At 44.7% G+C, this 288,358-nt stretch overlaps 2 protein-coding genes across 9 annotated transcripts; one reads left to right on the top strand and one right to left on the bottom strand.

The window, feature by feature from the left end:
- Positions 1–88,807: 88,807 nt before the first annotated feature.
- mospd2 (motile sperm domain containing 2) lies at positions 88,808–193,042 on the bottom strand. 2 transcript variants are annotated; one of them, XM_038802503.1, is made up of 15 exons: positions 192,961–193,042; positions 192,817–192,877; positions 176,657–176,812; positions 175,027–175,113; positions 166,849–167,003; positions 164,101–164,161; positions 157,475–157,513; positions 157,263–157,387; positions 143,182–143,358; positions 138,282–138,373; positions 136,502–136,598; positions 133,630–133,726; positions 115,639–115,768; positions 97,500–97,609; positions 88,808–91,128 (listed from the first exon to the last, which is right to left on the bottom strand). In XM_038802503.1, exons 1-15 carry the CDS (start codon positions 193,009–193,011, stop codon positions 91,121–91,123), a joined length of 1,446 nt encoding a protein of 481 aa, XP_038658431.1. In that variant the 5' UTR covers positions 193,012–193,042; the 3' UTR covers positions 88,808–91,120. The 2 variants fall into 2 exon arrangements, with proteins under 2 accessions (XP_038658431.1, XP_038658430.1); XM_038802502.1 differs by having other exon boundaries at positions 97,504–97,609.
- A 72-nt stretch (positions 193,043–193,114) lies between these two features.
- fancb (FA complementation group B) lies at positions 193,115–228,900 on the top strand. Of its 7 annotated transcripts, none has more exons than XM_038802495.1 (9): positions 193,115–193,282; positions 197,657–199,151; positions 201,366–201,521; positions 209,286–209,384; positions 212,518–212,646; positions 214,542–214,708; positions 215,814–216,268; positions 223,969–224,209; positions 228,113–228,900. In XM_038802495.1, the coding sequence occupies exons 2-9, from the start codon at positions 198,114–198,116 to the stop codon at positions 228,561–228,563; spliced, it is 2,736 nt and encodes a 911-aa protein (XP_038658423.1). In that variant the 5' UTR covers positions 193,115–193,282; positions 197,657–198,113; the 3' UTR covers positions 228,564–228,900. The 7 variants fall into 7 exon arrangements, with proteins under 7 accessions (XP_038658423.1, XP_038658424.1, XP_038658425.1 ...); XM_038802496.1 differs by having other exon boundaries at positions 193,115–193,313; XM_038802497.1 differs by having other exon boundaries at positions 193,115–193,344.
- The last annotated feature ends 59,458 nt before the right edge of the window (positions 228,901–288,358 follow it).

The following is a 288,358-nucleotide window of genomic DNA, read 5'->3' as shown; positions in this document are numbered from 1 at the left end:
TAGGTAGAGAGTGAGCCGTCCAACCCCGTAACAAAATGTCTGCCACCATGCCATGGTGTACAGGTGACGAGGACACGGCCGCTGGTTCCCCTGTGGCTTCCGGCCACAGGCCACTGACGCACCCGTGAGGAGGCCATAGTTTACTGGCCGTTGGATGCAGAAAGTGACTAGGGGTTAGGCTGACCGCGTGTCAGCAGCGCGACCAGGCCACCGGGACACACTGGTATCCCATGGCTGGCGGCTGCCGAGGTGTCGACTAACCTCCGTCTAACATGTCCCGTTTCTCTGCCTCCTACCACCCTTCTGTAGGTTAGCACGATGCATGGGAACAGAACGGCTATGTTCTGCGCAGTGGTTGGGGCCGCTCTACTGGATTTGGAGATGCAGCAGCATCCACACCCACAACCCGCAGTGGCTGCAGGGCCAGCTGCAGCAGCAGAGGGAAGGGCCGAGGAGTTGCCAGTCGTCGAGCAGCATGGGGGGGGGGAGGAGGAGGAGGAGAAGGAGGAGGAGGAAGAGGAAGAGGAGAGAGTGAGGGTGCAGCCACGGCGTCAGAGGCGACGACCAAAGCCGAGGGTGTACCGTGTCCGGGTCTCTTTCCTAACAATGCCGGACATCACCTGCAGGAGAAGACTCCGGCTGAGTAGGCAGACGGTGATACATATCTGCGAACTCCTGTCGCACCTCGCCCCACGTGGAACGGGGGGAGGACACGCGATCCCAGTAGCCATCAAGGTGACGGTCGCTCTGAACTTCTATGCTACCGGCTCCTTCCAGTCTCCGAGCGGGGACGTCTCTGGGATCTCCCAGTCATCGGTGCACAGGTGCATCCGGGATGTGACCGACGCCCTCTATGCCATCGCCGATCGCTACATCACCTTTCCCGAGGACCGAGCAAGTCAAGACTCACGAGCCCGTGGATTTGCCAGTGTGGCCGGGATACCGAGGGTTCAGGGGTCAATCGACTGTGTTCACGTCCCCATGCGCCCGCCTGCTGTGGACAGGGACGTGTTCACAAACAGGAGGGGAACATACTCCATTAATGTCCAGGTGGTATGCGACCCCCACATGAGGTTCATGAACGTCTGTGCAAGGTTCCCAGGGAGTGTGCATGACTCCTACATACTAGCGCAGTCGTTCATCCCTGCGATGTTTGAGGGACGTCCCCCCCGGCTGAGGGGCTGGTTGCTAGGTGACAGGGGTTATCCGCTGAGGTCTTGGCTGATGACGCCTATACGGAGGCCTCAGACCAATGCGGAAACACGATACAACGAGGCCCATGCAGCAACCAGGGGTGTGGTGGAGCGCTGCCTTGGCCTCCTGAAGATGAGATTCAGGTGCCTGGACCGCTCCGGAGGGGCCCTGCAGTACCAGGCCGACAGGGTCGCTCGCATTGTAGTGGTCTGCTGTGCGCTGCACAACATCGCGATGCAGAGGGGAGATGACCTGTTGCAGGAGGCGGAGGGAGAAGCTAGTGGCAGTGGTGCCAGCACAGAGGAGGAGGAGGAGGAGGAGGAGGAGGAGGAGGAGGAGGAGGACGCTGGCGGAGTGGCGGGCGCGGCACGCAGACACGACCCAGGTGCTGGTGATGTCCAGGAGGCGGCACGACGGACCCGGCAAGGACGGCGGGCACGCGACGCCATGGTGGCAACACGGTTCACGCATCGCATGTGACGTCCCCGATGAACACCAAACCACCACCTGCATCGCTAGTAATGCAGAGGGTCACCACACAACTGCCACCACCACAACCCCCCCCCCCCCCCCCCCCCCCCCCCCTCAGTGTACACTGCTCCACTTCGACATGACGCTTATCACTGGGTCCAGACCGAATGGCACAACATTGATGGCTGTGTCAGCGGGTGTGATCAGTGCCATGTGGAATGATGACAGCCCGCTCTGCGAAGAGCTGTGAGCTCAGAATCGTTAGAGAGAGTCTGACCCATGGCAATAGCTGAACCATCCACCTTGGTGGCCGCTGAGTTCGTCACTGACACTCCATCACGTGCCCGCGTGGGCTAGCTGTGGGAGGGGGGTAGGGGCAGGGACTGCACACCCGGCACCGAGGTTTCACCACCCGTCACCCCCAGCGACACTCGGTCACCATCACGATTCCTGTGGCTGTGGAACAATCACACGGTATTACAAGTAAGGTGGAACAGTGCGTTTAATATTAACAATTATTTACAGGTGCCCTAGCCCCTACAACTAAACTGTGCCCTTCACCCGTGCCAACTTACTCAGTGTCTATCTTAGTTGCCTTACGGGCCCTACCACTACGTCTAAGTGAATCCCCAGATGATACAGCAGGAGTGGAGGAGGATTGCTGCGAATCGCCCCCCTCGACTCGTTTCTCCTTGGCCAAGCGTTTCCTGGGGCGACCCGGCCTTGATGGGCCAGGCTGCTCTGCGGGCGTCTCGGGTGACATTGTGCCACCCTGCTCTGCCTGCTGCCCACCCGATGCACCAGGGATGGGACGGGGGGAGGCCGAGAATTCCGGGACGTCCCGTGATGGAGTTAATGGGACGGGCCCCGAAACCTCCTCCTCCCTCGGGGAGCCCGGTGGCCCCCGGGCCTCACTTTGGGACAGAGGTGCGAGCGGGGAGGTTCCCCGTCGCACCACCGACACCTGGCGCTGCCAGTCCTGGAGGCCTGCAACGGTATCCACCAGGATCCGAAGGTTTGCAGAGACGGAGTCCAGGGAGTTAGACATTCCCGCCAGGGACTGTGCGATCTCAACCTGTGTGTGCACGACGCCATCCAGCACATGTGTCAGGCGGTTGATGGTCTCCGCGACTGACAGCTGGGACTGTGCTATCGACTGCTGGGACTGTGCCATGGCGTGCTGCGACTGGCCAATGACCTGCTGGGACTCGGCCATGGCCCGCAGGGCGCCGGCAATGTCGGTTTGGCTCTGGCACATTGCTGCCTGTGAGAGGGCAACCCTGTCCAGGGCCGAGGATGACGCGTGCACATTAACCCCAACGTCTTGCATAACCTGACCCATTGCCTCCACCGCGGATGCCACCCGTGCGGTGTCGGACTGGGTCTCTGCCATGAGCGGCACCACTCCCTGCTCTTGGACGCGGTTCGACTCCTCTAACAGCGTCTGCAGAGTCTGGAAGGAAGCCCTCATCCCGTCATTGTTTCCCTGGGTTTCCTGAGGCATCGGCTGTGCGGGTGGGTTGATAAACTCCAGGAACTCCGAAAATGTCTGGGAGCCAGCTGCATCCTGGGCCTGGTCTGGCCTCCGCGAGTCCGGGCCCTCTGTTGCTCCGACCTCCACCTGCTGTACCTGCTCATCTGTGATGTGCCAACCAGACTGTGCCCCAGGAGACTCATCACTAAATAGGCCCGCCGGGGTGTGTATCTTTGGGATGATGGATGTGGTGGGAGAAAGCAGTGCCGCAAGCCCGACGCTCTCAATGGTTAGGTCCTCGTCCATGGTGTGGGGCTGCTCAGCGACAGGAGGGTTGTCCCTGGCCATTTCTGGTGGTGGTGGTGGACTTCGAACCCTCTGTGCGTCCTGGTCCGCAGATTGGGTTGGGGCGGATAGGGCTGCCCGCTGATCGGGCACCCTCTGTTGTGAGGCCCCGGGTGAGGTGGCGGCAGATTCCTGTCTCCGTCTGCAGCCAGACGGCCCTGGTCGTTCGGCATCACGTCCTAGGGAAGAGAATGAGACGGGTTATTTCGATTTGCTCGGCAGGCCGCTGGACGGTCCCAGTGGGCAGGGTGTGTGAAGGGACAGAGGATGGGGAGGTGTCCCAGTGGGCAGGGTGTGTGAAGGGACAGAGGATGGGGAGGTGTCCCAGTGGGCAGGGTGTGTGAAGGGACAGAGGATGGGGAGGTGTCCCAGAGGGCAGGGTGTGTGAAGGGACAGAGGATGGGGAGGTGTCCCAGTGGGCAGGGTGTGTGAAGGGACAGAGGATGGGGAGGTGTCCCAGTGGGCAGGGTGTGTGAAGGGACAGAGGATGGGGAGGTGTCCCAGTGGGCAGGGTGTGTGAAGGGACAGCGGATGGGGGGGGGGTGTTTGTCTGGGAGGGTTGTCTCACTTGCTGCAGTTCCGCCAACCTCGCATTGCGCGATATCGCGGGTGGCAGACCCCCCAACAAGGTCCAGTGCCCTCTGTTCAAAGGTGCTGAGGGGGTGCATGTTGGGCGAACCCCCTCCAGTCTTGTGCCGCTCACGGTGGTTATGACCGGCCTTGGCCTGTTGGGGGAGGGAACATAGGTAGATCATTACAAAACGGTAGGTATCAGCAGGCCGTTCAGATACTGGCACAGTTTGGGGGGGGCAAGTTGTCATCAGATGATTGCATCTCTCCTCGGGGCCAGAGCGCTGGGTCTGTGACAACTTTGTGAACCACCCTCAAATAACTCTGCCCCAATCCCTCCCCCCCCCCCCCCCCCCCACCCCGGGCAGTTAAGGGGGAGGGATGGTTGTGACTAGGGGGCACCCTCATGGCACTTACCCTGGCAGACCTGGTGAGGTCGTGTAGCTTCTTTCGGCACTGCTCTGCTGAGCGAGGGGTCTGCCCCACAGCACTGACGGCAGCAGCCACGTCACGCCAGGCCTGGCGTACCGTGCTGGCAGGTTGGCGATGCCCTCTCCGCGGGCGGATGATGCCCCTCCTCTGCTCCACGGCATCGAGCAGCGCCTCGACGTCTGCATCAATAAAGCGAGGAGCAGCTCGCCTAGGCTCCGACATCCTGCCCGACAGATTCTGTGGTCGCCCGCGCCTTTTTACGGCGTCGGGCGGCGTCACATGGGCGGGTTCGTGTCGTCGTCGCGTTCCGTCGTCATCCCGCACGTAATTGACGCGGCCGCGCTGCTAGCCCATTTCCAGGAAGTGAATCGGTCGGGAAATGAAGCCTTCGCGACCGTCGTAAAACGGTCCCGAGTTTTACGACCGTTTGCCGACTTTCCGCGAGTGCGGAGAATTTCGCCCCGTATATCCACAAAACCACAGGAATGACCCGCTTTAAAACAGTTGCCCCTCCAGATTGGAGGTGTATTTCCCCACATACGAGCACACACCAATCCTCCGAATTCAACCACCAGCAATCAAATGGATGCGTAATTATAGTCCTTTCCTCAACCTTAAATCCACAATGAAATAGACAATTACAATGACAGTGGCTTGTGCTTTCCCTCATAAGCATATCCATGGTATGCTTCATTAAAAGAGTCACGCCATTATTCCGTGGAATATTAGGCACATAAGTGTAGACCATTCAGCCCTGTGAGCAAGCTCTGCCATTTAACTAGAGCACGGCTGATCTTCTAACACAGTTAGGAACATAGGATTTGCATCCCAATAATGATAATAACTGCGAATGGACATTGTACTCATGGTTGTTCAAATTATAGAGATAGGTTGCTTCCTTACAGTCTTGAAAGTTCAAAATACAAGTGATTGTTGCAGTTGGAATCTTATCTGTCGTATTACAGAGTTGAAGAAAAAAGAATGTATCCAACATTTTCCTATGGATCCCCCAAAGGTCTTTTATAGAAAATTCGCAACATTTGGCAAGTGGTTTGTTTCTAATCCAGCTGTGCAGTGAAGTGAGTTTGGCAGCAGCTTGGAGTGGTGGTGGGTGTGGGGGTGAGAGGATGTGGCAGGGATATGGGGGGGGGGGATTCTCTATTAACACACTGCACTCATTCTTTTGCATTCTCCTGTACAATTCTCAATTTGTTGAGTGTTTAGAATTGCTCTGGAGCAGTAATACGACTTAAGGATGTTCTGTCCTCCACCCGCAGTCTGACAAGAATGGATTTCTCTCTCTGGCTGACTCTACACGGGGTCACTGGCAATAACATTCATTGCTATGCTGACTCCTATTCTCATGTTGTCATAAAGCTTCCCTGCCATTTATTAATTAAATCTTCCTCTTCCCAGGCTGATGTGACTCGATGGTGCAAGCTTTTAGAATATACAAATTGAGAATTGTACAGGAGAATGCAATTTCTGTCTCGCTGGTGTGGTTAAGCCCCACAGGTTTCTCATTTATCATCATTTATTTCTGTTTTGATCCCTCCCTGCTGTAAGCTGATGCCATTGCTCTTTGTTGTAACAGCAGTGTGCTTATTGCTCTCATCTCCGGGTTCTGTGCATGGGGACTTGGAGGGAGCAAAGGCAAACAGTAACATTCAAATTAACAACTGAGGAAGGATGAAAGTGAGAGAGAGAGGACAATGGGCTTAAAGAATACAATATAATGAATTGAGACAGAACCTCCCCTCCCCCAAAAAAAACAAGACGGTAAAAGAACAGGGAGAAACAGAAAGCAAAGCAAACCAAGACTAAAAACAACAGTTTGCATTTCTGTAGCCTTCTTAAATTGTAAAACTTCCCAAGATGCTTCACGGGAACATTGTCAAACATTTGACAACAAGCCACTTAAGGTGCTATCTGGGTCAAGGCCAAAAGCTTGGTTAATGAGGTAAATTAAGGATTATGTTAGAGAAGGAAAGAGAGGTATAGAGGAAAGTCCAGACTTTTGGGCCTGGGCAACTGAAAACATGGCTGCCAATGGTGGAGCAATTAAAATGGGGGATGCTCCAGAGGCCAGAATTGGAGAAATGTCGAGGACTTGGAGCGCTGTGGGGCTGCAGGAGATTAATGATACCTTCCCGCTTAATGAAGTCAGCCTTCCTGACTGAATCTCCCCCTCTCATTTGTCTTTAAAAATTAGCATTCTGCATGCTCCTCCCCATATAATAAGTTTCTCACTGCGATACCTTCACTGCTTTCTATGCACTACATGACTTCCTATCTTCAGGGATTTCTACCTTTATCTTATCTCAACTCAGCACCCTCTCTCCCCTCTTATGCTCATTAGGTATGCCCTCTGAGCAAACTCCCCTATCCATTATCCCAACAAGACTAATAACCAAACTCCGCAATCTTGGACTTGACCCCTCCCTGTGCAGCTGGATCCTTGACTTCCTTACCAATAGCCCACAATCTGTCAGGATAGGCAACAGCATCTCCTCCACAATAGTTCTCAACACCGGGTCCACTGTACTCCCTATATACACACAACTGGGTGGCAAGATTTAACTCCAATCAATCTATAAGTTTGCAGATGATACAACTGTGGTGGGTCGCATCTCAAACAACGGTGAATCAGACTACAGAAGGGAGATAGATCACTTGGTTGCATGGAGTACCGAAAACAACCTACTCTAAATGTTGGAAAGACCAAGGAACTGATCATCGACTTCAGGAAGCTTAGCACGACACACACTCCCATCTGCATCAATGGCACTGAAGTGGAGATGGTTGACAGCATTACATTCCTGGGGGTCACCATCACCAACAATCTGTCCTGGTCCACTCACATCGATGCAACAGTCAAGAAAGCCCAAAAACGTCTCTATTTGCTGCGGACGCTAAAGAAATTCGGCATGTCTGCATCGACTTTCAACTTCTACAGATGTGCCATAGAGAGCATCCTATCCGGCTGCATCACAGCCTGGTATGGCAACTGCTCGTCCCAAGATCGCAAGGAACTGCAGAGTGTGGTGAACTCAGCCCAATGCATCACACAAGCTTTCCACCCTCCCATTGATTCTGTCTACCACTGCCGCTGCCTCAGGAAGACATACAGCATTGTCAGAGACCCCTCCCACCCAGGCTTTGCCTTCTTCCAGACTCTTTCATCAGGCAGAAGGTACAAAAGTCTGAAGACCCGCACATCCAGACATAAGAATAGCTTCTTCCCCACAGCTATAAGACTCCTCAACGACTCCCCCTCGGACTGATTTGTTCCCTGTAAGAACACTATTCACGACGTCCTATGTTGCTCTTGCTCATGTATTGCTTTGTTGGGAACTTTTTCCGCACTGTAACCAATTAATATTTATTGATGTACCATTTGTCAATGTACTCTGTTGATTATTCTTTTGTCTACTATGTACATACTGTGTACGTTCCCTTGGCCGCAGAGAAATACTTTCACTGTACTTCGTAACATGTGCCAACAAAATATCAATCAATCAATCATATTCATGGCCGCCACCTTGACCTTGCCAAATCATGGGAAGGATTCTCCGATCCCTGACGGCGAAATTGCGCTCGACGGCAAAATCAAGTTCGGCGAGTGGGCGGAAAATCCCTGATGATGGCGAAATCAGGGGCGGCGCCACTTTCGCGATGCTCTGCCCCCTGAAAAGTGGCATACTTGGAGAGTACACTGCACCCCATATCCACAGCCTCCGTACGTTGGCTGAGGCCTGCCCCACGATGCTCCGTCCCTGATTGGCCGTGTTTCTGACGGCGTGGGTCACGTGTGGTCTCACCCATTGGGAACTCAGTGTGGCGGCTGCGGACTCAGTCCAGCGCTGCCATATTCGGGGGAGGGCCAATCCATGGGCAGCGGTGGTATTATTTGGGGCTGGGAGCACTATGGTAGGGCGGTCCGGGGCGCGTGAGCCGGCCGAAAGGGGGACTATTTTGCGGGCTGGTTCCGCGAGCAGCCGCCGCCATGTTGCACGGCTCGGCTGCTGCAGGCCACCACCATGCGCATGCGCAGCCATGGACCTGTCAATTCTCCAGGTCGTATCGGCAGCTAGAGCTGGGAGCTCTACGCTGCCTCCCTGCTAACCCCCAGTAAAACAGGGAATTGGTGGCTGTTTTGCGCCAGTTTTCGTAAACGCCACGTTTTCACACTGGGAAGGGGACATAGTCTCCAAATCGGAGAATCCAGCCCCATATCTTGCTACTCCCAAGGGTCAATCAAAAATAAGGCATCGCTGATCATTTCCCTATATTGTTCTCCACTCAAATCCCTCTTCCACATCCCAACCCAATGTACTTCTGTACATGACCCCAGCAAAAGCTATCCCTAATTCGTTTACAACTGCTGTTCAAAATCCCAACTATTTAGATTTTGGGCGGGATTCTCCGAACCCCCCCCCCCCCCCCCCCCCCACCGCCAATTCGGAGAATCGCCGGTGGGGGTGGGGCCGCAACGCCGGCTGCCGAATTCTCCAGCGGGAACGGGATTCGTGCCGCGCTGATCAGCGCCCACTGGCAGCCACACCCCCCCCCCGGCGATTCTCTGCCCTGCGATGGGCCGAGCGGCCGCCCGTTTGCGGCCGGTCCTGCTGGCGTAAACCAAACCAGGTCCAAACGGGCAGGACCTGGCTCTATGGGCGGCCTGCAGAGTCCTTGGGGGGGGGGGGAGGGGGGGGGGGCGCAGGGGGATCTGGTCCCGGGGGGTGCCCCCATGGTGGCCTGGCCCACGATTGGGGCCCACCGATCAGTGGGCGGGCCTGTGCCCTGGGGGCACTCTTTCCCTCTGCGCCGGCATTAGTCATCCTCCGCCATGGCTGGTGCAGAGAAGAACCCCCCTGCACATGCGCTGGGATCACAAGCTGGCGCTACCGCACATGCGCCGGCCAGCGGAGGCCCTTCGCCTCCAGTTGGCGCGGCGCCAAGCCCTTCCACACCAGCTGGCACGGTGCCCAGCTCGCTGGCGCCGGCCTTGCCCCTGAAGGTGCGGAGGATTCCGTACCTTCCGGGCGGCCCAATGCCAGAGTGGTTCACACTACTCCTCGGCGCCGGTGTGGCCCGCCCCACCAGTTTGAGGAGAATCCCACCCTTTATCTCTCCATTTGCACACATCAGCTATTGATTTACTCGACAATAATAATAATAATCTTTACTATTGTCACAAGCAGGCTCACATTAACACTACAATGATGTTACAGAGAAAATCTCCTAGATGCCACATTCTGGTGCCTACGAGGGCACTCATCTCCGCTCTTGCAGACTTGAAAGGGTTTGGACCAAAATTAGCTGAACTATCTATCGCCAGATCTGATGGGACCAATTAAAACACCACCGGTGCCTGCTCTCGTTTGCTAAAACTGCTGGCACAGACATGCTGAATGGCCTCTCTGTACCATGACCTTTCAATGGTCCTATTGTTCTTGGCTCTGTCTGCAGCTTCTGACGCAGCTGACCACACTATCCTCCTCCAACTCCACCCTGCCGTTTGGAACTGCTCTCATGGTTCATTCCTAACTACCTATTCACTACCAACAAATCACTTACAATGATTTCTCCACGCCATTACCTCAAGGATCAATCCTTGCCACCCCTTCCCTCCCCTTCCCTCCCCCCACACCATTTCTGTTAACATTTTGCCCCAAGTGACATCATCTGAAGATGCAGTGTTAGTTTTCACATGTATGTTGATGACACCTAGCTCACTCAGCTCCCCCACAGTTGCTAATATTATCAGACTGCTCATCTGATATTGTGATTTTGCCACCTTCGTCTCCGTGCCCACTTCTTTGGGCAAGAATCCTCCCCCGTTCCACAGATCCTTTCATGTGCCTCCAACATTCTGCCTCCAAGATGACCCCCCCCCCGGCCGGGACAATTACCTGCCCTTGATCTTTTCATTGAGAACTATCGACGGGACATTGGCCGTCTTAATTTTTCTGCCCCCCTCACCCATTCCAATCTCTCTCCTTCTGAACTTTCTGCTCTTCACTCCGTCAGGTCTAACCTCGACTTTGTCATCAAACCTGCCGACAAAGGGGGTGCTGTTGTCGTCTGGCGCACTGACCTCTACCTCGCAGAGGCTGAGCGCCAACTCTCAGATACTTCCACTTACCTCCCCCTGGACCATGACCAGACCACTGAACATCAAGCCCTTATCTCCAACACCGTTAGTGACCTCATTTCCTCTGGATGCTTTCCCCCTACGGCTTCCAACCTCATAGACTTGCAGCCCAGGACAGCCCGCTTTTACCTACTTCCCAAAATCCACAAAAAGGACTGTCCCGGCAGGACCATTGTGTCAGCATGCTCTTGCCCCACCGAACCCATTTCCTCTTATCTTGACTCCAGTTGTTTTTCAGTGGCTGACTACAAATGAAATCCAATTGAACCAAATTGATGCAGAAGAGCGGGAGATTTCAGATTACACCATGCTTCCAGATACAGCCGAACTATCTGACAGATTGAGTCTGTTTGCAAGAAGGGGATGAAAATCCAAGAAATCCAAGAGATTTTACCACTCTATTTGATATGTCGGTCTTTAAACTGGACACAATGGCTCTTCCAAATGTTATAACGCCATATGAACAATTGAATGTGAAACATGAATCACTCCAACTAATATGACCTCAGTTTGAAATACCGCTTCCTACACTGCAGCCAGCTGTCTTTCCTCCTTCTTTTCGAGAGTTGCCAGCACCGACTTTGGACCTCTTTGATCTTGATGAAACATTTTCATCTGAGAAAGTCAGACTTGCTCAGTTAACTAACAAATGTGAGCAAATAATTTATTTAGTAATTGTTTGATTGTTCTTTATTTCCGCTTCGCTGTTGAACGCAAAGGTATTATAAATGCCTATTGCTTAAGGACTTGCTACCATGAGCAGCAACGCAACACACCTGTCATCAGGCTGAGCCTGCGGGCCAAGACCTGCAACATAAAGTCTGAATTGCTGCTTGAAAACACACCAATTTTCGTCTACATTACCGGTGACTTGAAGCTGATTGGGTGCTTTTGAACAGTCCATCTCGAACCTCACAGTCTTCCTTTGTGTTGCATTAAAGTTGGTCATAGTTTACGAGGTAGGTGGAAAGATTTTCTTTTTTCTTTCTTCAGCCAGTTTCATCCCGCCTTCTCCATTGTTATCTTTAATTGTTCAACACTCTTGGTACCATGTTATGATCTGTGTTATGGCCATAGTACAGATATACACAGAACATCTAGTTATTTAACTAGTAAAATGATTTATTTGCAAACACATAACTAACAAACTATAATACAGACAATGACTCGTGATTGAATTCAGTGAACTCTCCTGGAGCTACTTCTTGTGCGACTGCCCTCTAGTTCGACTTACTACCAAATGCCGAATCTCTCAAGTTACATAGTGGATTTCTATTGCCATGTGCTTCCGGAGGTCGTACTGATAACTATATACATTGACACATAACTATATACATTGGTGTGCACATACATATCACCAACCCTGGGTGGGACTGCCAAGCCTGCAGGAGCACTCCCTGGCTACCAGGATGGCAGTGCAAGGGTACCTGAGTGCCAGGCTGACACTGCCAAGGGTCGGGGGTAAGGGGGCCATGCCCATGAAATGAGGGTGGATGGAGGGTTTGAAGGGTGGGGGAGTGCCGGGAAAGTAGGTAGGAGGTGACTGGTGGGGGTCCTAGAATTGAGGGTAAGATGTAAGGGGGCTTTGGGAGGCCTGAAGAGGGGGGACCCCCAGAAACCCCATAGAGGGGTGTCCTCAGTTGGGGGGTGTGGGGTAGTGTCCATGTATGTGTGGGGTTACATTGCCCATGGGTAGGGGGTGTGGTAGACCCACAAGCTTACTTAGAGATCGGGCACACTTTCAAAATGGCAGCCTGATCTGAGCTCAGCTCCCCAGTGCTAAGTGTGGGCCAAACCAGTGGGAAATTCGCCAGGGCCCAAAAAAGTGATTAAATGTCATTGCATAGCGGTGGGAAACTCGCCGGCTAAGCCGGCGGAAAACTCCCTGAAAAACCGGCCACAAATTAATTTAGGAATCTTTTAGGAGAATCGCACCCTTGGTTTTATAATGCTCTTGTGATAGTGCTTTGTTATAGAGATATGGAGAGGCAAGGCCACAGTGGGGTATGGAGAAAAATAATGAGAATATTGAAATTGAGACAGCTTGGACCGGGAGCCAAAATGTAGGCCAATAAATAGATGCTGACGGGCGAACGGGACTTAGTGCGAGTTAGGACACGAGGAGCAGATATTCTTTTAAGCTCCAATTTAGAGGGTGAATGATGGCAGTTGGGTAGAAAAGAAACAAAAGAAAAACAGTTCAAAGACAAATGAAAAATGCAGAAGGATTGACAGGAGAAGTAAATGATTTATAAATTTCGGAAGCTAATTACATTCCTGTTTGTTCAAGTGAGAACAAGTGAAGGAAAATACAGAAATAGTTTAATTGTTTTCTTTAATGTATTCAGTCAGAATGAAAATAAGATAATAAATATACCCAAAAGCTTTGGCATGATTTGCCTTCATGGATTGGGGGAATAATTGGATAAAAACAGTGAAACATTATTTCAATATTTTACAACAGAAATAGGGCATTGAGTATGAAGTGGATTGGAAGGCCTGGGTCATTGAAGGTGATCTACAAATAAGTACTTCTTCTTCAATCCGAGAACACAATGTCACTGCCTGGTATCGTGTCCTACAGAAATGCGGCTGTCAGTCCCATCAATATCAAACAAAGCACATGACAGAATGCAAACAAATTGTGTCAATGTGACAGCGACGTACAATCATCAAACTGTTAATCGTCATGCAAACACCCTGTCAAGCCATCAACTAATCATTTCAGAAATTTTGACAAATAATGAGGGGATAATTAACTCCAAATATTGAGGGGAGCACGGTAGCATGGTGGTTAGCATAAATGCTTCACAGCTCCAGGGTCCCAGGTTCGATTCCCAGCTGGGTCACTGTCTGTGTGGAGTCTGCACGTCCTCCCCGTGTGTGCGTGGGTTTCCTCCGGGTGCTCCGGTTTCCTCCCACAGTCCAAAGATGTGCGGGTTAGGTGGATTGGCCATGCTAAATTGCCCGTAGTGTTCTAAAAGTAAGGTTAAGGGTTACGGGGATAGGGTATAGGGTTTGAGTAGGGAGATCATTGCTCGGCACAACATCGAGGGCTGAAGGGCCTGTTCTGTGCTGTACTGTTCTATGTTCTATGTTCTAATGTGAAACAATAAAATGAAAGAAAGAGGCAGAGAATCCTGAATTTCCGGGACACTGCACACATACAGATTCCATAAGGGGCAAGTAAATTAAATGAATAATCAAAGGTTAGGGAATCCAGGGTTATAGTCACGAGTAACTGAATGAACAATCAGCTAGGGACATACTCCAAAATTCCATTTCTGTCAGTGAAATTGTCCCAGTTTCAACTGTTACAGATTAAGATGGTTTATTCCAAATGTAAAGAGTGGTGCCAAAATCTTCCAACGGGTTGTTACAATTTCAGGGAAAATCATGCTCAATGAGATTACCCCATACAATCCCATATTTGGGCAAAAGTAAGAAGCATGGAAGGCAGACAGTCGCGTCCTGGGGCAGTTCCACATCCCCGGCCTCTAAAAGGACCAACCCAGGATGGCCGGTTGGCTCTATGAGGAAAAGGGGTACCGGTGAGACCTGGCTAATGACGCCAGTACGGAGGCCGGAGACCAATTGTGGAGGCCCGATACAATGAGGCCCATGTGCCCATGTGGTCACCCTGTCTGTCATTGAGCGGTGCATCGGACTGCTCAAAATACGGTTCTGATACCTTGACCACTCTGGTTGTGCACTTCAGAGGGTCTCTTGCTTTGTGGTGGTCTGCTCTACCCTCCACAACCTGGCACAACAGCAGAGCGACATGCTGGAGGTGAAGGGGGAGGAACATATAGCCACTGAGGAGGAGGGGGACGAGGAAGAGGCCCAAGACCAGAAGGGGCTGGAGGACGATCCAGGGAGGAACTGGAGGACCAGCCTGAGGCTAGAGGACAAGTGGCAAGGGGCAGCAAGACTGGAGGGCCTGGGAACCCCTCATCTTTGCCCGTTTCACAAAGGACATGGACTAGCCTGTCATTGCACCCCCCCCCCCTTCCCCCTCCCCCACCTCTCATTCCTCTGCATCCCCTCTTAAGCCCCCTCCCCAATCTATTTCTCACCCTCCCAGGGTGTGTGTTACATTAATCCAAGGGCTGGGACTGTGTCAGCACTGTCAGCAGGTCACTGTCGAGGGCAGGGATGTGATGGTAATCTGCAGAGAGCTTAGCGCTGGTGCTCCTCAATCTATGCCATTGTGTGACCCTTGCCTGTCTGCTGAGGGCTCGCTCATAACCTGCTCACGGTGTACCGGGGGGTAGGGGGTTGGGGTCCAGGACCACCAATCCTCAGTGCCCTCTCAGTGATTCTCAAAATGTTGGGCGGTCATCCTCTGGCTGCTCTGTGGCCAGAGCGCCCTGGCACACTTGGTAGCACATGCATAGCCTGCCACCCAGTTCCAGGTGCAGACTGGGAGACGTGGCATCGGCGAGGGGTTGAACGCAGGGAAGCTGCTGGCCACCATATTCCTGGGGTTCACCTCAGGGTGGAAGGTGAGCTGGTGAGCTGGATCGAACCCCGGCTGCCCCTGCATCATTGGGCTCTGCCAGCCCTGGCGGCTCTCCAATATCTGCAGCACAGTGTCGATGCCCTCGGCGGTGCTCCTTAGTGATTGGGGGATGGTCTGAAGTGCCAGGCAATGCCCAGCTGTGACTGGGGCAAGCTCCGCTGTGCCTCAGCTATACCCACCTGAGTCTGGAACATGCTACGTAGTGCCTCATCAAGTCTGCCTGGTACTGGGTCACGTCCCCCAAAGAGTCGGACATTCTGTCGAGGTCCTCAGCCATGGCCGTCACCCCCTGAGCCACGCCTTGGACTCTTTCACTCATGCTGCCAACATTGTGCACCAGGCTCTCCATGTGGTCGCCACCCTAGCAGTGATGGTCTCGGTGCCACGCATTGCCGGCGCCATCTCCTGTACCCATAGCCTCTGGGACTCCTCCAATCAGCTATGGACCTGCGGGTGGGTTGCTGAAACTACTCTCTGAATATTACAGCCACACTCCATCGTCATTCACATCAGCTCCGGGGAAACCTATTCCGGGGGTCAGCATCAGACTGGGACCTAGCTGGGTCCTGGGATCCAGCAGACCTCCGACTGCTGTCTCGCCTGGGCATTCCTTCCTCCACCTGATGTGCATCAGCAGATATATGATGCTCACCAGATTGTGCCCCAGATGCCTGACTGCTATCATTGCCCACAAATGTGCGTGTGTCTGCGCTGATGGTGAGTGGGCAGCAGGGTAGCATGGTGGTTAGCATAAATGCTTCACAGCTCCAGGGTCCCAGGTTCGATTCCCGGCTGGGTCACTGTCTGTGTGGAGTTTGCACGTCCTCCCCCTGTTTAGGTGGATTGGCCATGCTAAATTGCCCGTAGTGTCCTAATAAAAGTAGGGTTAAGGGGGAGGTTGTTGGGTTACGGGTATAGGGTGGATACGTGGGTTTGAGTAGGGTGATCATGGCTCGGCACAACATTGAGGGCCGAAGGGCCTGTTCTGTGCTGTACTGTTCTATGTAAAGTCTATGTGTGCGTGGGTTTCCTCCGGGTGCTCCGGTTTCCTCCCACAGTCCAAAGATGTGCGGGTTAGGTGGATTGGCCATGCTAAATTGCCCGTAGTATCCTAATAAAAGTAAGGTTAAGGGGGGGTTGTTGGGTTACGGGTATAGGGTGGATACGTGGGTTTGAGTAGGGTGATCATGGCTCGGCACAACATTGAGGGCCGAAGGGCCTGTTCTGTGCTGTACTGTTCTATGTTCTATGTTCTATGGGTGACAGCTGTGACACAATGATGGTAGAATCCTCGGAGTCTGCTCTGAGGTGCTCTTATGGGAGGCATTGGGGGGGGGCATCCCAGATGTGCCGACGCAGTCAGCTGGAGGTCCTACAGGAGAATGGGCATGTGGTCAGTGGGAGGGATGGCCCACTCTGTATGGCATTAACAACTCAATAATAATAATAATTTATTGTCACGAGTAGGCTTCAATTAAGTTACTGTGAAAAGCCCCTAGTTGCAACATTCCAGCGCCTGTCCGGGGATGTCGGTACCGGAATTGAACCCGCGCTGCTGGCCTTGTTCTGCATTACTCACGTTTGACAGTACATCTGGGAAGGGCCCAGTGGATCCTCACCTCTGCGCTGTGTGCTGACCTCCACGTTGATGACCGCTGTGTTCTCGGCCATCCCTGTAACCTTCAGGGACCGTTTGTCAAAGGTGCTGAGGATTCTGATGTCTGGCACCCCACACCCATATGGGCCCACTCCTGATGGTTGTGGAACAACTTCTCCCGCAGGGACAAAGAGGGGGCATCGTTAGCCATGGGGAAGGTGGGGAGGTGGGGGACGGGGCTTGGGATGGGGGCGTTCAGGAGTCATGCGTGAACCAGGGCACAGCACAGTGCTAGGCAGCGGCAATCCCAGATGCATTCCCATGAGGGGGGTTGGGGGAACTGGTGCCAACTCACCCATGTGGCCCGGTGTAAGTTGTTGACCTTCTTGTGGCACTGGGTGCCGGTCCTGCTGGTCACACTGCCCGAGCTGACAGTCGCTGCCACTTCCTCCCAGGTGGCACTGGCTGCCCTGTGGCAGACCCTCCAGGACCCTCAGGGGAACAGGACATCCATTCTGCCCTCTAACGCATCTTGGAATCTCCTCAGGTCTGCATCCCCGAATCGTGGGGCAGGTCGCCTCAGCGCCATGGCTGTGAGCTAAGTTGGGTTGGCTGTGCAAGAGCAATTTAAGTGCTGCTCTCCACTGTTAGCGGGGTGCTAGCGAGCGTGGTCCCGGCGAATCAGCTGGCAAACGATGACTTGTGGTGTGGAACCTTTGAGGCCTCCTTAAGTGGACCTATTAATGTTGGATTGTGATGATGGCCCCGCCTGGCCAAGCACAGAGAAGCTCACAACAGTTCTGGCGCGCGACCATACTTCAAAGCTTTTTCATTGACTTACACCCGTTGAATTTTTTCTGCAGTGGGGAAGTAAAGACGCCGACAAGACTGGCTCCTCGGAGATCACGCCATCCTTTTTAAAGTTAAATTGAAGGTCCCTCACACTTCCCCAACCTCAAATATTGCAGCCCCTGCAGAAATAGGCAACACTCCAAACCCTCGAGGGGAAATCTCTCCCCATCACTAAATGCCTGCATCATCACCTCCCCCCACTGCCCCACCGCAACACATACCACCAGGCTTGAGGATGACCCCACCCCACCCATCCTCATTGGCATTGGGGCATTGTTTCCCCCCACCCACCTCAAATGAGCATACCCCACTAGGGTGTCGCCGAGGGCCTCCCATTGCAGCCCCCCAACCCCCATCTCAGGCCTCTCTTCAGACCCCAACCCTTCATACTGTCCTTCAGGCCTCCTTTCTTCAGCACCCTCCACCCATTATGCACCCCCTTCATCCCCCTTTCTTGGCCATGGCTCCCCTCAGGCCCCACCCTATTGCATTGCCCCTTGGCACACTGGCACTGCCCATGGAACTCTGGCAGTGCCGACCTAGCACCCCAGTAGTGTGTCAGAGTGCACTGCCAGGGTGCTAGGATCCTATGTTGTTACTGCCCGAATTCCAGCCCTGTCCCCGACCACCCAGAGACTCCAATAGCCTCTGACCACCACCCCCCCCCCACCACCCCCCCCCCCCCCCCCCCCCCCCCGCCCCCCCGCCCCCCGCCCAGCATGGTCATCACGTCTGGCTTCTGTTTTTGGAAACTAGTACTGATTTGCGCCAGCCTCATGTTTTACCGCCAGTGGGGCCAGTGAGACTCTGACCTCGTCCAGGCTACACATATTTAAAATAGTTTAAAAATTCATTTCAATATGCTGATCTGGTCATCTGGATCACACCTAGCGATCCTAGAGGAGACTTTTAGATTTAGATCTAGATCTGATTTCCACAGTCTCCTGTGAGAATCCTTGGAGACATTGCTTTCGACCCTAAACATCCTTTCCCAGGTGTTCCTGTGAGCTCCAGCGAAGGTAATATTTCTCAGATCCTTGCACACAGGCCGGGCTGTCCATGCAGTGATAATTAAGTTCAGTGCTCTGAAACTATCCTGTTCTTTGCTTTTTTGTGCAAATCACAATGGAAATCAATTTACAACCAGTGACAGAATTCCTTCTAGACTCCCTTCCTGAACCATTGTCTACTTAAACGGACCTCTCCTCATCGCAGCAGCAGAACGTTCGGGAGACTCTAGCGGAAAACCAGTTTCTAATTCCTAGTCATCTTTCCCTTTAGTGTGGCCTGAGCCTGTGTGAACATGTACATTTTCTGCCTCAGGCTTCTCTTCTGGCTTTTCTACAAGGACATATGTGGGAATGCCCCTTGTGAATTCTATGATAACGGCTCTGACAAAAAGGGTGGAAAAGGAAAGGAATTTCCCACCTGAAACTGTTAAAAGGCCTTTAGCAGAATTCTTCATTAACAGCACAATTCAGAAGGTAATTTTCGAATTGCTTCGAAAGCTGATGGCTCAGAGTTTGTGGACAGTCAAGGTTTCCTGCTTCGCCAAGTCCTGCAGGTAATTTACTGTCTTTCTGTAGGCTTGAGGGCTGGTTAAAGCCACCTTTAGCCTTGTTATCCTGTCAGGTCCATACGAGCATTAATTCTGGGCTGGACCCTATTTGCCAGAATCCGACCAGTATTTCAAGTGTACTCCAGTATGGGTGTAATTCTGGCCTAGCTGGCTTAAACCCAAATTCCAAATCCTTGTACCAGAAAAGCATTGTTTGTATCCTCCAAGTTATCGGAATTTTGGTATCTGTATGTTTTAACTGCCACCTTTTTTTATAATGGTCAATGCCTTGTTGTCTGTCTTGTAACTGATCAATCCAAAAGTGATTTTTAAAGTAAGCCACCCTTCGTACATCCCTTGGGTGTTAACTTTGAAGTTCCACTGTGAAGCTTTAAACAGAAGGGAGATGAGTATAAATTTGTTTTACATAGAGTTGCTATAATGTGGAATGCGCTACCTGAAATGCTGGGGGAAGTAGGTTAAATATTAACTTTCAAAAGAGAATTGAATATGTATTAACAATTGCAGGGCTATGTGGAAAAGGTTGGGCTAACTGGAATAGCTCTTTCAAAGAGCCAGATGATGGGCTGAATGGCCTCCTCCTGTGCTGTATAATTGTAACTATGAGTGCCTTCATATGTATTAAACTTTATTACAAGTCTGTGAATATTAGAAATTAGAAATAGTAGGCTAAAACAGCGGAAGATTAATGTGTAATTTGTGTAAAGGCAAGTGTAAAAGCAATTGATGCCAAGTACTAAAGATTGCAGTCAGGCCGAATGAGTGGAGGTACTCTGGTGTACATTTTCACTCTGCAGGCAGCACATTACACAGTGCATGTCAAAATGAATTCACTACCTGGGGAAGGTGACTTCCTTTAACTGTGTGAAGATAAATATCACTCAAAGTTTCAAATATTCTCCCTCTCATTTTTTTTTTAAGTGGAGTGCAATGAGGTTCTAGGTATAAGGAAACAATCTGACCACTGACTCTTGCAGCATCTGCTCAGTTCTTTCATATATTTTCAACAATTCATCATTATGGGGCTGGTTTAGCTCACAAAGCTAAATCGCTGGCTTTTAAAGCAGACCAAGCAGGCCAGTAGCACGGTTCGATTCCCGTACCAGCCTCCCCGGACAGGCGCCGGAATGTGGCGACTAGGGGCTTTTCACAGTAACTTCATTGAAGCCTACTCGTGACAATAAGCGATTTTCATTTCATTTCATTTCATTATATAATTTAGCTGAGGTACTTGTACATTCGAACTTCACCAATGCTCTCAGTTTCATATGGCCTTTGCTGAGCTGTCTGAATGCTTCTCCAACACCAAGATGTGTGCCGGAAATGTCAGCATTAACATAAACCGAAGCAATCATGTTCAACTCCTGTGCATAAACTCAAACCACAGCCTCAATATCTACAAAACAATTGCTCTCAGACCAACTTAGAGTCATAGTCATAGAGTTGTAGAGCACAGAAAAAGGCCCTATCGCCCATCATTCCTGGGCCAGCCATCAAGCTCCTATCAAATTGCCTATCATTGTACCTCTTTGACAGCCATAAAATGAGTTCAACAGTGTTACGTTTTGACCCCATAACACTTTGCATCATATACAAGTTGTTGGAGATATGTGTGTTGTCTGAACCACTGACAGAAGTGTATGAATCACATTACCTCCAACCCAGTTTGAACCATACTAGTTTATTGTAATTTAGTGGTTCAACATGGTGTTTTCATTTAGGTGAGCGCTATAGTGTAAATGATTTGAGATTGTGGGTTGAATTCTCGTTTGATTGGTGGAATTAGCTCCAACAGGGTAAGTAGGTAGGTGAGCTGGAGTGATGAGAAGTATTTTGAGTTAGTGGGGCAAATGAAATGAGACAACAAAGTTATGGAGATGTGCATTTTTTTTAATGCAGACTTGTCATGTTAATTCTTCCTGTGCAAAGCTCTGCTGGTACTGATGACCAGTGACAAGCGGAAATTAAAGCTGAGGACACTGCTGCATATATTATATATGCTATTGCACTGCAGTATTGTGGTTATGTTACCAGACCTGTAGGGTGGGATTCTCTGAGCCCGCGCCGGATTGGAGAATCGCCGGGGACGCAGGAAACTCCCACCTCGCCGCTCTGATGCCTGCCTGTTGATTCTTCAGCGACTGGAGAATCGGCGCCAATCGTGCCCGCGCAGTCTCTGCGGAGCCGGTCGGGGGCCGCTGAATTAGGCCCCGCGGCGATTCTCCGCGGGCGACCGGCCGAACACCTGCCGAGTTCCTCGAGTCCCGCAGGCGTGGTTTCAACCTGGTACCACCCGACAGGAGGTCGGACCCGCAGCTGCGGTGGACTGGTGTGGGGGGGGGGGGGGGGGTGTGGGAGGATCTGACTCGGAGGGGGGGGCATCCACGGGGTGCAAGCCTGCGGTCGGGGGCTTCCATTGGGCGGGCGGCCAAGATCTGAAAGGGGACCACCTCCTTCCACGTGGCCCATTGTTAGGTCCCCAACATGTTGCTCCACGCCGGCGCAGTGACGGCCACCACACGCATGTGCTGGCGCCGAGATGGCCGTCGCGCACATGCGCGGACCCTTGCTGGCCGTGCAGGGCCGTCTTTCGGTGCCGGGCAAGCGCACAGCACTCCGGCGCCATGTAGCCCCCTTACAGCAGTGAATTGCTGGGCCAGGAGGCCCATCGATGCTGGTGTACAACACTCCAGTGTTTACGCCGGCGTCAACACTTGGCCGGGATTTTGGAGAATCCCGGCCATAATCTCTGGGATTAATAATCTGGAGACTGTGAATTCAAATCCTATCATGGTGCTTTGAAAAATGTGAAGCCGGGTTCTCTAATAACATAATAATAATAATAATAATCTTCACATTAACATTGCAATGAAGTTACTGTGAAAATCCCCCAGTTGCCACACTCCGGCGCCTGCTCGGGTACGCTGAGGGAGAATTCAGAATGTCCAATTCACCTAACAAGCATGTCTTTCGGGACTTGTGGGAGGAAACCGGAACACCCGGAAGAAACCCACACAGACACGGGGAGAATGTGCAGACTCCACACAGACAGTGGCCCAAGCCAGGAATCAAACCCAGGTCCCTGGCGCTGTGAAGCAACAGTGCTAACCACTGTGCTCAATGCTGCCCTCACGAGACCCCTGGGAGCACCTTATTTGATCTCACCATTAGTCTAGTGGAATATGAGATCCCTCACTAGTGGCTGGAGGCCCACCTAACTGGGGCTCATAAATCTACCTAACAAAAGCCGGCCCGGACTGGGATTGGTGTGATCGGTAGTCTTGGTTGGGACCTTGGAACTGGTAAACTGCGTTGCGGCCTTTAAATTGTGTTGATTTATTAAATACCATTTAACTTACCTTCTCAGGTATCCTGAGCTTCAATAGGTTCAAAATTTCTGGTTTAATAAACTGTTGGCTTGTCATAAAAAATCAACTTGTTAATTAATGTTCTCCTACTAATTAGCGAGTTCATTTTCAAAATTCCATAGGTTCTGGATAGGTCCCAGCTTATTAAAAAATCGGAAATGTAATGCCTCTAATCATGAAGGAGGGAGGCAGGAAACGGGACACAATAGGTCAGTTAACTATCTTTCGTTGGAACATGTTTGAATCTATTTATCAGAAAGTAATAGAAGGACATTTGCAAAATCAAAATACCATCAGGCAGAGCCAACATGGGAAACTTGTGATTCATTAGAGTTTGTTGAAGAAGGAACAAGTGGGTAAAGGGGAACCATTGGATGTAATGTATTTAGATTTTCAAAGGGTATTCAATAATATGCCACATAGAATCCCTGCAGCTCAGAAGGAGGCCATTCGGGCCACCAAGTCTGCACTAGCCAGCTGAAAGAGCACCCTACCTAGGCCCACTACCCTGCCCTATCCCTGTAACCCATAAACCCACCTAATCTTGGACACTAAGGGACAATTTAGAATGACCAATCCACCTAATCTGCACATAAAAGGCGACTGCGCAAGAGTTCATGGGGTTGAGGGTGATATGTTAGTATGGATAGATGATTGGTGAACTAACGAGAAGCTGTTTGATCAGGGTTGGTTCTCAACTATTTATAAGCTGTATTAATGGCTGAGATGAAAGGACAAAATGTATTAAAGCAAAATTTGCTGTGGTACAAAAAATAAGTTGTGAAGATAGCAGAAAGTGAGTACAAATGGATATAGATAGGTTAAATGAGTGGGCAAAGAGATGGCAGATGGAGTATAATGTGGGGAAAATGGGGAAAACTTTGGTAGGAAATGGCAGAAAAATTTAAATGGGGAGAGACTACAGAATGCCATAGTACAGAGGGATCTGGGTGTGGCCAAATATATAAATAACAAAGTTATCATGTGCGAACAGCAAGTAATTTGGAAGGCAAATGCATGTTGTTCTTCATTACTAGGAGGTTATAGGGTATGAATGATTCATTGAATGATAGGGTTATCTTATGAGGAAAAGTTCAGCAGGTTGGGCCGATAGAGTTCAGAAGAATGAGAGGTGATTTAAATTTAAATATATAAGAATCTGTAAGGGTTTTACAGGTAGATGTTGAGAGGACGTTTCCCCTCATGTGGGAGTCAGAACTAGGGGGCACAGTTTCACTACAAGGGGCCTTGCACAGAGATGAGGAAGAATTTCCTCCCTCCTGAGCGTCATTAATTTTGGAATTCTCTACTCAAAAATGCAGTGGATACTGAATCATCAAGTATATTCAAGGCTGAGGCAAGCAGTTTTTTGATTTACTCGGGAGTCCAGGGTTAGGAGGGTAGGAGGGTGGGGGCAGGGTGGTGTCTTGTTATGCTCTTGGCGTAGCATAAGCTGCTTCCTTGATATGCACTCTGACAAAGGAAGATTCGTTCGTGGAGATAACTTTAACACGTTTATTGAACTATTTACAACTCTCCTACTTGGATTCGACTCTACTGTTAATCCTTCTATAGCTACTGAGGCTGATGAACCAGTCTGCTACAATCCACGTGGTGGGTGTGATGTTGAATCAACCCTGTGTCTGACCTCATTGAGTGTCTCCACTGGAAAGAGGAAGATCATGTGTGCTGTGTCCTTTATATATGGGTTGGTGTAATGCCCTCCTGTGGTCGTGTCACCTCTGTGTGTATCGTGAATGCCCATTGTTCGTGTCCTATCTTACTGACCTATTAGTTGAGTGTCTGTGTGTCATGTCTCTGGTACTCCCTCTAGTGTCTAGCTAGTCTACGTGTACTTACATTAGCCCCTTGTGTATCTACAGTGATGCATATCACCACAGGTGGTGCACAAGCAGGAAATTTAAGTTGAGGTAATGGTGTTATTAATATAGGGCAGCACGATGGCACAGTTGTTAGCACTGCTGTCTCACAGCGCCAAGGACCCAGGTTCAATTCCGGCCTTGGGTGACTGTCTCTGTGGAGTTTGCACATTCTCCCCGTGCCTGTGTGGGTTTCCTCCGCGTGCTCTGGTTTCCTCCCGCAGTTCAAAGATGTGCAGGTTAGATGAATTGGCCATGCTAAATTGCCCCTAGTGTCCAAAGGTTAGGTGGGGTGACAGTATTAGGGTCGGGGAGTGGGCCAAGGAAGCATGCGCCTTCGGAGGGTTGGTGTAGAATCAATGGGCTGAATGGGTTCCTTCCACACTGTAGGAATTCTATTAATGGTGTAGGAAGCTCAAGGGACCAAATGGCCAACTAAGGAAACCTGCTATCCTTACTGGTTTTCCCTATGTGTAATGTAGCAGTTCAAGAGGAAGGTCACCTTCTGAGAGCAACAAGAGATGAGCAGATAAATGCCAGCCTTGCCACCAATGCCCACCTTCAAGGACAGTAAGAAGTCTTACAACACCAGGTTAAAGTCCAACATGTTTGTTTCAAACACTAGCTTTTGGAGCACTACTCCTTCCTCAGGTTCCACAGATAACCTCACAATGCTCCACTTCTCCAGCTTCCACCCTAAACACATTAAAGAAGCCATCCCCTATGGACAAGCCCTCTGTATACACAGGATCTGCTCAGACGAGGAGGAGCATAACAGACATCTATAGATGCTGAAAGATGCCCTCGTACGAACGGGATATGGCGCTCGACTCATCGATTGACAGTTTCAATGCGCCACAGCAAAAAACCGCACCGACCTCCTCAGAAGACAAACACGGGACACAACCGACAGAGTACCCTTCGTCATCCAGTACTTTCCCGGAGCGGAGAAACTACGACATCTTCTTCGCAGCCTTCAACACATTGTCGATGAAGATGAGCATCTTGCCAAGGTCATCCCCACACCTCCACTACTTGCCTTCAAACAACCCCGCAGCCTCAAACAAACCATTGTTTGCAGCAAACTACCCAGCCTTCAGAACAATGACCACGACACCACACAACCCTGCCATGGCAATCTCTGCAAGATGTGCCAGATAATCGACATGGATACCACCATTACACGTGAGAACACCACCCACCAGGTACGTGGTACATACTCGTGCGACTCGGCCAACGTTGTCTACCTCATACGCTGCAGGAAAGGATGTCCCGAAGCGTGGTACATTGGCGAGACTATGCAGACGCTGCGACAATGAATGAACGGGCATCGCGCGACAATCACCAGGCAGGAATGTTCCCTTCTAGTCGGAGAACATTTCAGCAGTCAAGGGCATTCAGCCTCTGATCTCCGGGTAAGCGTTCTGCAAGGCGGCCTTCAGGATGCGCGACAACGCAGAATTGCCGAGCAGAAACTTATAGCCAAGTTCCGCACACATGAGTACGGCCTCAACTGGGACCTGGGATTCATGTCGCATTACATTCATCCCCCAGCATCTGGCCTGGGCTTGCAAAATCAAACCAACTGTCCTGGCTTGAGACAATTCACACCTCTTTAACTGGGGTTACCCCTATCTCTGGATCTGTAAAGATTCAATTACCTGCAAATGCTCGCATTCTAAGCATTGTCTGGCATCTTTGAATTTGTCTATATATATGTTTCTGGAACATACCTCTTCATTCACCTGAGGAAGGAGCAGTGATTCGAAAGCTAGTGTTCAAAATAAACCTGTTGGACTTTAACCCGGTGTTGTAAGACGTCTTACTGTTTCTGAGATAGATCATCACACAGCTTGGGCTCAATTACGGGATCAAATCTGGAATATTCCTGATCTATGTGACCAGTGTACTTTCCAACTGAACGATCGTAGATGTTTTTTTAAAACAGAATTTACAGTGCAGAAGGAGGCCATTCGGCCCATCGAATCTGCACCGGCCCTTGGAAAGAGCACCCTACCCAAGTCCGTGCCTCCACCCTCTCCCCATAAACCCAGTAACCCCGCTTAACCTTTTGAACATTAAGGGGCAATTTAGCATGCCAATCCGCCTAACCTGCACATCTTCGGATTGTGGGAGGAAACCGGAGCACCCGCAGACACGGAGAGAATATTTAAGTGAAGATAACTGCTCACTTATATGCAAATCTGGATCCCACCCAGTGAGGGCGAGACCTGATCATGAGGTCTCGTTAGATATCATGAGGCGTCCCAAGAATTGTGGGCGAGATTCTCCGGACTCACGACGGGTCGGAGAATAGCGGGCGTCGGAAATTTTTACGGCGACGCTGTTCCGACGCCCTCCCGCTATTCTCCGAACCCCGCAAATTGTCGGAGTCGCGATTCCCGACAAACACCTCCTTCCCGCCCCTGACACGACCAGAATCGCCACTGAGAGCCCCCCCGCTATTCACCGGCCCGGATGGGCCGAAGTCCCGACGTCATGGCGCCCTGTTTGGACGTCGTGAAACACACCTGCTTTTTAAATTCGTCAACCAGTCGGCCTGGCTGACGACAGCTTGGAGGAGGTCAGGGCACCACTCTGCGCACCGCTCAGCGCACCGTTCAGCGCACCGCTCGAGTCTGGCCACAACGGGGAAGGCATCCCTGGGAACGGGAGGGGGTCCAGAGCGGGGGCAGTGGGGGGGAGACGGGGGAGGCAGTGGGGGAGACGGAGGGGGCAGTGGGGGAGACGGAGGGGGCAGTGGGGGAGACGGAGGGGGCAGTGGGGGAGATGGAGGTGGCAGTGGGGGAGACGGAGGGGGCAGTGGGGGAGACGGAGGGGGCAGTGGGGGAGACGGAGGGGGCAGTGGGGGAAGACGGGGGAGGCAGTGGGGGAGACGGGGGTGGCAGTGGGGGAGACGGAGGGGGCAGTGGGGGAGACGGAGGTGGCAGTGGGGGAGACGGAGGTGGCAGTGGGGGAGACGGAGGGGGCAGTGGGGGAGACGGAGGTGGCAGTGGGGGAGACGGAGGTGGCAGTGGGGGAGACGGAGGGGGCAGTGGGGGGCGACGGAGGGGGGGGGTTAGGTAGAGAGTGAGCCGTCCAACCCCGTAACAAAATGTCTGCCACCATGCCATGGTGTGCAGGTGACGAGGACACGGCCGCTGGTTCCCCTGTGGCTTCCGGCCACAGGCCATTGACGCACCCGTGAGGAGGCCATAGTTTACTGGCCGTTGGATGCAGAAAGTGACCAGGGGTTAGGCTGACCGCGTGTCAGCAGCGCGACCAGGCCACCGGGACACACTGGTATCCCATGGCTGGCGGCTGCCGAGGTGTCGACTAACGTCCGTCTAACATGTCCCGTTTCTCTGCCCCCCACCACCCTTCTGTAGGTTAGCACGATGCATGGGAACAGAACGGCTATGTTCTGCGCAGTGGTTGGGGCAGCTCTACTGGATTTGGAGATGCAGCAGCATCCACACCCACAACCCGCAGTGGCTGCAGGGCCAGCTGCAGCAGCAGAGGGAAGGGCCGAGGAGTTGCCAGTCGTCGAGCAGCATGGGGGGGGGGGGGAGGAGGAGGAGGAGGAGGAGGAGGAAGAGGAAGAGGAGAGAGTGAGGGTGCAGCCACGGCGTCAGAGGCGACGACCAAAGCCGAGGGTGTACCGTGTCCGGGTCTCTTTCCTAACAATGCCGGACATCACCTGCAGGAGAAGACTCCGGCTGAGTAGGCAGACGGTGATACATATCTGCGAACTCCTGTCGCACCTCGCCCCACGTGGAACGGGGGGAGGACACGCGATCCCGGTAGCCATCAAGGTGACGGTCGCTCTGAACTTCTATGCTACCGGCTCCTTCCAGTCTCCGAGCGGGGACGTCTCTGGGATCTCCCAGTCATCGGTGCACAGGTGCATCCGGGATGTGACCGACGCCCTCTATGCCATCGCCGATCGCTACATCACCTTTCCCGAGGACCGAGCAAGTCAAGACTCACGAGTCCGTGGATTTGCCAGTGTGGCCGGGATACCGAGGGTTCAGGGGTCAATCGACTGTGTTCACGTCCCCATGCGCCCGCCTGCTGTGGACAGGGACGTGTTCACAAACAGGAGGGGGACATACTCCATTAATGTCCAGGTGGTATGCGACCCCCACATGAGGTTCATGAACGTCTGTGCAAGGTTCCCAGGGAGTGTGCATGACTCCTACATACTAGCGCAGTCGTTCATCCCTGCGATGTTTGAGGGACGTCCCCCCCGGCTGAGGGGCTGGTTGCTAGGTGACAGGGGTTATCCGCTGAGGTCTTGGCTGATGACGCCTATACGGAGGCCTCAGACCAATGCGGAAACACGATACAACGAGGCCCATGCAGCAACCAGGGGTGTGGTGGATCGCTGCCTTGGCCTCCTGAAGATGAGATTCAGGTGCCTGGACCGCTCCGGAGGGGCCCTCCAGTACCAGGCCGACAGGGTCGCTCGCATTGTTGTGGTCTGCTGTGCGCTGCACAACATCGCGATGCAGAGGGGAGATGACCTGTTGCAGGAGGCGGAGGGAGAAGCTAGTGGCAGTGGTGCCAGCAAGGAGGAAGAGGAGGAGGAGAAGGAGGAGGAGGAGGAGGACGCTGGCGGAGTGGCGGGCGCAGCACGCAGACACGACCGGACCGGACCAGAGGCGGCACGACGGACCCGGCAAGGACGGCGGGCACGCGACGCCCTAGCACGGTTCACGCATCGCATGTGACGTCCCCGATGAACACCAAACCACCACCTGCATCGCTAGTCATGCAGAGGGTCACCACACAACTGCCACCACCACAACCCCCCCCCCCCCCCCTCAGTGTACACTGCTCCACTTCGATATGACGCTTATCACTGGGTCCAGACCGAATGGCACAACATTGATGGCTGTGTCAGCGGGTGTGATCAGTGCCATGTGGAATGATGACAGCCCGCTCTGCGAAGAGCTGTGAGCTCAGAATCGTTAGAGAGAGTCTGACCCATGGCAATAGCTGAACCATCCACCTTGGTGGCCGCTGAGTTCGTCACTGACACTCCATCACGTGCCCGCGTGGGCTAGCTGTGGGACGGGGGTAGGGGCAGGGACTGCACACCCGGCACCGAGGTTTCACCACCCGTCACCCCCAGCGACACTCGGTCACCATCACGATTCCTGTGGCTGTGGAACAATCACACGGTATTACAAGTAAGGTGGAACAGTGCATTTAATATTAACAATTATTTACAGGTGCCCTAGCCCCTACAACTAAACTGTGCCCTTCACCCGTGCCAACTTACTCAGTGTCTATCTTAGTTGCCTTACGGGCCCTACCACTACGTCTAAGTGAATCCCCAGATGATACAGCAGGAGTGGAGGAGGATTGCTGCGAATCGCCCCCCTCGACTCGTTTCTCCTTGGCCAAGCGTTTCCTGGGGCGACCCGGCCTTGATGGGCCAGGCTGCTCTGCGGGCGTCTCGGGTGACATTGTGCCACCCTGCTCTGCCTGCTGCCCACCCGATGCACCAGGGATGGGACGGGGGGAGGCCGAGAATTCCGGGACGTCCCGTGATGGAGTTAATGGGACGGGCCCCGAAACCTCCTCCTCCCTCGGGGAGCCCGGTGGCCCCCGGGCCTCACTTTGGGACAGAGGTGCGAGCGGGGAGGTTCCCCGTCGCACCACCGACACCTGGCGCTGCCAGTCCTGGAGGCCTGCAACGGTATCCACCAGGATCCGAAGGTTTGCAGAGACGGAGTCCAGGGAGTTAGACATTCCCGCCAGGGACTGTGCGATCTCAACCTGAGTGTGCACGACGCCATCCAGCACATGTGTCAGGCGGTTGATGCTCTCGGCGACTGACTGCTGCGACTGGCCAATGACCTGCTGAGACTCGGCCATGGCCCGCAGGGCGCCGGCAATGTCGGTTTGGCTCTGGCACATTGCTGCCTGTGAGAGGGCAACCCTGTCCAGGGCCGAGGATGACGCGTGCACATTAACCCCAACGTCTTGCATAACCTGACCCATTGCCTCCACCGCGGATGCCACCCGTGCGGTGTCGGACTGGGTCTCTGCCATGAGCGGCACCACTCCCTGCTCTTGGACGCGGTTCGACTCCTCTAACAGCGTCTGCAGAGTCTGGAAGGAAGCCCTCATCCCGTCATTGTTTCCCTGGGTTTCCTGGGCATCGGCTGTGCGGGTGGGTTGAGAAACTCCAGGAACTCCGAAAACGTCTGGGAGCCAGCTGCATCCTGGGCCTGGTCTGGCCTCCGCGAGTCCGGGCCCTCTGTTGCTCCGACCTCCACCTGCTGTACCTGCTCATCTGTGATGTGCCAACCAGACTGTGCCCCAGGAGACTCATCACTAAATAGGCCCGCCGGGGTGTGTATCTCTGGGATGATGGATGTGGTGGGAGAAAGCAGTGCCGCAAGCCCGACGCTCTCAATGGTTAGGTCCTCGTCCATGGTGTGGGGCTGCTCAGCGACAGGAGGGTTGTCCCTGGCCATTTCTGGTGGTGGTGGTGGACTTCGAACCCTCTGTGCGTCCTGGTCCGCAGATTGGGTTGGGGCGGATAGGGCTGCCCGCTGATCGGGCACCCTCTGTTGTGAGGCCCCGGGTGAGGTGGCGGCAGATTCCTGTCTCCGTCTGCAGCCAGACGGCCCTGGTCGTTCGGCATCACGTCCTAGGGAAGAGAATGAGACGGGTTATTTCGATTTGCTCGGCAGGCCGCTGGACGGTCCCAGTGGGCAGGGTGTGTGAAGGGACAGAGGATGGGGAGGTGTCCCAGTGGGCAGGGTGTGTGAAGGGACAGAGGATGGGGAGGTGTCCCAGTGGGCAGGGTGTGTGAAGGGACAGAGGATGGGGAGGTGTCCCAGTGGGCAGGGTGTGTGAAGGGACAGAGGATGGGGGGGGGGGGGGGGGGGGTGTTTGTCAGGGAGGGTTGTCTCACTTTCTGCAGTTCCGCCAACCTCGCATTGCGCGATATCGCGGGTGGCAGACCCCCCAACAAGGTCCAGTGCCCTCTGTTCAAAGGTGCTGAGGGGGTGCATGTTGGGCGAACCCCCTCCAGTCTTGTGCCGCTCACGGTGGCTATGACCGGCCTTGGCCTGTTGGGGGAGGGAACATAGGTAGGTATCAGTTATCCGTTCTGATACTGGCACAGTTTGGGGGGGGCAAGTTGTCATCAGATGATTGCATCTCTCCTCGGGGCCAGAGCGCTGGGTCTGTGACAACTTTGTGAACCACCCTCAAATAACTCTGCCCCAATCCCTCTCCCCCCCCCCCCCCCCGGGCAGTTAAGGGGGAGGGATGGTTGTGACTAGGGGGCACCCTCATGGCACTTACCCTGGCAGACCTGGTGAGGTCGTGTAGCTTCTTTCGGCACTGCTCTGCTGAGCGAGGGGTCTGCCCCACAGCACTGACGGCAGCAGCCACGTCACGCCAGGCCTGGCGTACCGCGCTGGCAGGTTGGCGATGCCCTCTCCGCGGGCGGATGATGCCCCTCCTCTGCTCCACGGCATCGAGCAGCGCCTCGACGTCTGCATCAATAAAGCGAGGAGCAGCTCGCCTAGGCTCCGACACCCTGCCCGACAGATTCTGTGGTCGCCCGCGCCTTTTTACGGCGTCGGGCGGCGTCACATGGGCGGGTTCGTGTCGTCGTCGCGTTCCGTCGTCATCACGCACGTAATTGACGCGGCCGCGCTCCTAGCCCATTTCCAGGAAGTGAATCAGTCGGGAAATGAAGCCTTCGCGACCGTCGTAAAACGGTCCCGATTTTTACGACCGTTTGCCGACTTTCCGCGGGTGCGGAGAATTTCGCCCTGTGAATCTTGCGAGAGGTCCCTCTCCCCAATTTTCCTCGATCGCAATGAGGCAGCAATTTTTGTTTTGTGCCTCAGCTTGGCGTCCTGACCAAGACTGGCAAGTCACCATGTGCTCAATGCAAGGTATGAAGCCATACACTGTCACTCTGTGGCACAGTGTTGACTTGTCATCCTTCCAGTGCATGTTGTTTCACTTTGGCTAATCACTTTTCCCAAGTAAGAAATAAACTCGAACAAAGTAAGAGGAGAAATAAATCAATCAACTGTTGAAACCAAGACGGATAAATAAAGGAAGCACATAGAATCATAAATCCCTACAGTGCAGAAGGAGACCATTCAGCCCATCAATTCTGCACCGACCCTCTGAAAGAGCACCCTACGAAGCCCCCACCCCCGCCCTTTCCCCTTAACCACCCTTTAGGACACTAAGGGGCAATTTATCAAGGCAAATCCACTCAACCTGCACACCTTTGGACTGTGGGGGGAAACCAGAGCACCAGAAGAAACCCACCCAGACACGGGAAAATGTGCAAACTCCACACAGACAGTTACCCAAGGTCGGAATTGAATCCGGGTCCCTGCCACTGTGAGGCAGCAGTGCTAACCACTGTGCCACCGCCACATCAAGCAGTTTATTCATCCATTATGTTCTTGCTAACAGCAATCCTGAATTAACATTGACTGACTCCATCTGCACATTAAATTTTAGCAACTGGGCAGGTCATTTTCACCTTCGCTGCTTTGGCAATTAACTGGTGGAATGTGTCACCCATCCGTCATAGAACCCAAAATCAATGATAATTGGATAAGTTTTATAACAAGCACGAGACCAATTAGATCAGTTTACCATCCAAGCAGTGAAGGTTAAAATTACACCATTCTAGTGACCAATAGAGCGAGACAATTACTTACCTTTGATAGATAGATAGATAGATAGAATTTACAGTGCAGAAGGAGGCCATTCGGCCCATCGAGTCTGCACCGGCTCTTGGAAAGAGCACCCTACCCAAGGTCAATACCTCCACCCTATCCCCATAACCCAGTAACCCCACTCAACACTAAGGGCAATTTTTGACACTAAGGGCAATTTATCATGGCCAATCCACCTAACCTGCACATCTTTGGACTGTGGGAGGAAACCGGAGCACCCGGAGGAAACCCACGCACACACGGGGAGGATGTGCAGACTCCGCACAGACAGTGACCCAAGCCGGAATCGAACCTGGGACCAGGGACCATGGAGCTGTGAAGCAATTGTGCTATTCACACTCACACATGAAAGTCTATTATTCTAACCATATAAATTGTTGAGGTAAAAGCAACTTCTCACATCCTGCGTGGAGAGATGGTGATTATATCATTTGTAGAGAAACACTAATGGATAGCTGTGGGAAGTGATAATTCTGTTAACAACCAGGTCCAAACCATACGGGCAATACAACCGTTTCCAACTGGGTTGTATTACCCCAGCTGACTCCATAATTTATGAGAATGTTCAGCATTCATTTCTTTAATAACACATTTCTTTATAGTTTACTGGCGACATGCCATACAGGCGTCATCTTCATTATTTGCTCATAAAAGCTCTATGAAAACATGATAATCCAGAAGGGTTAGTTAAAGATGAAGCTTAAAATTAATTTTGCATCAGTGGCTATAGCATCCTTGCTACTTTGCCTGCAGTAATTATCTTTTCAATTAAAAAAAAAGAATGAGCTACAAAAACTAATTCTGATTTTCAATGAAATCAGTCACTCATGTTGCACAGATCTCCAACGCAAAGCCTCTCACAGTTTTAATAATTGATCAGACACAGAAAGTTTGCACTTTCCTGTTACTGTGAACCCCCAAGAATTTGTTGCCAAGCATCTGTGAGCTTCTTCCATGACAATGTGAAGCCCTGCTAATTGAGTATCTCCTGAAGCATGTAAATTATAATTGCTAAAATGAATACCTGCCCACAGGAAACGTACCGACAGAAATCGACTCCATTAATACATTCATGTAGAGCTTTCATTCAAATGGCAATGACAATCCGATTGCAAACATTGCCATGGAAAATAGAAGGGAAGTGCTTGAGATTATACTTCTATTGTTTTTATTTGCCCTCATTATGAGAGTGGTACATATTTTATAATTAAATTTCCACATCTCCAACATATACAGGATATGAGGAATGGTGAAAAGAGACAAGGGCCAGGATTTTCCAGCCCCGACTGCCACTGGGATTGTCCGGGCCCGCCAAAGGCCAATGGAATTTTGGCTGGTCCGTTGCATCCCTCGCAATGGGTCCAGCCCCGGCAGGGCCAGAAGATCCTTGGGCGGAATTCTCCGTCCCGCCGCACCAGTTTTCTGACGCAGCGGGTTCCGGCTGGTGGCGGGATTTTCCGACTTGCTAGCCAGACAATGAGGTTTCCCCGGGTGTGGGTAATCCCCAGGTGTGGGTGCGCTGCCGGCACAACGGAGAATCCTGACAGCGGAGAATCCAGCCCCTTGTTTTTTCTGCAGTACTCAAGCTCTGTGCTACCAAGAGGTATTCAAGAGGCAATTAGTTGTTTCTATTCAAGTAATCAATGTTCAGGGGTATGGGGAAAAGGCAAGGGAATGGCACTGAGTCATAATGCTCATTTGGAGAGCTGGTGCAGACGCAAAGAACAAAAAACATGTCAGCATTGGAACAGTCCCTTCAGCCCACCAAGCCTGCGCTTACCCAGACTCCTTATTTAGATCTACTACTTATTGCCCAAATGATCTGTATCCCTCAATTCCCTGCCTGTTCATGTATCTATCCAGATAAATCTTAAACGTTGCTATAGTGCCTGCCTCCATCACCTTCACTGGCTACGCGATCCAGGCACCCAACACCCTGCACATCTCCCCTAAACTTTCCCCCTCTTACCTTGAATCTGTGCCCCCTTGTAATTGATTCTTCCACCCTGGGAAAAGCTTCTGACCTTTCACCCTGTCTACCTCTCGTAATTTTGTAGACCTCAATCAGGTCTCCTCTCAGCCTCCATCTTTCTAACAAATATAATCCACATTTATTCAACTTCTCCTCTTTGCTAACATCCTCCAGACCAGGCAACAACCTGGTATACCTTATTTGCACTCTCTCCAAAGCATCCACATCCTTCTGGTAGTGTGTTGACCAGAACTGCACACAATATTCCAAATGTGGCCCAACTAAAGTTTTATACAACTGTAACATGACCTGCCAACTCTTGTACTCAATTCCCTGGCCGATGAAGGCAAGCATGCTGTATGTCTTCTTGGCCACCTTATCTACCTGCATTACCACTGTCATGTGTAGCCACCCGGGGTGGCCACGTCCCGATTCCAAAATGGATGCCCGCAAAGAATACAGGAAAAATTGGCCAGCCACAGGAAAAACAAGCAGGTGCAAGGTTTTCCTGTTTCCTGTGTATTAAGATTTGCAGAACCCAGACAGAACCGAAACCAATAGGCATCTACATACTAATGAGCGATCCCCAGGAACAATTAGAAACATTGAATCAATCGAGACCAAGACAGACTCCCCGGCGCCAGCAGGAGCTAGGACAAAGGCAGGCCAACGGCCCAATGATCAAGGATCACCTCCGGTATTGGAGAAATTGATTAGAACGATTGGGACATGGTCCAATTAATTGGGACCAAGTCCGGGGTCCACCCACAAGGGCGCAAAACTCCTGGGGACTATAAAGTAGAGTCCCCAAGTTCAGTTCGCTCTCTTGGCCTTGGCTCTCAGCGAGGAAAGACCTGCCTAGCAGCTGCATCAACCAAGAAAGTCAACGCACGCTACGAGATAGATGCTCCTAGCTACTATTCCATACCAGTTTGAAGCCAGCAGAATCAGAACCAGACAAAGGCCATTGTTCCTCTGACCTGGTGGGCCTTTTGAAAGCTAAGTATAGGCCTTTAGTAGCAGTGATACTTTAGTAAATAGAATTTGTGCATGAGTAGTGATTGACTGTGTATAATAAATGTGTATTGATTTGAAACTTACTAACTGGTGAATTGAGTTATTGATCAGCACTTGACTTTGAACCTCGTGGTTGTATCAGAAAGATACCTGGCAACTCTAGAGCAAAGGTTATTAAAACAGAGCAATTAAAGAGAAAGCACAACGAGCAACACATGGAACTATGGACCCGAATGCCCAAATCCCTCTGAATGTCAATGCTCCTAAGGGTTCTGCCATTTACTATATAGTTCACACCTGAATTTGATGTCACGTTTGTCCGGATTGAACTCCATCTGCCATTTCTATGCCCAACTCTCCAATCTATCTATATTCTGCTGTATTCTCTGATAGTCCCCTTCACTATCTGCAACTCTACCTTTCTCATCTGAATACTTGCTAATCAGATTATCTACATTTTCCTCCGGATCATTTATATATACTACAAACAAGTGGTCCAAGCACTGATCCTTGTGGAACACCACTAGTTACAGATCTCCATTCTGAAAAACTCCCTTCCACTGCTACTCTCTGTCTCCTGTCGCCAAGCCTGCCCATTATCCATCTAGCTAGCACACCCCAAATCCCATGTGACTTTACCTTTTGTACCAGTGTGCCATGAGAGGCCTTGTCAAATGCCTGACTAAATTCCATGTAGTCAACATCCACAGCCTTTCACTCATCAATTAATTTGGTTGCTCCTCAAAAAAACTCTATCAAGTTGGTAAGGCATGACCTTCCCGCACAAGTTCATGTTGCCTATCACTAACAAGTCCATTGGTTTCCAAATGTGAATAAATCCCGTCTCTCAGTATCTTCTCCAACAGCTTCCCCATCACTGACATCAGGCTCACCGACCTATAATTACCTGGATCATTCCTGCTGCCCTTCTTAAACAAAGGGATATCATTGGCTACTCTCCAGTCCTCTGGAACCTCGCCTGTGGTCAAAGATGATGCAAAGATATCTATTAAGGCCCCAGCTATTTCGTCTCTAGCCTCCCACAGTAACCTGGAATATATCCCATTCAGCCCAAGGGCCTTGTCTCCCTAAGGTATCTACATTTTCTCCAATGCTTCCTCTTTCATTATACTGACATGTCCTAGAATATTCATGCAGCCATCCCAAACTTCAACATCCGTCATGTCCGTCTCCTTGGCGAATATCGAAGTAAAATACTGATTAAGGATTTCACCCACTTCCTCTGACTCTAAGCATAACTTCCCTTCTTCCAAAAGGCCTCCTTCTGCACCTTAACTTCATTGCAGTGTTAATATAAGCCTACTTGCAACACTTTTAAAGATTATTATTGCAACAATTCTGTGATTCTTTGAACTGGCCTATCAGACCAAAAGCATCTAGAATTCAGCTTCATCTCAAATACAGTTGTGCGGGCTGTTGTCTGATGTTGTATTTGCCTGCATGCAATTGTAACGTAAAGCTGATTGGCAGAGCAAGGGTTAATGCAGCACTGGAGAGCACTATCCACGCTATGATATATAGAATCACCTGATAATACAGTCCGAGAACACTCTAGAACAGGGGTGGGCAAACTTTTCCGTGCAAGGGCCACATTCAGAAATTCACAATTTTAAAGGGCCGCATAATATATTAAGTAAAATAATTACTTCACCCGGTTATGATTCTGGGCGCCTCATATAGAACATAGAACAGTACAGCACAGAACAGGCCCTTCGGCCCTCGATGTTGTGCCGAGCAATGATCACCCTACTCAAGTCTACGTATCCACCCTATACCAGTAAGTAACCCAACAGCCACCCCCCCCCCCCCCTCATTAACCTTAAAAAAAAAATTTTTTTTTTTTTTTAAATAGATTTTGTTTTTTGTTCTTTTTGTTTTTTTATGACTTGGTGGGCCGCATAAAGACCTTTGGCGGGCCGCATGCAGCCCGTGGGCCGTAGTTTGCCCACCCCTGCTCTAGAAGGAACTTCATTCAGAAAGCAGCACTATGCATGGCAATACCTGGACAGTTAAAGATTAACAATAAATGGTTCATGTTTAAACATAGAAGTCATAAGATCTCATTGATCCATCAAATGAACCCATTGCACAGTATTTCTTTCCACAAAGCCTCAGAGCATTCAATCACCTGCTATTTGGGACAGACATGTGCACTAGTTTGTGCTTCCTTGTGCTTATGGCTGAGGTGTTTATTGGGGGTTGAGTACTGCGTGCGTTGTTTGGCATTTAGCGCTCATCATTATCAGACTGGTGATGGATGCTTTGGGCTGAATCGGATTACCAAATTAGAAAAGTATTTCTAACATTGTCATTCCTTACACTTTAAAAAAAAAATTACAGTACCCAATTCAATTTTTCCAATTAAGGGGCAATTTAACGTGGCCAATCCACCTACCCTGCACATCTTTGGGTTGTGCGGGTGAAACCCACCTAAGCACGGGGAGAATGTGCAAACTCGGGCAGTGACCCAGAATCGAACCTGGGACCTCGGCGCCATGAGGCAGCAATGCTAACCACTACCGTGCTGCCCTCTTTCCTCACCCTTAATGAATAGAGATAGACAGGTCAAGAACAAACAAACAAAACAAAGAAAAGTACAGCACAGCAACAGGCCTTTCGGCCCTCCGAGCCCGTGCCGACCATGCTGCCCGTCGAAACTAAAATCTTCTACACTTCCTGGGTCCGTATCACTCTATTCCCAAACTATTCATGTATTCGTCAAGATGCCCCTGAAATGTCTCTATCGTCCCTGCTTCCACCACCTCCTCCGGCAGTGAGTTCCAGGCACCCACTACCCTCTGTGTAAAAAACTTGCCTCATACATCTCCTCTAAACCTTGCCCCTTGCACCTTAAACCTATGCCCCCTAGTAATTGACCCCTCTACCCTTGGAAAAAACCTCTGACTATCCACTCTGTCTATGCCCCTCATAATTGTGTAGACCCCTACACAGGTCGCCCCTCAACCTCTGTCGTTCCAGTGAGAACAAACCAAGTTTATTCAACCGCTCCTCATAGCTAATGCCCTCCATACCAGGCACCATCCTGGTAAATCTCTTCTGCACCCTCTCTAAAGCCTCAACATCCTTCTGGTAGTGTGGCGACCAGAATTGAACACTATACTCCAGGTGTGACTTAACTCAGGTACTATACAGTTGCAACATGACTTGCCAATTCTTATGCTCAATGTCCCGGTCAATGAAGGCAAGCATGCCGTATGCCTTCTTGACTACCTTCTCCACCTGTGTTGCCCCTTTCAGTGACCTGTGGAATCTGTAAACCTAGATATCTCTGACTTTCAATACTCGAGGGTTGTACCATACACTGTATATTCCCTACCTGCATTAGACCTTCCAAAATGCATTACCTCACATTTTTCCGGATCAAACTCCATCTGCCATATCTACGCCCACATCTCCAAACGATCTAAATCCTGCTGTATCCTCTGACAGTCCTCATCGCTATCCGCAATTCCACCAACCTTTGTGTCGTCTGCAAACTTACTAATCAGACCAGTTACATTTTCCTCCAAATCATTTATTTATACTATGAACAGCAAAGGTCCCAGCACTGATCTCTGCGGAACACCACTAGTCACAGCCCTCCAATCAGAAAAGCACCCTTCCATTGCTACTCTCTGCCTTCTATGACCTAGCCAGTTCTCTATCCATCTTGCCAGCTCACCCCTGATCCCGTGTGACTTCACTTTTTGTACCAGTCTGCCATGAGGGATCTTGTCAAAGGCCTTACTGAAGTCCATATAGACAACATCCACTGCCCTACCTGCATCAATCATCTTTATGACCTCTTCAAAAAACTCTATCAAGTTAGTGAGACACGACCTCCCCTTCACAAAACCATGCTGCCTCTCGCTAGTACGTCCATTTCCTTCCAAATGGGAGTAGATACTGTCTCGAAGAATTCTCTCTAGTAATTTCCCTACCACTGCACAAGGCTCACCGGCCTGTAGTTCCCTGGATTATCCTTGCTACCCGTCTTAAACAATGGAACAACATTGGCTATTCTCCAATCCTCCGGGACATCACCTGCGGACAGTGAGGATCCAAAGATTTCTGTCAAGGCCTCAGCAATTTCCTCTCTCGCCTCCTTCAGTATTCTGGGGCAGATCCCATCAGGCCCTGGGGACTTATCTAACTTAATATTTTTCAAGACGCCCAACACCTCGTCTTTTATGATCTCAATGTGACCCAGGCTATCTACACACCCTTCCCCAGACTCAACATCCACCAATTCATTGTCTTTGGTGAATACTGATGCAAAGTATTCATTTAGTACCACGCCCATTTCCTCTGGCTCCACACATAGATTCCCTTGCCTATCCTTCAGTGGGCCAACCCTTTCCCTGGCTACCCTCTTGTTTTTATGTACGTGTAGAAAGCCTTGGGATTTTCCTTAACCCTATTTGCCAATGACTTTTCATGACCCCTTCTAGCCCTCCTGACTCCTCACTTAAGCTCCTTCCTACTTTCCTTATATTCCACACAGGCTTCGTCTGTTCCAAGCCTTCTAGCCCTGACAAATGCCTCCTTTTTCTTTTTGACGAGGCCTACAATATCTCTCATTATCCAAGGTTCCTGAAATTTGCCGTATTTATCCTTCTTCTGCACAGGAACATGCCAGTCCTGAATTCCTTTCAACTGACATTTGAGAGCCTCCCACATGTCAGATGTTGATTTACCATCAAACATCCGCCCCGAATCTAGGTTCTTCAGTTCCCGCCTAATATTGTTATAATTAGCCTTCCCCCAATTTAGCACATTCACCCTAGGACCACTCTTATCCTTGTCCACCAGCACTTTAAAACCTACTGAATTGTGGTCACTGTTCCCGAAATGCTCCCCTACTGAAACTTCTACCACCTGGCCGGGCTCATTCCCCAATACAAGGTCCAGTACAGCTTCTTCCATAGTTGGACAACATACATATTGTTTTAAGAAGCCCTCCTGGATGCTCCTTACAAACTCTGCCCTTTCTAAGCACCTAGCACTAAGTGAGTTCCAGCCAATATTGGGGAAATTGAAGTCTCCCATCACAACAACCCTGTTGTTTTTACTCATTTCCAGAATCTGTCTACCTATCTGCTCCTCTATCTCCCACTGGCTGTTGGGAGACCTGTAGTAAACCCCCAACATTGTGACTGCACCCTTCTTATTCCTGATCTCTACCCAAATAGCCTCTCTGCCCTCTGAGGTGTCCTCCCATAGTACAGCTGTGATATTTTCCCAACCAGTAGCGCAACTCTGCCACCCCTTTTACAACCCCTCTATCCTGCCTGAAACATCTAAATCCTGGAACGTTTAGTTGCCAATCCTGTCCTTCCCTCAACCAGGTCTCTGTAATGGCAACAACATCATAGTTCCAAGTACTAATCCAAGCTCTAAGTTTATCTGCCTTACCCGTAATACTTCTTCCATTAAAACATATGCACTTCAGGCCACCAGACCCGCTGTTTTCAGCAACATCTCCCTTTCTGCTCTTCCTCAGAGCCATACTGGCCCTATTCCCTAGTTCTCCCTCAATGATTTCACCTTCTGACCGATTGCTCCGGTACCCACCCCCCTGTCATAATAGTTTAAACCCCCCCCCCGTGTGACACTATTGTAATGGACAATTTTAATACTTAATATTGAATAACTGCTTAATAGTGTGATTACCTAAAAAGCTGCAGGCGTTTGTGTGTGTGCAAGGTTAGAGAGAGAGAGAGAGAGAAAAACTGATATCCCAGCTGTCTGAAGGTCGAGAAAGTAAAGTTAGGAGAAAAACAACTCCTTATATGGAATGCAGATTTACTTGTATCTTTTGAATGAATAAAGACTGTAGCTTGCTGCGCTCAGCGCACTTTCCTCTCTCTCCTGTAGAGAGATGAGGGTGTCCTCTGCAGAGCTAAGAAATAAACTAAACTTGCTCTTGTTCATGACTGATTGTTTCTGAGTTTTCCTTTTCCCACCACACTATCAAACCTTGCGGCCAGAATATTTATGCCTCTCCTGTTTAGATGCAACCCGTCCTTCTTATGCAGGTCACACCTGCCCCGGAAGAGCTCCCAGTGGTCCAGATAACGGAAACCCTCCCTCCTACACCAGCTGTTTAGTCACGTGTTTAGCTGCTCTATCTTCCTATTTCTAGCCTCACTGGCACTTGGCACAGGGAGTAATCCCAATATTACAACCCTAGAGGTCCTGTCTTTTAACTTTCCTCCTAGCTCCCTGAACTCCTGCTGCAGGACCTCATGCCCCTTTCTGCCTATGTGGTTAGTACCAATATGTACAACAACCTCTGCCTGTTTGCCCTCCCCCTTCAGGATGCCAGCTACCCGTTCTGAGACATCCTGGACCCTGGCAAGAGGGAGGCAACATACCATCCTGGGCCTCTCTCACGTCCACAGAAGCGCCTATTTGTGCCCCTGACTATAGAGTCCCCTATGACTATTGCTCTTCTGCGCTTTGACCCTCCCTGCTGAACATTAGAGCCAGCTGTGGTGCCACTGCTCTGGCTGCTGCTGTTTTCCCCTGATAGTCTACCCCCCCTTACAGTATCTAAAGGGATATACCTGTTCGAGAGGGGGGCAGCCGCAGGGGATTCCTGCACTGACTGCTTGCCCCTTCTGGTGGTCACCCATTTCTCTGCCTGCACCTTGGGTGTTACCACATTTATATAACTGCTATCTATGACGCTGTCCGCCACCTGCATGCTCCTAAGTGCACCCAACAGCTGCTCCAACCGAACCATGCGGTCTGTGAGGAGCTTCAGTTGGGTGCACTTTCTGCAGATGAAGCCATTCAGGATGCTGGACCTGCCACATCTCACAGTCAGAGCACTGCACCCCTCTAAATATTAATTAAGTAATTTAGTAATTATGTTCAATTAGTTTAACAATGCTTAATTTTTAAATTTAGTGTAGATTCCCAACCAGCCAATCAGGTCACAGCTTTACTGTGATGTCACTTCAGTCCCCCCCCCCCCCCCCCCCCACACACACACACACACACAATTTGAAAAGGTAATAAAGAAATTTTAAAAATAAAAATCACTTAACTTCCCAGGATGCTCTCTGGTTCTCTCCCTGCAGATTGTCAGTTACAGGCCAGAAGAAAGAGAACAAAACGGTAGGGAAAAAGCACCTTTTCCCACTCTGCACTGAATTACCTCACTGCACTAAATTGCCAAGTTCCAATTCCCACTCTGGATTTGTCTCACTCACTCTTGAGAGATTTGTTGTGCTACAAAGTTGGACAGGAGATCACACTTCTATTTCCTACTGGACTTTGCTTGATGAAATGTGGGGGTACATTTTGAGATCAGTTTTTGTCTTCAACACTCCCTGCGGAGGAGGTAACGTCAAAATGGTTCCAATTAAAGTACACTGAATTTTACAGCAAAGGAATGAGCTATTCAGTCCAGCAGCTCCAGGCCAGTGTTTTATCTTCCTTCACAAACTTATGTCACATGAGTTCTACATTCTCAGCACATCCATTAATTTCAGGTTTGAAGTTCCAATTGACCTCGACTCAATAGCTTTCCAGAATTTCCACTAGCTTTTGTATGAATAAATCTTCCTGGCATCATCCCTCAATGACCTAAGTTCTAGTTCTAAGGTCATACCCCCTTGACCTGGATCCCTTCACTTGAGGGGATAGTTGATCGCTACCACAATCAATTAATTGCCCATTTTATTCATGAAAATAGAATGGGAGACCTTACACTACAGGGGGCAGAATTTTCCGACTTTACGTTTGTATCATAGTTTGGTAGTTATTTTTCCACGTGTTCAGTTTGTTAATAAACTATCTTATTAGTCAAAGAACTAGCTGTTCTGTGTGCATCTTTACCACAACCACAACAGACGGCACTACAGGACTTTTATGCAGTTACTTAGTTTCTTTTTCCTCCAGGAAATGATAAATAGCCTGAATCTGTCACGTTTTGCTCAGCGTTAGTACTTTTAGGATCCATGTTGCACTTAATTTCATTTATAACTGATCTCTATTCCTAGTTTGGTACATTAATGCAAGTTGTACAGTTGACAAGACTGACCTGCTTTTCATAAATTAAAACCACAAGCAGATTGAGTGGATTTGATATAATTGATGGCAACGCTTGTTTGAGTCCTGCCAACTTGATTTAATCAGAGGGTTTTTTGGAGGGCATCACATCAAGGAGCATGGATTGAATTATGAGAAAATAGTTCAGATACTTAGAGAAATCTCTTTCTTCAAAAAGTACCAATATTTAGAACAATCTATGGTGGTGGTGGTGGGGTTAGCAAATAATGATAGCAGAAACTAATAGGAATGTTTAAAGCACAATTAAATGTTATAATGGAAGAGATAGGAAGTGAGAGCGATGAGTTTCCACAAAACTTGTCTTTTCTCATCCCTGATTGTTCCTGTCCGCTTATGTTGTCAGTTATTTTTTCAATAGTTAAACAAAATCTTGAAATTATTGTTGAAAAGAGGGACAATTCAAAGTCCCCGGAGTGCAACAGTGTTGTTTTGCAGAGCAAATGATTTTTATTTGACAAGTGGAGAAGAGATGATGTTGAAAGAAGGTTATCAACTTGAGCCATATTAATTGGGGGGAGAATACTTTCCCACTTTTTGTGCCGTGTTAGCATGAAGCACTTCCAGCTTAAGACTTCCAAAATTGGACTGCTTGCATCTTACCTTGCACAAAATCCCATTTAACCATCACACCTGTCCTCACTGACTTACATTGTTTCCTAGTTTAGTATCGTTCTCATGCTTATATTCAAACTCTTCCATGGCCTCACCAGTCCCTGTCTCCATAACCTTCTCCAACCCTATAATCCTCCAAGGACTCTACGTTCCTTCAATTCTCATCCCTTGCCTATCCACAATTTCCATCATCCCACCATAATCAGCCATCTAGGTCCTAAGCTCTGGAATTCCCTCTTAATCATCACAGCCACTTTAACTTACTTTCCTCTGTTAAAACGCTCCTGAAAACCCAGCTTTTGATCACCTGCCTTTATAGCTCTTTATGTGACGTGGTGCCACATTTTGTCCGATTACGCCCCTGTGACCTGTTGCTTATTGTGTTCTCTCTTTAATTGGCTCTGTTTATGGCGGTTAATCTGGTCGCCTTCCTTAATTCTAATTACGTTTGCTCAAGAGTCGCCAGGTATCTTTCGATACCGCTACAAGGTTCAAAACCAAATACTGATCAAAGACTCGATACACCAGTTAGTAAGTTTGAAATCAATGCTCATTTATTTACACACACAGTTAATTATACTAATGCCAAACTCTACCAACTAAACTATCACTACTACTAAAGCCTATACTTAGCTTCGGGCGCCCACTCAGTCAGAGGAACAATGGCCATTGTCCGGTTCTGAGGCTACTGGGGTCGAGCTGGTACAGAATAGTAGCTAAGAGCGCCTATCTCGTAGTGTGCATTGACTTTGGACTTATTTGTTCTTGTGCAGCTGCTAGACAGGCCTCTCATCGCTGAGAGCCAAGGCCAAGAAGAACGATTCTCTCTTGGGGGCTTCTTCTTATACCCAAAAGGGGCTTTGTGCGCTTTTGGGCGGTCCTTGAACTTGGCTGCAATTAATTGGACCGTATCCTGATCATTGGTATCGTTTCCTCCAATAAAGGGGTGGCTGTTTGATTGCTGGGCGGGTGACCGTTGGCTTGCTTTGTTCTAGTCTCCTCTGGCACCTGGGTGTCTGCTTTAGTATCGTTTACCTAAATGTTTTTATTTTGTCCCGGGAGATGGCTCATTAGTATGGGAATGGCTTTTCAGTATCGGTCTTGTCTGGGAGCTATAGCTCCAATCAACAGACAAACCTTGAACCTGCATGCTTTCTCAGCATTGTCCATTTGTCCCTTCATTCTTTGCAAAGTGTCCATTTTGTAATCGGGACGTGGCCAGCCCAGGTGGCTACAGAGCCACCTCAAGACGTTTTACTACATTGATGCCACTATATAAATGCAAGTTGTTAAGTTGTTTGGGATGACCAGGTTTTTGTTTTCATGAGCTGCTTGATGTGGAGCCTCAGAAACCATGTGTAAAGTTTAAATTCATGGTCACATTAATTTGCCTACCTCAAGCTATGGACACTGAGAAATCATGGTGTTCTGATGACATTTTTATCCATCTCAAGGCAAAAACTTCCAAATCTATAAGTCTACTAAATTCAAACTGTGTTGTTCCTTGTGTCTTAATAAAGCTCGTAGTCTCAAAGTTGGAGAAGATGCTTTATTGTGAATTTGTTCTGTCTTCAGAGCTTAACTTACAGCTACTTCAAATGCTGCCTGTTTGTCCTGCTCCAAGTTCTCCTTTCTGTGAAGTGTGTCCTCACTTCCTGTCCCTCTGTATTTATAGCTCTCCCGTACTCCCTCTAGTGCTTGCTTAGTTGTATTGCATCTACACTGATACACAATCACCACATCCCCCCTTTTTTCTTTACATATTTTCTGTACATCGTTAAAGAAAATTGTACAAAACAGTTAAATTACTTATGTTATGTGTAATATACAAGTGATGGTACTATTGCATATTTTACAAAGCCAATTTATATTTATTAGTCCAATCCTAATAAAAACAGTTATGAGTCCAAACTTGATGAATTTGTTCACTGAGTTTTTTTCTTTTTTGCTGTTGACGTGGTGATATTAATATTGCAACTCCGTTGTGAAAATTTGTCGGTGTTCTTGTTATTTTAAGTAACCAAGACGTCATCCCATGGTGTTTGCATGGTCGAACCACTGATGTTGACTGACATGGACTTTTTTCTGTGCTTGTGGTATCAATGTAGTATGTCATCTGCCTTGAAAGCTGGTGTGCTTGATTGTTCTGGAGCAGATGTGAATTTGTGCGATTCGTTGTCATCCCATGGCATGTTTGTAGTCTTGTCATTGCTTTGCAGTGTGCTGTGGCATTGTCCTTCATGTGCAGAGTTGTACCATTTTGTACAAGTTGTTGTTTCATTGCTGTTGTTTCTGTCGTTCCTGTCTTTGTTGTTTTTGTTGTCGTTCTTGTTGCTGTTTTTGTCGTTTCTGTCTTTGTTGTTGTCGCTATCTTTGTTATGCTTCTTGTTGGTTTTGTTGTTCTTCTTGTAGTTTTTGTCGTTGTGCTTGTAGTTTTTGTTGTTGCTGTTGTTCTTGTTTCTGCAGTGCTTCTTGCGATTTGTGTTATTCTTATCGCACTTCATGTTGCTTTTGTTCTTGCCGTTGTTGTTCTCGTTTCTGCTGTGCTGCTTGTGGCTTTTATTTTTCTTGTCGTGCTCAATGAGTGTCCCGTGTGGATCATTTGAGTCATTGTCACAGTTATTGGTTCGAGTGTCCTTTGTGGAATCTGTTACATTGAACGTTTCGTCTCGAGAATGGTGAGAATGATCTGATGTTGCATTGATGCTGGTGACATCAGTCATTTGTGGTGGATTTGATTCCTCATCTTTGCTTTCTTGGTGCTCCTTTTCTGGAGTCAAATTCTTCACGATTTCATTTGACACGGTCTCTCTGGACTCTTGGCGCTCCTCTTCTGGAGTCAAAATCTTCATGGTTTCTATTGATGTGGCCTCTCTGGACTCTTGGTGCTTCTCTTCTGGAGTCAAAACCTTCATGGTTTCTATTGACGTGGTCTCACTGGACTCTTGGTGCTCCTCTTCTGGAGTCAAAATCTGCATGGTTTCTATTGGTGTGGTCTTTCTGGACTCTTGGGTGGCCCTACTCTGTGCTTCTGTACAGACAAGCTGAGAACTGTCAGTCTCGCTGTGATCCTGTACCTCCTGTATGTCGAGTGTGATCACCTTGTCACTGTTTTCGCATGCAATGGGCAGATGTACATTGTCTTCTTCTTGATTATGTGAGCTTGGTAGACTTTCATAGTCTGCTTGCGGTTGCTCAGATACGGTGGGTTGACCTTCATGGTCTTGTTCATGCATGGTGTTCACCAGGGAGTGTTTGCTTGCTTCCCTTTTGGAGTTTTTCATCACTCTCACTGTGGAGCCTGTCATCGCTCTCTCTGTGGAGTCTTTCTGTGCTCTCTGTGTGGCGTCATCTTCGTCTTGGGTATTGCTGTCATCCATTGTATCGGCGATCTGCCATGGCACCATGGTGTTGGATTCATCTACCACGAGTAGATTCGTGTTGAGCTTTGCGACCGTGTCGCTGATGCTGTGATCAGCATATCCGAATAACTCAGCCATGTCTGAGTAGTATTGTTCGAAAACCAAATCATCTTTTTTTGCTTCGGATTTGGTATCGTTGTCTTCATCATTTTTTGCATATCCGAATAACTCAGCCATGTCTGAGTAGTATTGTTCGAAAAAAAAATCATCTTTTTTTGTTTTGGATTTTTTTTTGTTCTCTTCACTTTGGGTGATGCAGACTGCTTTTTCCAGCGTGTTGTGAGAGTTATTTTCAACTGCTGGTTTAAGTTCAGGCGTTTTTCTGTCTTCTGAGGCAAGAAAATTTGGTTTTACAGCTTTAAATATCTTGTTTTCAATTTTCGGGCATTTCCCTTTTAAGTGGGCGTGGTCCGGATCCTCAGACGTCATGACGCTTGTGACGTTATGCGTAGGAATCAATCGCGCATGAGCAAATCGGCCTTCCTTTACTGTGCGGTTTTGTGTCCACTGCGCATGGCGGATCGACCAAAAAGTTTTGAGACTGCGCATGTGCGGCTTGCGCATGCGCATAATGATCAGCAACAAGAACTTTTTTAAACTGCGCTTGCGCGGCTTGCGCATGCGCAGAACGCAAAATGGGTGATAGTAACTGCGCATGCGTGGCTTCTGTTTCCTGCGCATGCGCAGAGGCAGACTTTCGTTCTTTGTGCCCCAGAGACTGTAAAATGTGCTCGACGCCATTTTATCGCGGATTTCAGCGTTTTTTCTTTCTTAAAGTTGTAAGTTACCTTTTCCTTTCGATCTGTACTGGATTTCAGCATGTTGGGTTTGTGAAAAATGTATTCTTCCTTTTGATCTGTACTTTTCACTCGCGATTTCTTGACTGAACCATTTCTGTTCTGATAGTGATTGTTTGAGTTTTGCATCACTCAGTCTCTGTGCAGTTTGGCCTCTGAGCATACAGTACTGTTCAAATTTCATACAGTACTCTTCAAAATTTTTTAGTATTATTTGTAAGTTGTTGCTGTCTTCAGCTTTTGAGTATTTAAATCCAGTATATACTTTTCTAGCTTCATGTCCTGCGATGAGCAGTGCTATTTTCATTTCGTCTGAGGCTGCTGCTAAATCATTAGCTATGATATAAAAATCGAACATTTCTTTAAATATTTTCCAGACATTTCTTACATTACCGGTCATGTTCAGCTGAGGTGGGCGTCCAACCCACATCCTCGAATAAGCGAGGCCTTCCCAAGTCGAATGTCCAGTAGGAGGTTTCCATGCCATTTTGGTCTTTCTGTGTCTGCAGCTTTTCCTTGAGTAATCTTGTATTAAGCTTCTGAAGCCACTACTGGTACCATGTGTTGTTCCTTGTGTCTTAATAAAGCTCGTAGTCTCAAAGTTGGAGAAGATGCTTTATTGTGAATTTGTTCTGTCTTCAGAGCTTAACTTACAGCTACCTCAAATGCTGCCTGCTTGTCCTGCTCCCAGTTCTCCCTTCTGTGAAGTGTGTCCTCACTTCCTGTCCCTCTGTATTTATAGCTCTCCCGTGCTCCCTCTAGTGCTTGCTCAGTTGTATTACATCTACACTGCTACACAAGCACCACACAAACAAGACAAATCTGTGAATAAGAAATGTAAGTGCAAATAGGAATGAGATGGATGAGCTTTGTGACAGATTGTTTAGGAGTTTCAGGAGAGCATATGGCCCGAAGGCAGTAACCCCTGAAATATTTGACAGAATAAATTTAGGGTGAAGCTCCATTTACTGTGCCCACACTCTGCAATCTGTACTTCCCACACCAACCTGATGAGCAGCAAGCCAATTTCATGGGTTTAACTCATGCGTTGATAACCATTACAAATTGAATTAGGCCAACCAAGCTCACTTTCCTTTAGGCAATTAAACAACTTTATATTACATTCTAACTAAATGATTTGATCCAAATAATGAACGTCAGATGCTATGAAGGCAGTAAAGACGTAGGATTCTATATTGTGAGGACTCAGTATCTTTAGCATGTGAGCATCTTTAGCTAACAAGTCAGTTGAAGTTTCTTATGTTCTATGATCTGTTAAATATGAACTATTACCCTGAAATATTAAGCATCATTTAAACCCATTTGCTCAATTAATATTGAGTAAAACTTCATGTTACATTCATCGCAATACAGTGTTTCATGTTCATCTCTGAGGCAGAACTCGACAATCCAGTGCGCAAAATACAAACGTGATATTTAGTACTCTTTTCATTTCTTTAACTCATTATAAAATTAATTCACACCAGAGAATGTATGTCACCAAGCATCATGTATCTTCTTCTGCTTAAAAAAAATCACATTGGTCTTGCTCTTGTAGCTATGAGCTCAATGTTGTTTCATGTAAATTCACAACACTGCCATATCATTCCATGCAGCTGTTTATTATCCATCTTCCAATACAGCTACTTAAATTGCATAATAGAATGGTGTTTAGCATATCACTGGTGCAGAACTCCCAAGTTTAAGGATGGCTCATGAAGGAGATGAATTCCTTTATTTTACAACTAAACCACTCTGCTGCTTCTGTTTCTCTTTGTGAAGATGCATTTGTTTACTCAGAGGATGGTTAGTAGCATAGTAGCAACAACAGAAAGGTAAATTTGGATCCAAAGTTCCACCATACACTTAACTATTAAATGGTCTCAAACTGTCAAGAATGTCAACGGAATAACAATTATTTGGGCTTGAAGTTAATTTGTTTAATTTCATCTTGCATCAGAAAACTGGACACAAACTGGAGCGTCAAATTGGTGGAGTGCCAAATTTACTGCTGGAAAACATTGATTTTTTGACAGAATTTCCAAGGTGTTTTCTAGAACTCATTACAGTTCCTGCTTTCAGACAATCACACATAATCTCTAACATCGGTGATCTTTCTTACCTGTTCACTCTGTTAATGCAGTTTCAACACAAAAATAAGCACTACTGGAGTGTGTTGCTCGGGCCTTTGGAACTTTGCTTCTTAAAGCTCTGTTTGATTGTTCAGTAATTTATCTACACTTCATTTTTTCACTCTTTTGGATGTCTGTAGTTCCAGCAATGCTTCGTTTTCCTTTCCTAAACGTGTTTCCAACAATAGTCTAGCTGAAGCCTTTTGTTTAGTTGACCAGCAATAAGAACTCCATGTGTTTTGATTCCAGCCAACCTTTAGTCCCATTAAAAACATACCCAGGGCCTATGAGACTGATCTCTAGGTCAGTCAAAAAATTAATAGAAGATGAAATCTGTTGTCTAATTTTATTACAAAAAGAAATTCAAAGTCATACTGAGATTAAAAGGCAGTAGGAGAGAAATAAAGAATAGTTCAGGAGGCAACATTTTTGCAGGAAGGAAAGATGGCTGGTGATAAGGAGCCTCAGAGATTTCCCATCCTGCCAAATTGGTCCTTATAGTGTGGCTGTAAGGTCCTTAGTGTGTGGTTGTAAGCAAAGTGCTCAATTGCTGAACTGAACTCCGAGACAACAAACTGTCTAAAGAGACATGCAGAGAGAGAAAAAGGGAGACAGGCTGTGAGAGAGGCTGTGAGAAATTGGGGTGAAATTAGTTTTCGACGGGAGTGAAAAACGAACAATACATAGAGTCATAATGACTTAAACAGAGAACATTTAGACCATTGAGACCATCCTGTCTCACTGTACAGCAATCCAATCAATCCCATTCCTCTATTCTATCCCCACAGCCCTGTAAGTCTATTTCCCCCAAGTGTTCATCTAATTTCATTTTAAAATTATTCATTATCTGTTTCCACCACTCTCATAGGCAACGGGTTCCATTATCACTCTCTATGTAAAAAAATTCCACCTTGCATTCCCCCTTGCATATCTTTCCCAAAATCTTAAATCTGTGTCCCCCTCATCCATGTGCTATCAGTGAATGGGAATGTTTTTTTTTAAATTTGTCTTCCAAACCTGTCATGATCTTGTCCATCTCTACTAAATCTCCCTTCAATCTCCTTTGTTCCAAGGAGAACAAGTCCAACTTCTCCAACCTAACCTTGTAAATTAAATGCACCCCGCCCACCCATCCCGAGAACCATTCTCAGAAATCTCCTCTGCACCTTCTCCAGATCCCTCACATCGGGCGGCACTTTCCAGTTGTCCCTACCCGGAAATCTGGAAATACCGGCCCAAGGTCAATGGTTAATCCAAATTTTCTGTCCCGTCCGTGAAATTCCCAAGGTAGGCAGGACTGGAGCATTTACTCCATTCTTTCTAAAGTGTGGTGACCGGAACTGGATGAAATTATCTAGTTGTGGCTCTCCAGAGATTTATAAAGTTTCAGCATAACTTCCCCTACTTTTGCACTCAATATGAAGCCCAAATCAACTGTGTTTGCCTTCAATGAGAAAGTCAATCAGGTGGTGTGTACAAGGTAATGGCCATTCACTTCCCTTCAGCTTACACTACGGCCCAAGGCCAATTTCAGCCCTGCTGACAGAAAAAAATGAAGCATCAGAGGAGGAGACTGGCAGCAACAGGTACAAGAAAGAGAGTTAGGACTTTTTCAAATACCTGTCCATGTGAAATTCCAAGGAGGATGAATGAAGAATCGTTGGGAACAATTCTCCCAAAATATTTCTGGATGAATCAGCACAGTCCAGTCCAGATCGCAATCTCAGAATAACGCTACAGATACCGCCCCCCTCCCCCCCCACCCCCCCTCCCCCGCCCCCCATCCACCCTCACCACAATCACTGGCAAGGCCCCTCCCTAAGTGAGTGACATCCTGCTATGGGTTCGTCAAAGGGCCTCCCTTCAGGCCCCTCCCACTTCAACTCCCCCCCCCCTCTCTCTCAGTGCCCCCATTCAGGCCCTGCCCCCTGACAGTGCTAACCTGGTCAGCACTCAGATAGTGCATCTGGTTTTTCTGAAGGACTTCAAAACAAAGGAAACCCCAGCAAGAAAAAAAACATTCTGACAGAGCACCTGGTCTTACCAGGAATGACTTCAGAACAAAGAAACAGATGTTTTTTTTTAAAAAGCTCTGGGTCGAAACAACTCCTCTTTCTAGGAACCACTTCAGAACAAAGCAGCAGCCTTTAGAAAAAAACTATGTTTAGAAACAAGACCTGCTCAAAAGAGGAAGCACATCAGAGTTAATGGAGTGTGAAGAGCTGTAAAAAGAAACAAAGCTACCCCCTCCTTTGAAATAGCCTGGACTTGTAAGTCAAAAATCTTGAAATTTAATGCGAACAATGCAGTTCAAAGCTTTAGGCTTCTCCCCAAGCCCAGAGGCTTAAAAGGTTAAAGGGAAATGAAATTGAGTATAAAAAAAGCTTCAAAGTTTTCCAACATAATCAAAGGGATTGTCACGAGTAGGCTTCAAATGAAGTTACTGTGAAAAGCCCCTAGTCGCCACATTCCGGCGCCTGTTCGGGGAGGCTGTTACGGGAATCGAACCGTGCTGCTGGCTTGCCTTGGTCTGCTTTCAAAGCCAGCGATTAGCCCTGTGAGCTAAACAGCCCCTTTTAGGGACCATTTGTGATTGGTGCCCGCGGGACTTCCAGCAGGGAGGTGTGTGGAAGCGTCCTGTAAGGCCAAAGAATTCCACTTCAATCTCGCTAATTATATTGAAATGGATGCTAATTAATTCTGATCAGGTTCTCGCTGTTCTAGGCGAGAACCTGATCTTGCCATGAGGAGCAGGCCAGGAGACTCGATATGGGTTTCAAGATGGGGAGGTCAAATGGTGGGGGTAATGAGTGGTAGAGGAATGTGGAGGTGGAGGGGTAGTCGGGGGGGGGGGGGGGGAGGTTAGAGTGTAGTTAGTGTGGTTGGGAATAGAGTGGTCAAGGCAGGTAAGGGATTAGTCGGGGTTTGGGTGATCAAAGGGGGCTCTGCTCAGGTAATTGGTCAGTTAGTCATGGGTGAGGGAGATCAGACAGTTGGAGTTAGCTGATAGGGGCTGTGGTCAAAGGATGGAGGGTTGGATTGTCAGGCAGAGGTGGGAAGGTTGTCGGGGTGAGTGAAGTCATCAAGGGAGTCCAGTGGCGGGGGAAGGAGAATGGGGAGATCATGGGGCTCAGGGAGGGTCAGTAGCCGAGTATAATAATCTATATAATCTTTATTATTGTCACAAGTAGATTGGATGGATGGATTTGTTTATTGTCACGTGTACCAAGGTACAGTGAAAAGTATTTCTCTGCGAGCAGCTCAACAGATCATTAAGTACATGAAAACAAACAGAAATAAAAGAAATTACATAAAAGGGCAACACAAGGTGCACAATGTAACTAGATAATATCGGCACTAGGTGGTTCAAGCCTGCAAGAAAAGATAAAAGAGAGAGGTTAGTAATAATGTTTGTCTTAGAATTAAATTTTAAAAGATTAGGACAGTTGTAAGTTAAGTAAAAAGTGAGTCTGTTAGGGAGAGCCTGCAGAGAGTCGCCATGCTCCGCCGCCATCTTGTGTTGACATTAACACAGCAATGCAGTTACTGTGAAAATCCCCTAGTTGCCACACAGCGGCGCCCGTTCGGGTGCACAGAGCGAGAATTCAGAATGTCCAATTCACCGAACAAGCATGTCTTTCGGGACTTGTGGGAGGAAACCGAAGCACCCAGAGGAAGCCCGCGCAGACACGGGGAGAGCGTGCAGAATCTGCATAGACAGTGACCCAAGCCGGGAAATGAACCCGGATCCTTGGCGATATGAAGGAACAGTGCTAACCGTTGTGTTACTGTGCCGCTCTGGAGAAAGAAGTGGTTTCTACCCTTCTAACATTTCCTAACTATTATGCTAAGATGGTCAGAACCATCCACAGTCTGATTTAAAATTGAATTATTGGATGGTTCCAGACTTTGGGTACTTGCCCATTCAAAATTGAAATTTCTTATGCAATTCCCATGCTGGGGATGTCGGGGAGTTTTCTAGCTCATCTTCTGGGGTACAACCCCCAGGAAATGGAAGACATGGCCATTAATGGTACAGATGAAGTACCAAGGGCGTAAGCTTGGAAAATAGGACTACTGTATATAATTTAATTATTTTGAAAAATAAATTCAAACAAAGAATAGGAAGAACATTTTTACTCAAAAGAAGGAGAAATGTTCGGAATAATCCACCCGATCCATGAGCAGCCCTAAATTCCATTTGCTTGTCCATGTTGTCTCTGACTCCATTCTAATCTTGGGGACAAGGACATTAGCGTACAGTGAATGAGCACGTGTGCCCTTCACAGAATTCCTTGGGCTTTCACTCTATCAGGAAACCAGAATTTAAGACTAGAAAGCACCTTGTCACTCAGGTGAAGATGAAAATAGTTTTGGTCAAATCGGCTAAATACGTTTGACACTAAACAAATCCCATTGTTGTCATTATCCGCAATGGTACTCAATCCCATTACAACTCATTTCTATTCGAAAACTGGTTAATGTGGGCACCCACACTAGCACATAATATCGGCAAGTAAAAAGTGCATGTGCTTGTCAGGGTAAAGGAGGCAGACATAGCGAGAGGCGGCTATTGTGAGAAGCTGTGGCAGGACTGAGAGGATGATATCATCCAGTCAATGTCCTGCCACAGCTTCTTACAATAACCACCTCTCGCTATGTCTGAAAAAAGGTTGTGTGTCAACAACCGTCCAGGCATTTCTGGGCTTGGGCACTACAGCAATTATCTCTGATAAAACAAATTACCTTATTTTTGATTTTCTTTTGGTATCTTTTCCCATCTTGAAATAACCATAACATGCAGAGTGGTAACAGTAAATCAGTTATGAATCTAATTCTTAACTACTTCACAGGCCGTTAAATAACCCAAATGAAAGATGAAATATTTGTGGTTTAGCAAACCACAAGGATGTACGTTATTCATCCAGTAATTCTACCAGAGGTTCCGAACTCTAAGATTTTTTTTTTAATTGGAAAAGAAAATGATGAAAACTGAGTGAAATGTGTCAAAGAGAAACTGGTGAGCAAGATTAGGTAAAAAAAAAATAGACCAGCTGACTCAACAAATTAAGCATGTATATCTTCATCGTCTTCATTCAGCAAACAAGCTCCCAAGGCACGCTTCCATCACTCTGTTTCCCTTGCTATTGATGTAAATTAAAACTTTCCAAACCACAGAGAGAGAGCATATTGGCTTTGTGCTGATGATGTAAGGACCCTGAGGAATGCCTCAAGCTCATATATCTCTAATGTGCTTTTTGGTCATGAACTGTACCAGGAAATGACATGCAAATCAAATTGAATTGAGAAGTGAAGTCCAATTATTCTTATTAGTTTTTCTAAAAGGAGCCTTCTAGCTTAAATTGTTATTATTAACATTGACCAAACTGAACTCGGCTAGCTATATAAATTGTGGCTACAAGGACAGGTCAGAGGCTAGGAACCTTGTAGTGAGTACCTCTTTCTCTTGATCTCTCAAAGCATGTCCACTATCTACAAGGCACAAGTCAGGAGTGTGATGGAATACTCTCCCCTTATCTGGATGCGTTCAGCTCCAACAACACACAAAACGTTTCATGCCATCCAGGAAAAGCAGTCCGCCTGTTTGCTGCCCCATCCACAAACATTCACCCCTCCACCACTGACACACAGTAGCAGCAGTGTGCACCGTCTTCAAGATGCACTGTAGGAACCTACCAAGGCCCTTTAGACATGACATTCCAAATCTGTGGCTGTTATCATTTATATCACTTATAGATGCACGAGAAAACTGCCACTGGGAGTTCCTCTCCAAGTCACTCACCATCCTGACTTGGAAATGTATCATCGTTCCTTCACTGTCGCAAAATCCTGGCACTCCTACCTTAACAGCACTGTGGATGTACCTACACCACATGGACTGCAGTGGTTCATGAAGGTATCTCACCATCACCTTCTCATGGGTAATTAGCGATTGGGCAATAAATGCTGGCCTTGCTAGTACCGGCCACATCCCATGTGAATTTAAAAGAATTTAAAAGTGCAGCCCCATGTCCTCTTTATTGCGAGCTTACATTCAAGTCCTGAGGAAGTAATTCTGTTTGTTGAAAAAGGGAAGATTGAAATAAGACAAAGCAAGCATGATGGAAACGGGTTCTTTGCCAATTCCCAGCGCATGCCACCCCCTCACCTCGATTTGTGTTCTATTGTGGATAAATTACATATTCTTGTAGATAATGTCACATCCTCATATCAATAACACAACCCATCATAAATAATTCACACCAACATATTCTCCAATTCCCACGGATACCAAGACAATTAAGAACAAATGTTAATAATTTCTATGATTATGGCAGGAAAGGAATGTCTTTGTTTTAAAATATAGATGTTCTGTCCGTCAGCTATGGTTAATCGGTTACGGTATTTAGTGATTCAAAACCTAATAATACATGTTTTTTGTTGGAAGATAAGCACTGGAACTTTCCAGCCATTTACACCGGTTGGATCCTCTGGTGCTGCAACAGTCTACGCCTGCCGCAGGTTTCTAGGGTGGCGAACGGTGCATTCAAAGGAAAGCCCCATTGGCAATGGTGAGACCAGAGGTTCCTGCTGCTGGTGAATAGAGTGCCACCTCCGCTGCCAGTAAACACGTGGTGGGTTGTGCGGAAAATCCTGCCCATAGTGTCATACCATGAGGCAGCTCGGTAGCACAATGGGTAGCACTGTTGCTTCACAATGACAGCTTCCCAGCTTCGATTCACTGCTTGGGTCACTGTCTGTGCGGAGTCTCCAACTTCTCCCCGTGTCTGCGTGGGCTTTCCTCCGGGTGCTCCGGTTTCCTCCCACAAGTCCCGAAAGACGTGCTTGTTAGGTGAATTGGACATGCTAAATTCTCTCTCTGTACCCGAACAGGCGCCGGAATGTGACAACTAGGGGCTTTTCACAGTAACTTCATTGCAGTGTTAATGTAAGCCTACTTGTGACAATAAAGATTGTTATATTATTATAAAAACTTCACACTGCTGAGTTCAAAGCGTGTGCTTATTTAATCAAAGCTGTCAATTGCCCATAGTGCAATTAAATTGTATAATTAAAACAAATACATTTCTTTGAACGCAGAATTTTCAACATCTTTAAAGTCCCAAGAATAGTTTTATAACTGCCTAACTGTTCCCAGTCTGCTCTAACTGTTAACTATCTCACCAGCAGAAATTCAAATTGAACTCTTTAAAAGGAGGTCCAGGTTAAATCCATGAATGTCACTTCAAAGCAATATAGAACCCTAAAAGTTAGTAGCATTCTCAAGATCTTCCATCATCTACAGACATGGTTATTGTGTCCCCTATCACCCAAACCCATGTCCAAAGAAACAGGGATCTTAATACCAACCCCTCAGCGACACCAATGTATGAAAACCTACTGTTTGGCTTCTGGTTCTTTACTAATTTCACACCCATACTGCATTGCCCTTTAATCACATTAACTTCAGTTTTGCTAATATTTTCATAAAAACAGTAGGAATTGTTTACTAACTTTTCATGACACCTACCATACATTACTACCCACATTCCTCACCAAATAATTTCAATGCAAGGCAATTATTTACATCTCCCTCTTTCACTCTATTATTTTGGGGCAATATTCTCTGATTAAGAAACCAAATGCAGATGGAGTAAGGTTCAATGTGTATACAGCTGGGGTTACTCTGGCTGTCCGATGATCCCATATACTGGGAAAATTAGGTGGAATGACCCCTGTTTCATGATGATCATCCATGTTGATGCCAACAGTTATTATTACACATTAATATGAAGAAGCCCTGAAGGAGAGTCATACGGACTGGAAATTAACTCTGTTTCTCTCTCCACAGATGCTGCAAGACCTGCTGAGTTTCCCCAGCATTCTCTGTTCCCAGTTAGTGCATTAGTATTTGTTGACCAAATGAGCAAGGATTTGCTCCTTTGCTGGGAGTGTCCAGGGTATGGGGATATGACCGAAAAAATAGAGCTGCATTCTCAGGAGTGATATCAGGAATCATCTCTTCATATAAAGTGTTGTGGGAATCTGGAACTTTCCATTCTTCCAAAAAAAACTGTTGGTGTTGGACCAATTGAAAATGTCAAGATTGAGATTGATAGATTTATGTTGATCAAAGTGTTAAGGGTTATAGGACCAAGTCGGGCAAATTGAATTAAGATGCAGAGCAACCATAATCTAATTGAATAGCAAAGTAGACTTGAGAGACTGAATGGCCTACTACTGTTCCTATGTTCCAACTTTGCTGCCTCTTCACCCTTGAATTACCCCTAAAGTGTTCTCATGGGTAGCAGTCAGATTCACGATTGTGTGCATCTTTACCTGCGCAGGACCTGTGAAAGCAGCTGGCACCCTCACTGTCCTAGTCTGGCACGTCACAGCACACTGCAGCTGAGGGAATCCAGTTCTTCTTATCAATTTATTTTTATGGCCCTTATAATCCAGCTGTACATTTTAAAATGTGACGGTCACTTAATTTGAACGTTTTGAAGACTACATTTTGAAAGAGTCATGTATCTAACTTTGGCTCAAATGTTGGCGAAGTAGGAAGTTATAGGGGCTGAAAGTTACAAACAGATATTGATAGATTATAGGCACTTCAGGTGAATTAGCAATAAACACACAGACAAGACTTTGGGAATTGTTCTTTCCTCAATACCCACTTGCCATGCAGCATGGCTGATAAAAGCCGGGAGACCCCGCTCTCGGGATCTACCCAGCTCTCAACGCCTCGCGAGATCTAATGCAATCTCCCAAGACTGCCTACTATGGCTGGGATCACTTTTTCACAAATCTGCTTATTTGAGCGAGGCAGCCAGTCTCCTTTGCCTCGGAGACCTCAGGGGAGTGCCGTCCAGCACTAGTCCTCACAAAGGGGAACCGGTCGGCACTCATGGGGGTCTGCCAAGGGATCCAGGTGCATGCCTTTGGACAGGGTGGTACCCTGACACTACTTGTGTCACTTGAGCACCCTGGCAGTGTCGGCCTGGCACCCTGGCAGTGCCACCTGGGTGCCAGACTTGTACTGCGAAGGTGCCCTGGCGGTGCTGGCAGTGACACTGCCAGGTTGCCAAGCTGATATTGTTTGTGTGCTGTCGATTGGCCTGGCACGTGTGTTGGGGGGGAGGGGGGTGTGCGTGCAGGTGGGGGGGGGGGGGGGGGGCAGAGACCCACCCATAGTGCATTTGGACTTGGGATGTTGCCAGGGGTCATGTCAGGGGCCTCAGAAATTGGGACGCCATTTATCTCTCGTTATTCTGAGCAATTCCGGTGATCAGAGCTCCTCGGAGTAGAAAATGGGGCCATGTGCGAGCGTGGCCTCGCTGAGGCCCCTTGTTCAACATGAGTGAAGTTGTATAGTGTTGTGATTCTCAGTGCTGCGAGCACCAGGAAACGCGCTGCTAAATGCACTCGCTATGGGTCTATGTTCCCTTTTAATTGAATAGTGCCCTGTAAGTGGTCGATCAGCAGATGGGTTTCAATATGTGATGTTATCCATTTTGAAACAAAATGGATGGATCAGAGAATTTTTTAATTGGTGAAGAGCAAGGAATGGTGGAGATCCAAAAGGATTCAGGGACCCGTGTACAAGAGACCTGGACAATAAAGGGGAGAATCTTTTGATACAAAATCCTTGTTAGACCTCACATGGAGCACTGTGTTCAGTTCTGAATACTGCACATTTTGTCCTTGGAAGAAGTGCAGTGGACCAAATGCTACCAGATGTCCAAGGGTTAGATCATGAGGAGACACATAAACTAGGCTTGTATTCCCTGGATGAGGCCTTTAGGGATTTGAGAGCAAGTTCAGGGAGAGGAAACTTTTTCCTCTACTGGAGGAGTCTAGGACAAGGAGTCATAACCTTAAAATCAGAGCCAGGCCACCCAGGAGCAAAGTGAGAAAACAAGCAGAAATGCAGGACTTTCTCCCAAGTAACAGATGCAATTAATAATTTCAGATTTGAAATTAATCGATTTTTGCTGCCAAATATTTAGGGAAGTGGAGCCAAGGCAGTTAAATTGGGTTAGGATACAGATTAGCCATAATCTCATTGTATGGTGGAAGAGACTTGCTGGGTGTGGTGAATGTATTACGGCAACCATTCACCACTGTATTACATTACATTACATTTGTACCATGTTGGTGCCCTTGTAGGCTCCGCCCCTGGCTCCGCCCCCTCCGGGGAGGTATATAGATCTGCTGCCTGCAGGCGGCTCTCAATACAGAGCAGTTCTAGCTGATTAAAACCACTGTTCACTTCAACTCTCCATCTCGTGTGAATTGATCACTGGGCTGTGGGGCCTATGTTTTTACATACAAGTATATGCTATAACTCTGACTATTCCCACTATTTCAGGCCATGTAGCAAGAGGTGTACTGCTCAGTATAAATACACTCTGATACTGAGGCTGAGATGAACGTTTAACTCTGTATAATAACTGTTCTGTTACATATTTATTCATAATTGTAATAAAGACATACATGAGTTGCCAGTTGTGCAAATGCAGCATAATAGTTAAGTGTAAACAGCTGTCTTTTTTCATGTGCCTCAGTCCTGTACAGTGCCTTGCAATAACCAATTATTTGTCACTTTGTTATCTGTGCTGAAAATAATGAAAGGAAAGAAAGATTTCCCTGCGCAAACATTTCATTAAATTTGAGCTGGAGAGTTCTCAATGGGAAGGTTGATTTATATCATTGTGTAATGTGTGAATAGGCAGTTTAAACATTTACCAGTCAAACGTACTAAAACCTCTTGCATCACAAATTCAGCTATGTTTAGAGGTGGTGGTAGGTGATTGTATAATTCACAAACTTTGAAAATAAATCCAGAAATTACATTTGCAATGTCCTTCATCACATCCACGTGATTTTGACAACCAACTTTTTGAAGGACAGTCTCCGTTAGCATGTTGCTGAGCACAGAATCTGTGTTACACAGCATAACACCCAACCACACAAAATGCAAGCAGGGGGAACGATCAATCAGTTTGTTTCTTGATTGTGTTGGTCGAGAAAGAAATGTTGGACACAGCATCTGGAGACCTTTAAGTGACACCGTGGATTGTAAAGAATATCTTGGCTGACAGTGCTCTGGTTTAGCATCTGATCTGAAAGGAAATATATCTTGCAATGCTCCGGACATGCTTAGAGGAATCTCTTGCTTGCTTAGGTGAGAGAACAGTTTCAATGCCACCATGTAGAGAGGCTCCCTCTAACCCATCCCAACAGTGGTGGCCTGGCTGAAAGAACCATTCCTTAATTACGTATTTAAAAATATGTCTGACTTGGTGCATCTGTGAAAATGTGTCCTCTCCTTTAATTATCTGCCATTATAATGTGCTGCTCTACTAATGCTGGAAGGTCTCTTAATGACCCTCCCACATTGGATTAGATTGGATTGGATTGGATTTGTTTATTGTCACGTGTACCGAGGTACAGTGAAAAGTATTTTTCTGCGAGCAGCTCAACAGATCAATAAGTACATGGGAGGAAAAGGGAATAAAAGATAATACATAGTAGGGCAACACAAGATATACAATGTAACTACATAAGCACTGGCATCGGATGAAGCACACAGAGTGTAGTGTTAATGAGGTCAGTCCATAAGAGGGTCATTTAGGAGTCTGGTGACAGTGGGGAAGAAGCTGATTTTGAGTCTGTTCGTGCGTGTTCTCAGACTTCTGTATCTCCTGCCAGATGCAAGAAGTTGGAAGAGTGAGTAAGCCGGGTGGTTTGATTATGCTGCCCACTTTCCTCAGGCAGCAGGAGGTGTAGATGGAGTCAATGGATGGGAGGCAGGTTCGTGTGACGGACTGGGCGGTATTCACGACTCTCTGAAGTTTCTTGCGGTCCTGGGAGCATGCCCGGCATCCTTAATTAGACAGGGAATCTGGCTCCTTCTCTAGTCAAGGCAGTGGCTCTGTGACAATCCCAATGAATGACTTTCCCTCTGGGACTGGGTCCGCGGCTCCAAAACAATTCCTATTTCTGTTTTCTGTGCCTGAAGGGAAAGTCCAGCCAGAAGAATTTGAAACGATTCATGAAAACCAATGCTTGTGTCAACCGTACATCAGACTCTCTAGTTTCTTGCAGTGTTGCTATTCAGTATGTTATTTTATTTGCTGTGAATTAAGGTACGATTTCTCCAATGATAGTTTTTTTCAGAAGTGGGAGTGGTGCTGTCTGTCAGAGTTAAGGTGATGGCAAACCATGTCATAGCTACAAAGATGTGGAGATGCCGGCGTTGGACTGGGGTGAGCACAGTAAGAAGTCTTACAACACCAGGTTAAAGTCCAACAGGTTTGTTTCAAACACGAGCTTTTGGAGCACTGCTCCTTCCTACCTGAGGAAGAAGCAGTGCTCCGAAAGCTCGTGTTTGAAACAAACCTGTCGGACTTTAACCTGGTGTTGTAAGACTTCTTAGATAGCTACATAGGGCCTTTAGAATGTTTTAATATTCAGAGTTCCGATGAGTGTGTTATTGCGTGCAAACATCCTATAGTGTACCAGTATGGCCAGGGACTGCCACTGATTGTGTTAGTGCCTTCAGAGGTTGCCAGGAATGTGTCAGTATTTGTAGAGGGTTGCCCATCCAGCAGAAATTTTCACAAAGGCTGAATTAAACTAAGGGTGTTCATGCCGGTGGGAAATTCCACTCCCACGCCGGCGCACGGGTTTGCCGATGACGAGGGGTGCAGTCAGCGGGAAATCCCATTGACAATGGCGGGACTGGTAGATCCTGCTGGCGGGTCGCCCCCACCACTGAAAAACATGCAACGGGGTTTTTGGTGAATCCCGCCTTAAAGCTTTGAAGAGGAAAAATTAACACATCCGATAATGAATTTCTTAACATTCAAATACAATATCCTGTGAAGCAGAATTACAGAAATTCAAATGTAGAGCTTGCTGGTTTTTCACATTATCTGATGAATAAATTGAAAACATTATAATCTCTGACTTTTATTCCAGTGCATGAACAGGGTTGCAACCAGAACAGGCGATCCCAATTCTTCTGATAATGACGTAGCGTTATTTCCTGCATTGAGGAGCTCTGGCGAGTGAAGCTCCTCAGTGCAATAAGAGATCAGGACACCATTTTTAAATGGCACCCTGATCTCTCGTAAACCCCCCCCCCCCACGGACGCGACACGCCAGACCCCCCCCCCCCCCCCCCCTCCCCCAACACCTCTATAAGGGGGTCCTCAGGCCCCACATAATGAGCCTCACACTGGCAGGGCATCCCCTGGCCTGATCCCTGGTGTGGGCAAAATGCCAGTCTGGCACCCTGACAGTGCCCCTGCCAACGTTTCAGTGCCACCTGGGCACCCTGGCATGTGCCAGAGCGGCACTCAGGTGGCATTTCCAGGGTGTGAGGGTGGCACAGCAAGGGCACCATGCTGGCAGCACCAAGGTGTCCAGGTGGCACTAGCAGTGCCAGGGTGCCACCCTCCCCAGAGGTTGACGACTTGGGGGCCATGATCACCTGGGAGCCGGAGCTTCCCCCCCCCCCTCCCTCCTCAGGTGCCGTTCTGCCTGGTCCCTGTTTGTGGGATCCAGTGCTAAATGGTGCCTGGTTGGGCTCTCCTTGGCGATGCAGGCAGATGAAGTGTGGTTGTTCCGGGCAGATGATGGGTGGCATAATTAAGTGGACTTTTAAGCTCACCTAACTATGGAAGTCTTGGTCCCATCCATTGTGGGTGGGATCCAGGTCACTACGTCTTGCACGATCTGATTAGATCTCACGAGGTGTAACGACCGTTGCGGATCCCCGAAGAGGCTTCTCCCGAGATCCTCTGGCCAGTGTCCCGTCCTGATTCTGGCAGGACAGAGCGGTTAATCACGCTCAAAATCTCTCACCACCGTGCCATTCTGAATTAGTCCTCCATGTGCCAGTGACATTTCATTCCTCACTCTGACATTACTGTAGGAGTATTGTAAGGTTTTGCAAATCCTATAGATTTTCACTAAATGACCAACAGTATACCCCGACCACAATCCAGACTGAGTAACAGTAACTATTGGCTGTCATATGATTCAAGAATGTAAATTCACCAAACTAGAATTTGGTAGAAAGCAACCTCCTAAATTATAGCTTCGTGACATCTTTCAGATTGGCCTATGTATCCACTCGTGCCTCCCAGTGACTCTGCAAAGACTGTACAATAACCAGCCAGTACTAAGCAATGGCCCAAATCTCAAAACTTCAAAAGAACAGGTTATACCAACTTTTAAAGGGTTGAGAACTATAGGTCTTGGAAGATCTGAACCGCCACTATTTGTTTTGGAAACCATTATCCTAGTGAGCATGTGAGAGGATTACACAAGACTAGTGGAATTTCACATTAACAGAAAATGACCATTTTGCCATAGATAATGTGCCTATTAATGGTTTAATTTGTTGGGTAAGGTTGACACACTAGATAGAAATGTCCAAGGTGACTGCATTTTGTTCACTTAAACTGACTTTGATAGCAGGGATACCCCGAAGGACAGTGTATATTTGGATTGGTGGCATTGGGCACTGAACGTTGCCCAGAACCAGAGACGGTATTAAAGCCAAATTTGGAACTTTCTTCCTAACGAGCTGTTGAGTGGCTTGGATTAATAGAAAACTTAAAAACTGAGATGAACAAACGTTGGTGTGGCAAAGGTATTGAGCATTACAGAACCAAGGTGCTGGAGTCAAGATACAATTCAACAATAATCTAATTGAATGATGGAACCGGCTCGATGGCCTATTCCTGTCCCAAGTATAATGTTTCAGCTGAATATCTGTACATTGTAGTCCAAAATAAGATTGAATTGTAACCCCTTTTGTTTAAATGAATAAAGCCTCTTTCTGCAACGTATTCTGTGGCATTGGGTTCACAGATCTAGTGGCAGCAATGGGAGATAATGATGCAGAAAGCTACTAATCCAGAGTGTGAATGGTTACTTTGCAAATTCCTAAACTCCCTGTTGATTTTTCTGATATAGACATAGACATAGAACAGTACAGCACAGAACAGGCCCTCCGGCCCTCGATGTTGTGCCGAGCAATGATCACCCTACTTAAACCCACGTAACCCGTATACCCGTAACCCAACAACCCCCCCATTAACCTTACACTACGGGCAATTTAGCATGGCCAATCCACCTAACCCGCACATCTTTGGACTGTGGGAGGAAACCGGAGCACCCGGAGGAAACCCACGCACACACGGGGAGGACGTGCAGACTCCACACAGACATTGACCCAAGCCGGGAATCGAACCTGGGACCCTGGAGCTGTGAAGCATTGATGCTAACCACCATGCTACCGTGAGGCCCTGATAATCTGAGACTATTTGAATCTGAACACGGAAATGTGAAGGGGAAAAGATCTGAGCAATCAGTTTGAAGTTTAACTTCTCAACAGGCTTCATAAACAAACACAAGAGAAACTGGGGAATTGAACAGAATTAAGTCTAGTTTCGAGATATACTGAAAGTGTCAAGCATGCAATTATGTAGCATTATCAGCTTGTACAGAGTCTCCGCAATTTTTAAAACTAAAATTACATGCTGTTTTAAAAGGAAACTTCCAACTTAGACATGGAACTTACAGTGCAGAAGGAGGCCATTCAGCCCATCGAGTCTGCACCGACCCACTTAAGCCCTCACTTCCACCCTATCCCCGCAACCCAATAACCCGTCCTAACCCTTTTGGTCACTAAGGGCAATTTAGCATGGCCAATCCACCTAAACTGCATGTCTTTGGACTGTGGGAGGAAACTGGAGCACCCGGGGGAAACCCACGCAGACACGGGGAGAACGTGCAGACTCCGGACTACCAGTGACCCAGAGGGGAATCGAACCTGGGACCCTGGCGCTGTGAAGCCACAGTGCTATCCACTTGTGCTACTGTGCAGCCCTGAAAACTTCCTCCATCCTCCATTTTATTCTAATTTAGGAATCCATCGTACTGGTGTTTTTGCCAATGGTACAGAGAAAAACACAAGCCAAAATAACCAGGATTGTTTTTTTCACTCCAGTTGGTCAAAATAAAAATGTTTATAAGTCAGTTCAATGACGTTTTGTGTTTGACATCAGCTATTATATATCAGTTTCCTCTCTTTTTCTCCACCCCCAGCCATTTCTGAAGGCCCTTAATGAGATGCAGTTTCATGGTTTCCAGCAGATCCCTGGTGCATCATCTGAATGTTTGTACTGTGGGCCTGACCTTTTTTCCTGTGGTAGTTTATATTGAGAGCCCCCTCCCCAATGTACTATCCTTGGCCTTGATCTCGTTTTTCTCATCTATAGGATTCAATATAGCATCCTAACATCGGATCTGAGTTTCCAACCATATCTCCCCTTCATCGCCAGGCCACATACTTTCACCCTGGTAATGTCGCCTATCTCCAGCCTTCCATCTGCCCAACTTCTCCTGAAACCATCCATGACTACATTCGGATTCTAATTTTCTATTGCCCTCTTGGCTGCTCTCCAGTTTTCCCCTCTCCACAAACTTCAAGGTATCCAAGGGCTGGATTATCCGATTTTGAGGCTATATTCCCATGCCTGCGTGGGAATGGTGGCATTTTATGAACGAAAATTTGATATAAAACAGCCGATACTCCTTTAGCTGGAGGCTAGTAGCGGAGAGCACCCAGCTCTATATGCCGATACTGCCCGGAGAATTGCCGGGTCCGTGGCATATGCGCACAGAAACTGCCTGCAGCAGCTGCACCGTGCAACATAGCCCCTGCTGCTTGCAGACCCGGCCTGCATAATAGTGCTCCCCCTTTGGCCGGCTCGTGAGCCCCGGACCACCGCCCAACAGTGGCCCCAGCCTCCTGCCCATGGATCAGCCCTCCCCGCCCGTGGCGGCACTGGACTGAGTCCACAGCCACCAGGCCGAGTTCCCAAAGAACAAAGAACAAAGAAAATTACAGCACAGGAACAGGCCCTTCGGCCCTCCCAGACTGCGCCGATCCAGATCCTTTATCTAAACCTGTCGCCAATTATCCAAGGATCTACTTCCCTCTGTTCCCCGCCCGTTCATATATCTGTCCAGATGCATCTTAAATGATGCTATCGTGCTCGCCTCTACCACCTGCGCTGGCAAAGCGTTCCAGGCACCCATCACCCTCTGCGTAAAAAACTTTCCACGCACATCTCCGTGGGCAGCACGGTAGCATTGTGGATAGCACAATCGCTTCACAGCTCCAGGGTCCCAGGTTCGATTCCGACTTGGGTCACTGTCTGTGTGGAGTCTGCACATCCTCCCCGTGTGTGCGTGGGTTTCCTCCGGGTGCTCCGGTTTCCTCCCACAGTCCAAAGATGTGCAGGTTAGGTGGATTGGACAAGATAAATTGCCCTTGGTGTCCAAAATTGCCCTTAGTGTTGCGTGGGGTTACTGGGTTATGGGGATAGGGTGGCGGTGTTGACCTTGGGTAGGGTGCTCTTTCCAAGAGCCGGTGCAGACTCGATGGGTTGAATGGCCTCCTTCTGCACTGTAAATTCTATCTATCTATCTCCCTTAAACTTCCCCCCTCTCACCTTGAAATCGTGACCCCTTGTAATTGACACCCCCACTCTTGGAAAAAGCTTGTTGCTATCCACCCTGTACATACCTCTCATAATTTTGTAGACCTCAATCAGGTCCCCCCTCAAGCTCAGTCTTTCCAACGAAAACAATCCTAATCTACTCAACCTTTCTTCATAGCTAGCACCCTCCATACCAGGCAACATCCTGGTGAACCTCCTCTGCACCCTCTCTAAAGCATCCACATCCTTCTGGTAATGTGGCGATCAGAACTGCACGCAGTATTCCAAATGTGGCCGAACCAAAGTCCTATACAACTGTAACATGACCTGCCAACTCTTGTACTCAATATGCCGCCCGATGAAGGCAAGCATGCTGTACACTTTCTTGACGTCTCTATCGACCTGCGTTGCCACCTTCAGGGTACAATGGACCTGAACTCCCAGATCTCTCTGTACATCAATTTTCCCCAGGACTCTTCCATTGACCGTATAGTCCGCTCTTGAATTGGATCTTCCAAAATGCATCACCTCGCATTTGCCTGGATTGAACTCCATCTGCCATTTCTCTGCCCAACTCTCCAATCTATCTATATTTTGCTGTATTCTCTGACAGTCCCCCTCGCTATCTGCAACTCCACCAATCTTAGTATCACCTGAAAACTTGCTAATCAGACCACCTATACCTTCGTCCAGATCATTTATGTATATCACAAACAGTATGGATCCCTGTGGAACACCACGAGTCACCTTTCTCCATTTTGAGACACTCCCTTCCACCACTACTCTGTCTCCTGTTGCCCAGCCAGTTCTTTATCCATATAGTTAGTACACCCTGAACCCCATGCGACTTCACTTTTTCCATCAACCTGCCATGGGAAACTTTATCAAACACCTTACTGAAGTCCATGTATATGACATCTACAGCCCTTCCCTCATCAATTAACTTTGTCACTTCCTCATAGAATTCTATTAGGTTTGTAAGACATGACCTTTCCTGCACAAAACCATGTTGCCTATCACTGATAAGTCTATTTTCTTCCAAATGTGAATAGATCCTATCCCTCAGTATCTTCTCCAACAGTTTGCTTACCACTGACGTCAAGCTCACAGGTCTATAATTCCCTGGATTATCCCTGCTACCCTTCTTAAACAAAGGGACAAGATTAGCAATTCTCCAGTCCTCCGGGACCTCACCCGTGCTCAAGGATGCTGCAAAGATATCTGATAAGGCCCCAGCTATTTCGTCCCTCGCTTCCCTCAGTATCCTGGGATAGATCCCATCCGGGCCTGGGGACTTGTCCACCTTAATGCCTTTTAGATACCCAAAACTTCCCCCTTCCTTCTGCCAACTTGACCTAGAGTATTTAAACATCCATCCCTAACCTCAACATCTGTCATGTCCCTCTCCTTGGTGAATACCGATGCAAAGTGCTCATTAAGAATCTCACTTATTTCCTCTGACTCAACGCATAAATTCCCTCTTTTGTGGGCCAATCCTTTCTCTAGTTACCCTCTTGCTCCTTATATACAAATAAAAAGCTTTGGGATTTTCCTTAACCCTATTAGCCAAAGATATTTCATGACCCCTTTTAGCCCTCTTTATTGTGCGTTTGAGATTTGTCCTACTTTCCCGATATTCCTCCAAAGCTTCATCAGTTTTAAGTCGCCTAGATCTTATGTATGCTTCCTTTTTCATCTTAGCTAGTCTCACAATTCCACCTGTCATCCATGGTTCCCTAATCTTGCGATTTCTAGCCCTCATTTTCACAGGAACTGTCTGTCCTGCACTCTAATCAAGCTTTCCTTAAAAGACTCCCACATTTCAAATGTGGATTTACCCTTAAACAGCTGCTCCCAATCCACATTCCCTAGCTCCTGCCGAATTTTGTTATACTTGGCCTTTCCCCAATTTAGCACTCTTCCTTTAGGACCACTCTTGTCTTTGTCTATGAGTATTCTAAATTGTGATCGCTATTCTCAAAGTAATCACCGACTGAAACTTCAACCACCTGGCCGGGATCATTCCCCAATACCAGGTCCAGTATGGCCCCTTCCCGAGTTGGACTATTTACATACTGCTCTAAAAAACTCTCCTGGATGCTCCTTACAAACTCTGCTCCATCTACGCTTCCAACACTACATGAGTCCCATTCAATGTTGGGGAAGTTAAAATCTCCCATCACAACCACCCTACTGCTCCTACATTTTTCTATAATCTGTCTACATATTTGGACCTCTACTTCATGCTCACTTTTTGGAGGCCTGTAGTAAAATCCCAACAATGTTACTGCACCCTTCCTATTTCTTAGCTCTACCCATATGGCCTCAGTGCTAGAATCCGCCATAGTACCCTCCTTAATCACAGCTGTGATATCATCTCTGACCAATAATGCAACTCCTCCACCCCTCTTACTTCCCTCTCTATCTCTCCTTAAGCTTCTATACCCTGGGATATTTAGTTGCCAATCTTGCCCTTCCCTCAACCAAGTCTCAGTAATACCAATAACATCATATTCCAAGGTACTAATCCAAGCCCTAAATGAATCTGCTTTACCTGCTACACTTCTCGCATTAAAACAAATGCACCTCAGACCATCTGTCCCTTTGTGTTCATCATCTCTTCCCTGTCTACTCTTCCCCTTAGTTACAATGAGTTTATTATCTAGTACCTTACTGGCTTTAGTTGCTGCCTCTTTACTGACCTCTAACTTCCTAATCTAGTTCCCACCCCCTGCCACATTAGTTTAAAACCTCCACAACAGTGTTAGTGAAAGCACCCCCTAGGACATTGGTTCCAGTCCTGCCCAGGTGTAGACCATCCGATTTGTAATAGTCCCACCACCCCCAGAACCGGTTCCAATGTCCCAAAAATCTGAACCTCCTCCCTCCTGCACCATCTCTCAAGCCACGTATTCATTCTGACTATTCTTGAATTTCTACTCTGACTGTCTCGTGGCACTGGTAGCAATCCTGAGATTACTACCTTTGAGGTCCTACTTTTTAACTTATCTCCTAACTCCCAAAATTCTGATTGTAGGACCTCATCCCGTTTTTTACCTACAACGTTGGTGCCTATATGCACCATGACAACTGGCTGTTCACCCTCCCCCTTCAGTACGTCCTGCAGCCAATCTGAGACATCCCTGACCCATGCACCCGGGAGGCAACATACCATTCGGGAGTCTCGTTTCTGACCGTGAGCCTGTCTACTCCCCTTATGATTGAATCCCCTATGATTATTGCCCTGTCAGTCTTTTTCCCACCCTTCTGTGCAGCAGAGCCAGCCACGGTGACATGAACCTGGCTACTACTGCCTTCCCCTGGTGAGTCATCTTCCCCAACAGTATCCAAAACAGCATACCTGTTTTGGAGGGAGATGACCTTAGGGGACACATGCACTTCCTGCTCTTTCTCTGCCTTTTGGTAACCCATTCCCTGTCTCCCTCACTAATCCTAATCTGCGGTGTGACCAACTCACTGAATGTGCTATCAATGACCTCCTCAGCATCGCGGATGCTCCAAAGTGAGTCCATCCGCAGCTCCAGAGCCATCATGCGGTCTAACAGGAGCATAACAGGATCTGACGGATGATACCACACGTGACCGGCACCGTCGGGAACTCGGGCGTTCGGGGGCAGAGCATTGGGGGATGGGCATCAGGCAATGTCCTGAGGCTGTCGATATGGCACATGGTGTACTCTGTTAGTCTGCCGCTTTGGAGGGGGCAGAGCATTGCAAAAGCGGCACCGCCCCAGATTTGGTCATAAACGGGTATTCTCTGGCCGTCGCCGAACGTGATTTTGGCGTCGGCGACCGGAGAATGATGCCCCAACAGTGTGTGCGGTCTGTTGTTTTATCACACATCTAATCCCATTATCTGTGTATTCACTGACCTCCAAGATCATTGATACCTTAAAGTTAACATCTCCATGCTAATGTTCAAATCCCTCCATGCCCTTGGTCCTCCCTATCTCTATAACTTTCTCCAGCCCTGCAAACCTCTCAGAGTTCATTGTTCCTCCAATTCTGACCTATTCCACATGTAGAAAATGGCAGTGCTGCAGCAGTGCTCAAGTGGCTGAGCAGTATAAAGGTGATGGTTAAAATTGCAGGGGTGGATGTGGAGGGATGGTGGTGGCACATGAAAAGATATGAAATGAAAATTGCTTATTGTCACAAGTAGGCTTCAATGAAGTTACTGTGAAAAGCCCCTAGTCGCCACATTCAGGCGCCTGTTCGGTGAGGCTGGTATGGGAATTGAACAGTGCTGCTGGCTGCTTTGGTCTGCTTTCAAAGCCAGCGATTTAGCCCTGTGCTAAACCAGCCCTTGAATTCAGTGATAGAAATTACATCCTGGGTCACAGGAATCTTATGTAAATGACAAAGTCAAATCCCAATGACGTTGAAAGGATGTGTTCACTATTTTAATTGGGAGCACAAGAGCCACAAACCTCAAACTCTGACCATTTGCAAAGGTGCATTGTGAGTCAAGAGGAGCACTGTTATTCCATAAGGACACAGTGGGTTCACCCACCTCCTTTCCTGATCATGGATACTCTTGCTAACTGAAGGGGTGGGGAGGGGTGGGGAGGGGGGGGGGGGGGGTCCTGAAAGGAGATCCCTTAAAACCGGATAGCTAGGATAAGACCAGAATAGCTCTACCTGAGTTAGGTTATTGAGGATTGAAACTAATCACAGAAAGTATATCCAGCAATCATTATTAACCATTAAACATGTATTCTTAGAAGTATCACAGATTTAAACTCTTGCCAATAGTAGTGGCCGCAATGTATGATGGGATTTAAGCTAGCTAACTTGACCACATTCCTAAGACAGAGAGATTCAGACAGAAATAATGTGGTCAGCAATAATACAACCAGCTCAATAAGTAGTTCTTATCAGTAACTCCAACATCCTGTGCTCAGACTGATAATAATATGGGCAGGAACCAATTGAGATAAGAGAAATGGGAGTGGTGGTGGGGGGGGGGGGGGGGGTGGGGGGGGGGGGGTGCATAGCCATCTGGGATGGCCACTTCCAGCTAGGGACAGAGAAACACGCACAGCCTGGCGGGTAAAATGGCCAAGCCAAGGTTCAGCCTGATTTAGGGTCGAGGCGGTATCGAAACTCGTCAATTAGCATTAAGCAAGGAGCCATTTGATGCCCTACCAAACAAAGGACTGGGACTCAAGGAACCGGGACAGTCCCAGACATTTCGGCGCCATTCCCTGTTCAAGGGAAATGCAAATAACGGGGTCAATGACCGCTTGGGACACGCTCGCCATCCAGATCCCCGCCCTCTTATTGGCTAAGGAATTAAACAGAATGATCAGGGATCACCCAATTAGTAAGGCCCAAATCGAAGGACCGCCCAAAAGAACGCAAACCCCCCCCCCCAGGTATAAAAGAAGAGTTCGCCATATGTTCGCTCTCTCTTGGTCCTGGCACCCCAGTCACGGCCATCTCCAAGTGCAGCAACACCAACGCTCGCTACCAGACGGATGAGCCTAGCTGAGCAGCAGTTACTCCTTCGAACCCAATAGATCCAGAATCTAACAGCAGCCACTGTTTTCTGACCTCAGCCGGGTGCTCGAAATTAAGCACAGGTTGTCTTAGTCAAGAGGTGTGGTTAACTAGTAGTGTTTATGTTGCATGACTAATTGTGCATAAATAAAGTACCCTTGATCTTGAACTAACTAACTGGTGTTTGGCTCTTTGATCGATAGCCAGTTGAAACTTGTGGTGGTATCATTCGATACCTGGCGACTCTAAGCATTCGGACATAGGTGACATTAAAAGAAAGGCGAACTCACTGATGGCCATAATTGGAACAAAGCCACAGAAAAGACAGAGTAAAAGAAACACGCAACAGTTATTGGCGACATCTGATGGGACTTGACCCAGACGTGACCGTGTCACTCCGAGAGAACCCACAAAAGCATTTGAATTAGAATCCAAATTGGCAAAGTAAAAGAAACCACAAGCGAAACCAGTATCGATCAAACCTCCAGAATTCGGAAGTGTGTAATTTGCATGCGTACTAACAAAGGAATATAAGGTAAACTCGATAGATTTTGTTGCGTGAAACTTTTGGGAGTTGCGCAAACTGGAAAATAGCTTGAGCCGTACCCGTGTTTGCACCACCGCTTTATTCCCCCTTGTTCCAAATTTCTGGGAGTCAGAAGTATTTGTAGGGATGGCCATGAAGGCAATGGAACGCCTTATGCATCCACAAGAGCCTGAGATCGCAGCAACCAATAGATCAGACAGTAACTTGCATTGCCACAGGGATCTCACTGCAGCTTGAACCTCCCCATACCAAATTTCAACCCCCATCCACTTCTGGTGACCTTACTCGCATCAGTCTTGGACAGGAGTCAGTGATAGAACAGGTTAATGGAGCCCAGGCAAACAATCTTTCATGTAATAATAATAATCTTTATTGTCACAGTCGACTTACATTCACACTGCAATGATGTTACTGTGAAAAGCCACATTCCGGCGCCTGTTCGGGTACACAGAGGGAGAATTCAGAATGTCCAAATTACCTAACAGCACGTCTTTCGGGACTTGACAGAGGAAACCGGAGCACCCGGAGGAAACCCACGCAGACACGGGCAAATGTGCAGACTCCACACAGACAGTGACCCAAGCCGGAAATCTAACCTGAGACCCTGGAGCCATGAAGCAACAGTGCTACCCACTGTGCTGCCCATGTTTTGTGTTCCAGGGCTTGGTATCATCACTTTCCAATTTGTCCCTTCCCTCTGAGCCCTAACTTAAGCAAAAGGTACTTATTTGCCCATTGACAGCCTAATTAATTGCCAAATATATTTCCATTAAGATTAATCAGAACGTAGGCAGTGAACCCTGTCCGATGTTTCATCCTAGATCACGGACGCTGAGGTCAATACCAGCAACATTACTCGTTAGGCTTATGATGACTAACATAGCACACTGAGGCCCTCAGGCAGTCAGCAGTATTGACTTATTCATTTACCTTCTAATGTTGATCATATGATCCTGTACCAATTTTCTGGCATGAGATGAAACTAGAGATCAAGCTTTCTCTTAAATGCTAGGCAACAAGCCACCATGAATTGGCAAAGCTTCATAGCTAACTTGCTTTCCAGAAAAAATATTTCTGGGGGAGCTCATTATACAGTGAAGGCCACACATAGCCCCAATTATACACTGAGGAGCTCCAGTTGCTGGAACTCCTCAACATAGTGAGAGATCGAGATGCCATTTCTAAATCGCGCCCTGATCTCCGAGACCCCTGAAGTGACCCCCAATGCCTCCCAAGCCCCAAAACACTTTGGGCGGGGCTTTGGGCGGGCCCCGCCCAACCCCACCCCAACACCCACAATGGGGCACCCCGAACGGATCGCACCTATGCACAAAATGCCAACTTAGAATTTTGGCAGTGCCAGCTGGGCACACAGGCAGCACTGTCATGGTGCCAGGCTGGAGTGCCAGGGTGTCCAGGTGGCACCGCAGTGCCAGGGTGTGATCCTGCCCAAAGGGAATGCACCTGGGGGCCTCTGATACTCTGGCGGACCCCCACGAGTGCTATTCTGACTGGTCCCCATTTGTGGTGACCAGTCCTGAATGGTGCTCGCCTGAAGTCTCCAAGGTGAAGTAGATAGATTACACGGCTCGGGTAACTCAGGAATATATACATTAAAATGAGACTAGCTGTCTTGCTGTCTGACTATGTAGCATACAGGGCCTCCGTGACATCACGGATGCACTCTGTGCACCGAGCTCTGTGAGATTCCGGACAGGTCCCCAGTCAGCATCTTGAAGGACCCGATTGCGTAGAAATTCAGGGCGACTGTCACTTGCCACTGGGAATGGTTGTCCTCCCCATTCCCCCACTGTGCCAGGTACGCTAAGCTCCAGCAGTTATGTCACACTATCCCGTCTTTGGTCATGGTCTTCGATGGCATGCTCGGTCCGGAAGGTCCTCGAACGGCAGGTGCTGCCGGTACACATGATGCCTCATTTGCACCTGGTGCAAATGCCTCAGTGGCACTCTGCAGAACCACGGGCAACGGTGGTGGGTCAGTGAGGCGCAGAGCAAGATGGCTGCCTTGCAAGCCTCAGCGATGGCGGTCCATGTCTGGATACCATCCTAGTCCCATGGGGGGTTACCCGCCCCCATGGCCTGTCTCTCTTCCTGGCCCTAGCAGGGCACCACTCCCAGCCACCTGGCCAGTGTCAGGACCGGCTGCCCACAGTCCTGCCCCTGCGTGTCCTACCTCCTTTCTCTCCCTCATCAGCCACAGCACCTGTTCCCTGATTTTTAAAAGCAAAAGTGAACCCCGCCATCACAAATTCCCCCAGTAGAGGCAGAGGATGGTGGAGGCCTCGGAGAATGCTGGATGAGGCCCACTAATGATATGCAAACGGCAGTTACTGGGCAGCACGGTAGCACAAGTAGATAGCACCAGGGTCCCAGGCTAGATTCCCCGCTGGGTCACTGTCTGTGCAGAGTCTGCAGGTTCTCCCCGTGTCTGCGTGGGTTTCCTCCGGGTTCTCCGGTTTCCTCCCACAGTCCAAAGATGTGCAGGTTAGGTGGATTGGCCATGATAAATTGCCCTTAGTGACCAAAAAGGTTAGGAGTTATTGGGTTACAGGGATAGAGTGGAAGTGAGGGCTTAAGTGGGTCGGTGCAGACTTGAATGGCCTCCTTCTGCACTGTATGTTCTATGTATGTGCAGAGTGGAACGCATTGAAGCCGCTGTCGAAGCACCGGATGCGATTTGGCGTGAACCAGATGCCTTCCATGTTTTTGGCATGAAAATCAAGTCTCCACTTAATCGCCAAATATTCTGATTATATCTTGATGGACTTTGTGATCACCAGCTGAATATACAACAGGACAAGCAAGCCTTCATGTAGCAGATGCCTAATCAAATTAAAAGGGTGGTATCAGAATTTTAGCAGGGCTGATCGTTAGAACAAATGAGCCTATGCCATGGATTAGGATGGCATGTTGGCACAGTGGTTAGCAATACTGCCGCACACCAGGGAGCCAGGTTTAATACCGGCCTTGGATATCAGATGTGCAGGTTAGGTGGATTGGCTATGCTAAAATTGTCCCTTAGTATCTGAAGGTTAATTAGGGTTGCAGGGTTATGGGGATTAGGTGGGTGCTCTTTCAGAGGGTCAGTGCAGTCTTAATGGGCCAAATGGCCTCCTTCTGCACTGTAGGGATTCTATGATTCTTAATTTGAATAGGCATCTGCTACATGAAAGGCTTGCCCGGTTTGCTTGGCCTGTTGTATATTCAGCTGGTGATCACAAAGCCCATCAAATCAGCGGTCCTGAAAAGGTTGTGGGGGGCTAGTGCTAGTGCTTTAAATCAGTCACAAAGCATCAGATGTTAAAATCCCAGCCCCATTCGGAATGTCTGTTGCCAGCTTCACTTCATGCAGATGTTGCGAGGAATTATGTTTTCGAAGCAGCATTCAACCAAAAATAAGCAATGTGATTTATTCAATCCTGTGAGTCAAAGGCAGCTCCTTTTATGAATTAAATTGTCACTTATTCAAATCCATAATCCAAATGTTTAGGGGAGACTTGAATTTCAGCTGTTCAATAATCTTCTCTAAGAAGTTTAAAAAACTGATCAGTTCCTATTAGTATATATAAAATAATAATTGTAAAATATAGTTTAGGATTACAGATTGCAAATCATACTATTCGCTTTATATTCAGGAGTTATTATATTCTAATATCTACAGGAAATATGTTGCGGTCATTGATTTGCTTGTAAATTATTCTCAATAAATGTGTTCAGCAGTTAAAGTCTAAAGTAGATCTGTTGTTGTTGCAATGCCTCTTTTGAAGGTATGCCCCCCCCCCCCCCTCTTCCAATGAGGCTCCTACGAGGGCCTGCCTTGGCAGAGGTTGGCACTGTGTCAACCTATCAATGTCAACCAGTGCCATAGGGCAGTGCCCCTCGTTCCTCCTCCTCCCCTCTTTCTCTCTTCTTCTTCCCCCCCCCCCCCCCCCCCCCAGGGGCTGAACTTAACTTTACGTAGCAGGAGGGATCCCCTTTGCTGAATCCCGTCTTTCAAAACCTGTTGTAAACAGGTTTGAATATTCAGTGATGGGGAATCATGTGCCTGGGCTGGCTAATGATCTTAAAATTTATTGAAATCCATTAAAATGAAGTTCTGGCCCTTTGTGGGCGTGAACCTCGTGACATCACTGACGAGGGGGTTGGAAAAGCGGGAAACATGATCTCTCTCTGTGGAGAATCACGTTTCCCGAATCTCTCCAAATGACGAACAAGGGTTGTAAATCACCCCCTTTGATCAGAGTTTGTACAAGCACCGTCTGATTGGGTACGATCAGTAACTTTGCCAGTTAGGAACAGCCAAAGGAACATGTTGTTTGATACAATCCACTGGCCCTTGTGACATACAACTAACATACCTAGCATGATACTGGCTCAGAAATTCATATATCACATTTGTCGTTTGTGTGGTAGCTCTAAGTAGCATGAGTAATGTAGGTCTAGGTAGCATGAGTAATGCAGTATATGGATTTCAGTGCCAGTGTGACAACTGTCATGTGAAGGTCCCTTTAAGAAAAGTGGATTTTATCAAATGGCTGCAGTGATGTCACTGTGGAGGTGGAGCAGTGTTGTGATTCTGTCTTTTACTTTCATTTTGAGCTGGAAGTTGCTTTGTGGCTCTGAGTTTTTTGGTTTCGTTTTCAGTTGGGAGCTGCATTCAAACAAAGGTGTATTTTTGCTCTCTCTCTCTGCATGCGAAAGAATGTCTCCCGACCACTTGAGAACTTCAAAGTAATACTTGTTGTCAGTAATGAATTCAAACCTACTGTTTTTGTAGAAAAAGGGTGTTTTGGCTTATGGTTGTTGTTAGGAAAGGTATTAAGGGTTACCTATAGAGTACAGTATCTTTGGCAGGGGTTATCAGTGTTGGTAGCTGATAAAATGTTTACTGTGCATTTATAAAATGTTAACCGGATTCATAGAATAAACATTATTTTGTTTAAAAATACTTAAGATCTCTGTTGCATAACGCCTGGAAGTCAGTCCTTGTGCTCCTCATAACTAAAATCTATTAAAAGTTGTAGGTCAGGTGAACTCCATAATATACTTTGGTGTTCTCTAAACCCTGGCCCATAACACAACATGTACCAGGATATCAAACCGATTACTCTCGCTTTTGTTCTCCAGCACAATCAAAAGCTTTGTACGTACTGAATTTTATTTGGCCCGTTACTACCAACCAATCACAGCACATTGTCATGTGCAGAAGCCCCGGCAGATAGAATGGGTATGCCTTATTTGGAAACATTTTCTAAATTTTTTAAGTTCAACTATCGTGGGAGCTCAGTAGACCATGCCGCAGCAGCACTGAGGACACAGCACGGTAAAGCATTATGGAAACGAATGGCAGTCTGTGTATAACTGCAGAAGAGTGCCTAATCTCAGCCATGTTATACAAGGTCTGATAAAAAGCTGGAAACGGTTATGGAATGGAAGTACTTACAAGTTGTTTCAAAGATAATAGTGTTTAAATGTATTTTTTCCATAAGAATTAAGGCTACAATGATATATATTAATAATAAAATTTACATCATCAGGGTCAAACAAGACGAGAAAATTCTCTGCATCGCAGGTTGAGCTGAAGAATATCTCAATTGTCGAATACCTAAGGATCTATTCCAATACTCATCTTATGTAGTTGGACTTCAATTTTAAGAAGAATCACTCCTCTACCCTTCACCTTAACAGAATAATCAATCAAGTCATAAGCTATGAAATATAAAGGCCTTCTTCAGAGTCATGGCACTACAGAGGTGTCACTATATGATTGGTGATGTCTCACCAGCTACAACACTTGGGTGTGATTGGAATCCCTTTTGATATCTGAACATTGCTCACAAAAACTCACTTAAACTAATTAAATATTTCTTTACAAAGCATTAAGCCCATACACCCCCCCCCCCCCCTCCCCCCACTCTCTCCACAGATGTTGCTCGACCTGACTGGTTCTCACATTTTCTGTTTCTACTTAAAAATTCCAGCATCTAAAGCATTTCTATTTCTTCAGTGAGTTACCGAGAACAGGTTGAGCTCACCCATAGTGGCTTGTTCAGAGAGCATTGGTAGCTCTCTCTCTTGCCCATGGGTGGTGTGGAATGTGCAAATCCAATAGGGAAAAACACAAACTTATTAGGAAAAGGAGACAAGTTAATAGCTTATATTCTTCACCAATGAAATGTTAAAACTACTTGGGACCTATTTTCCCACTTTAATTATTGGCACCATTTAGGCTCATAAACCAACTATTTTGTTATACCAAGTACTTTGTTGTCTCTGGATGTCAGTGGTGAATTAATATAAGGTGTAATGATGTTCAGAGCCCATAGTGTAAATAAATGATTTGTCAAAACCACTTCTTATTTCTCGAGATTGCACCTACAAGCAAAAAGAGGATTTGGAGATGGTTTTGAAAGCTTTCTTTAAAAATTAATACATCTGGACTCACTCAGAGTTGGGTTTTTAAAAAATCCAAGGCTTTAATATTCTGGTTGACTGCACTGTGACATATGAGCATATAAATTCTTAAAACAGAGGGGATTCAGCTATCCACAAACTTATTGGAGGATCAAGCCATTTAAAAGCGCGTTAAAGTATTCAACAGAAGAATTTCACATGGTGCATATAATCAAAAATGCTAATATTAAACAGTGCAATTTCAAAGATAAAATAAAAAAATCAAATAATACATTGAATAATGGGAAATGGGATCAAGGCCTGAGCAACCCATTTATTTGAATTGGTGCTCAAAAGGACTGCATGTCCTTGATTTTCCGAAGGAGCCCCTTGGGTCAGATTGATGTCAAATGGTATGACTTACAGGATTGAGAGAGTTACAATAAGATCACAAGAAATAGGAGCAGGCGTAGGCCATTCAGACCTTCAAATCTCCTCCACCTTCCACAAGATCATGGTTAATTCAATTGTGGACTTAACTTCATTTTCTTGCCTGACACCATAACCCTAGTCTTCCTTGTGGTTCAAATGGATTCTATGACTCAATCATAGAATATATAGCACAGAAACAGATCATTTTGTACAACAAGGCTATGCCACCCAACCCTCCTTCCATCCTTCCTCATCTAACCACCAATATAGCCTTCTAATCCCTTCTCAGGCACGGGCAAGAGTGTTGGGGATGACCTCAAGTTTTAGGAAGATAGAATATGGAAGATTAGAATATAATAATTTAAAAGAACTGGCTTCCAGTTGCATGGGGAAATAAAGGTATTTGATCTACTTGGGGAAGGGATTATATGGATAATCAGCTTGGGGATGAGGGAGCAGGAGTCCCTTTTAATCAAAGCTGAGTAAACATTTTCTTTCTCCGGGCAAGAGAGTTCAATATCTTCATGCTTCACTTCTGGGAAAGCAAGAGAATGGAGCAGTCAAGATTTATTGGCCTTTATTATAGTCCTGACTATGAATGGATTTAAACATTTTAAAAATATACTCAGTGAAGGAATGCCAGATTTTAAGTTAATCACTTGCGATTGCTGATAAGCATGACAGAATATATGGTATATCCCCTGCACTCCCCGGACCCCAAACACTTCAAATCAGAATTAATTTTAACAGATAAATATGAAATGATGCATGAATTTTTATGCAATTGAATCTATATTTTCTGGTGTATATTCTCTGGTTTAAAGATGTTGAATTTATTTATAATAAATGTTTTTTTATAGTTTGTTGAATTTTGTGCTCATCAGAATGAAGAAAAGCATCCAGTGATATAATATGGATATTTAATGTCATGAAATGGTTTTATAGGGTCGACAGAGAAGTTGTCAATACTTGTGGGGGTGATTATAAGAGTCACTAAATCAGGATTTCAAGAGAAACCTCTTTACCCAGAGCGTTGTAAGACGGTCAGAGTGAACTGCAGCAAACAGCACAGACACCTTCAAAAACGTGCACAGGAGAAAGGAATGGAGGATATCCTAGTAAGAATTGGATCAAGTAGAATGTGGATGATAAACTCAGTAAAATTAGTTGAGTCAAATGGTTCCTATGCTGTAAATTCTATGTAATCAAACATGCCTGGGGCTGCACATTGCCCAGACTATTCCAGATTTCCTTTACCTGCTTGAGATTTCTTTCATTCATTTAAACTTAGGGCCCCTGCATCGAGCAGACAAAGATAACGTTGACTGCATCAGTCTGTGCTGGATTCAATTCTAGAATCTACAGCGGACATACAAGTATCTTGTTGCCTTTTTTATCTACTGTAAATATGGCAGTCAATGAGGTTGCCCTCCTTTCTTTGGATATCAATATTCTATTGCTCAGAGTCGCGAGGTATCAAATGATACCACCACAAGGTTCAACCGGCTATCGATCAAAGAGCCAAACACCAACTAGTTAGTTCAAGGATACTTTATTCACACACAATTAATCATGCAACACAGACACTACTAGTTAAACTACACCTATCAACTATGACAACCTCTACTTAACTTCAGGCACCTGGCTTAGGTCAGAGGAACAGTGGCCGTTGTTCGATTCTGGATCTATCGGGTCTGTAGAAGTAACTGCTGCTCAGCTAGGCTCATCCGTCGGGTAGCGGGCGTTGAACTTGAACCTGGTGGTGCTGCACTTGGAAGTGGACATTGCTGGAGTGCCAGGTCCAAGACACCCAACACCTAGTGGACTTTTTATCCTTGGGGGCTTTCGTGCTCTTTTGAGCTGAAGTTAAAACTCACCACTATTCTTAGAATTCCCCCTATACCAAAAAAAAGGTTGATATTCTAAATGGTGAACAGGGATTCTCACTCCCTGACTCCAGTGCAGGCTTCTGTGAGTGCTATTCAGGTCAAACTATCTTTTCAAGTTATCCCCCGGTATAACCCATACCTTCACCGAAGAATTTTACCTACTTACCCCTTAATAGCATTGATGTCCTGGGTCCTGCGTTATTAAGGAAGTGAAGTAAGCTAATAACCACTTTTTCAGGTTAAGTTATTTTTATTATTATATTTTTTCTTTTAAAAGCTGCAAACACTTTCTTTACAGAAAGGAAAAAAGATCTTGCTTCTGGCTGCTTCAGGCCCACCTTGGCAATCGATCTTCTTAAAATCTGGTCTTCTTGAGTTGTATTCGCTGGTGAACTTGGTTGCTGTGTCCTGTTCTTCCCATGCACCGAGCTGTGAGAGCTGGCTCTGCTAGCTATCTCTGACTCCTGTTTAAATTCTAGTCTTCCTTAGATGTATAACTGTTTAAACTCGGCTGCTTGCCTTGTCTTTCCCATGACCGAGCTCTCTCTCTCTCTCTCTGAGTTCTCCTCCCCTTCTCTCCTGTTGCTGGTTTCTCCTGTCCTGTCCTCTGTCCTTGTTGCTGCTGCTCCCTGGGTTTATATTCTCTTTCTGAGAGTTATTAAGTTTTAACGACTTTATTGTAAATGGGCTTGTTTCACTTTGATAGTTTAAAAGTATCTTTGATGTAAACATCTTACTACAACTAATTATTCATTTTGGGCATATCGTCTCCTCTCAGATCTGATTTAAAAAATGCTTTGGTTTCAATGGTTAACTTTTATTTCTGTGATTTCGAATCGTTTAATTTTCCAATTGTCCCCAGCTCATAACTTTGCCTTTGATTTTGACTTACATGATGTTTCTCGTAGACAGGTCGTCTCCAATTTTCTTTTAATTGTCTTGATGTTCATAGAATTTTACACTTTAAAATTGACACCAAATTCGACTGGGCATCTTCCATCCTTTCCAGCTGTTTACTAAGAGAGTTTATTTCAATTAAGGTGTGAAATTTTGCTTTTAGCTGTATGCTAAAATTTAACTTGGTTATGACTTGAAAGACTTGCCTGTTTTAAACATTCGTCACTTAATGCAATTGAAACTCTCATCCATGCTTTTTCAGATGCTTCCTGAGATAGTTACATTCCATGAAGGTGTGAGCCATTGTTTTAGCTTACCACATGAGACTGGTGTGTTTAATTAGCCTGCTTGTGAGCAAGAATCTGCATTTTACAACCCTGCTCTTTGAAGCTGCTATGAAACTTTTGTGGGATCTTTCCCTGTACCCTCTCAAACCAGATATTGCCAGACTTCCATGTTTCAAATGACACATTTTTCTGTATTTTCAAGAACAGAGCGGTCCTTCAGTTTGGACCCCACTAATTGGGTGATTTCTGATCATTGCGTTCAACTCAAATCAATAAAGGGGTGGGTGCCTTGATGGCTGAGCGTGTCCTAAGCGGTCATTGACCCTGTTGTTTACACTTCCGGAGTACAGGGAGTGGCGCCGAAATGTCTGGGACTGTATTGGTTCCTCAAGTATCAGTCCTTTGTCTGGCGGAGATGGGCCATCAAATGCTAATCGGTTGGGGGTTTCGATACCGTCTGGATTCCTCACTCGCAAAGATACATTCAGGCTCTGAGCCTGCCTGAATCTCGCATTGTCCATTTTTCCCGCTATGCTTTGCGACCTTCTCTCTTCCTGGTTGCAAGTGGCCATCCCAGATGGCTACAATCTAATCGGATGCGTTACCTGCCCACCATCACCACCCCCCCCAAAAATAATATAATTCAGGGACAGAAGTGGATGGTGTATCATCCATTATAGTTCAGTTAGTGCAGTGGCTGCCTGGAAAACAAAGAACGTAGGTTTGAGCTATAAACTTACCATGTTAATGATCAGGTCAGCTTGATCTCAATTTTTGAATTTACACAACTGTATCAAACATTTATTCAACTCTTATTAATGGCTTCAGGAGCCAATTATTTGCATACATGGAAAAGGCTTGAAAATCTAAAATGACTTTTGGATTTAAACCTTGGAGCAAAAAATACTACTGAAAAGTTAAACTAAAATGTAAGTGACTTGCAGAATATTTCAGAATGCCCGCATGAAATGCAGATCAGAGAAACCTTTGGGAAATTTTCAGCAGCTCTCTAAAATTGTAACTGATTGTCCTTGCATTTTTAGCTTTTAAATAAGTCTTTTATCTGACACACAAAATCATTATTTCAATAGTACAAAAATTTTAGTCTTTGAGCCAGTTTATGCAGAAAATAGTTTGGTCTCAGGTGAAGTCAATTCCTGTTTGATTTCTCATTACACGCAAAGTTAGTTGATGGTTGGGTTGCTACAACTGGTTTCAGCAGCTCTGGCTAGAGGTAAAAATCCACCAGCGTACCTACTGCACCTCACTGTCCAACAACTGCTGGACTGGGTCATTTAATAGCAATGTCAGAATTGCCCAAGCTAATCCTCAGATTCTGGGGACTAAAGTAAAATAATTTGATAGGGAACAATTCCACACCAGCATTTAATTTTCCTTTCTGTTCCCTGCCCATTCCCCGATCCACAGGTACAAGTCCACAGGTTAATGAAAGAAGCAACACAGATGGAGAAGGTAATCAAGAAGGCGTATGGCATGGTTACCTTCATTGGCCAGGGCATGGAGTATAAAAATTGGCAAGTCATGCTGCAGCTGTATAGAACCTTAGTTAGGCCACATTTGGAGTATAGTGTTCAATTCTGGTCGCCACACTACCAGAAGGAGGTGGAGGCTTTTAGAGAGGCTGCAGAAGAGATTTACCAGGATGTTGCCTGGTATGGAGGGCATTAGCTATGAGAGGTTGAATAAACTGGGTTTGTTCTCACTGGAACTAAGGAGGTTGAGGGGCGACCTGACACAGGTCTACAAAATTATGAGGTGCATAGACAAAGTGGATAGTCAGAGTTTTTCCCAGGGTAGAGGGGTCAATTACTAGAGAGCAGAGGTTTAAGGTGCGAGGGGCAAGGTGTAGAGATGTACGAGGCAAGTTTTTTTTAAAACCATGAGGGTAGTGGGTGCCTAGAACGCGCTGCCGGAGGTGGTGGAAGCAGACATAGCGACGTTTAAGGAGCATCTTGACAAATACATGAATAGGATGGGAAGAGGGATACTGACCCTGGAAGTGTAGAATATTTTAGTTTAGATGGGCAGCATGGTCGGCGCAGTCGTGGAGGGCCTGTTCCTGTGCTGTACTTTTCTTTGTTCTTGATCCACAAGGAAGTTTGTGGGTAGCACTTGCCCATCAGCATGAGTTTTTTCTTCCTTGCAGCATAGACATCACAGGCAATGCCTATCCCCAATTGCATTCGAAGTAATGGTAGTAAACCACCTTTTTGAAATACTGTAGTCCATGTGCTGGGCAGGTACACCTGCAGTGCAGCGAAGAAGGGAGTTTCAGGATTTTGTCCATGAAATAACAATGGCTATATATTTGAGATGGTATGTGATGGGGAGAATATTGCAATGCAACATGTAGGTGGTACACACTGCTGCTACTGTAGAGTAGCGGTGGAGGAAATGAATGTTGAGGTGACGGATAAAGTGCTGATCGGGCAGGTTGCGTTGGTTGATATTGAGAATCTTGAACATTATTGAAGCTGCACTTATCCAGGAAAATGTTGCATAATCTAGTTCAACTATTTAATTGTCTAATCCAATGGGTTTCTGATCAATGCTGACCAATGATAATGGTATTGAATATCAAAAGAAGGTGGTTAAATTTTCTCTTGCTGGTGATGGTCATTGCACAGTGCAGATTTTACTTGCCTCTTAGTCCAAACTTGAATGTTGTCCTGGTCTTGCTGCAAATGGGCATGGACTGCTTTAATATTTGTGGAATTGTACATGGAACTAAACATTGTGCAGTCATCAACAAATATCCCCACTTCTGAACCGGTGGAGGAAAGGTAATTGACAAAGCAGCTTAAGATGATTGGTTCTAGCATTCTGCTCCAAGTATCTTTTGCAGCAATGTCCTGGCACTGAAAGTGTTTGGCTTCCAACAGCCATCTATGTCCTAAGTATGCCTCTAGCGAGAGGATTTTCTTTCTGTAACTGTACTGGAAAGCTGGGCTAGGGGCATGGACAGTTCTGGAGCAGGGGGTGGGTAGAGAAACCGGCATCTATATGATGTTCAGCATTCATCTAGGTGACTGGGCAAAGTTGTGACAGATGGAATTTAATGTAAACAAAGTGTGAGCTCATGGCTTTTGGACCAAAAAAGGGGTAGAACAAAGTACTTTCCAAATGTAAAGAGGTTAGGGACAGTGGATGTCCAAAGAGATTTGGCAGTTCAGGTTCATGGGTCTTTAAAATTCCAGGAATAAGTGCAGAAAATAATCAAAAAGACGAATGGAATGCTAGCTTTTATATCTAGAGGATTGGAATACAAAAGCACGGGGTTATGTTGCAGCTGTACAAAACCCTGGTTAGACCCCACTTGGAATATTGTGAACATTTCTAGGCACCACACCTCAGGAAGGATATTTTGGCCTTGGAGGGGGTGCAATGCAGGTTTACAAGAATGATACCTGGGTTGCAGGGGTTGAGTTATGGAGGAGAGGTTACTCAAATTGGACATGTTTTAGCTAGAATTTAGAAAGTTGAGGGGTAATCTGATCGAAGTATTCAAGATATTAACAGGGAAAGGCATGGTAGATAAAGATAAACTCTGTCCCTGATTGGAGTTTCTAAAACTAGGGGGCATTGTTTAAAAATTAGGCCTAGACTGTTTAGGAGATGTTAGGATGCACTCCTTCATTCAAAGGGTGGTAGAGGTTTGGAACACTCTCCCACAAACAGCAGTTGAAGCTAGATCAGTTGTTAATTTAAATCTGAGATAGATAGATTTCTGTAAGCAAAGATATTCAGGGATATGGGCCCCAAGGCAGGTATGTGGAGTTAGGTCACAGATCAGCCAGGATCTCATTGAATGGGAGGACAGGCTCGAGGGATGGCTTAATCCTGATCTTATGTTCTGTCATTTCTTCTTTTGCCAGGTCCCATTTTAGGTGCAGTAAAAGGGAACTTCAGAACTAACTTCGAATATTGTTTCATGAATGTTATTATCCCTGTGCAATTTGTCCAACTAATTTCAATTCCACATTTAACTCAAAAATGCATTCCTGTAAAAAGTTAAACTTTACATTCTCAAAATGTGATTACAGAATATTTATTTTAAAACAATATAAAATACGAGCAAACAATCCATTTGCAGTGGGTGTCAAAGGCAATATGATTAGCAATTTCATACTATAAAGTGCATTTTAATCTAAATTGCCAGCTTTCTGTATCGATAATAATGTTCCAACAGAGGTGGAATGGCAGGGGTATGTGATCAAAGCTCAACTCTGTTCAAATATGATGAATTATTACACAGTTCTATTGTAAGTTTTAAATCTAGTAGTTTTGTATGTGAATTTACTTTTATATTTGTTGGTATTAAACCATAAACCCCACATAATTAGCTGTTTAATCACAACTGATTATTTCAATTCCAGTGCAACACAATTATATTTGTTTTTAAAAACAGAAAACCTGGGAAAAATAAGTGAATACTGACACACTACTATTACTACAATTCAGCAAGGCTTTCTTGCTTATTGAAATGATGAAGTTCACATTTTAAACATCGGTTAACTAATCTCCAATGCATTGCTGCTTGGAAACCTTTTGAAAATGTACTATTTTTTGATATGCTATCGTTTGGAAATTACAATCAGTAGATCAATGAAGGATTTGCAGTATTGCATTTATAAAGTAGTTAAGTATATCTGGTCCAATGTTTGCAGTATAGGTTTGCTCACACACACACATCAGTTTACAGCACATGGCACTAAATGGATCTCTAACAAGGTCCTAGTGACAATCTTTCCTTCAATTTTGTAATATTAACATTTACATTAAGGAATCTCTTGTCACAATCCAAGCTTTAGCATTAAGTGTGGGTTATCCATGGCACAAAAGTTACCAAAAAGAGGTAGGTGCCCCACCAGACTGCAGGAGATGTGACTAGTGGAATTAAGTTTCCTTGGGATCATGGGGTACTTTGTTTCTCCAGTGTCTTTGCGGGCACATAGCCACAGAACGTCAGATGTCACTAAACGCTTAATCTATATTTTCATTAAATTTGCTTCCATCTTGTGAACAGATATTGTCAACATTTTAATGTAATGAGGCAACAGCACGTGGGGCTTTTTCTTAACTCCAGATCAAACATTAAGCGCAAATGAGATCGAGTTACCCTAGCTTCAAGGGAAATATCTGTCAGAGCTCACTGGTGTCAGTTTGGGCACACTTGGTTCTTCCCATGTGCTTATTCCAGAAGAAAATAAGCTTATTTAAGCCAACTGTTGCATTCATGTAATTGGGTTCCTTGGCATAGAATCTTGGATTCGGTACACAGTATTAAACTTAGAACATGATGCAAACTTAGGTCAAAAAGGATACTTGATTATCAAAAATGGAAAGCAAGAGAAAAACATGATCATTTACAATAGTTTGTTATCCAGCATATTGCACCTCCATTATTTTAAACAAATCTAAAATGTATTGTTAGTGGACTGTATAAGACAAACTCAGCTCGTATATGGTTTGCCTGAAACAATCTTGAAGTAAACCTGGGAACCTTCATTTTTTTTTTCAATAACTGCATTCACATTAACTAAACTCGTCAGGTTGGCAAACAGTCAATACCAATTGTTTAGTAAATTACATCTTTTTTTGATTGTGAAAGGTACATTCGATGGTTGTCACCACTGGGTGTAAAAGGATAATGAATGACCACTGTTCTCCCCAGAACCTAAAATTGTGAGATGGTTCAATATTTTCTTACAACCTCAGCATCTAGCACATTAAATGAACTACCAGAACAAACGATTTTTCTTTGTAACTTGTGACAAGTGTTTACAGGTATCAAGTTCATTTTGACATGGAAGTTTTTATTGATGGAAAAGGCTTCAGAATACTACCCAAATATTTCCAGGGAGAACAGTGGATTCCTAATTTTGATTCATGTCTGTTAGTAGCACCAATATATACTGATGAATGAATCATGAATAATTACACAATTATTCATGATTCATTATTAAGACAGTCACTGTTAGGCAGGTTTCTCCACCCCCACCGCGAGATGAAAATTAGTTTCCTATATACAAACCGTATCAAATTGTTTTTAAAAAACGGCAGTTATAACAAACAAAAATTGGTCAGCTTGTCAACCTCCAACATGTGAATTATTGGCAACTTAGAAACAAAACAAAACAGAAAAAAAATTAGTGACTTTGGTTTACAAAGATCTTGTGTGGATTGAGAAACTTGTTCGGTTACTGCATGTCCTTGTCTGGAGATTGCTGGTACAGGGACAGACTGACAATGGCTACTAACAACGTAACCAAGCCAGTTAATAGTTGCTGGAACCAGATACAGCGGTTGATTTGTTCTTCCAGTCGCCTATTGGATGCCATTAATTTAGTTATCTGTGAAAACAAAAATGCAAATTAAAGGCAAAACACGAATGATTCATAGTTATGATTTAAACATAAACTTTACAATGAGGTCATACACAGAGGCCATTCATAGCAACAAAAAGGTCACCCTTAAATGCAATCAACCAACTACAGAACGAGGGGGCTCAAAAAAAATAAATATTACTATCATCCTGTTTCCATGAGCAAGAGTCTGAACATTTTAACAAGATTATTGCAGTAGACTACATTTCCAATTGTAGTCTATCGACTGTACACAAGGAATGTGTGGCTCATAAAAAACATAAAACTCTGCCAAGCCTAAATGTCGCTCAGTATCCTAGAGGATACTGTACTGACCAACCGTATATTGGCAATTATTGGTTACCAAATACAGTAGTGTTCGAAAAGTATACAGAATTAAAGTGGAGATAGTTGGTGCTTTCCTGAGGTTGAGACGAAAATACAGAATTGGAGTTGAAAGTAGATTACCCTGCAGTTGGCTATAGGGTGTACTCGAAGGCAACATGAAATGAAAGACAAACAAGACCCCTCATTTTCAAAAAGATGTAAAACAGTTTACATTTAAAAAGACTGCATAAATATAAAGGGTAATCTCAAGACGTGCCGGAAAAAGGCATAAGGAAAAAACGCTGATTCAGAAGGGAAATAAGGCAGTTCAGAGGTAATTCTGAAGGCAAACATTCAAGACCACCACATTATTGGAGGTAGCCAATATGGCATCAGCAGTAACAGACCAAGTCCAACCACCCACTAAAGAAAAAAAACCCTTGCCCTTCTGACCATGCAAACTGGCATCTCAAACCTTACTTCTTTTCTAAAATTCTTGATTCTGTTATTACATTCCAAATCTGTGTCAATTTTCCCCATAATTCCATGTCTGAATCCCTCAGTCAGGTGCAGAGCTGCAAAGCATTGAAACCCCCCCCCCCCGGTAACAAACCGCATTCTATGAGACTGTGACCATGGTAAACTATCCCTCTTCATCCTCCTCAATCAGTCTCCAAACTCTGGCACAGTTGACCAGAGCATTCTCTTCCAACCCCTCGTGTTAACTAGCTGGATGGGACTGCTACCCGGTTCTATTCCTATCAATTCATAGCCAGAGAATGACCTGCAATGGCTCATCCTGTTCCACAGAATTATCTCAAGCGTTTCCCAAGGATCTATCCTTAGATCTGCATGTTGCCTTTCAGCGTCATCTTGCAAAAGCAGGTCACATTTCACATGTCTATTGATGACATCCAACTCTACCTCATGACCCTTCCACTGCTTCTAATTTTTCATGTGCAGACTTTCAACTTGCACCTTCTGTAACCTAGAGATCTTCCAAAAATCTCTGCTGCCCCCATCTTAACTTATTTCAACTCTTTTTCAGCCATGTGAAAGATGAATAAAGTGTTAACAGTAATACACGTTAAGTACTTCAAATTGGGCCACCTTGGGACAGAGTCCATGCCGAATTTTTGAACTCTCTGGCACGTGGGGAAAAAAAACCAGAACGCCTTAACTCAATAAACATGGGACGCAATAGTGTGAAGAGAGAGATCTCTGGATTGCATGGGGTCAAGATTCACGAAGCCACTCAGAGCATGGGAAATGCCCGACATAGCTATTCCCTGAGCTGGGTCAGATGGGGTCAAAGTTCTGACCTCAGAACCAAGAACAGCAGAAATGAAGAGGCAAAAACTGTTTCACATACCAATCATCCTGCCCAATTTGGACAGTACTTGTTTCTTGTCACAGTTGTGAAAATTAAAATCGCTTATTGTCACAAGAAGGCTTCAAATGATGTTACTGTGAAAAGCCCCTTTTTTGCTGCAAAGTTATATCCCATCTTAAGCTTTTCTTAATACTTTACAAAACTATATTGGCACTCAAATCCTGACTGACTGACTGACTGGATAGTAATAGATCTCAGATACTTTACAAAATATTATTGAAGTATTCTTTAAAGATTTACAAACTGTACACTATTTGAACAATTCATTTACTGGTATAGTATACTGTGACACTTCCACTGTTAGATCAACTATTATGTATTAATCGTACTTCCTGATTCACTGATCAAATTTCACTTCATAGCCATTTCTGTTCTATTTAATGCCAAGAATAAATTATTTTCTCCCCAGCTTACAGCTTTACAATTCTTGCAAGTGTGGTGGCAACAGCGAGTGAAATATTTTGAGTGTTAAAATGCTTCTCAACTACAAAAAAGGACAGAGGGGGAAAAATGGACCAGAACTGGAAGATTACAGCTTCAGGGATAGGCTGAACAAATTGGAGTTTTTGCCTTTAAAGACTAAGAGGTGACCTGTTCGGCCACTCAAATTATGAATCGGATTGACAAGAAAGAATATTTTCATAGTCACCAATAAACCCAATAGGGAAATAAGGAAAAAAGTGTTTGTTCACAGTATGGTTACACATCAAGAACCTGTTACCACAGGAAGTGCTGAAGCAAGTTGCTTTGAGGCTTTCAAAAAGGAAGCTAGGTGCATGCAAGAGAAAAGGGAAAGAAAGATATGCTGAAACACAGAGGTAATGGGAAGAGATTGGTGGTGAGCATAAACACCAGTACACATGAATTGAGCCAAATCGCCTGTTTTTATGCCTTATGTTCAGTGTAATTTTATATAACTAAATGAATTGAAAACATTACAGGACATTCTTCATGTTTACTGTTTGTGGGGCTTTATTGTACACAAATGAGTTACTTCATCTGTCTGCAACAGTGATTAAAATTGAAAAGTAATTAATTAGCTATAAAACACTGATGTCACAAGGACCTGAAAAGTCATCTTTTAGTGAAAGATTTAAAAATCATATTTAACAGAGAACCTACTGCTTTCTTTCAACTAATTTGTCATGATTAAATTCACTCATGCTTAGACCAGTGTTCTTCAAACATTTTTTCCGGGGATCCATTTTTACCAACTGACCAACCTTCGGGACCCAACCCGGCCGACCTTCGGGACCCAACCCGGCTGACCTTCGGGACCCATGCCGGCTGACCTGAGCGACCCACCATTTCCTCTTACCTTGTTTGCTGCTGATAAAAATGGAGGAAAGGTTTTGGGTCCCTTTGGTTCTCGTACACACTCCTCCAATGGAACCTGTTGGATGAAGGTGAAGCCTTCCAGTGTCGGAAAGTATGGAGTCTATATTGGCACTTTTCTATATTCAGCATTTTTTCCTGTAAAAGTTTATCAAATAAACCCCCCCCCCCCCCGAACTTGTAAAAAAAAAATTCATAAAATAAAAAAAAATAAATGAAAAAAAATGAATAAAACCCCTCCGAACTTGTAAAACAAAAAGCTGCGACTGTTTAAAAAAAAATAGCGGCCGCACTGCGCATGCGATGATCGTGCGCGCATGCGCAATGCGGCCAATTTTAAAAAAGAAAAACACGTTTGCGTCCATTTTAATGGCCGCTTACAGTCGGCGTTATTAAATGCCGGCTGCTGCGCGGGGATTTGCGTGATCGGGAGTGCCGTGAAGGATGGCTCCGTGACCCTCCCGACACCCACCCGCGGGTCGCGCCCCCGAGTCTGAAGAACACTGGCTTAGACCATACTGTCTATATTGCATGCAAGTCACCGGTGATGACTGCTAATAGACATCTTGATATTTCCTGATGCATAATGTGAAGTACTCATAATCCTAAACTTAAACAGAGCAAGGATCTCACGGTAGGAGATAATATGAGAATTTTATTCCTGTATTGGAGGGCTGAAGATCTGTCATTTCAAATCTGGTCTCGCACACAGTACACAGCTGGTACCAGCTTTCCCTGGCAGAGTCCCAGGTGTTGATCTTCATATTTTCAACAGTAGCATCTCCTTAACACAAATGCTATCAGCAGAGCAATAGTGTATTGCAAATGTAAACATGATGGTAGTTCTCCAGAGAAACAGTAAGACGTTACCTCACAGTCTGTAAAATATCCTCTTAAGATGTGCACATACATCTGTTTTGTTCCATTTTATGACTTACATATTTAACGGCCCAGTGCTATATGGTCACAGCATTTTTCTTGAAAATATTCATTGTACCAATTAATTAAAAAGAGCACCAATGTTGTCAGAGATAACAAAATTTATAATGCATTTAAACCTCAAGACATCTGTAATCACCTTGTGGCTTCACAAGAATTCATTTTGCAATATTAAATCACAGCAGCATTCTCTTAAAAACAAAATTGAATGAATATTTTTCATTTACCAAGAGCTGACGAAGGGTCTGCACTCAAAACACTAATCTGCATTCTCTTTTCAGTTGTTGCTCCAAGTCCTACTGTGCACTTCAACATTTTAAAAGTTCACAATTACAGCACTTACAATGCGCCCAAATATATATTCAATTATATGTTTTATAGGAGGATAAGGAGGCGAATATTTAGCTACATAGCATATTCCACCCCCCCAATCACAAAAAAGGAGCCTGGAATATCAGAGATAGGATTCCAAACCATGAAATCATTCTGCCAAAATCATTCATTACATTGATCTAATCTTATCACCATAATTAAAAATTAAAATGTAAAATATGACAGTCCGTGGCCAGTGCCCTTGTGCAAACTAAACCGGATGCGGTCATAAATGGAAAGCAGAAAAAAAGCACAGATGGCAAATATCTGAAACAAAGCAGAGAAAATGCTACAAACATTCAGAATCTGTGGAAAGAATAGGCAAGTTGTGTTTTAGGCATAATCCTCTTGGACACATCTGTTCAGGGATTACAGCTAAAATGGGGACTTGCATGCACATTTCAGATACTTCTGAGGCCTTCCAATATTTTCTGCTTTTAACTTAAATGCTATATTACTCGTGCATTTTAATAGCCAACAATTTAAATACAAACAGTTAATCACAGGAGTACTACAAACGTTAAAAATGTAGAAGGAAAAGACCACGGTGGATGAAGTGTTCTACAATCTTAAGGAAATGACAATAATAGTAATAATCTTTATTAGTGTCACAAGTAGTCTTACATTAATACTGCAATGAAGTTACTGTGAAAATTTGTAGTCGCCACACTGCAGCGCCTGTTCAGGTACACTCAATTCACCTAACAAAGCACATCGTTCGGGACTTGCGGGCGGAAACTGGAGCAACCGGAGGAAACCCATGCAAACATGGGGAGAACGTGCAGACTCCGCACAGACAGTGACCGAAGCGGGAATCAAACCCGGGACCCTAGCGTTGTGAAGCAACAGTACTAACCACTGTGCTATCCACATTGCGTATTGTCAAGTAGTACTGACCATAAATTTGAGATTGACAGTGCTTACTCAAGCTTATTTTTTAAAAAAGTATGATCTCCAGAAGTGCAAGAGCTACACCAGAATGGTTTCCCAAAATAAGGGAGCAAGTATTGACTAGAATTTAGCTTAGAGAGTTGAAGAGAAAATGAATTTTGGTAACAAAAAGAGACTGAAACCATCGTAAGAGGTCGCTGTAGCAAAGGAGTTGTACAGGAGTTCTACTTGCAGTCTACAAGGTCTTGTTTTCTGTGGCAGAATATTCCCTCAAAACACTGGTAAAAATCCAAGTAGGTAAAACAGAATTTGACTAATTTGTTCACTGCCATCTCAATGGACATTATGTACGAATAAAATTAGATCCCCATCTGGAGTACCACATGCAGGTCATAGAATCTACAGTCCAGAAGGAGGCCATTCGGCCCATTGAGTCTGTACCAGCCCTTGCTGTTGAGGCAAGTTCAATTGAAAATTTAAAAATGGAAACAGTTTTTCCTTGCCAAACAAAAATATATCAATGATTTACAGAACCATGGCAGGTAAATTGAGTTAAGAAGCCATGACCTAACTGAATAGTGGCACAAGCGTAAGGGACTGAATGGCCTACTAGGTAAGGCGAGGTAAAGTTGCCATAGTGCCAGATGACCACAGGCTGCTTTCCCTTTTGAGGGGAAGAGCTGACTGGTGGTGATTTAACCCAAGGATCACCTCACCTCAGGCAAGGGGCAAGGTTGAGAAGGCGGGCCTTCATAAAGAACCTCAGCCGGTATGGAAATGAACTCGCGCTGCTGGCTGTTTCTGCATCACGAATTAGCTGTCCAGTCAACTGAGCTAAACCGGCCCCCACCTGCTGTTCCTCTGAATGGCAGAACAGATAGAAGTGAGGATGCGCATGGAAAGGCAAGTAAGAATATCTTAAACCCTCAAGAGATTGAATCTTCACAATTATATGAACAGTAGAAGCCAGTTGTTAGCAAAAAAGCAAACAAAGACAGTGGTAGGAAATGTGAAAATTTGTTTGATTAGTTTTATGTATGCAGAATGAAGTATTAATCCAACATTATCTTTTGTAAAAGAGTAATTCAAACTGTTTGCTTACCTACCTTCGAATGCAAATCCTCTTGGCTGAAACCAACTGCAAATCCTTTAGAGGAATTTTCTTTGGCAACATTACTAGCCTTATAACTTTCGACAATATGGCATCTTAATCTGGAAAGGAGAAAATTATTATTTGGTTGGTGCTGGTACCTAATAAGGCAACTTTTCAATATTAAGATTAAATTAGCTTCAGATTATTGAATGTACCATTGAAAATTGATACTCAACAATTTAGAGAAACCTACAAATAAAACAAGGCTGAAGTGATAACTTCCCTAAAAAAAGCGCAAATTTGCTTTTGCAAAATAGGAAATAAGCAGAGAAAAGCTAAAATTGCTAAATTCTAGTAGTGCCAATAATTTAAGCTTATAATATTCCCCTTCTGATAGAATCCCTTTGGTGCAGAACCATCGGGTCTGCGTCGACCCTCTGAAAGAGCAGCCTAATCTAGGCCCAATCCTCCACCATATCCTTGTAACCCCACCTAGGGATGATTTAGCGTGTCCAATCCACCAAACTTGCACATCTTTGGACTGTGGGGAGAAGCACGAGCACCCATGCGGACACGGGAAGAATGTGCAAACTCAACACATACAGTCACCCGTTGTTGGAATCGAACCCGGGTGCCTGGCGGTGAAGCAGCAGTGCTAACCACTGTGCCACCATGCTGCCCTCAACTCTGCTTTCTAAAATTTCAGGATTACAAAAGCAGAATGCGGTAATCGTTAGTTTGGCAGAAATTACATATTTTAATTTCTGAAATTTCGGTTGAAGTCCAAAAAACAGCAGCTGTAGTTAAACATCTGTAAGCACAAGGTGGAGGAGAGCAAACATGTATAAAGTGTTGTCACAGAACAAACCAGCAAACTTTAAAAAAAAAACACAATATTATTCGACAAACCATCAAACTTAAGTGATCTAACAAATAGCATGGCACGGAGGATTGTAGATGGTAAATTGTTCAGATTCAAACATCGCTTACTCCCGAAATGTTATTTTATCTGCTTTTTCATGCTCAGAGACATGGCTCAAACTATTTGTCATGAATATTGCATGATTAAAGCAGGCTAATGTTTTGGTATTTGATCAGTTAGATGTTTGGTCTACTGCTGTTGCAATCTTAACTGTTCATTTTGGCTCAGAAATGTCAGAATTTCCTCATGACCTAACATCATGTACAACAGGCATCTTTATTCTAATGCAATTTCTTGTTCCATTCAAATGCATGCCCCTATTTTCCCTTTTAAAAAAATGTCTGCAGTAAACGGAATGGAAGTACAACTGGAATAGGATTTAATCAGGTGCTTAAATGATTTCCCTATAACCTATAAAGAACACCAACTGAATTTAAGATGACTGGATTGGTTTAAGGTATACAGTTTTAATCCTCAGTTATGCAGGAGCAGCTGCATTTTCACAAGCTGGTTCGACTCGTCAGGGAGTAGGGACCGGGCAGGGAGTGCTCGTACATACAAACGAAAAGCAGCAGTAGGCCATCTAGCCCTTCGAGCCTGCTCCAGCATTCAATAAGATCAAGGTTGATCTTTTTGTGGACTCAGATCCACTTACCCGCTCGCTCACCATAACCCTTAATTCCTTTACTGTTCGAAAATCTAAATTTGCCTTAAAACATCCAACAAGATAGCTTCAAATGTTTCACCGGGCAAGGAATTCCACAACTTCACGACCCCTTGGGTGAAGAAGTTCCTCCTCAACTCTGTCCTAAATCTGCTCCCCCTTATTTTGAGGCTATGGCCCCTAGTTCTAGTTTCACCCGCCAGTGGAAACAACCTCCCTGCTTCTATCTTAACTATTCCCTTCATAATTTTATATCTTTCTATCAAAACCCCCCTCTGTGTTCTAAATTCCAATGAGTATAGTCCCAGTCTACTCGGTCTCTCCTCATAAGTCAATCAACTCTGGAATCAACCTAGTGAATCTCCTCTGCACCCACTCCAGTGCAAGTACACCCTTTCTCAAGTAAGGAGACCAAAACTGCACAAAATACTCCAAGTGTGGCCTCACCAGTACCCTATACAGTACAACATAGCGTCCCTGCTTTTAAACTCCATCCCTCTAGCAGTGAATTCCATTTGCCTTTTTAATTACCTGCTACACTGGCAAATCAACATTTTTTCATTCATGCACAAGGGCACCCAGGTCCCTCTGCACAGCAGTATGCTACAATTTTGTACCTTTTAAATTAAAGTCCATTTTGCTGTTATTCCTACCAAAATGATGACCTCATATTTATCAATATTGTACTCCATCTTCAACTCTTGCCAATTCACTTAATCCACCAATATCCCTCTGCACACTTTACTCCACCACTCATCATAGTTTCATCTGCAAACTTTGACACATTACACTTGGGTCCCCAGCTCCAAATTATCGATGTAAATTGTAGACAATTGCAGTCCCAAAACTGATCCCTGAGGCACACCACGAGCCACTGATCGCCAACCAGAAAACCCCCCATTTATCCCCACTCTTTGCTTTCTGTTAGTTAACCAATCCTCTATCCATGCCAATACATCACTCGTTACGCCGTGCACCCTCATCTTATGCAACAGCCTTTTGTGCAGCACCTTGTTGAATGCCTTCTGGAAATCTCGAAACGCCTAATCCGCCATTCCCCATTGTCCACGGCACTCGATGTCCTCAAAGAATTCCAATAAATTAGTTAAACATGACCTGCCTTTCGTAAACCCATGCTGCCTCTGCCCAATGGGATAATTTCTATCCATATGTCTCGCTATTTCTTCATGGATGATAGATTAAAGCATTTTCCCCGCTACAGAAGTTAAGCTAACCGGTCTATAGTTACCGGCCTTTCGTCTACCTCCTTTTTAAAAAACGGTGGCGTCATATTTGCTGTTTCCCAATCTGTCGGAACCGCTCAGAGTACAGGGCATTTAGGTAAATTACCACGAGCGCATTTGTTATTTCCCCCGCCATCTCTTTTAGTACATTGGAATTCGTTCCATCAGGGCCAGGAGACTGGTGTACATGTAGTCCCATTAGCTTACCCAACAGTACGTCCTTAGGTGATAACGATGCCTTTTAGATTGTCACCTGCCATAGCATCCTTTCCATCAATTACTGACATGTTATTTGAGTCTTCTTTGGTGAAGACTGACACAAAATACTTGTTGTGCACGCGGGTCTCTTGTGAGAAGTGGGGTTGGGTTCTTGACTGATGGAGGTTTGGCTGCCACATTTTCGCGATCTTTATTTGGCTGGGCGTTTCAGGTTCAACAGAGCATATTGTATTCGGTCTTCGAGTTCTGGGGATTGTTTGGAGACCCTGACCACTGTCTTGAGCTCAATTCACGTCTTGAGGGGTTGGCGGCAGTCATACTCTCCTGCTAGGGCCTAGGTTCTGGGGATTGGAGGCAACATGGTATTTCATTCGATGGAACTCTAGGGATCCTGAAGGTTGCTTGACAATCCTGCCATGGCCTTTCCAAACACCATGGATGATGATATTATCCAGCAGTTAATCAATAATTCTGAACTTTATTCCCTTGTAATTTTGTTGTTGGTTTTGTTGTTTTTTTTCTTGACAAGTGTGCGCAATATATGAACACAAGGACAAGGGTGATTTGGCAAAAACCATAGAGTCGATACTGTGACATGTGCTTTGTGCAGTCTTGCTCTTCTTTATATGCTGTAATCTTTGCATTTACAAAGACAGAGTCCATGTTGGAAACCCCTCACCTCGTATAGAGAAGAGAAGTGGAGTCATGGCAGGGACGTGGGTGGTAGTGTTAGGTAAGTTTGGATTGAGGAAGGCTCCGAGTTAGAACTATTTGTATCAGGTTATTTTATATTTTTGTTACTCTTAGAGTCTTGAAAATTTATGCTCATCTCCTACAAATGCCTGGACAGATCATAAATCTTAGAGGACTGGGTCCCTTGTGATTCTTTTGTGGTTGGCATCCTGGAGTTGTTGGAGAAGGGGGGGGAAATGTGTGATGGTGCATGTTGGAGTGTCGTTGGTTAATCCTGGTGCTCGATTTGTTGGAGTGAGAATCTGTACAGTGGATCTACTTGTTGGAACCCTTTTTCAGTTTGAGGGCAGGCTAGATGGGAGAGATAGGTACCCTCCTCCAAGTGGTTGCCTGAGTGCCCTCCTTGTTGTAGTAGGGTCTTGCAGGGGCAGTTTTTTTTTTGTCTCTGTTGAGGCAGCGCTGCTTTGTCCACTAGTTCCTCCCTTATAGGGGGATTTATTCTCCTTATCTGGGTAGGGAGCTTGTTACTGGTTCCGATTTGGTCTATTGGGTTATGGGGGGTGGGGGAGGGGGGGGGGGGGAAGAGAAGTGTTCCCCTTATTGTATTGGGTGGGAAGAGAAAGAGAGTCAAGACACCCTACGGATGTGCGTTTTGACGATTCTTCTCTTTCTTGGTGATGGGTATCTCCTCGATTGAGGACAATGTGATTCTTCTCGTCTTGGTGGGCTGGTGCACTGCCTTGGGTGCGGTTAGTGAGGAGTGAGGTTGGATGGGTGGTGGGTCTTGGCATGTGAAGTGTATTCTGGACCCTCCAGCATGTGGGACTGGTCCAGGTCCAGTATGGTGGTTGGTATCCTGTTGTCCCCATACGCGTGGGACATTCATTCTTAGCTGGGATGTTTTCAGAGGCTACGTGAGGTTTGAAGAAGCAGTTTTTTCTCTTCTTTATCTTATAGTGAGGGGTGTACACCCGAGAATCATGGCTAAAGGCGGTGTCCTGATCCTTGTGGAGACCCTCACTCCTGGTAGTTTTCCTTTATCCTGTCCCGGTTAGTTCATTGGGAGGTGCGGACCGCACTGATCATAATCTGAACCTATTGTACGAATATTTGCTGGTCCTGTCTGCATAAATATGTGGAATAATGAATATTCGGTACAATTGGAGTTTGGGAGGTTTTTTTGTGACTCGTGGTACATGTACAATATCCTTCTTAAAACTAGTGTCCTTATGAATTTTTTCTGTAATTTGTCTATTTTTTGTTGTGGGGTTAAAGAATCTGTGATTAGCTCCGAAAAGGGCACAGACAAGTCTTATATCAGAGAAAAGGATATTACAGCATTTTATTGGTGCCTCTGGTGTTGCCGCAGTTGAGGGGGATATGTTCTGGTGCACGCCTGAACCTGTCGTGAAGAGCTTACACTGAATTTGCAGCAATTGCCCTCTGGGAAGGTGTGCACTGTTTTACCAAATTTTCAAGTCCTTATCCTCCTCTCCCTTGTTCTCTGGTAATGTGTATAGAGATACTAAGTTTAGTGATTGTACTGGGCCAACTGCATTGTTCTTCTGCCCTCCACTGTATCAATGCACTTGAGGCTTTTGCTATACTGTACCATTCCTGTGGTTTTGTTGCGTCATTTGTTAAAGTGGAAAAACTGGATTGTTATAATTCTCCGCCAAAATTATGTTTGCAGTTTGAGACAAAGAAAAGTAAGTCATGAATAACTTGTGCAAAATTACATAACAGATCACGTTAGCTGTTCGAGATTCTCAGTGACAGAATGTTAATGGGGCAAGGTGATCTCCCAGTTGAAATTTGGATATACTCAACAGAAACAGTCTGAATCATCTTTACATCATTTCTCTGGAACTCCTTGAAGATTGAAAGAATGCCTGTGAAAATTCCAGACCCAAGCCTCTTCTATTAAGTTAGTCAATGCCTTTGAGTATTGTAGACAATTTTGGTCTCTAGTAGGTAATTTTAATGACAAAAGCAAAATACTGTAGATGTTGGAAATATGAAATAAACGGGTCAGGCAACATCTGTGGAGAGAAACAGAGTTAATGTTTCAGGTCAATGACTTTCAGAGTGGTCAATGACCCGAAACCTTAACTCTTTGTTCCTCTGCATAGATGCTGCCTGAACTAGAATCATAGACCCTATGAAAGAGCACCCTACCTTGGTCCACTCCTCCACCTATCCCCATAACCTCACTAACCTTTGCACACGAAGGAGCAATTTACTATTGCCAATCCACCTAACCTGCACATCTTTGGACAGTGGAAGGCAACTATAGCATTCAGAGGAAACCCATGCAGACATAGGGAGAACGTGCAAGCTCCACACAGTCACCCAAAGTCGGAATCGAACCAGAGTCCCTGGCGTTGAGGCAGCAGTGCTAACCATGGTGCCACCATGTCACCTCACGGTGACTGCCGAGTATTTCCAGCATTTTCTTATTATACATTTTATTAATTTGCCTCCCCTGTGGAATACAGCCATGAAAAACTATGAGGATAGTAGTTTCAACTTTTGAACCATCTACGCACACAAAAAATAAGATTGTACGCAAACTAATTGTGCATAAGTTAAAAAATGTGTTTGTGTTCAGATAATTACAACAATAACATTGTATGACATAGCTTAATAAAACTACCAGGAGACATGTAAAGCTCCAATAGCTCAATAATGCCCCGGTCGGCAATCGCATAAATGACATGATCTCCATGTATAACTCCACCAGTACAAAATGATTTTCAATGTGTATATCTTTTTAAAAAATAAATTTAGAGTACCCAATTCATTTCTTCCAATTGAGAGCAAAATATATTATATCTAATATGTTACAGTAATATTAAAGAATCAAGATCAAGGTATCCAGAATCTGGAGCTGCAAAAGGTGCAATTTAAGATGTTGTAAATATGTGATCATCATTCCAACCATGTATATTGTTTACCTATATAGGGTTAATGGAATTTTGTTTATAGAAAGATGATTCCCCGGGGTTTAGATAATTGAGTTGTGGTTTGCACAAGCAGGATGGTCATAACCCAGTTAGTAGGATAGAGATGATGTCATTAATGAGAGGAGCCAGGTTTGTAGCAGACAGTTTTTTTTAAAGTTTTGCCAGGAGCTTGAAGCAGAGCAGGAGCTTTTGCTAAACTCTGTCAGGTTGAACAGTAGTCTCCCAAAGACAGCAAGACTTGCAGCTGATCTTTCAAAGGGTTTCATTCTCTCTCTCTCTCTCCAAGCAGGGTATCCAAGAAATCTCTATCCAGCAGAGAGCAACTATCTCTGTGTTTACTAACTAAGTGGCCTTTGACCTGTGACAGACTTTGATTAGTTGGAGATAGAGAAAGTATCAGCTAGAAGTTAGTATTTCCTTTTATTTTCAAGAATTGTTTAACTGTACTTGACAGGTACTTTCTATTATGTTAATGTGTTTAATCCTGTTAAGAATAAAGTTTGTTTCAGTATAAAAGGTACCCATCGATCAGTGAAATCACTCCTGGGGCAAAGTATCCTTTCCTCAGTTTTGCAATTGTAAAAACATTTTTTAGGGTTAAACTGGTATCCTAACAAATGTTGGGGTCTGGTCTGGGATCTTAATAATAGAATAACAAGTGAATGCTGAATTTGGGTGCATTCGAGTGCTCCAGTGAGAGTTTGGTGATGGAGGGATATTAAGGGTTTATTTTTATCTAAAGTCTAGTCTTTCTTTTATTTAGTAATTTAACTTAAAAGTTGCTGTTTAGGTTAGAAGGTTAGACCTTTTATAGGGTTTTACGACTCTAATTTAATAGGCCAATAAGGCAAAAAAATTAAAAATATTTTATGCGTTGTGTTTTTTTTGTTTTTGTTTTTTTGTTTGTGGTTTTTTCGTGAGTGATGACCTGTATGTTTATTTACACGTAACAATCCGCCACTTACACTGGCGTGATGCTCGGTGTGACAACCAAGCAAAAGAACATAAATTAACTGATGGATAAAACAAAAGAAACGGGAGTGCCCCAAAACAACGAGTGGAGCACAACCCAAAACGAACGAGAAGGGAAGCAAAAATGTATCCAAAACCAGTCACATTAAAGTGCAAAAATCAGGGTCGATAAGGCAATCCCACAACCCCTGCGGTGCCCACCAAGCGTGGAAGGCCTCCAGTGTGCCCGTGGGCACCGCATGCTCCCGCACCAGGGACACCCAGCCGCGAACGAGGCCGTGGAAGATGGGCTGACCATCAGGCTGGACAACCCCACCTCGGTCGCCCGCTGCCTGGACCTGTAATTGGCAAGTTTGGCCAGGCCCAGGAGTAGGTTCACGAGGAGGTCCTCCGCCTAACCCGCCCCCTCCACACCGGATGTCCGTAGATCAGGAGCGTGGGGCTGAAGTGCAAAGAAAACGTCAACAACAACGTTGTCAAGAAACCAAAAGGGTGTGCAGCTTCGGACAGACAACATAAATGTGATCCACGGTCTCCACCAGGCCGCAAAAGTGGCAGGTCTCTGGCAAGGCCGTGAAGTGATTTAATCGATGGTTGCACGGCACTGCCATACACAGCACCCTCCACCCCAGGTCTCCTAGTTTTATGGGGAGGACACCTCCGAAGAAGGACCTCCAGTGGGGGCCTCCGCTGCTGGACGGCAACGAGGCACACCAAGGTGTGTCCGGGCAGCGGGCGAGGACAAAGAAGTGAAAGGTGTGCAACAGCAGGCCGTACAGGAAACACCTCCATGCGGTGCGAAAAAGCACGGAGGGAGAAGGTGGTCAGAAGAAGGGGAGTTCTAAACCAGCTTTAAACAGAGTTCACTCAGGCTCTACTTGCAGCTTGTTAATTAGTTAATTGGATTAGGCCAGTTTTCAGAGGTTAGAGGCCTGAGTCAAGACAGTATAATGGGGAGCCATCTTACAGTGCTTTGTTTGCACTGGAGTGCTGAATTTAGGTGCATTTGAGAGCTATAGTGAGAGTTTGGTGACTGAGGAAGCTAGGTGAGGAGGGAGCTAGGTGCTCCTTTCATTTCCTACATTTCCTCAAAGAGCGAGAAGGGAGCCAGGAGTTAACCGAGTGCAGCAGACTGGGAGCAGAGTCGGAGGGCGAAGTTTCAGTTGGTTCATAGACAGCTACATTCTGCAGGGCAAGAGTTGTTTGTTTGCTTTTTTTTGTTTTTGTTTTTTGGAGGCAGAAAGCTATCCATGTATCATTTAGCAGAATCACCAATTTTAGAGAGTTCACTTGAGAGAGAGTAGCAGCAGTATATGTATGTATATATATTTTTTTAAGGGCCAAACGGGTGCTTAATCTTTATTTTTTCTTTTAAATCTCTTTGGGAATTCAGATCGGAGGGGATGGAGGCTCAGGTAGTTGCATGCTCCTCCTGTAGGATGTGGGTGGTGAGGGACACCACTGATGTCCCCACTGACTACACCTGCAGGAAGTGCATCCAACTCCAGCTCCTCAGAGACCATGTTAGGAAACTGGAGCTGGAGGAACTTCGGATCATCCAGGAGGCAGAGGAGGTGATAGAGAGGAGTTACAGGGAGGTAGCCACACTCAAGCAGGACAAGAGTAGCTGGGTTACAGTCAGGGGAAGGAAAATGAGCAGGCAGACAGTGCAGGGATCCTCCGTGGCCGTTCCCCTTCAAAACAAGTGTACCTTTTTGGATGCTGTTTGGAGGGGGGGGCGGGGGGGGGGGGAGAATGGCATACCGGGGGAAGGCCCGAGCGGCCAGATCTCTGGCACGGAGCCTGGCTCGGGAGGGAAGGGGGAGAATAGAAAAGCAATAGTGATAGGCGACTCAATGGTTAGGGCAATGTATAGGACATTGTGGTCACGAACGAGACGCCTGGAAGGTACGTTGCTTCCCGGGTACCAGGGATGTCCCGCATCAAGTCTACAGGATTCTTAAGGGGTAGGGCAACCAGAAGTTGTGGTGCACATAGGCACCAACGACATAGCTACGAAAAGGGATGAGGATCTAAAAAGTGATTTTAGGGAGTTTGGTTGGAAGCTAAAGAGCGGACCAGCAGAGTAATAATCTCAGGATTGCTCCCGGTGCCACTTGCAGCTGAGACAAGGGACAGAGAGCGAGTGCATTTGAACACTGGTGCAAGAGGGAAGGCTTCAGATATGTGGATTAGTGGGATACCTTCAGGGGAAGGTGGGACCTGTACATGAAGGAAGGATTGCACATAAACTGGGGGGCCATCAATATCCTGGGTGGGAGGTTTGCTAGAGCTCTTTTGGAGGGTTTAAACTAGCTTGGTGGGCAGCACGGTGGCCTAGTGGTTAGCACAACCGCCTCACGGCGCTGAGGTCCCAGGTTCGATCCCGGCTCTGGGTCACTGTCCGTGTGGAGTTTGCACGTTCTCCCCGTGTCTGCGTGGGTTTCGCCCCCACAACCCAAAAATGTGCAGAGTAGGTGGATTGGCCAGGCTAAATTGCCCCTTAATTGGAAAAAATAATTGGGTAATCTAAATTTAGTTAAAAAAAATTAAACTAGCTTGGCAGGGGGATGGGAACAAGAGCTATGGATCAGAGGATAGGATAGCTGTTGAACAGGCAGAAATAGTATGCAGCGAGTCTGAGAGGAAGGATAGACAGTTGATAGGGCAAAGTTGCACTCAGTGGAATTGGTTAAAGTGTGTCTGTTTCAATGCAAGAAGTGTCAGGAATAAGAGATGAATAGATGAGTACTTGGAACTACGATGTTGTGGCCATTACGGAGACATGGATTTCACAGGGGCAGGAATGGCTGTTAGATGTTTTAAGATGAATAGGGAGGAAGGTAAAAGAGGAGGGGGAGTGGCACTGTTAATTAGAGAGTGCATGACAGCTGCATAAAAGGAGGTAGTCGAGAAGGGTTTGCCTACAGAGTCAGTATGGGTGGAAATCAGAAACAAGCAAGGAGCAGTCACTTTATTGGGAGTTTTCTATAGACCCCCCAATAGCAGCAGAGAGATGGAGGAACAGATTGGGCGGCAGATCTTGGAAAGGTGCAAAAGTAAGAGTTGTCGTCGTGGTGACTGCAGCTTCCCTAATATTGACTGGAACCTCCTTACTGCAAATGGTTTGGATGGAGCAGATTTTCAGGTGCTTACAGAAAGGATTCCTGAATCAATATGTAGATAGGCCGACAAGGGGGGAGGCCATATTGGATTTGGTGCTTGGCAACGAACCAGGACAGGTGTCAGATGTCTCCGTGGGAGAGCATTTCAGTGACAGTGACCACAACTCCTTTACCTTTACCATAGTCATGGAGGGATATGAACAGACAGTACGGGAAGGTATTTAATGGGGGGGGGGGGGGGGGAGAAATATACTGCTATTAGACAGGAGCTGAGGAGCATTAAGTGGGAACAGTTGTTCTTGGGGAAATGCACAATAGTAATATGGCGGTTGTTTAAGGAGCGCTTGCTGCGAGTGCTGGATAGTTTTGTCCCACCGAGACGAGGAAGGAATGGTAAGGTGAAGGAACCTTGGATGACAAGAGAAATGGAGCTTCTCGTCAAGAGGCTACGTAAGGTTGAGGAAGCAAGGATACCCTCAAGACGAAGGGAAATAATGCGATTTCTTGGCATGAGTGGATTTGATCGAACCTTTGTGCAAACGTTTTGTGGTGTGATTACTCCACTGATGGACTTGCTAAAGAAACGTCAAAAATTTCAATGGACAGCGGACTTTCAACAGGCATTTGACAGCCTGAAAGTGGTGATAATTGATGCTCCTGTATTGGAGAATTGCAAGGGACTCTGTGATCAGATTGAACTGAAATATCTAACTTTAAAGAGAATTGCCGAGGCGTAGAGGAATGGATGGATCGTGCATTGATTTCCATGTTCAAGGAGACTGTCAATCGAGAAGGATTTCCGTTGGAGGAAGAAGAACGGGAAAGGTGGACTTTATTATTATGCCTGTTTGCGTGTTTTTTTTTTGTGAAACAAAAAAGTATATTTACTGTGTACATTTCTTAGTGGATGGTGCAAGAGTGAAAAATGAAACTATCTTGAAGTTGATGGGTTTTTTGTTCTTGGGGGGAGGTGTCATGTGAGAGTACCTTTAAGAAATGGATGTTTAAGCAATGTACCTTTAAGAAATTAAGCAGCTCATATTACTGAAGTGATGTCAGAGGGTGGGGGTAGCTGAGTTGAGCTCACTTCTGCTTTTAGTTTCAGTTTTGAGGAAAAGAGCTTGGGTGTGTCTGTGTTTGCAGTGAGCTGGATTCTGCTGTGATCTCTGCCATGAAGGACCATCTTGGAATCATTTGGGTGATTTAAACTCATAATAGTAATGTCTTTAACCTGATGTGTTTCTGTTTAAAGGTTTTAAGTCTTTTGGAGGCTTGAAGGAACATTTTGAGGGATTATTTAGTGTTGTATTATTTTCGGGGTTATTTTTGAAGTAAGGGGTGGTAAATGATCCAATGTTTATTTAAAAAGGTTAAGTTGAATTCATGGAATAAACATTGTTTTGTGTTTTAAAAACCCAGGTGTCCATAATTGTAATGTCACACCTGGAGACCAAGCCGTGTGCTTCAAAAGCAACAATGCATTAAAGGAGGAGGTTGGTTGAACTCCATGATACATTTTGGGGTTCTGAAAATGCCGCTCCCACAACAATTGGCAATGATCTTTACGTCCTCACTCTCCAATGCAGTAGTACCGGATGACTGGAGGGAGGAGAATGTTGTTCCCCTGTTCAAGAAAGGGAATAGGGAAATCCCTGGGAATTACAGACCCATCAGTCTTACGTCTGTGGTGAACAAAATATTGGAAAGGATTCTGAGAGATCGGATTTATGATTATTTAGTAAAACAGTTTGATTAAAGATAGTCAGCGTGGCTTTGTGAGGGCAGGTCATGCCTCACAAGCCTCATTGAATTCTTTGAGGATGTGATAAGACACATTGATGAAGGTTGGGCAGTGGATGTGGTGTATATGGATTTCAGTAAGGCATTTGATAAGGTTCCCCATGGTAGGCTCATTCAGAAAGTTAGGGGGCATGGGTTACAGGGAGATTTGGCTGTCTGGATACAGAATTGGCTGGCTGAAAGAAGACAGCAAGTGGTAGTGGATGGAAAGTATTCCGCCTGGAGGTGAGTGACCAGTGGTGTCCCGCAGGGATCTGTTCTGGGACCTCTGATCTGTGGGTTTTTATAAATGACTTGGATGAGTAAGTGGAAGGGTGGGTTAGTAAGTTTGCTGATGACACAAAGGTTGGTGGAGTTGTAGATAGTGTGTTACAACAGGACATTGACAGGATGCAAAGCTGGGCTGAGAAGTGGCAGATGGAGTTCAACCTAGATAAATGTGAAGTGATTAATTTTGGAAAATCAATTTGAATGCTGAATACTGGGTTAAAGGCAGGATTCTTGGAAGTGTGGAGGAATAGAGGGATCTTGGGGTCCACGTACATAGATCCCTCAAAGTTGCCACCCAGGTTGATAGGATTGCTAAGAAGGCGTTTGGTGTGTTGGTTTTCATTAACAGGGGGATTAAGTTTAAGAGCCGTAAGGTTTTCCTGCAGCATTATAAAATCCTGGTTAGACCACATTTGGAATAGTGTCCAGCTCTGGCCGCCTCATTATAGGAAGGATGTGGATGCTTTGGAGAGGGTGCAGAGGAGATTTACCAGGATGCTGCCTGGACTGGAGGGCATGTCTTATGAATAAAGGTTGAGGGAGCTGGGGCTTTTCTCACTGGAGCGAAGGAGGAAGAGAGGTGACTTGATAAGAGGTGTACAAGGTGATGAGAGGCATGGATAGAGTGGACTTTTCCCCAGGGCGGAAATGGCTGTCACGAGGGGACATAAAAAGTGAATGGAAGGTAAAGGGGAGATGTCAGAAGTAGGTTCTTTACACAGAGAGTGGTGGGTATGTGGAATGCACTGCCAGCAGAGGTGGTGAAGTCAGAGTCATTAGGGACATTTAAGTGACTCTTGGACAGGCACATGGACAGCAGTAAATTGAAGGTTAGGTTGATTTTAGGATTAGGATAAATGGTCAGTACAATGTCGTGGGCCGAAGGGCCTGTACTGTACTGTTCTTTGTTCTATGAATTTATTGTGGCTGGCAAATACACACAGCAAATTGGACATAAACACGGCATCCTTTATAGGACATCGGGGACCTGTGCTGGAACAAGGAATATAACTGCATGTCCCCTGAAACAGGCTGACAAATTATGAATCACATTAATGAGGCATAGGTTAAAAATTGAATTTCATGTAAAATTAGGTACAGAAAACAATATAATCAGTGGGAAAGAAAAATTGGAATAAGAGAAAAAGTAAATAATTTTTCCAATTATTAAAATCTGAAGAAACGAGATTCATCAATTGCAAATGTTAATATTCAGTGCCAGAGGAACTATTGGTAATTAAGACTACTCACACCATTGGGAAGGGCGCTTAAAACCAAACTGCTGCAGAAGAAGTGTTGCTTTGATGCAAGTATAGGAACTTCACGCCAGTCAGTACATGTGAATGAGACAGCCAGATGATGAGATATCATTTCTGTGTAGTTTATAGAGCAGCAATATTTATCCACAACCTGGACAGTAACATTTTGATTTGACTTCAACTGTGCAAGTGTTTCATGGAACAGTTGGCTAGGATTTGGAGAACGATTCAAAAATAGCTTTTGGACATAAACTGGCTAAGAAAAAATATTGCAAAATGGAAAAGAAAAGCAGGGATATGGAGAAAAACAGGGAAGTGGGACTGACTGGACTGTTCCGAGTAGTTGCAGACTCAATGGACTGAATAACTTCCTTGTGTGCTGTACCATTCTATGACATCTATGAAAACCTGAATTTGCCACTTGATTTCCACAAGAATAATGGTGAGTCTCACCATTATTTTTACAGCAAGTGAGGTCCATGATTATCTCAAACTGCAACTCCCAAGTTTGAACTTCAGTTTTGTTCCAATAAATTTAGTGCACTCTCAGTGCTGTGACATTCCAACAGTATTGAATCTCACTACAATTCAAATACAGATCACCATTTTTAATTGCACTCCCTGCACTGAAGTGGATTTTCATCCACGTATGTTCCTCAAATAATATGCCATTCATTCAGTCACACAAACAATTTAGTGGAAGTGTCATCCTCATTAGAGTGTACATTGATTAAAGTGACTGATCATAAAGGGAAACTTTAGTTTGCTCCTGAAAGTAGAAAGTGCCTTTTAACATGAAGAATGGAATTATCCCAAAAATCCAAATTAGGCAATTTAAGTAAAAAGCCATAAAAATAATATGGTTTGCTTAAACCCTGAATTATTAGATCATTTAAATTTAGAGTAGACTGAAGTTACTCGAGTGACAATGGAATTATGAACTTCAAAAACTGCGGATGACACACACAGCTGCTTTATAGTTAATAAGAGTTTGATTTTACAAATAGATGAAAAGGGAACATTTTCCCCTGCTTGTGACAAATATTGCTTCATTATGTTCTAAATGTCAGTGCTGCCAGGTTCTGAGAGCAACATGAATTTCTGGCTTGATCATCTTGTAAATACACTGCATTTTCAGGCCTGTTTTAACACTGATGTAACTGGCTACAGAAGTGTATAATTCATCAGCCAATCTCCTATATAGTTTCACTTGAAAGCAGCACCAGTACTGAGAACCAGGAATAGCTGATAGTTAAATGACAGTGTGAGGCCGCTTTGGGCATCCTGTTAAATTAGCAGTAATGTAGCAATTCGTTTTGGAAAAACTTCCATCAGCCTGGCAAAGCATCAAACCTAATGATAATCCATCTCAACACAGCCAGGAATATCATACACCAGGCAAGAGATTAAAGGGTGCTTTTTGGCCCTGCTGCTACTGCCCCCAAGCTGCCAGGGGAGCATTTTTGACACTGGAAGCCAGGACATTGCAGGAGGTTATCCCAGAGCAGTAAAGAACAGTCACTGCTCAGCTCCTAGTTAAGGAACTTAAACTGTAAACCATTTGCCAGTTTGATGAAGAATACACAACACTGACAGGTTGTGGAAATAATGAGAAAAGTTGTATTATATTTTCACTGCCTTTCCTCTACGGAAAGCAAAAAGAAAAATTCCAGCTTGGAGCCAGAGGTAGTGTTTTAATCTCTCTACCCTTGCATTTGTCCGTCACTCATTCAAAATGCATTTCAGTTACAATGGCAATAACAATGGTGAGATCTGCTAATCCCTCTGACTGGCATAGAACATTCAGGTTCAGAAAACCATCACCCATTGCCATCAACTGGCAACTTAGGCTAATTACTGAACAATGGTAAGTACCAAACACAACAGAAAAAACACTCAGATCACAAATGCAGCGTGTCCTACATACAAGGTTACATGTTTATGAACCCAATATCCAGTACATAAACAATAAGATTTCCAATATCATATTTCAGATAAATGTTTCATCACTATTAAGAAACTTAGAAAGCAGCTGGAAATTATGCATCTTTAATATAAAATAATGGTATCTTCGATCAAATGAGCCTGTGCCATTACTGCCAGTCTTGATTAAATACAGTACGCAAGTACTTGCCTTCAAAAGAAAATGTCGAGAAGAAATCAAACCCTAAAGGACTTGTCAAGCCAGCTGGGTCTTTTCAGTCCTCACTCAGCTGGAAGTTTATAATCAGCTTGCTCATATATAGATGGTCATAAATGAGCACAACCATACAGGGATAGCTGAATTATGCTTCACTGCTCTTCAAACATTTATTTGGTTTGATGAAATCCTCAAATAAACTCAATGCTGAGCATCTCATTACTTGGTGCAGTCATATTGAAATTATCTTATTAAATAACTTGCTGGCAGGATCTTTATATCTGGAATTTTAAAGGACCTATTTCTTATGTTCAAGGACTTCCACAATGCAATACGCCTCAAAAAATCTCCAGACATAAGGTACTGCTATGAACATTGATCTAAACTTTACCCAGCCAAGCATAAACCTTTTCTGAAACTCAAATGAGCTGACAGTAGCCCAGAAATTGCTGGAACAGCACATAGAAGGAAGCTGTAAATTAGATTTTTATCCCACTTTCAGGTCAAATTATTTTTGCACCTCAAATTTTAGAAGATATGAAGTTGTAACGCATAAAGATGTTAATTGGGCACCTGGCACATCATGAATAGTGTTTCTAGTCACCCAAACCAATGAAATTTAAGGATATAAAAGCAAATTATGGGAGGAAATAAAGAGTCAAATTGAATGCAGAAAAATAATTATTCATAGGTCAGGGGACATGGGCATGGCTAACAGGACCAGCATTTATTGCCTATCTTAAATTGTCCTTGAGAAGAGAGAACGAGTGCAAATTAAGAGGATCAGTTACCTTTTCTGCCCTCCATGGCATGGCAACATGTGAAATCACATCATAGGAATCAGGTTACGGACATGAATTACCAGCCCTAATTGGCTGAGATTAATTTGTACCAATGGTGTAAGTCCAGCAATTTCATGGCACATAATAGGAAGGGATGCTCATGGCAAACTGCTAAGTTCTGTGTGTTCTGGCAAAGTTTTCATGGACCAACTCCAATGATCCAGGAATTTGAGAGGAATCAAACTTCTTCCATGCTGCTCTTTGTCACAAATTGCTTGCTTTTTCTCACCCACACAAATATTAACAAATGGTATTTTGCAGCAATTTCTGGGTCACTTGGGTGATGGGTAAATATTGCCGAAAACACCAGGGAGAATTCTTGTCCACTGCACCTTTTTCCATGGGATATTAACATTCAGCCAAGACAATCCACAAAACTTACAGTTGAACATTCATCTGAAAAATGCCACCTTGAACCGTGCAGTATTCCTTCAGTACTGCATCAAATTGCCAGGTTAAATTATGTACTCAAGTCTCTGGAATGTACCTTGAGCCACAACCATAAGATTACCACCGAGTCACAGTTGACAAAATAGATTATGTTGCTTTTCACAGTTACTAAAATATTGGCTTCTGAGAGTGGAGCCAAGGAATGGGAGGGACATTTTCTGTTGGAGACAGTGATTAATAAGGTCTATTCTTGGATAGATTTGGAGGACGGGGAAACTTCTAGGGCACAGGGAGGAACTGAAGCTGAGCAAGGACAAAGTGATAAGCATGTGGCAGTTTGTGTAGTGAAGTCACTGAGTGTTGGAAACAAATTGTGAAGGGTGACAGGGAGGTGTCACAGAGTTAAGCATTCAAGGTAATTAAACTATGGATTAAAGTCCCTGCAAAGATGAAGAGGAGATATGCTGTAAGTATTCAATATTTTAAAAAGTATAAACAGTCATGACTAGATCAAATGTGGCTCCAACCTTAATTTAGGATCGAAAGAAATCCAAAGCCATGTACTTCTAAAGCACAAGTGGCTAAAAGTAATAAAGATAAAATTGAAGATTTGGAGTACATTTTTAAAAATAACTTCACTACCTGTGCTCCATCACTTGGTCTCTAGGGACTTCCTTCCAGAACTGGCACAAATCAGGAGGGCCTCCTCCTGCTGCTTGATTCATTTCAGCTGCCATCACCAGAAACCTGTCCTGGGGAGAGGCTTCAACACCTGAAAATACAAAAAAGACATTTTAAACCTTGGTAGCTTGAGACTGCCACAGGAAACCACAACGCTGACAAGTAGTGAAAAAAATGCTGCGGTCCTATACAGTGAAGCCTGCCAATCCATTGGTGGTTTTCATTTCTAGAAGTCAATTGTCAGCAGTACCATTTTAAATGTTACGATCCGTAGACTCAATGGGCTGAATGGTCTCATGTGCTATAGGGATTCTATGATTTTATTAAAAACATTTTTTTTTAAAAAAAGGACAGGTAGAAGTAACTTGGGTTACTCAGTTATGTTTTGAGGGGCAATACTAAAGTCACTGATTGTGATCTAGATCAAAGTTTAAACTTGTTATTCACATGTCAAAGTCACTGACATTGTCGTGCTTGCATCTTTAATTCACTTAATTTAGAAAAGGAACATTTGAGTGAGGGGCGAGGGGAAAATACTTCAAATACAAACTAATCTTCCTTGCTCACTATATTATAAATGAAGTTCTTCAATATGAGCTCATGGTTAAAAATTGATCAGGTGTTAATTACATTTGGTACTTGACACAAAAACTAAACAATGCACATTCCACTTATGTCAATCAGTGCAGACTGCACCAGACCAAAAGAGGTTATAAATAGAGTTCCGGTCTTTACATAATGCAAATTGCTCTCGTTTGTCGTTTGTTAAAACAATGTTAACCTCCACCTTACGAAAGTGACAAATTCCATTATATTTCAGTAATCATATTCATGTCAAAGTCTGAACCAATTATTAGCAACAAGTTGAACGAACAGAAGTCAGCATTTAGCACCCATCTGTCTCAATTCTCAAATGCTGTAAAAGAAGGCGGTTAGAAAAAAAAACTTCAAAGGATAAGGATCTGTTGGTTATGGAAGTTGAAAATAGTGATTTAAAGATACATTTAATTTTGCATCCCAAACATAGAGCACTTAGAACTATTCCAAATTTATGATAGCCATTCATGAAATAAAAAGATTGGCACAATAGAAAATCAACTGATAATGGAAAAATAAGAAAATAGCTGATTAAAAAAAATAATTGATTCAAAAAAATTGATTTTTTAAAAAATTGATGATGGAAGGTTATCCAAAATCTACAGCAGCAGCTTCACAGCCTCCATAAATTGATAAAATTAGTGCAAAAAATGCAATATTCATACTTTATATTGTGTGTAAAGACAAAATATGATCACAGTTAATCATACACTTTCATAATGTTCACAGCTCACACCCGAATACTTTAAGAATCAAACAGAAATTTCAGTGTAAAAATGGGTGTCAAAAAGGCTGGAATTCCCCATCACTAATTTTAGGAATGCAGCTTCATACCGTACTTGATTATTTTGTATTCCTTTAAAATATAATATTTTAATAATAAACTATTAGATTAATTGTGAACAAAATCTGTTCCCTCCAAGATATCTCTGGTCCACTTCTCAGTCACCCCGACACCACCTCCCTTCCCTGCAGCATCTTTCCTTGCAAGTGAAAGAGATGCATCCAACACCTGCTCTTTCACCCCTTCTTTCACTGTCCAATACCTCAAATACTCCTTTCCAGTGAAATAACAATTTACTTGCACTGCTTTCAATTTGTAACACTGTATTCGCTGCTCATGATGTGGTCTTCTTGATAATGGAGAGAGCAAATGCAAATTTTGTGACTGCTTTTCAGAATAGCTCCATTAAGTCTGGGAGTAGACCCTCAACTTCCAGTCATGTATAATTTTAATTCTCAACCAGTTCCCAATCTGACAGTGCAAGAGGCCGAGGATAGCAATCTTCCATTGGAACAGCACCTCAAAGTTTCAATTCGTCACTCTAAAACATTCCGGACTTAACACTAGGTTTAATCATTTTCGATCATAAACACTGCTCTGATTTTGTTTGCTGGTTTTGGTTTTTCTTTAATTTCTCTATTCCCTTTTTTGCTTTCAGGCAGGCACTGCCATTCACACCATCTCAACATATATTTTGTTTCTTTACTTGCCAGTCCCATTGGCCTTGTAGGTTCATCCATGGTTTAGTTGCTAGCACTCTTGCCCGAGTCAGAAGGTTCAGGGTTCAAGTCCTATTCCAGGAATTCAGCTCAAAAATCAAGGCTGACACTGAGGGAGTGCTGCATTGTCAGAGGTGCCATTTTTTCAAATAAGACATTAAACCAAGCTCCCATTTGCCCTCTCAGGTAGACATAAAAGATCTTGTGTCTATTTTGAAGAGTACTATGTCTGGTGTCACAAAAACAAATGATCTTATCATATCGATGTTTCAGGGTGCTTGTTGCAAGCAAATTTGCTTCTGCGCTATCTGCAATGAAACAGAGTGGGGTGTCTGACCACAGGTGGCCTATTGGTTTACAGGGACTGTGTCCGTACTAAGAACAATAGTATATGATACATTTCTTATATTTTCGTAAAAAATCTGTGAAGATCTAGGTGTGGTAAAGGAGTCTTGCACACAGTCAATATCTTCATGCAAGAGTCAAGACTGTTCTCCTTCAAATGGAGAAGTGATCTAATGGAAGTTATGATCGGAGGTTTGTCACAAGTAAGAGAGTGTAAAATTATCTCCTTTTGCAAGTGAATCAACAACTAGAGGTCATGGATTCCTAATCATTGACAAAAGGTGTAGAGGGGAGATGAGAATTATTTTTCACTCAGTTATCAAGATCTGAAGCATTTTACAGGAAAAGATTCAATGAAGCAGATTCCATAAATAATTTTAAAAAGAAAGTTGGACAAATACTTGAAGACGAGATGCTTACGGACAAAAATAGGGATCTGGGCTAAGCACAACTGGCCTTTCCCATGAGCCAGCACAGGCATGATGGGTTGAATGGGCTCCTTTTGTGCTGTAATTTCTATAGTTCAATCATCTCCCCATTTTTGGACTGAGTCAATAAAAAAATTCAGTCCTGAATCCTGGTAGTGGTTGCACCGGAAAGTCATTTGATGGAATTAACTGCATTCCTGAAAGAGGGGGAAGGAAAAAGGGACTGTGTTTGTTACAAACAGCATTAAAAACAAATTCAAGACTACCCATTCTAAGAAGGAGTGCATTACATCAGCCAGTATAGCTCCTACAATGTCATATGTTTTACTATTGTTTACAATAGGGCTGCATGGTGGCATAGTGGTTAGCACTGCTGCCTCAGTGCCAGTGACCTGGGTTCAATTCCGATCTTCACGTTTCTCCAGTTTCCACTCAGTCCAAAGATGTGGTTGGTGGATTAGTCTTGTAATTTTTTTTTTTTTTAAAAACCCCTTTGTGTTCCAAAATGTGCAGGTTAGGTGGGGTAGACCAGTGCAGACGTGATGGGCTAAATGGTCTCCTTCTGCACTGTAAGGATTCTATGGAAATAGTAAGAGAAACAAAATACATACCAATCATACCAATAAAGCAAAAGTCATGAACTAGGTGTCCCAGTTTTTAGTTTCCTAGGTTTACTACCCAATGAATTAACAACAGTAGATTACTTGTGGATTTAGTTTTCTGGAAGATGCTAGAGGAGCACAGAATGCTTGTGGAAAGTATTCCCTGCATGTTACTGAGCAGGCACTAGGCCCAGAGTTAATTGCAGATCAACTCTCCACTCTAACCAGTGTCAGTCTTGTTGTGTTATGTACTCTGGGATAACACAGGCTGCAACTCGATGCAGCTTTCACCAAAAGATACTCCAGACTTTAAAGTAAGTTCAAATGTGATTTATTGAACCATTAGCACAGTTCTCTATGAGTTCGACTCTCCTGCTAATCTTGCTATAGTAACAGTCTAACTAACCAGTCTGCTCTAAGCCACATGGTGGGTGTGATGCTTCAGATCTGCCCCTGATCTACTCTGTCGCCTGTGGAAAGAGACAGAGCATGTGTGCCCTGTCCTTTTATATGGGTTGTGTAATGACCCCTTGTGGCAGAGTCACCTCTGGGTGTCTTGACTGCCCATTGGTCATGTCCTATTCAATGTGTTCATTAGTTGTATGTCTGCATGTCATGACATCTTCGGTGCTCGCTCTAGTGTTTACTCAGTGGTAGTGTATTTACATTAACCCCTTGTGTATTTACAGTGATGCATATCACCAAAAGTCTCATTGAAATGATGCAAACAAATGATGTACTGATGACACCAGGAGCACAGAACACATGTCAACCAGTGCTTGACATAGCGCATAGGATGCAAGAATGGATATCTTTTAGCTTAATTTATTCTTCAAATGGAAAATATTCTGTTTGGATTACAATGTTAATACTAGCGGCAATCATATTTAGGGAAAATACAGCCAAGGAGGAGGAGCACTTTCTCTAACTAGAGACCAATTCATACATGAGCAAAAAAGGGGATCCTAAATGGAAATCATCAAGGAGACTGACCAGCTGAACAAAGAAATAGTTACACCCAATGGTATCTTAAGAGCATGGAAATTTGTATATAGATTGTTCTAACCCACAAACTCTGCCATCTTCTTACGCAATCTCTCAGGGATGACTTCCTTCAACTCCGGGAAGGTAGGTTCTGCGGTGGCTGCCTATTTCAGTCCTGGATCCACAGACTCTGCCACAGGTTTGGGAGGTAGCGTTTGATGAGGTGGGCGAGTCACTCTGAACTTTATGCTTCCTTTCCATTGTTTGCGCTTGGCTTCTGTGTGCTTCACCCTGTGGTGCTCGAGATGATTGTCACCTTTGTGGATGCTTCTTCTCCAGTTTATGCGTTTTAAGGAGAGTGATTTCCACGTGTCGATGGGGATGTTGCATTTATTTAGGGAGGCTTTCAGACTGTCCTTGCAGCGTTTCTTTTGCCCAAGTGATTGCTTGCCATTGTGGAATCGGTGTGGAGCACTTGTTTCATGAGTCTTTTGTCAGGCATGCTGACTGTTGCTTGTCCATCATTGCTGGTTGAGCGTGACCAGTGTCTCAATACTGGGGATAAGGCCTTGGAGAGGACGCCATGTTAGTACACCTATCCTGCCAGTAGTTTTGCAGACATAACATTGGTGATATCTATCCAGGGATTTGAGGTGTCTGCTATACATTTTCTGTGTTTCTGATGCATACAGGAGGGTGGGGACCACTGCTGCTAGACCATGAAACTGCTGCTGGATTTTTTTTTTTTTTTTTTTATATAAATTTAGATTACCCAATTATTTTTTCTATTAAGGGGCAATTTAGTGTGGCCAATCCACCTACCCTGCACATTTCTAGGTTGTGGGGGCGAAACCCACGCAGACACGGGGAGAATGTACAAACTCCACACGGACAGTGACCCAGAGCCGGGATCGAACCTGGGACCTCAGCGCCGTGAGGCGGTTATGCTAACCACTAGGCCACCGTGCTGCCCCAACTGCTGCTGGATTTGAGGTCTTGGTCTTCAAACAATGTGTTCCTCAGGCATCCGAAGATTGCACTGGCACATTGGCGTCGATGCTGGATTTCAATCGAGAGAAGGCTCCCTAGGTATGCAAAATGATCCATATTGTCCAGGGGTTCACCATGGATCTTGATGGTCCGGGGGGGGGGGGGGGGGGGGGGGGGGGGTGTTGCAGTTATGTGTTGCGGGAATGGGCCGGGAGAGATCCTTTGTTTACGGAACACTAGTGGCATCCATATTTAGGGAAAATGCAGCCAAAGACGAAGTACTTTCTCTAACTCGAGACCAATTCAGACACGAGCAAAAATGGAGGTCCTAAATGGAAATCAGCAAGGAGACTGACCTGCTGAATAAAGAAATAGTTACACCCAATAGAATTTTAGGAGCATGGGAATTTTTGCACAGATTATTCCAAACTCAACCTCTCAATCGAGATGGACAAAGGCAGCAGATGCAGGTGAATAACACCACCTGCAAGTTCCCCTCCAAGTCACTCACCATCTTGACTTGGAATTATATCACTGCCCCTTCATTGTCACTGAACTGAAATTAAAATCTGTTCTTGTCACAAGTAGGCTTCAAATGAAGTTACTGTGAAAAGCCCCTAGTCACCACATTCCGGCGCCTGTAACTCCCTCCCTAATCTGCTCTACCTGGATTGCAGCTGTTTATGAAAAGGGTTGACCATGACCCTCTCGAGGGAAATTAGGGATGGGCAATAAATACTGGCCTTACCAGGGATACCCATACCTACAAACAACATAGGAAAAAAGATCTCTTATCAACATCAATCTGCTGGTATGAAAATGTCTCTCAAGAGTTTACCCTTTGGAATCATACCCCCTTTTTCCGCTTCTCCCCTTGCCAATTGTGATGATCGGAGATGATGGATAAGAAATTAAGCATACAAACAATTATAACTAAAAACATAAGCAAACTGCTCTGGTCCGTAATTAGTTTAAGATCAAAGTTATTCGCCTAATATTGAAGTTCCACTGTTGAAGCATTACAGAAAAATCAAAACCCGTTACAAAGTATTCCTGTGTACCAAATCATTCATACAGTCTTGAATGAAACACAAGCCTAGATTAAAATATTGTCTCAATTAAAATACAATCACAAAGGAGAGAAGCATTTTGTTCTTCACTATATAATCTAAAATTAAACAGTTGCAAAATTATTTCTAACAAAAGGTCAGTATAATGTATAGAAATGTCAACCCATCTTGATATAAAAGTTGAAGCTTTAACCAGTAAACAGCATATTAATCCAGTATATTTAAAACTTCATCTGTATATCCTAAATACAGCAGAATTATACTGGCAGAAAAACTTGCACTAAAATCACTGACGTATAAGTCAATTTCAAAATGAAGCATTTTGTCTTATGTTCTTTAACCCTATTATGTACTCTATGGAATTATGGTGATATTACAAAATACTGCAGATAAATGAGACACTTGCAGCTTTATACCTGTGAAACCTACAGCCTGGATATGTGGATGCGTGAGAAGACGAGTCTGAAATTCATCAATAGTTAATTGTTATTCTGTTCAGCACCAGCATTTCTATTAGTGGGTCAGAGCACATTTTTGTTTATTGGAGGGAAACGTGATTAAGTGGCCAAGCTTTGGAAAAAAAATGCAAATTCATTTCAATGGATCTCTTCAAAAGGTCCAGAGTGTTAATGAAAAGTTTCCACAAGCTAAATTTCTATTCTAAAAGATGTTACAAGGTATGACTATAAAATTAAGAATTAGATCGGAACAAATGTTTACAAGTTTCATATAGTAGTTAGCTATTTATGAGATTACAGATGAAAATTGACAACGCTTCATATGCTGAATAAAAGTTATTTTTTAGATAGTGGAATTGAAAACATGGGTCCACTATACGAGAATAGGGAACCTTTCAAGATTACTGTAGAAAAGTAAATAGTTCTTTTTTAAAAAATGACTTGAGCTCAAGGTGCATAATTATAAGAGTAGATGTCATTCACCATAGGCTGCTGTCAGAAATAGAGGTAGCTGAAATTTTGGCTTTAATTTTTTATTTCTGCAAATTATACCCATGGACTGGCACGTAACTAAACAGAACATAAAAGTAACACAGCGCAGATTCTGGAAATCTGAAAGGAAGCTTGGGAATGCTCAGCCACCCTGGCAGAGTCTATGGAGTGAGAGAAACAGTTAATGCTTCAGGCCTGTGTTTTTCATCAACGCATCCATTCAAGAAGGCAGAGAAGTATAAACTGGGTAACTACAAGCCGGCTAATGGTAGCCGTGGGAAAGTCCAAAACAATGGGAATTTATACTCCGTAAAAGAATGGGCAGAAAAACTAGATTTTCAAATACACAAATCCCTTTACGTTTTAGTTAAGGTCAAGAATATGTTGAGATAGAAGATGTACGAACAAAATAGTAATGATTAATTGACAAAGTCAGAGAATAGGCTAGTTAAGACTACTGGATGCATCCAATTATAAGAAAGGCAATGGCCAGACAGCATTCACCAGGAATGGGAAACTGCAGTTATGAGGAGATAAAATGGTGATGGTGTTGGGTTTCTTGCGTGTTGTTGGAACTGCATTTATCCAGGCAAATGGAGAGAGTATTTCATCACACTCCTGACTTGCTTTGTAGACGGTTGACTGACTTTGGGTCACCGGGTGAGTTACTTGCCATAGAATTCCAAGTCTCCCACCTGCTCTTGTAACCACAGTATTTAAATGGCTAGTCCAGCTCAGCTTCTGATCAATGGTAATTCCCCAGGATATTGTTGTTAGAGCAGGGGTGGGCAAACTTTTCCGTGCAAGGGCCGCATTCAGAAATTCACAATTCACAAAGGGCCGCATAGTATATTAAATAAAATAATTACGTCACCCGGTTATGATTCTGGGCGCCTCATATAGAACATAGAACAGTACAGCACAGAACAGGCACTTCGGCCCTCGACGTTGTGCCAAGCAATGATCACCCTACTCAAGTCAACGTATCCACCCTATACCAGTAAGTAACCCAACAGCCCCCCCACCCATTAACCTTTAAAAAAAAAATAAAAATTTTTTTTAAAAAAAACATTTTTTTTTTTAATGACTTGGTGGGCCGCAGAAATACCTTTGGCGGGCCGCATGCGGCCCGCGGGCCGTAGTTTGCCCACCCCTGTGTTAGAGGATTCAGTGATGGCGTGTCACTGAATGTCAAAGGGGTTGGATTCTCCCTTGTTGGAGCTGGTCAATGCCTGGCACTTGTGTGAACGTATCTTCCCAGTTATCAGTTCAAGCCTCCCGACTGCTGTTTCGGTCTTGCCCGTACGGACACTGACTGCTTTGGTCTCTTGAGGAGTCATGAATGGTACGGAGCACTGTGCAGGTATGATTCCAATCCTTGGCGAGTTTCGCCCCAGATTCCCATTGATTTATTTTTGACAGAGTTCCTTGATACCATACACCGTCAAATTCCACCTTGATGTCAAAGGCCATCACCTCACCTCTTGAGGCCTTGTGGCGTAATGGTAGCACCCATACCGCTGGTCCAGGAGCCCAGTTAAGAGTCCAACACCAGGACTTGTCAGCTACAGAAGAAGCATTCAATGCAGTTCAACGGACAGTTAATCAGCTCCTTCACTTCCACCACTATTCTCCAAAGGGTTAAAAAAGGTATATTGGTGGGCAACACGATGGCGCAGATGTTAGCACTGTTGCCTCACGGCGCCGAGGTCCCAGGTTCGATCCCGGTCCTGGGTCACTGTCCGTGTGGAATTTGCGCATTCTACCAGTGTTTGCGTGGGTTTCGCCCCCACAACCCAAATATGTGCAGGCTCGGTGGATTGGCCATGTTAAATTGCCCCTTAATTGGAAAAAATGAATTGGATATTCTAAATTTATAAAAAAATAAAAAATTTAAAATATATTTTTTTAAAAAAGGTATATTGGTGTGAAAATACACTAATACCAACAATCTCACCTCTGGAATTCAGCTCCGCTATCCATGTTTGGATCAAGGCTGTGATGACATCCAAAGCTGGTTATTGGTGACGACGTTCTGTTTGATAGCAATGTCAAGGACACCTTTCATCATTTTGTTGATGATCACGTGTGCTCTGATTTGGGGGCGGGGGGGCTATGATTGGATTTGTCCTATTTATTGTAAACAGGACATTTTTTGACATTAAATGTTAGTGTAACTGTACTGCCTGGCCAAGGGTGTGGCTAGTTTTACTGCACAACTCTTAAGTACTATAACTATCTATGATGGTGGGGACCTTAGTAAGCTGGGTTGGATCATCCACTTGGCACTTCTGGTTGAAGATAGCTGCAACTGCTTCAGCCTTTTCGGTGTCATTGACATGCTGGGCTCTATCATTAAGGCACAGGGATGTCTCTGGAGCCTTTTCCTTGGGCTAATTATTTAATTGTCGACCATATTCATGACCGTTAGCTCAGAAGAGTGCTATGAACTTGAAACATTCACTAAGTTTCTCTCAACTGATGTTGCCAGACCTGCTGAGTTTTTCCAGAATTTCCGGTTTTTATATTCACGATTAGGTTTGGCAGGACTGCATAACTTTGACTATTGCATTCGTCATGGATCATTTGGCACTGACTAAAACATGCTCCTTCCAAGTTTCAGCTTGTTCCAAATTTTAGTACGTACACAAGGTTTGTGTTGTGGCTTCATCAGATTGGCACTTCATTTTTAGATATGCCTGGTGCAGCCACTGGCATGCTCTCCTATATTCCTCATTTAACCAGTGTTGGTCCCTGCCTTGATGGTTATGATCAGAGTGATGGATAGGTCAGGCCATGAGATTACAAATTGTGCTCAAGTACAATTCTGCTGCTGCTGACAGTCCACAGAACTTCATGGATGCCTAGTTTTGAACTGTAAGATTTGTTCTGATTCCATCCCATTCGGCACAGTGTCAATGTAACACAAAGCAATAGAGGACGTCCTCAAGTGTGAAGATACAGGGCTGGATTCTCAGTCGGCAGTCCGGGGGTTTCCTGCTGGCATGGGGCTGTCCCACAATGGGAAACCCCTTTGACCAGCTGACGTAATGGAGCATCCCGCCGGCATGCTGAAACAGAAATCTGGCGCGGGATGGAGAATCCAGCCCATGATGTTTTCTCCACAAGGACTGTGTAGTGCTCATTCCTATCAATACAGTCATTGACAGATGCATCTGCGATAGGTAAATCAGTGAGGTTAAGATGTTGGTTCTCTTACCACCTGCCATTCCAACAGATATATCCTTCAGGTCTTGGCTAGCAGTCAGTAGTACCACAACTGACTGTCACTCTTAATGATGGGCATTAAAGTCTCCCATCCAGAGTCCATTCCATGTTCTTGCTACCCCCAGTGCCTTTTCCAGTTGTTATGGGAGCGGTGTTTTCGGAACCCCAAAGTGTATCATGGGGTTCAACCAACCTCTCCCTTTAATAGATTGTTGCTTTTGAAGCACACGGCTTGTTCTCCAGGTGTGGTATTACAATTATGGACACGTGGGTTTTTAAACACAAAATAATGTTTATTCCATGAATTCAACTTAACCTTTTAAATAAACACTGGATCACTTAACACCCCTTACATCAAAGATAACCCCGAAAATAATACAACACTAAATAATCCCTCAAAACGTTCCTTCAAACCTCCAAAAGACTTCACATTTAACAGACATGAGGTTACATTCAATATACTTGTAGTCTTTGGATTTTCAGACATCAACAGACCAGTTCTGTGTGTTCTTCTTGCAGCTTTTTGCAAAACACACAAACATTCCCAGCTTTTTCCTCAAACCGGCTTTCTCCTTTCAAACAGCTCACAGCAAACCAGCCAGACACTTTTCATCTGCTCTCTCTCAAACTGAAACTAAAAAGCAGAAGTGAGCTCAGCTCCCCCCCAGCCTCTGACATCACTTCAGTAATATGAGCTGCTCCATTTCTTAAAGGTTCATTGCTTAAACATACATTTCTTAAAGGTACTCTCACATGACAGTTGGTGTCTAGCATAGAGGAGTACAGGTTCACCAGCTGAGGGAGGATGGTTGATCGCAATCAGTAGGTGATATTCTTGCCGATGTTTTATCTGGTACGAGGCCTCATGGGGTCCAGAGCCGATGCCAAGGATTCCTAGAGCCACTCCCTCCTGAATATATACCACTATGTTGCCATCTCTGGTGAATCTGTCAAGTTGGTTGGACAGATATGCAGGAATGGTGGAGAGTCTCGGACATTATCTATAAGTGTACTTTGAGGAGTATGATTCTGTCAGGCTTGGGTAGCACAGTGGCGCAGTTGTTAGCACTGCTACCTCGGCGCCACAGACCCAGGTTCAATCGCAGGCCCGGGTCACTGTCAGTGTCAAGTTTGCACATTCTCCCCGTGTCTATGTGTCTCACATTCAAAAAGAAGCACAAGGTACGTGAATTGGCCACGCTAAATTGCCCCTCAATTGGAAAGAAAAGAATTGGGCACTCTAAATTAATACTTTTAAAAAATGATTCTGTCAGGTTAATGCTCGACTCGTATGTAGGACACATGCATCTCTCCCAATTTTGCCACAAGTTCCCAGATGTTAAAAAGGAGGACTCTGCAGGATTGACGAGGCAGGGTCAATGCGGTTTCTGATGCCTGGGTCAATGCCAGGTGCTGTATTAATTTTTGACATTTCTGTAGCTGTTTGATACAATCAAATAGCTTACTAGGTTATCTCTTAGGACAGTTAACTGTTAGCCACATTACTGTGGGTCTGGAGTCACATGTAGGCCAGTTTAGACAAGGGTGGCAGATTTCCTTTCCTAAAAGACATTAGGGAACCAGATGTGTTCATACGATAATCTGTAATTTTATGGTCACCATTGCAGAGATTGGTTTTTAAACTCTAGATTTATTAATTAATTGAATGTAAATTCCATCAACTGCGGTGAGATTTAAACCCATATCCGGAATTATTCTGGATCTCCAGTAACATTACCACTACACCACTAGGATTAATTCTACTCATGCAGTGAAGATTAAAAGTAGAGCTCGAAGTTTTAAAAACATAGTAATTCGCTATTCAGCCCTCACAACAACTTGATTAATTTGTTCTCTTCATTCTTCCGTTCAAACCTGTATTTCTTTTAATTCATCTGACGATTCCACACCAGAATTTCTGAAAATGATCTTTTCATAGAATCACGATAGAGGCAGCCATTCGGCCCATCGAGTCTGAACCAGCCCTCTGAAAGAGAACCCTACCTAACCCCACCCTATCCCCATAATCCCATCTAACTTTTGGGACATTTATGGGGCAATTTAGCACGGCCAATCCATCGAACCTGCACATCATTGGATTGTGGAAGGAAACCGGAGCACCCGGAAGAAACCTAAGCAGACACAGGGAGAAAGTACAAACTCCACACAGACAATGACCCAAGGCTGGAACTGAACCGGAGTCCTTGGCGATGGAAGGCAGCAGTGCTAATCACTGTGCCGGCCATAATTCTCTTCATTTGGTCAAGAATTTGCTTGACTGTCACTGTTCAATTTTGAAGTCCTACTGCTCACAATAACAGGATCATAGGGACACGTATAGGCCATTCAGCCCTTTGGGTAAATCGTATTACTTAATTTATAGTCTGTATCGTAACTTCCTCTTGCCCTTACTTTTCAACCCAATGTCTCTTCAGATAATCTGTATGATTCCAGAATATCTTCCTGCATCCAATTACAACAATTCATTCTTCCATCAAGTCCCATTACCTACTCTTGCTCTGAAGCATCCAGAGTAGATACAATACTTGTCTATTTCTCTTTATATCACGTCTGGAGAGCTCAAACATTTCCCATATGAGCAAATTCAGACTTTATAAAGTCTCAACCTCTTCCTGAGCACCTTGCAGCCCACTGCTCTGATAATCTTCTTTAGAACTAGAAACTTCAGCCAACTTTGTTCATCTAAAACCTTACAGGTTTTTATATTAATTCTAACTGATGGACAATAAAGCATTCAGTATGGGCTATCTAACCTATGCTAATTTGTTTAAATGGGGGACATTTGCTTCACAATTGAATTAATTGGTCTATGAAATGGAAAATTGAGTAAACTCACTGCAGTAAAGTTGACCAGCTCAATTGTTAGACCACTGTTCTTGCACATTTCATATGTGGAAACTCCTTACAAATACCCATTTGCTGCGCTGACTTCTAAAAGACAGTGGCAGCTACCCTTGAAGAGACTGCATGGCAAAAGAATTAGCAAACTAGCATGTTCAACAAATACAGTAAAGTGGCTTTCCCTTGAAAACTTGTTACTGATTATATTTGTGATGCATAACAAACATGACTAAACCATAATGGAACAATTAAGGGTCATGTGAATGTTATTTTCTTAATCCAGTCAACTGAATCTGTGCACAGACCCGTTTCATCATAGCCTGCTACATGCATGAGTTTTAATTAGTACCTGTATAATTCAGTGTCTCAGGTTTGTCAGATAACTTTAATTATTAATGACAGCGTACTTCATATTACATGTAACTTGGAAATGTTACAAAAGTTTTAATTTTCTGATAAATTTGCCAGACTTTTAGCTGTCTTCTCCTCATGCAAATGAAGATTAAAATACTTATTATGAAACTACATCCAAAGATAGGAGGGGGTAATTCATTAAATATACAGATACCAAGACCAAGTAGGTCCATCATCAGAAGCACTAAGATTAGACACACTTACCAAATGTCATTAGAGAATACATAAAGTTTTAAAAAAAAAACTATGTTGAATGCAGATCTGATAGGACACCATGAGAAAGGGCACTAAAGTACAGAGACACATCTGCAGTTTGGCATCTTGTAATTACGCTGTGACCATACCAGTTTTTAGGATAGCTATATATCATTGGGAGTTAAACCAGACACTAATTTGCTATATAATGCAGTTGAAAATGTCACATACATAAATCATATTAATCGCCACTTGAATCTGTTGAAATCTGTAGCTTTCAAATGTATACATGCAGGAAAAAGAAATCTTAACAGACAAAATTCTATTACGTCATCTTAATTTCGAGCCACTCTGATTAAACCTGTCCCTCCAGCTCTCCTACTTACTGAATAAACTGAGTTTAAAATCAAACATTACCAATTTAACTGACCTATGAGCAATAGTTGAGGACATACTTTGATGCTCTTGCAGCTGAATATCTTGGTAACATTTACTGTGATTAAACCTGTCCCTCCAGCTCTCCTACTCGCTGAATAAACCGAGTTTAAAATCAAACATTACCAATTTAACTGATCTATGAGCAATAGTTGAGGACAAACTTTGATGCTCTTGCAGCTGAATATCTTGGTAACATTTACTGTTATGAATTATGTCAAGAATTGCTCGAGTAAATTACTGACACATGGCCTGAGCAGCTACCTCTTAGCATATAATCAATGCTTTTTCTCCAGAGCTGCAGGTAAGGGGGCAGGGCAATTATGTTTACTATGAACTTCAAAGTTTATGAATGCAAATGTTTAAAGGTAATATATTTTACCAAACCTATTCAGACTGCCAACAGGAAATATTTGGCAATGTTTCTGTACTCTCTCATTTCAGCTACCAGTATTTGTCAAAAACAGTCTCAGAACAAAGATTTACGCAGCACTTGAATTTGATTTCCTCTTGGAAAAAAAATCATGCCAACGAAGAACAAATTTTGTCTAAAATATGTCATGACGATAGACCATAACCCCAAATTACACACAGACATGTTGAGTTTTTAAGAAAGACATGCGTTTTCAGAAATGGACATACAAGCCAAGGATGGCTGAGAATGTAAATTGCAAGATTGGAAAGTAACCATTTACTGGAATTCCTATGTGGATTATACCAAGCCCCGAATGTGGATTATACTAAGCCCCAAAAGAGATAATGGAATGCTACACCGTTTCTCAGGCAGAGGTGTTTCATAGGAACTGTAGACTCACTACAGTGCAGGAGGCGGCCATTCGGCCCATTGAGTCTGCATCGACCCTCCAAAAGAGCACCGTACCAGTTATATTCCCCCACCCACCCCATTATCCCTCTAACCTAAGATGAACATCCCTGGCCATCAAGGGGCAATTTAGCATGGCCAATAAATCTCACCTGCACATCTTTGGATTGTGGGAGGAAACTGGAGCACCTGGAGGAAACCCACGCAGACACGGGGAGAATGTGCAAACTCCACAAGTCACCCAAAGCTGGAATCGAACCTGGGTCTTTATGCTGCCTTAGGCAGCAGTACTAACCATTGGGCCACGGTGCCATCCTGTGATCACCTGTGGAGGTAACGGAAGCTGAATACTATCAACCCAATCAAATCTACAACTATTCTGTAAGTTACATTTCAGAGACCTGTTTGTGGTTTTCCCCTTCTAGGAACAAATAGGGAACTGGGATAAAAAGCCAGCTGCAGACCTGATCAGGGTGTATCAGACAGCTTTCCAGTTATCCTGCAGGAAACAGTGTCTTAAAACCAACTGCAACTCTAGTTTGGTATTTGCATTCCACTGTGAAAGTGCATGCGGTGGGGGTTGCAGCTGAACATAGACTAAGTACAGTAAGGGGGGGGGGGGTACGGTAGCAGTGGTTAGCACAGTTGCTTCACAGCTCTAGGGTCCCAGGTTCGATTCACAGCTTGGGTCACTGTGTGCGCAGTTTGCACTTTCTCTACGTGTCTGCGTGGGTTTCCTCCGGGTGCTCCGGTTTCCTGTCCCAGTCCAAAGGTGTGCAGGTTAGGTGGTTTGGCCATGCTAAATTTGCCCCTTAAGTGTCCAAAATGGTTGAGTGGGGTTGTTGGGATGGGTGGAGGTGTGGGCTTAGATAGGGTGCTCTTTCCAAGGGCTGGTGTAGACTCAATGGGCCGGATGGCCTTCTTCTGCACTGCAAGTTCTATGATTCTATGATACTCCAGCACTGTAAGTAAAGTTGCTGTCTCTGATTGTTTGGATACAAATTAAGTCAGAAAAGTCACAGTTGAAAAGAAAGCAGAGCAAGTCCTGTCAGCTAAACTGCAGAACCAGAAACTCCAAATGAACTGCTCATCTGAGGTCAGCGCTACCAGAATCAGGAATCTTAATGGCCACAACTTTTCACTATCTACCCATCACAGACAAGTCAAAGACCGATTCATATATCATTTTCAAACTTTCACTTTTGGACTTGACTTCTCATTTCTAATCTGTGTGCGTGTGTAGTGTATTTTATTATTTACTTCTTGCATTTTAGTAAGTAATACACTCACTCTTTAATTCAATAAAGACTGGTTAAATTGGCTCCTTTTAAAACAAATACATTTGGACTGGAGAAAGATATTCACAAGGGAAGCGATCATTTAAAAAAATTAACCTGTGGCTAACCAAGGGGGCTGCATAAAGGATCCGAGCCAGGTCACTCCTCCTCATCCAGGAACATAACCAGTTGGGAATGCCTGGCAAGTATCATAACAAATTGGGGCTTCTGTGGAGCAAGTTACGACAGAGGGGACAGAGGGTACCAAACTGGGGGACTTCGCCCAGGGACCAGTTGTAACAAACGTCTGCTCCCTCAAATGTATTTGTAAAGCACAACAGGGAAGAGCTGAGAGGTTCAAATGTGTATACAATAATCACAGCTGACAATAACCACTTGGAAACGCAGTAAAATGCCCTTCGCCATAAAGATAAACACTGTCTCCTGACAACTCAAGATGGTCACCAATATCCGTCACACATTTGCAGAAAATCAAAGACATAATTTGCGGGAGACACCGCGCTGGTTGGATCCTATTCGTAATCCAAATTACAAACCTTCATATATCTTGTTGGCAGCTCTGGAGCTTCTTCCCAGTGACAGGGCCGAGTTAAAGGGAAGAGGCTCTGGAGTGGAAAATTCAGAAATTGTGGGGAGGCTGCTGTTTCAAACTGGAAGAAATCCCAGAGCTCCAAAGGTAGGGGAGATGGAGAATCTAGTCCGGAACTGCAGTCGTCACCAGTGGATTATAAGCCTCCCCTTCCTGGCTCGATTTCTACCCTCCACCGCATCGACTTGCAGAAGGCAAAGTATTTTTAATTACTGTCCTTAACAGCTGTATAAGCAACACAGTTCCTGCCGCTGCTTACTCTGTCGCTCGCAATGAAGTCACAGAGTAAAACAGTACAACTGTGCATGCATGCCAATGGCAGCACACGCAGCCAAAAACAAAATGTTCTCTGTGGAGTGGAGTACCATTTGAGTTACATAAAGGCATGCACTAATTATGCAACGTATATTACTAATTACTTGGGCATGAAGAGAATTAAACATTTGTTATTGGAAGTTATAAAAGATGGCTAATTTTTAGCCAAATGACTACGGTAGTTTGCAAAATAAGCTTACTGGTTAAATTCCTTACATTAATTATTTCCAGTTTGTATTTTGCAAGTCCAAAATACTTGACTGAACACATTAAATCCATTATTTAATACGCTATTTACAGACAGTTAAAACTAAGACGTCATACCTCCATGGAGTGATACTAGAATATCCAGCGAAGTGCCTGGTTCGAAGCTGCCATTGCTTGGTTTCACCCTGTATTTCTCTGGGGCTGTTGTTCTAACCTTGTTCAGAAAAAAAGACAAGAGGACTTGAATACCATTACTAAGTTATTGCCCAATGGACATGGGAATAATTTTTTTTCTAATCATGTCACAGGGATCAGCTTCGAGAAATACCTGTCTAAAGACATTTTTAAAAATTGTTTTTCAAAATCAGAGGCCGTTTCTAATTTCCAGAATGATTTATTTATTACAACAAAAAGAAAGTGCCCAAAATTTTAAATACCTTGCGCAATAATTCAAATTTTACGCTCCAAAACCATGCAAAGAAAACTTCCGGGCGAACTTCTCCATATGGGAGGCTAGGTTCTCCCGGCGAAGGAGAATTCTTACCGATTCACGTTCCCGAGTGCGCAAATTGGGAAGCAATTCAGTACCCCTTGCATTCAAACTTATCCACAGTAAGGAATACGAGGGTTTCCTGAGGGAATCCCGCTATCGGGCCTCTCGATTGCAAAGTGTTGTGGCTGGACACCGTCCCCCCACCCCACCCCAGAAAAGAGACCCCTGTATGGAAGCTAGAGAGCAGTCCGGGAGAACAGCTGTGACCTTTGCTTAAAACCCTCCGATCCAGAAGCTGCAAGCCATTCATTAATTTCTAGTAGTGTGCTGTGATTGACAGCTTCCACAAAACAGCTGCAACCTTGATGCATGAGTGACTCTGTGCTGAAACCCTAATGTTTACAAACATCACCACATCAAAGAGAGGCAAGTGCACTGCAATCACTAAATACATTCCAATCACGCAAGCATGCGATTGCAATGCACTTACCGCCCTTAAGGAGTTATCCATTGGCCCACTGCAAAGTCCACCACCTCAGACTCACATTTGATGAGACCCGTAGTAATCCCTGCCCATGTGATTCTCAGCCTCGGGGACCGGAGATTCACGGAGGGTCAGAGAATAGAGTGTCATGTCTGCTAAATGGGTCATTAAGACCCATTGGGATTCATTTACATCCTCTTGCTTGCGCGCGGTCATGAATCTCAATCTCATCTCGTTGCCAGCAGGGGGTTGGAGCATTGCGATTGGATTGACGCCCGGTGACACCAAACCCAAATTTTTCGATTGTCCGCCACCCTGGGAACCGCAATCCAGGCCTCTCTCTTAGGAGGGAAATAAATACATCTTTGGATAATCTATTCTGAATAGCAAACTAATATTCTCCTCTCCAGAGGCGTGAACATATAATCTCGATTAACGTTTTGGCACAACACTCGTTGTGTGCTTATACTATCAGCAGCCTCCTGGACAAAACATCGATCTTGCAAAAAAAAATCCCACTGCAGTATTAAGAACAACCAGGTATTTCTCTAAGCCCTGGGTAATACATTCCCGTTATCCAGGCCATTATCAATTTGCTTTAGTTAGACATTACTGTGTGCAAACTGTTTTTCTGACATTACAAAAGACACTACTTCTAAAATTAGTTAACTGGTTACAAAGCACTTTGGGGACAGTCCGTGGTGAAAGAAGATGTAAATGGAAGACCAATGCTATCTCCAGGATTCATATAACTGGGTCAAAATCATGGTATATTTATGACCGGCTCATATTCACGCTTTCATTTTGGAATAAACCTCAGTTTATATGGAAAAGGCAAAATTATTTTGGGAGAAATATGGATTTTTACAGAATTGTCTAAATACCTTCATTTTCACAAGAAATATAACCAATTATCATAACAGGAGCAGAATTAGCCACAGGGTGACACGGTGGCATAGTGATTAGCACCGCTGCCTCACAGCTCCAGGGACCTGGGTTCAATTTCTGCTTTGGATGACCGTCTGTTTGGGGATTGCACTTCCTCCCCGTGTGTGCGTGGGTTTCCTCCAAATGCTCCAGTTTCCTCCCACAGTACAATGTGTGGGTTACGTGGATTGGCCATGATAAATTGACACTTGTGTCCAAAGGTTAGGTGGGGTTACTGGATTTTGGGGATAGGGTGGAGGCATGGGCTTTCCAAGCGCCCGTGTAGACTCGATGGGCCGAATGGCTTCCTTCTGCACTGTAGGAATTCTATGACCCATGAGCCTACTCTGGCATTCTATGATCATAGAATTAACAGCAAAGAGTGGCTGTTCTTTACCCTAACTCCACTTTCCCAATATCATCATTGGCCCGTGATTTGCTGAGTGTCCAAAAAAGCCAATGGATCTTAGCCTAGTGTCCACACCTCTTGGGTAGCGAATTCCGAAGGTATACAACCTGCATGGTTGCATTGTGGTTACCACTGTTGCCTCAAAGCACCCAGGTTCAATTCCGGCCTTGTGTGACTGTGGAGTTTGCACGTTCTACCAGTGTCTTCATGGGTTTCCTCCGGGAGTTTCGGTTTCCTCCCAGTCCAAAGATGTGCAGGTTAGGTGGAGTTACAGGGATAGGGCAGGGTATTCTTTCTGAGGGTCAGTGCAAACTCAATGGGCCGAATAGCTTCCTTCTGCATTATAGGGATTCTGTGGATCTGAATAAATAAACACTTCATCTTAGTCCTAAATAACCTCAATGTATAACCAAGGCACCCCCCTCCTGGACTCCACAGCCGGAAGAAACAGTAACTCATCAACCCGATCAAGGCCCCTCAGACTTTCAGAAGTTTAATTGAGATCACCACTCATTCTTCTAAACGTCAAAGAATATAGGCCCATTCTACTAAATTCCATAATTACACGATTAAAAATGTTCGTATTTGTAATCAAATACGTGAGCTTCTTACGGATTAACACAAATGACTAATTCAAATTCCAGAAACCGAGTGATTACTAAACCAAAGAACTTACCTTAAATGCAACAGGGTTCTTTGTCACATTGGTCAGAACTATCAAACATTTTGTTTCTCCACTTTCTTTAGAGCCAAAGTGAATATCTTCAGCAGGACTTTTTAAAACAAGAAAAAAAAAGCAGTTAATAAGCATAGCTGGTTGAAAAGTAGACATTTGATCTGAACACAATAAATGATTTTACAAGAGAGTCTATATGACAAAACTACTCTCTTCCCCATAGGAGTGATGTTCTCGTTTGTTTTCTCCATAATATGCATGGAAGTCTCTGAACATATAAATCTACAAAATCTCAAGGTGAAAACTAAGGTTCCAAACTTACATAGTATATCAAAATAACCAAAGAGGCAGTTCCAATATTGTACAACTCACTTTTCTCTAATTCTTTGCTGAAATACATGCACTATATACTGTGATAAGGATATGAAGACCCAAATATTACACAGCATTATTACCACAACAGGGTAGCACTCATTTCGCCATATCACTCTCAGTTTGCTGCATATGAAAAGATAAAAGATTCCTTCCTGGCTTCCTCATAAAAGTATTCCACAACATAACCATGGTTTCGGAGCAAAAATCTAATTTTAAATCAGTGGTCTGAAGCCAATTGTTCAGGCTTTATTCTCTTAGTTCAGGATATCAGAAATATAGAAGTTTTTCCTGGATGTAATTATGAAAACTATTCATAAATACTGTAGTGCATTTACTTCTAAAGTCAATGTTCCACTTTCCAGAGTCAGATTCCGAAACAAATGTATACATCTCTAATGCTAAAGGGTTTGGCCGCAAAATTGGATTATTCTGGAAAACCGGCATGGGGACTGTGATGCACATTTATCATGCATCCATTGCTTTCAATACGGGCAACATGCAAACTTCAGACTGGTATTCATGTTAAATGACTAACTTGCAGCCAGTTGTAAATGTGCTGCGAATTGTGCGCCAGCTGAGTAGGCGGAGCAAAATGGAGGGGAGCTAACAGGAACTTAAGCCAGCTGAACTACTTAAGTCAGCATGCACCTCTTAAAAAGGGGAAATTTTGGCTGAAGCAAGTACTGGAAGTCACTGCAAAAGTGAACTTGACCCGGAAAACGACAGAACATGGAAGAAAGAAGGTTCCAAGAGTGCACAACGGGATGGGGGTAGGGCCAAGAGAGAGATGGGAAGAGGGGTGCCTTAGTGCAGGTGGTGGAGAGCAGCAGGGATGTCATCTATTCACACGGGGTCCTGGAGGCCCTTCAGACAAACTCTCAGAAGGCAGTGGAAGTATTTAGTTATAGTTCTCATTGTTAGGAATCAAGAACCAAGGATTTGGATGTAGTTCAGTAAAATGTTTAATGACCTTATACAATGTCAAGGTTCAGAATCTTAAAATGCCATATCCCACCAATTGTACCACCAGACTCAGTCACTGCTCAATCAACCCAATCACTCACCTACTAACAACCTCTTTAATCAGAATTCTTACCCAACATTCATTACTTTGCCTCACCTGCGCATACATAAAATTTTAAACAATGCACTAAAGATCAGTTTGAATGCATCATATAAATGCAACTATAAGAAGTCTTACAACACCAGGTTAAAGTCCAACATGTTCGTTTCAAACACCAGCTTTCGGAGCACTGCTCTTTCCTCAGGTGAGGAAGGAGCAGTGCTCCGAAAGCTAGTGCTTGAAATAAACATGTTGGACTTTAACCTGGTGTTGTAAGATTTCTTACTGTGCTCACCCCAGTCCAACGCCGGCATCGCCACATCATAAATGCAACTGAAATACCTTATGCTCAGCAATGATCCTTTGAATACAGTTTGCGGTTTCTTTGCTGATTTAGTCTTTGAATCTGACCGTTCAGTGTCATCGAAAGAAACCTATATGCAAGGAAAAAAAAGAAACTCACATCTTACTGAAGACAAAGATTGCATATTTCACTATATTCGTCACATCCAATTGAACTCTCAAACTAAAACAAATTTTGTAAATGTAAATTTAAGCAAAGCACAAAAATAGTAATTGACATAGGAGAACACAGCATGAGAAAACGTATCAGAGTGAACAGCCAATTCAACATTTTGTCACAATTTAAAAGACTGTTCTTCAAAGTGGTCCATAAGCTCAGAATGTGTGTGAGATCATGTGTATGTAGCTCCCAGTTAAATTTGAGTAATTCAACTGAAAAATAATCAGCAGAAAGTTTTAATCTTAGATAAGATAAAGGTTCATTTATTACAAAACAGCTGCTGCAACTTTAAGTAATAAAGTTACTAATGGAATATATAATGGTGAAATGCAAGTAAGGATAAAGGATTGTTATAAATGCAAAATTCAATTCAGCAGAAGCAGATACAATTGCCAGTTAGCAAGGTCTCCTAAAATTAATAGTTTATTGACTTATTACTTACATTTGCAAATATATTAATATACAATTGTAGAACAGAGGTTACATTACGAAGTGAACACTATTTAAGACTACCTCAAGAGAACCCATATACAGACTCTTACAGCACATTACTACTGTGACATATTGCTCACCTCATAACAGATGCTGAACGCTATAGTTCATAACTATGTCTGCACAGCAAAATTAAAATTAAAATTGCCTTTTTCCTGAGTGGAGGAGTCTAGGGTATGCAGCAAATGTTCATTAAAAAAAACACACATCAGATTTCCCATGACAGCAAGTAGGGAGATTGGTTTTGTAATGACAAGGTTATAAAATGTAACAATTATGCAATAAATAGGGGGTGGTCATGCCCCAATAACCCTTTCCAAATGTACAATTGGGAAGGCTTGAGAAGAACCATCTTTGTTAATGAGCCAAAGTAAATCTCTATTGAATCTCTTTACCATTGACAGAAAAAAAATCATTGCTTTGAGAACTTGTACTCAAACTCCTTCCTGTGGGGAAGTGCCATCAATAGAAACACCTGACGTATATTACAAACTATGTTTTGCTGTTTAAAGAAGGGCATACATATACACACATAATTAGAACATTATTCATTTTTTGTATCTGCGAGAGTATATAAAAATATAGGAACTGGAGTAGGTCACTCAGCCCCTCAAGTCTGTTCTGTCATTCTATCATAGCTGATTAGTACCTCAATTCTGTTCACCAGACCTTGATCCATAGCCTTCACTTCTGTACTTCATCTACCCGTCTTGAAAGTTTCAAATGAATCAGGTCCACATCTTTTTGCAGGAGAAAGTTTCAACATTCCACTACTATTTCTACAAAAAAAACAGCCTCTCAACTTCACCCTTAAGATTATCACTTTGTTGGCCCCAAAGGGACAGTTGCTTTATACTCTCTCCATTGAATCCCTTTACCATTGACATAAAAGTAATTGATTTGAGAACCGCTTAAACTTAGAAAGTCACAGAAATACCTCATACTTAATCCTTCAAATTCCGGTGTTTTCTCTAGGAACCGGCACTGTAACTACTCCATGGTCAGTACATCTTTCCAAGATATGGTGCCCAAAACTGAATGAAGTACTTCAGATTTATTCTAAGCATCTGTGAAGCATAACATCCTCCCTTGTATACTAGCTGCCTCGACAGAAAGATCATTTTCCTTTACATTGCTTTTTGCACCTGCACAAACTTTTGATGATGTGCATATGGTGATCTAAATCCTTTTGTTCCTCCAGACATGGCGTCTTTCTTCATTAAGAAAATAGTTTCATTGGTCTTTCTTGTATCTGAAGTTGATGACTTCACACTGAACTCCCATCTGCCTTCTTTTATCCACTCTCAATTTTTACTTACTCTGCCTCCTGCAGCATGCCTGATTCTTGAGGAATTTTCCAGATGTTTGGCTAAAAATGGTCAGAGTGAAGGCCTGAAGCCACTAATTTGTGCAATTATGTATCTTAGGATTGTATTTCTGCTTTTCTCTCAACTGCAAGCCTTTATTGTATATTTAAAGTTACTTTGTAGACCCTGTATGGTTGTGTTTTGCAAATAATTAATCAATAGTAATCATTAGTGCTGCTATTCACTGTTTTGCAAGAATTTGTTTTTCCATACTGGCCATTGTCATGTGAATGTCTCTTGAAGAAAGGTTTGGTCTATCATGTGACGTGTAGCATGGCTTCAGTGATGTCATTTGAGGGTGGAGCTGGGCTGTGGCTGTCAGACGAGAGGGTTTTATTTTTGGTTTCAGTTTCCGTTGGTTGCTTTGGACTGCAGAGGGAAAGCAAAGTGTTTCCCTGTTTTCATTTTAAAAGTAGTTCCAGTGAAAAAGGTACATTGGGTGCGGCAAACTGCCTTGGTAACTTGCTTTCCGGACGGAGTTTGAATCTGCTGGTTGGAACTGATCAGAATTTCAGGGAAAGGACCACACCCATTCAAGTGAGGATAGTGTGCTGGGCCACACCTTTGAAAGGGCGTTTGGTTTAATTGGATGTTGTTATTGAATTAGAACAGCTAAGAGGGGATTCATTAAGTGTCATATACATAGGTGTTGTCTTTTGTTTGTAATTGATAAAAGATTCTTGCTGTGTTTTTTATATATATGTTAACTACATTCTTAGAATAAACCTTGTTTTAATTAAGCACCTAGGAAGTCGGATGAATCTCACTTTCTGAAGCTCACCCTAGCCAAATAAAGGTTACAGGTCAGGTGAACTGCATAATACACTTTGGAGTTTCTAAGCCCTGGCCTATAACACCATCCACAACTGGTGTTTACATCTTGGCTTTCCCCTTTCAAACTAGAATGCTAAATTAAAGTTGTATTTTATGCTTCAGAACTCCATTTTCCCTTACTCCTTTCGATGACCATTGAACTACAAGCAAAAACTGAATAGCCTTACACGTTGTCAGCAATGGTGTGGAATCAGATGATGGAGCCTGATAGATGAACATATAAAGTGGTTGATAGCAGTTGGGAGACACTATTAAAAATGCATAAACAGCTTGAATATTGCGAAGTCTGCAAAGTCTTGTAATGTCAGAGAAGAATTTGACAAGGACTCATGTTTACCTTGAAAACCAGAGATTTGGCTTAAAAGGACACTGCTTCAAGGATTCACAACTACAGCCGGAGTGGAATAGTCAACTGCTCAAGACTACGGGATAAAGGGCCAGGAACAGAGTGACTGACCGAAGTGCCCACTTGTGTACGATTATTGTAGACTTGGCGATGTATGCTACAAGGGCATTTTACCAAATTACTCGTGGAGCACAAAATTTGTGGTTATCCATTTTGGGGAGCTCTGGGGGACAGACCAATTTGGGGTTAACATTTGTAATATATTATATATGGTATGTAAGTAAAGTCATCTTTCTTCCTTTATTTTAATATATAAAGTGCTTTCTCCTGCCAATTGTTACATCACCATGGTCATTATTCAACAAAATTCTTGTTTTAACACGTTATTTGTTTTTGTCATTCAATCCTATTACCTCCAGAGTATGGCCCCGAATCAAATGAGACTCCAGAAGACCACAAGACACAGGAGCAGAATTAGGCAATTTAGCCCATCGAGTCTGCTTCACTATTCAATCATGGCTGATATATTTCTCATCCCCATTCTCCTGCCTTATCCCTATAACCCCTGAGCCCCTTATTAATCAATACCCACCTACCTCTGTCTTAAAGACACTGTGATTTGGCCTCCACAACCTTCTGTGGCGAAGAGTTGCACAGATTCACCACCCTCTGGCTGAAGAAATTCCTCCTCATCTCAGATTCAAAGGATTGTCCCTTCAGTTTGAGGCTGTGCCCTCGGGTTCTGTTTTTTCCTTTCTAGTGGAGACATCCTCTCCATGTCAACTCTATCAAGGTCTCTCAATATCCTGCAATTTTCAATAACAAAAGTACAGACCCAGAGTCCTCAACTGCTGTGCATATGACGAGCAGTTTGTTCCAGGGGATTATTCTTGTGAACATCCTCTGGACCCTTTCCAAGGCCAGCACATCCTTCCTTAGATGCGAGCTCCAAACTGCCGACAATACTCCAAATGGGGTTTGACCATAGCCTTATACTGCCTCAGTAGAGACTTCCATGCTGTCTTTGTTGTTTTCCCAGCAGTTAGCAAGAATCATAGAATTTACAGTGCAGAAGGAGGCCATTTGGCCCATCGAGTCTGGACGTGCCCTTGGAAAGAGCACCCTACCTAAGCCTACACCTCTATCCTATCCATGTAACCCAGTAACCCCACCCAACCTTTTTGGATACGAAGGGCAATTTAGCACAGCCAATCCACCTAACCCACACATCTTTGGACTGTTGGAGGAAACTGGAGCACCCGGAGGAAACCAACGCAGACATGGGGAGAAAGTGCAAACTCCGCACAGACCGTGACCCAAGCTGTGAATCAAACCTGGGACATTGGAGCTGTTAAGCAACTGTGCTAACCACTGTGCTACCGGGCCCCACTAATGGCTGGATGAGCTTTGGTGAGCTGATGGCCTTTATCCACCTTTCTTTTTGTACATGTATGTGTTTACTGGTAGGCATCCTACCAATCCAGTTATAAGCAGCTATGCTATCAATATATATTTGAGCTAATGTATGGATATGGAATGTAGCAATTAACAGGCAAACGCAAATACTTTTTGAAAAAGTGAACAAAGAAATTACCGCAATAGCAAACCCAATGATTATTACATGTTTCAAATTATCTGATTTAACTAGGTTACAATTGTAGTCAATATTAAAAGTTCTACCTTTTTTGTTTTTTGCAAAGGTTCATCATTGTGGTTAGTGTCAACAATTTCCTTGCTATCTCCATCTCCTTTTTCCTTTCCATCCAATTCATCTTCACCTGGAATTGGGCCATTTTCACATATGGGTGTTTGAAAATCATCATCTGGCAATGGCGGGTAGCTGTATTTAAAAGGATCCTAAAAATGGCAGTTACATTAAAATAAAGTCTTAGACAAAAAATATTTAAACAACATTAACAATCTTTATTAGCGTCACAAGTAGACTTACATTAACACGGCAATGCCATTACTGTGAAAATTCCCTAGTCGCCACACTCCGACACCTATTCGGGCACACAGTGGAGGGAGAATTCAGAATGTCCAGTTCACCAAACAAGCATGTCTTTCGGGCCTTGTGGGAGGAAATCCACGCAGTCAAGGGGAGAATGTGCAGACTCCACACAATGTCCCAAGCTGGTAATCAAATCCAGGTCCCCGGCACTATGAAGCAACAGTGCTAACCACTGTACTACCATGCTGCCCATAAAATCTCACTCATTACTTTTTGCTCTGAATACGGTGGTGAAGTCCACTGGTCCAACAATCAAGATCTCAGTTGCCAAAGAGATTTTAGGTGACCTTGACAGATACCAATTTAGTCCTACAGGTATTTTTCAACTTTACTATGAAGACATTCCAGCATCTTGTAGTATTATATAAACCATTTAAACAGTATGCTTTCTCAATGTAAAATCATTGGTACTGTTAATAAATAACTAATTAAATCTATTTCCTTGTAATAGAGTATCCCAATCTCAATTTCACGCTCTTCAATGGAATATAATTTATTGAACATAACATTTGCATATTTGAAGAACAACTAATCAGTTCAATAAGTTCGTAATTTAAAGTTCAATAAATTAGTAATTTAAAGTTTTATTTTTCTACAAATTGACCAATATAGTTTGTAACAATTCAGGCTCATTCTTCCACCCCGCTCCAACCTGCCTATAATCATTCACTGAGCTTGATTTAGATGCATAGAAACAGACTTCCGGACCTGCTTATGTGAACCACCCTTAATATGGTAAGATTTTGTTCACATTGCAAAGCTCTTTAAAATTGCATCACCCACACAACTGTTACTATAGTTTATCAACATTCTGCAGAAATTCTTTTTGTAAATATACACTAGCCATTCAAATCTTTCATTGTTAACAAAGTAACACAAAATAAATTCTCCTTCATGCCATTTCTGATAATCGTACAAGCAGTGGCGTTTAAATGCTAGAGAATATTTATGGTTCAATTTCCAGGTAAAATATTCAAATAGAAACAATGTTATATATCAGTCAATGCTAAAGGTCCAAAAGTCAAATTCCTTAAGTGGTTAGCAATCTTTGGTACAGTTAACATTAAAGTAGTAGAAATATTGGAAAAGAAAGTGAATTTTATTCAGGAAAGCCAGCAACCATTCAACTAATCAACCACAGTCTTAGGAAAGCTTGAGGCAGGCAACATCTCAAACTACTGGAACGTGACTATCATAATATACATACAGGTATATGACGGTGCACAGACAGGCAGTGGTTGACACACAGGATGGCCAGTGAACACAGAACACAGCAGCCAATCACCAGACAGGACACGACCACTATAAAGCCAGAGGGCACTAGTTTTCCCAATCTCTTGGGATCCAGCCTCGGAGACAGTCAGAGCCCGTGAGCAACAACTAGAACATACACCATGTGGTAGCAGGATAGTCTGGGCAGGTTAGCCTCAGGTCTCCAGTCAAATCAGCATAATGTCAACCCACAGTTTAAGTATGTATGATAGTTAAGAGTTCAATAAAATAGAGTTGCATTTCTTCAAGTGTTGGAAGCCTGTTGCTCTCACTGCTGCAGTAAACGCAGTCCTCGCAGACCCAGTTTACCGAACACATCAGTGACCAGATGCAAGGTTAACAAATACTGCAAATCTAGTCAAGGCAGGTTGAGAGAGCATGACCAGAGAAAAAGAAAACCCTGTAAAAATATGAAATAAACCTTGGAAGAGCTGGTAGTACACAGACAGCAAAAAGATGGATAGTTCAGAGTCTAGTTCTTGCGAAAGGACTCCATCTGAAAGTCTAAACCATCTTTTCAGATGCTGGAAGATACTTGTTTTTAAGGTTAAAACATTCACCCTACGTTAGGAAATCTTTGTATTTTAAATTTTGTTGGGACAGGAATTAAAATGTGTGTCTCACTCCCTATAAAAGTGCTTTACCTTTGATGGTTTGTATCAACATTTTTAGTTGGCAAAAATAGATTTAACAACCAGTTTAGTTAATGATTGTTTAGAACATAGAACATTCAGTGCAGAAGGAGGCCATTTGGCCCATCGAGTCTGCACCGACCCACTTAAGCCCTCACTTCCACCCTATCCCCATAATCCAATAACCCAATCTAACCTTTTATGGTCACTAAGGGCAATTTATCATTTAGTGACCCAGCAGGCAGCACTGTAGCACAAGTGACTAGCACTGTGGCGTCACAGCGCCAGGTTCCCAGGCTAGATTCCCCGCTGGGTCACTGTCTGTGCAGAGTCTGCACGTTCTCACCGTGTCTGCGTGGGTTTCCTCCGGGTGCTCCGGTTTCCTCCCACAGTCCAAAGGCGTGCAGGTTAGGTGAAGTGGCCATGCTACATTGCCCTCAGTGTCCAAAAGGTTAGGGGGGGTTATTGGGTTACGGGGATAGGGTGGAAGTGAGAGCTTAAGTGGGTTGGTGCAGACTCGATGGGCCAATGGCCTCCTTCTGCACTGTATGTTCTATGAACCTGGGACCCTAGTGCTGTGAAGCCACAGTGCTATCCACTTGTGCTACCGTGCTGCCTGATACTGTAACTCAAGCTCAGAACCTAGAGCACTTTAATAAAGTCAATGTTTCTGGAGTAATGTTTAACCAAGCTACTAAAAATCTTTGCCAACCACCTACATAACGTCACATGTTGGAGTACAAAACAGAAAATGGGTGAGTCACACCACCATTATATAAAGCCTTCCCGTGTCTATAACTGGAAAAGCTGCAGCAAATTATTATTATTATTTTTAAAATTTAGAGTACCCAATTCATTTTTTCCAATTAAGGGCAATTTAGCATGGTCAATCCACCTACCCTGCACATCTTTGGGTTGTGGGGGCGAAATCCACGTAAACACGGGGAGAATGTGCAAACTCCACACGAACAGTGGCCCAGAGCCGGGATCGAACCTGGGACCTCAGCGTCGTGAGGCAGCAGTGCTAACCCACTGCGCCACCGTGCTGCCCTCAGCTGCAGCAAATTAGACATTCAAATATTCTAATACATTCAGCTTCCAAAAATTTACATTTTTAAACTCGCTCCACAATTAAAGCTTTAATTAGGCACCTAAAGATTAAAGAATTTATGAAGATTGGCCTTGATAATTTCAAAAATGTGAATTCCGTTGTCAGCCTCGCAGCATTCTCTTCTGTGTTAGAAGGTCATAGGTCATAGGCCCCACTCAAGAGGACTTCGCACATTCGCGAAGCGGCACTTCTGATAGTGCAACAATCCCTTAGGATTGCACTGAAGGTCCGAGTTTCAAATGCAACATTAAGCCAAACCCTCATCCATGCAATCTTTTCTTTTACATTCTAATGTTGGCTAGTTTGTTGCTGCATTCCCATCATACAGACACTACAAAGACCAGCAGATTTCTCTTCCCAAATCACATTTTGATAGACACAATGTTCCATTTCAGAGATTGAACTCCCAACAAGAAATGTAGGATTTGAATATTACAGGTATAATGTTGGAGAATAATCGAAATGAAATTGTGCGCCCAATGTGGCTGACGCTGTCAACCAACTAGCAATTTTCAGCTATTTCACACAAAACAGATGACCATACAATTACATTCATCTACGCCAATGGCTTGACACTACAGACACAGGCATTAATACTGGAGCAAGTACGAAACGTACAAGGCACCTGGAATGCTACTTCTGAGCCAGGTGCCTCTGCCCAATGCAAGAAAAACAGATGGGCTGGTGCTCCATCAGAATAATAACAGCTGGGAAGGGTTTCAAGGTTTTCTTCTACGGAAGGCAACTTGTGCCCTCCACCCAAAATGCCTGGTTGTCATCTTCAACAAAACCTTCACTGATTGACCTCATTGCATGAACAGCAGTCATCAAAAGGTAGAAACCAGGATTAACCTGGTCCAGAAAGCAATTGAAATGTCATGAGAAGCACAGCCAGAGAGCTTTGCACTGCAACTGTGGCCCACGTCTAGTCTGCGGCAGAATATTGCTCTGCCTGATGCTCCTGCAACTACCTCAAGATAGTGAGCATGAAGCTGAACACGACCACGAGGACGGTTTTAAGTATACTCAAGTCCACAACTGAATGGCTCCTAGTGCTCTCTCACATATCCCCCCTGCAAATCATCAAAGCACCATGATGCGGAGGTGGGAAAAGTCATGAGATGCACTAACCTTCCCATCCAAAACCTCAAACTTGCTCCTACCTCTGCAACTCGACTTCCTGACCGATAGACTTGAATCAGCAAGGATAACCAACACCTCATCCACAATAGTTCTTAATATCAGGGTCCCGCAAGGCTGTGTCCTTAGCCCCCTACTATACTCACTAAACAAACACACGACTGTGTGGCAAAACCGGACTCCTATTCCAACTACTAAAACATGCTGCTGTGCAGAGAGACCTGGGTGTACTTGTGCATGAGTTGCAAAAAGTTGGTTTACAGGTGCAACAGGTGATTAAGGCAGCAAATGGAGTTTTGTCCTTCATTGCTAGAGGGGTGGAGTTTAAGACTAGGGAGGTTATGCTGCAATTTTATAAGATGTTCGTGAGGCCACACCTGGAATAGTGTGTTCAGTTTTGGTTTCCTTACCCGAGAAAGGACGTACTGGCGCTGGAGGGTGTGCAGAGGAAATTCACTAGGTCAGGGGTGGGCAAACTTTTCCGTGCAAGGGCCACATTCAGAAATTCACAATTTTAAAAGGGCCGCATAGTATATTAAGTAAAATAATTACTTCACCCGGTTCTGATTCTGGGCGCCTCATGTAGAACATAGAACAGTACAGCACAGAACGGGCCCTTCGGCCCTCGATGTTGTGCCGAGCAATGATCACCCTACTCAAGTCAACGTATCCACCCTATACCAGTAAGTAACCCAATAGCCCCGCATAAAGACCTTTGGCGGGCCGCATGCGGCCCGCAGTTTGCCCACCCCTGCACTAGGTTAATCCCAGACCTGAAGGGTTTAGATTACGAGAAGAGGTTGAGTAGACTGGGACTGTACTCGTTGGAATTTAGAAGGATGCGGGGGATCATATAGAAACATAAAATTATGAAGGGAATAGATAGGATAGATGCGGGCAGGTTGTTTGCACTGGTGGGTGAAAGCAGAACTAGGGAGCATAGCCTCAAAACAAGGGGAAGCAGGTTTAGGAGGAACTTCTTCACCCAAAGGATTGTGAATCTATGGAATTCCTTGCCCAGTGAAGCAGTTGAGGCTCCTTCATTAAATGTTTTTAAAGATAAAGATAGATAGTTTTTTGAAGAATAAAAGGGATTAAGGGTTATGGCGTTCGGGCTGGAAAGTGGAGCGGAGTCCACAGATCAGCCATGATCTCACTGAATGGTGGAGCAGGCTCAAGGGGCCAGACGGCCTACTCCTGCTCCTAGTTTAGATTTAGATTTAGAACAGTACAGCACAGAACAGGCCCTTCGGCCCTCAATGTTGTGCCGAGCAATGATCACCCTACTCAAACTCACGTATCCACCCTATACCCGTAACCCAACAACTCCCCCTTAACCTTACTTTTTAGAACACTACGGGCAATTTAGCATGGCCAATCCACCTAACCCGCACATCTTTGGACTGTGGGAGGAAACCGGAGCACCCGGAGGAAACCCACGCACACACGGGGAGGACGTGCAGACTCCGCACAGACAGTGACCCAGCCGGGAACCGAACCTGGGACCCTGGAGCTGTGAAGCATTGATGCTAACCACTATGCTACTGTGCTGCCCCACTTATAGTTCTTATGTACTACACGTTAGAACATAGATCGTAGAATTTCTACAATGCAGAAGAGGCCATTCGGCTCCAAGTCTGTACCAACCTTTCGAAAGGCCATCCCACCCAGACCCAATCATGTTATATTTCTAATCATGTTCAGGAAGTTTGCTGATGACACGACCATAGTTGGTCGGATCTCAAACAACGATGAGTCAAAGTACGGGAGGGAGATAGAGAACCTAGTGGCGTGATGTAACTACAACAATCTCTGCTGCAATGTCAGCAAAACCAAGGAGCTGGTCATTGACTTCAGGAAGCGAAGTATCATACACACCCGTGTTTGCATTAATGGTGCAGAGGTGGAGATGGTTGACAGCTTCAAATTCCTAGGTGTGCACATCTGTCCTGGTCCACTCACATCGTCGCTACAATCAAGAAAGCACAACAGCACCGATACTTCCTCAGGAAATGAAGGAAATTTGGCATGCCAATTGACTCTTACCAATGTATCATAGAAAGCATCCTATCTGGCTGCATCACAGCCTGGTAGGTAACTGCTCAGCCCAAGATCATACATATAGAGTCATGAACACAGCCCAGTCCATCACGCAAAAACGCCTCCCATCCATTGACTCAGTGTACACCTCCTGCTGCCTTGGGAAAGCAAGTAGCAAAATCAAAGACCCCTTCCTCCCGGTTTATTCGCTCTTTCAACCTTTTCAATTGGGTAGGAGATACAAAAATCTAGAACACGAACCAATGTTCAGGAACAGCTTCTTCTCTGCTGTTACCAAACTCCCAAATGATCCTCTTATGGACTGAACTGATCTCTTCACACATCTTCTCTACTTAGTACACACTCCGTAGACTTCACCCAATGCCTGTGTCTATGTATTTACATTTATACATGTCCAATGTCTTTTTCATGTATGGAACGATCTGTCTGGACTGTACACAGAACAATACTTTTCACTGTACCTCAGTAGACGTGACAATAAATCAAATCCAAAAATCCAAATCAATCGGAGCTAGTATAGTCAGGGAAATAGATACTGTTCGCTGTAGCCAAGATTGAGAGTCTCGAGGGCTACGGTGTTGCCTGCCTGTTGCCAGGGTTCGAGGCGAGACATCTATTTTGGACTGGAGAGGAAATAGTGGCTGGGGAGGGGTTCCATGTGGGCACCAACGACAGGTAGGTAGAGTAAGGGAAGAAGTTCTGTGTAGGCAATTTGTGGAGTTAGGCACTAAATCAAAAAACAGAATCTCCACGGTTATAATCTCTGGATCATTACCTGAGACACGTGCATATTGGCAAAGGGTGCGTAAAGTTAGAGAGATGAATACGTGGCTCAGACTGATGTGCGAGAAGTAGGTATTGGTTCGTGGGTCATTGACATCAGTACAGGGGAATGTTGAGGCTGTACCATTGGGACAGCCTACATCTGAACCATGCTGGGACCAGTGTTCTTACAGACCCTATAACTAGGGAAGTAGTGAGGGCTTTAAACTTAAGATTGGGGGTGAAGGTTCAGGTGCTTGGGAAATTAGAAAGTTACAGTTAAAGGTGGGAGTGCAGGTTAGTGATTAGTCTAGTGTCAACAGAAAACAACAGGTAGGGATAGATCATATGAACATTATACTGCACTAAGGACTCATACAAGAGCCCCAGCAGGAAGGGGTGAAGGTTCCAAGAATGATAGGTTTAAAAACTTAGAGGTATGTGGGAGAGCAGTGGCACAGAATAGTGGGGTGAATTTGACTGTTGTAGTTTGACAGGCCAAGGGATGTAAACAAAAATATGCAACGCAAAGCAAATTCAGTTGTAATCACTCAAAGCTAATATTCTTTATCTGAATGCACAAAGCATTTGCAACAAGATAGACGAGTTGATGGCAGAGATTGCAACGTAGGAGCATGACGTATTAGCTATTACAGGGTGGACAGGACTGGGTACTCAACATTCCAGGGTATACAATGTTCCAAATCAACAGGCCAAAGGGAAATAGAGGTGGGGTAGTGTTGTTAATCAAGGAAGGTTCAGAGCAGTGCTGAGTCGTGATATAAAGGCAGTGGATAGTGATGTATAATCAGTTTGGCTTGAAATCATGAATAGCAGGGGAAGCAAGACATAGATAGTAGTTGTCTATAGACCCTCAAAAAGTGACCTCAAGAGATCAGAGCATGAATGGGGACATTAGTCCATTCAGACCATGTTCACGGCTCATGAGCCTCCTTCCACCCCTCTTCATCTAACCGTATTAATATAACCTTCAATCAATTTCTCCCTCACGTACTTAATAACTTCTTCTAAAAGGATCTATGCTATTCATTTCAACAGCTTCTTCTGGTGGAAAGCTCCATGTTTAAATCATAAATTAAGAACAGCAATTAATAATATTGCAGTGTTATTTTGACTGATCACAATCTCCAAAGTCTCCATATCGAAAACAATAAAGTAAAGCTTTACTGACTTCAGTAGAAAGTCACAACATGTCATGTAAGGTAGAATTCCAATTGTAACTAGGGTACAATTGGATTGTGGCAAATAGTTGCTACTATGGAAATCTCTGAACAGTTGGAAGGAATCGAGTCATTGCAAGTTTATTCACAACACCATGAACATCGTTCACCCAAGAATGAACAAAATAAAACTGACAGCCAGAACTGAAAACTCAGTGAGCATCAGTATAAACTCCACAAAGCAGAAAAAAATAGCCTCTGGTGTTCATCCTTTGAAATCACCTACATAAAAAGGCAAAACCAGATGTGAACACTGGTCAGAAGAATCTAGCTCATGACTGCAAACAAAAAAAAAAATCACTCGTAAGTTTTCCATCAAATGGCATTTTGAATTGTGTCCTAAATAGGAGAATCCCATCTCAATTGCTATTTAACAAAACCCATTTTAAATCCACCAATCTTGCTCGTCTCTTCCCCATTTTTTTATGCCACATAGTCAGATTTGTGGTTCACAAGATATCATTGACAGCTTCCAACCCTATATCCAGCCACAATGATTATGAAATTAATGTTGCAAAGAGCTCAACAGCATCCTTAAAAACTCTCAATATAACCTTCACAATGCAAAAGTGGGAAACAATGACATGGCTGTACTTCTACTCAGTATTACTCATCTAAATCTAAATTACAAGGTTTAAAAGATTTGGGACTAGGCCTTTAAAGGTAAAATATAGGGGGAGATGGGAGTTGTTCTGAGGTTTACCAGACAGCAAACACGGTGGTTTGATGTTAGAGAATACAGGGGGCCCAGATTTCTTTATTAGGAAGAAGGTGCAAGATGTTTACATTTAGAAACAATGGCAGCAGCCTGTGTGCCAACCAACAGTGGACAGATTGTAAGTCTCCAAATTCCCAGAAAAGTGTCAAGAATGTTGGGTTGTAAACTGGTATGCTTTCAGCTGCACATTTAGTTCCAAGGTGAAAGTGTTTGCATCTCAAGGATAGCTGATCAGTATTTCCACTTAGCTAGAAGGCCCATGTGAAGTATGCCGACAATGGGCTTTGAGGGGGGAAAAGATGAAAACTCAATCACAGTTAGTTTGCCAGGTCCCTGGAAAGAGAAATCAGCTGGAGCAGTAGAGGCCAACCTGCAGCCCGGGGGCCACATGCAGCCCACCTGGATTCGGAGTGAGGCCCACGAGACATTTTGTTGACCGTAGTGCATGCGCAGGGTTGCCACATTCCGCTGATTTACATCCGCATATCTTTTTTCCTACTGACAGGAATGAAACGATACGCACGTAAAGCAAGGGCAAGTGAAGTGCGGTGCATGTAGACAACATTGATTGAGAGCTGTGTGCTCCCTCTCATCTAATGTGGAAATACTTCTTCTATTTTCACCATTTAAATTTGTGAAATGATTATGCATTTTCCGTAACTTGTTATGAAATATTCGGCACATATTAAATGTATTTAATCTTATTCACGGAGCCACAGTTAGTGAACAAGTCTGATTTCAATCTTGCGGCCACCAAGATGATGGATGGCCACTCATGCGGCCCACTCACTAGCCTAGCTTGCCCATCACTGAGCTAGAGGTTCACCATGCTAGAATGCAGGAGAAAGCTCACATTCGGTCTCTCAAAACAAATTTGTGAAAACTTACAAGCTGGAAGATTTGCCAAGCTTGTGCTCTAGGAAGGATCTCCAGAAATACTTTCCCCATGTGGTAAGAAACACCAGTCTGAGAAGGGAAAAGAACAGAAATAAACAGATTCTGGAAAAATTGAACGTCTACTTAAAGGACAGTTTAAAGTACATTTGTGAAGTGGGAAACGTCAGCTCCTTTTTCTCTCTCTACAGATGGTACCAGACCTGCTGAAATTTTCCAGCATTTTCTCTTTGGTTTCATATTCCAGCAACCACGGTAATTTGCTTTTATATAGTCTTTTTGAAAATATATATACCGGCCAGTGTGTATTAAATAGTGGCAGACAATTAGAAAACTCGAATTGATAAATTAGGCTTCAGCAATTTGGCCCAAAGTCCTTAAAACAGAGTATAAGTGAGAGACACTGACAAAGAGCGGATTTCTCCAGCAGGCCTGCGCCAGGTTTTCTTGCAGAAGAGATGGCTTGCCATAGACTGCCGGCTGCATCTTCCAGTCCTGAAGTCAATGTTGATTATACTCCTCTCTCGTGCCACGATCGGGGAACCCGTAGCGGGGATTGACTACAGCAGGACTGGAAGATCCTACCAGTGGGAAGGGCTGGGAATTCTGTCCAAAAAGAAAGAGTGGATAGTTTACTCAGAACTCAGTTACACTGTGTAGAATCTGGTCTTGTGATGTTCTTGCTATCTGGGAAGGCAAGGAGAAAGGCTGCAAGAAAGGTCAGCCACAATGTTAACCAAGGTACCACCAAGCAGCAGGAAGCAGATCAGCACCATCAGGGAGTGCGGAGTAGAAATGTTATAGTTCATAATTAGGGGTTAAGATAATATCTTCTGCAGTCATGATCAAGAGCCCAAAAGGGAAGCACCGTAGCATGGTGGTTAGCATAAATGCTTCACAGCTCCAGGGAGAGGGGAGAGAAGAGTTGTTGGGTTACGGGTATAGGGTGGATACGTGGGTTTGAGTAGGGTGATCATTGCTCGGCACAACATCGAGGGCCGAAGGGCCTGCTCTGTGCTGTACTGTTCTATGTGTTACTTACTGTGTGTAGAGGAAGGGGTGTCTCAAAGTGGCTAGGAAGGAACCTGAAAAAGTAACAAATCAGTTGTGATCCACGTTGGGATCAATGATGTACAGCTAACATTTAAAAAGAGGAACTTTGAAAGTGGCAATCTCATAATTATTATCCAAGTCATTTGCCAATTGCCCGAGGAGCAAACAGATCAAGAAAGTGGACCCATGCCTGATAGATTGGAATGGGATGTGTTCCATTCAATAGGATACAAAGACAGAGGTCAAACAAGGCTGTAGCACTGCATCAACTCTCTTCCCCATCAGTCTCACGGCAATACTGCACCTCAACTCTGCACATTACCCACAGGCATGGAGATAATTCACAGAACAGATGGGAAACTGTTCAATCTATGCCACTTTCAATCCAGAACCAAAAACATTCCAACTTCAATCACTGAGTTCCAGTATGCAAATGAGACTTGCGTGTACACTCACTCAAACGGAGTTCTAGTTCATTGTCGATTCCCTTTTGAAGTGAATGAGAAAATGGACTTTTCACTAAATGGCCAGAAAACTTTTTTTTTTCCCCCCCAATCAACCACCATGGCACAAAACCACCCCTAGCCATCAAGACCAATGGCAAAATCTTGGAAAATGTGGAACATTTCCATGTCTTAGGAGCCTCTTCTCTTCGAACATTGCCTCCAATGTGTCAGCTCAGCCATCGGCCAACTGAGGAAAAGAATATTTGAGGACCGAGATCTCAAACCAAAGACTCTAAGGTCATGGTTTAGCAGGTGATTCCCATGCTCTTCTATGCGATGGAAATTTGGATAACCTACCATGGTTGCCTCAAAGTGCTGGAGGTACTAGCAGTGCCTTTGTAAGATCCTCCAAACCAGATGGTGAGAAAGGCAGACCAACAGCAGTGTTGTCTCCCAAACCACATGTTACTCCCAAAACAATTACTCTGCTCAGAACTTGGTCTTGACAGGGGACTTGCAGAAGGACAGCAAAAATGCTTTTAAGTATGTCTTCAAAAGGTTCCTGAGATAGTCAAACATTCACTCTGATTCATGGGGGTCCCTGGCATATGACTGACCAAAATGGAGAAGCTTCATTCGATAAGGTAATGAATACATCGAGAAATTTCATCAGGAACATGCAGAGATGAAATCCAGGTTTTGGAGTGCACAAACCTCCCAATAACTCATCTACCCAACCCTCAAGTACTAGCTGCCCCACACGTGAGAATCTGCAGATCACACACCGAGTTCATCAGCCATCTCAAAACACATTGAACAGAGTGGAAGCAAGTCATCCTTGATCCTGAAGGACTGCCTAAAATAGGATGAGAGGACTGACACAGGAAGGAAATAAGAACAGAGGGCATGCATCACACCCTACTTCACAGATCAGGGAAAACAACATCTGGTGAAATTCAGAGACATTTCAAAATGAGTAAATAGCTCAACATCATTTCCAACAATAGATTTAAGTCATAGATCGGTCATGGGGAAGAGGGAATATTAAATTCCAAATACTACACAGTTCCTCCTTGTGAAACCACAGACACCAATTAGTGTTGCAGGTGAAAGCAATGAGAAGCCACAAATACGCTTAGGAAACTGCTATATAAAATGTAGTTAAAGAACTTGAAGTCAGAATATTTAAAGAGAGATATAAACAGGGAGAACCTAACACATAATAACTTCTTGTCCACAGTGATAGAAAATTAATTATTAACCAATTACTCGGCCCACCAGTCTGTGTTTGTGTACTCAACACGAAAGCAAATAGTCCTAATTACATTGAATTGTACTATTCTCAAATCTTTTTTATAATTTTATTCAGCCTAATCTTGAATGTTGATATAGTTTCTCCTTCAACTATGCACCCTGGAATCATATTCTATTGCCTCACAATTCTATGTAAATACATTTATCTTGCTCTTGTTCTATAATGCCACTTGCATTTCATTTTGTTTCTAACTAACTCAAGTAAAAAGATAGTTTGCTTAAAATGTCTAATATATCATCCAATTCTTTCCTATAAATGTCTTGAACTTCCAGCACCAGGACAAAATGTCCAAATGGAATATGGAGTTTTCGCTACTGCTATCTCAGAACTTTCCAGGTAAATGCAGTTACTTTAAAGTTGGTACCCCATTCTCTGGCATGGATCCTGACAGTAAAAAAGATAGCTAGCAAACATAGAACTAACAATATTCTACACTTGGGTGTGTTCATTGATTTGCCCTGAAAAACCTTGTCGAAAGCAGCAACATTGCAAAATGTCTTCAGATTTAAAGTTGCAAACTTCAAAAATGTGCTTCAGGTGATGATCACGTAAACAAATGACAGGCTGTTATGCAGGAGAATCGAAACACCAATAAGTTATATTTCTTGCCCTTTATATTAAAAATAGGGTGCGTTCTTATCTATTAATCACCGGCAACTTTAGCATTTTTTTTTTGGTCACATAACTGTCACGTTCTACAAAGCATTTGGAAAAAACAATTCCACGCCTTCAACAGCATGACAATAGGAGACAAAATAATAAGATAATAAAAATGTTCTGCAGCAGCACAAGTGAAATCCATTGATTGTTGCAGAATCCATTATGTACTTGAAAGCGGATGACTCCATAAAATAATCAGTGCCTGTTTTGGTTTAGAACATGGAATCCCTACAGTGCAGAAGGCGGCCATTTGCCCCATCAAGTCTGCATCAACCCTTGGAAAGACCATTCCAACTAGGCCCAATCCCCAATCATGTTATATTTCTAATCACGTTCAGGTGGTTGGCCACAAGCCGTTTCAAATACTGTTACTTCAAAATATATACACCCTTTTAAATCTTCATACCATTTTTATTTAGTCAAAATTTATAAGGATGCAACTTACAATTCCTCCCATGTGTGCTGGCAAATACTCAATATTTATATACTCCTGCACATCAGCTTTGTTGGTAAATTTCAGCATGTTGACAGCATCTGGTCCCAGCCATGACTTTATCATCTTCCAGGCAGCTACAGAACAAAAAAAGATCACCAAGTTTCTATTTGCCCATTTGTCTAAAGCTACTCATTATTTAAAAAGATGCGAACACTCCTTACCATTCATTATCCATGGCATTTCATAGATGATCATTTTTGCTGCAACATAAAAAATACAGTATTTTTGATTTTAAATGCAAAGAACGGCAAAAGAATTCTTTCAAAGATTGCATCACATACCCTTAAACAATCTGATCAATAGGCTAAATATAAGCCATAGCTAATTAGTCTGCCAACATCGGTTTTATTTGAAACATAGCTCCTAGCTTGTCAAAATATTACAGTCAAAAGCAGATTCATTAGGAACATTGCACAAAATCATTTCAAAATCTGCAATTATTCATGGATAACAAAAGACAGCCCAAGAGTTAGATCCGCACTTGCAAACTATACCATATGTTGTGCCTTCAGGTTTTGACAGATACTGCATTCCAAAGGAATCAGACTGTTTATTAAGTCAGACTCTCGCCTTGCCAAAGAAAAAAAACAAAGTTGACGTTAAGCTAGTATTTGAAGGGTTTTTACAGCATGCTTTTCAAGGAGCACAATTTCAGTACAATTCAACACGAGACGTCTGCCAGTTTGATTGATTTGGAAAAGTCGGGGAAAATGGAAGCTCAGGAACGTTATATTTCTATCTTATTTTTCCCCACAGGACTTTTCCCTCAGAAGGATACACAGTACGGAGGGCACTGCAATCCATTCTGAATCATACTATAATTAAAACTTTGATTTATCATGCCGAATATGCTGCAAAAGTAGTGATGAAAGAGGAGACAATTGAGACATTGGAAGAGCTAAACTGATTCAAGATACTGGGGATTACTTCCTTACTTGGGCGAAAGTTACAGCGACACTGTCTAATTCCAATCCTCATATATAGGTGCCAGAGGATTGGAGAGTTGCTGTTTTGAAAAAGAGTGCAAGGATAAATCTAGTAATGAAAAGCCAATCAATTTAACCCCGGTAATGGGAAAGGTTTGAGAAATGATAATCCGACAGCCATTTGGACAAATATGGATTAATTAAGGAACGGATTTGTTGAAGGCAAATTGTGCTGAATCAATTTGAGTTCTGAATACAATAACAGGGGGCTTAGGAGGTTATGCGGTGTACATGGACTTCCAAAAGTTTGATAAAGTGCTAGATAACAGTCTTCGGCAAGCCTATGTAACAAAATGTATAGTAAGCAACCGCACAGATATGCAGTTAGCCAAGTGACAGGAAACAAAGATTAGGGTGGAGAGTATATGGTGGACTTCTCTCAGGTGTCAGTATTAGGACAGCTGCTTCTCTTGATCAATATTAATGACCTAGACTTGGGTCTACGAAGTACTATTTCAAAATCAGCAGACACAAAACATGGAAGTAAGATAGTGATACATTTCTAGAGGACACATAGGTTGGCAGAATGGCCAGATGAAATTTAATAGAGAAATGTTGTATGATACCCTGTTGTTATGAAGAACAAGGAGAGGCAATATAAAAGATACGATTCCAGAGGTAGTGCAAGGGCAAAAGGGATCAATGGGATATGTACATAAATTGTTGAAGGTGGCATGGAAGGTTGAGAAAGCAAGTAATAAGGCAGATGGTACCCTGAGCTTTATAAACAGAGTCCAAAAGTACAAAAGCAAGGAAGGGATGATGAACCCTCATTAAACACTGGTTCAGTCTCAAATGGAGTAACTGTGTCTCCTTCTGAAGTAATGAAAATGGTTTTGGAAATGAGAAACTTCAGTTAGGTGGATAGATTGGATAAGCTGGGGCTGTTTCCCTTAGAGAACGTTAAGAGGAGACTTGAGAAAGATGTTCAATATCAATCAATAGTCTGGACAAAGTAGCTAGGGAGAATCGGTTCCCACTGACGAAGGGTCAAGAACCAGAGGACAGCAATTTAAGGCGATTGTCAAAAGAACCAGAGGCGACATGAGAAAAAAACCACGTACACAGCGAGTGGTTGGCATCAAATACCTGAATGTGTGGTGGAGACAGATTTAATTGTGCCTTTTAAAGGGAACTGGAGAATTACCCAAGATAAATTGCAGGGCTACAAGGAAAAGAAAGGGATTAGAACTAGCCAAGTTGCTTCTGCAGAGAACCAGCAAGGACACGACAGCCAAATAGCCTCCTGTGCTGTCACCATTCTATGAATTAATGTGTCCGTTAGATTCAACTAACAATCCTGCCGGACTGGGGGGGGGGGCGGAAAGAGAGAGAAACTGAGGAGTTCCATAAGAGATGGGGTCTACTTATTCTTCACTTTAAGTGAAGAATGAGTTGGTCACCATCAGCTGCTGAGGGAAGGGGGAGGGTTATTCTTTGAATCATGTGTGTTGGTTGGTGGTGTAGGGTGGGGATCTTCTGTTTTTTTTTGCTTTGTACTGTTTTGTTTTATGTATAAAATGTTAAAACCAAAGAAAAATATTTTAAAAAAGAGAACTAATACCCTGCGTTTCAACCAATTGAAATTTCAGGGCTTGGAAATTAACGAGTAACTTTCAAACCGTATAATAATAATAATTTTTATTGTCACAAGTAGGCTTACGTTAACACTGCAATTAAGTTACTGTGAAAAGCCCTATGTCTAATAAAACACTGGTCTAATACGTGCAACTTAAAATTTGCTGACCTTCTCAGTAAGATGGAGAAAACATTTTTTAAATGCACTTTTAACTTTTGTTAAAAAGGTTAGAAAATAACTCAAAAGGTTTTTCTTTTTCAAAAATGTAGGACAGCTTCCCAATGTCGTAACACATGCACCATTTCAACAGTTTGTAAGTAAACAATGCCACAGCTATTCCAACTTAAACTCGAAATAGCAGACTGAACACATACAGCACTCTATGTTAAAGGAAAATAGGACTATAATTATCTTTAAGCTGACAAATCAGATGACACCACCATATGCATTGCTATGTTTTCTACATAGCCCTATATAGCATACAAATTCAGAGGCAATGCACAATATCTATAAATCATTGGTGGAAATATTATTTCCAAAGATCAGTATTTCAGTAATTAGAAAACATGGATTTAAGAACAAAGGGATAGCGAAAAATACTAATTAATTTTATTTTAATGCAAAAAGGTTCTTTCGATATGGAATTCCTCACATGAAACAGCAATGGTGGCAGAACTGATAACAGCATTTATAAGGGAAGTGGATAAATATTTGAGAAAAAGAGAACTGATAAATATTTGAGAAGGAGAGAACTAAAAGGGAAGGGGACTAAGTGGATAGCTTTTACAGATGACCAGACATTGGTACAATGGGCTAACACCTTCCTCTGGGCTGTAAATCCCAAGTAAAAATACAATTTTCAGTTTATGAAGGTCATCCTAATTCCTTTATTTTACCTAGAGTTCACTTGAGTAATATAGAGAGTCTATTCTGTTGCAATCTTTTCATTTTATCTCATTTACGATTGCCAAGTTGTTTCTGCTGCTGTTAACTACTGCCATAGATACCGCTGAGTTGTGCTACTTCTCATTACGCCATAACAACATTTTGGTGGAAACACTATGCTGGGTGAGATTAATTTAATTTGAAAAATGCGCTATTCTCATGCACCCAAGAGAAGATTTTTACTCATGGAATACTTGGGCTGTATTATAATGCTCCTGAAAGGTTAGACTATCAAAAGTGACTGAATGCATGGCAAGGGACTAATGATAATGATGTGGAGCTTGTTCAAGGAACAGCTATTGCATGTTCTTGATAAGTACGTACCAGTCAGGCAGGGAGGAAGGGGTCGAGCGAGGGAACCGTGGTTTACCAAAGAAGTGGAATCTCTTGTTAAGAGGAAGAAGGAGGCCTATGTGAAGATGAGGCGTGAAGTTTCAGTTGGGGCGCTTGATAGTTACAAGGAAGCGAGGAAGGATCTAAAGAGAGAGCTGAGACGAGCAAGGAGGGGACATGAGAAGTCTTTGGCAGGTAGGATCAAGGAAAACCCAAAAGCTTTCTATAGGTATGTCAGGAATAAAAGAATGACTAGGGTAAGAGTAGGGCCAGTCAAGGACAGTGGTGGGAAGTTGTGTGTGGAGGCTGAGGAGATAAGCGAGATACTAAATGAATACTTTTCGTCAGTATTCACTCAAGAAAAAGATAATATTGTGGAGGAGAATGCTGAGACCCAGGCTATTAGAATAGATGGCATTGAGGTGCGTAGGGAAGAAGTGTTGGCAATTCTGGACAAGGTGAAAATAGATAAGTCCCCGGGGCCGGATGGGATTTATCCTAGGATTCTCTGGGAAGCCAGGGAAGAGATTGCTGAGCCTTTGGCTTTGATTTTTAGTTCATCATTGGCAACAGGAATAGTGCCAGAGGACTGGAGGATAGCAAATGTGGTCCCTTTGTTCAAGAAGGTGAGTAGAGATAACCCTGGTAACTATAGGCCGGTGAGCCTAACGTCTGTGGTGGGTAAAGTCTTGGAGAGGATTATAAAAGATACGATTTATAATCATCTAGATAGGAATAATATGATTAGGGACAGTCAGCATGGTTTTGTGAAGGGTAGGTCATGCCTCACAAACCTTATCGAGTTCTTTGAGAAGGTGACTGAACAGGTAGACGAGGGTAGAGCAGTTGATGTGGTGTATATGGATTTCAGTAAAGCGTTTGATAAGGTTCCCCACGGTCGGCTATTGCAGAAAATACAGAGGCTGGGGATTGAGGGTGATTTAGAGATGTGGATCAGAAATTGGCTAGTTGGAAGAAGACAGAGAGTGGTAGTTGATGGGAAATGTTCAGAATGGAGTTCAGTTACGAGTGGCGTACCACAAGGATCTGTTCTGGGGCCGTTGCTGTTTGTCATTTTTATAAATGACCTAGAGGAGGGCGCAGAAGGATGGGTGAGTAAATTTGCAGACGACACTAAAGTCGGTGGAGTTGTAGACAGTGCGGAAGGATGTTGCAGGTTACAGAGGGACATAGATAAGCTGCAGAGCTGGGCTGAGAGGTGGCAAATGGAGTTTAATGTGGAGAAGTGTGAGGTGATTCACTTTGGAAAGAATAACAGAAATGCGGAATATTTGGCTAATGGTAAAATTCTTGGTAGTGTGGATGAGCAGAGGGATCTCGGTGTCCATGTACATAGATCCCTGAAAGTTGCCACCCAGGTTGATAGGGTTGTGAAGAAGGCCTATGGTGTGTTGGCCTTCATTGGTAGAGGGATTGAGTTCCGGAGCCATGAGGTCATGTTGCAGTTGTACAAAACTCTAGTACGGCCGCATTTGGAGTATTGCGTACAGTTCTGGTCGCCTCATTATAGGAAGGACGTGGAAGCTTTGGAACGGGTGCAAAGGAGATTTACCAGGATGTTGCCTGGTATGGAGGGAAAATCTTATGAGGAAAGGCTGATGGACTTGAGGTTGTTTTCGTTAGAGAGAAGAAGGTTAAGAGGTGACTTAATAGAGGCATACAAAATGATCAGAGGGTTAGATAGGGTGGACAGCGAGAGCCTTCTCCCGCGGATGGAGGTGGCTAGCACGAGGGGACATAGCCTTAAATTGAGGGGTAATAGATATAGGACAGAGGTCAGAGGTGGGTTTTTTACGCAAAGAGTGGTGAGGCCATGGAATGCCCTACCTGCAACAGTAGTGAACACGCCAACATTGAGGGCATTTAAAAATTTATTGGATAAGCATATGGATGATAAGGGCATAGTGTAGGTTAGATGGCCTTTAGATTTTTTCCATGTCGGTGCAACATCGAGGGCCGAAGGGCCTGTACTGCGCTGTATCATTCTATAAGTTTACATAACAAAGCTGAAAAATTGAGTCATTTGAACCCTAATATATTTACAGCATCCAAATTTTAATCACTCTTATTTTCTGTAGTACGTGCTCTTTCATATTTGGCCAATTAAACATTACACTTATCAATGCTAAAAGTTTTATTGAATAATATCACTTATTCTCCTTTGTGTACGATCTACTTGGGAACCTGTTACACAGGGCTATAGCAGACTAAGGGGTTCTGATGAATTCACAAACAATGAAAGCAAAGCTCGACTAGCTCATCTACTGATTTGTTCTGAGATCTATTATAACAGCATCATTTTCCTCCTCTAAAATTGTGTTATCACTTGCTAAGGTTCCACCATGTTGGAAGACCTCAAAAACCTTGCCCAAGTAATCATTCTTCATATTTAAGCTTAGATATTGGGTTTTCAGAACCTACATGAACATTATGTAATAGGGGAGTCTGTTATCCTCACCATTAACAGACTTACATTTGGGCACTGACCAGAAGCAAGATCAGAGTTGCCCAAGTTAGATTAGCTAAGTCTTTTAATCTAAATGCCTCAATTCTACAATGGGTAGAGCTTTTACTCATTGAGTTATCAGTGGAGTTCATTGTACATTTCAGTTACAAATGCATGCAAAGTTGTACGTTTTAAAAATGAATTCAATGTAAATGAATTCAATGTAATGGACAGAGCTAAAACAGAAAGAGAAACAAATATCTGTTGCTTTGGGAGTTTTAACTTAAGTGAGTAAATTGGATATCACTGTGCTGGAACATAAGTGGTGGTAAAAAAAATAATTAAACAAGGATCAAAGTTTGACATCCGATGATGTAAATCCATAAACAAGAATAAACTAATGACTGATTAACCAATCTCCAATTGCAAGATCATAGCTGATCAATAGTACAGGGGGTAACAATGATTTGTACTTACAAAGGTACTTTGGATAATAGATCTTAAAGCAGTTGATGATGAAGCGCACAAAGTCCAGATCCTAGATTTTTTTTTTTAAAAACAAAAATAGGATTAATCGGAAAATCACAGTTCAAATTTCTCAGAACTTGACAAGTATCTTAACATTATTTCTGCAATTCTATTTGTAAAATGCCAGTTTCTGTGGTCTCCCATAAAAAACAAACTTCCCCACTATCCAGAGTTACTTAATGAACTATAAGTTTGGAATTAGTGACCTCTGGCAAGATGGTTTTTAACCTAGTCTTTCAGTTACTGCTGAAAAAAGTATAGGTTTATGGATACAAGATGATACCAAAATCAGATTTATCTATAACACACTCAGACACAATGAATACTAGGCAAAGCAAATGCTAACATGAAGTAATTAAATGGCAACAGGAAATTATTTATGAAATTAAATGAAACCAGAGTCTATTCTGGGATGCACTGGGGGCTCTTCAGCAATCTTTAAATACTTAAAGGATTTAGGGGTAGGAAAGGAAAATAGTTATTTTACAATGTCGTTCAAAATTGTTCTTGTTTTTATTAAGGGGTTCAATTATGGGCCTCAATACAAATCTAGCTCATCAGTGAAGTGTTAATGGGTTTTAGATATTTTTACTATTAATTGAAGGAATAATTTTACTTTTGTTCCATCTTCAGTTATTGCTGTGCGAAAAATGAGAAATTTAATAAAGAATAAATTTAGAAATGCTTGTGATTTCACCAAAAAGACCTTTTAACAAAACACATTTATCATATTTGTGTTTGAAAACAGAAGCTCAGATGCACAATTCATTTAAGACAACAAAAATAATCACTACATAGATTCCAAATGTGATGAAAACTGCTTCGTACTCTTAAAATTTTAGCATTCAATACTTAAATTATATTAAATTATTGGTAACCGTTTGTTTTGAGATTTGACATTCATTTCTCTTAAAACCCATATTTGTTTATTTATTAAAAGATCAACATTTGGCATTAGATTAACAGCTTATAGGGAAAAGTGCAATAAAGTTGGATTTGTAATAGGAAAACAAGTTGGCCATTTTTTCCCCTATTGTTGCAGTCCCTCCCACCGGTTTTGGAACTGCCAAGAGATAGAATCGAAACCAAGACTCCGGTGTCTCTGAATGATATTTGGGCTGAATTCAGACTTCAAGCAATATACTTTGGCAGTTATTCCATTCTTTTTTGTTTACATGATTTTTGACATTTGGTACAATGGGCATGTACTGCTCTAAAAGTTAGCTTTTTGCTAGTATAATGTACATAGTTAAGTAATGTGACAATAGCCAGATGATCAGTTTCAATGATGTTGATTGAGGGATAAATATCAGCCAGTGGACCACAAGTATCCTTCGCCAAAACAATGTAATGGAATCTTTATGTCCACCTGGCATAATAATCTTTATTATTGTCACAAGTAGGCTTACATTAACACTGCAATGAAGTTACTGTGAAAAGCCCCTAGCCGCCACATTCTGGCGCCCGTTTGGGTACACAGGGGGAATTCAGAATGTCCAAAGTACCTAACAGCGCGTTTTTCAGGACTTGTAGGAGAAAACCAGAGTACCCGGAGGAAACCGACGCAGACACGGGGAGAACATGCAGACTCTGCAGACAGTAACCCAAGCCAGGAATCGAACCTGGAACCCATGCGCAGTGAAGCAACAGTGCTCACCAATGTGCTACTGTGCAAAAATCCTCTAGTCGCCACATTGCAGCGCCTGTTCAGGTACACAGAGGGAGAATTCAGAATGTCCAATTCACCTACCAGCACGTCTTTTGGGACTTGTGGGAGGAAACCGGAGCACCCGGAGGACAAGTGGGAATTGAACCTGGGACCCTGGTGCTGTGAAGCAACAATGCTAACCACTGTTACCATTCCGCCCATGGGGGGGCCTTCAGTTTCATGTTTTATCCACACGGGTTTTCTTTTTTTGTAACTATGCCACATTCCTCCGTACTGCCTGGGTTAGTAGACTGTGGGTTCAATCTCTGGAGAAGGACCTAAACCTGCAATCTTCTGACTCGAAAGCAAATTTGCTGCCACTGAGCCAAGGCGGACACCTTAACTCTGGATTAATTGGTAGAACCATTTTTCCTTACAAAATATTAACTTCTCCTCCTAGGGTGGCCACGGTGGCGCAGACCCAGGTTCGATCCCAGGTCACTGTCCGTGTGGAGTCTCCCCATGTCTGCGTGGGTCTCACCCCCACAACCCAAAACAAGTAGGTGGTTTGGCCATGCTAGATTGGAAAACAAATAATTGGGTACGCTCGATTTACAAACAAAAACAGTCTCCTTTTGATATCTCCATACCAGCTAAATGGGTGGACAAAGCAACCAAACTAATGCCAACTGTGCCCTGAATACAGGTACTTTCTCCTTCCATGCAAGAAAGATACCTTCACATCAGTCAGGATTTTATCACGTTGGAACTATAACCAAGCGCAGCAATACTTCAAGATACAATAACAATAAAAACTCCATTAATCCTTTCTTAACTATTTTTAAACAAATTAACTCATAGGGGTGCCAAATGTTTTCTGAAATTTAATTAGAGTTTTAATTAATACATAAAGTTAAGACATTGGTTGAATTGGTACTTAAATGAAGTTGGCACAGTTCAGAGGTATTATCCATTAGAAACAAAATTTCCAAAATAAGCTGTGAGCAGTATTTTATGCATGCAGAAAGAAAGGGATGCTGAGATCTTACTATATTGCTTAATCCAGTCTCAGTCAGATCAAACACTACTGTCAGAGGTTTTCCTTGCTCTCTTTTGGCATAACGTTCTAACCAAAAGGCTACATACTTCTTTCTGTCCAAAGATGTCTTTGCATCCTTGACATGCATCTTCACCCTGAACCAAACTGGAAGAGAAAAAAAAAAATCAAAGCTTTGTCAACCCTCTATGGCTGCATAATCAACTCAGTATAAAAGTGTTATTCCCTATCGCATCACTGAACTTTAGAGACAACATTGTTCACTTAATCTTGAAAGGAGTCCCAAAAGTAGTTCATTTGAAATGTAAATGAAACCTCTTTTCCTTTGCGTTTGCACTGAACCATGCAGACAATCATCCATATTAATTATCTGAAGGACAACACCAGGGAAATGGCCATCACTAAGAATTTATTGGAACAAGCTACATTTCTACTGAGCCACCTTGGTTTGAAACCCGTTCAGTATCCTTGCACGCAGAAGATAAACTCCCACACGCCACGTTGGTTAGTTTGATGGACAGAAAGAGACAAAGGCACAGACTTTTCCGTACAAGTAAGAGAGTGAGGCATTTGTGCTCCCATGTCAGATACAGGGTTAAATGGGAAAATCAGGAAGTTACTGTCTGATTTACTTTGCTCCTCTACAAACTTTGCTGGAACCTCACCAAGATATTCAGCATTAAGACACAGGTGGCGTGAAGTTATTGTGTGTAGCCACTAAATGTACTAAAAAAAAGCTTTGTATTTCAATTAGAGCGAATGTTTAATATTGTAATAAGATAATAGTCGCTGCCGAACAATCTATCACTGAATCCTTCAGACGTGCATTATTGGTGGGAATTTTGAAAAAGCCTTCCCCCCCCCCCCTGCCATTCACATCATCTTCTGCAGACTGAAAATGTCTAATTGCTAGACAAGCTGGCAGTTAATTATTTTGACCCTCAGTAAATCAAAACAAATTAAACTACATGCTGCAGCAGATTGTTCAAAGGAACTGTAGGGCTTTACCTGCAGCCTAGGTTCATTAACCTTTAAACAATCTGTGTCATAAAATTCCAAGCAAACCTATTTCAAATCACATGAACAAAGGAGTTGGATTTGCAGCAGTTATCTCCGAAAATTACATTACCACTGCAAAAATTACTTTTTATATATTTTTAAAAAAAATAATTTGTATTCAAATTTTTCAACAACAAATTTTCTCCCAACAATAAAATAAAGGCATTAGAAAAAAAAACAGAAAGAAAAGCCCCTCCCCCAATACAAAGCAATAAATAACAAAAAGGAACATAACAAACATATAGTTGTAAAAACCCCCTTAACAGACCCATAAACCCCCCCCCCCCCCCCCCCCCAAGTCGCTGCTAAGATTGACCAAACCCTAACACTCCGCCAGGAAATCAAGAAAAGGCTGCCACCGCCGGAAGAACCCCTGCACCGACCCCCTCAGGGCAAACTTGACCCTCTCCAGTCTAATGAACCCGGCCATGTTGTTAATCCAGAATTCCGGGCTCGGGGGCTTCGCGTCCCTCCACTGTAAAAGAATCCTACACCGGGCTACTAGAGACGCAAAGGCCAGAATACCGGCCTCTCTCGCCTCCTGCATGCCCGGCTCCAATGCTGCCCCAAAAGATAGCAAGCCCCCAAGCCCAGTTCCACCCTGGAACCGACCACCTTGGACAAGGTCCCCGCCACCCCCGTCCAGAACCCCTCCAACGCCGGACACGCTCAGAACATGTGGGTGTGATTCGCCGGGCCTCCCGAACACCTCGCACACCTGTCCTCACCCCCAAAGAACCGGCTCAGCCTGGCCCCAGTCATATGCACCCTATGCAGCACCTTCAGCTGAATTAAGCTGAGCAGTGCGCAAGAAGAGGACAAATTCACCCTCCCCAGGGTGTCCGCCCACGTCCCCTCGTCGGTCTTCTCCCCTAGCTCCTCCTCCCACTTAGTTTTCAGCTCCTCCACCGAGACCGCCTCCCCCTCCTGCATCACCTGATAAATTGCAGAGATCCTGCCTTCACCGACCCACGTCCCCGAGAGCACCCTATCCTGCACCCCCCTTGGCGGCAATAACGGAAACTCCACCACCTGCCGCCTAACAAACGCCCTAATCTGCATATACCTGAAAGTTTTCCCAGGGGGGAGACCCACTTCCCCCCCAGTTCCTCCAAGGTCGCAAACTTCCCGTCGAGGAAAAGGTCCCCCATCCGCCTGATGCCTGCCCTATGCCAACTTAAAAACCCACCATCTATTCTCCCTGGTTCAAACCGGTGGTTTCCCCGTATCGGGGTCCAAACTGAGGCCTTCCCTTCCCCCCCCCCCCCCCCCTATTGAGGCCTTCCCTTCCCCCTCCACTGCCCCAAAAGCTCACTCAGCTAAATCGCTGGCTTTTAAAGCAGACCAAGCAGGCCAGCAGCACGGTTCGATTCCCGTACCAGCCTTCCCGGACAGGCGCCGGAACGTGGCGACTAGGGGCTTTACACAGTAACTTCATTGAAGCCTACTCGTGACAATAAGCGATTTTCACCAGAGAGGAGAGAGCGGGAGCAGGGCCATCACCAGTGCCTTCAAACTCGTGCCCACATAGGACGCCACCTCCAACCTCTTCCATGCGGCACCCTCCCCCTTCATTGCCACATTCGCAGCCCAGTAGTACCCACACAGATTGGGCAGCGCCAAGCCACCTACCTCCCTGCCTCGCTCCAGGAATACCCTCCTCACTCTCGGGGTCTTCCGTGCCGACACGAACCCCAGAATACTCTTGTTAACTCTCCTAAAGAAAGCCTTCGGAATCAAGATGGGGAGACACTGGAAGAGAAACAAAAACCTCGGGAGCACCGTCAGCTTAGCCGACTGGGCCTTACCCGCCAAAGAGAGCAGCAGCGCATCCCACCTCCTAAACTCCTCCTCCATCTGTTCCACCAGCCTCGAAAAGTTTAGCCTGTGCAGGGCCCCCCAGCTCCTAGCTATCTGGAAGCCAAGATATCTAAAGCTCCTCTCCACCCTCTTCAACAGGAGCTCCCCTATCTCCCTCTCCTGGTCCCCCAAGTGCAGCACAAACAGCTCACTCTTCCCCACGTTGAGCTTATAGCCCAAAATGTCCCCAAACTTTCAACAGTAAATCATCCGCGTACAGCGACAACCGGTGCTCCTCCCCGCCCCCACCCCCACACAATCCCCCTCCAGTTCTTCGAATCTCTCAGCGCCAGGGGTTCAATCACTAACGCAAAGAGCAGGGGAGACAAAGGGGGCACCCCTGCCTCGTCCCCCTGGACAGCCGAAAGTCCTCCGACCTCCTCCCATTCGTCACCACGCTCGCTACTGGGGAACTATACAGCAGCCTCACCCAGTTAATGAATCCCTCACCGAACCCAAATCTCAACAGCTCCCACAGATAGCTCCACTCCACCCTATCGAAGGCTTTCTCCGTATCCATCGATGCCACTACTTCCACCTCCCCGTCCGTCGCCGACATCAATATAACATTAAGAAGCCGCCACACATTGACATTCAGCTGCCTCCCCTTCACAAACCCAGTTTGGTCCTCGTGGATGACCTGCGGAACCACATCCTCCAACCTCCTGGACAGTATCTTGGCCAACAGCTTCGCGTCCACGTTGAGGAGTGAGAACGGCCTGTAAGGCCCACACTGGAGGGGGTCCTTATCCCGCTTCAGAATCTGTGAAATTATTGCTCTAGACATTGTCGGGGACAAAGCCCCCCACCGCCTCATTCAGGGTCCTCACTAGCAACGGGCCCAGTAAGTCTGAGAACTTCAGTAAAGTCTGAGAACAGAGTAAAACTCCACCGGGAATCCATCAGGTCCCGGTACTTTCCCTGTCTGCATGCTCCCCAGCGCCTCCATCAACTCCTCCAAGTCGATTGGGGCCCCCAGACCCTCCACCCGCTCCTCCTCCACCCTTGGGAACTCCAGCTTATCCAAAACGTGGTCCATCCCGCCCACCTCCCTCGGGGGCACCGACCGGTACAACTCCTCGTAAAAGGACCTGAACACCCTATTAATGTCCCTAGCACTCCGCACCAAGTTCCTGCCTGCATCTCTGACTTCCCCCTTTCGCTCTCGCTGCCTCCCGCTTCCGGAGCGGGTGGGCCAGCATCCGACTTGCCTTCTCCCCGTACTCATATACCGCCCCCTGCGCCCTCCTCCACTGCGCCTCCGCCTTCCGGGTGGTCAGTATATCGAACTCCGCTTGGAGACTGCGACGCTTCCTCAAAAGCCCTTCTTCCGGAACATTTGTATACCTCCTGTCCACCCTTACCATTTCTTCCACCAACCTCTCCCTCTCAACCCTCTCCCTGTGCGCACGAATAGATATCAGCTCCCCTCTAACCACCGCCTTCAGCGCCTCCCAGATCACCCCAACTTGCACCTCCCCATTGTCATTAGCTTCCAAATACCCCTCCATGCACCTACAGATCTGCCCACATACTTCCTCCTCTGACAGAAGCCCCACATCTAACCTCCACAGTGGGCGCTGATCCTTCCCCTCCCCCAGCTCCACCGAATGCAGAGCGTGGTCAGATATGACTATCACCAAATACTCCGCCCCCAACACTCTCGGGATTAGCGCCCTGCCGAGGACAAAAAAAAGTAAATCCGGGAATAAGCCTTGTGGACATGGGAGAAAAAGGAAAACTCCCTACCTCCCGGCCTCAAAAGCCTCCAAGGGCCTACGCCTCCCATCTGAACCATGAACCCACTCAGCACTGAGGCCGCCGCTGGCCTCTTGCCCATCTTAGACCTCGAACGATCCAGAGCTGGGTCCAACACAGTATTAAAATCCTCTCCCAAGATCAAGCCCCCAGTCTCCAGGACCGGAATCCGGCTCAACATTCGCCGCATGAAACCTGCATCGTCCCAGTTGGGGGCGTCCATATTAACCAGAATCACCCGCTCCCCTTGAAGTCTACCACTTACCATTACGTATCTACCACAGCTGTCCGCCACCACACTCGACGCCACGAACGACAAGCTCTTGCCAACTAAAATCGCCACCCCTCAATTCTTCGCATCTAGCCCAGAGTGAAACACCTGCCCCACCCAGCCTCTTCTCAGCCTCACCTGGTCCGCCACCTTAAGGCGAGTCTCCTGGAGCATAGCCACGTCCGCTCCCAGCCCCTTCAAATTCGGAAGACTCGGGACCGCTTCACCGGTCCATTCAGTCCCCTCACGTTCCATGTGGCCAGTCGAATCCGGGGGGGGGGGGGCTTCCCCTTCCCTCTGCGCCGGTCAGCCATAGCTCTCCCTCAGCTCACCATGTACCCACAGAACCCCCCAGGATGGCAGACCCCCCCCCCCCCCCCACCCCCCCCCAACACCAACAGTTCCCCTTTGGCCCCTCCAGCAGCAACCCGGTACCCCCTTATCTCCCCCCCCACCCCAATTCTCCCCCTCACTCCCTAATCCCCCCACCCCTATTCCCCCCCCCACCACTCCCTAATCCCCCCCCCCACCACTCCCTAATCCCCCCCCACCCCTAATCTCCCCCCCACCCAGCTGCGTAATCCCTTCCAACGCACGTCCGTAAGTCAGCCGACTCCTCCTGACCCCGGTTGCTCCCACCACCCCAACGACCCACCCCCCAGTGTAACACACCCACCAGTCCCCCCGCCCAGTGCCTGTCCCGCACGCTGCGCCTCCAGCGCGGGAAGAAAGCCCGCGCTTCCATCTCAGACCCCGCCCCCTCGACCCAACACGCGGGGAAAAAAGGCGCGTGACCCAGCTGGCCCGCAAACATCTCCCCAGCCCTCCACCAGTGAAAAACAAGAAAGCACCCGAATAAATAAATAACAGCCCCAAAAAGCGAGAAAGCTAAAAGTTATCAAAACAACACAACCAGAAAAACAAAAGGGTACCTAGGAGGACAAGGCCTCCGGACTGTGTACATCAGCCCCCTGCCCCCCCAGTCCTCAGTTAGAGTCCAATTCTCTGCCTGTACGAAGGCCTAGGCATCCTCCGGGGAATCTTGATATGTGACCCAGAGGTGAGCCGGCTGTAGCAGGCCAAACTTCACCCTCTTCTTGTGAAGCACGGCCTTCGTCCGCTTAAAACCAGCCCTTCTCTTCGCCACCTCCACGCTCCAATCTTGATAGATCCTGATCTCTGCATTCTCCCACTTGTGCTCCTCTCCTTCGCCCATCTCAGCGCACATTCACAGTCAACGAAGCGGTGAAAAACGGACCAGCACCGCTCTAGGCGACTCGTTCGGCTTGGGCTTCCTCAACAGCACTCGATGGGCACCCTCCAGCTCCACGGGCCCCTGGAACGACCCCGCGCCCATTAACGAGTTGAACATCACGGCCACATAGGCCCCGAAGTCTGAACCTTCCAGCCCCTCCAGGAGGCCCAGGATCCGCAAGTTCTTCCAACGGGAGCGGTTCTCCATCTCCTCCATCCTCGCTAGCCATTACTTGTGAAGCACCTCGTGTGACTCCACCGCCAGGCCTAGGAGTTCATCCTCGCTCTCCAAGGCCTTTTGGCGCAGCTCTCGGATCTCTGCCCCCTGAGCCGCCATGAGCTTGTCCTGCGAGGCCTTAAACGGTTCCAAAAGCTCAGCCTTCAGCTCTCTGAAGCAGCTCCTGCGCCCACTGCTGCCACTTCCCCGCCCACCGCCATCTTGTTTCTCCTGCCTCGCACCTTTCTCTGCTCCAAAGCAGATTTTTAAACCGCTCCTCTCCTGGTCCAGTCCATCCACCGGCAGATAACGCAGTGGATGTGTTCCCACACCGGAAAAAGTCCAGCCAGCAACGCTACAGGCCCTTAAAAGAACACAAAAGACACAAAATAGCGGGAGCTACCGAACGTGCGGCTTAACTCCGCATCACCGCAACCGGAAGTCCTTTTTATATTTTCTACGCAATATATTTTACATTTAAGGGGACAGCAATAGACCTTATTGCTCTTAATACCAGACTACCAGCCCCTGCATTACCACCACCGATGAACCGTGGCAGCCAGGTATACCATCCAAAAGGTGCACTGTAGGAGCTCACTAAGGTTCCTTAGGCAGTACCTTCCAAACCCACAACCACTTCAATCTAGAAGGACAAGAGCAGCACACCTGGGAACACCACCACCTGGAGGTTCCCCTCCGAGTCACTCACCATCCTGACTTGGAAATAAATCGGCATTCCCTCAAGTCGCTGGGGCAAAATTCTGGAATGCCCACCCTAACAACACTGTGGGTGTATCTACACCCAACGGACTGCAAGGTTCAAGAAGGAAGCTGGCCCTGCCTCAAGGGCAACAAATGCTGGCCTTGCCAGCGATGCCCATGTCCTGTAAAAACGTATTTTTAAAAAGTGGGATTAATGGAAGATTGCTACACCAGAGCTCTGGCATAGACATGGAGTGCATTCTGCCATAAATCTCTACTGTCCTAGCTGGAGGATTGAATCAATCTGACATGCTTCCCCTCAATTGAAATATTTTCTGCTTTTTGCCCCAATATATTACAAAAGTTCAATACTGTATCCAAGTCAGAAAAGACTAATTCAGTCCAGATCACTTCAATCAGGTATAAATAGATTAATGGTCTCTGTGCTTCAGCAACAGTACTGCGTCAAATGCTCATAGCAGTTTAACCTATTCTTGGGTGGGGTGAGAAGACTCATGCAATAAAAAAAGTGAAAAGTCAGTTGCACATCAGTTATCCTTCGCAAAATCTGAAATGTCCAGATTGTTCAATGTAAATTTCCCATATTTGTTATCCCTATATTAGGGAGCAAGGTAAAATAGCAAGCAATCCTCAACTCCGAACTGTAAAATCAAGTTTTTATTTATATCAAAATTTAACAATATAGGGTTATCTGGAAAACACTGCTCGAAGAGTGCCATAATTCAACCTTATATTTAAAATCAGGAAATAACCATGGTGATAATTAAACATCAGAATATTACTTACTCAAGTTGAAGCAAAATGCAGCCATATTTCGTCAAAAAATAAATGGAAAGTAAAATCTCAAGGATCTGAAGAACTTTTTTTTTTTTAAATAAGATGTTCAGCCATAATAACAGAGGACCAGAAATATGAAATTTTGCACCCAGTCTGGCCCACCATTTTGCCCATGGCTCATCTGCATCTTAACTCAATTTGCCTGCGTAGTCTGCAAATTGCACCCTGTAAATAAATGAGTTTTAACATACACATTTTGGTGCCTTCTTTATCATATCCATGAAGATAAACAGCTCCAGTTTCAAAAGTCCATCGAGGGAGGTTGGACTCACTTAAATCTGCAATACAAGTCAAAAACATAATTATACTAATGATTAATATATGTTTTTACACAGCTTAGAGCTATCTGCTCACAATGCCTTAGTAAATATTTCAACAAAATAAACTTTGTCCTTAACTGCAAGGCCAATGGAACTATTTTACAAGAGTATGATTCACAAATTATGAGCAACTTCACAGCTCCCTGCAGGGCTAGTTGGCCTCATCTGCAAAGTAATTGAGATGTGACAATTTACTTAAGCTTCCATTGTAAATGGAGGGACAGAAAACAAATGAGCTGACTTCCCAGTCCTAAGCACTCATGTGGCCTTTGTTGAAAGTGAATGCAAATCTAGAACAGATAGACGCTAAAGAAGGTCCACTTCAGCTGAAACATGTGGTTAAAAGGGTCAGACCTTGAAAACTACAAAGGCAGATGCTTCAATCTGACCTAGTTTCGCTGAAGAAATTTTTTTGCCCGAATCAGTCTGTAATGGGGATATTGGCTTCTTGATGAATGCACACTTGTCTGAACCAAGAGAAACCCTCCTTGGGTTGTCCAAGCTAATTACTGCTAACTGGAAATTTTTGTAATTGACTTAAGAACCACAGCTCTTGGGCAGAGCTAGAAGCTTCAATGAGCCAATCATCCAACTGCAGATATAGAGATGCAATGTACTCAAACACTTGTAGAAAATCTGGGCTGTCAGTGTCTGTTGAAGCAGCCTTCAGAATCATGCACTAATAGAAATTAACAGTGCTGAGTAATTCAAATAAACAAAAGCTTATAATTTAGAACTTTAAAGTTATTACATTTTGCATATTACATATATTAGACAAGTAGAATTATTATACAAATTATACAAGTTTTAAAGTACCAAAAATATCTCATAGCTCGTCATGCACACAGAAATTACCCACAGTTTTCACAGATAAAAATCAGCAATGTACCAATAATAGCATTTATCAACATTTCCAGTTTTTGCTGAAGTTGTAAGCACACAAATGAAATGAAAGATAAAGTTGCCACAAAATAAACATTCCAAGAAATTATTACGGCTGTCAAGCAATTTCCAACATGAATTCTAATTGATATCTTTAATTTGTTAATCTTGATTGCAGTCACATTTTTAATTGATACAATTACTGCATCCATCATTTTCAAGAATGTTCTGTACGTACTTATAAATCAGAACAGGACCACTTAAATTTATGCTGTATTATTAAAATGAACGAAGAAATGACCCAGCAAGTTGTTACATTTTAATAGAGAAAGTTAAAAACCCAGCTCCATTAAATCGTAGCACTACCTATTACCGACACACATGTGAATGCACACAATTTGAATGTTTAACTGAGAAAGCCAGCAGTAAGTTTTTCTAAGTAAAACATTCAGAAACTTTGTAACTTATGCACCACGGGTTGCAACTACCCGAGAAATAAATTCAGTGCACAAAGTAGTATCCTTCTGAAAACCATACATGTTCCAGGTTTTAAAAGGCAGACTTTGAAAAGGATTCAAATCGTCATCCGAAATATATTTCCATACTGCTAACAACTTACCATGAACCGATAATTCTTTTCTCCATTGAAAACTGTCATCGATCATTTTCAACGTGTCATCCACGTTGTAATGTCTCCATTTCAGATAGCTCTCAATCCACCCATCATCTTGCTGTAGTCTTTCAACATCTCGGGAATCATATTTTTCAGCCTTGTCTACAGAAAAAGACAATGCTATTAGAAGACTGCAGAAAACTTTCCTATAAACAAACGAAATTGATTTCCCATTCAGTATTTTTAACCCAGAGTTCTAATAGCATACCCAGTTCTCAGACACTGGAGCCAAGGTCAAACAGTTCGGACCTATTTAGACCAAGATCGTAACATTTCCTTCAATCTATTCCTTCCCCAATTTAAGAGGTAGTTTCATGGTTTAACGATATCAGATGTAGATTATTTTTGTTCATGTAAAAGCAGGTTTAAAAGTATGGACATTCACAATACAATTCTTTAAAATACCATTAACCAAAACCTATTAGGATTAAACAGTACTTGACAAAACATTGTAGATTTCAAAGATGGCTGCTGTACATGGCAAGCACATTGACCACTATGGCCCAAGTTCTGACAGGGGGCAAGGCAGAAATTAACACTCGAGTTAGGAGCAGGAACTCACCAAGACTCCTTGCGACAGCACATTCTAAACCCACGATTGCTACCATCTAGAAGGACAAAGACAGCAGATACACGAGATCACCACCATCTGGAAGTGCCCCCTCCCAAGCCACTTACCATCCTGCCTTGAAAATATATCACTGTTCCTCCAGTTGTAGGGTCAAAATCCTGGAACTCCCTCCCTAACAGCACGGTGGATGTATCTACACCACAGGGACTGTATCTACACCACAGGGACTGCAGTAGTTCCAAGCAGATCACCATCTTCTCAAGGGTAATTAGAGATGAACAATAAATGCTGGCCAGCCAGTGATGACCATATCCCACAAATGAATTAAAAGATTAAGGAAATCTCATAAACCAAATGGATCAGCAATGTTTAATCTATGTGAATTAACTACGGTCAGCAGCCTAAACAACACGGTAAATAAAAATTGAACATATTATCAAGATTGGCAGCAATGACTTCTGATGTTTTCTTTGAAATCACAACGCCATCACTTCATTCAGTGGTGACTGGTGGGATGAATATCTCTCAAACCATTTCTAACAGACATGCAACCAAAATACCATGGCTACATATTACTTTAAATGAGAACTTGCACATAGTCTTCATTCACAATTAAAAAGTTTCCATTTCATCTCACTATGTATGGCAGTCATTTCAAATTGTCGGAATGAAGTGAAATTGCAACAAAATAAAAAGCTATGCTGCAAAATGCAAGAACCAGAATCTATCTGATCTGCACCCTAAGTGTAGAGAAAGATTCCCATTATGCCACCTGACAACAGATAAAGGACAATTCCAGGCTGACACTGACACTTTTAGTAGCCCACCAGCCATTCTAATAATTTCCTCAGAATGCAGATTCGAAGGACAAATCATTGCAATAATCTGACAGGAATCTCAATTCACACTGTTTTATACAGTGTTTAGGAAGGACAACATCCTAACCTGAGCACCAAGCCCAGAGTACAGTAAATTCCTATGAATAGATTCTTTGCTGATCATGTAAACCTGTCAGCACAAGGTTTAAACATGCCTCACAAGAGATATGAAATTCTTAACAGAGGTGGAGGGAAATCCTCATGACACCCGAAGAAATTTTAACTTCATTATTTTCCTCTATCGCATGCGTAACATTGAGTGGTGCTCCACCAAACCTCCAAGTTTTCCAAACAGTGGCACAAACCATGTTTCCCAGTACAGTCTGCTCTTCTGGGCAGCACAAGTGGATAGCACTGTGGCTTCACAATGCCAGGGTCCCAGGTTAGATTCACCGCTGGGTCACTGTCTGTGCAGAGTCTGCACGTTCTCCCAGCGTCTGCGTAGGTTTCTGCCGGGTGCTCTGGTTTCCTCCCACAGTCCAAAGACGTGCAGGTTAGGTGGATTGGCCATGATAAATTGCCCCGAGTGATCAAAGAAAGGCTAGAAGGGGTTATTGGGTTGTGGGGATAGGGTGGAAGCGAGGGCTTAAGTGGGTCGATGTACACTCGATGGGCCGAATGGCATCCTTCTGCACTGTATGTTCTATGGTCTTAACTGAGTAGCTTTGCTCTAATTATCCAAGCATTCCATTTGTCCATCATTTAAGTTTCAGTTTTGCAGTGTAACTTGTTACTTCAATCATCAATTTATTAGATAATTCAATTTTAAGGGTAAAAAATTGATTATCTAAAGTACGTGGTAACGATTGGATGGTTAAGCTACAAAGGGAGAAATCCCAACTGATTCCAAGTGAAAATGAAAAAAGTTACCAGGTTCAAACGACAAGCAGAGAAAAAGCACACAATTCTGACACTGGCAGCTAACTAAGCACTGACCAATAACTGTGACGACATCATGGATTGCCAAAATTCACGTGTCTTTTAACCCTTTAACTGCTTCTAAACATTTTGCTTATATGAAGGCTTATTATAAATGCAACAGCTGTCACAGTTGAGAAAAGAATTGCTCACACAAAAACAAATTAAACAAGCAAAGGTTTGAAATGAAAGAATCAATCAATTCAATTAAAAACTAACCAATTGTAAAATCGGCACCAAGAAGTCTCTTTAAGATTTCAGCAGAAGGTAGGTCAGAAGTGGGAATATTTGCTGGTCATTGCAGTGCTCAGTACCATATGCATCTCCTCGGCTACAGAAGCAGTCTGTGCTGCAGCAAGACCTGGACAGTCTTCAGCATTGAACTGGTAAATGGTGAGTACATTTGTGCCACACAAGTGCACGGCTTTCACAATCTCCAACAAGAGGGAATCAAACTATTACCATCAAGTTCAATAGCATTAGTCGCTGAATCCCTATCAACATCCTGAGCAAAATCTTTGATCAGAAGCTTATTGGATCAGCCATACGAGCAGGGAAGAGACTGGGAATTCTATGGTGAGTTATTTATCTCTGGCTCCCTAAAGCCTGTTCACTAACTACAAGGCAGTCAGGAATGTGACAGAATACTCTCCGCATGCCTAGATCTGTGCAGCTCCAACACTAGAAACGTGACACCATCCAAGACAAACTTGTTTGATGGGCAGCCCATCCACAACCTGATACATTAATTCACTCCACCACTAATGCACAGTGGCAGTAGTGTGCACCATCCAAAAGATACACACTGTAGCAACTCGCCAAGTCTCCTTGGACAGCACTTTCCAAATCAATTACTTATGCTACCTACAAGGAAAGGCAGGCAGATACATGGGAACATAGGAACATGAACCTTCAAGATCCCCTCCGAGCCACACACTATCCTGACTTGGAACTATATTGTCATTCCTTCATTGTCATTGAATCAAAAACTTAGAACTCCCAAGCAGCACTGTTGATGTACCCACACCACATAAATTAGAGCAGCTAAAGAATGTGGTTCACCACCACGTTAAGAGGGCAATTATGAATCGGCAACAAATGCTGACCCTGCAGACGCATTAATCAATTTTTAAAAATATTTGTTCATTACACGCTTCAAAGGGACACGGTGACTTTGAAAATCAAGGACCAATGGTAAGGGTGTGAAGATTATATATTTTAAAATCATAACTATTTTTACACATTGGAACAGACCATCCTTGCAATAATTCAACTGGAAAAGCAGTTAAAATCCTCCTTAGAGTTTGCTGGTCTCGGCAATTCTGCAACACTTGGAAAACTTTCAATAGTAAGACACTTCACAACTTCCTCCCCACTTCAGCTTTCAGTGTAAATGCCAAACAACTTGCCATGAGAGTCAAAGGTAGCCAGCAAAATATAGCTGCCAGCAGGCACAGTAACTAAGTGTTCCTGCCACGTTGTCACAAGCAATCAGCTTGTACAGACATTCCCCAGGTACCAGCAATAGCAAACATGTCACAAGCATCAACCTAAAAACACCATATGTAGTTGTTTTATAGTGTATTTACATTGCATCATTTGCTTACAGAGGGTAGACTGTAAAATAAAGTGAGGTTGGACATGTTTCTGGAAGCAAGAGTGGTTTTGGTCTCAATGTTAAGAAAAGTATCATTGGTAAAGAGAAATGTTTGTTGCTGATAAGAATGGAGTCACAACAAAAACCATTTAAGTTTACACAAGGAGTCATTTGGCTTTTTGACCGTGGCTCCTCTTGCTAAACAACACAAAAAAAATCCATAAAGGTAAAGATATAGTACCAAATTACCAGAGGTTGCTTTCTCCTTTGTTGGGGAATGTTGGCTGGTGGTGAATTAACCCAGTTTTTAAAAAACTTTTTTTCCGATGATCCATTTTTACCAACCGGCCTACCTTCAGGATCCATGTCAGCCGACCGTCAAAACCCATGAGGCCGACCATCGCGACCCACCATTTTCACTTGTGACGCGAGTGCAACAGGTGAATCTGCTTGGTCCTCACAGTCTCACTTGCTTTGTCATTCGATGTTACATTTCTATATGGGTTTTTCATCAGATGTCCTAGAGCTCACACCACCACTGCTTTGTCCTGCTGTGGATTCTTCTGAGCCACTCTCCAGCAGGTTTAGTCGAGAGATCCTGGCCAGTTAGTATCTCTGGACCTCTCTTCCTCATTATAAAATTATCCATTTTAAATTTTACAGTCCTGTTGCTTGTTTGCTGCTGACAAAATGGAGGAATCTCAATCGCGCCAAGAGCACGTGAAGTCAGTGTTTGGGGCACGTGACCCGATCTCTTCCGTCGCTTCAGACAGGAAGACTGCATCGAATTAAAACAAATCTTCTGCTGTGTCAGCGCGCTGACATTAGGAGAAGGCATTGTTTCTTGCTGGACTCTAGGCATGCGCACTGATGAGCGGACACACATGCGAAGCACGCCATCATTCTGAAAGCAGGTCACAGCCGTCATTTTTAAAGTCGGTTGCGGATGATATTTTTTAAAAGCCGGCTGCTGGGGGCTTTGCGCATTAATTCCCGTGATCGAGAACTCCACAATGGATGGCTCCATGACCCTCCCGCGACCCACCTGCAGGTCGTGACCCCAACTTTGAAAATAACTGATTTAATCGGAGGATCACCACACCTCAGACAAGGTTGAAAAGGCGAGACCTTCGTGTATAAACCTCAATGGGAATTGAACTAGCACTGCTGGCCATGTTCTGCATCATGAACCAGCTGTCCAAGTGAGCTAAACCAGCCCCAGACTAGCTGCTTCAATTACATATCCAGTCATCCATACACAGTGCTGTCTTGCCTCAACTGTTCTCCTATGATAAAGGATTGTTAAGCCAACAAACCTTCAATTATATATTGACCAGCTTCTGTCTTTACTTAATACTAAAGACCACCTACAGGGCGTAGTTCCACATTCACCCTCCACCACCAACTTAATTTTAATTTTCACGAAAGAGAGAAAATTATGAGAATACAATTAAACAAAAAAAAAAGCCAGTGATAATCATCACGTATTCTATCTGTAACATTTATTGCACGAGCTTCCCAACAACCAAGCTAACTTACCAGGTAACCAATAACGTATCTCACAGTACTCAAGATATTCAGTACACCAGCACAGGAGATAGAACAGAAATGCAGTAGGGCAGGAATTAAAGTACCCAGAATTTGAGTGCAAATCCCAATCTGACAAGATGAACAGTTTAGTTCAAGAAATTGGATTATTCATAGTGTCAGAAAAAGTTGCTGGATTATTGTGAAGGATCAACTGCTCACATCCCAGGGGTCAAGTTGTAAATGAGACTGTTCGGGTATAATGTCCTACATGCATTATATTGACCATTAGGAATAGTGTTGTAGTGGTTACATTACTGGGCCAGTAATCTAGAGACCTCTGTTCGAATCTCATCAAGACAGTTATAGCAATCGGTTTTCAATTTAGATAAAAGTGATCACTAAACTGTAACACAAAAATGTTATAGGTTCACAAAGCTTCCTGTCATTACTCGGCCTAATCTGTCTGTGATTCCAGTCCCAATCTTAAAGCCTTCTTTGAAGTGGCCCAACAATTTCTTCAGTAGAACAAATCTACAAGCATTTCAGGATGACAACCCACCACCTTCTCGGGGAAACTGGCATGAACAATAAATGCTGGCTTGCCAGCAATCAATGTCTGTATCCCAGGGCTTCAATTTATTTAAAAATGAAATGATATAACGCCAGGGATCCTCAGGGTTCCATGAACCCTAAAGGGGGCATCACATTATACAAGGCGAAAGAAACATACTACAAATAATTTCCATTACAATGTATCACTCCAAATTCGATTAAAACAACAAAAATAATATATTATAGTCTTAAGTGATCTGAAATATTAGCACTGCAGGATAAGCACAATCAAGTCAGACAATACTGTCCTTTTAACAATTAGGAAGGAATGGCAGCGTCAAAGTGAAATAGGTAGCAATTCATAGGCCACTTGAGCTTCGCTTTTGTGGCCTATTACATTATTTGAATTCCTGTTGTGAGCTTCTTTCATATTCACTCCAACACTATCCGACTTAATTCCACAACGTTTCAATCAAGACAACTCTACATCCAATGATGATTATTACATTCATATTTTATCTCTCAAATTACTTCATTTAGAGGCACACTATGCTTTGATGCAATGGTCATACTGCTGTGTAGGTTAAAAACTAAGCTCCCTCCAGATGGTTATAATGTAAAATATTCTATTCTCCAGTTTTGCTTTATGGACACCTAAAATTATTCTTCACCAATGTCAGTTAATTGCTTGACTTTGGAAAAAATCCTTGCCGAGAGAAATCATTTTACAGCCTGGTAACACTACTTACAGGCCTAAATTACGAAGACAGGTTGCATTAACTTGGCTTGTCCGCACATTTAGAAGGCCGAAAGATATTCAAAGTCTTTATGATAAAGTGATTCCAAAGGGCAAATCCAAACTATTTCCTCTGCACGAATACACAGGCACAATCTTAAAAATCAGAATGAGACCACTTAGGAATGAGATGAGGAAGAACTTCAACAACTCCCCTCAAAATTCTGTGGATGCTGAGTTTTAAAGTTCGAGATTCGATCATTTTTTTGTTCGACAAGGGATACAGATTGAAGGCGAGTTAATGGAGTAGTGGCGCAGATCAGGCATTATCTGACTGAATGGCAGAACAAGCTCAAGGAACGGAATTGACTACTCCTGTTCTTTGCTCACAGTATTCAACAGTCAAAAGCTATTGGGCTGGATTCTCCGTTGGTTGACGCCGAAATCGCAAAACACGATCGGGCAGCGAATAGGTTCCGATGCTAAAATCACGGCGGACGACAATTTGACACCAAATCCCAATTCTCTAGTCACCTTGAAAGCGGCGTCAATGCAGTCCGGAATGCATTTACAGTAAACACCGTTTGCAAGTCATTACCGGGCCCACGCAGTATTCTCCAGAGCCTCAGCGATTCTTCGCCTCCGATGGGCCGAGTTCCCAACGGCACGGTTCACTTGTGCTTTTACAAAATCGTGAAACCGGTGTTGTGGCTGCTGAGGGAGAGAGGGGGAAATACGGAAAGTGTTCAACATTGCCAGTTTGCCGACACTTATGCCTCTGGCTTTGGGCTTCTGCCAGGGAGGGGCGAGGGGGGAATAGCGGAGGTGTGCCGTGGTGGACGGGCACAGATCACCATTGCCGCAGCTGGCAAGGTAGCTATGCAGCTGCACACATGGCTAACAGCACACTGTGAACTTTGGGCCACGGGTAATATGGATATCCCCCCCCCCCACAAAGTGCTCTCTGGCCCCATCAGCTGTATGGGTGCGCTCCAGCACAACCAGTGCCATCTTGTTGACTGGGTGAGTCTGCGTGGGAACTGTAGTATGTATAGACAACTGCAGCTTGTCAGCCTCCCGAGTGTTAATCACGGACCTGCCGAATCCCGCACCGTTTTTCATTGGAATAGATTGTATTCCCTGTGGCGCTGGTGCTAGCCCTTCCACAATTGCTGAATCGATCCAGGTTCGGTGCCAATTTTGCTGTCTTGAAAGTCCACAAATTCAGCAGTGCCAACTCTAGTCTCAAAAACTGAAAACCTCGCTCATTGTGTTTGACATTTACTGTTGGATTCTGTAGTATTTTACAACAACTCCCATGCTTTTTATCATTAAGTAACCAATGATGTGCTACATCCAATGGATCGCTGAAGAACTGGTTCCTAAATGGCAATCCTGACAATCAGACGTCAATGACAATGGAATGGAGTTTAAAAATTTCTCAGTCAGAATTTTAGTGATTTAGTGGCTAGAATGGTTCCTAGCATCTTTAAATTTTTTCTACCATCAGTATGTGTATCTGGTATTCTTTATTTTGTTCTAATTTCAGAAAATCAAACAGACACAGAAGGAAGCACATTAAGCCTGCAATAAGGATGGACAACACTGACTTTAGTAACAGGTGCATTTCACCTCGAGGGTGCCACTGTTTATTAAATTTCAGTTCAGCCACTTCATATTCATAAGTTCTCTGGCCAAATGTTTAGATGTTAAAAAGAAAGACAGAGACATAATGTCCTGATAAAACTTCCAAATTGCTGCGTTATTCTAGACATGGACAAACTGTAGAGTGCGCTGTCAGCTTCAGTCACAATCTCATCATTAGCATTACAAAATTCAGGCCATTCATTATAATTAATAGTGCTTTCTGGTAAATCTCAAGTGGATTTTAGTGGCTCATACAATGGAGGTCTGAGAAAAAATGAGATTACTATCGCAGACATCTCTTGGGAATGCTAGATAGAGATGATGTATTGTCCTAAAGAGTACCAGCATGAGACCTACAAACGGAACAAAAATCTTGCATAAAAAGCAAAAGCAGTGACAAAAGTGTGCATCGGTATGTATTACAAAATACAAGGACTTTATTTTTTTTAAAACACATTTTTACACTTGCCCCCATATTTTTGTTCGCAAATAAAGAGGAAAGTTTATGCTAAACACCTTGCCAAGCACACGGGACTGCACTTCCTGACAGTGGCTCCAAAGTTGTTTTGCTCATTATTTACTGGTCAAGATTGTGGTTTCTAACAAGTATACACTCCTTTAGATATATCAAAGCAAAATGTGTTAAATTACTTCCAATAATTCAATCTCATACTGATTACAATTGTAAACATACCATTTTGTTTGAGCACCAGTGTTGATGGATTGAGTATATTTAAGAAATTAATTGGACTTCTGGTGGCGGCCATGGAGTGAGCAGTTGCACATTTGGGGGCATTTTTCAGTCCTTTCCTATCTGAAGGACAAAGCTTTTGGATAGAAAGAGTATCTGGAGAAGATGCAACTCCTCTGACGTGGCTGGATCCACGAATTAGGAGAGGGGTGAGAAGAAACAGGAGACAGGAGCCTTCATGGTGTGCCACAAGTCAAGAGGGCGGAGGGCAAAGGGGCTGTTCTGCCCACCCATTGGTCAACAGAGCAGTTAGTGGGTTTTCTGAAAGCTTTCAGCCAGCAGAGGAAGTAAGCCCTGAAAGACCTGGCCAAAGTGGTGGAGCTATTATAGCAGGTATCGAGAGAGTGTAGCAGAGGCTGGAGTCCCAGGGACGGGCGATACAGAAACTGGAGGTGGTGGTGGGGGAGCACGAGGTGCAGTTGGTCTCATTGGTGGCCGAAGTGGGGGTAATGTGAGAGATCCAGAAGAGGCTGGAGGAGAAGGTGGAGGATCTGGAGAACTGCTCCAGAAGGGAAACTTTGAAGATCGTGGGGCTGCTCAAAGGTATCGAAGGTGCAGAGGCCGTCACGTATGTGGCCAAAATGTTGGATCAGTTGATGGGGGAGGGGGCCTTTGACAGCCCCGGGAGGTTGATCGGGCACACAGGGCGCTGATGAGGAGGTCACTGGTGAACCGCCAAGGGCAATGGTGGTGCAGCTGCAGTGCTTTCTGGATAAAGGGAAGATTCTTCTGTGGGCGAGGCAGACGAGGAAGTGCTCCAAGGAAGGAAAGGAGCTGCGGGTGTACCAGGACCGGGGTACAGAATTGGCGAAGAGGGGGCCCGGTTTAATCGGGTCAAGGCTGCCCTCTTTCAGGGGGTGCGGTTGAGGGTGCTGTAACCGGCCCGCCTATGGGTAACTTTCCAGAAGCATGCCAAAGGAGGTGATGAGAGTTCATGAGGGACAATGAACAGGCAGGAGAAGGAAGACATTGAACTTTTGGAGGAGTTTGTGCAAATATTTCTTTCTTCTCGCTAAACATTTCCCTTCGAAATGTTCCTTTTGTTTTGAAGGCGGAATGTTTGGAGGGCACCTTTTCTGCTTTTTTGGGGGTGTGTACACTGGTTAGGGGGGATTGGTATTAGGGAGGTAGGGGTTTGGGTGCCTTGGGCAGGGGCCAACATACTAGCTGGGCAGGCAATTTAACGGAAGTGCAGTGGGAGGTTGTCAGGAAATAGAAGTGGGGGATGGGGGTGGGGTTGTTGTTTTGTTTGGGGGAGGAGTTGCAGCTGGAAAGGGAGTGATGAACGTTGGGCCTGGAGGGTCGTGTGATGGCCCAAAAGAGGATATGGTTGACCGGCAGAAGAGCCCACCAACCAGGTTGCTGACATGGAATGCGAGGAGGCTGAATGGGCTAGTCAAATGGTCAAGCGTGATCACGAGTCTAAGTCGGACATGGCCATTTTGTAGGAAATGCATTTCAAGATAGGGGACCAGACAGGGTTGAGGAAAGGATGGGTGGGGCAGGTGTTCCACTCGGGACTGGATATGAAGACGAGGGGGGCGGGGGTGCTGGTGAATAAGTGTGGGTTCAAGGTGGGGAGCATTGTGGCAGACTCGCGGGGCGGGGGGGGGGGGGTTTGTTGTGATGGTGAGTGGGAAGCTGGAGAGGATGCCGGTATTCCTGGTAATCGTTTACACCCTAAACTGGGATGTGTGCTTCCTGTGGCGGGTGCTGGGGAAGATTCCTGACCTGGACTCGCACCAGTGGTAGTGGTGATGGTTTGGGGGGAGGGGGGAGATGCATTGGCTGTGCTCCTTGATTGACGTTTTTGTGGTGGACAAGGCGTTGCTGGCGAGTGTGGTCGACCCGGAGTATTTACGATCGTGATCTCCGACGACGCACCGCATTAGGCGATTTGCAGGTGGACCTGGGGGAGGGGGGAAAACAGCGTCCGCAGTGGAGGCTGGATGTGGGGTTGTTAGCAGATGAGGTAGTGTGCGAGCAGGTGAAGACTGGCATTCAGGGGTACGTTGAGCTCAATGACACGGGGGAGGTCACAGCCACAACACTGTGGGAGGCACTCAAGGTGGTGGTCCGGGGAACTTTATTTCAATTTGGGTGCATAGGGAGAAACCGGGAGGGGCAGAGATGGCAACACTGGTAGAGGAGACCCTCAGGGTGGACAGAAGGTATTCGGAGGCAGAGTTGGTAAAGGAGAGGCAGAGGATCTAGATTGAGTTCAAATTAGTGTCCATGGGGAAGGCGTTGGGGCAATCATGGAGGGCAAGAGGGGCAGTATATTACTATGGTCAGACAAGCAGGATGCTGGCTCCCCGGTTGACAAAGCAAGTGAAAGATTTTGGCAGAGTAAAAGATGAGATGGGAAGGGTGTTGTTGGACCCAGTGGGGCTGAATGGGGCATTTGAGAGTTTTACAGGAAATTGTATGAGTCGGGAATCCCGGCCCGGGGTGGGGGTAGTGTTGGCTTTGCGCGTTGAGAGCTATGTTCCGCAGGTGATAGGCGAAGACCAAATGGGATTCATAGAACACAGAACAGTACGGCACGTGATAGAGAGATAGCTGTTGGCAAAAGAGAGGCTGCTCAATGTAATTATGATCCCTCCAGAGGGACAGGAGGTGGAGGTGGTAGTGGCAATGGACACGAAGGCTTTCAATCAGGAAGTGGGAATATCTGTGGGAAGTGCTGGTGCAGTTCAGGTAGGGGTTTGTAAACTGGATCCGGTTGCTGTACAAGGCACCAGTCGCAAGCGTGCGAACAAATCGGATAAGTTCGGAATATTTTGGGCTGCATCAGGGGGACGAAGCAGGGGTGTCCACTCTCCATTGCTCTTTGCCTTGGCAATAGATCCAATAGCAATGGCACTTAAGAGCGGCGAGAGATTGGAAAGCGATTGAGAGTGGGGAGGAGTGGACTCATCAAGCACAGGTTTCGCTGTACGTGGACAACTGGTTATACATTTCAGATCCATTGGGTACCATTATGGGGATTTTGGAGGACTTTTACCAGTTCTCGGGGTACCAGTTGAACATGGGCAAGAACGAGGTGTTCCTGATTGAGACCAGAGGGCAGGAGAGGTGGCTAGGAGAGCTGCCATTTAAGATAGTGGGGGCAGATACCTGGGCATTTAGGTTGGGAGCAGCTGCACAAGTTGAATTTAACTCGGCTGGTTTGAGCAGATGAGGGGGGACTCGAGAGGTGGGATGTGCTCCCATTGTTGCTGGGATGTTAGAAGACCCTGGAGTCCAGGGGCGAGAGAGGCCAATGTCTTGGCCTTTGTTTTCCTGATAGCATGGAGACGGATTTTGCTTGGATGGAGGGCCTCAGCTGTCAAAACTGGAGGTGAGCGACTTGGTAGAATTCCTGAGGCTGGGGAAAGTAAAGTTCTTCCGGAGGGTGTTGGTTGACAGGTTTGCTCGGAGGTGGAAGCCATTCATTGACTTCTTTAAGGAGGACTGCAGTCAGCAAACGGGAGGAGAAGCGGGTTAGAATGGGGAATGCAGGATGGGAGAAGGGGGCAAGGGTGGGGAGCGGGGAGGGTGTTGGTTATTTATAACATTGTATGATTCTACGTCTGCTTCGGTTTGTTTTTATAAAAATTAATAGTCTAAATTGTCTACTCACCCCTTTAACTGAAAACATTCTTTCTTTGAAGAGACACCCACCCACCTTCCAACGATTGGACACCAATTATTTAGCAATGTAAAATCACTTAGAAATATAAACAAAATCCAATCATCTTTCCTTGTCTGTAAAATTAACTATGCAGTGGATTCACACCACTCTAACTATTCATATGATAGCATAACCCTAGGCTATGACAACAGGAGCATCATGAGATTTAGCAGTTGCAGCCACACTGCCACCATCCAATCTTTCAAACGCAGGACGAATAAATGCCTCATAAGGCCAGATAAAAATTGATTTTTCACAGCTAGTGACTGTGCAGTCCATCGGTTATCATCAGACTCAATGAAATCTAAATCAGTAAAATTTGGCTTCACGGAATATCAATAGTATAAGCCACATTATCAAGTCAGTTGGTAGCACTCAGTTCTGGGTTCAAGTCTCACTCCAGAGAATTGAAAACAACAACAAAAAAATATAGGCTAACTGTTGCAGTACTGACTGTTGGGAGATGCCAAACTGAAGTCCCATCTGGCCTTTCAAGTGGGTGTAAAATATCCTATGGCACTACTTTGAAGAACAGCAGGAGAGTTATCCCTGGGGTCCTGGCAAATATTTATTCCTCAATCAACATTGCAAAAACAGATTAACTGGTCATTGTCACACTGATGTTTGTGAGCTTGCTGTACACAATTGGCTACCGCATGTCACAATGTACAACAGTGACTGCATTTCAAAAACACTTTTATCAGTTGTAAAACACTTTGGGATGTCCTGATGTTGTAAAAGGGGTTACATAAATACAAATTCTTACAAATAATGATATTAAGCTTCCACATATTAGTTGATCGTTTATCTTGACTAAAACAAAAACAGTTTTGTGTGCTAAACCTGATCCAAGTAAAAGCTTGCCCTCAAAGGTTTTATCTGCTTTTTCAAAGAATTTTAACAGTATTTGCTGGGCCTCATTCTTTGTGTGTTCATGTCCCCATATTCATGTTAACAAAGAGGGGAAATTTATGTTAAACACCACGCCAAGCACCAGGACCAGAGACATCTTGGCAGTTGGTGAAATGAAATGAGTTGTTTTACTTATTATTTACAGTATATAGAGAAACAACTTTGAAGCCTCATTTGTTAGCATTTTATAAAAATGCAAAAGTTCAATGCTTCTTTCCCCCTAAATCCTCTGTCGAAAAAGTTAAAGAATCTAGAAATGTGGCAGTGTGAAAAAGACCATCTCTTCACCATAATTCCAGTAGCCTATGAATTGAGCAAAGAAATGTGTATTTACATAGCTTTCAAAATCTCATGCCCCCAATTAAGGACTTTTGAAGTGTAACCATGATTGTAATAGCTGCAACCAATTACCACACAGCAATTACCCCACAAACAGCAGCAAGATAACTTACTAGGTTATCTGTTTAACACTTCTTCAAATAGTGTCGTGGGACCTTTCACATTCCCCCGAGCAGACAGATGGGGCCTCAGCTTAACATCTCATCCAAAAGACTGTATCCTCGACAATGAATCAGTCCCTTGTGATCACACTGTTTCAGCATTCAAATCTCTGGGACGGAACTTGAATCCCAACATTCTGAATCAACCCAAAACTGTACCCAGGTTGCTTTGCCAATAATTGACCCTTCCTTTGCTAAATTCAATGATCATATTGTCCCACATTCCATGGGCACCAGCAACCTTTCAATAATCTGTCCAGATGGCCATTTATCATGTGCAGCAAGCTTTTTACATGCCTAATTAGATATTTCCTCAGACTCAGCATCAGCAATCACTCTTAGGAGCAGGTATTCATCATCTACAATCAGGAGTGTGCTTTTAGCATCCAATATGTAGCTCAACAAAAGCATAACTGAGGAAATGCAACATGAGATTAGAAAGAAAGCATAACAACACCGAATCAGAAGAGAGATTGTAAATTGGATATCTGGAAGTTGTACAAATCAGAACTGGAAGTTGTACAAATCAGAACAAAGCCCAGACCAATTTGTGAACAGAAATTAAAATCAATTCTTCGGGAAATTAAAAACAAGCAGAACATGATGGAATTAGAGAGACGGGCCTTGATTTGGGCTGGAATTTAAGCACCAAATTCTGGAGCTATAGTTTGTGTCCAGTGCAGATCAGAATGACAGAGAAGGAAAGTGAAGAAGTGGAAGCTGGAAGTGTGGATGAAGCTTTCAGCAGCAGCAGGGAAGTAGCTAAAGACTGAAATGTGAAATCAGTGATTTTGACACAATGGACATGGGATTTGAAACCTCATCTCAGGTTGAAACAGGGCAAGTCACCCACTGCCACACTGAGTAACTATGGAGCTGGATTAAATATAGAGCTAGGATATGGACTGTGCAATAACTCTCTATCATGCAGGTCAATAACCAAATAACCCATGAAAGGTTAGAAATGCATACACACCACGTGCTCTGCACAAAGACAGATCCAAGGCTCAATATCAACTGATGCTGCATTCGGAGCCAATTTTCTTTCCCAGTACACGCAGGGGCAGGGCATAGTCTACAGGAATAGTCTACTTAGCTGGAGATGGGAATCGAACCAGTGTTGTCCTGAACCATCTAGCCAATTGAGCTAAAGTCTGGCCTATCCTTATCAACATCAGCCAGACTTGGATAGATAACTACCACCTAGCATTGTACCATCCTTGGGCAGTGCTGTGGGACAGTATAGCATTCACCCATAGATTTAGGTGCGATGGCAGCCATGCTGCTTTAAATTACCATTAATTTTTGAATCAATTAAAAAGTAACGCAGCTGGCAACTTTGTTACGGCAAGGTATTTGTATAAATTACAGAAAACAAGTTTGATTTACTGCTGCTAGTTCCAATTGCTTAATTCAACAGAACTTTACTTCCGGGAATAATCATTTGGTGATTTTTTTTTAAAGCTATTTTTCAATCGGGAAGCCGACAGCGAAGCCGATGGCCCATTTTAAAAGCTACCGAAAGCCGGGAGCGAGGAAAACAGCTGAAAATAAATCAAAAGAAAGATCTACCATATTTTTTTTGTAAAGGGGGGGGGGGGGGGAAGAGGCGATGTCCAGTCACAACCTCACATCAAGGAGAATGGAAAAAAAGAGAGAAAAAACACGGCGACGAAAGGGAGAGTGGAAAGGGAGTTGAGGGGCAGCTTGATTGGTGCTAGGTCGGTGCAGCGGGCGGACAGACCAGCCACTCCCTCCCTTTCCCCAGCCTCCAGCTGAGCCGCTCGGACAGACCATAGTCCGAGTCCCTCCCGGTATGAGCGCAGCGGGCACTGTACCTTGTTGTAGATATTCGCTGGCAAAACGCTGCCTCGTCTCATTTATTAATTTCTCTCTGTCCTGCAAAAGAAAACAGACAGGAATGGTTATTGTCCGAGTCGCTGAGGAGTCCCGCGGAGCTGCTCCGCTGCTCCCCTCCTTACCTCCATCACACTCACAACGGCAGCTGGAGACGGCCGGTCATGTGACCTCATTCTGACCTCTCACCTCGCCCGCAGCCCACGTGACCTTTCACCCCTCCCTCCCTCATTCACAGGCGTTTAAAAATAAACCGCTGCCGTCTTTCTGCCCCCCCCCCCCCCCCGAATACAACATCCGATCAGCAAGTGTTTTTTTTTATAAACGCATACGATTTGATTTTGGACCATCCGCGCGATTCGCGGCGCGAGCGGGCCGTTCGGTTTGAATCCTCGGCGCGCGCGGGACGGAGGTTTCCATAGAGACAGAGACCGGTTAAAGGAGACGGTGAGGGAGATGGGCCCAGTTAATGGAGACGGTGAGGGAGATGGGCCCGGTTAATGGAGACGGTGAGGGAGATGGGCCCGGTTAATGTAGAAAGTGAGGGAGATGGGCCCAGTTAACGGAGATGGTCCCAGTTAATGGCAGTAGGGTAGCATGGTGGTTAGCATAAATGCTTCACAGCTCCAGGGTCCCAGGTTCGATTCCCGGCTGGGTCACTGTCTGTGTGGAGTCTGCACGTCCTCCCCGTGTGTGTGTGGGTTTCCTCCGGGTGCTCCGGTTTCCTCCCACAGTCCAAAGATGTGCGGGTTAGGTGGATTGGCCATGCTAAATTGCCCGTAGTTTCCTAATAAAAGTAAGGTTAAGGGTAGGTTGTTGGGTTACGGGTATAGGGTGGATACGTGGGTTTGAGTAGGGTGATCATGGCTCGGCACAACATTGAGGGCCGAAGGGCCTATTCTGTGCTGTACTGTTCTATGTTAATGGGAGACGGTGAGGGGCCTGGTTAAAGGAGACGGTGAGGGGCCCGATTAAAGGAGACGGTGAGGGCCCCATTAATGGAGATGGGCCCGGTTAATGGAGAAAGTGAGGGAGATGGGCCCAGTTAATGGAGACGGTGATGGAGGTGGGCCCGGTTAACGGAGAGGGTGAGGGGCCCGGTTAATGGAGACGGGCCCGGTTAACGGAGAGGGTGAGGGAGGTGGCCTGGTTTAAGGAATCAGTGAGGGAGGGGACCCAGTTAATGAGACAATGAGGGAGGGGACCCGGTTAATAAGACAATGAGGGAGGGGACCCGGTTAATGAGACAGAGGGAGGGGGCCTGGTTAATGAGACGGTGATCGTGGGGGCCCGGTTAACGGAGACGGTGAGGGAGGGGGCCCGGTTAACGGAGACGGTGAGGGAGGGGGCCCGGTTAACGGAGACGGTGAGGGCCCGGTTAACGGAGACGGTGAGGGAGGGGGCCTGGTTAACGGAGACGGTGAGGGAGGGGGCCCGATTGACGGTGCGGGTCCGATTGACGGAGACGGTGAGGGAGGGGGCCCGGTTGGTGGTGAGGATGGGGGTCCAGTTAACGGAGACGGTGAAGGAGGGGGCCCGGTTAATGAAGACGGTGAGGGAAATGGGCCCGGTTAATGGAGAAAGTGAGGGAGATGGGCCTGGTTAATGGAGAGGGTGAGGGCCTGGTTAATGGAGACGGTGAGGGAGATGAGCCCGGTTAATGGAGACGGTGATGGAGATGAGCCTGGTTAATGGAGACGGTGATGGAGATGGGCCTGGTTAATGGAGAGGGTAAGGGGCCTGGTTAATGGAGATGGGCCCGGTTAATGGTGAGGGTGAGGGGCTCGGTTAGGGGAGACGGTGAGGGGCCCGGTTAATGGAGACGGTGAGGGAGATGGGCCCGGTTGACGGTGAGGAAGGGGGCCCAGTTAACGGAGACGGTGAGGGAGGGGGCCCGGTTAACGGAGACGGTGGGGGAGATGGGCCCGGTTAACGGAGACGGTGGGGGAGATGGGCCCGGTTAACGGAGACGGTGACAGAGGGTGCCCAGTTAACGGAGACGGTGAGGGAGGGTCCCAGTTAACGGAGACGGTGAGGGAGGGGGCCCGGTTAACGGAGACGGTGGGGGAGATGGGCCCAGTTAACGGAGATGGAGACGGTGAGGGGCCCGCTTAATGGAGACGGTGAGGGAGATGGGCCCAGTTAATGGAGACGGTGATAGAGATGGGCCCGGTTAACGGAGAGGGTGTGGGGCCTGGTTAATGGAGACGGTGATGGAAATGGGCCTGGTTAATGGAGAGGGTGAGGGAGGCGGCCTGGTTTAAGGAATCAGTGAGGGAGGGGACTCGGTTAATGGGACGATGAGGGAGGGGGCCTGGTTAATGAGACGGTGATGGTGGGGGCCCAGTTTATGGAGTCGGTGAGGACGGGGGTCCGGTTAACGGAGACGGCGAGGGAGGGGGCCAGGTTATCGGAGACGGTGAGGGAGGGTGCCCGGTTAACGGAGACGGTGAGGGAGGGGGCCCGGTTAACGGAGACGTTGAGGGAGGGGGCCCGGTTAACGGAGACGGTGAGGGAGGGGGCCTGGTTAACGGAGACGGTGAGGGAGGGGGGCCGGTTAACGGAGTCGGTGAGGGAGGGGGCCCGGTTAACGGAGACGGTGAGGGAGGGGGCCCGGTTAATGGAGATGGTGAGGGAGGGGGCCCCGTTAACAGAGACGGTGAGGGAGGGGGCCCCGTTAACAGAGACGGTGAGGGAGGGGGCCCGGTTTATGGACACGGTGAGGGAGAGAGGCTGGGTTTATGGAGACAGTGAGGGACAGAGTCCTGGTTAATGAGACGGTGAGGGAGGGGGCCCAGTTAACAGAGATGGTGAGGGAAGGGGCCCACTTAATGAGACGGTGAGGAAGAGGGGCTAGGTTAACAGATATGGTGAGGAAGAGCGGCCTGGTTAATGACACGGTGGAGAGGGGTCCGGTTAATGAGACGGAGGGGCACGGTTAATGAGATGGTGAGGAAGATGGGCCCAGTTAATGAGACGGTGAGGGAGAGGGGCCTGGTTAATGAGATGGTGAGGGAGAGGGACCCGGTTAATGAGACGATGAAGGAGAGGGGCCCGGTTATGGAGATGCCCTGTTGATGGAGACGGTGAGGAAGAAGGACCCGTTTGGTGGTGATAGTGAGGGGCCCTGTTAATGATAGAGTGAGGATAGGTGGCACAGTGGTTAGCACTGCTGTTAATGGTGTTGAGGACCCGGGTTTGAATCCCGGCCCTGGGTCACTGTCCATCTGGAGTTTGCACATTCTCCCCGTGTCTGCATGGGTTTCACCCCCACAACCCAAAGATGTGAAGGGCATGTGGATTGGCTACGCTAAATTGCCCCTTAATTGGGAAAAAAATAATTGGGTACTTGAAATTTATTTTCCAAAAAAATGATGCAGTGAGGGAGAGATTAACCTGGTTAATAGCAATAGTGAGGAACCCTGTCAACGGAGAAGGTGAGGAAAAAGATGCCCGGTTAACGGAGAGAGTGAGGGAGAGATGCCCGGGTGAGGGTGTGGGGCACGGTTAATGGAGATAATGAGGGAGATACCCGGTTTACGAACACAGTGACGGAAGAGATGCCCGGAGACCGTGAGGGAGAGAGGTGCAATTAATGTAAACGGTGAGGGAGAAAGGTGTGGTTAATGGAAATGGTGAGGGAAAGAGATGTGGTTAATGGAGATGGTGAGGGAGGAGCCCAGTTAATGGAAACGGTGAGGGAGGAGCCCGGTTAATGGAAACGGTGAGGGAGGAGCCCGGTTAACGGAGACACTGAGGGCGGAGCGTAGTTAATAGAGACGGTGAGAGAGGAGCCTAGTTAATGGAGACGGTAAGGGAGCATCCGTTTATTGGAGAAGGTGTGGGAGTATCCGGTTATTTGTGCGGGTGAGGAAGGGTCCAGGTTAATGGAAAAGGTGAGGGAGAGCCCCGGTTAGTGTATATGATGAGTGAGAGGCCCGGTTAATGGAGATGGTGAGGTAGAGTCTGGTTAATGGAGATGGTGAGGTAGAGTCTGGTTAATGGAGACGGTGAGGGAGGGTCTAGTTAATGGAGACAGTGAGAGAGGGTCTGGCTAATGTAGAAGGTGAGGAAGGGATTCTATTAATGAAGGCAGTGAGTGAAGGGATAGGGTGTCCCGGTTAATGGAGGACTTGGGGAGGACGTCAGAGTCCCGATTAATGGAGACAATGAGGGAAGGTTCCTGGTTAATGGAGATGATTAGGAGGGGAATCCTGATTAATGTAAACAGTAAGGGAGAGCTCCTGGTTAATGAACACGGTCAGGGAAGGTTCCTCGTTAATGGGTGGAGGTGGTCCTAATTTAATGGAGAGGTGAAGGAGGGCTCCAGATGTAGGAATCCTTGGTAGGGTCGTTGAGGGATTTGGTTAACAAAGACTGTTTTTTGTGTTGCTGTCAGTTGTACATATTATGGACTACATACTATGGTATGTAGGGGGCAGCACGGTAGCATGGTGGTTAGCATAAATGCTTCACGGCTCCAGGGTCCCAGGTTCGGTTCCCGGCTGGGTCACTGTCTGTGCGGAGTCTGCACGTCCTCACCGTGTGTGTGTGGGTTTCTTCCCACAGTCCAAAGATGTGCGGGTTAGGTGGATTGGCCATGCTAAATTGCCCGTAGTGTCCTAAAAAGTAAGGTTAAGGGGGGGTTGTTGGGTTACGGGTATAGGGTGGATACGTGGGTTTGAGTAGGGTGATCATTGCTCGGCACAACATCGAGGGCCGAAGGGCCTGTTCTGTGCTGTACTGTTCTATGTTCTATGTATCTGCTTTATACTGTATCTCCAGATAATGAAGGTATTATGTATGTGCTAAATTTTTCAGCTTGGAAATATCGACTACTGAAAGAGAATCCCATGCTGTGCACACTATGTAGTTTTGTGGTATATCTTGGTGAAAATGATGTCCATACGTATTGGAGGGGTTATACTGTTGTGTCTGCTGCAGGAGAGCCACACGTATTGGTGATAAAACATAATGTCTACTGAAGAAAGTCCCCATATAATCAACATCATGTACTCTCGGGTTTGCCGAAATGTGGTCCAACAAATGATGTGTTATTATATCTGCTGAAGGAGAGCCTCACATATTGATGTTGCATTATCCAGTCTGCTGAAGTGGTGTCTCAACATATTGGATGTGATGCACTCTTGCGACGATTGAACAAGCACATATTGGAGATGATGTGTTGTTTCTGCTGGAGAAGTCTTGTATGAATTGCTGTATTGTGAGACCTTAGTACATAGAAATATCCATCAACAACTGAAGATAGTACTTGCAAATGTTCTCATCTTCTCCATTTAAAAGCTGTGTTTGGATCACTTCAGTCGAAATATTTCTCCTCCGAAAAAAGATCAGGGCTGGTTTAAAGCTATTTGTAATGGAGCTGGAATCCATGAAGAAGACTGTGAATGTAGCAACTTTAAAAGGAGAAGTGATCTCTTTTATTGTATCAAAGGAAAAACAACCTGGTGGGAAAAATGAAGCAGTATTGCAATTCAAAAGGATGACATTTGATTCAGAGACAGGGAAATTCATCCAAAGATTTTCAGGAAAATTCAACTCTAATCAAAAAAGTTCCTTCTTGCAAATCGTTGCCTGTTGTTGTACTATTGATTCAAGAACAGGGCAAAATTCCCCTTGCATTTTGTTGAAGAAGCATAAAAAGACTCATTCTAAATTTGGATATAATTTACTTATGCTGCACAGTTCAAATGAAATTGAGCACTGTTTGGGCTTTGAACTGGAATATGAAATAAAGGAGAATCTGACCCTGTTACCTGGACCTTGTATTTTTTGGAGTTGTAGTGACCAAGTGTATTATGTATCTTTTGAAACAAATGGAATTTTGAACATTCCCATTTCATTTACTGAAGTTAAATGGATTGGAGAAATTCCTTATGAGGACATAATTGTACTGGGTGTAAGAAAAACTGTTGGACCTGTAAAACATGATGAAACCTCTGTTTGTCAAACTGATAAACTGATCTGGGGTAGTGAATTTGTCACTTATTCCTTACAAAAGAAGGAAAACTGCTGCAGCCACCATTTCATCCCACATGCTTACAGCTCTGTAGTTACAAACATACTTATTTGCCCCATTGAAGATATAGATAATCAACTAAAGACTACAGTTGTAGCAAGCACTTGTAAGAAGCAGCTGGTTTTGTTCGAAAACTGTGTCCCCAAGAATGTTTGCCAGCTTCCTTTTGAAGAAACCTCTGATATAAAAATGGTCACAACTAGCAGAGAGAATTGCCTCTTCCTTGTGTCTTCTGAGGCTGGACATGTTTGTGCAGTCTCAAAGGAAAGTTGGCAGGTACAAATACAATAACCATGTTTCTTTTTGATCTCTAATACGTGGTCTAATACCCCTGCAGTTTATGGGTCCACTTGAATTGTACAGCTGGTGTTTGTTTACAAAATGGAGTGATATTTAAATCTTTTCCAAAAGGAAATTTTTAGCATTTTAGAAGTACAGTAATTATTGCCACACACAAAGTGTCATTTGGTGCCTATAAATTCCACTGTTTAAAAGCTGATGTTAATAATCGGATATTGCAGCATTCGGATCATTCAAACTTATTTTTGCATTTACAAATAAATTATGCAAACATTTGAATGAATGCAAATGACAGTGATTTTTTTTGTGCTGAAACATTTGCGTTATCAATAACTTAGATGAAGCAACTTTGAATTCAGAGACTTGTTTGGGACCATTTAAAGAATAATTTTGTAATAATTTAAAAATATTCAAATAATTTTTACTTAAATACTTTTCTAGTAAGATTCTGGTGATGTAAATAAACATTTGTTGCTCTGGTATTGAACTGCTTTCGTAGCTCATCAAAGTTACAGAAAGTTTAAAACTTGTAAATGTGTCTTTTGTTTTGGCCACTCTCATCCCATTCTCTCCTGTTCATGCTTTCTTTCTCAGTTGGGAAGGGTTTGATAATTCATGTCAGCAATGCACCATCAAGGCTACAATTGCTGACTAATCTCCTTACTCCCTTCCCCTAAAATAAAAAGCACCATCCTCTGTGGCAAAGGCAAATGACATCAACCACCAAGACTAGTCTTCTAATTTGAGAACCTGTGAATATTAATTTTCTTCTGGTTCTTACAGATGCAATTATTTTTGCCTGATTTTAATCTCATTGGACCCTATCAGAAAAATTTAGTTTTTATTCAGAAACCTTTTTTAAAATATATAGGTAAAGATGAGAGGGAAAATGTCCACTAAATTAACAATTCCCTGTTACAAATTCTGTTTGGAATTATTTTCCCTTTTTGACAACACTAAATTTTAGCCATGTCTGTATGAAATTGGGTTACAAAGAAATAAATGCTGCTGAAAACTGCAGGTTTGCGAAAAACAATTCTGCATATTTTAGATTTTTCTCTCAGCTTATGAGATATTCGTTCAGTTGTCCAGTGAAACTAGTCTTCATTATGAATTTTCAAAATAGTTTTAATTAAGTGACAACAAAACTGGATATTGTTACTTTGCTGGAATTTGTAAATTGGTTATTTCAAAGAGAGATGTAAATTATCAGTGGTATTGAAACAATCCTATTCATACCCTTTTTGCATAAGACTTTAATAATGACATCAGTAACATTTTTACATACAACTCCAGTGATAAGGTAGAGCAATACTGTGAATGCTGGTAATCTGAAATAAAAACAAAGTGTTGAAAAACTCAGCAGGTCTAGCAGAATCTGTGGAGAGAGAAACAGAGTGAACATTTTGAGTCCAATATGACTTCAGAACTGATTCACTGATAAAATATTCAGTTCAGTGATGGTAAAATATATGGACCTTTTCATTTCAGTTTAAGTATTCACAGCAGTTTAAAAATCAGGAAGTGAGGCTGCTAGATACATATAGCACTTAAAAATTGATCTTACGAGAGACTAATTCAAATTCAAGTCTCGGTGGTTGTTTGTTATTTCCCTTTGTCACAGAGGATTGTGCTTTTTATTTTAGAGGAAGGGAGTAAGGAGACTAGTCAGCAATTGTAGCCTTGATGGTGCATTGATGACATGAATTATCAAAACTTTCCCAACTGAGAAAGAAAGCATGAACAGGAGAGAATGGGATCAGAGTGGCCAAAACAAAAAACACATTTACAAAAATAGCCGAAAGGATCCAAAACAATACATCACTTGATAAATTACTATCAAGAACACAGCTGTTACAGTTAACTTGGAAAACATGTTAATATGTTCCTGAAATGACAAAACTACTGCCAGAATTTATATTTACCACTTGTATGTTATGAGTTCAACTGATTTAACAGTTTCCAATAAATTCTACAAGCTATCAAATCTCAAGGGCAATGAGAGATGGGCAACAAATGCTGGCCGAGCCAAAGATGCCCACATCTTGTGAAAGAACTTTTTAAAATGTTTTTCTGTAAGAATGGACAGATAATTCTTGTACTTTTGAAGGTTTATACAACCAACCCTTTTCCTAATTACATCAATTTATCATGGTTTTAAGTAAAATAATGGCCTTCATTTCACCCTAGATTGCTGCTGTTTGGCAGGAGATATGGTCAGTACAATTGGACGACTTCTTAGGCAAGGGAACAGAGCAAATTTTATTGCTCTCTACGAAAACTTCCATTGTTGAAGACTGTTTCAAAGATTTTGTATTAACTGACCTTGGTGAAGTCAGTTACACAGTAAGTTCCTGCTTTTATTTAATTTCCTCATTATATGTAATTATTTCTGCTGTTTAAGTCCCCTTTTCTTCTGCTCCTTCATCTCATCCTTCACAAAAAAAGTTCCGAGATGTGATTACATGCCATTACAGGCTATTGTCAGTACTACAGGAAGAGAAAACTTGACTTCCATAGTGGGTCTTATTTTGCTATGAAAGTATCGGTGAAGCTAACAGTGTTCACTGTTATTTAGCACAAGTCAGTAGAGTGGACGGAAATTTCTGTGAACAAATGTTCAGTTAAACCTGAAAACCCAGAGGTTGCTGTCCAAGTTGCATTGCGCTATACACCTGCCACTTGCAGCAAGATAAGGGCTAATATAATTTGAAGATCCAAAATATGGAGAATGCTTGTGAAATGAAAAATGAAAATCGCTTATTGTCACGAGTAGGCTTCAATGAAGTTACTGTGAAAAGCCCCTAGTCGCCACATTCCGGCGCCTGTCTTAGGAGGCTGGTACGGGAATCGAACCGTGCTGCTGGCCTGCTTGGTCTGCTTTGAAAGCCAGCGGTTTAGCCCAGTGAGCTAAACCAGCCCCTCTTGGTAGCTTGGTGCATTCGATAAAGTGTTACACAATAGGCTTGTCAGCAAAGTTCAGGCCCATGGAATAAAAGGGACATTGGTAACAGAGACAAGAAGTTAGCTGAATGACAGGAAATGGAGAGCAGTGGTAAGTGGTTGTTTTTCAGACTGGAGGAGTTTATATGAGTACTAGGATCATTTTTTCTTGATATATAACTTGGGTGTGCAGACACTTTCAAAATTTGCAGTTGAGAAAATTTGAAAGCATTGTGAAGAATGAAGACAGTGATATATTTCAAGAGGATATAGACAGACTGATGGAATGGCAGACACGGAAAATTTAATTTAATGCAGAAAAGTGTGAATTGATACATTTTGGTAGGAAGAAAGAAGAGAGACAATACAAACTAAAGGAGAAAATTCAAATGGGAATGCAGGAACGGGTCTGTGTACAAATCATTGAAGGCGGGAGGACAGATTGACAAAGAGATTAAAATGGTGTTTAGAATCCCACTAATGTTGAATGCGAGTGTGAGGGTATCCCAAAACCCAGAAGAGTGACGTGGAACACGGGTTCTTATGGTGTATTTGGTATACTGTGAGAAAAGATATGTCAACCAGGGAGGAATAGTCCAGTCATTTTGTGATCAATTAATTTTGGTTTTTGAAAATGTTTTAATAGAGTTTTTCATTTTATAAAATATAAAATAGACAAATCTATACAAACCAAATGCAATTTACAAAGACCAAACATTAAAAATAACTCCAGGCCCCCTTACGTTCCCACAACCCCTTCCCCTTTTTTTGATATAAAATGTTTTTATTGGTTTTTCATTTTCATACATAGCAAGGTCGTATAATGATGCATATGTCACATAGTAATAAATCAATCTTAAGACTGTGCGTATTTACAAACTTTCAATTTCCCGTCATGTGGTCAGCGTATGTGCCTCCTTATTTTTTCACCCCCAGCCGAGCAGCATTCTTCAGCAGGCAATTAGAGAAGCAAAGGAGCTGGGGCGACGGCCACTCCCCATAAAGTGTTCTGGCTGGTCTCATACCCCAAAGGCTGCCACTTTTGGGCACGGCTCCACTCTAACTCCCACAACCTTGGACATTGCCACAAATAAGGCTGTCCAGAACCCAACCAGTCTGGGGCATGCCTAGAACATGTGGTTGACCTAGTCTCCCTGGCACCATTCACATTTGTCCTCCACCTCCGAGAAGAACCTGCTCATTTGGGTTCTGGTTAGGTGCGCTCTGTGTTAGGCTTAGACATGCCCTTGTGGGAGTGGAGTGGACCCTGTGCAGTGCTTCGCTCCGGTCCCCATCCTATTTTGATCCCTAGCTCTTCTTCCCATTTTTCTCTTGTCTCGTTCAGTGGAGAGTGTGCCTTTCCCAACAGTTGACCATACAGGTCCCCGCAGTCTTCCAACCCCCTTCCTAACAAGTAACCCGCATCCAATAGTTCTTCTAATAATATGTGCCTGATTGTGTGTCCTAGTCCCCATGGGTATGTTGTCGTTTTTGAATTGCTTGTGCTGTAACTCGTTCTGCTCAGTCAGCTGAAGCCTCTCCATCAGTTCTTCTAGTGTTGTCAGTCTGTGTAGAAATCATGAACTGTCAGTATACCCCCTTCCTGTCTCCACCTTTTTAAAGGTGGCATCCATTTTGGCTGGCGCGAACCTGTGATCTGTTGCAGATGAAGACAAAGTGTTGTCTTAGTTGGTTCCACATCCGGAGCTTGGCTATTACCACTGGGCTTGTTCAGTGCTTGGCTGGTGGGGATGGGAGCGCAGCTGTGGCCAGGGCCTGGAGAGATGTCCCTGTGCAGGAGCTCCCCTCCATTCTTACCCAGTCTGCTTCTGGTTCCTTTACTCATTCCCTTACTCTCTGCTGTGGCTGCCCAGTGGTAGTATTGCCGGTTTAGGAAGACCAGGCCTCCCATGTTTCCCGTTCTTTGTAAGACTTTTTTGGGGTTCCTTGGAGTCTCTCCCCCCACCCACATACAAACACACACCATGATCATTTTGTCTATTGTGTTAAGGTAAGCCTTGGGCCCTGTGTTTGCGTGGGTCTCATTCCCACTAGCCAAAGATGCGCAGGCTAAACGGATTGGTCACGCTAAATTGCCCCTTAATTGGGGGGAAAAAAAGAATTTGGTACTCTAAATTTATTTTTAAAATGTTTTAAAAGGAAACCTTGGGGATGTAGATCAGTATGGATCTGAACAGGAAGGAAAACTTGGACAGTCCGTTCATCTTGATCGTCTACACCCTCCCCGCCAGGGAGAGTGAGAATGTGTCCCACCTTTGCGTGTTCTTTTTTACTTCCTCGACCAGATCTGCCAGATTCCATTTGTGGATCCGTGTCTAGTGATGGACAATTTCGATCACAGGTAGCAGAATTTGTTTTGGGCTTGTTTAAATGGAAGTCCCGCCAGCTCTGCCCCTCTCCCTTGTGGGTTCACATGAAATATTTCACTTTTGCTCAGGTTGACTTTGTAGCTCGAGAAGGCTCCAAACTCTTTCATGATCCCTCTGCATGCTGCTTTGGCGTTCTGCGACAGAGAGGAGCACGTCATCCACATACAGTGAGACTCTGCTCCTTGTCTGCCCTCCAGATCCCCTTCCAGTGTTTTGCCACTCTTGAGTGCTCAATTGTCAGGGTGAATAGCAGTGGGGACAGCGGGCATCCCTGCCTTATGCCTCTGTACAGCTGGAACTATTTAGAGCTGGTGGTGTTAGTCTACACCCTTGCTGTGGGAGCGCTGTACCGAAGTTTCACCCATGCTGAACCCTTCTCTAAGCCGGAACCATTCCATTACCTCTGAGGTACTTCCACACGACTCTGTCAAAAGCTTTTTCTGCATCTAGGGAGATGATCACTTTTGGTGTTCTCTCCCCAGATGGAGTCATTATCACGATTAGCAGGCACCTGATGTTCGATCTTAGCTGCCTACCCTTAACAAAGCCCATCTGATCCCCTGCAAGCACCTCTGGTATGCAGTTCTCCAGTTGCCTAGCTAGGATTTTGGCCAGTATTTTTGCGTCCACATTGAGCAGAGAGATGGGTCTGCAGGACGTGCATTCTGTCAAATCTTTGTCTTTCTTGGGTATCAGCTAGATTGAGGCCTGTGCTAGAGTTGGAGGCAGGGTGCCCTTGCTAGCAAGTCTAGTGAACGCCACCCGCAGGTGCGCGGCCAGTGCTGTCGCAAATGTTTTATAGAAGTCTGCCGGGAATTCATCTGGTCCCAGCGCCTTCTCCGCCTGCATGGAGTTGACGCTCTCCATGCCTTTTCCCAGTTCTAATGGTGCTTCCAGCCCCCGTTTCCTATCCTCCCCGTGACTGGCATGTCCGTCCATCGAGGAACTGTGTCATCCTCCTGTCTCCATCGGGTAGTGCCTCGGAAGTGTACAGCCCCTGGTAGACCTTTTCCAGCTATACTTCCAGTCTGGCTTTGTTGTCCGTAATCTGTTCTATTTCTCTCGTGGCTGCCTGCTTTCTCAGCTGGTGGGCCAGCAGGTGGCTGGCTTTGTCTCCGAGTTTGTCGAAGGTCCCCATATCTGGCGGAGTCGGTGCACTGCTTTCCTCATGGAGAGCAGGTCAAAGTCCATTTGTAGCTTTTTACTCCACGACCGCAGAGTATCACTGGTCTATCTCCAGTATGGAGTCAACTAGCTGTTGCCTGCTGCCCTCTTTTCTATGCCAGGGATTTCAGCCATCATCTTCTTTATAAACTCCATGTTGTCCTAGTTGGGAGGGTACACATTAACAAGGACCACTGATGCACCTTCCAGGACATCGCTGACCATGATGTACCATCTTTCTGGGTGCGTAACCATCCTCGCTGCTGTAAACACCGTCTTCTTATTAAGCACTGTGGGCACCCCCCAATATCTATCTCAGTGGTGCGAATGGTATGTCTGTCCCACCCAGTCCTTTCTTACCTGCAGTCAGGTGTTTTCACCTTTTCCCTCCGGTACGTCTCTTGACAGAATACTATGTCATACTTTTCAAGTGGGCGAAGAATCTGGATCTTTTCACTGGGCTGTTAAGTCCCTTGACATTCCAGGTGACTATTCTGATAGGGGTTTCCCTCCCATCCTGCAAGATCAACTATACTTACCTTGTGGGTGTGCCTGCACTCCAGGATTTCCCTTTGTTGGAGAACTCCAAAGTGGCTGCTTGCAGTGCCATCTTTTTCACTGTTGCCATGTGTGGCCTTTTGCAGAGCGTCCCCGTCCCTTTGTTCTGCACTTTTCCCTCTCCATTTCTCCCCCACCCCCACCTGTCTCCCTCTTGTGATGTATACAGCTCCCCCACCCAATTGGCAGTTGCTCTCTCGCCCCCATGGGAGTTGTGCCACACACCCCCCTCACTTGTACCTCCCGGTGCTAGCTTTCCCACTAGTGTGACCGCCACCTTGACCCCTGCCTGGATTCTGAGACTTATGCCCTCTTTGAGCTCCTTTGCCTTTTGGGGGTCAGTCTGAGCCTCTTCTTTGCCAGCTGTTTTCCTTCCCTTTCCACTCTTCCTCTTTCTCACTTTTTCTTGTGCCCTGCTGCTCTCGTCTCTTCCTTCCTGTGTCTTCGTTTTCTGTTTCAGAGCGAGGCGGTACAGACCCGCACAAATTTTTTTTCAGTTTCTCAGGGTGGTATCTTCACCTCTGTTTCTGCTGCTTCCTTCCCAGCCCATTCTTTTGGACGAACTTGTCCACGTCTGCGGGGGCCGTAAAATAGTGCTCCTTTCTCTGGAAGGTTACCCATAGCTTGGCTGGGTAGAGCATCCCATGCATCACCCCACTTTTAAACGGGGCTGCCTTTGCTCTGTTGAATTCGGTCCAGCGTGTGGCCAGGTGTGCCCCAATATCTTAATACATTTGTATCTGGTGTCACTCCCAGTTGCAGGTTCCTGTCTGGCTGGCCCATCGCAGGATTCTTTCCCGGTCTAGGTACCAGTACATCTTCGCAATTATTGCTGTTCCCCGACCCTGGGTTGCGGCCAGAACGATCTGTGAGCCCTGTTTATCTGTGGCAGATTGGGGAAGCTGTCCCTTCCCACCAGCTTTCCCAGCATCTGGGCCACGTAGTCCGTGGGGTTCCTGCAGGCCCACTATTCTGAGGTTCTGGCTCCTCAACCGGTTCTCGGTCCTTCACCTTCCCCTTAAGGCTTCCTTGGGTCGCTACCGACCTTGTTATTTCTGTTTCTAGGGCATTGATCAGGTCGCTCTGGTTTATGGAAGCCTTTTCCAGTTCCCTGATTGTGCTCTCCTGAGCCTCTATTCGCCTCATCGCTTTGTCGAGGGTCACCTGCACGGTGGCCAGTGCTTCTGTGACCGCCACCTTGACCGCTGCCTGGATTCTGAGACTTATGCCCTCTTTGAGCTCCTTTGCCTCTCTGGTGAGGAACTTTCTCCAGCGAGGGGGAGTCCTGTGCACGACCCGTTGGCCCCTCTCTATCAGGTGTAGCCAGGGCTTCTTCGCCTCGTGGGTCTGCCTTCTTGCTTGCCGGTTTCTCCAGGCTCCTGTTGCATCTTGTTCCCTTGTGGCTTCTGGTGCAATTGTTGCTCGGCATTTCAGTTTCTATTTTCGTTTTCGTTCGTAGGGTTAAGAGGCTGATGAGGGGATGCTTTTTCTTCTCGGTTCTGAGGGGCTATTTTCAGTTAAAAGTGCTTAGATTTGATTTCCTAGGAGGAGAGCCATCTTTTGTGCATCCACTCAGTCACTGGAAGTCCTTGTGATCAATTAATAAAGAATATTTATAAACTTAAAAAACACACAAGAAGGGCTATAATACAAAACATTCCACTTAACTACACATATGGCTATACACAGTTTCTCATGATCCCTCTTGTTCCCAACTACCTAGGTGTCCTGAACTCTGGAATACCCCTTTTCCCAAACAACATCCAATATTATATAACTCTATGAGCTAAATGCAGTAGATAGTTACCACACCCTGGTTAATTGTCCACATTTGGGGAAAACAGTCTTCGGTTTCAACGAAGGAGTAATCTAGGTTCGAGTTTTGGATTTTAACCAGCCACCCTTTTTGTGCTAATTTGCTTTAAGGGGAGACTTTTCTGCAGCTGTGATGGTAGCTGTTGTTACTGTGATCCTTTCTCTTTATTGTGCCGTGGATATATCAATCTTTCTTTTTGATGTTACCTTTGATGGGGAGGCAGTGGAATAGTGGCATTGTCATTGTACTAGTAATTCAGAGACCCAGGGCAAGATCTGGGGACCCAAGTTCAAATACCATCATGGCAGACGATGAAATTTGAATTCAATAAAAAATCTGGAATTAAAAGTCTAATGATAACCATAGAACTATTGTCGCTGTCATAAAAATTCATCTGGCTCAGTAATGTCCTTTAGGGAATTAAATCTGCCATCTTTACCTGGTTTGGCCGAGATGAGACTCCAGATCCACAACATTGTGGTTGAACTGGAGGGCAGTTGGGATGGTCAATAAATGCTAGCCAGCGAAGCCCACGTCCCGTAAATGAATTTTAAAAACCACCCTGTGATTTTAGCATAGAAGTGCCAATTCCTTTATCTCTCCACTTTGAAGTTGCCTCTTCTGAATCGCATTGTTCTGCCCAAGTCACAGGCGTAAACACTTGCTTTTCTCACTGATTTGCTAATTCGCATATCAAAATCCCTCCAGACAGTTCCACTTTTAATTTTATTCCAATTTAATTTTTTTAACTGAATTTTCCCTAATTCTTAACAATTGCATATGAGATTCTGCTTTATGACTTGAAGGATAGAGTGCAAAAGCAAGGAAGTTATAATGAATCTTTAAAATTCTGGTTCAGCCTCAATTCTGTGGACCACACTTTCAAGAAGGATGTCATGGCTTTAGAGATGATTTTTAGTTAGGGTGCCCACATGGCAAAATGATGATAAATGCCATGCGTCAGGGGAATTGCTGAATGGAGACTCAACAAAGAAAGAATTAAGCTGCTGTACTATAAAGCGACCTATGCAGAGACGTGGGAGATGGCCACCTGGCAGATCTTTTCACAGTGAAATTAGAGAGGGATGCTAATCAGTAAGGCAGCCCTTTTCATTATAGAAGTTTACATGTATACCCACTTCACAGGAATTAACAGTGAATTTTATTGCTGAACTTTTGTTTAAACATTTTCCTTGTAAGTATTTTTTTAAATGGTTAGAAATTATTATTATGATCTAGGTTAACTCTGGGCATGCTGAAGATAACACAGTGCAGATTAATGACACAGCGCATGTAAACTTTCACCACACAGTCCAAGCCCTGGAGGCAAGATTACAGGTTAGTACTATGTGCAGAATACATCTCTTTAATTTTTTTCAATTGTCCATGTTGTTTGTTTTGTTTATTTAGATAGTCATAACAGGAGTAGGTGGAGGCCATAAGGCCCCTCGGGATCCACCAACATTTAATAAAATCGTGGGTGAATTTCTGCATCAACTCCACTTTCCTACCCAATCCCCATATTCCTTGATGCTCTTAATACCCAAAATTCTATAGATCTCCGTTTTGCATAAACTCACCAACTGAGCAGCCGCAGTCCTTTGGGATAGAGAATTCCAAACATTCACAAACTTCTCCTTGTCTCAGGCGTAAATGCCCAACCCCATAATTCTGAAATTGTGGCACATAGTTTTAGACACTCCAGCATGGGGAAACCACCTTCTCTGGCATTTACTTTGTTGAATCCTCTAAGAATGTTCTATGTTACAATAAGGTCTCTTCTCATTTCTAATCTCCAGAGAATATATAGACTCATTGTACTCAATAAAAACAGAAAATGCTGGAAATACCTAGTAGGTCTGGCAGCACCTGCAGAGACAGAGAAACAGAGCTAACATTTCAAGTTGAATATGACTCTTCATTAGATTGTAAACTTAATACATGTAATTCATTACTAAACTTAATACATTGAGAAAAGGAGTGAAGAAAATTGAATTTAAAAAATGTGTGGAACCACTCGAGATGATATCAGTCCCATAATTTAAATGATGTGCTTTGGTAACCAAAACTCAAAGGTAATTTAGTTTGGGCTGAGATATGTCCTGGAATGTCATATATTAGACATAAAAATGACTACAGACATTCGGTGAAATTTAAAACATGGCAACTGGATTGATCTACATTTCACTGTCAATATTTCCAGCTCACTGCTATTGTTAGATCCAGTCTCTGACCCTGAGTTACTCAATAGTATTGAAGAAAATTATATTGCACATAGCTTGCTAGGAAAATTACAGATTTCCTCTTTGAGAAGCATCTGTGTCATAATTTTGGGTGTTTCAGTAATTTAGTCCATTTTATAAATGGCTGTACCTTTTAGAGATGCAGTGATATTTTATAGTTTTTAAATACAATTCACTGCCTGCCTCCACGTTCTATATCTAAACCTTGTTAAAATTAAGAAAGATCACTGCAGTTCCGATGCCTCTTAATGCAACGTTGGCAGTAAACCAATATAAAAATGAAATGATCTACTCGTGTTCGATCTGCCCAAATGGGTAATTCGGGCAGCTAAATAAATATGACGAAAGATTAATTTTGGTAAATTCTAATTTTGGACCATTCCTACTGGAGTTACTTGAAGAAATCTAATCAAAATCCATTCATGGTTCAGCAGAGAAACAGAAAATGTTAGTTATTTAGGAATGAGAAATTATTCACATGCAGTCAATTGAAATTAAACTACCTCTCTTCTGACTCCAGTTTAGAAGTTTCCAAATTAAATCTTTCTATCTTCTGTGGTAATGAGAGTTTTCTTCTTGTCATCTCCATGGAGCTGTTTTTTTAGACTAGTTGGAGGTATGCTTTACTTAGATTTTATATCCTATTGTAAAAGTAAACTACAGTAAAGACTCTGGAGTCTGAATGAAGAACCTGCCTGTAATACTTGTAATGCCTGAATCTGTTGTATGTCATATGCATTGTGATGCTTAAATTTGGTCCACAGAAACTTGTGACATGAATCAAACAGCTTCTATCATGGAAACCTTTTCATTCTAGAATTGTAGAATGTTTATAACACAGAAGGACACCATTCAGCCCATTGCATCTGTGCAGCTCTCTGCAAGATCTTCAGAATCACATTATAGATGGGGGTGTTTCTTATAAGGTTCTGTTGCTAGATGTTGCTTTTACTTAATTGCTCTGTTTTAATAACCTTTGCTCTAGAGTCGCCAGGTATCTTTCTGATACCACCATGAGGTTCAAAGCCAAGTGCTGATCAATAACTCAATACACCAGTTAGTAAGTTTCAAATCAAAACACATTTATTATACACACAGTCAATCACTACTCATGCATAAAACTCTACTTACTAGACTATCGCAACAACTAAAGGCCTAACTTAGCTTTCGAATGGCCCACCAGGTCAGAGGAACAATGGCCTTTGTCTGGTTCTGAGTCTGCAGGCTTCAAGCTGGTATGGAATAGTAGCTAGGAGCTCCTATCTCGTACCGTGCGTTGACTGGAGACTTACTTGGTTGGTGCAGCTGCTAGGCAGGTCTCTCCTCGCTGAGAGTCACGGTCAAGAGTTCTTTGAGAGCTGCCAAGAAAGAACTGCCAAGAGAGCGAACTGAACTTGGGGACTCTATAGTTCCCAGGGGTTTTGCACCCTTGTGGGCGGACCCCGGACCTGGTCCCAATTAATTGGACCATGTCCCAATCGGTTCTATCGATTTCTCCAATACTGGAGCTGTTCCCTGATCGCTGGGCGGTTCCTATGTGTCAGTTTCTTTTGTCCTGGCTCCCACTGGCGCCGGGGAGTCTGGTTTGGTCCCGATCGCTTCAATGTTTCTAATTGTTCCTGGGGATTGCTCATTAGTATGTAGATGGCTATTGGTTTCGGTTCTGTCTGGGTTCTGCAACTCTTAACACACAGGAAACCTTGCACCTGCTTGTTTTCCTGTGCCTGGCCGATTTTTCCTGCATTCTTTGCGGGCCTCCATTTTGGAATCGGGAAGTGGCAACCCCAGGTGGCTACAGTTCTATACTGTATTTGTTTGGGATATGCAATGTTACATGTTTTATCTTTAAAGAGAATTTCTTGCACTTACGTTGTATAATGATGGTTTGAATGTTATATAATTTATAAGTTATTAGATGTATGTTTTATTCTTTCAACTTTTTCAAATGTTTTAAGTCTGCATGTTTTTATCACAAAACCTATACTTATGAATAATTTTTCTGTGTGATGGTTAATAAGGCGCTTTAAGCCAAGTTTATTATTTGGACTGAAAGGTCAGTTGGACACTAGATAAAGTTTAATTGAGGAATGGAGAAGAAAATTAGCTCTTATGTAAATTTCAAAGTGCCAGTTTTGGCTTTTGTATGTGGATGTTGAAATGCAATGCTTTTTGTACATACAGCTGTTGCCCTTCTAAGTTTGCATGCATTTTTCTTCCATCCCTTTCAGTCAGGCCTGGCTTCTCTTGAAGAGCTACAACAACTACTGAGAGCCAAACAGAGAGTTTTACTTCAATCTTCAAAGGCTTTAACAAACCTTATTGAAGGAAAACAGTCCACCTTACCTGATGCTGAAGAGGTATGACATTTATGTATACTGCCAACATGGTCTATATCTTCCTGGGAGACATCCCAGAAGGTGAACTAGGCAATTGCCTGGGAAGTTCAAACTTCTAATGGGCACCCTGTACTAGGAACCATCCGATACTTCCAACTTAAATCAAAATTTGGGATGATTCCAACTAGAGTAGTTACCCTGGAAAAATTAGAAGAATGAAATGCACTTCTAACTCCTGGGTAACTAGAGTACTGAACCCAAACCACCCCCCACCCCCCGATGGGACACCATGGGCGGGATTTTCCGTTTTGCTGGCTCCCGGGTGTTTCCCGGTGGCGTGGGGCTGCCCCACAATGGGAAACCCCATTAACCAGCTCGCATAGCGGAGAATCCCGCCGGCGGGTCGAGGCAGAAATGTGGCGGGGCAGACAGTCCAGCCCCTTGACTATCGTCCCTCATCCCCCAATTACTCCTCACTGCACCCCATGTGCTTATGACCCTCCCGATTCCCCGATCGACACCGTTGACCTGCCGACTGGGCAGTTGACTCTGCTAACCCGTCCCGTCCCATCCCCCCGTCCCCGTCACCCCCTCTGTCACGTGCCATTCTAGCCATTTAGCTTAAACATTTACCTCAAAGGTACATAGAACAGTACAGCACAGAACAGGCCCTTCGGCCCTCAATGTTGTGCCGAGCAATGATCACCCTACTCAAAGCCACGTATCCACCCTATATCCGTAACCCAACAACCCCCCCTTAACCTTACTTTTTAGGACACTACGGGCAATTTAGCACGGCCAATCCACCTAACCCGCACATCTTTGGACTGTGGAAGGAAACCGGAGTACCCGGAGGAAACCCACGCACACACGGGGAGGACGTGCAGACTCCGCACAGACAGTGACCCAGCCGGGAATCGAACCTGGGACCCTGGAGCTGTGAAGCATTTATGCTAACCACCATGCTACCGTGCTGCCCCTACATGTGCTCCTTTTCCCTGATTTTACATGCTTGCTTTCTCTCTGGATTCTCAAAATGGCTGGGACCTTTAAATTTATTGGTGTTATGGCTGGCAAAGAGCGTGTGGCTTCCTTTCATCCAACTCTGCAGTACTTGACTGAAGGCCTCAGGAACCCTGCAGTATTCTCATCGAACCCAAGCCAGAAAGTTGGGTGAGGAAATGCAGCTCCCAACACGGGTAGGAGAAAAGGAGTAAAGTGGCAATTCGACTGTCATTGTCACTCCACAGATATTCTGATCTAGTAACATTTATTAACAAGTTTTTAAACAATGTGTGACAACTTTGTGTTAATGTATTGTCTTAATGCATGACTAGAGCAATATTTAGGTCTAAAATCACAGTAAAGCTTAATTTAGAATTTGCTTTTAATTCAACTTTGACCAAAGCAACAAGTTGGTATATTAGAACGTTGTATAGATTTCTAAATTGTCAGTCTACCTTTTCGGCTTTGAAATATGAGAAAGCTGTTGATCTTCATAAATCACAAATATCACAAATATTTGGGGCAGCACGGTAGCATGGTGGTTAGCGTCAATGCTTCACAGCTCCAGGGTCCCAGGTTCAGTTCCCGGCTGGGTCACTGTCTGTGCGGAGTCTGCACATCCTCCCCGTGTGTGCGTGGGTTTCCTCCGGGTGCTCCGGTTTCCTCCCACAGTCCAAAGATGTGCGGGTTAGGTGGATTGGCCATGCTAAATTGCCCGTAGTGTCCTAAAAAGTGAGGTTAAGGGGGGGTTGTTGGGTTACGGGTATAGGGTGGATACGTGGGTTTGAGTAGGGTGATCATTGCTCGGCACAACATCGAGGGCCGAAGGGCCTGTTCTGTGCTGTACTGTTCTATCTATCACAATAGAATTAAATCTCATTATTAGTCATAAAAACATTGTATTTCCATAGGAAGGTTTGGTTTCTCTTTGGCATGAGGAGGAATCTGAACCAAAACCTCTTGTTGAAGAGACTTATTCTACCAATCAAGCGTTAAACCATCCAGTACAGAGGATCTGGCAACGCATAGTGGATGGCAGCTGGATAGTGGGTGTACAATTGTCTGAATCTGTCAATTTGTAAGTAAATTGGACAAAAAGCAAAGGCACATTTGCTCCTGTGTTGACTAATGTAAGGGAGGTTTCAGAGAAGAAAAATAAATAATCGTAATACTCAAGAGAAAAACATTGAAGGCTATACTTGTATATAAATACAAATTGTTGCGTGGTGCAGATTTTCTGATTTTGGTAATTTTTGCAAAATTTATTTTAGTTAATGCACAAAATAGGTTACATTCATACAAATTCTAATGTTTTCCTAAAATAAGATTTTTAGGCCAATGATCCAGTCACTCTTCATAGGTATTGAGCGCACAACAACAAAATTACTAAAGAATCTTGGGTGAACCTTTAGGGAGCCATTTAAAATGTGCTACTGATTACAAAGTTCCAACTTTTGAAATGATAGAGCCCTTGATTAATATATAGTTTATCTCAGAATTTAAAGTACACTGAATGCCTAATCAATGGTTCTAGTGCACACAAAGCAACCTTTTACTATTCTATCCAATGCTTTGCTATATGGATGGAGATTTATAACTAGGTTAGAAAGTGTGTAATCATAGGTAGCACATTGGATAGGAGTGATTGTTTAATTATAGTATGTGACAGGAGTACTCATTCCTGAAATAAGTTAGACTCTGAATTTTCATTATTTATCTATTATTTTTGCATAATTGTAACATCAATAAAGACAATGGTCGGAATTCTCCAGTCACTGCGATTCAATTTTCCTGACAGCAGCGCAGCCTCACCAGCGGGTTTCACGGCGGCGAGGAGTGGTTACAATGGAAAACCTCATTGACAATCGGCGAAAAGATAGAATCCCACCGTCAGTGAACGGCGTGCAGCCGAGAAACCCTCGGCCGATGGACCAGAGAATGCCGCCCATTATCTTTTTACTGAATATTGTATATAATTCTGCTTAAACAAATAATTTCATCAATTTTGGTAGTATAAATGGGATGAAATTAGACACTTGAACCAATTTTAAGGATTATAGTGAGAAATAAAATGTAAACTAAAATGAAAACCTTTTTAGACTCATTTATTGAAATCTACTACCTTACATTTTAATAGTTAATAATGACATGCCTTTGTGAGATTTTTCTATTGTTCCTTACAGAACTTTTGACTGTGTGAGTTTGTCGCTGGTGATGGATCATGACCTCCTTAATAGTGCTCCAGTGATTCAATGTCAAAGTAAAGTATTGAAGCTAAACAAACCTCCAGTATTGCCGTCATTTCCCAAGTATCCAACAGAACCTCCGTTAAAGAAGCCCAGACTAGAGATGCAAGACATACATAATTTGAGCAGCTACGATAAGGAAGACCTGTGTTTTAAGATTTACAAAGATCATACGCAGACCATCACAGTCGTCACAAACCTGTCACCGCTACTGGTATACAATACTATCCACTGCTCTGTATTATTACACGGTACAATAGGTCGTATTCAGAAAAATGAATTGATGAAAAGAGCGATGATCATACCATGTGGGAGAGTATCTTTAAACATGGACGACTTTTGGAATGAAAAGTATGCAATAAATTTGTTGCAGAATCCTTTGCTGAGTACAGGTAACTGATGGTTTGTAAATTAGAATGAATTTATGAAAATTAGCAAGATTTTATTAATTATAGACTTTCGCAAATGGTTGACCTTAAAATAAAAACTACTTATATGTGGAAAAAAAAATAATTATATATGTTACCGGGGATCTCAATAAAATTGTAATGGCTAACGTACAGAGAATTGCATATTTAACATGCCTGAATGATTTTTAATTTTCCCACTCGATTTGGAAAAGACATCACAGACTTCAAAAGCAAAATGATGCAGTGCTAGAAATCTTAAATAAAATCAAAAGCTGGAAATACTCAGGTTTGTCAGCATCAGTAGAATGAGAAAAAGCATTAACATTTCCAGTCAATGAACAATTATCGTCCGAACTGGAACAAGTAAATGATGTAACAGACTTTAAGCTGTCATGTGAGTGTCCCTTTAAGAAAGGTTTTGTTTTACCACATGGCTTGTTGCACGGCTTCAGTGATGTCATTTGTGGGTGGAGTTGGGTTGTGGCTGTCAGGTGAAAGGGGGCTTAGTGTTTTGGTTTCATTTTTGGTTTTGTTTGTGTGGACTGCAGAAGAAGAAGCAGTGTTGGAAAGTACTGTGTTAAGCTGAAGGAAGTTTTCCCTGATTTCTCTGTTTTATTTTAAAGCTGTTTCAGTGAACTGAAAGTGCATTGGGTATGGTAACCTTGAAGCTAAAGTTGCTTTCCTGAAGGAGTTTTGAATCTGCTGGTTGGAAACTGGACCAGAATCTCAGGGAAAGGACCAGTCCCATACAAGTGAGATTACAGTGTGCTGGGCCACGCCCTTGAAAGGGGTTTTGGTTTTATTGGATTTTATATTGAATTGGAACAGCTAAGGAGGATTCCTTAAGAGTTATAGACATAGACTACTGTAGCTGCTGCATTTTTTTTATCTGGGTCTATATTTGATCGATGAGGGAGGGATCTCATTGAAATTCACAGAGTACTGAGAGGCCTAGATAGAGTGTGCTTGGACAAGATGTTTCCACTAATAGGAGAGACTAGAACCCAGGGCACAGCCTCAGACTGAAGGGATAATGCTTTAAAACTGAGATGAGGAGGAATTTCTTCAGCCAGAGGGTGCTGAATCTGTGGAACTCATTGCCACAGAAGGCTGTGGAGACCAAGTCACTGTGTCTTTAGAGATAGATAGGTTCTTGATTAATATGGGTGCCAGGGGTTATGGGGAGAAGACAGGAGAATGGGTATCAGAAAAGTATTAGCCATGATCAAATGGCGGAGCTGACTCGATGGGGCCGAATGGCCTAATTCTGCTTCTATATCTTATGGTAAAGAAACAAAATATGGGCTGGATGAGGTATAAATGAAAAAAAGCAGAATCACCACAAACGGGTGCTATCCAAATGAAAATGCGGGTGAAAAATTACGATTTTAAATGTTGAACTCAATGATGAGCTGGAAGGTTCTAAAGTGTCTAATCAACAGATGCAGTGCTGTTCATCAAGTTTTTGTTGAGCTTCAGCGATACAATTTAGGAGGCCAAGGACAGAGAGGTTAAAGTGAAAATAGGGCAGAACATGAAAGGCAAACAGAAATCAATCACCCAATCTCGTTTCTTTTTCCCAATATACCAGAGAGCACATTATGAGTAGTGAGTGTGCAGCACACAAAAATGAAAGAAGTAAAAATAAATCACATTATCTCAAAGGAGTGCTTACGACTTTGGACAGTGAGAATGTAGGAGGAAAAAGGGTAAATATTGCATCCCCTGTGCTTGCATAGGAAAAGGACAAGTGTGTTGGATGTGATGGAGGAGTAGACCAGGGTATTGCAAAGGGAGCAGTCCTTTCAGAATACTGGGAGGGGAGGGAAGGAAGGGTGACAGAAATGTTGGACGATGATCTGTTGAATGTTGAGTTGTGGGATGTAAGATAATGATATGGGGAATCTTATCATGTTTCGGGAGGAGAAAGGGTGAGAGCAGAAGTGTGGGAAATAGAACAAACTCAGTCAACCGTGGTTGGTGATTCCTTGGTTGAGGAAAAAAAAGATGTATTGGAAGCACTTGTATGAAAGATGGCATCGTCAGAGTCATTGATGTGGAGAAACTAGAAAATTGGAATAGAGTCCAGACAGGAAGCTAGTTTCGAGGAAGTGCAGTTAAGGTAGCTGTGGGGGTAAACACTGATTAACTTGAACTTTGAATCCACAGAATCCCTACAGTGCATAAGGAGGCCATTCATCCCATCGAGTTTGCACCGACACTCTGAAAGAGCACCCTATCTAGGCTTACTGCCCCGCCCTACCCCTGTACCCCTGCGCATTGATCATGGCCAACTCACCTAACCTGCACGTCTTTGGACACGAAGACAAAATTTAACGTGGCCAATCCACGTTATGTCAAAAGTTTATTCAAAATGATTGTTCAGTGTTCTCTGGTTTTTGGTCCACATCCTGTTGTGGGAGTTGAGTTAGCTGGTCTTAACTAGCACAGTGTCTATAAACTGTGAGGGCACTAGAGTTAGTTGGAGTCATTCTTAGATTTTTTGTAATTATTTCCTGGATTTGTTGCCCATCACTAATTGCCCTTGAGAAGGTGGTAGCAAGCCACCTTGAACAGCTGCAGTCTATGTGGTGCAGATACACCGACAATGCTGTTGAGAAGGGTGTTGAGAAAGGCATTGACACCACTTCACGCCACCGGGAAACCTGCGTGGAGTGTGGGTGTGCTGCCGGTGGCACCAGAGAATCCTGCAGCTGGAGAATTCCGGCCATAGGCTGCTTTGTCTTGGATAGTGTGGAGCTTCTTGAGTGTTGGTGCTGCACTCCCCCAGACAGTTGGAACTGCATTCATCCAGATAAGTGAAGAGCAGTACTTCAAACTCCTGACTTGCATTTTGACATGTTCGACTGGCTTTGGGGAACTGGGAGGTGAGTTATTCGCCTCATGGTTCCCAACCTTTAAGTGGCTCTTGTGGCTGGTTTAGTTCAGTTTATGGTAAATGGTAGACCTAGGAAGTTGAAAATAGAGGAATCTGTGATGGTAATGCTGCTGAATGTCAAGTGGAGTTGGTTGGACCCTCCCTTGTTAGGGGTGGTCATTTCCTGGCACCTAGGTAGCGCAAATGTTATTTGCACTTATCAGCCTAAGCCTGAATGTTGTCCAAATCTTGCTCCATGTGGGCATGGACTTCAGAGTCTGATGCAGAACATTGTGCAATCATTAGCGAACATCCCTTATGATGGAGGGAAGTTCAATGATAAAGCATTTGAATGCTTCGGACATTACCCTGAGGAGCCTTTGCAGCGATGTTCCAGAACTGAAATGATTGACCTCCAACAACCACAGCCATCTTCTTTTGAGCTCGATATGAGTCCAACCACTAGAGACTTTTCCCCTGATTCCCACTGATTTCAATTTTGCCTAAGCTCCTTGATGCTATACTTGGTGAAATGCTACCTTGATGTTAAGGGCAGTCACTTTCACCTCCCCGTTTGAATTCAGTTCTTTTGTCCATGTTTGGACCAAGGCTATAATGAGATCCGGAGCCAAATGGCCCTGACAGAATCCAATCTGAGCATCAATGAGCATTTAGTTGCTGTGTTAATGCCATTTGATGGCACTGTTGGTGACACCTTCCATCATTTTGCTACGGATCGTGAGGAGATTGTTGGGGCAGTAATTGGATGGATTAAATAGATTCTGTCCACAAAAAGTAGGACCAATCTGGGCAATTTTTCATATTTGTTCGGCAGATGCAGGTGTAGTTAACTGATTTTTAAAAAATCAGCCTGGAACCCTATATTTGCTTGCTATCTGATTTCTGGGAGTTATATGTATTTTTCTGGACATCAATTAAGACCAAGTTTGGGCATGTATGTAATGTCCCCTACAATCAAATTACATGGTGTCACCCATGGACCTATGCCCTGCAAAAGTGATTGCCTTCAGGGAAGGGAAGAGATTTAATAATACATATTTCTGAGATTTTCATTTCACTACATGCTATGCCATAAAGCTGCAGTTCATACCCTGCCCTGTGCTGTGGCAAATCAGACACTAAAATATATTCCATTTTCTTTGCTCCACATATTAGTTGGCTAGAGAGGTTAACTCTGACATTGTATTTATTATTATATTACTTTGCTTTTCTAATTTTGCTGTTCCTAAATATTAATGTAATTTTTCCAAACGTCCATAGTCTGAAAGCAATTATTTAATGCAACTGTTGGTTGTTGAATTCTCTAGTTTGTGAAGAGTAAGAAAAACAATGTTTTGTATCAACTAATTAATTACAAAGTTTCACCTCTAAACATCTCTGTTCCTGTGACATTCAATTTTTTGAAGTCACTATTGGTCTTGGAAGCCAGCCAGTAAGTTAACTTGTAAAGTATTTGAACAATCTCTCACCATCCTAGAACACTGCTGTGGTATAATGCTTATTCCAAATTGAAATATTTAGCAACATATTATTAATTGCAACACGGCTATGGTAATCTCTTTCCCAATGAAATCCAGCTTTTCAAATTAACTGGACTTCATTAACATCCATTGTCAGTCCAATGAAGATTTAACCTTCAAGCTCCAGCTAATTGCCTTCTCTTTTGTATCCAAATTCAGAAAAGACAACACTTCTATTTTGCCTTAAGTAGACTATTCAAAAATTCTCCCTACATTGAATAGTTATTTCTTCTGACACTTTTTGTATTGTGTTTGCATTGAATTTATACCTATTTTTCTAAAGAAAATAATCTAATTTGAAATGTTTTATAAAAAACTGGTCCAAAATCATTATATGTCGTAGAATCATAGAAAAATTACAGCACAAAAGGAGGCCATTAGGCTGATCTTGTCCATGTCAGCCTGAGGACATCCAGGTGACTTTTCTAATCCCACCTTCCTGCATCTGGTCCATTGCTCTGTAGCTTGGAGCACTTAACGTGCAGGTCCAGGTACTTTCAAAAAGAGTTTAGGGTCTCTGCCTCCACCACGAACTCGGGCAGCAAATTCCAGACAGCCACTACCCTCCGCATAAAAAAAGTATTTCCTCATGTCCTCTCCACACCTTCTGCCTCTTATCTTGAATCTTTGTCCCCTGGTTCTAGAATTCTCTGCCAAGGGAAACAATTTTATCCTGTCCCTCTTCCCCTCTACAATTAAAATCCCTTTACTTTCTGATTTTCACTTCAAACCTTTCTACCTTCCCTAAAGTTAGAACAGTCGGGAATATGACTTACTAGAATTGTAATTATTGTAGGGCAGCATGGTGGCACAGTGGTTAGCGCTGCCGCCTCACGGCGCCGAGGTCCCAGGTTCGGTCCCAGCTCTGGGTCACTGTCCGTGTGGAGTTTGCACATTCTCCCCATGTTTGCGTGGGTTTCGCCCCCACAACCCAAAAATGCGCAGGGAAGGTGAATTGGCCATGCAAAATTGCCCCTTAATTGGAAAAAATAAATTGGGTACTCTAAATTTATTTTAAAAAAGAATTGTAATGATTGTAACAGCTATGTCCCAATAACTGTTGAAAGTAAACATTAGAGATGAAGCCATTTCTGTCTCTGAAATATGCAAATTTTGTTCATAACTTTAGTCTTTGTGGCTAAAGAACTATTTCTTCCCTCACTGAATAAGACTTTGCCACATTTTTCCTACTAAATTTGTTTATTTTTATCATAAAACATATACATTGCATGTTACATGGTAAATTGCTCCTGTCCTTCTAAAACCTGATGACATCAGCTTTTTGTGAGCATGGTACATATTAAATTATAGGGCTTTATTCCTTGATTGCTGAGAGTATATCATTGTTTCAGCTTCACAGTCTGCACAACGTTCTGTCAATAACTAGGATTCTTTTCTTTCGTCCTTTTTTAAAAATACTTTTCAGATTGGGAACTCTGAGCATTACTATCACACGTCCTCCAAATTCATTAAGATTGTTTCTTTAATAATTTAAGCTTGCCAATTTGTAGCCTTTTTTTCTGTGAAGGTAATCAAGCACTTGGTTAAAATTGTTTTTGGGTAACGAAGTAAAAACCTGATTGATTTGGATTTCCACAGCTATTTTTACACCAGTAATTAAAATGTCTCTCTTCATTTGCCAAATTATCTCGTTGTGGTCAACACTTTTTATTGTTCAAATCTAAAAGGGAGTCTACCCATTTGAAATATCTGGGAATATTAGTATCCATCCTAGTCTTGACAATATCTCAAACACTCCAAATTCCCTCATACATGGGATCTGTTCAAGGACAACAGATAAAACTTCCTGCAAAGAATCTCGCACCCCAAAATGTGGGGGAAAAGATCCACCAATTCTCATGAATTCGATGCCTTCGGATTCCTTAAAATAGCAGAGGAGTGCTGCCAGGAGCTAGATAATATATTTTGTAGCCTCCTCTGACCATTATTGTTGGTACTTATTAACAATTCTTCAGTGTCTGTCCCAATGATTCTTTCTAAAACCAAAAGAAAGGCCAATAGATAGATATCCTGAAACAAAATAGCACACATCAAGTTACTCAGCCACTGGAGAGATAATACATTAGTCAGGTTTTGGATTGCTGCTGTTCTTCAACGTTTGCTTTTCAGAAGGAAATCCTGCTGCATTCTTCCACTCAGGAAACAAAAAACTAGTTCATTTCTTTGGTACCTTTCCTCTGGAGGCTGATGCACGATTTTGGTCTAACTTCTGAAATGGGAACTTCTAAGTGTTCTCTATGTATAGAAAAACCCACGCCACTCATGATCAATTTACCTGTCCGCCGTTGAAGTAAATGAAACCACCAATGCTGGCAATCTGAATTAAAAGTAGAAAATAAGATTATAGTAAATAGCTTGAATTGAAAACGCAAGCGCAACAGTCTGAATGGCCTCCTTGTGCTCCAGTGATTTATTTGATGGTCAGTCAGCAGAAGAGAGCAACATAGATTAACATGATGGATGAGATTCTTCGTTAGAACACAGATTAATTTGTTATGATCCACATGTCCTCTTCTATTGCTTGATTTAGAATTATTGGAATATAATTATTTTCCCTTGAATGAAGCCAGCAATCCATTTCAGGCTTTTTGGTATCATGGGTCAATCGTGAATCAGAGTACATTTTCCATTTGTGTAGCTTCAGAAGTTGTAATGAATACAATTATATTTTACCTTGAATACCTTTATGACTTTTTTCGGTGATTTCAGGTTATTCAGAAACAAATTGCTCTCATGGAAAAAAATATTATATTTTGCGAATTATTCTAATGAGAAACCTTCAGTTAAATTCAATTTAAGACTTTTAAGTAATCCTTTCGTTTAGCTAGAATTTGACTTTATAATTACCTAATTTATAAATTGATGTTATCATGTTAGCGCTTCCATTAGCTTACTTGTAAAGATTTCTGAAACATTTAGTCTACGATTAGTGGATTTTTTATGTTCCTCTAAGTTTTTAAAATAGCTGTGAATCCAGCACTATTGTTTTACAATGCTTGACTAGTTTTGAACCATATGTTCAGTACTCTGAAACAAATTAACCTTGCAGATTAAAAATTCTATTTGGATCATATTTCTGATCAAGTTTTCTTACAGTTAACATGTTTTAGAATATCTCTACCAGGTAAAACTGTCATGGCTTAAAAATAACTGGAACATTTTCATTTAAAAAAGCTAACCATCATTTTCCTGACTTTGTCCTGCAGATCACCATTTTTAATCTGCAATTTTTATTTCCATAGATAATGCGGTAGAAGATATTTATACCACCATGGCTACCTCTCAAAGGTCATCCTTCAAAATATTTTCCCCTGATTATACTTTGGCTCGGGTGAAAGATTGGCTACTGGGTCCAATGCAGTGTGAACCTTTGAATATCTGCCCCGTGTATCTGTTGTGCTCCAAACAGGGACCTCTACGGGGCATCCTTCTTAGCTGGCATCCACAAAATCCTTTTAAAGGGACTTTAACAGTTCTTTGCAAGTAAGCATTTCTTACAATAGTACTTGAAAAAAGCAGAAAACAAATTTAATTGTGTGTTATCCTCGACAATGGTGAGGTAACATCTGACAACATAGAACATTACAGCGCAGTACAGGCCCTTCAGCCCTCGATGTTGCGCCGACCTGTGAAACCACTCTAAAGCCCATCTACACTATTCCCTTGTCATCCATATGTTTATCCAATGACCATTTAAATGCCCCTAATATTGGCGAGTCCACTACTGTTGCAGGCAGGTTATTCCACGCCCTTCCTACTCTTGAGTAAAGAACCTACCTCTGACATCTGTTCTATATCTATCTCCCCTCAATTTAAAGCTATGCCCCCACGTGCTAGCCATCACCATCCGAGGAAAAAGGCACTCGCTGTCCGCCCTATCTAATCCTCTGATAATCTTGTATGCCTCAATTAAGTCACCTCTTAACCTTTTTACTAACGAAAACAGCCTTAAGTGCCTCAGCCTTTCCTCATAAGATCTTCCCTCCATACCAGGCAACATCCTGGTAAATCTCCTCTGCACCCTTTCCAATGCTTCCACATCCTTCCTATAATGCGGCGACCAGAACTGCAAGCAACACTCCAAATGCGGCCGCACCAGAGTTTTGTATAGCTGCAACATGACCTCATGGCTCCGAAACTCAATCCCTCTGCCAATAAAAGCTAACACACCATACGCCTTCTTAACAACCCTATCAACCTGGGTGGCAAATTTCAGGGATCTATGTACATGGACACCGAGATCTCTCTGCTCATCCACACTACCAAGAATCTTACCATTAGCCCAGTACTCTGTCTTCCTGTTACTCCTTCCAAAGTGAATCACCTCACACTTTTCTGTATTAAATTCCATTTGCCACCTCTCATCCCAGCTTTGCAGCTTATCTACGTCCCTCTGTAACTTGCAACATCCTTCTGCACTGTCCACAACTCCACCGACTTTAGTGTCATCTGCAAATTTACTCACCCATCCTTCTACGCCCTCCTCCAACTCATTTATAAAAATGACAAACAGCAGTGGCCCCAAAACAGATCCTTGTGGTACACCACTAAACTGAACTCCAGGTTGAACATTTCCCATCAACCACCACCGTCTGTCTTCTTACAGCGAGCCAATTTCTGATCCAAACTGCTAAATCACCTTGAATGCCATGCCTCCGTATTTTCTGCAATAGCCTACCGTGGGGAACCTTCTCAAACACTTTACTGAAATCCATAGACACCACATCAACTGCTTTACCTTTGTCTACCTGTTTGGTCACCTTCTCAAAGAATTCAATAAGGTTTGTGAGGCATGACCTACCCTTCACAAAACCATGTTGACTATCCCTAATCAAATTATTCCTTTCTAGATGATTATAAATCCTATCTCTTATAAACCTTTCCAAGACTTTGCCTACAACAGAAGTAAGGCTCACCGGTCTATAGTTACCGGGGTTGTCTCTACTCCCCTTCTTGAACAAGGGGACAACATTTGCTACCCTCCAGTCTTCTGGCACTATTCCTGTAGACAATGACAACATAAAGATCAAAGCCAAAGGCTCAGCAATCTCCTAGCTTCCCAGAGAATCCTAGGATAAATCCCATCCGGCCCAGGGGATTTATCTATTTTCACACTTTCCAGAATTGCTAACACCTCCTCCGTATGAACCTCAAGCCCTTCTAGTCTAGTAGCCTGTATCTCAGTATTCTCCTGGACAACATTGTCTTTTTCCTGCGTGAATACTGATGAAAAATATTCATTTAGCACCTCTCCTATCTCCTTGGACTCCACGCACAACTTCCTGCTACTGTCCTTGACTGGCCCTACTCTTACCCTAGTCATTCTTTTATTCCTGACGTACCTATAGAAAGCTTTCAGGTTATAAGAACATAAGAACTAGGAGCAGGAGTAGGCCATCTGGCCCCTCGAGCCTGCTCCGCCATTCAATTAGATCATGGCTGATCTTTTGTGGACTCAGCTCAACTTTCCGGCCCGAACACCATAACCCTTAATCCCTTTATTCTTCAAAAAACTATCTATCTTTACCTTAAAAACATGTAATGAAGGAGCCTCAACTGCTTCACTGGGCAAGGAATTCCATAGATTCACAACCCTTTGGGTGAAGAAGTTCCTCCTAAACTCAGTCCTAAATCTACTTCCCCTTATTTTGAGGCTATGCCCCCTAGTTCTGCTGTCACCCGCCAGTGGAAACAACCTGCCCGCATCTATCCTATCTATTCCCTTCATAATTTTAAATGTTTCTATAAGATCCCCCCTCATCCTTCTAAATTCCAACGAGTACAGTCCCAGTCTACTCAACCTCTCCTCATAATCCAACCCCTTCAGCTCTGGGATTAACCTAGTGAATCTCCTCTGCACACCCTCCAGCGCCAGTACGTCCTTTCTCAAGTAAGGAGACCAAAACTGAACACAATACTCCAGGTGTGGCCGCACTAACACCTTATACAATTGCAACATAACCTCCCTAGTCTTAAACTCCATCCCTCTAGCAATGAAGGACAAAATTCCATTTGCCTTCTTAATCACCTGTTGCACTTGTAAACCAAGTGATCCTACCTGCCAAAGACTTCTCCTGTCCCCTCCTGGCTCTTCTTAGCTCTCTCTTTAGGTCCTTCCTAGCTAACTTGTAACTCTCGAACTTCTTTAGTAAACCACAGTTCCCTCGCTCGACCACTTCCTCCCTGCCTGACAGGTACATACTTATCAAGGACACGCAGTAGCTGTTCCTCGAATGAGCTCCACATTTCAATTGTGCCCAACCCCTGCAGTTTCCTTCCCCATCCTATGCATCCTAAGTCTTGCTTCATTGCATCATAATTGCCTTTACCCTAGCTATAACTCTTGCCCTGCGGTATACCTATCCCTTTCCATCGCTAAAGTAAACGTAACTGAATTGTGGTCACTATCACCAAAGTGCTCACCTACCTCCAAATCTAGCACCTGTCCTGGTTCATTACCCAGTACCAAATCCAATGTGGCCTCGCCTCTTGTTATCTATCTACATACTGTGTCAGGAACCCTCCTGCACACATTGGACAAAAACAGACCCATCTAAAGTACTTGATCTATAGCGTTTCCAGTCAATATTTGTCAAGAGCCTCAAATTGTCTTTGCCAGATGTTACCTCACTATTGGAGGCTTCAGAGTGTTATATAGATCTTCAATCGATCATCTGTAAGTAATGTTGGAGGAATGCAGTTCCTCAGTGCAGATCATGTTGCATGTCAACATTGTGAATTCTTCTGGTTCTTTCAGTTCTGAGACAGCTACTATGAGAGAAGGAAAACATTGGAGGAATTTTTTAAAAATCCATGGAGCAGTGCATTTCATGCAAAATAAAATTATATATAACCTTTTCCTTATACATCAGTTAATGTAGCAGTTTCACTTTCACACCAACCACCTTTGTGCTCTGAGTCATGAGATTGTAGTTTAACCTACCCAAGATTTGAACATATTATCACTGCTGACATTTCAGTCTTGACCAAAGTCCTCCATTACCATGGATACTATTTATCAGATAGGCCATTAAACTGAGGCTCTAACTGCCTAATCAGGTAATTGTGAGGAAATAAAAATCCTATGACCTTTGAAGAGGAGCAGGAGTCCTCTTGAGGTCCTAGGCAATATTGATTCATCAACCAACATCATGAAAACATCTCTCACTTGTTGCTTGTGGGGCATGTGTTAAAATTGGGCAGTGTGCTTGCCTACAAAACAATTGACATTGAATAAAAATATATTGCATTGGCTGACCCATGCTTTGTGAACTCTGAAGTTATGACAAAGTTGTAAAAATGCAAGCTTTCTTCCTTGTTCGAACACTAATGTTAATGTGCATCTTATCTCAATCGACCCAGTTCTTTTGAATTTTTTCTTCACAGAAATCAATCATCTTTGCTGATGTTCCTTCATGGCCTCATCAGAGTCCTTCCGCCGGAATGTGTGATAACACACATGAGAACTGGATCTGAAGACCAAATTACAGACATTTTGGGATGTGCTCTTGAGCAAGAGGCTCTCTCCTTCAGAAACGTCATCACTTCTGCTATCTCAGAAATCAAGAATGAGTTCAAAATGAGAACCAAAATGGAGAAAAAACAGAATAGTTTGCCTCCCTCCCCCTTATTCGATAGTGAGGAAAAGATACAGGAGTACAGAGAGAAGTTTCAAATTGAACAAGAGCAAAGTACTTTAGGGATGCACCTGTCAATTACAGGTTTCCACTATAGAGACATTACAAAGAAATTGACTGATATGCAGCTAAACACAGATAGTTCGGTGTGGAGGCTCAGTAGATTCCACAGTTCAGTTTGCAATTCATTTAATAATTAAGGTCTAATTTCCATGAATTGATCAGAGAAGCTAATTGATTAGACACAAAGAGCCACTTTCTTTGAAGTTTCCTTTTCTTTACCTCCCTTTGCATGTCAATATTAAAACACTGTACTGGCACTAAAGTAATCTTTACCCTTATGTGGACATCACATGTTGCGGAATATAGTATCAGACAAACTTCTCTGATTATTTTCTATGGGGAGAAAATTTGAAGTTTCAATGAGTAATCAAGAAAAAAAAGTTTTTAGAATTATATTCCAAAATTTAATACATTTTGTACTTCCATAATGTCATTTGTATCAGTTATAAATTCTATATGAAGCCATAGTATTATTGCTGGTGTTTGTGTGTCTTTCTTTGGGCATCGGGCAAATGACACCGAATAAATGGTAGCTGAAATTTTGATGTTACGAGATTCATGAGTCGGGAACAAACTTGCTATCCTGTGGGCTTAATCATAGAGAGGAGAACACAACTGAACATGGTTGTGATGTACTATCAATTACAAGAAGACGAGAGTAGAATGTAATTGAGGCTTTATTTCACTGAGATGTGTGGCCTCCTACAGCAACTGACGAAATGGCTGCTATACGGGGAGCACACATATTTATACTCCGCCTACTGGGCGGAGCCAGCAGGCAGGGATCTACCCCCGTACTTGTAGCACAGTGGCCTTACCGTAAAACACATATATGTACAGTATATACGTCAGTGGTGACTACCACATTCACCCCCTGTTAAAAATTGAGTCCAGCGGGGATGGTGGAGAACTATATACCGAAGGTTGTGTTTAAAATCACAGAGAATATTACAAATTCAGATGGTCCGGTACCTTGATCTGCCGGCTGGAGCGCTGTAGTGCTGTAGGCGACTCAGGCGGTGGCTCGGTCTTCGGTGACTCTGGGAGCGTGTCAAAATCCTCTTCATCCCCAGGTTGGAGCAAAGGGAGGCTGTGGTGGGGTGCTTCAGGGGAAGGTAGAGTGGCGCTGGGGCAGAGGCAGGGGTGTGTGTGGAACCAGCTGGTGCCAGGTCCCTGAGAGAGACTGTATTGGCTGCCATCAGGGTACGCTACGTAAGTGTACTGCGGGTTGGCGTGGAGTAGCTGTACCCTCTCAACCAATGGGTCCGCCTTGTCGAGTCGCACGTGTCTACGGAGGAGAACGGGTCCTGGCAGCGAAACCCCGGAGGTGGACTTCCTAGGGAAGGCAAAAAGACGTTCATGGGGGGTTTCATTAGTCGCAGTGTGCAGGAGCGACCGAATGGAGTGGACCGTAGGGCCAGCTGGATGGCCCTCCAGACCCGTCCCATTCTCCCACTCCACTTGCCCGTTGCCACTGGGGTTGTAGCTGGTTGTCCTGCTCGAGGCAATGCCCCGGTTGAGCAGGAACTGGCGCAGCTCATCGCTCATGAATGAAGATCCCTGGTCGCTGTGGACGTAGGCGGGGAAGCCGAACAGAGCGAAGATGGTGTTGAGGGCTTTGATGACGGTGGCAGACGTCATGTCAGGGCATGGGGCGGCAAAGGGGAATCGGGAATATTCATCGACCACACTGAGGAAGTACCTGTTTCGGTCGGTGGAGGGAAGGGGTCCTTTGATGTCCACGCTAAGGCATTAAAAGGGGCGGGAGGCCTTCACCAGGTGCGCATGGTCTGGCCGGTAGAAGTGCGGTTTACATTCCGCGCAGACCTGGCAGTCTCTGGTGATCGCCCTGACTTCCTCGAGGGAGTAGGGCAGATTGCGGGCCTTGATGAAATGGTAAAAATGGGTGACCCCTGGGTGACAGATTTTCATGCAGTCCGGAGTCGGTCCACTTGTGTGCTGGCACATGTACCTCAGGATAGGGCATTGGGGGGCTCGTTGAGCTTACCGGGGTGACACAAAATCTCATAGTTGTAGGTGGAGAGCTCTATCCTCCACCTCAAGATTTTATTGTTTTTGATCTTGCTCCGCTGTGTGTTAAACATGAAGGCAACCGACCGTTGGTCAGTGAGGAGAGTGAATCTCCTGCCAACCAGGTAATGCCTCCAATGTCGCACCGCATCAACGATTGCTTGGGCCTCCTTTTCGACGGAGGAGTGCCGAATTTCGGACATGTGGAGGGTGCGTGAAAAGAATGCCATGGGCCTACCTGCCTGGTTGAGGGTGGCGGCCAGAGCGACGTCTGATGCATCGCTCTCGACCTGGAAGGGGAGTGTCTTGTCGACTGCGTGCATTGCGGCCTTGGCAATGTCGGCCTTGATACGGTTGAAGGCCTAGTGAGCCTCGGCCGTCAGGGGAAAAACGGTGGATTGAATGAGTGGGCGGGCCTTGCCCGCATAGTTTGGGACCCACTGGGCGTAATACAAAAAGAACCCCAGGTATCGTTTTGAGGGCCTTGGGGTAGTGGGGAAGGGGGAGTTACATGAGGGGACGCATGCGGTCGGGGTCGGGCCCCAGAACTCCATTCTGGACCACGTAGCCGCGGATCGCTAAGCGGTTCGTGCTGAACACGCACTTCTCCTTGTTATACATGAGGTTGAGGAGAGTGGCGGTGTGGAGAAATTTGGAAAGGTTGGCATCATGGACCTGCTGGTCGTGGCAGCAGATGGTGACATTGTCCAGGTACAGGAAGGTGGCCCGCAGACCGTACCGCTTGACCATTCGGTTCATCTCCCGTTGGAAGACCGAGACCCTGTTGGTGACGTCGAAGGGAACCCTAAGGTAGTGGTAAAAGCGGCCATCTGCTTTGAACGCCGGGTATGGGCGGTCCGCCTTAAAGATGGGGAGCTGGTGGTAGGCAGATTTCAGGTCCACTGTTGAGAAGGCCCGGTACTGTGCCATGTGATTGACCATATCAGTTATGCGTGGGAGGGGGTACGCGTCGAGCTGCGTGTACCGATTGATGGTCTGACTGTAGTCAACGACCATCCTGCTTTTCTCCCCACTTTTGACCACTACCACTTGGGCTCTCCAGGGGCTGTTGCTGGCCTCGATGATACCTTCCCGAAGCAGCCGCTGGACTTCAGACCTGATGAAGGTCCTGTCCTGGGTGCTGTACCGTCTGCTCCTGGTGACGACATGTTTGCAATCCGGGGGTTAGGTTTGCAAAAAGGGAATGTAGGTCGACCTTAAGAGTCACAAGGCCGCAAACGGTAAGAGGTGGTAGGGGCCTGCCGAATTTCAGGGTTAGGGTCTGGAGGTTGCACTGGAAGTCCAGGCCAAGTAGCAAGGCAGCGCAGAGGTTGGGGAGGGCGTAGAGGCAGAAGCCGCTGAACTTCACGCCCTGGACGGTGAGGGTGGTGATGCAGTACCCCCGGATCGCCACGGAGTGGGATCCGGAGGCCAGGGAAATTCTCTGGTTAGCGGGGTGTACCGCAAGGGAGCAGCACCTGACCATATCAGGGTGAATGAAGCTCTCCGTGCTTCCGGAGTCCAGCAGGCAGGAGATCTCGTGCCCGTTGACCTTCACCTTTGTTGAAGCGGTCGCGAGCTTGTGTGGTCGAGACTGGTCAATCGTGACCGAGTCGAGACGCGGCTGATCGTCGGCGGTTGCAGGCGATGAGCAGCCTGATGAGGTGCCCAACGGGCAGGGGTCCTGAGGCGGGTAAGATGGCGCGCTCACGGGCCGCACATGTAGTGGGGCAGGCAAAATGGCGTCGCCCATTGGTTCTGAGAGAGACAAGAAGGCGGCACCCACGGGCCGCACGTGTTGTGAGTAGAGCAAGTTTGCGGCGCCCACTGGCTGCACGTGGGGTGTGCCAGGACAAATGCGGCAATAGAGCAAGCCTGGCACACTGCAGCAAAATGTCCCTTCTTGCCACAGGCCTTGCAGATAGCGCTGCATGCCGGGCAGCGCTGTCGGGGGTGTTTTGACTTCCCACAGAAATAGCATTTGGGTCCCCCGGGGTTGGTTGGCTGCCGCACGGCACAGCCGTGGGATTGGCTAATGGGGTCCACGATGGGGTGGCTGTCGGCAGGATCCACGATGCACAGGGGGGGTTGGGCCGCGCGGTCGGGGGCATAGGCCTGAATGTTGTGTGAAGCTACCGTAAGTGAGAGCGCTAGTTTTTTGGTCGCCGCGAGGTCGAGTGTGGCCACTTCCAAGAGGCGCTGGCGGATGTAGTCAGACCCTATGCCTGTAATGAATGCGTCTCTCAGCAGCAGATTCAAGTGTTCCATGGCCGAAACGGCCTCTAACTAGGGCGAGCGGGGCATGCCAGAAATCTTCCACCGACTCACCAGGAAGTTGGCGCCGCGTGGAGAGAAGATGCCTGGCGTAGATTTTGGTAGTCTGCTGAGCGAAGTTTTCCTTCAGTAGCGCCATGGCCTCTGCCTAGGTCGGCGCGTCCTGGATGAGGGGAAAGACGTTGGAGCTCAGCTGCGTGTACAGAATCTGGAGCTTCTGTGCTTCTGGGATTGCTTCTGGCGCAGACCCGATGTACGCTTCAAAACAGGCTAGCCAATGTTCAAAGTCCTTATTGGCGTTGTCTGCTTGAGGATGCAGCTGCAGGAGATCCGGCTTGATGCGGAGGTCCATCTCTGAAAAATCTCAGTGTAATAAATTGATGCACTATCAATTACGAGAAGACGAGAGTAGAATGCAATCAAGGCTTTATTACACTGAGATGTGTGGCCTCCTACAGCAGCTGACGAAATGGCTGCTGTACGGGGAGCACACATATTTATACAGGGATCTACCCCTGTACCTGTAGTACAGGGGCCTTACCGTAAAACACACATATATATATATATATATATATACAGTATATGGTGACTACCACAGGTTGGCATCCAGATGCCTCATAATTATTAGGGTATCCCTTTCGTTGGCCACTTGTGCTGACCTTGAACTCCATCCACCCAAAAAGACACTTCCTACTTCAAGGGATCTCATTTGCTAATTAATTACTTGGACAAGGTCAGATTTGAACAATGGTGTGCATCACCTTTCCGACTCGGTGCACCACCCTGTACCCCACCCCTGTCATGCACCAATTTCCCCCAGCATCGTGACCCACCGAATATCACCATTCCTTTCACCTTTGAACCGATATCCACTTCCGATATCCGATATGCACTACCATGCCCACCCTGATCATGCTCCCTCCTATTATCTGAGCCAACTGTCAGACACCTTCTGTGAGCACTACTCCCATCCCACCCACCCCCTCCCCACAACCCCCCCCCCTTCCCCCACCCCCGTAGGACCTTCACCCCTTTCTCTCGCTCACTTTTTCAGACACTCTTAACCCCCTCAACCTAGCCTGCCTCACATGTCCAGCTTTGGCACAGCTTTTGCGACCAACACTTGATATACACTCCCCAAGAAGACGAAAGTAACTAACTTCAAAGTTGTGAAAGAAGTGAAACTCCAGCTGTATGCCACTTATATATGGTGATGGAATGTTCTAAATTCTTGCTGGAGGGAACTTGAAATGAAATGAAAATCGCTTATTGTCACGAGTAGGCTTCAATGAAGTTACTGTGAAAAGCCCCTAGTCGCCACATTCCGGCGCCTGTCCGGGGAGGTTGGTACGGGAATCAAACCATGCTGCTGGCCTGCCTTGGTCTGCTTTAAAAGCCAGCGATTTAGCTCAGTGAGCTAAAGAAGGACAAACTTGATTTTTGAATGGTAGCCTTTGAATCAATATGCCGGAGATGCTATATAGGGTTCAAGAAATTGTTCATCAGGAAAGTTGACCAGCCTTGAAAGATGGGAGAGCAGAATTCAGGCAACAGATTGTTTTATCTACCGCCAAATTTAGGTTCCCACGCCCGCTACGATTCCGCCCTTGGAAACAATACTAAGCTCACAATGAACAATGTGCCATCATTGCCCTCAGATTTGATGCCACAGACATTTTACAGGTACAATAGGGAATGTCTCAGGAGTTTAACACTTTGAAGCATATCATTCGATTTGAGAAGGTAATCAAAACCCTATTTTTCTTGTACAGCCTATGACATACACCCCAACAGCAACCAGAAGCTGCAAAGGCAGCAATGTTTTCTAGCTGTTGACTTCCCCAATACAGGGCATCATTGTCTGTAGTCATGCAGTTTAAGAAGAGCTACCATTCCATTAGGCATGTCTTCTTGTCTGCAGTGACTGTAATATAACATTCTCAGACTTCCAGAGCTTGCAACTGCACCTCATCCAGACATGGGTTCTCCGTGCAAATGTTCTGCATCCATCCCAGTGCACCCTCTGGGCGATAGATATCAGAATGTACTTTTTCATAATGCATCATTAAACTGCACAAATGAAAAGGAAGAAGTGAGCTCAGGCAATGTATAGCTGAGTTACATAGCCTTAAAAAAAATCCCAGGATCAACCCTTGGTCTACACACGGAGATAATTGTTCTCAGCTGTGCAGTGGTAGGGATACTGTAATGGCCTCCTGTGTTGCAATGATTCTTGCTGGAAGTCCATGTATGAACACTGAAACCAAAGATTGGGTCCAGCTTTAACACCCTGTAAAAAATCCTTCATGGGGCATTAGATCCCAAGTCAATCCTCCCTCGCTTCTTACATACAATCTCACTTCACAGAATACTACAGTGCAGAAGAGGCCCTTCGGCCCATTGAGTCTGTACCGACTCATGAAAGGCCCTGACCTGCCCACATAATACCACTTCTTAGCCCATAGCCTTGAATGTTATGGCATGCCAAATAATCATCCAGGTACTTTTTTAAGGATGTGAGGCATCCTGCCTTTACCACCCTCCTTGGCAGTGCATTCCAGATCGTTCCCACTCTGGGTAAAAAACGTTTTTCCTCAAATTCTTCCTAAATCTCCCACCCTTCACTTTGAACTTGTGTCCCCTCGTAACTGACCCTTCTACTAAAGGGATCTTTACCTTGTCCATGCCCCTCATAATCTTGTACACCTCAATCAGGTCACCCCTCAATCTTCTCTGCTCCAGGGAAAACAACCCAATCCTATTCAGCCTCTCTTGATAACTTAAATGTTCCATCCCAGGCAACATTCTGGTGAATCTTCTAGCGGTTCTTTCAGGCCCTGACTCCTGTCCTCCCCCACGACTGGCATGTCCAGTACATCAAGGAACTGCTTCATCCCCGAGTCCCCTGCTATGGGCTCCGAGGTGTACAGCCCCTAGTAGAAGGTCCCAAGCACCTTGTTGACCTAATCTGGCTCTGCTATTAATTTGCCTTTGCTATCCCTAATTTGGGTCATTTCCCTCATGGCTGCCTGTTTTTTTCAGCTGGTGAGCTAACAAGCGCCTAGTCTTGTCTCCGTGTTTGTACAGAGTCCCCCATGCCTGGCAGAGCTGGTGCTCTGCTCTCATCGTGGAGAGCAGGTCAAAGTCCATCTGTAGCTTTTTCCTCTCCGCTCTATGGTCGGGTCCTTGGAATATCGCCAGTCTACCTCCAATATGGAGTCGACTAGCTGTTGCCTAGCCACCCTCTCTTCCCTATCTCTCCATGCTTTGTACACAATAATTTCACCACTGATCACAGCCTTCAGCGCCTCCCAGAATATGGAGGGTGAGGCCTCTCCATTCTGGTTAACAGGAATATACTCGTCAATGGCCTGTCATATTTTCTCACAGAAAGTCTTAGTGGCCAGGAGGGCCATGTCAAACCTCCATGGGGGGCATTGGACAACTCCAACCTCGCTTCCATATAATCTGGAGGTCTTCGCTCGACCACTTCCTCCCTGCCTAACAGGAAGGGGGATTAGCTATTTTGGGGCCGCTGCTGTTTGTCATTTTTATAAATGACCTGGAGGAGGACGTAGAAGGATGGGTCAGTAAATTTGCAGATGACACTAAAGTCGGTGGAGTTGTGGACAATGTGGAAGGATGTTACAAGGTACAGAGGGACATAGATAAGCTGCAGAGCTGGGCTGACAGGTAGCAAATGGAATTTAATATTCTCGTCCTCGTCCTCTGGACTCGCTGTTGTTTGGCACATGTTCCTCCTTCTGTGCTTTGTTTTTTAAAAATTCGTTCATGGGATGCGGGGGTTCCAGGCTGTGCCAGTATTAATTGCCCTCAAGGGGTAAGTTAAGAGTAAATCAAATTGCTGTGGATCTGGAGTCACATGTAGGCCAGATCAGGTAAGAACGCCAGAGTTCCTCCCCTAAAGGGCATTAGTGAACCAGATGGGTTTTTACAACAATCGACAATGATTTCATGGTCATCATTAGACTTTTAATTCCAGATTTTTACTGAATTCAAATTTTACCATCTGCAATGGCGGGATATGAACCTGGCTCCCCAGTGCATTACTCTGGGTCTCTGGTTTACTAGTTCAGTGACAATACCACTACACCACCGCCTTTCCATGTTAGTGGTGTGGGCATGATTTTTGTTGTTTGCAGGTGTTTTTGGGGCAAAAGGCGCCTAATTCGTGGGGGGAGAGCCACTTGATGTGCCACTTCTCAACACATCCCCGTCACCGGAAGTGAGATGTATATCTTTGTGATTATGTTTTCTGTGACAGTTCATACGAAATAGGAGCAGAATTAGGCCATTTGGCCCATCACGTCTGCTCCGCCATTCTATTATGGCTGAGATGTTCCTCATCTTTTACCTACAATGCTACACATTGCAAAATCAGCCAGAGCATCTCCTCCCTAGAACACATGGCCTAGGAATAGGAGTCGGCAATTTAGCCTCCAGAGCCTAAACACCTTCAATGTGATTATAGCTGATCCCATCCTGGCCTCAACTCCACTGTCCTGCCTGTTCTCCATAACCCTTCAACCCATTACCAATTAAAAATCTGTCTAACTCTTTAAATTTACTCACTGTCCCAGCATCCTGGGACAGTGAATTCCACAGATTCACAACCCTTTGGAAGAAGTGGGTTCTCCTCAAATCTGTTTTAAATTTGCTACCTCTTATTCTAAGATTATGACCTCTCTTTTTAGAATGTCCCCAAAGAGGAAGCATCTGCTCCACGTCTACTTTATCCATACCGTTAGCACCTTGTGTACCTCGATTTGATCTCCCCATATTATTCTCAAACTCGAGAGTATAGGCCTAAACTGTTCAATCTCTCCTCAGATGACAAACCCCATATGTCCGGAATTAATCTAGTCAACCTCCTCTGAACTGCCTCCAATGCAACTACATCTTTGCTCAAATAAGGGAAGATAATTGTGTACAATACTCCAGGTGCGGTCTTACCAATGCCTTGTACAGTTGCAAAGTTTACGTTTATACTCAATTCCTTTTGCTACAAACGGCAAAATAAAATTAGCTTTCCTTATTTTCTGCTGCACCTGCATGCTCGTTTTCTGTGACTCATGCAGGAGGACACCCAGATCACCCTGCATTGGAGCACCCCAAAGTCTCTCCCCATGTAGATAATAAGTTGCCTTGCCTATTTTTCCAACCAAAATGCATGACCTCACACTTGTCCATGTTAAAGTCCTATTGCCACTTTTTGGCCCACTCGCCTAACCTATCTATGTCCATTTGTAAGGTTCTTATTTCCTCATTGCAACTTATGTCCCACCCATTTTTGTGTCACCTGCGAATTTGGCGATGGAACCTTCTATCCTTGTATCCAAGTCGTTAAAAATAGATTATAAATAGATACATCAACAGCGAGAAAATATTGCTGCCTTTGCAGCTGCTGGTTCCTGTTGAGGTGTATGTCATAGGCTGCACAAGCAAAATATGGTTTTGATTATTTTCTCAAATTAGATGATATGCTTCAAAGTAGTTAAAGAAAACTGTGTATATGAAAATGAACTGAAATGAAAATCGCTTATTGTCACGAGTAGGCTTCAATGAAGGCACTGTGAAAAGCCCCTAGTCGCCACATTCCGGCGCCTGTTCAGGGAGGCTGGTACGGGAATTGAACCGTGCCGCTGGCCTGCTTGGTCTGCTTTAAAAGCCAGCGATTTAGCCCAGTGAGCTAAACCAACCATGTGTGTGACCAGCATTAACTGAACAGGGGAAGGATGCTAAAGACAGGGGGTGGGATTCTCTCAGCCCACACCGAGCCAGAGAATAGCCAGGCCGGACACGAATTGTGCGACGACGCCCCAACGCCGGTCCACCAATTCTCCTGTGAGTAGACAATTGGCGACATTGGCGCCAGCGCAGTCGGGCCGGCGCCGGTCGGGGGCCGCTCTAAGCGGCCCCCCCCGCCAATTCCCCCCCGCCGATTCTCCGCCCGGGATGGGCCGAGCGGCAACAAAGAAAATCCAAGTCCCACCGGCGCCATCCACATGTGGTCTTACCCAGCGGGCCCATGGCGTGCATCCTTTTGGGTGTGGCCTGGTGGGGGGGGAGGGGAGTCTGATCCCAGGGGGGGCCTCCGCTGTGGCCTGGCCCGCGATCAGGACCTACCGATCGTCAGGTCAGCCTCTCAGGCTGGAGGCCTCTTTTGCTCCGCGCCAGCCCCTGTAGCCCTACACCATGTTGCCTTTCAGCCGTTGTGGAGAAGGAAGCCACCGCGCATGCGTGCAATCGTGCCGGTCACAGTGCGCATGCGCGCATATGCGCATTTCGCAGCGGGCAATGCGCAGACCCACGGCGCCCATTTGAGGCCGGTATCAGCAGCTGGAGTGGCGTGAGTCGCTCCAGTGCCGTGCTGGCCTCGTGTAGGGCTCGGAATAGCTGCTCCTGGAGGCCTGTTGGCGTCATTGTAAAATGTGACGGCATTTATGACGGCGTCAAAACTTAGCCTCAGGATCAGAGAATCCCACCCAGGGTTGTCTGTGAAGTTTTAAGAGATGTATGGTTCAAGGTATTGGGTTTGTACATTTCTACTGCAAAGTTATAGTGAGTTTGAATTACAAGTTAATAAGTTGGACCTGACATTTGCATGTTAAGATAAGTGGGGAAATAGTTTCCCCATTGCTGAATCTCAAAGGTGACGCGAATATTTGCATCTTACAAGGATCCATTGAGTAAACGGGGGAATGGTATACTGGATTTTATTGACCCAAAAGTAGAGGCAAAATAGAAAACATGGAAGATTTTTATATTTGGAGAAATTGAGTTCAGAGGTCTTTAAGAATAGTGGAATCTGAGATGGTGATGGTGGGTGGGGGGAGATATTTCAGGAAAGGGATGCTTAACTGAATTGAGTTGCTGTGGGGGAAAGCGCTGAAGACCAGCTCCTTTGTGTGGGATGCTGAGAAGTTGTGAAAGCTTTTTCAATTGGTGGCAGCCGCTCAGTGTTAAGTAAAATGTTTTTATTTTGGGAAACAGTTTGTCACTGAACCTCCTTTTGTCCTTTTGGAATTCCATAACAGAATGGAAGTGTCTGAGAAATCGTGAACTGCATCTTTATTAAAGTGATCACTGTTCCTTGACTTGTGTAATACTTATTGGATTTTCATGGTTAGAAATCTATAAAGGGTTGTTGCCATAAACGTAGTTTAATCAGGGTGGCATGGTGGCATAGTGGTTATCACTGCTGTCCCACGGCGCTGAGATCCCAGGTTCAATCCCGACCCCGGGTCACTGTCTGTGTATAGTTGCACATTCTCCCCGTGTTTGCGTGGGTTTCATCCCCACAACCCAAAAGATGTGCAGGCTAGGTGGTTTGGCCATGCTAAATTGCCCCTTAATTGAAAAAGAAATTGGGAACTCTAATTGACCTGGATGACATTGGAGAGATGTTGAAGGGAGCATGTCAAAGGCTGCATGCTAATTGAAAAGGACAAGAAGGAGTAGTTTATCCTTGTCACAGTTACATAGGATGCCATTAGTGATTTTGATAAGAGATTTTTTGGTACAGTGGCAGGTGCAGCAACTTGTTTGGGGGCTTTAGCCATGGAAGTCCAGGAAAAATGGGCAGAGATTTGGGAGGTGACAGCACATTCAAGTACTTTGGAGAGGAAAGGGAGGTTGGAGATGGAACATAGTTCGTGAGCATAGTGGGATCAAGGTTTGGTTCTTTGAGGAAAAGGGTGATGACAGATTTAAAACAGAGAGAGATAACCCCTGAAGAAAGAAAGCCATTTACAACAGTGTGTTACAGCCACATGAGGAGGGGCAAAAAATACCTCTCCTAGTTTATCATTCCAAATGTGATCACAACAAGGTTTTTTGTGAATTTAAAGAGGGTAATAGTATTTACTCAAAGTCTGTGCTTAACCATTTATGCACTGGGTGTAAGGAACCTAGTACAGCAGGATTTCTGGAGTTCGAAACAGAAAGAGTTTGTTTTTGCAGAGTTTAAAACCCACCCATCTTTAAAATGGTGAACCCATGCCTCAACCTTCGCAACCCACATTCACACACAAGCATGCAAAATTTACAAGTTAGGTAGTTATTTTCTTAGCCAAATTGAAGTTCAATGCTGAAAGGTTAAAAAAAAGAGTTTGCTTTTAATGAGCGTCTTGGTTGTCCTTCTGGCTGAAGCAGAAATTATTCATGGTAGTCTTGATGTTCAATGGACTTGCAGCCCATGTAAAATTTCTGGCAATTTATTTTTAAAACATAATCCACCTTTTCTAGAATTTCTTTCATCTGAGGTTCTTTTCAATGAAAAATCTTCTGTGTTGGATCTTTTAAACTGTAAACGATAGAGTCTTGACTTGACTTGAAGAAGGGAAGGGGAGAATATTACTGCTGTACCGATTACTGTGCACCGATCTAAAAACATGGTTGTTTCAGTAATATGACCTCTCCAATAATGGTTTCAGAAGGTATTTGCTCAGCTGATGTCTGAACCGGCTGTTGCTATTGTTCCGTGGCCTAGAATGTCCCAGCCAATAACTTCTGAGTGGTTTATTATCAATCTTGATAAGATAGATAAAATACCTTTCCTTATATTTATTGTCCTAGTAGATTTGCTGTCACAGCTGGAGAGGTAGCCATAAAGAAATACAATCGTGAGGCCAGTGCATTTTTCAGTATGTACTATTGGAGAAGTTCTTGACATCAGTCGGTGTGAAATTCCAGAGAAGGATCTGGCATGTCTGAATTGTAATTCAGTGAAACCTTCCAGGAACTGATTAACTTGCAATATCAGACATCAGGTGACTTGTAGCAGCCATCTTACGTCATTGTCTTTGCTGGTGTTTTAAAGGTCCTATTTATCTGGTTCAATATACGTTTGATCAGCTAATGATATCAAAGATTAATACTACTCATGCACAAGCCAAATCATCATGATAATCGACATGTGGAAACAGGAGGCGAGGTTTTGTGGTCAGAGCTTAGTGCGAATAAGATTGAAGGAACAGGAAGTAGGTCTCATGGTCTCAAGGTGAGCTCAGAAAAGGAGATAGGAGAGGAAGCAGAGATCGATGTGAGTTGAGGGCTAGGGCAGTGGAAGCATCAAAGGATTGGTAAAAGGGAAGGATACGATAAAGGCAGCTGATCGGATTGTTTCGATCTTAGTGATCTTAATGACAAAGAATTATGTGAATCATTGCACTTATTTTTGGAGGTAAGGGTGAAGGGGACAGGAGAGAGCGGTTTAAGATGGTTCACAGCAGAGAAAAGCTGGGAGTTTTTTAATATTACAGGATAATCGTGCAATATGTGAGCAATTTTGACCTACAAGAGCAGGATTCAAATGTGCTTTAAGTAATACAGTCAGATCTAGCAGTTATGTTCTGGTGGTTATCAGACACACCCAGCCACAAGCTTGCATTCATCCCTTCCTGAGGATGTGAAAGAGAAAAGAAACAGTGAAAGACATTCTTGAAAAGGAAGTACAAGAGATAATAGATTTAGATGACATGCCGAAAGTGACAGCATAATACTGTGAAAAATAAAGAAACTGACAAGAGTCAGATGTAAATATGAAAGAGTAGATAGCTTTAGAAAGCAAGTATGAAAGATTGAGCGGGAAAACAGTCAAAAGAGAGGAACAGGCCAAATAATTTGAACAGGAGACAAGGAGAAAGCCGCCATTTTAACATTTGTCCATGAGCATCATAAAATTAATTAAATTTATATTGATGGTGAATAGATGAGCTTCTTTAGACTTAACACATTTGTGTTGTCAAACAGGCACTATTGTGATTGCATGTTGAGAAACAAGAAAGAAATACATTGCTCTTTCTGAATAGCATTTAATAAATAAACTTCATTGTCCCTTTATTAGCGAACAAGAACATACTTCATGACCGTTTACAATGCAAGCTTTGCAGATTCTCTCCAGAAACTGTATAGGAATTGACTTGCAACTCTGTACTTGCAGCAAATCTGACACTGAATCATAAATGGAGGAGAGTTTAACTCATTCAAAAGCTATCCATAGGCACAGAGTTAAGATGGGCCTGTTCGATCAGCATGTTTTCAAATTCACCTCATTTCAAAATTTCTCCCCTGGAATTGTTGTGTATTGTTCATCAGATATCAGTTGTCCTCAGTTCTATTTGCTATTTTTCATGTACTTAACAATAGATGTCAGCTGGGTACTTTACCATGAGGATAACATGATAATCTATTCTTGACATTGCCCAACATTCTCAGTTTCTAAGAGGAACCAAATTTTAGGCCTCCTATACCTCCAACAGCTGCAATCTGGTATCTCAACATGGACCAATGTTAAACCAAGATTTTCCCTGTTAACCAAATTTCTATGGCTCTGTATTAAACAGGCTTTAAGGCTGACCTGTCCATGGGTTAAACAAATAAATGAATATTTTTGGATTCTAATGTTACTTTAAACAATAATTGAAAGGTCATTTAAAACTGGAAGACTTGTAAAGCCAATGACACATGCTACTCTTCTGCCAGTTCTATTTCTTTTGGACAACTTCTCGAGCCAGAAAAGGTCACTTCTAGTGAGGGTTCACACTGAGAATATTATCCCGCCATTCTCTTTCAGATGTCGACCAAACATATCTTGCAATTCCCGATTTTTGTTTTCTTGTTTCAGATTACCAGTACTGGCAGTTTTCTATTTTTAAACTTGAAAATGTCTCTATTTAAATTGATTACATTTTTGTTCGATTTCTAATCAATGGGAGTCAGTGATTCAAATTTCACCTTGCATTTTGATTTTGTCGCTAATAGATACTTGGAACATCCTATCCATCCAAGCTCCTTATCAGCTTGCACGTATGGGAGTCACGATCATTCATATTTGATCCCTGTAACTTCACCATCTCAACTGTCCTTACATAAATAAATCAATGTTTGATGAAAGGGTGTAATGTATTCAGCAGTTAATTGAAGTTTGGTTCAAGATCCTTTTCAGGCACCCAACTAGCTATTCATTATATCCACGCTGACTCACCATCTGTGCTAAAATGCTGTTTTCTCTTCACTAATCGGGTTTTTGATGCTTGATATAATTTGTGTAACAATGCCTTTTCCAACTGTTTGCAATAGCACAGGTTAAGACTGGAATAAACCTCAGGTCATTTTAATACAATAAGAAAGAGAAATTAAATATACTACTTAAATTTTGCATGGAAAGGTTTGAATCTTGTCATGTTATATAGAAGGGGCGGAATTTAGAGGGCACAAATTCCATTATGGCCGCTAAATCTCGTGAGAGGGCCATAATGGGATTTGCACCAGGGGTTGAGGACCAAGGCTGAGCATTGCCCCCTGGCAAAGTCCAGTGGTAGGGGCATTGCCAGGTGGGCTCGGGCTGGGGGTGTAGCATGGCCCCTGATACTTCCATGGTGGGGGTGTTGTCCTGAAACATGTGGTTTCTGGGGGGAATGTGGTTTGGAGGGTCTTACTTTAAACGCAGATCGGAACGTCCTTTTAAGATGGTGCCCCAAATTCAGTGGATCTGGCTTTGCCCAGAGTGATTGGGTAAACCACGACCTCAGACTGTGCTTCAGTCAGACAGACCCTGACACGTTTTTGAGAAAATTCCACCCAAAAACATCTTATGACTAAGACACTGCATGTATATTAGCTAAAATGTATAGCTAGGTAATCTTTTGTGTACAGGATATGATGATATTGAAAATAAATTTTATCTGGAGCATGTTTGTTGTAAATTACCAGTATACAAATTTAAGCAATTTAACAATGATGACTTGTTTTGATATTGCATCTTTCGCATGGAAAATGTCCCAAAAGTCTTCAGAAAGGCATCATCAATCATAAATAGACATTGGGTCAAAGAAGGAGTTCTTTGGAGAAGTGCCCAAAAGTTTTCTTTGACAGGAGAAAGGAAGGTCCAAAAGTAAATGCGTTTATGGATAGATTTTCAGCGCATGAGGCCTGGACGAGTGTTTGCAGAGGGAGAGAATGATATATGTACAAAAGGTCGAGTCAATGGAACAGACAGATCTTGAAAAGTTGTGAGGATGGAAGAAATTCTAGAGATATGGGGGGACAAGGCCATGAAGGGATTTGAACACAAAATATGAGAATTTTTTGTAAATTAGGAACCAACATAGGTCACCAATGCTAGGACTGATAGGTCAGCAGGACCTAGTGAAGGATAAGATATGAAGAGTAGATTTTCTGATGTGATTAAGTTTACAAAGTAGTGTGGCATAGAGTGAGGGAATGAAACTGATTGGATTGCATATGTTGAATGGCCTCCCTCTGTTTCATAATTACTCTGGGCTGGATTTTATGTTGTGCCACAGTCACCAGTGCCAACACCCCCCCCCCCCCCCCCCCCCCAACCGCCCAGCTAAAAGGTCAAGGGGAGCCCACCCACAATCCTGACAGCTGCCCCACAATAATGAATTGCTTGAAGGCGAGACATCTGCCCCTTTCTCCGGAGGAAGTCCAGATTTAGTGAGCTGATGGCCAATCAGGTAGCCATCAGCTCCGTCATCCCAGTAGCACCAGCTGGGAATAGTGATCACTGAGGGGACTGCAGGCAGTCCCAACACACTGAGGAGAATTCCTAAGCCCAAGTTCAGGGGTCCCTGGAGGCAAGCTGGACAAATGGATGGCAGCTGATTTGAATAGACCATGGGGGAGTATTAAAGGAGAGCATAATGACTTTTGAAGGGTGCCTCTCGTGGGCACAGAAAGCTTGCAAGGTAGGGTGCCTCTACCTTGCCTGACACTGCAACACGGTGGCTCAGTGGTTAGCACTGCAGCCTCACAGAGCCATGGATCTGGGTTCGATTCAGAGCTCAGGTGACTGTCTGTGGAGTTTGCATATTCTTTCCTTGTCTGCGTGGGTCCTCCGGGTGTTGCGGTTTCCTCCCACAGTCCAAAAATATGCAGGTTAGGTGGATTGGCCATGCTAAATTGCCCTCCCACAGTCCAACGATGTGCTGGTTAGGTGGATTGGCAAATGCTAAATTGCCCTCCCACAGTCCAAAGATGTGCAGGGTAGGTGGGTTGGCCATGCTAAAATGCCCTAAGGTGTCTGTAATGAACTCCAATTGGCTTTATTGGCTGGCCAATTGGAGTATGAGCTCCCTCAATGATAGCTCATTGAGGGCGCCCATATAAGCACCTGTGTACGCTTTGTGAGCCAGTCTTAAGTTTTTTTTAAAAATAATGTTTTGGGCATTTTTTACAGAAAATATAAAACATAACAACAAACAATGAAATGCAACAAAATAACCCATAACAACTGTAACACCCCCCAGACCGTATCAACGCATGTATCATATCCCCCCCCACCCCCCCAACCCCAACAAGAGAACTTAAAAAGAAATTAAAATTAAATAAACAAACATAGTCATCGCCCCCCCCCCCTCCCCCTCCCCCCCCCCCCCCCCAAACGGGTTGCTGCTGCTACTGTCCCAGTACCCTATCGTTGAGCCAGAAAGTCGAGGAAAGGTTGCCACCGCCAAAAGAACCCTTGTACCGATCCTCTCAGGGCGAATTTGACCTTCTCTAGCTTAATAAAACCCGCCATGTCATTGATCCAGGTCTCCACGCTTGGGGGCCTCGCATCCTTCCATTGTTGCAAAATCCTTCGCCGGGCTACTAGGGACGCAAAGGCCAGCACACCGGCCTCTTTCGCCTCCTGCACTCCTGGCTCCGCCCCAACCCCAAAAATCGCGAGTCCCCATCCTGGCTTGACCCTGGATCCCACCACCCTTGACACCGTCCTCGCCACCCCCTTCCAGAACTCCTCCAGTGCCGGGCATGCCCAGAACATATGGTCATGGTTCGCTGGACTCCCGAGCACCTGATACACCTGTCTTCACCCCCAAAGAACCTATTCATCCTCGTCCCAGTCATGTGGGCCCGGTGCAGCACCTTGAATTGGATGAGGCTAAGCCGCGCACACGAGGAGGAAGAATTAACCCTCTCCAGGGCATCAGCCCATGTCCCGTCTTCGATCTGTTCCCCCAGTTCCCCCTCCCACTTAGTTTTCAGCTCATCTACTGACGCCTCCTTCACCTCCTGCATAACCTTGTAGATATCAGATATCTTCCCCTCTCCGACCCAGACCCCCGAAAGCACCCTGTCACTCACCCCCCTCGCGGGAAGCGAAGGGGATCCCTCCACCTGCCGTCTAGCAAATGCCTTTACCTGCAGATACCTGAACATGTTTCCCGGGGGGGAGCCAGTCTTAAGTTGACTGGACTGCTAGCAGCACTGTTTGTAGCTGCTTCTGTAATATCGTTATTGTAAATAAATATTGGTGTGGTGACGGAACTCCTGCCTCCCGTGGATTACTACAGTGTCCAAAGCTGAGGTGGCATACAGGGAAAGAGCAAGGGATTGGACTTAAGTAGAGCCTTTCAAAGAGCTAGTGCAGATTTGATGGACTGAATGGCCTCCCTATCACAGGGGTCCCCATGGGGAGCAGGCGGGTCTGGTAGAGGAGGCATGGGCAGGCAGTGCACTGTTGGAGGGGGTGGTGGAGGTGGCCTTCGGATAGTCTCTACCAGTGTGGCCCTGGTGTGGGAGACCCTGCGCTTGGCCAAGGGGCTGTTTTGGCTCACCGCGAGGTACATCACATCTGGGCCACGATGGCAGAGACCACAAGTGATCCGTGCCCACATGTTTTCCGGCCATTGGAACTGGAGAAATGAAAATGAAAATTAAATCATTTACGGGATGTGGTTGTCGCTGGTTAGGCCAGCATTTATTGCCCATCCCTAGTTGCCCTTCAGAAGGTGGTGGTGAGCTGCACTCTTGAACCGTTGTAGTCCTTGAGGTGTAGGTACACCCACTGTGCTGTTAGGGAGGGAGTTACACGATTTTGATCCAGCGACAGTGAAGGAATGGCGATATATTTGCAAGTCGGGGTGTTGATTGACTTGGAGGGGAACCTCCAGATGGTGGGGTTCCCAGATATCTGCTGCTCTAGTCCTTCTAGATGATAGTGGTCGTGTGTATGGAAAGTGGATTAAGGAACCTTGGTGAGTTACTGAAGTGCATCTTGTAGATGGTACACACGGCTGCCACTGTTCGTCAGTGATGGAGGGTTTGAATGTTTGTGGAAGGGGGAGCAATCAAGCGGGTTGTTTTGTCCTGGGCGGTGTTGAACTTCTTGAGTATTGTTGGACCTGCACTCATCCAGGCAAGTGGAGAATATTCCATCACACTCCTGACTCATGCCTTGTAGACGATGAACATGCTTTGGGGGGGTCAGTAGGCGAGTTACTCACCTTAGGATTCCTCGCCTTTGACCTGCCCTGGTAGCCGCAGTATTAAGATGGCTCGTCCAGTTCAGTTTCTGATCAATGGTAACCCCCAGGATGTTGGTTGTGGGGGATTCAGTGATGGTAATGCATTGAATGTCAAGGGGCGGTGGCTAGATCCTCTCTTGTAGGAGATGTTCATTGCCTGGCACTTATGTACTGCAAATGTAACTTGGTCATTATGAAATGAAATGAAATGCAAATGAAATAATAATCGCTTATTGTCACAAGTGGGCTTCAAATGAAGTTACTGTGAAATGCCCCTGGACACCACATTCCAGCGCCTGTTCCTGGAGGCTGGTATGGGAATTGAACCTGCGCTGTTGGCCTACCTTGGTCTGCTTTAAGAACCAGCTATTTAGCCCTGTACTAAACCAGCCTTGAAAATCAAATAATCATTAAGAACCATTTGCATCTATTTACATGCTCCTGCTTGCGTGTGGCGTGGACCTTGTTCCTGCTGTCATTGGGGGTCGGACGATCACAGGCGACAATCCCGATTTTACCCTGATGCCTGATCCTCCGTCGCATTGGGAAACGCATTTAAGGTGTCCTGGGACGGAGAATCCCCCACCCACAGTTTTTTGGCCTCATCTACCTCCTGTGGCCACAGGCTCACCACACTCAGGGTGAAGACATTTCTCTTCATCTCTGACCTAAATGGTCTACCCTTTATCCTATGACTGTGTCCCCTGGTTCTGGACACCCCCAATATCATCTTTCTTGCATCTACCCCATCTAGCCCTGTTAGAATTTGATAGGTTTCTATGAGATCCCCCCCTTATTCTTCTGAACTCCAGCGAATTCAATTCTAACCGACTCAACCTTTCCTCGTACGTCTTATTCCGCCATCCTAGGAATCAGTGTGGTGAACCTTCACCACCTTCACCTAAGAACATCCTTCATCAGGTAAGGAGACCAAAACTGCACACAATACTCCAGGTGTGGCCTCATCAAGGCCCTCGGTGTAATTGCAGTAAAACAACCCTGCTCTTGTACTCTAACCCTCTCGCAATGAAGGCCAGCATACCATTTGCGTTCTTTACTGCCTGCTGTACCCACATGCTTACCTTCAGTGACAGGTGCACGAGGACACCCAGGTCTCATTGCACATTGTTCTCACCTAATTTATGGCCTTTCAGATAATAGTCTGCCTTCCCTTTTTGGCTACTAAAGTGGTCACCTCTCATTTGTCCATATTATATTGCATCTACCATGCATTTGCCCACTCACTCAACTTGTCCAACTCAACTTGTCCAAATCACACTGAAGGATCTCTGCATCCTCCTCACAGCTCACCCTCCCATCGAATTTTGTGCCAATAGCTGAGGGCACCAAGGTGGGTTTTTGAAGAGGAAATTACACTGGTACAATGTAGGCTAGCGTGTGGGTCAGGAAGAAACCTGATGTGGTGACATGCATATCTGTATATAGCGGGATACATGTATTAAGCTGTTTATCAATAAATGTATATGTATGACCTCCTGCAAGTGGGTGGCGCCAGACATGAATCATGTGACTGACATGACTCGGCAGTTGGTAATAGGACAGATGGTCGGACAGTTGCACTGAGAGTAGCTCTTTACGAACTTGTGTAACTTTGTTTGTATATAGATCTTTTAGTTATCCTCCCACGTGTTTGACAATAGATCATCGTTATGGTTGAACACATATATGTTCTGTGTGTGTCTTCATCATCAGGGAACCACGGAACACAACACCTGAGTGACCAGCAGATTCATGGCAGTAGGTCCAAGGGAGCAGGATGCAAGTGTCATGGGCAAATTGAGGACATAAAGTGTATGAGGCATGATAGGAAAAAAGCTATAGAAGGACACAAGGAGGAAGTTTGGAGATCAGGTTTGGCTTGGAGTTCAAAGGGGAGGGAAGTTCAAAGAGAAGGAAGCAGAGAGGCAGCTGAATGCATCTCAGTGACATATTCATGAGCTCCTCACATTAGTTGTCGGAATCGAGGATGGAGGGGAGCGAAAGAGAGACGTCTACGAGACAGTCAGTAACATATTTTTGCTCTACAGGGTGATCCTGAAAATATGAATCTGTCTGATGGGTTGATAGTCCTTTCTATAGTCCCGCCAGATAAGGTAATGAATAGCGAAACCAGTTGTTGACCAGATGCTTTTATAATTCTACTCCTTATTCTTGAGGAAGCAAAGATGGGGGCCAGAGCAGGTGGAATGAACAGTATGTTTTGAAGGAATTTTTTTCCTGGGACCCAGGCATGAAAAGGGGAGGTGAAGGAGCGGTTTATAGAATCATAGAATTTACAGTACAGAAGGAGGCCATTCGGCCCATTGGGTCTGCACTAGCCTTTGGAAAGAGAACCATACCTAAGCTCCCACCTCCACCCTATCCTTGTAACCCAGTAATCCCACTTAACCTTTTTTTTGGACACTAATGGAAATTCAGCATGGCTGATCCACCTAACCTGCACATTTTTGGACTGTGGGAGGAAACCGGAGCACCCGGAGGAAACCCACACAGATACGAACAGAGCGTGCAGACTCCGCACAGACAGTGACCCAAGCCGGGAATTGAAACTGGGACCCTGGAGCTGTGAAGCAGCATTGCTAACGACTGTGCTACCGACTGTGTCACCCATTTTATTCCCCCATGAAGAGGTAGAGTAGGGGGTGGCAGGGATTTTTGCATGTGGCGTTCCCACACTCGGGAGGAGGGCGGTTTCAACTAGGTGCTAATTTCTGCAGCTCACCAATTCCACCTTGATGGCCAATTTACCCCCACCAAAAAATGGCCCTTTTTGCATGGCCATCAGTGCGGCTCTCTCATCGCTTTCTTTCTGTCCCCCTCCCCCCACCACTTTGGTAATCTCATGGTTGCTTTACTTCCTCTCTTTCCCCTCCCCCCTCCACACCTCACTCGCGATCACGTGCTCCCTCCCTTGTTTTGTTGCTGCTGACTCAAAGCTGCCTGTCGACCGGTGCACTTCAGGAAGGTGGAGGAGTTTGGTGGGAAGTTGAGAAGACTGACAGCTGGTGAAGCATGGCAACTGGAAGGCCAGAGGTTAAGCAGTTGGGAGATTGAAAGTCAAGTTCAAATAAGTGTCTTGGCAGAGAGGTTTTGTTTTACACATGTGGGACGGTCTGGTTGGGAGCGGGCCAGGTTTCAGTCAAAACCTTGCTGTTAACACAATTATCCGCAATAATGGCAAGTGGTTTGTGGACAAGGGAACAAATATTCTGGATGGAATATGGAGAAGCGCTTGTTGATCTGCTGACAGAGTCCAAGTAGTCAACAGTGTATGTTGTGAATGGAACGAAAATGAGGTTAACAAGTTTCGCTCTCAGCAGTAATGCTGGATGCATATTGAAGGTGGAGTAGTTGGGGTTGCTGCTAATTAGGAGGCAGTGACGAATGCCCTAATGGATTTTTCAGAGGATGATGACAGAGTCAAAAGAGTAGCTTTAGATTTATCCAAGGGGGAGGGGGTGTATTCAGGTCTGGGGTGGAGACAGGAGAGTTGGAAGGTGGAAGGCAGAAGCAAAACAGCATAATAGGAAGGGGAGGATACAGAGAAAAGATTTCCATTAGGCACCGGGAGAGAAATGACATGGAGATAGAAGTTATATGCTCAGACCTAAAGCAGCAGTTACATGTGATCGCAAATAAACTAAGAGGGAATTGCAGTTGTGTAATCATGACAGAAATTAGGAAACGCTTTTCTGAAACTTAATTTTGCAAACAATTTAAATGTGAGCTTAGGACCAAGAACAAAATTCATAAGCCTTGGGTAAAGTTAGAGATTAGAAACATTCTCGTCCCCCAGTTTTTCTAGGACATTGGAAATGTGCAAAAAATTCTCTGAGAAGGTAATACATTTGCAATCCACTGAAACCTTAGCAGAGTTCGATCGATGTCTTTTGAGAAAGATTATTCAGGCACAATAGCTGTGCTTGGTTATTTTTTCAGGTGAGCTTCATGATCCTTCAGCAGGGAATAGAGTCATAGATGTTTACAGCATGGAAACAGGCCCTTCAGCCCAGCTTGTCCATGCAGCCCAATTTCTATCACTAAGCTAGTCCCACTTGCCTGCATTTAAGACCATAAGACCATAAGACATAGGAGTGGAAGTAAGGCCATTCGGCCCATCGAGTCCACTCCGCCATTCAATCATGGCTGATGGGCATTTCAACTCCACCTCCCAGCATTCTCCCCATAGCCCTTAATTCCTCGCGACATCAAGAATTTATCTATCTCTGCCTTGAAGCCATTTAGCGTCCCGGCCTCCACTGCACTCTGCGGCAATGAATTCCACAGGCCCACCACTCTCTGGCTGAAGAAATGTCTCCGCATTTCTGTTTTGAATTTACCCCCTCTAATTCTAAGGCTGTGCCCACGGGTCCTCGACTCCTCGCCTAACGGAAACAGTTTCTTTGCGTCCATCCTTTCTAAGCCATGTATTATCTTGTAAGTTTCTATTAGATCTCCCCTTAACCTTCTGAACTCCAATGAATACAATCCCAGGAACGCCAGCCGTTCCTCATATGCTAGACCCGCCATTCCAGGGATCATCCGTGTGAATCTCCGCTGGACACGCTCCAGTGCCAGTATGTCCTTCCTGAGATGTGGGGCCCAAAACTGGACACAGTACTCCAAATGGGGCCTAACCAGAGCCTTATAAAGGCTCAGTAGCACATCGCTGCTTTTATATTCCAACCCTCTTGAGATAAATGACAACATAGCATTCGCTTTCTTAATCACGGATTCAACCTGCATGTTTACCTTTAGGGAATCATATCCCCATGGCCCATATCGCTCTGTACCCACCCTGCCCATGTAACTATTTAACTGCTTTTTAAAAGACAAAATCGTACCCTCCTCTACCACTGCCTTTGGCAGCCCATTCCAGATACTCACCAACAACTGTGTGAAGAAATTTCCCCTCTGGTCTCTTTTGTACCTGTCCTCTCTCACCTTAAACCTATGCCCTCTAGTTCTAGACTCCTCTACCTTTGGGAAAAGATGTTGACTATATACCTTATCTATCCTCCGAATTATTTTATAGACCTCTATAAGTTCACCCCTAAGCCTCCTACGCTCCAGGGAAAAAACGTCCCAGCCTATCCAGCCTCTCCTTAATGGATGAAATGGTAGCTGTCCTAATGGGGGAAGCAAAGGTCAATGAGCATATAATCATGCTTAGACAGTGTGGACTGGGTGAGACAAATAACGTTTCTTGTTATGGACTTGATTATGTCCTTCTGTTCCACACTGGGGAGTGCTTTCTTTGCCATTAAGTCACTGAGGAACTTCAAATGTTGTTTTAAATCACATGTAAAATCAATTATTATTTTGCATTATTGACTGCCTGCATCTAATTGCTGGTTCAATCTCTATACAATTATGTTATGTTTTAACAAATATGTTCATAACTGTTAGCCTATGGCACATATGAACAATTATAATTATAACTAACATTTGGCAATAATGGAAGTATCTTTTAACTTGGCATTGCAAAACTTACAGCTAAAATTAGAACTAAATTATTTCTCATTGATCTGAATGACAGATTTTCTCAACCAAGGTGAAGTTCAAATAGAGGGCATTACCTCACTATCGTGTGCAGCATAACAACGAAAAGAGGTAATATTGTGGCAATTGATTAAATAGATTTACATCACAATGATTCATTAATAATATATTCCAGTGTTCCAGTAAGCACTGATGTGCATTTTTCCACATTGTCTTTTCTTTGCAACACAGTGAGATTGGTACCACTCTATAATTATATTTACATGTGACAGTCTTGAACTATATTTACAATGGAGTGCGTCACAAAATCTGTTTATTTTGTTCAATTTATAAATGGAGGCAAAGAAAACAATTGGTCCTTTAACTGATATTATGTGGGATTGTATTTTTTTCTTTAATCGCTGATAATTTTTAACCAACCCTTCCATATCTGAAAGGCAAAATGAAACATGATTTTATAATATTTTTCCTCCATACTTGGATATGATTAGGACAGCAGCCTGTAAGAAGGCAGATGTTTCTCATCAATTATTGTGTATGCAAAGAGCAGAACAAAGGATTGAAGATACAATATAGCATCTGTTCAAGATTGGGACTGTGCCCTGGATGATGCCCAGCAGTTGATGTTCTCTTACGTGGTGCCTCAAAAGGCTCATATTGATGAGCTCTTCAAATGTCCTTGGATACTGTGAATTATTGGTCAGATCTCTTGTGCGCCTGTTTTACATTCATCCAGTTCCAATTTTGAGTCATAGTGCTGATTTTTTACCAACCCTCTGGGAACAGTTGGAGCGGTGGCACCATAAAATGGGGAGGGGATGGAGTGCCCATTATCTTCCCATTGCCATGCCAGCTTACCATCAAAACAGTCTCTGGTGGGCATCCCTTACAGAGGCCAGTGGTGTCATTTAAGTGGCTAATTGAAGGCCTCTTCCCGCACCGCCAACATTTTGCCAGCAGCGGGTGAGCCCTCTGCCATACGAGGAGACTGCAAGGTATAAACCCTAGTGGCCGCCCAGCGGACCCGTAGTGCTTCCTGCCTTGACCAAACCCCCACCCCATCCCTAACCTTACCAGGGCCTGCCTGCCTGTGCCTGTTGCACCTAGGTCCAAATGTTTACGAGGGCAGCATACTTCCATGGCATCCCCTTCTTCCAGGTGCAGTCCAGGAAGTGGCGACAGGTCCTTGGGATGAGCAGCCACCTTTAGTAGGGATGCCCCACTACCCTCCAGACCCTGACAGCAACCAATCATTTATCACAGAAAGAAGTCTTACAACACCAGGTTAAAGTCCAACAGGTTTGTTTCAAATCACCAGGTTTTGGAGCAGTGCTCCTTCCTCAGATAAATGAAGAGGTAGGTTCCAGAAAGGAATGTTCCCTTCCAGTCGGGGAACACTTCAGTAGTCAAAGGCATTCAGCCTCTGATCTTCGGGTAAGCGTTCTCCAAGGCAGCCTCCAGGACGCGCGACAACGCAAAATCCTACCAACTGTCCTGGCTTGAGACAATTCACGCCTCTTTAACCTGGGATTACCCCTCTCTCTGGACCTGTAAAGACTTAATTACCTGCAAATGCTCGCATTCAAAGTATCATATTGCATCTTTGACTTTGTTTATATATATATATGTTTCTGGAACCTACCTCTTCATTCACCTGAGGAAGGAGCAGTGCTCTGAAAGCTAGTGATTTGAAACAAACCTGTTGGACTTTAACCCTGGTGTTGTAAGACTTATTACTGTGCTCATCCCAGTCCAACGCCGGCATCTCCACATCATAATCCTTTATCAGTGTTATCTTCATCCTAAGCCTGTAGGTGGAGGAACTCTGCCAAGTCGCTCACCCATGCCCCCACGTTTCGACACTTCCAAGTGACGCCAGCACAAGATCCGCCTCCGAGCTATCAGGGAGGCAAAGGCTACCATGTCAGCCTCTCTCCCCACCTGCATTCCCGGATCCTCCAACACCCCAAATAGCGCCACCCACAGGCTCGGCACCACCTCCACTCCCAAAATCTTCGTCATTACATTCGCAAACTTTTCCCAGAACCTCTCCAACTTCGGACATGCCCAAACCCTATGGACATGGTTCACCGGACACCCTGCACACCGCCCACACCTATCCTCCACCCCTGGAAAAAAAGGACTCATCCTAGATCCTGTCATATGAGCCCGATGCACCACCTTCAACTGTATGAGACTCAGTCTTGCACACAACGAAGATTAGTTTATCCTCCGCAGCACCTCACTCCACACTTCAGCTTGCATCATCCCTCCCAACTCCTCCTCCCACATGCGCCAGACCTCCTCCACTGGAGCACGCCCCTCTCCATCAACTCCCCATATATTTCCTCACCTACCTCATCCTCGGACAGAAGCTTTTCCTGTAGTGGTGTAGGTAGCAACCTTGGGAACAAACCCAACTCCTCCCTCAAGAAGTCCCTCACCTGCAGGCACCTGAACCCATTCCCCTTTGGCAACCAGTACACACCCTCAAACTCCTCCAAGTCTACAAATTAAACGCGCACAAACAGGTCCCAAAAATACTCTGTACCCCACAGCTCCCACCCCTGAAACCTTGCATCCAGTTCCGCTGGAACAAACCTGTGGTTTCCACAAATCTACGCAGATACCACCACCGGGCACGTGGAGTACCTGGATGGCAAGAACAGAAGAGGTGCCAACAAAAGCACCTTCAGACTGGCCCCTTTACATGAAGCCCACATCCGTACCATAGCTATGTTTACTGCCCAATGATAATTCTGTAGATTCGACAGTGCTGGCCCCCACCGCCTGCCTTTCCCTTTCCACAAACACCCTCCTGACCTTGGGAACGTTACCCACCCACATGAATCCCAGTATCATTTTATTCACCCTACTAAAAAAAGACTTGGGCACGAAAATCGGGAGATTCTGAAAATGGAACAAAACTTCGGGAGCACCGTCATCTTAACTTTCTGGACCCTTCCAGCCAACGGCAAAGACAACAAATCTCGCCTCCCTCCACCAGCTTTGCCAGTTTGCCTTGTGCAGCTGGGCCCAACTCTGTGCCACATGTAATTCTAGATACCGAAAGCTGTACCATCCAACCGAAACAGCAACCTCCTTAAACATAACCCCCAACGTCCCCAGGCATGAATCGGGAATACATCACTTTTCCCCATATTGAATTTATATCCTGAAAAAAAACTGAACTCCCCCAAGATCCCCATAATCCTGTCAAAGCTTTCAACTGGGTTTGCAAATTATAACAAGAGGTTGTCAATGTATAAACAGACTCGGTGGTGCTCCACTGCCCCCCCCCCCCCCCCCCCCCGCCCCCACCCTCTCCACCGCCCGCCACCCCCTAGAAGCCCTAAGTGCCAATGCCAGCGGTTCGATCACTAGGACAAAGAGCAAAGGGGGGGAGCGGGCAAGGAAAGAGGGAGAGCAAGCTGACGAGTGAGGTGATGAGAGGGTCGGAATGGGGCAGCAAGAAGGAGGGAAAAATAATTCTTGAAGAGCAGGTGAAAGGAGAACTCAGAGGCAGTGACCATCAGCTAGGATAGTGGCCAAAAAGAGGACCCAGAGACAGTGAGCAACACCCAGGAGAGAGGGTGAAAGGAGGAGCTGGAGTCAGACAGCAGCACTCTCCAATCCAGTCCAGTCTGTGGCTGCTGAGCGAGGGCCTAGAAAGGAGCTAGGAGTGGGAGGGATAGAATCGCATGGTTATGGTCCATGCAGGTGTCAAGAACATAGGTGGAACTAAGAAAGAGATTCTGCTGAGGGAGTATGAGCAGCTTAGGGCTAAATTAAAAAGCAAGAACCTCAAATGACACTCCAGGGTAATTTAGCGTGGCCAATCCACCTAACCTGCCCATCTTTGGACTGTGGGAGGAAACCGGTGCACCCGGAGGAAACCCACGCAGACACGAGGAGAACACGCAAACTCCACACAGGCACTCAACCAAGGCCGGATTTGAACTTGGGTCTCCGGTGCTGTGAGGCAGCAGTATTAACCATTGATCTCTGGATTACTATCTGAGCCACAAGCAAATTGGTTTAGGGTAAATCAGATTAGGGAGTTAAATGCATGGTTTAAAGATCGTTGTTGGAGAAATGAATTTTGATCCATTAGTTGCTGTTATCTGTACTGGGGAAAGTGGGAACCGTGTCGCTGGGACAGTCTTCACCTCTCCTCCACCTTCATCCCATTTTTATTTCTATCAATTTATTTTCATTTCTTCCATTGATCTGTTTTACCCTCACCATTGTTCCCCTCCCCCCACTCCACTTGGGCCAACTGTTCCCACCTTTTATTCTGCCATTTACACACTATAATCTCTTTATTTGTTTAAATAAATTTAAAGTACCCAATTCTTCTTTTCCAATTAAAGAGCAATTTAGCGTGGCCAATCTACCTACCGTGCATATCTTTGGCTTTGGGGTGAGACCCACGCAGACATGGGGAGACAGTGACCCGGGGCTAGGATCAATCCCGGGACCCCAACGCCGTGACATTACAATCTCTTTATGTGCCACTATCAGCATCCTTCTTAGCCTTAATCACTTCCGTTTACATTCCTTTTGTCATTCTGTCCTCATCATTTTTGTCAATCTCCAACTGTTGCTGGCTCCCTATCCAGCCCTTTCCCCCCCCCCCCCCCACCACTACAGTATAATTCTGACCCCATTTCCAGTTCTGCCTAGCTTTGACAAAGAGTCATCCAGACTCGAAACGTTAGCTCCCTTCTCTCTCTCCACAGATGCTGTCAGACTTGCTGAGAATGTCTAGTATTTTCTCTTTTTGTTTCCGATTCCAGCATCAGCAGAATTTAAAAAAAAAATCAGTCTTCACCTGAACTATACTGGGACAGTCTTCACCTGAATTATGTTGGGACGAGTGTGCTGGTGAGTTGTGTATCGAGGGCATTGCGAGGGCTTTAAAGCAAATAGTGGAGGCGAAGGATCAAGTTTGGGAAGATGTAGTCAATGAAACAGAGAAGACAAGGCAAGAGAGTAATGTAGCACTAAGAGAAATTATGATAAGATTCATCTTCATCAGATCCATCTTCAATGGGAACAAAGTAGAAAGGGTCGAGAGCTTCAAGATTTTAGGTGTCCAGATCACCAACACTCTGTTCTGGTCCCCCCATGCTGACACTATCGTTAAGAAAGCCCACCAACAACTCTACTTTCTCAGAAGACTAAGGAAATTTGACATGTCAGCTACGATCCTCACTAACTTCTAGAGATGCACCATACAAAGCATTCTTTCTGATTGTATCTCAGCTTGGTATGGAGCCTGCTCTGCCCAAGACCACAGAAAACTACAAAAGGTTGTGAACATAGCCCAGTCCATCACGCAAACCAGCCTCCCATCCATTGACTCTATCTATAATTCCCACTGCTTCAGAAAGGCAGTGAGTATAATTAAGGACCCCACGCACCCCGGACATACTCACTTCCACCTTCTTCCGTCAGGAAAAATATATCAAAGTTTGAGGTCGCGTACCAACCAACTGAAGAAAGCTTCTTCCCTACTGCCATCAGACTTTTGAATGGACCTACTTCATATTAAGTTGATATTTTCTCTACACCTTGCTATAACTGTAACATTATATTCTGCAGTCTCTCCTTCCTTCCCTATGTACGGTATGGATTGTTTGTACAGCATGCAAGAAACAATACTTTTCACTGTATACTAATACATGTGACAATAATAAATCAAATCAAATCAAATATCTGTGGGATGAAGTGGCAGAGTGTAGAAACTGAAAAGTGCATCAGCAGGTAAGGCTAGAAATTACAACAATAATAAAAATACAGAACTATCAACTCTATATGTAAATACACATGGCATTCATGACATAACAGATTAATTCACAGCACAAATAGGAATAAACATGTATGATCTGATAGCCATTACAAAACATGGCTGAAAGATGACAAAGACTGGGACCTGAATATTCAAGGATACATGACACTTAAGAAGGACAGGAAGCTAGGAAAAGGTGGGGGGATAGCATTGTTAATTAAGGATGACATTAGTACAATGGAGGTCAGGATGTAGAACCTTTTAGGTAGAGATGAGAAATAGTAAAGGTAAGAAGTCACTTGTGGAAGTGGTTTATGGGCTCCCTAACAGTAACCACATCGAGGACAGGTTAGACACAAAGAAGTAATTAGGGCTTATGAGAAAGGTACAGCTGTACCATGGCTAATTTAATTTACATATAGATTGGACAAATCAGATTGACAGATGTCACATGGATGATGAGTTCAGAGAATGTTTTCGGGACAGTTTCAGAGAGTAGTATGCTTTAGCACCAACCAGGGAGTAGGCTAAATATCTGGTAATATGTCTTCTGACACCCTGGGCTAGGGCACGGTCAATTCCAACTCCACTTGATCCAGGGTCATAATGCAATTGAAATGAATAAATAATTCTTAGAAAAATACCCAAAGTCTTAGGCCCTTGGCTGCTGAATAATTACAGTAACAAGGTTTGTAAATTTAAACACAATTACTTTATTTATAACAAGAAGTATAATGAAATATGCAGAAAATACAACAAATTAACTATTATTTAATTCCTAATTCCCCACATTAACTTGCCCCCCTCCCTCTCTCTCTCTCTCTTTATACATACATAAGAAAAACATAAGAGTCTTTGTTTCGTATGGTTGTTTCTCACACCTTTCCTCTCTTCAAACATTGCTTTCAGTTTGATGTTTTCACTGTAGATTCATGCAGATTCTCTGTACAGCTATGCAGTTTTTCTTCCTTCAGTCTAGGCTTTCAGTTTGAGGTTTTCGTTGTAGATTCATTCAGGTCTCCATAGTTTCAGAAATACAGTAGCTCACAGCATTTCTGGAGAGAGAAGGAGAAAGAGAGAGAGAGAGAGAGAAAAGAGAAAGAGGGTAAGCACTCACATCTCCTTGTTCATTTATCATCAAGGGCCCAACTCTACTTTTCTCAGGTCTCTGGAAATCATCCCACTCAATAGGACCCAATTACCACCTGTTACCGGGCAGAATATGGCCTTTTGGCCAATTCATTGGCCATCAACCAACCAATTGAACCGAGTACCACCTCTCAATTGCCACAGAGTCTGGGTTCGCCTCTCAGAAACTAGCATCATGTACAATGTTGCAACTTTTCCAATTTCTCATTTTCTCTGCTGCTTGACTTAGAGATACGTGTCCATTAAGCATCCATTGATCAAAATGACAATGGCACAACATAAACGGGAAATAAGGGAATTGACAGGAAAGACCCTTAGATCTGCAAAGAATGAATTAATTGACAGCCACACAATGAAGGTGCCCCTGGGTAGCAGTGATCATAATATGATTGAATTTCACATTCAGTTCATGGGAGAAAGGAGTGGATCTAAGACCAGTGTTTTAAACTTAAATAAGGATAATTATGAGGGCATGAAGAATTTAAAACAATTACAATAACCAGGGAAAGGGTACAAACAAAATGATTAGAACAAAAAGCGGACAAGTCTCCAGGTCCGAATGGACTTCATTCTAGAGCCTTAAAAGACGTCTATTAAGAGAGTAAATGCACTGGTTTTAATATTTCAAAATTCTCTAGATTCTGGAACGGTCCCTAGAGCGGAAAATAATGAATGTAACTACTCTGTTCAAGAAAGGAGATAAAGAGAAAACAGGAAATTACAAGCCAGTTGGCTTAACATCTGTCATAGGGAAATTACTGGAATCTATTATTAAGCAGGTTATAACATGGCACATAGAAAATCTCAATGCAATAGGGCAGAGACAACATGGTTTTGTGAAAGGGAAATAATGTTTTACTAATTTCCATAGAATAAGAATCCATAGAATCTCTTCAGTGCAGAAGGAGGCCATTCGGCCCATTGAGTTTATACCGAGCTTCTGAAAAGAGCACCCCCTCCCACCTAGGCCCACTCCCCCACCGTATCCCTGTTACCCCACTTAACCAGCACATCTTTGGACTGTGGGAGGAAACCGGATGAAACCTACGCAGACACGGAGAAAATGAGCAAACTCCACACAGACAGTCACCCAAGGCCGGAATTGAGCCTGGATCCCTTGCGCCGAGACAGCAGAATTAACCACTGTGCCATCGTACAACCTGTTAGATTTTATTGAAGCTCTTTGAGGAAATAATTTGCATCATGGATAAAGGAGAATTTGCAGATGTGGTGTACTTAGATTTCCAGAAGGCATTTGACAAGGTGCCACATCAAACGTTACTATGCAGAATAAGAGTTCATGGTGTATGGGGCAATATATTAACATGGATAGGGGATTGGATAGCTAACAGGAAACTGAAAATGAACATAAATGGTTAATTTTCAAGTTGGCAAGATGTGATGAGTCCAGTGTCATAGGGATCAATGCAGGTGTCTCAACCATTTACAATTTATATCAATGACTTGGCTGAAGGGATCGAATCTATGGTTACTAAATTTGTTGTTTCCTGTTAGCCAGCCAATCCCTACCTGTGTTGATATGTTCCCCCACACACCATAAGTTTTTATTTTGCATAATAATCTTTCCAAATGCCATCTGGAAATCTACCACATTCATGTATTCACCTTTATCCATGATGCTCATGAATTAACAAATCCATAAACGCATTTGTTAATTTTCACAACTTCACTCCTACGTCAGTCACTTCTTTAGGGGATTTCCAAAAACTTTCAGCTTGTACAAATGTGGCTTTTTTTGTCAATCCACCTTGATTGCCATGAATATTTGGCTAAAAGAGCCAGGAAAAGCTTCAAGATCACTTTTCCTGCTGCAGGTGAGTTCACTTCAACATCTTGGTCACAAATCTCTCTTCGAAACCCAGGGCCACTAATTACACTTTAGCCTTGTACATCCCATTTGGGAGAATCGTTTCCCTACATTCCATCTGTGTGATAAGGCTGGCCATTCCCTCTCTGGCACTTCAGAGTAGACACCAAGGGTGCGATTCTCCGCTGCCCATGACGGGTCGGAGAATAGCGGGAGGGCCTTCCTGACATTTTTCCCACCCTCCCACTATTCTCCCCCCCCCCCCCCCCCCCCCCCCCACGGCCGCCCCACGACATGAATCGCTGCTCGTTTTTTACGGCGAACAGCGATTCTCCCCAGGCCGATGGGCCGAGTTCCCAGGCCTTTACGGCCGTTTTCACGAATGCAATCACACCTGCTCTCACCGTTCGTGAAAACGGCCGCAAAGAGCCGTCCCGGACAACCATGGCACCGATTGGCACGGCCGCACCACGGCCGTGCCAAGGGTGGCATGGGTCTGCGATCGGTGGCGCGGGCAGCGGGTCCGATACCCGCGCACTATTTGTTCCTCCACCGCCCCGCAGGATCAGTCCGCGGGGCGGCTGAGGGGCATGACAGCCCGCGCAAGCGCGGGTTTGACGCGTCTGTGTGATGACGTCATCCGTGCATGCGCGGGTTGCAGCCGTCTAACCCGCGCATGCGCGGCTGACGTCATCGTGTGCGTCAGCCGCCGTGACGCTTGCCGCATGGACTTAGTGACGGTCGCTAAGCCCGCGATGCCGTGCTCCACGGGGCCGCGCTGCTAGCCCCGCCCGGAGGGGAGAATCGGGTCCTGGGAGGGGGCGCGGAGGCTGCCATGAAACACGGCCAGTTTCACGGCAGCCTTTACGACTCTCCACATTTGCGGAGAATCGCGCCCTCCAAATTCTTTCCAACTATCCAACTATTTTTGTTTTGCTTCTCTTATTAATTTTTCTAATTTATCTGCAGCCTCCAAAACATCCGAAGCATAAAGTCTTCTATTTCTGGTAATGTTTCCAGGTTGTTCTGTAGTCCTTGTTCTGTTGCTCTGCCTAGTCAAACTACAGCCTCTATTCGCCCCCCTATCTCTTTCTAGACTACTGCTACACAATCTCTCCCTCCCACAATCAGAGGTTCTGTTGCCAGCGATTGTTTCCTAATGTCAGAGATGTTTCCAGATCCACTATGAGAACTGCCACTGCATTTTCTTGCTTTCCACCGTTTCACCTCATTTTGCCAGTCCATAGTTCATGCCCATCACCATAGACATTTTATCCAATGTTTAAATTTGCCAGTGGCTTTCCCTGCTCCCCGTACTATGGCTGCATTCCTCCATTTAAAAACAAAAACCATGAGAGGTGTTTAATCGATGACAGAGTCAATATCATCCATCTTGCACCATTGCTAACAGTAAAAATTATGCCCATTGTGCCCCGTGAAGCACTCAAAGGCTTTCATCCTTTAAAATAGCACTACAACTGGCTTGAACAAAGAAAGCAATTGCATCAATAGTCTAGTGGCTGGTAAAGCCTTCACAGGATCTGTCTTTGAACTGTTTCAATGATTTGCTTTAAAGTATTTCCAGATTTTGCAGCTTTAAATATCATGAATTAAACAAGCTGGATACCATAGTACAAAACCTTCCTTCAGTCTGGCACTTTGTAAGCTACTGGGAAATGTGTGTATGGATTACAGATGTCTTATCTGGTCTTGATGATAGATTCCCTGTCTGCAGGATGAATCGGGCAATCATGTAATAAAAAATGATCTGTCGTGCACCAGAAGGTTTTTATCCATCCACAGAAAGCTTACGGGAATTTCTCTGAGCTCATCTCACCCAAGGGATCCACCTGCTGCTTCCCTGAACCCATTCCTGCTTCTCCAAGTTTCCTCCTTGGTCACAATACAAACGACCATTGTGCATTGTTTCCCCTTTTGGGGAATTGTCTTCCTCCCTTTTAATATCATCATCACCATCACCTCCTTCCTCAAACAGTAACCACTGGCACATCTGCTCTTGCTAACTTCCTCCCCATCTCCATAATTTTTACCTGTCCCAATGTAATTGAATGTGTTGTAGTCTCCTTGGTGGACTCTCTCCGATCAGGTTTCTATTCCTCCTGGAATATTAAAACAATGTCACAATTGACACTCTGTGACAAATTAACATGCTATGTAATCCCTCCACAAACTCAAACAGTCTTTGTTTTCATTGGAGAAGGTGTTTTGTTGGGTTGTTGCTGCTGGTGGTGTGTACTGCTTGCCCACTATCAAGAAGTTACCAAGTCTTTATTTAACATTACTGAACTATGCATATATTTACAGTAGAGGATACAGGTATGGAGAGGACTCCATGGCATGTCCATACATGCTGCTACCCTAGCTCTACATTGCTGCCGTAAGCTCCAGGTCAGGTGTAATCTTACATCACCGATGGGCGGTAAAGTACTCATTCCCACACCAGAACTATTTTCCTCTGGCTTTTTAGCTGGTCAAAAAACACACCCTCCCTCACTGCAGCCCCTTCTACTGATGCAGGGTTTTAGAAGCACATTAAAAGTACAACAGATTTGAGAGTTCATGAAGAAAATCACCTTCCGAGGAGTTTGGAAACTTTCTGAAAAGTAAGTGTATGGCAATCAATGGTCAGTCACTACTTTGTGCTGTAGGTGTTTTGAATACATTGATTCATCATATGGGTTTTAAAAGGTCATGTTAATCCTTACATTACCCAACAGTGAGTCATATTTCACATCCATTATAGTACCTTTCCAATCAAGAAAGCACCATAATTGCAGTGAAAATTCTAAAAATGTCCGCTGCTGTCATGATATTGTGCTCTCATTTAATTTGACTGCCACATCTAGCTGTTTAAAAAGTACTGCTTCTGAAGGTAGAAGAACATTCTTTGCATTTGCCCCCGGTGTAGCTGCTCCCACTACCCCACCCCTCTCATTCATTGACAGGCATGTTGCTTTGAAATGGAAGGAGACATAGAACATAGAACGATACAGCGCAGTACAGGCCCTTCGGCCCTCGATGTTTCACCGACATGGAAAAAAAACTAAAGGCCATCTAACCTACACTATGCCCTTATCAGCCATATGCTTATCCAATAAATTTTTAAATGCCCTCAATGTTGGCGAGTTCACTACTGTTGCAGGTAGGGCATTCCACGGCCTCACCACTCTTTGCGTAAAAAACCCACCTCTGACCTCTGTCCTATATCTATTACCCCTCAATTTAAGGCTATGTCCCCTCGTGCTAGCCACCTCCATCCACGGGAGAAGGCTCTCGCTGTCCACCCTATCTAACCCTCTGATCATTTTGTATGCCTCTATTAAGTCACCTCTTAACCTTCTTCTCTCTAACGAAAACAACCTCAAGTCCATCAGCCTTTCCTCATAAGATTTTCCCTCCATACCAGGCAACATCCTGGTAAATCTCCTCTGCACCCGTTCCAAAGCTTCCACGTCCTTCCTATAATGAGGCGACCAGAACTGTACGCAATACTCCAAATGCGGCCGTACTAGAGTTTTGTACAACTGCAACATGACCTCATGGCTCCGGAACTCAATCCCTCTACCAATAAAGGCCAACACACCATAGGCCTTCTTCACAACCCTATCAACCTGGGTGGCAACTTTCAGGGATCTATGTACATGGACACCGAGATCCCTCTGCTCATCCACACTACCAAGAATTTTACCATTAGCCAAATATTACGCATTCCTGTTATTCTTTCCAAAGTGAATCACCTCACACTTCTCCACATTAAACTCCATTTGCCACCTCTCAGCCCAGCTCTGCAGCTTATCTATGTCCCTCTGTAACCTGCAACATCCTTCCGCACTGTCTACAACTCCACCGACTTTAGTGTCGTCTGCAAATGTACTCACCCATCCTTCTGCGCCCTCCTCTAGGTCATTTATAAAAATGACAAACAGCAACGGCCCCAGAACAGATCCTTGTGGTACGCCACTCGTAACTGAACTCCATTCTGAACATTTCCCATCAACTACCACTCTCTCTCTTCTTTCAACTAGCCAATTTCTGATCCACATCTCTAAATCACCCTCAATCCCCAGCCTCCGTATTTTCTGCAATAGCCGACCGTGGGGAACCTTATCAAACGCTTTACTGAAATCCATATACACCACATCAACTGCTCTACCCTCGTCTACCTGTTCAGTCACCTTCTCAAAGAACTCGATAAGGTTTGTGAGGCATGACCTACCCTTCACAAACCATGCTGACTATCCCTAATCATATTATTCCTATCTAGATGATTATAAATCGTATCTTTTATAATCCTCTCCAAGACCTTACCGACCACAGACGTTAGGCTCACCGGCCTATATTTACCGCGGTTATCTCTACTCCCCTTCTTGAACAAAGGGACCATATTTGCTATCCTCCAGTCCTCTGGCACTATTCCTGTAGCCAATGATGACCTAAAAATCAAAGCCAAAGGCTCAGCAATCTCTTCCCTGGCTTCCCAGAGAATCCTAGGATAAATCCCATCCGGGCCCGGGGACTTATCTATTTTCACCTTGTCCAGAATTGCCAACACTTCTTCCCTACGCACCTCAATGCCATCTATTCTAATAGCCTGGGTCTCAGCATTCTCCTCCACAATATTATCTTTTTCTTGAGTGAATACTGACGAAAAATATTCATTTAGTATCTCGCTTATCTCCTCAGCCTCCACACACAACTTCCCACCACTGTCCTTGACTGGCCCTACTCTTACCCTAGTCATTCTTTTATTCCTGACATACCTATAGAAAGCTTTTGGGTTTTCCTTGATCCTACCTGCCAAAGACTTCTCATGTCCCCTCCTTGCTCGTCTCAGCTCTCTCTTTAGATCCTTCCTCGCTTCCTTGTAACTATCAAGCGCCCCAACTGAAACTTCACGCCTCATCTTCACATAGGCCTCCTTCTTCCTCTTAACAAGAGATTCCACTTCTTTGGTAAACCACGGTTCCCTCGCTCGACCCCTTCCTCCCTGCCTGACTGGTACGTACTTATCAAGAACATGCAATAGCTGTTCCTTGAACAAGCTCCACATATCCAGTGTGCCCAACCCTTGCAGCCTACTTCTCCAACCAACACATCCTAAGTCATGTCTAATGGCATCATAATTGCCCTTCCCCCAGCTATAACACTTGCCCTGCGGGGTATACTTATCCCTTTCCATCACTAACGTAAAGGTCACCGAATTGTGGTCACTGTTTCCAAAGTGTTCACCTACCTCCAGATCTAACACCTGGCCTGGTTCATTACCCAAAACCAAATCCAATGTGGCCTCGCCTCTTGTTGGCCTGTCAACATATTGTGTCAGGAAACCCTCCTGCACACATTGTACAAAGAATGACCCATCTAATGTACTCGAACTATATCTTTTCCAGTCAATATTTGGAAAGTTAAAGTCTCCCATAACAACTACCCTGTTACTTTCGCTCTTTTCCAGAATCATCTTTGCCATCCTTTCCTCTACATCCCTAGAACTATTAGGTGGCCTATAGAAAACTCCCAACAGGGTGACCTCTCCTTTCCTGTTTCTAACCTCAGCCCATACTACCTCAGAAGAAGAGTCCCCATCTAGCATCCTTTCCGCCACCATAATACTGTCCTTGACTAGTAGCGCCACACCTCCCCCTCTTTTGCCCCCTTCTCTGAGCTTACTAAAACACCTAAACCCCGGAACCTGCAACAACCATTCCAGTCCCTGCTCTATCCATGTCTCTGAAATGGCCACAACGTCGAAGTCCCAGGTACCAACCCATGCTGCCAGTTTCCCTACCTTATTTCGTATACTCCTGGCATTGAAGTAGACACACTTCAAACCACCTACCTGAACACTGGCACCCTCCTGCAAAGTCAAATCTGTGCTCCTGACCTCTATACTCTCAATCTCCCGTACCCCAAAACTACAATCCAGGTTCCCATGCCCCTGCTGAATTAGTTTAAACCCCCCCAAAGAGCACTAACAAATCTCCCCCCCAGGATATTGGTGCCCCTCAGGTTCAGATGTAGACCATCCTGTCTATAGAGGTCCCACCTTCCCCAGAAAGAGCCCCAGTTATCCAGAAATCTGAATCCCTCCCGCCTGCACCATCCCTGTAGCCACGTGTTTAATTGCTCTCTCTCCCTATTCCTCATCTCACTATCACGTGGCACGGGCAACAACCCAGAGATAACAACTCTGTTTGTTCTCGCTCTGAGCTTCCATCCTAGCTCCCTAAAGGCCTGCCTGACATCCTTGTCCCCTTTCCTACCTATGTCGTTAGTGCCAATGTGGACTACGACTTGGGGCTGCTCCCCCTCCCCCTTAAGGACCCGGAAAACACGATCCGAGACATCACTTACCCTTGCACCTGGGAGGCAACATACCAAACGTGAGTCTCTCTCGCTCCCACAAAATCTCCTATCTGTGCCCCTGACTATTGAGTCCCCAATTACTAATGTTCTACTCCTTTCCCCCCTTCCCTTCTGAGCAACAGGGACAGACTCCGTGCCAGAGGCCCGTACCCCATGGCTTACCCCTGGTAAGTCGTCCCCCCCACAAGTATCCAAAACAGTATACTTGTTACTCAGGGGAACGACCGCAGGGGGTCCCTGCACTGACTGCTTCTTCCCAGTCCCTCTTACAGTTACCCATCTATCTCCAGTCTTTGGTGTAACTACTTCCCTGAAGCTCCTATCTATGACCCCCTCTGCCTCCCGAATGATCCAAAGTAATCCGAATGATCAATCTGTCACTGGAGCTGGAAGCTTTTGTTATCAGAGCTGCTGCATTGAGTGCTTGGCTGGGTTTCAAAAGCTTCAGAAGTGTCACTATTTGTGCACTGAAATGCTCCTCCACAGTCTGGCAAAAGTTTGTCCCCAGAAGATTGGGGAAATTTTAGAAACAAGCAAATTATTTAAATGAATTAAATAGAGAGAGAGTGCAGAAAGCTGCAATTCAGAGAAATCTGTGTGTCTTCAGACATGAATCACAAAACTTTAGTGTGCAGGTTCAACTTCACAAGGGAATCGACTAAAAAATTAAGAGAGGGAGAAATTAGAAAAAGGGGAATCGCTAAAACAAACATTGATCCCTTAGAGGATGAGATTGGCGAATCAGTAGTGGAAAATAAGAATGGCTGATGCACTGGGTGCAATTTTCCCAAAAGAGAACAAAGTTCCCCAGCGAGCACGTTTAGCTGCGTTATTCCCGGCACTCGCACATGGCTATTCAACGTGACTCACATTGAATAAGGGGCCTAAACAGGGAACATGTGGCCGAGGCCGCACGTGGCCCCGTCTTTTGCAACAGGGAGCTCCTCTCACCGGAAGCTCCAATGTAGCGAGAGATCAGGGTGCCATTTTTAAATTTCTGAGGCCCTGAAAAAATCCCCCGCCCCACCCACCAACACCCATGCCGGGCAATCCCAGCTCAATCGCACATGTGCAAACAATGCCAGCTTGGCACCTTGGCAGTGCCAACCTGGCAGTACCCCCGCCAGCTGGCAGTGCCATCTGGGCACCTTGGCAGTGCTAGGCTGGCACCCATGTGGTACTGCCAGGGTGGTAGACTGGCACTGCCAGGGTTCCCAGGTGGTAGCAGCAGTGCCAGGGCACCACTCTGCCCAAAAGGCATGCAGCTACGGGCTTCCAATCCCTTGGAGACCCCATGAGTGCCATTCCGTCAGGCTCCTTTTGCATTGAATCTCGTGAGGCGTTGCAAGCTGGGTAGATCCCGGGAGCGGGGTCTCCTGGCTTTCACCAGCCAAGCTGCACTGCGGCGCAACGCTTTTCCGGTGCAGTGTGGCTGGAAGATCATAATGAAGTATTTTGTAACCATCCAGAAGACACGAAAGGCATTCCAATAACTGTTAAAAATCAAGAGTCAAAATACAGAGAGGATCAGTATCACTGGATAAAATGTACTATAAAAGCTAATAGAGGCAACACGATGGCACAGTAGTTAGCATAGCTGTCTCACGGCACTGAGATCCCAGGTTTGAATGCCCAGGTGAGACAGCAATCGGAGGTCTTCTGGATCCCAGCACCCAGCTGGGCCCCAGACAGATGCTGAGTCTCTGGACCAGGTTTACCTAGAGCTGATGCAGTCAATAGGGGGGTATACAGAGGAGGATGTCAATGACACTCCAGCAGGTCCATTGCCGATTGGAGGAGTCCCAGAGGCTACGAGCGCAGGAGATGGGACCGGCGGTGCATGGGACTGAGCCAACATTGTGAGGGAGGTGACCGCAGTGGACAGCCTGGTGCATGTCGTCAGCAACGTAAGTGGAGGTGTCTAAGGCAGCGCGCGGTCAGTGACGGCTATGGCTGTACACCTCAACGGCATATCCCAGTTGCTGGGGGACGTGACCCAGTACCAGGTGGACTTTGATGAGTTGCTACGGAGCATGCCCAGTCTCAGGTGGGCATTGCCATGGCCCTCCAGAACACATCCCAGTTGCTGGGAGAGGTCTCTCAGCCTCATATGGGCATAGCCAAGGCACTGTGGGACATGTCCCAGTCTCAGGTGGGCATAGCCAGTGGCAGCAGGCTGCCTCCACCTCTGATGTGCATCCTAGGGACACGACGAGATACAGTGGTAGAGGACGGAAGGCTAAACAGGTCAAGTGTATCTAAGAGGGCACAGGTGAGGGGGGGGGGGGAGGGGTATAGGATGCACCGATGCACTGGCGGGGGGAAGGGTTGAGCAGAGGGGTTGGGAGAATGGGGCAGAACTGTCGGGGGATTGAGGCAGTTGCAAACACATGTGTATAACATGATAAAAAAGTTGACCTCAAACAATATGACACATCTGGCACTTTCCTCCCAATGCAGCCAAGCACCAATCCCATGTCCCAGCTCCCTGGACATGGAGGTCCGAGATGCCTCTTCCATCCCCTTTTCCCTCCAGGCTACTGACTCCTCCCACCCACCCCCACCCCACATTCCCTGCTATCTGACCATCCCCCCCCCCCCCCCGCCCATGCGCCCCAGGCTGCAGCGGGGGACCCTGCTCATCAGACCCCACAACATGCACCCCAGACACCCGCAGGTAACATTACCTGGACCGGGAGCTGGTCCCCTCCCCGATGCACACACCACCGTCTGATCACTGAAATGTCCCTGGTGCTGGGGCCCAGCTCAGGCGCAGTGTCCAGGCATCATGGTCTGATTGGGATGCCAGGCAATAACTCCCACATTACATGGCACATCCCCTCACGGGGATCACGTGGGAACTGTGAAGTGCTCACTTAACTATGATTGCCAATTCCCAATTAAAAATAGCCTTCAGTCGTGCGGCCAGAGGCCTCCGTGGTCAGTGGGAGTTATGGTTACTCAGTGGGGCAGGCTACCCCCCCCCCCCCCACCCCCACCCCCGACCACGGGGGCGGAAATGCCAGTGCCCCAGTCTCATTGCCCGGGAATGAAGCTGGCTACTCAGCCCCTCCATCCCCCACAGCAGTCAAAGACGTGCAGGTTAGGTGGAGTGGCCATGCTAAATTGCCCTTAGTGTCCAAAAAGGTTAGGATGGGTTATTGGGTTACGGGGATAGGGTGGAAGTGAGGGCTTACGTGGGTCAGTGCAGTTTCGATGGGCTGAATGGCCTCCTTCTGCACTGAATGTTCTATGTTCTATGTTTTAAAAAAGAGTACTAATAGATCCCACGTGACCACTTGCTGGGAAGGCTGTTAGATCATGGTAGGCTGTTTGGAGTCGCTCCCGTTAATTGTATGGAGATTGGGCTGAAGTGGTGATTATTGGTTTCTTGCCACGCTACAGTGGGATCTTGATTTCACCAAAGGGAGCGGGCGGCTTTCATTGCAAACAGATCGGTGCCCACCGCGGTTCTTGATTTTGGCCTCGCCCGTGATTTAACGCAATCGTTGCGCTCTCGCTTAAGAACAACACGGCCATTAAATCGCACCCAGCGTATTTCCACTTCCAAAAGGCATTCGATAAGCTGCAACATAAAGGTTACAATAAAAGATATGACACAAGATAAGAGCTTAAGGTATTGGGGTGATATATCAGCATGGATAGAGGATTGACTAGCTAACAGCAAACAGTCAGGACAAATGGGTCATTTTCAGGTTGGCAAATGTAGGTAGTATGGTGTCACAGGAATCAGGCCTCTACCATTTACAATTTATAGGAATATCTTTGATATAGGAACAAAGTGCATTGTAGCTAAGTTTGCTGATGATACAGAGATGGGTGGAAAAGCAAGGTGTGAGGAGAACACAAACAGTGCACAAAGGGGAACAGATAAACTAAGGGAGTGGGCAAAAGTTTGGAAGGTGGTGATTTATCTGGGAAAATGGGAAGGTATTTACCATGATAGAAAGAGTAGAAAGCCAAATATATTATTTGAACAGAGAGAGAATTCAGAAAGCTGCAAACTCTACGAATCTTTGTGTCTTCATACATGAATCACAAAATGTTAGTACGCAGGTACAACAAGTAATTCAGAAGATAAATGAGGAATGTTGACCTTAATGCAAGGGGATTGGAGTAGTGTAGTCATCTGGGATGGCCACTTCCAGCTAGGTACAGAGAAACACGCACAGCTTGGCGGGTAAAATGGACAAGCCAAGACTCAGGCAGGCTCAGAGCCTGAAATGCATATTTGTCAGCAAGGAGTCCAGACGGTATCGAAACTCCGTCCAATTAGCACATTTCAATGGGGCCGATTAACATTTGATGGCCCATCTTCACCAAAACAAACGACTGGTACTCCGGCAACTGGGACAGTCCCAGGCATTTCGGCGCCACTCCCTGTTGAAGGGAAACGCAAACAACGGGGCCAATGACCGCTTGGGACACGCCCAGCCATCCAGATCCCCGCCCTCTTATTGGCTAAGGAATCACATGGAGTGATCAGGGATCACCCAATTAGTAAGGCCCAAATCCAAGGACAGCCCAAAAGAGCGTGAAAACCCCCCGAGTATAAAGGCAGAGTTCGGCATAAGTTTGCTCTCTTTTGGCCTTAGTACCCCTGTCATGGCCATCACCAACTGCAGCAACACCAGAAGCAAGTTCAAGTTCAACGCTCGCTACCAGACAGTTGAGCCCAGCTGAGCAGCAGTTACTCCTTCGAACCCAAGAGATCCAGAATTGAACAGCGGCCACTGTTTTCTGACCTAAGCCGGGTGCCCGAAGTTAAGTACAGGTTGTCTTAGTTGATAGGTGTAGTTAGCTAGTAGTGTTTATGTTGCATGACTAATTGTGTGTAAATAAAGTACCCTTGATCTTGAACTAACTAATTGGTGTTTGGCTCTTTGATCGATAGCCGGTTGAACCTTGTGGTGGTATCATTTTCTACCTGGCGACTCTGAGCATTAGAATATAGATACCAAAAGAAAGGAGGGCAAACCCACTGATTGCCGTAATTGGAACAAAGCCCAGAAAAGACAGAGTAGAAAAGAAAAGGCAACAGTTATTGGCGACTCTGGTGGGACTCGAACCAGACGTGACCGTGTCACACCGAGAGAACCCACAAAAGCATTTGAATTATAATCCAAATTGGCAAAGTAAAAGAAACCACAAGCGAAACCAGTATCGAGCAAACCTCCAGAATTCGGAAGTGTGTAATTTGCGTGCGTACTAACAAAGGAATATAAGGTAAACTTGATAGATTTTGTTGCGTGAAAGTTTTGGGAGTTGCGTAAACCGGAAAATAGCTTGAGCCGTACCCATGTTTGCACCACCGCTTTATTCCCCCTTGTTCCAAATTTCCGGGAGTCAAAAGTATTTGTAGGGATGGCCATGAAGGCAATGGAACGCCTTATGCATCCACAAGAGCCTGAGGTCGCAGCGACCAATAGATCAGAACAGTGTCCCATTTGGGAAGAAGAGATTAGGAGATACCTAAAGGGAAAGGATGGCACCTATGGTCTGAGTTTTGTGCGAATGAGGAAACGGGTTCTGGCAGCATAGGACAGACTTGGTGGGACAGCCTGACCGAGATCCATAAAAAGAGTTTGACTATGGTTTGTAAGCCGTTGGCAATTGTGTCCTGTCTGGCACAATTGCGAGGCACAGAGGAGGTCGTGAGAACGGTCCGCAATCAGCTAGAGGAGAAGGAGAAAAGTAGAGAGGGAGATTTAAGTGAAAGTGAGAGATTAAATGTACAGCTCCAGGAGCAGTTAGCAGCGAAGGACAAGGAAATGGATGATGTTAAGAGGGCATATCAATCCTGTCTCTCCCACCTTAGCAGCTTCCAAATCCAATACCAGGACACACAACGTGCTGTAATGGTATGAGAAGAGACAGAAAATCATGTACAGCAGTTAAAGAAACAGTGCGATGATCTAAAAGCAGCCCTCCAAGCACTCTACAGTTCCCCCACGGAACAGAGACAGAGTTTGATGGACCATGCCAAATGCCAAATTTCAAGGTTGCAATCCCTACTATCAGTTCAAAATGGGTTTAGAGACACCTATGGCCCACAGCTAGACCAGGAAGACAGCCCCGATTGGCAGGAACTCAGTGAAACAGCCCAACGTACGTAAGCGAGACAGAGAATCAGAATAGAGCCCCTCAGGCCCCAAAAAGACCCACAAGACCGACTGCACAGGCAGCACCCAACCCAATGAACCCCATTACCATAGAGCGCAGGGTTACCACGGAAGGCCAACCCGATTTCGTGTACACCAACCCATTAACGATCACCCAATTACAAGATGCTGGCGAGAAGATAGATACTTCCACCCCACATCAGACCCACATCACTTTTTCGAGTTAGTGAAACAACAAACCCTCATGTATGGTTCAGACCAGCCGGTACAGGTTAAGCTCATAGTTATGTGCTTAGACCCCTCAGTTAGTTGAGCCCTTCCCAACCCACAAAATGTAGGAGGAGGTAGCCTCCAAGAAATGAAAACGGCCATTTTAGACGCCATAGGATATAACAGAGGAGATCCGGTAGACGGACTCAACCGGTGCAGGCAGAAAAAGGAAGAGCATCCAACAGCGTTTGCTGGATGCCTTTGGACCCATTTTACGGCTGTATTTGGTGAGTTAGTCCGCGCCTGTTTATCAGCAGACAATACGGCCAAATAGACCCGTACGTTAGTATCCCATGCCACAGAGGCAGGACAGAAGGCATGCTCCAGTTACGACCCCTCAGACCCAGCACACAATGAAACGATTGTCCAGAGCTTGGGAACAGTCTGTACAGAAAAGGACAGAGCATGAGAGAGTAGATGCCACAATGAATCCAGTAAGGGCACACCAAGATCCCGCATGGGTAAATGAAGGCAGAGGTACAGTGCAACACCCCAAGACACAGGATTGCTATAATTGTGGACACAAAGGACATTATGCCCAAGAATGCAATGCCCACCCAAAGCATCAAAGGAATCAGCACCCAAACGCCCCCCCCCCCCCCCCCCCCCCCAAGAAACAATACCCGACCCATTCACAGCGTTAGTGCCCAACCAGATAATTCGGCCATGAGTGGCACCGATTGACGGTGTTCGGGCTCCCCAACCTGGTTCTGCGACACCCTTTGGGATAAGTCCGAAAGACCGGTAGTTGCAGGCACAGTCCGGGGACACCCCGTAGAGTTCCTTGGGAACACAGGAGGGTCCCAAACCAAGTTAAACGCTTCCATCAAGTTCCAGAAAGAGGTATGGCCCACTACGGATACCATTACCCTTAGTGGCTTTACAGGTCACTTCCAGCAGGGACACATCACAGCCCCTGTGGACCTACAGCTTGGTAATATTAGGACAAAACATTCAGTTGTTTTAGTAGTCTTGCCCCAGGCAGCAGAACACATCCTAGTCATCGACTTCATGAGTACACACAACCTTTCATTCGACCCAGTCAACCGATGCATATAGAAAATGGCTAGAGCAGAGCGAACCCCCGCCACGCTCACAATAGGAGATTATGCCCTTAGAATCAGCTCAGTACGAGAGTACTGGTTTGATCCACAAACCATTACCACAGACAAAGCGGTTAAAGAGGTCTTGAAAAGACATAAGGCAGCATTTGCCCAGCACAAGCACGACTGCGGCAAAATCCCAGGAGTAGTAAACATTACAGGTCCCGATCCCAAGCCCCAGAAACAGATCGGCTTCCCCCAGCAAGCCGAGGGAGAGATAGCCAAGGTAATTCAAAGTTTATTGAATCAAGGCATGGTTCGACCCGTTGCATCGACAAATAATACCCCGATTTGGCCAGTATGAAAACCCACTGGACCATGGCGACTGACCATCGACTACAGAGATTTGAACAAAGTAACTCCTCTAGTAGCCCCACCGTTGCCACAAGTCCTGAGACCATGTTGAACATAGAACATAGAACAGTACAGCACAGAACAGGCCCTTCGGCCCTCGATGTTGTGCCGAGCAATGATCACCCTACTTAAACCCACGTAACCTGTATACCCGTAACCCAACAATCCCCCCATTAACCTTACACTACGGGCAATTTAGCATGGCCAATCCACCTAACCCGCACATCTTTGGACTGTGGGAGGAAACCGGAGCACCCGGAGAAAACCCACGCACACACAGAGAGGACGTGCAGACTCCACACAGACAGTGACCCAGCCGGGAATCGAACCTGGGACCCTGGCGCTGTGAAGCATTGATGCTAACCACCATGCTACCGTGAGGCCCCTTGAGACAGGGACTCCAGTCAAATTTTTTTTCGGTATTAGATATCAGTAATGGCTTTTGGTCCATACCACTGGACAAAGCATGCCAGTATAAATTTGTGTTTACCTTCCAGGGATAGCAGTACACGTGGATATGCCTTCCACAATGCTTCCACAACTCCACCTCCATTTTTCACAGACAATTGGCAAACGGATTATCTAAATTTACCCGCCCTGAATACCTTGTTCAGTATGTGGATGACTTGCTCCTACAGACTGACACCAAGGAAGAGCACATCTCGCTTCTTTCTGAATTACAAGAACTTCTTACAATGATTGGATGCAAAATTAACCCCAAGAAAGCCCAAATCCTTCAGGGAAAAGTCACATATTTAGGTATGGTCATCATGCATGGGAAGCGTGAAATATAACTCAAACGCATTGATTCCATTGTAAATTTACCCTTGTCTCAAAACGTTACAGCACTCCGGTCATTTTTAGGACTGGTTGGATATTGTAGAAACCACATAGACGGATTCGCCACAAAAGCAGCCCCACTTTCCAAGCTACTAAAGAAACAGGGCCGATGGAAATGGTTTCCACAGCACACGGATGCCGTGGATGCATTGGAACGTGCCCTGAGCACAGCCCCCGCTTTGCAAGCTCCAGATCCCCACTCCCCATACGCGACAGAGGTAGCGACCACAGACTGAACTCTTTCGGCTGTACTCCTGCAGGAAAGGCATGATTGTCTAGGGCCCATAGCCTATGCCTCACGAGTCTTAGATCCGGTGGAACAAGGATTTTCAGCCTGTGAGAGGCATCTATTAGCAGTTTTCTGGGGGGTACAGTACTTCTCGTACATAACCGGTCTCAAGCTAGTAACCATTTTGACTGAGCACACCCAGACACAGCTTTTATTGGAGAGCAGACTAAAAGACTGCACAGTATCTCAAATTCGAGCAGCACGATGGACCCTACTCCTACAGGGACACGACATCACTGTAAAATGGACAAAAACGCACATGTTTCTGGCCAATAATTTGCATTACGCAGGAACCCCACATGAGTTCGAGATCATAGCCCCAACGCACAGCACAGGCCCCTTTGTTCCCAAGTTGGTACCAAGAAAGACAGGTATCGGACCCCAGCCCACTTACAAAACACTGAGAATTTACGTAGATAGCTCCCCCACAGTCCTTGAGCGAAAAAGGATGTGGTATTTATGTAGAGGATGCGCAGGAACGCGCTTTAGTAGAGATAGCTTTAAAGTTGCCTGGACACTTAGGTTCGCAGGCAGCCGAGTTAGCGGCCATTGCTTACATTGTCCAGCACCCTGATTCATTCCTGACCCCTGCAGACATATATTCGGACAGTTTGTATACTGCCTAACGGAATTGCTACCCCTGTGGGAATCTAGAGGATTTATTTCCGCCAACGGAAAACCTCTACCATCAGCTCCACTGCTCAAACATATTCTTCAGACAGTTAAAAGCAGAGAATACGGCATTGTCAAAGTAAGAAGCCACCATTATTCCTCCCCACCCAGTAACGTGAAAGCTGACGCCCTAGCGAAGGCAGGCTCACGACATGGCCACTTTTGGCAAACCCCCGAGAGTGCCCCAGTACACACAGTTCAGGTCTCACAGACCAACATCCAGGACCTAGCCCAGGCACAGAAAGAAGGCGAAGTGTTAAAAGACATTTTAAAAGGGAACTTCCCAGCTCCCTATGAAAAGTTTAGGGATTCTTTGACGGTCCATGAGGGAATCGTTTTAAAAGGTGGAATTTATGTAGTCCCCACCCAGGACAGGAATTAGATAATTTGTAAGTTCCATGAGGGACATGGACACCAAGGGATTGAATCCTTCCTTGCCCACCTCAGACCCCTCTTCTAGTGGCCTCATTTGAAAACCAACGTGTCGCATTATGGCGAAAACTGTTTAATTTGTGCTCAAAACAACCCGGGTAGATATGCGAAAAAAGCCCAGCTACGACACACCCACCCTGTAAATGGCCCGTGGACAAACCTTCAATTGGATTATATTGGTCCCCTCCCCCCTGCAGAAATGGATACAAATATGTGTTAGCGGTGATAGACACATTTACGAAATGGGTCGAAGCGTTCCCCTTGAGGACAAATACAGCCAAAGCCATGGCAAAGATCTTAACAGAGCAAATTTTTACGAGATGTGGACTCCCCCGTAGTATTGAGTCGGACCAAGGTTCGGGAAGGGTCATGAAAAATGCGATGACGATATTTGGGATTAAACAAAAGTTCCACATTGCCTATCACCCGCAGTCCAGCAGCATTGTGGAGCGCATGAATCGAACGTTAAAGGCCACACTTAGGAAAATGGTGCAGCAGCACAACACAACATGGAACACAGTGTTCCCATTCACACTGATTTTTATTAGGAACACAGTGTCGCGCTCTACAGGATATACCCCCCATACCCTCATAACTGGATGATCCATGAAGGGTACCCAGTATTTATTCGGGCTTGATTTGGCCAGTCCTGCAGTCACCGCCCTGACCCATGAGAAAGCAGTCCAGCACATGGTAGACAATATTAAAGCAGCGCAGCTCGCTGCAGCTGTTCAACTAGGCGCTAAACAAAAGCAGAGTAAGGCCTGCTTTGATAAAACAGTACACCCAACAGATTATACAGTCGGACAGCAAGTAATGATCACCTTATACAACCCTAGCTCAATCCTCTGCCCTAGATTTGCAGGACCCTATTCAATCTCGGACAAAGTAAGGCGAATAGTTTATAAGATCACGTATCCAAATGGAAAATCAGGATGGTTCCATGTAAATCAGCTTAAGGTTTATGGAACGCAGTGCAGCCACTTGCACCACCTCTCATTGGCGATGGCAGACAATGAGGACCCGCTCACTGACAACCCAATTCCCCCCCTCCCCCAGCAGCAGCAGCACGTCCACAGACATGACTTTGACCATGCCCCCAGAATCAAATTTCACCCTCACGCTTGATTCGGCTGCTAGCGACAGCGACAGCACAACTGAAGCCCCTGAGAGACCCGAACAAGGACCCCATGAACCAGGCCCCAGTCACTACAGGCTCAGAGACCCCGACCAATATACACTCCGCCTCTTTGAAACTATTTATTTGCCCACACCGGAACCTGACCCGCCACCCCACGATAGTGCCAGCCCCCTTGCAACCTCCCTATGGAACATGAAGCACTGGCACCGTGATAATTCCTGTCGCCTGACGAGGAAAGATGAAATGGACCCCACATTGGCACACGTCGCGTTAGCACGCAAACTCCATGAACGAGTTTGGCACCCGGGAGATGGTGACAGCTACGCGTCTGACTCCCACCATGGTAACCCCTTTGAAAATCTTTTTGAAATGGAATCTTGAGGTGTCCAGATGATGAGTGTCAAGAACCAATTGAGATTTACAGTGTCCTGTACCCTGATGGAGCCTGCCCACTTTTCTTTCTTTAATTTGTTATTTTTAAATGTTGAATGTTTGTTATTTGTGCGACTATTTCTGTCAATCTCACTAAAATTTTTGATACAGTCTCTTTCGGTCTCACACCGAATTTCTTGATGCACTCATAATTACTCTTCCGATGCCACATGGTAGTTAGTGAAACAAGTTTGTCTGGAGTCCATATAGTTACAAATTCTTACCGCTCTAGGAAGGTCACTCAGGCAGTGGAGTAACGGCACTTATCCCGGCCCTGCCTAGGGACCCCCTATACATTTGGTCAGCCAAGCTTAGGTAGTGGAGCAACGGCACTGATCACCTCTGATATATCTCACTTGATCTTTCGATTTATCAAAGGGGGCCAAATTGAGAAGTATCACTTTAAGGATCTGAATCCAGTTTTGTTTAATTTACGGTTGCCGGTTGTTGGTGAGACATTGCTGAAACTCAGTAGAAATTCAAGTTAAAAACTTGTCAGGTGCAAATAAGAATTGTTTTATTCAAAGTTCATTGGTTACAACTTGAAAATGATTTAAAAGGTAGTTTGTAGACAATTTGATTTTCTTCAAAGAATCACAGGAATTATCTTCTGAGACAATAGCCTGAACACAACTTTAAAAGTCAGAGGCTGAAGTCAAAGTATGAAAATGAAATAGGAATACAGAACTCTTTTCTAATTCTCTCTCTCTCTCTCTCTTTCTGTCTTGTTCTCTTTGTCTCTCTGACTTGTCTGTCTTCTTGCCTTTCTGACTTGTCTGTCTTCTTGCCTCTAGTCTTCTGTCTCTAGTCTCCTGTCTCTAGTCTCTTCACGCCTCACTTCTTAGTTTCCTCACAGCCCCCGTTTCTCTCCTCTCCTCACTTCACTTCACTTCACGCCTCACTTCACTTCACCTCACTAAAAATGGTGGTCAAATCATCCATGGATATACTCTTTGATATCTGTATTAAGCGATCCGATCACACCCCAATATAATCCTAATTGGTTTAAGCTATATTCAAAACACATTTGATTTGATAAAAAGCCGTCCATCATGACAATGTAACGCCACTTCTAATTGTTGCTTATTGGTATGTTTCTCATGGGATATTGTGCTTTATCAAAACCAGCAAAAACTGGTCTAATGCTGACCTACCTATTGCCACCATGGAGACCTCATGTTATCTCATAATTCAGAACATACAACTCAAACTGTCTTTTATAAGATTGTTTCACTGAGAATGTTGGAATCAAATATATACATATATATATTATATTTGAGTCGATGTTTTAACTGTCCATTTATTAAAAACAAGGCAATATAGTTCAAGATATTTTTTTAGCTTGTATAATTTATGGGATATGATTCAACCTAATCTCGAGCTGCGTGAGAACCGCACAATACTTCATCCTTATCCCTTGTTGCTATGGATTCCGCCCTTGCCCTTGGAAAATGTGATGTTTTTATCAAACTTCTGTGTTTTGCAAACTCATGACTGAGTTTGGAAATTGTATGGTTCTTTCATTTTAAAACTGGGAATTGATATTTCTGTCTTAAACAGTCTTCTTACCTATATTAAGTGTATTTAAAATACCTGACTTCTACAACCTCCCTACCCAGAGATCCCACCCATTCTTGCCCTGCCGCGGATCATACACACCACCCTATTCGGATACTTGTTTTTGAAACTCTTTTGCTGTTCTTTTCTAGTCCTGTGGTTTAAAGAATTCTTTTTGCCACAACTTTTGCCCTATCCAGCAACCCTTCGGTTGCTATCCCCCCACATACTATTTACACGTCAGAAACACTTGGTTGGAAAAACAAGTTTGCAGAGGACAGAGAAATTGTCCGCCCACTCAGCCCATCGGCCACAGGCTGCGAGAGTGCTCGCACTGTGACACAGAATGTTTTTCGGATGTCTTGTCTCCGCAAATGTTTGTTTAAAAAAAATGAAGGAGTCACATATGGTGACGATTAGCAATACCCCCCTTTTCTATGGAATTGTGAGAGACTGGGAAATGTGCTTGGATTCAGAGTGCCCTTTCATAGGAACCAAAGCAAGTTACCTTGCAGGTACAGCAAGCACTAAAGGCTTGAATGTAAAAATGTAAGCTTTTGTTACAAAATGGTATGTTTTGGGGGGTTTTACTTTTAGTTCATTGTACAGACAAAGGATACCCAGGTTGTTATACCATAGGCTACTTAACCAGTTATCAGTGTTTATTGCAGAGATGTTGCTTACTCAGTCTAAGTTGGAAGTGTGGGAAATCTCCCAATTGCCTCTGATGATGTCACCATATAATCATGTGACATACTATACAGAAGGGCATTGGTTACAATACATATGATCCCTCTCTCTTAACTCCTGTAGTGTGATAACAAATATTAACATATTAACTTAATCACTGTTCACCATGCGTAAAAGTTTATTTAACCAAGTATTATTATTATCATCAGTATGAGAGTCTTTTAGGTGGATGTTGGTTCCGCTTCGGCAGAATCTGTCATTCAGATGTCTCTGTTTTCACACTCTCGGTAGATTGTTCCACACTTGACTCAGGCACAACATCGAATAAAATTGGTTCTTCTTCAGCTTCTACAGATGCTGTTGGTTCAATTGTTGTGGAATCTGAATTCAACTCAGTTGTAATCATAGGTCCATGGATTTCCGAACTTTAGTGTCGGATTGGTCTTTCAGATGCCAACATTACAAATTCTCCTTCTTAAGTGAGGATTTGATTGGTGTGTCTCCTCCAAACTCTCTCATCATCGGTGTGCACCGTATAAGTAATAGGCTCTGTCTTTGTGAGTATTGTGGCAGGTACCTACTTCTCACTTAAAGAGTTGTTTTTTGTTAAAACACTTTCTCCTTGATCTAAACTTCTTTGTTTCAATATCTGTTCATGGTGAGTAACTTGATTTTGATGTTGTCGCTCTACAATGGTGTAAGTCTCAGGCTGTGAGAACAAATCAAACTTGGTTCTTTACTACCGTTTTTAATAACAATATTGTTGCCGAGTTTTGGGTTGTCATATAGGCAGTGTTTCTATAGGAAATGAAAAACTTGTTTAATCTATTAGCTAACGTTCCTTTGTCCTTTGATGCTTTGGTGGCATTCTTCAATGATTGTACCAACTTCTCCACCAATCAGTTAGTGGAAAGATAATAAGGCACAGTTTTTCTATGTTGTATGACATTGTTTCCAAGGTAGTCCACAAATTCCTTTGGTGTGAACTGAGTCCTGTCATTGCGAACTAGTTCTTCCAGTTTGCCAAATCGTGCAAATACTTCATCCAAATGTTCGATTGTCTTTTCCGTAGTCGTCGACTTCAGCATCATTATTTTGGGGCGTTTGAATTTGCATCCACTAAGACAAGAAACATATATCCTTCAGATATGTACTCTGCCATTGTTGCTTTGAGCAAACCCAAGGGTGAGGTGGTTGAAGAGATGGAGTGTTTTGTATGGTAGCACAAGATTGGCATTGACCTACTCTTCCTTCAATCTGTGAGCCTAGTCCCAGCCACCAGAAATAACCTCTTGTGAGCTCTTTCATACGTACAACTCCTGGATGTCCTATGTGGTGCTGATCCTATATACAACTCTGCAAACATGGAGGAATGATGAACCGGATTTCCCATATAAGTACAATTTTGTACCATTGATTCAGATTCCCTTGCTCTATATTAATTGAATTCCAGGTTCTTCCTCTGTTTATCCAGTGATACACCTTTCAAGATCATGTCCACGACCTTCCCCATTACCGGATCTGACCTTGTGTGTCTTTGCATTTGAGATGCAGTAATAGGTGCACTACCCACCTGGGGAAAGTACACATAGTTTTACATAGTTCTCCTGTGATTTGGCTTTGACCTGAATTGGTAAACGTGATAGAGTATCGGCATTCGCATGTCACTCCGATCTTCTGTATTTAATCTCGTAATTACGCGCGGATAAGATGAGGGACCATCTCTGCAAATGACTCACAGCTAGAGACAGTTATCCTTTGTGTGGGTCAAAAATTGTTGTGAAAGGACTTGGTCTGTGAACAAGGTCAAATGTCTTCCATACAAATGGTGATGAAATCATTCGATTTCAAAAACTATACTCAAGGCTTCTTTTTCCAGTTGAACATAATTCTGTTCAGCGCTTGTCAATATTGTCAATATTCATCTCCATTTGACATCATATGAAAGACAACTGCACCCAACCCATAGGATAAAGCATAACATGTGAGTTGTGTTTTTAACTAAGGGTTAAAATGAACTAAGACTTCCATTTCTTCAGCACATTTTTGACTTCAGTATATGTGCCTTTGCAGTCTTTTGTCCAAACCCATTGTTGGTTTGTGGATGATAATGTATGAAGTGGTTTTAATGTGGTAGCAAGATTTGGGATGAATTTTACACAGCAATTGATAAGACCTAAAAGATCTCAGTTGCGATATATTCTGCAGTCTTGGCATATATAAAATTGTAGTCACCTTCCTAGGTTCCTTGGGGAATCTGTCCTAACCAATTACATGGCTAAGATCGATTATTGGAAAAATTCACATTTCTCTCTCTTGACGTAAGTCTTTCAAGACACTCGAATGTGTCTTCTAAATTCCTTAGGTGCTCCTGTTCAGTCCTGCCGGTAATTAAATGTCATTCAAATAACATTGAACACCAATGAGGCAACTAGGATTTGATCCATTGACTTTTGGAATAGGTCAGGTGCAGCTGTTATTCCGAATGGTAGGTGCTTGTACCTGAACATTGCTACAATTGTTAGAAGAGGTTGCTTCTACCTGGTGCTACCTTCATCTGGAGGCACTAGGGGCAGCACGGTAGCATGGTGGTTAGCATAAATGCTTCACAACTCCAGGGTCCCAGGTTCGATTCCCGGCTGGGTGACTGTCTGTGCGGAGTCTGCACGTCCTCCCCGTGTGTGCGTGGGTTTCCTCCGGGTGCTCCGGTTTCCTCCCACAGTCCAAAGATGTGCGGGTTAGGTGGATTGGCCATGATAAATTGCCCGTAGTGTCCTAAAAAGTAAGGTTAAGGGGGGGTTGTTGGGTTACGGGTATAGGGTGGATACGTTGGTTTGAGTAGGGTGATCATTGTTCGGCACAACATCGAGGGCCGAAGGGCCTGTTCTGTGCTGTACTGTTCTATGTTCTATGTTCTATGTATGCTTGGGACAAATCTATCTTACTGAACTGTTGTTCACCCGACAATCCGGTAAATAGATTATCTGTTTTTGGTAAGGGATACTGGTCAGCATACAGCACTGGGTTGATTGTCATTTGAAAGTCACCACATATTCTTACTGAGCCATGTCTTGATAACTGCAACAACTGTGTTGCCTAAATGCTCGTCGTCACATTCTCGATCAATCCATCTTTGATCAATCTGACAAGTTCCTTCGTCTTTCGGATTCATATCATACGGCATAGTTCTTGCCTTTAAGCATTTAGAGGTGTCATCGCGTTTTATCTTAAGTTGTGCCTCAACTCCAGTCATTTCCTCTAAAGTGTTTTCAAAAAATGCTTGTACTTTTCTAAGAGTTTGTGTATTGTATATTTGAAAACACTTCTTTCCATCAACCAACTGATTCACAGCTTGCCAATTTAGTTTGATTTTGTTTGTGCTTTTCCGAAACTTGCAGGAAAATTTCCTTTTTCCACATATAATTTTTCAGATTGACTTTAACTTGCACCAAGATATAAGCCTTCAGTGGTACCATCTCTTCTGTGTAAGTTTTAATGGTACGTACTTGAACTTTTATTGACATTATTTTTCACAGATAAGAGGTACAGTGCCTCTTGTGTCTACTTCCATTTTAATTTTGTTCCCAGTTGGTTTCTGATAGACCCAAAATCTCTGGGTATTGCCCTGCATTGATAATACACTGGGTTTGTGTTCCTTGATCTTACTAGACATCGTGTCTTCCTGGGAATTTTCACTGTCATCCGTCATACTCTGGACTGCTTTTGTGGATTTGGGTGCATTTTATTTTTACACATCTTTAAGGTTTGAGTATTTTGTCTGGCCCAGCACACCTTTGTTGTGTGACCTCTCTTGCCACAATTACACTTGTTACCTTGTAAGAAGTCTTACAACACCAGGTTAAAGTCCAACAGGTTTGTTTCAAACACGAGCTTTCGGAGCACGGCTCCTTCTTCAGGTGAATGGAAAGGCTTGTTCCAGAAATGTTTATATAGACACAGTCAGAGATGCCCCGGAATGCGAGCACCTGCAGGCTCGCATTCCGGGGCATCTCTGACTGTGTCTATATAAACATTTCTGGAACAAGCCTTTCCATTCACCTGAAGAAGGAGCCGTGCTCCGAAAGCTCGTGTTTGAAACAAACCTGTTGGACTTTAACCTGGTGTTGTAAGACTTCTTACTGTGCTCACCCCAGTCCAACGCCGGCATCTCCACATCATGACTTGTTACCTTGACACCAACATTCCTGTGGAGAATGTCCCCCCTGGGCACACCTCTGGAATTCTTTCATGTTGAGAGATCTTCTTTTTTCTTGTTTATTTTTGTGCCAGCTCCAAGTTTCTTTTGTTACCAATTCCATAGACACTGCAATTTCAACAGCAAGTTTGAGTGGGAGAGAGTTTTCTGTCAGCAAACAACTCTGTGTTATCTTGTTTCTCAATTAAAAAAAAAAAATCATTTACAGGATGTGGGCGTCGCTGGTTAGGCCAGCTTTTATTGCCCACCCCTAGTTACCCTTCAGAAGGTGGTGGTGAGCTGCCTTCTTGAACCACTGCAATTCTTGAGGTGTAGGTACACCCATTGTGCTGTTAGGGAGGGAGTACCAGGAATTTGCCCCAGCAACAGTGAAGGAGCAGCAATATATTTCAAAGTCAGGGTGGTGAGTGACTTGGAGGGGAACCTCCAGGTGGTGGGGTTCCCAGGTATCTGCTGCTCTTATCCTTCTAGATGATACTGGTCGTAGGTTTGAAATGTGCTGTCTAAGGAACCTTGGTGAGTTATTGCAGTGCATCTTGTAGATGGTACACACAGCTTCCACCGTTCGTCGGTGGTGGAGAGTTTGAATATTTGTGAAAGGGGGAGCAATCAAGCGGGCTGCTTTGTCCTGAAGGGTGTTGAGTGTTGTTGGAGCTGCACTCATCCAGGCAAGTGGAGAGTATTCCATTACACTCCTGACTTGTGCCTTGTAGATGGCGAGTACAGTAAGAAGTCTTACAACACTAGGTTAAAGTCTAACATGTTTGTTTCAAACACTAGCTTTCGGACCACTGCTCCTTTCTCAGGTGAATTCACCTGAGGAAGGAACAGTGCTCCGAAAGCTAGTGTTTGAAACAAACATGTTTGACTTTAACCTGGTGTTGTAAGACTTCTTACTGTGCTCACCCCAGTCCAACACCGGCATCTCCACATCTTGTGGACAGGCTTTGGGAGGTCAGGAGGTGAGTTAGTCGCCATAGGATTCCTAACCTTTGACCTGCACTGGTAGCCACAGTTTTAATATGACATGTCCAGTTCAGTTTCTGATCAATGGTAACCCCCGGGATGTTGACTGTGGGGGATTCAGTGACGGTAATGCCATTGAATGTCAACGGGTGGTGGTTAGATCCTCTCTTGTAGGAGATGGTCATTGTCTGGCACTTGTGTGGCGCGAATGTAACTTGCCACTAGTCAGCCTAAGCCTGGATAGTATCCAGGTGTTGCTGCATTTGGACATAGATTGCTTCATTATCTGAGGAGTTGAAATGGTGCTGAACATTGTGCAGTCATCCACAAACATCCCACTTCTGACCTTATGCTGGTAGGGGGGTCATTGATGAAGCAGCTTATGATGGTTGGGCCTAGGACACTACCCTGAGGAACTCCTGCATTGATATCCTGGAGCTGAGATGATTGACCTCAAACCACCACAACCATCTTCCTTTGTGCCAGGTGTGACTCTAACCAGCAACGTTTCCCCCCTGATTCCTATTAACTCCAGTTCAACGAGGGCT

The sequence above is a fragment of the Scyliorhinus canicula genome, chromosome 7, assembly GCF_902713615.1.
Source record: "Scyliorhinus canicula chromosome 7, sScyCan1.1, whole genome shotgun sequence".
NCBI classification, from domain to species: domain Eukaryota; kingdom Metazoa; phylum Chordata; class Chondrichthyes; order Carcharhiniformes; family Scyliorhinidae; genus Scyliorhinus; species Scyliorhinus canicula.
This window is presented reverse-complemented; position numbering and strand designations above follow the sequence as displayed.

Excerpts from the sequence above, each read along its gene's own strand:
- fancb (XM_038802495.1), top strand. The coding sequence starts at position 198,114 with ATGTTCTCATCTTCTCCATTTAAAAGCTGTGTTTGGATCACTTCAGTC. Across the intron at positions 212,647-214,541 it reads CCTTACCTGATGCTGAAGAG|GAAGGTTTGGTTTCTCTTTG; the intron begins GTATGACATTTA and ends GTATTTCCATAG. Across the intron at positions 216,269-223,968 it reads GAATCCTTTGCTGAGTACAG|ATAATGCGGTAGAAGATATT; the intron begins GTAACTGATGGT and ends TTATTTCCATAG.
- mospd2 (XM_038802502.1), bottom strand. The coding sequence starts at position 193,011 with ATGAGGTCACATGACCGGCCGTCTCCAGCTGCCGTTGTGAGTGTGATG. Across the intron at positions 133,727-136,501 it reads AGAACCCTGTTGCATTTAAG|GTTAGAACAACAGCCCCAGA; the intron begins GTAAGTTCTTTG and ends TTTCTGAACAAG. Across the intron at positions 115,769-133,629 it reads TCTAGTATCACTCCATGGAG|GTGTTGAAGCCTCTCCCCAG; the intron begins GTATGACGTCTT and ends TTGTATTTTCAG.